Genomic DNA, 280,160 nt, shown 5'->3' with positions numbered 1-280,160 from the left:
AGCTATTTTTTTCTTTACTATTTTATTAAACTTTATTTATAAATCAATTATAATTATAAATCAATATATACATCCTATATAATAAAACCATAAATCAATTATAAATCAATATATACATCCTATATAATAAAATCATAATATGCTAAGTGTCTGGTCATCTATTCAACCAATCGAAGTGTAATATGCTAATGATATGCTAAGGCAGCTCAACCGCTCGCGATGATATGCACTGACCACCAGGGGGCAGACAGTCGACCAGTTGCTATGATGTGCACTGACCACCAGGGGACAGATGCTCTGACTGGTATGTTAGCTTGCTGCTGGGGTCTGGCCAATCTGGACTGAGCGAGACAGGCCGAACATTCCCTGGAGCCCCACCCCCCATGGTCCCTCCCCAGCTGGCCAACCTCCCACATCCCTCCCCGGCACCAATCGTACACTGGTGGGGTCCCTTGGCCTGGCCTGTGCCCTTTCGCAATCCAGGACCCCTCAGGGGGTGTCAGAGAGCCAGTTTCGGCACAATCCCGCAGGCCAGGCCTAGGGACCCCACTGGTGCATGAATTCGTGCACCGGGCCTCTAGTATATAATAAAAATTTTAAAATAAAAAGGCACCTTTATAAACCACCAGTTTAAGAAATAGTACCTTTGTGACTCTTCCATCCCATCCTATCCTCCTATTTGTTCATTAATTAAATTAATTTCACTCATTGCTTCAAATAGTTAGCAAGTGCCTAATATAAGCCTGGCACTGTTCTAGGTTATTAAGAAACATCAGTCAGTAAAATTGAAGCAATCCTTATTCTTGTGTTACATTCTTGTAGGAAGTTACAGATAATCAATGCTATAGCAAGCAAACTATATAGTTTATTAAAAGATGTTTGGTGATAAGTGTTATTTTTAAAAGAGCAGATGAGTGGATTAGAAAACTGGTACATTTACACAATGGAATACTATGCTGCTGTAAAAACGAAGGAATTCTTACCATTTGACAACAGCATGGATGGAACTGGAGAGCATTATGCTAAGCAAAATAAGCCAGTCAGAGAAAGATAAATATCATATGACCTCACTCATTTATGGAATATAATGAACAACATAAACTGATGAACAAAAACAGATCCAGAGACAGAGAAGCATCGATCAGATCGTCAAACTTCAGAGGGAAGGCAGGGGAGGGTGAAGGGGAGGGGGAGAGATCAACCAAAGGACTTGTATGTATGCATATAAGTGTAACCAATGGACACAGACACTAGGGGGGTGAGGGCATAAGTGGGGAGGTGGGGAGGCAATGGAGGGATAAGGACACATATGGAATACCTTAATCAATAAAGAAAAAATACATTTTAAAAAAAGGACAAAAAATTGTGCTATCCTAACTGTAATTGAAAAATAAATAAATAAAAGATTCTATCTTGTTCAAAGAGGAGTAGATGAGGTAAAAAGAATAATCTCTTTAGGAAGTAGCTCAGGTGTTTCACAATATTCAGATGCTATATCCAGCCATGCTTGTCTTGCCTGTGTGCTGGAAACCCGCCCTGCTTCGTGCCTGTTGTTGGAACTACATAATTTTTACTGAGATGGCTCTTTTCTGGCCTTGACACTAAACCTCTCTAACCTGCTCAGGAAGCACTGTCAGCGTTGGGCCACTGTCCAGAGCAAGCTGAGGCTCCCCGCTAAAATTTTCAGGTCCTTCTAATCATGTAACATTTCCTGACTACCCTCACAGTCCATCCTATTCAGAGCAGCAGCAGCAGACAGAATTTCAGGCAAAAATGTTTCTAAATAAAATACCAGACTTTAGGAAGCAGTCCTTGAAAATTCAATGTATTTCAATGACAGCAAATGCTACAACCTGTTTAGCTCGTGGTGAAAAAAAGCATGGTTTGGTAAACAGCAGGCACTTATATTTGTACCTCAATTGTACCCTTCCAAATAATACTGTACTGTTGATGCCTAGGATAGGACATTTAATTTAGCAGGTATTTATGATGTTTCCCTGAAAATCTTTCTTCCACCCTCCCCCACTGCCACGTTGTAGAAGGTACTAAAGTTGGATGAGGCTATATATAAAACTAACTTGTTCATTGATGGCCAATTGAAGGACATCCTGTGTACGTTAAACTAGGATTGAGCTATGGAACAATACTTATTTATTTGTTCACTAGAGGCCCGGTGCACGAAATTCGTGCACGGAGGGGGGTTGTCCCTCAGCCCAGCCTGTACCCTCTCCAATATGGGACATCCCTCTCACAATCCAGGACTGCTGGCTCCCAACTGCTTGCCTGCCTGCCTTCCTGATTGCCCCTAACCGCTTCTGCCTGCCAGCCTGATCACCCCCTAACCACTCTGCTGCCAGCCTGTTTGCCCCCAACTTCCCTCCTCTGCTGGCCTGGTCACCCCTAACTGCCCTCTCCTGCAGGGTTGATCACCTCCAACTGCCCTCCCTTGCAGACCTGGTCCTTCTCAACTGCCCTCCCTTGCAGGCCGGGTGCCTCCCAACTGCCCTCTCCTGCTGGCCATCTTATGGTGGCCATCTTGTGTCCACATGGGGGCAGGATCTTTGACCACATGGGGGCAGCTATATTGTGTATTGCAGTGATGATCAATCTGCATATTACTCTTTTTTTTAAAATATATTTTATTGATTTTTTACAGAGAGGAAGGGAGAGGGATAGAAAGCTAGAAACATCGATGAGAGAGAAACATCGACCAGCTGCCTCCTGCACACCCCCTACCGGGGATGTGCCCGCAACCAAGGTACATGCCCTTGACTGGAATCGAACCTGGGACCCTTCAGTCTGCAGGCTGATACTCTATCCACTGAGCCAAACCGGTTTTGGCTGCATATTACTCTTTTATTAGATAGGATAGAGGCCTGGTACAGGGGTGGGGGCCAGCTGGTTTGCCCTGAAGGGTGTCCCGGATCAGGTGGGGGTTCCCTTGGGGTGTGGGGCGGCCTGAGCGAGGGGCCTGTGGTGGTTTGCAGGCCAGCCACGCCCCCTGGCAACCCAAGTGGAGGCCCTGGTATCTGGAATTTATTTTCCTTCTACAATTGAAACTTTGTAGCCTGGAGTGGAGCCAAGCCTGGGGCTCCCTCCGAGGCCGGCAGCCATTTCTGTTGGGGTTATAATTGAAACTTTGTTGCTTTAAGCAGGTGGGCCCCGCCAGGGTGTGTGGAAAGCTTTGCTTCCCCTGTTGCTGGCGGCAACCCTGGCCTGCTCTCTCAAGCTCCATTCTGCCGCCATTTGTTTGAATTTGTTTACCTTCTATAATTGAAACTTTGTAGCTTGAGTGGAGGCTTAGGCCTGGCAAGGGCAGGCAGAAAGCTTGGCTTCCTCTGTTACCTAGGAAACCTTGCTCTCTGTGGCTGTAGCCATCTTGGTTTGGGTTAATTTGCATGCTCACTCTGATTGGATGGTGGGCGTGGCTTGTGGGTGTGTCGGAGGTATGGTCAATTTGCATAATTGTCTATTATTAGGTAGGATTCATTCATTGCTCATCTACATAATTAAAATTTACAAAATCCCTGTTAAAAGAAAAAAAAAAGGATCACTCTTGCTCTGGCTGGTGTGGCTCAGTTGGTTGAAGTGTCATCCCATACATGGGAAGGTCTCGGGTTCGATTCCTGGTCAGGGCACATACCCAGGTTGCAGGTTCCAATGGAGGCAACCGATGTTTCTCTCTCTTCCTCTCTCTCCCTTCCTTTCTCTCTAAGATCAATAAAAGTATGTCCTTGGGTAAATAAATAAATAATCACTCTTGTGGAAAATAGATTACAACAGAACAAGGTTGGAAGCAAGATCCTTAATGTCATAATAATTCTGGGAAGAACTTAAGGGTGCTTCAAACTCAGGTGGTAGCAATGGAAATAGTAAGAAGTAGTAGTTCAGATTCTGGGTATATTTTGAAGGTAGTCAACAGGAGTCCCTGATAGATTCTACATGGGGTGTGAAAGAAAAAGAGGAGTCGGGATAACTACAACATTTTTTACCTTATTGGTTTGGTTGGTGGCAAAGATCAGAAATTCAGTTTTGGACCTGCTACTTTTGAAATATCAGACATCCAAGTGGAGATGTCAAGTAGGCAGTTTGATATCCAAGTCTAGTCTGGGTTGGGTATATGAATCTGTGACTCATGGACATAGAGATGGTATTTACTAGTAGACCTTGAGACTGGATGGCCCAAGAAACTGAATGTATATAGAGGAGAAAAGGGAAGAGGACTGAAGATTGAGCCATGGCAAATTCCAGCATTAAAAGTTCAGGGAGGAGCAAAGATGACAAAAAAGGGACCGAGAGAGAGAGAGAGAGAGAGAGAGAGAGAGAGAGAGAGAGAGAGAATGTGGTGTCCCAGAAATCAAGTCAAGAGAGAATAGCAAGTGAGAAAATATATTAAATTAGATGAGGACTGAGAGTTAATGATTGGATCTAGGTTATTGTCAAGATCATTGATGACCCGTAGAGAAGTGTTAATGCAGTGGTGGGGGGCAAAGCCTAATTACAGTGGTTTTAAGAGAAAGTATCAATAGCAATTATAGAATAGTTTTAGGGTGCCGTTTGTTTATCCCTCCACCTATATCACTCTGTCTTAATTATTAAATCCCCCCAATTGTGTTCTTCTTCAGGAAGAGTTGTTTTTGGCACTTTGCTCTTGTATGTAAACTTTAACATCCATGAGTCAAGTTCCACAAAAGAAAATTCTTGAATTTTTCTTGGAATTGCATTAAAACTCCACAGCAGTTGGGTGGGGGTAGGGAGGCAGATATCTTTTTAAAAATTCATCTTTATTGTTAAAAGTATTACAGATGATGTCCCTTTTATCCCCAATTGACCCCCTCCTCCCCATTCCTGCCCCCTTCCCAGGTCTTCACCACCCTATTGTCTGTGTCTATGGGTTATGCATATATGCATATAAATTCTTTGGTTAATCTCTTCCTGCCCTCTCCTTCCTCCCCCCCGCCCCCCCCCCCCCCCCCCGCAAAGAATCCTCAGTTTGTTGGTTCTTCCTTATTTCTGGCTCTATTTTGTTTGTCAGGTTTATTTTTTGTTCATTACATTCCACATATAAGTGAGATCATGAGATATTTGTCTTTCTCTGATTGGCTTATTTCACTGAGCATAATCATCTCCAGGTCCCTTTATGCTGTCTCATTGTATCAATGAAAATTCTATGTTTTCTTCTAGGATGTTTATGGTTTCACAACTAAACACTTAATTCTTTTTCCATTTTGACTTTATTTTTGTGTATGATGTAAGTTGGCAGTCTCATTTAATTTAACTTTTTTTTTGCATGTTCCTGTCCAATTATCCTAATACCATTTATTGAAGAGACTGTCTTTACTCCATGGTATGCTCTTGCCTCCTTTGTCAAATATTAATTGAGCATAATGGCTTGGGTCGATTTCTGGGTTCTCTGTTCTGTTCCATTGATCACTATGCCTGTTCCTGTGCCAGTACAGAGCTGTTTTGATTACAGTGGCTTTGTAATATAGCTTGATATCCAGTATTGTGATCCCTTCCATTTTGCTCTTCTTTCTCAAGATTGCTGCAGTTATTTGGCTATTTGGGGTCTTTTTGGTTCTACATAAATTTTTGGAGTACTTGTTCTAGATCTGTGAAATATACAATTGGTATTTGAACCGGGATTGCACTGAATCTGTAGATTGCTTTGGATACATTTTAATGATGTTAACTCTACCAATCCATGAACATGATACATTCTTCCACTTTTTATATCTTCTTTTTTTTTTTTTTTCAACTTTCTGTAATTTTCTGAATACAGGTCTTTTATCTCCTTGGTTAAGTTTATTCTTAAGTATCTTAATTTTTTTGTTGTAATGGTAAATTAGATTGTTTTGTTAGTTTCTCTTTCTGAGAGTTCATTATTGGTGTATAAAAATGCCATAAATTTCTGGGTGTTAATGTTGTATTCTGCTACATTACCAAAATAATTTATTAAATCTAGAAGTTTTTTGGAAGACTCATTAGGGTTTTCTACATATAATATCATGTCATCTGTGTATAATGAGAGTTTTACATTCTCCTTTCCAATTTGGATGCCTTTTATTTTTTCTTCTTGTCTGATCACTGTGGCTAGGATTTCCAGCACTATGTTGAATAAAAGTGGTAAAAGTGGACAACCCTGTCTTGTTCCTGTTCTTAGAGGAATCGTTTGTTTTTGCCTATTGATGATGTTGACTGTAGGTTTGTCATATTTGGCCCTTATTATTTTGAGGTATGATCCCTTTATTCCCACTTTGCTGAGAGTTTTTACAAAAAACTAGTAGCCCTGTGCATGAATCCATGCACCAGTAGCTCACCAGTAGCTCACTGCCACCCTCTAGTAACTCTCCGCCCACTGCCCTGCCCTCCTGTAGCTTCCCCCTCCCCTCGTACACCCCTCACAGCTTGCTGCCCTGCCCCCTCCTATAGCTCTCCACCCCCTGCTTGTAGCCACCCTCCTGTAGCTCCCTCCTCGCCCCCGCCCCCCTTCATAGCTTGCTGCCCTGCCCCCTCCTATAGCTCTTCGATTCCCGCTGGTAGCTCACTGCCCCACCCTCCTGCTGATCCGTGATCCCGTCGTTATTTGGTTGGTCGTTACGCTTCGTGGCGTAACAACCATTTGCATATTCCATCTTTATTATATAGGATGGGTGTTGAATTTTGTTGAATGTTTTTTCTGAATCAATTGATATGATCATGTAATTTTTGTCTTTCAATTTGTTTATGTGATGTATCACATTTATTGATTTACAAATATTGTACCAGCCTTATATCCCTGGAATAAGTCCCACTTGGTCATGGTGTATGATATTTTCTTATTTATTGCTGGATCCTATTTGCTAATATTTTGTTGATTTTAGCATCTATATTCATCAGGGACACTGGCCTATAATTTCCTTTCTTTGTAGTGTCTTTATTTGGTTTTGGAATTAGGATAATGCTGGCCTCATGAAAAGAGCTTGGAAGTGTTCCTTCCTCTTGTATTTTTTGGAATAGTTTGAGGAGGATAGGTGTTAGTTCTTCTTTGAATATTTGGTAAAACTCCCCTGTGAATCCATCCAGGCCAGAGCTTTTATTTGCTGGGAGGTTTTTTTATTTTTTATTACTGCTTCAATTTAATCACTGTTATTGGCCTATTCAAATTTTCTGATTCTTCCTGACTCAGTTTTAGAAGGTTATATTTCTCTAGGAATTTGTCCATTTTGTCCTAATGGACAGCTTGTTTGCATACGGTTGTTCATAGTATTTTCTTACAATCCTTTATATTTCTGTGGTGTCAGTTGCTACTTCACCTCTTTCATCTCTTATTTTATTTATTTGAGTCCTCTCTATTTGTTTGTTGATGAGTCTGGCTAGAGGTTCATCAATCTCATTTATTTTTTTTAAAAGAACCAGCTCTTAATTTCATTGATCTTTTGTATTGTTTTTTGTTTTGTTTTGTTTTTGTTTTAGTCTCTGTGTCATTTATTTCCACTCTGATCTTTATTATTATTTCCTTTTACTTACTCTGGGCTTTTCTAATTCTTTAAGTTGTAGGGTCAGATAGTTTATTAGAAGTTTTTCTTGTTTCTTGAGGTACGCCTGTAGTGCTATGAATTCAGGACTGCTTTCATTGTGTCACATAGATTTTGGTTTGTTGTGTGTTGCCTTTTAATTTGTTTCCAGAAAGTTTTTTAATCACATTGGTAACCCATTCATTGTTTAATAACATGCTATTTAGCCTCCATGTTTTGTGTGTTTTTATTGTAGTTGATCTCTAGTTTCATAGCATTATGATCCAAGAAGATGCTGGCTATCATTTCAATATTCTTGAGCTTGTAGAGATTTAATTTTTGTTCTAATTTGTGGTCTATCTTTGAGAATGTCCCATGTGCACTTTAGAAGAATGTATATTCTGCAGCTTTGGGGTGAAATGTCCTATAAATGTCAATTAAATGCATTTGATCTAGTGTGTCATTTAGGGACACTATTTCCTTGTAGATTCTTTTGTCTAGAAGATCTATCCAGTGATGTCAGTGGGGTATTAAAGTCCCCTACTATGATTGTATTGCTGCTCATCTCTCCCTTTAAGTCCTTCAGAAGATTTAAAAAAATATATATTTGGGTGCTCCTGTATTGGTGCATATACGTTTACCAGGGATATACCTCTTGTTGTATCCATCCCTTTAGTATTATGAAGTGGCCTTTATTATCTCTTGTTATGGCCTTCATTTTGAAATGTATTTTGTCAGATATAAGTATTGCTACCCCAGCTTTTCTTTCAATTCCATTTGTATATAAAATTTTTTTCCATCCCTTCACTCTCATCCTGTGTGAGTCTTTTGTTCTGAGGTGGGTCTCTTGTAGACAGCATATATATGGGTTATGTTTTTTCTAATCCATTAAGCCACCCTATGTCTTTTGATTGGAGCATTTAAGCCATTTACATTTAAGGTTATTATTGATAGGTACTTATTTGTTGCCATTTTTATTCTTTATGCCTGTGTTTCCCCCCCCCCCCTCTCATTTCTTCTTACAATAGTCCCTTTAATATTTCTTGCAGTGCTGGTTTGAGAAATCATCTTCCCACTTCTGTATTCTGGAAAAAATTGTGTAGATTGGAGAAAACTACAAATGGGAGAAGGTCATACAGCAGCTAATGGCACTTGTGATTTTCCTCTTGTGGCCTCCCTCACTTCCAACCCCTGAGGTTAAAACCCAATTTCAAAGTACAAGGTAAACGTAACTACTTATCCCATCAATTCTCCATCTTGAAGCTAAAGTGCCCTACAATACAAATGGCATTGTGCACTCTTGGTTGGGTCCACAGATCAGTGGTACCCAGCTCTCTTATGATAAACCCAACTCTTTTTAGCATTAGAGTTGGCTCTAATGCTGATGAGGCCCTATGTAAAAGTTACCTATGAGATTTTCCCTGGAAGAACCTGTTAAGTGTTCTAAAATGTCAACAAATTGCCAGCTAGAAATATCAATGCCCCTCCCCACAAGCACAGAGCAGCAGGCATGGCACAGCAGAGCCCAGGTGGCCCCAGCACAAACACAGTCAAGGGGCTTTTGCAGTTTCACCCAGGTGTGGGCGCAGTGGCCGCCCTCCTCTTCTCTCCCTGGAGGCTCTAGCAGCCTTTTAAAGGTTAATCTGTGGTGATTTTGGAGGCGATGCTTTGAAGACAGGAGCAGTGCAGGCTTCCGCGTATATGGAACTCTGTTGAGAGATGGCTGTGACCTTTTGGACCCCTCCATCCTCCTGTCAGCGAGGCCAGGGTGCCCTATGTACATAGCAGCACAGGTTTTTTGCTCAGTTCATGATTTTCATACTCCAGGTCAAGTGTAATGAGTATAACTTGACATCCCCACATTTTTTATCATTGACTCAGCTCCCATTCAGTGAGGTTTGAGTGTCTCCCATCAGTCTCTACTTTCAGATTTCTTCTGGCAAACCTGAAACACAGATGTGTTCGTATAAACTTGAACCTGAACCTTCTGAAGAAGCTTCCAGTGCCCCCTGGCCAGCCCTGGCTGTTATCAGAGGGAGAGGCTGGGATGGCTCATCTGTCAGAGATTGCCCAGGTGGATGGAGTTTCCTCTGGATGAACCCCAGGGAAAGGGGGATTGGTTTCCTATATGGCTCTGCTACTGCTTCTGATGTGTGGGCTAAAGAAGAGACCAAAGGGACACAATTTGGAGGCTGCGCTGGGGGTGGGGAGTACCTCACAGGTCCCCTCTGTGGGGCACAGCCCTGAGGCCTGGTTGGATCCCTGGTGCAGGTGGGGCCTTGTGGGAAGACTGGGGGTGGGGTGTGGTGTGGAGGGGAGCAGAGGCTGTGCTATGGAGACCCCAGCTCTGGCATGATTAGGCTGTCTTTGTTCTTCTGTATGGAGGTCTGGCCAAGGCTGGGCCACTCCAAAAGGCAGGAATTCCTGCACTGATTTTTGCTGGTGGAGAGGTGGGTGTTCCTGGAGGGGAGGTGGGCTCTTCCTCTCTAGGGGGCTAAGGGATTGGCAGGCTCCGCTGCTGCCTTTCTACCCTGAGGCCTGGCCCTGCTCAGGTGACTTATGGTCTGCATTACTCCTTTGAATATTCTTAGAATATGGATGAGAGGTGAGAAGAGCCAGCTTGTGGAAACTCCAGTGCTGAAGGTTGGCAGGGACTCCATGTACCTTATGAGGTATGGAAAGTGTGCTGCTATTGATTAGAACCGCTGAAGCCTGGGTTTCAGGGCAATGATGTGGCCCACCAGCTCAGCTCTCTTGTAACTCAAGTGCAAACAGATGGCCATCACTTTGTGGTGCTTCTAGGCCATCAACACCTTTTGGATTTCTCCCTTGTGTGACATATGGACACCATCAGTGCAGTTAGTTGGCTCAGGTTCTTTGTAGTCAGGGAGTGGTTCCATATAAGGCTTTCGCTTATCTTCATGACCTATACTCATCCATGGATCTTTCTTAATGGGCCCTAAAGTGCCTCTCTTGCTGGGATTGAAAATGAGAAATTTATTGAGGAGTTTTTCGCATTTCCTGGACTTGTTGAACGTGGATTTCCTGAAGTGTGTTGGATTTACTGCTGACCTTAGAGTTAAGGTGTCCCAAGGTGAACTTAAAATTAGAAAAAGCTGGTGAGAAGCTTGGCCCAAATCATTTCAAAAGAAAGTCACTTCCTGAATTCACCTGATGAACTGATCTTTATAATGGAATCAAAACACAGTGCCAATCAAAGTCTATCTACAAAAAGAGTAATATGCAAATTAATCATCACTTCATGATAAAGATGGTGGTGCCCACAGCCAATAAGAAGGGAATATGCAAACTGATGTGACAAAGATGGACGCACTGGCCACAGCCATGGAGCTGGCCAGAGAGCGGGCGGGTCCGCTGGGGTGACCCAGGATGCCAAGCCTGGCCGGAGAGCAGAGTGGGAGAGTGGGCTGGAGTTCCCAGTCCTTTTGGTTTCTGCAGCCCCTGGACCAGAAGCGGAAACCAAGAGCGAGGGAAGCACCAGGAATTCTTGGAATCATAGTTGTGGTGGCAGCCCCTGGACCGGAAGCAGAAGCCCAGAGCGTGGGGAGCACCAGGAATGCTGGGAATCATAGCTCTGGTGGCAGACGCGTTGTGTGATCTCCTAGACCAGTGATGGGCAACCTTTTGAGCTTGGTGTGTCAAACTTCGCCAAAACACTGAGCATAACTCGGGTAGTGTGTCACTTTGAGGAAAAAACATTATTTCGCAAATGTTTCATCCTCAGGAGCAGCGAATGTTTCATCCTCAGCATGCGGCCGCCTCAGCGGCCATGTGTCATCAGAAATGGCTACGCGTGTCAGTGCTGACACACATGTCATAGGTTCGCCATCACTGTCCTAGACACTGAAGCAAAGTGAGCCTGGAGCAAGTTACTGTTGCAAGTGGGGGATGGAGGGAAAGCAAAGATGAGAGACATAAGTAAAGTCAGAGTGTCGAGGAAAAATTAAAAGGAAGATATCCTGCAACTTCTAGGAAATCTCCACCAATGGAGCAAAGAAAATAAAAAAAGACCTCTATTATTCTGTGAGCACCAAACCAGACTCATATGATTGCAAAGACAGACAGAAACTTCACTCTTTTATGTAGCCAGGCAGATACAATGCACAACATGCACGTTTTCGTGGAAGAGGACTTAACAGCACCGTTTGCTATACACCCTTTGGTAAGTCACCTTTTTAGTGGCCATCTGTGTTAGTTAATTGCCATAATCAAGAGTAAAAATTAAAACTTTTCTATCTCTATGACAAGCAGGTCCTTACAGCTTGGAGCAAGGCAACTATCTATAACTAGAGGCCCGGTGCACGATATTCGTGCACAGGGGTGTGTGTCCCTCAGCCCAGCCTGCATCCTCTCCAATCTGGGAACCCTCGAGGGATGTCCGGCTGCCTGTTTAGGCCCCATTCCAGTATGATCGGGCCTAAACGGGCAGTCAGACATCCCTCTCACAATCCAGGACTGCTGGCTCCCAACTGCTCGCCTGCCTGCCTGCCTGATTGCCCCTAACTGCTTCTGCCTGCCAGCCTGATCACCTCCCAACCACTCCCCTGCCAGCCTGATTGATGCCTAACTGCTCCCCTGCCAGCCTGATTGCTCCTAACTGCCCTCCCCTGCAGGCCTGGTCACCCCTAACTGCCCTCCCCTGCAGGCTTGATTGCCCCCAACTGCCCTCCCTTGCAGGCTTGGTCCCTCACAACTGCCCTCCCCTGCTGGCCTGATCACCCACAACTGCCCTCCCTTGTAGGCCTGGTCCCTTACAACTGCCCTCCCCTGCTGGCCATCTTGTGGCAGCCAGCATGTGTCCACATGGGGGCAGCCATCTTGTGTGTTAGAGTGATGGTCAATTTGCATATTGCTCTTTTATTTGATAGGATAATAAAAGTGTAATGTGCTAATTAGACCAGATAGCCGAACGATCTTCTGGACATCATTCCAGACGTCCTTCCGGACGAAGCTGTGGTGGTGGGGCCAAGGCAGAGGCAGTTAGGGGCAATCAGGCAGGTAGGCAAGCAGTTAGGGGTGATCAGGCAGACAGGCAGAGTGGTTAGGGGCAATCAGGAAGGCTGGCAGGCAAGCGTCCCAGGTTGTGAGAGGGTGCAAGCAGGGCTGAAGGACCGCCCCCCTGCCCCGTGCACAAATTTTGTGCACTGGGCCTCTAATATATAAATAACAAAAAATACTAACAAACCAAATAAAATAAAAATGATAAAAAGAAGTTTAAAAAAGAAAAAAATGAGAAAAAAGAAAAAGAGTAAAGGAAAATGGGGAAAACGAAAAATAAATAACAAAATAGACAAAAACCTCATCATGTCAAGGAAAAACTTGAGTCAGATTTCTTCCTGTCATTGAAAACCAGCTTCTTGAGATATAAAAACAAAATGATGTGGGCTCAGCCAGGGACTTAAAAAGAGGCTTGAAATTTCGTAACAATGGCTCTTTATGAGGCCAGTCCAAGAAATGGACCTTTCAAAGCTGGATTGTCTATTATAGTTTACTTTCTGGACTCTAGAATACTTTACTCTTTTAATCAAATTATTGAGGATCCCAAAGAGCTTTTTGGTTAGATGGGTTATGGCTATCAATATTTACCTTATTAGAAATGAAAATCCGATGTTATAGTTGCCTTTTCATTTCCAGTTTGAAAAGCTATAATAATTTTTGGTATTGAAGAGCTCATAATGTCTACACACACAAGAAGTTATATATGAAGTAAACTGCATTTTTCAAAGAATTTTTTAAAAAAGAGATTAAATTTTCCTGCCTGTTTGATATTCCTTCCTGCTTTGTGACATTTTCTGTGATGAGTTTAACATTACTTTGTCACTAATCAGAGATGTTAGCTTTTTTCCATAAATCTAAGTGGTTTAAATGCTAGATTAAATACTACAATATGGTTATCCATTTCTGATATATGGTTTCATGTGATTGGTTGAATTTGTTTATGGTCTGATTGGTCTAAACCAGGGGTCCTCAAACTTTTTAAACAGGGGGCCAGTTCACTGTCCCTCAGACCATTGGAGGGCCGGAATATAGTTTTAAAAAAAACATGAACAAATTCCTATGCACACTGCACATATCTTATTTTGAAGTAAAAAAACAAAACAGCAAAAACACCCGCATGTGGCCCACGGGCCGTAGTTTGATGATGCCTGGTCTAAACATCTGTCAATGATGAAGTTTCACAAAATGCAAGGATGGTAATCAGGGTCAGCAAAACACGCATATTTGTGTTGTTTATAAGAAACGAATCTATTAGTGCTATCAGATTCATTACAAACAGGTCGGTAGGCTGAAAATCAAAACAGGAGTCTTAATACTCTCTGACTAAACAATACTAGTAAAATGAAGCCATCTCTATAATAGTAAAGTTATAAAGTCAGTGATGTCAAAATATTGAATTGGTGATTACAATGCTTGTGATTATATTACAACTTTAGATAAGTAAATAATTTTCTACAACATTCTAATAGATGTCATTTTCTGAAACAAACAGCTAATATAATACCCCCAAAACAAACAAGTAAGTAAGCATAGCCTAGACATGAAAGGTCCCATTTCATATCATTTTAAAGTTAGAATATTCTAAGAGAACTCCTTGCAACAAAACTATCCAGGACCGCCCGGCCAGTGTGGCTCAGTGATTGAGCATCAACCTATGAACCAGGAGGTCACGTTTTGATTTCCAGTCAGGACGCATGCCTGGGTTGTGAGCTTGATCCCCAGTGTGGGGTGAGCAGGAGTCACCTGACCAATGAATCTCTCATCATCATCATCATCATCATCATCATCATCATCATATTCTCTCTCTCTCTCTCTCTCTCTCTCTCTCTCTCTCTCTCCCTCCCTCCTTCCCTCCCTCTTCCTGCCTCTCTGAAATCAATAAAAATACATATGTTTTAAAAACACTATCCAGGACCATTTTACTGTCAACAAGTTTCAGAAAAAGACTATACCTGACAGGAGGCACTTTTACCTTAATTTGGTTGAATATTTACACTTTTAGAATATTCAGAGTAAAGGTCCATAAATGTCTTGCAGCTTCACCCAAACTAACAAGATATAACGACTAGTTCAGGGCTTCGACTTCTCAAAGCACCACTGGCAACAATCTCTCATTTGCTTTAATATTCCTCAGTAAACTTGTGAAATTTTTAGCCTTTAGTTTCAATAATAATGTGTAACCAGGACTGAATTTAAGTATATAGGGCTTATAATTTTGTCTCCACTCTGCTCTTTTGGTTATAATATTGCATGTGTCTTACCTATTAATATCCAGTTAATGTATTCTGCAACTGAGCTCCAGAAAACAATTACGTCTTCCTCCTGGGGAAGCCGCTGCTCCCCACCTAGAATCCATCTCATCCTATTTTGTCAACAACCCTACTTTTTAGTTATGGAGCCAAAAGATGCTCTGGGAAGGTGGGTCCATCTTCAGGAGAAAAATCATCGTTGGCCTAAGCCGGTCTTGCCTGACTCCTTCACCTCTGCAGTGACTGGTTTAGGCATGGGCTGTCCAATAAGCCACTAAGGGAAGTATATTGGGGCTTCTTCGATTTTTCTTTCTGGTAAAAAGAAAGAAATTCATGAGGCAAAACTTACTGCCTTATACAAGGTGATTGTGTAGGATGTGATGATTGGAATTGTGACCTTGAGAGGACAAGCTTGAGGGCAAATGCCAACATTCTGAGGATGGCAAATGGAAATAGAGAAAGCCCTTGGGATTTTGATGAACTGCTGTGTAGCCAAATGAGCCAGCTCTGGAAAACCTCCAGACTTCTGTGACAGATAATAACCCCTATTGAATAACCACTTTCAGTAGGATGCTTTCCTTCAACTGGATGGAAATACATGCACCTCTAGACTATATTTAACACAGGTGGCACATGTGGGTATGAAGAAGCACAGTCTATGCAACAAAGTGTTCCCCACTTTCCTTTTTGGCAAGTAGGATCTTTACTGTGCTCCAGCCCAAGGCTTCGTGTCAAGTGAGGGACTGACCATGTCTGGGACCACAGACAAGTACTGTTAGTGTATATGGTAAAATATACATACCATAAAGTTTATTATTTTAACCATTATTAAATGTGCAATCCAGTGGACTTAAATACATTCACAATACTGTTTCACCACCACATCTATCTACTTCCAAAACGTTTTCATCTTCCCCCACAGAATCTCTATATCCATTAAATAATAGTTTCCCATCCCCTCTTCCTCTCAGTCCTGGTAACCTCTATTCTACTTTCTGTCAGTATGAATTTGCCTATTCTTGGTAGCTCATATAAGTTTAATCATACAATATTTGTCATTTTGTGACTTATTTCTCTTTGCGTAATGTTTTTCAAGATTCATCCATGTTATAGCATGTGTCAGTACTTCATTCTTTCTTTTATGGCTGAATAATGTTCCGCTGTGTGTATATATCACACTTTGTTCATCCATTCATCTGTTGATAGGTGCTTTGAATTGTTTCCACCTTTTAGCTATTGTGGATAATGTTACTATGAGCATTGGCCTATAAGTATCTGTCCAGTGCCAGCTTTCAATTCTTTCGGATATACAGGAGTGAGCGAAAGTAGGCATGTTTTTCCCCTCAAATCACCCTCATCTTACATTTATCTTTCTTTTTAAAAAAATATATATTTTATTGATTTTTTACAGAGAGGAAGGGAGAGGGATAGAGAGTTAGAAACATCGATGAGAGAGAATCATGGATCAGCTGCCTCTTGCACACCCCCCCGCTGAGGATGTGCCCGCAACCAAGGTACATGCCCTTGACCGGAATTGAACCTGGGACCCTTGAGTCCGCAGGCTGACGCTCCATCCACTGAGCGAAACCGGTTTCGGCCCATTTATCTTTCTTTGTGTGTGTGCCACTCCCTTCTGGATCCTCTATTTATCTTGATTTTTATGGAGCTGGGGATTCCCACAGGGATTCCGTGAAGATGAGGACACTGGGCCGGGGTTAGGTGTGGCGGCCCTTAGGCAAGCCAAATACAGAAAAGCGGGAAGAGAGCGAGGGCTGCAACTGCCAGGCGCTGAAAAGTAGAAATTGGGTCAGAGTGGAGAGGGTGGCAGGTGAGAGGACCAACCTTCAGGAGGCTATTGGCGCCGGACTGGCTCCCAGATCCGGGAGTGGAGCCAGGAGCAGCAGGTTACCGTGGCAACCGTGAGATCTCGCGAGACAGACATCGCGCCTGCGCAGTGCTGCTGCAGGGCCCTCTCCGGAGCAGCCCACCCCCACCAGACTCCCAAACTCCAGGTTTTTACAGCCGGGTCCTCCCTCTGTACCCCTTCGGCCGCGGGTGGCAGTGAGCCGACATTTCCTGTCGTAAGTGAGACAACGCAGGATGATGAAGTGTGGAGTTCAGTGAGCATTTGGAAGGCGGAACCGGGAGGGCGAGGGTCGTGCGCACGCGCACGGCGGCTCACGCGGAGCCGGCGCCGCCGCGATCGGGAGAGGGAGCTGGGACCGCGGAGGGGCGGGAGGGGGCTCACCCGGCTGGAGTCGTGGCTGGGACTCGCGGGGTGCGGGCTTGACGGCACGCAGGGTCTCCAGGGCTTGCCCTTGACCCCGCCTCCCCCGCCTGGCGGCCCTGCCCACTGTCCCGGCCTCGGGCCTTGGCTCACGCTCCGTGCTCGGCCTGGAGTTGAGCGTCTTGGGTACGAGAACTACTAAGATAAAGCCTCACTCTGGCCTTACTGTACTCCACAGCCTGGAAGTGGAGTCGGACAACAAAGTAACTACAATGGTGTATGCTAAATAGTAAAGTACTGAAGGCTCCAGGTATCAGGGGAGGGATTAACCCTGGGCCTGGCCTTCCCTCCTCCGCAGGATCCAGAAGCCGGGAGGCATCCCCGAGGCCATTCTCTGCTTCACTCCAGGTTGATCACTATGTTTGGTAGATTTCACCTCTTAGCTCTTTTAATTAGCATGTATTTCTGTTCATCCCCTCTGCAGCTACTCATCTGCAGGACACCATCATTTATTTTAAATATATTTTTATTGTTTTCAGAGAGGAAGAGAGAGAGAAACATCAATGATGAGAGAGAATCCCTGATCCACTGCCTCCTGCACACCCCTCACTGGGGAAGGAGCCCACATCCCGGGGAATGAGCCCTTCATTCCGCTGGCCCGCACTCTATCCACTGGGCCAGCCAGGTAGGGCCCACCATCATTTTTTACTTCTCCGGGAGCCTCTTTACTGCTTCCAGCCTTGGCAAATGACCCTTCTGCACCCCAGTCCACAAAGGTCTTTCTGCAGTGCTTGTCTAGTCCGCCACTCCTCTGCTTTAAGGTGATAGAGCGGCTTCCCACTGTAAGGCCTTCGAGGACCTTCACCATCTGGTCCTTACCCACCTTTCCTAGTATCTCACTACTCTCTCTAGCATCTGCCCCAGTGACATTGACTTATCTCCTTTAATGCTGTTCCTTGGGCATGCTACTTGGTACTCCCTTTGGTAGGCCTTCTTCAGGTATGTAGTCAAAGGGTCACTTCCTCCAGGAGGCCCTTCCTGACCCCCTCAACTAAGTCAGGCTTCTGCTATGTTTCCTTAGTATCCTGTTGTTCCCTGATCTGAATGTCTTACTGTAGTATCTGCTGATACGTCTTCCTCATAGATTCTAAGCTCAGTGAGGCCAGTGACTGTTTTTCTGTACTATTACTGTGGGTAATCCAGAATTATTGAAGAAAGGGGGCTGTCAGGCAGAGGGAATGATGTGCATAAAGACATCGAGAGGAGAAGCTGATGACCTCATTAAGTAGCATGTGGTCCAGTAGCGGGATATAATGTGTGATGGGGCACAAAGAGAAAGGTTGGTGGGGAGATGGGGCCAGTGTGTGGGGGGCCTTAAAGAGTTTGCACTTGATCCTATATTGGCAGTAGAAGCCTCCAGTCAGCTCCAAAGGCACCTCAGCAAGGGCTTCTTGTTTTTCTCCTCCAAAGCTGTTACTTCTCTTTACCAGTGAGTAGTTCTGCATTATAGGGCATTAAGATTCTGCTCATCTGAACTCGGTTCTCATCTCCCCCACCAGATTCTGAAGACAGAAGGAGTTAATGCAAATCTTGCTGTCTCTCCAGAGCACATAACTGTAAGTATTTATTCTGTGTTTGAATGTTGATACATTAACTGACTTGCAGTTTGGCAGGAGCTCTGTTAGATCATTTTTGTCTTGTCTTCCTGACCACCTTCAACCTGCTACCAGCATTGGATTTGAATGAGCTACTTCCCAGTTCCCTGAGCTTGAGTGGAGCATGTAGGGAATGGGGGTAGAGGCGGGCTGTGCAATGTGGTTGGTTTGAAGACTGCAGCTAAGTCTCTAGCAGTGGACATGATACTGATATGAATGAGATCTGACCACTCTCCCCATGGAACTGTGGAGACCAGGAAGAGGTCAGTAGACCATTTTTAGAGCTATCCAGTGTGGATAGGCCTCCTGTCCTACACCTGTGGTTCCTAATTCCAGTTCTGCATCACGTTCACCCAGCCAACTTTTTACAAGTCCAAATGCACCAGCCTTACTCTCAAACTCCAATTGAGTAGATCGATTGTAAGGACCAACTATCTCTGTTTTAAAGGCCACAGATTATTTTTGAAGTGCAGCCAGGATAGGGAGAGCATGAAATTTAGATTTGGAAACCAGCTGTGACTTCAAGCAAGGTGTTTGACCCGAGTCTGTTTCCTCATCCACATGCTGGGTAATTAATTATACAGGAAATTTGTGAGACTCAAGTTAACACATGGAGAAAGTATCTTATAAATTCTGACATTCCATAGAGACACTTGCTTGTCAACATCAGTAGACAGCCCAGTAAGTGGGAGTTCAATTGGAGAGGACTTAATTCCTAATCCTGCCTGGAGTGTTTCAGGGAGGGCAGGCCTCAGTGGTATAAATGAGGGAATATCTGGAATGAGAAAATCTGGTTACCTGAAAGTAGGGATAGTTCCAAACTCCAGCTGTCTCCACTTCCTTGAGTTTTGCCACGTGGGTCCCTATGGTTGTTACCTGAGCTCCAGAAAGAATGTGAGGAAGAAAACTGAGTGAAGAGAAAGGAATATGCAGTTGTCTCTGGGAAGGAGAAACATGATATACTCCCTAGTGGGTTTTTTTGTTTGTTTTGTTTATTGATTTCAGAGAGATAGAAACCTTGATGAGAGAGAAAAATTAATATTGACCGCTGCCTCTTACAGGACCCCTGCTGGGGATTGAACAGGAGACCTCTTGGTGTATGGGTCGATGCTCAACCACTGGGCCACACCGGCTGGGCTAGACTAGTGTTTTATAACATTTTCCCAATTAGGCTCCTGGTTATTTTCCCCTAATGGATTAGTATCTTTAAATTTCAGTACAAAATCTTGCTAGTTTTCATCAAATTGCCAGCTGGAGGAGCAGTTGGCTTGGAATAACTGTAGGAAGGGGGACTGTCCACCTGCATGTGTATCAAATGTTTTAGGGAGAATGTACAAGACGCTCAAGAGTCCAGGGAGGAAGACTTACAAGAGGCATAAAATGAAAGTATCATTTGAATTTTTAATCATGTGCACATGTTACTATTGCAGTTCTTTAAAAAAATCACATGTAAAAAACCTCACAGATTGTGAGCTCCATGCAAGTGAACCAGGGGACTTAAGTGGGTGGATGTGGGGACTTGTTCACGCTGAACCCCAGGGCCTAGAACACTGCCTGCACATTTGGAGGTGCTCAGTGAATATTTGTTGAATGGATGAATGGAAGCCTAACTAGAGAGGAATTTACAAAATGATAACAAATCTATGAGATTAATATCATACAGCCATTAAGAGGATAACCGCTAATTCTGAACAAGTAGATTTTTATTGATTTTTAAATAATACTTTTATTGATTTTTACTGAGAAGAAGGGAGAGAGAGAGAGAAAAACATCCATGTGAAAGCGAAACATTGATTGGCTGCCTCCTGCACACCCCCTACTGGGGATTGAGCCCGCAACCCTTGGTGCATGGCACAATACCCAAGCAATTGAGCCACTCGGGTCAGGGCAACATGAAACATTTTTAATAAACTAAATAAATAAATAGAATTTCACTGTGATTGCAATAATGCAAAACATTCATATATGGCCTACATATGAATAAAAACAAAGCCATGAAAAAAATGGGGAAAATAAATTACTGAATCTTAAAAGAGAGGTCAAGTGTATGGTCACATAATTGGTCCTCTATGATTAGTCCTGCTGTAGCCTGTAAAGAATCGGAACAAGTATAACCAGGATACTCTTAAGACCTGCACTGCTAGTTAACAATTTTCCTTTGTTGTTTTGCTTCTCAGTGAAAGATTTTTATAATGGCTGCAGCTCCTCAGGCACCAGGGAGGGGCTCGGTTCGGAAGACAAGACCTTTAACTGTAAAGACATCATTGAACAACCCGTATACTATCTGCTGGAGTGCTCTGGATAGAGAGGATTTGCACTTCATCTTACAGACACTTGAAGACAGATTTAAATCAATTGGACTTGAGAAAATTGAGAATAAGAAAAGAAGTAAAAAGCAGTTTTTTAAAAAACAAGGCAGAGACAAATGTAGCATAGATGTTCATATGAGTGAAGATCTGAAGGAGAAAAAAACAGAAGATAATGAACAAGTATCAGGGTGGACTTCTGTCCATGTGAGGAAGCAGCTTGCCATTGGCGTTAATGAAGTCACCAGGGCTCTGGAAAGAAACGAACTGCTTTTGGTTCTAGTGTGTAAGTCAGTCAAGCCTGCGATCATCACCTCACACCTGATTCAGTTAAGTTTAAGCAGAACGGTTCCTGCTTGTCAGGTTCCCCGTCTCAGTGAGAGAATTGCGCCTGTCATTGGCTTAAAATGTGTCCTGGCTTTGGGATTCAAAAAGAACACCACTGACTTTGTCAATGAAGTGGAAGCTATAATCCCCAGAGTACCCACTTTAAATGTACCATGGCTCCAGGACAGACTTGAAGACTCCCGGGAAAATTCAGAGTCCGAATCTTTGGAAAGCCAAGGCAAAGAGATCTGGGACACGTCCTTTGAAGACCTCTCTAAACATAAGAGAAAGTTCACTGAAGGTCAGCAGGCTGCAGTGCTACAACCCCTTAAAATAAAGAAACTGATTCCAAACCCTAATAAAAAAAGGAAACCACCCAAAAGTAAAAAAATTACTTCGAAGTAATCATGTATAAACTTGTCACTTCATGCAATTGGAAAATGACACCTTGTAAAAGAAACCTTGAAGCTAATAAACTGAATTACTTTTACATAGATTTGTGGGAGATTGTTTGGTAAATGTTCCTTTCAAATGCGTAAGACTTTTTAGACAGCACAGATATGCTGAAGCTTAAAAACACTAAATGCAGGAAATATTCAGAAGTATGCATATCAAAAGTTTATTGACACTAATGTCCATGCTTGTATAGATTCACTTTTTTAAAGGTTGGTACAATGCTTGTGAGCAAAAACATCTGTATTCTACAGCACTTAACATCTTTCTCTCAAACTTGGAAAATGTACCACAGTAAACATGGTTCAAATTAGTAGAGTAGATGAAAGTGGATTGCAGATACACCATCAGTTTTAAAGGAAAGATACTAAATGCTAAGCAATACATTGTCTTCAGAAACAATACATCAGATTTTTATTTCCTTCTATTTTACTTTCTTTGGGTAGGTCTAAGCATTGGCTTGGGAAAAAGGCTTGACACCTATAGGAAAAGCCAGATAAGGTCTTTTGACTAGTTAGAATTCACCCCTTTACATGGTTAACATTTCCTTGAAAATTTAACATGTATAAAAGTGTGATGGTAATTAGGTGAAATGAGGCAGGAATAAAATAAAAAAATGGAACTTGGATTCTCAGAGGCAGGTCTGTACTATGATGGGCATCCTTCATGTAGGAAATGGAGCATAATCAGTACTCTATGGTTATGACAGTGTCTGCTACCTACAGTGTGTGTTTGGAAAAGTAACTTTTTCTAATTTAAGGGGAAGAGTGGCCAGAGTTTATTTTCAGCTTTAAATCGGTTTGATGCATGAATTATGCCATTTCCACTCATTTAAGTTTTACTGAATACTATCGTGGCAAAAAAAAAAAAATCCCTTAAGAAATTGAGTATTTTTATTATTGACAAAGGGTGCAGGACAAATGTACGTTTCTTGAATATGTAAAACACTATACTACACTGAAATTTAGTTCTAATAGCTACTTAAACAGCAGTTTTACTGATTATTTTAAAATATTCATTGATAATCTGCTTAAATTATAGAGGCAAATGTGCTAGTTATTTTTAAATGAGAAAAAGATTTCTATAAAATTGGAATTGTAGCCCGTGACAAAATTTCTGACTGGCAATTCTGCAATTATTTGAAAACCTCCCTTTGTATGACTTTGCTATAAAAACGAATGGAACATAATTCCCAACTGTGCCTTGGCTTCAGATTAAGTTAAAATCTCATTTAATTCTGGTATCTCAAAAAAGTTTCAGTGAATTGGTTGTTTTGCTTCTTGAAGTTTTCATCTTCTGTTAAGGAAGAATAGTAATACCACTGGGTTGAATCATCCTAAGAATTCTTCCCTTCTGTCTTCAAGAAAGTACACAAGAGTTATCGAAGTACAATACTGTGGGGCCCATGCGCGCCCTCTACCGGTAGTCTCAAAGATACCACAAGCCCTGGGTTGGCCTGTTGGTTAATGGCAAACTGCAGAAAAGTAGCTTTCAGCTCCTTAATGTAAATCAGGATCAACAATTTTTCTTTAAGGGCCAGATAGCAAATATGTTAGGCTTTTTGGTTCATACAATCTCTATTGAAACAAATCAACTCTGTCTTTTCTAGCATGAAGCAGCCACAGGCAGTATATAAGTGAATGAGTGTGGCTGTGTTCCAATGTTATGGATGCTGAAATTTGAAATTCATACAATTTTCATGTGTCCCAAAAATGTTACTATTTTCCTCTAACCACTCAAAAATGTAAATACCATCCTTAGCTTAGGGTGTACAGAAACATGTGATGGGCTGGATTAGGGTGATGGGCCACAGTTGCTACCCCTGCCTGGTATAAGATAGGACTGGTTTCATTTGACTACTTATAACATGGAGAAAAAGCCATCATGTTGTTGAAAATAATTAAAATTTTCTGGACAGAACAGCCTAGGCACTGGAAGAGGGAAGGCAGAAAAAAGTAACTACTTCGTGGAATGAGTTAAGGCCAGTTTATACGGCCTCACTTAGCATCTTTTTTCTCCTTGGACTATTGGCAATATATATATATATATATATAATACACTGTGAAACTTGCTTTTTAAAATTCTAGATAAAAACACCATCAGTAACAAAAGTATGAATACTTATTTACAAATAAGACATTTTCTATTAGCATGACAGCTTTCATGATAAATTAAAGTCAGCATTAAGGAATATGTGCAATTTTGCATAAGTAATAAAAACATTCAAACTATCAATATCCTGATAGCACTAATAAATTCCACTGGGCAGTTCCTTTGACTTTACCACTTATATTTTCTTTTCCTCACATATCCTTGCTGTTCCTGAAAAGAAACGAGTTTGTGCAGCAGCAGCAAAGTCTAGTTAGTCATGGGTGCATATTTCAGAGAGCACATTTCATGTTTGCACAAAACTTTGCTTTTGAACCCATCCACCAACCTGTTGAACATTAAAGTACAAATTTGTGTTGTTTATTGATTTGGCAACTTTGCTTCTGGAGAAATAAATGTACTAGTCACCCGTACATTTTTATCTTGCTCTACACACAAACACCCACCACTCATCGAGTTGTGGAAGTGCTGATTCCAGAAATGTCTCCAATGATAGCATGGAAGGTGATAGGAGGAAAAATTTCCCAACTGGATCCTTTATTCTGTTACACGGACAAAAAGACCATCACTTGATAAACAGAAATGCAGCAGTTTATCTCCACACATTAGCAAAGATTTTCTTACCCACTCTGTGACTTCAGTTCCGTCCATAAAAAAAAGTCCCTTTCTAGAGAATGGAAAAATACCTTCAAGAGATGGTCAAAAGTTTGAAAATTAGAGGAATGTGCTCTTTGTACCCTTTCATCCCTCCTTCAAATGGGTAAACAGTGAAAAAAAGGAAGAATGTTAACATTCTAGCTAGACATATGTAGTATTGGTCACATATGGATGTTTTTCATCTTTTCCAATTATTACTGACTGCATCGATTTCACTTAGGTTGTGCTTTTATTCTTTGGAATGACAGTTCCAGGAATCATTAAATAGAATATTAACAAATGATGGATGATATCAGAGTTCTAGGAATGGAAACATCCATCTATTGTAATACAAGTCCAACCTAAAGGAAGGGAAGAAATGGAATAGTAAGAACAGGTAAGCAAAAGAGAAATCTATAATAATCTATAATAATAAAAGCATAATATGCTAATTAGACAGAACGTCCTTCCGGACAAACTTTCAGACGAAGCCGGGGCTGTGAGGGAAGCCCAGGTCTCAGGTGCCTGCCGGTGGCCAGAGGGAAGCCAGTCCCAGGTGCCAGAGGGAAGCCGGTGCTGGCAGCCAGGGAAAGGGAGGCCTACTCTTGCACGAATTTCGTGCATCGGGCCTCTAGTTAAGTTATACTGTAGTACAATAGAACTGTATTTTTTTAAAGCTACTAAAAAAATTAATAATCCTAAGGGAAGTATGGAATTTCCTAGATAAATATATTAAGTTTATAAAGCATATATCAACTTTTCTTACCTTTTCAGAATCTGTTCCTGGACACCTCCAATTGTACAAGTAATACTGTAAATTGCCATCTCCTATTCCAAACTTGAGTTTTTCCAAGAATGTCTTATTTTCCATCAAATCTAGTGCATTGAAAACATCAAATCCTTTCTGCCAATGTAAAAAGGATTGAAAATTTCAAAAGACTAGAGTGTTTTCTGTATTATTTCAGCATAACATTGAATTCCTATAATAACCTGAATATGCACTTATAATAAGATTCAATGTCTGTAATATATATAATATAGGTTAAGAATTCAGTTATATATAACTAGCAGTGAATCTGATGAAGTCAGCTATCCAGCAATGCTGAATTAAAAACAGTATACCGGCTAACAGTGACATAACAAAATCTATTAAAAGTTCAGAAAATATTTGTTCCTGTTTTAGAAGGAACAGTCACCTAGATGGCTCCATCTCCAGAACTGTTACTTACTGGTCTAAGTTCTGACTTAGCTCAAGTTACAGCCAAGAAACCAAAGTTGTAAAAACTTTAAATAGTATATCTTGGGCTGATAATGGAAAATAAATTCTGTAAAATTTAATAGTAAAGATCTAATGTCTTTAAAATGTTAGATAATACTATGCAAAATGTGATATAGATGAAGCACCTAAATTTCTATGACTTAGGGCTTTTACATTAAATAACTTATTACTGGCCTTTTGGGGGAAGTAGTTGAAAATAAGCAATAGGATGAAATAATCAGGATAATGTTGATTTGGGGATCCACTAGTAATGGTTGTTTTATGTGTTAAAAAATAATCAAATACTAGTAAATGCAAGGAAGACATTTTGAGGTGTTCCCAAATTCTCATGAATATTTTCTCATATTCAATAATTACTTTAAAATGTATCTGTCTACTGATTTTAATTTATTTTTAAAGGAAAATGTTTGCAGCAAGAATTTAAATTGTCCTAACTATGACACTGAAGAAATAAAAAATATGTATATATAATAAGGCATATTTTTAATTTAATTCCTTTCATTTTAAAGTCCTTTCATTTTGCCCTAACGGGTTTGGCTCAGTGGATAGAGCGTCAGCCTGCGGACTGAAGGGTTCCAGGTTCGATTCTGGTCAAGGGCATATACCCCGGTTGTGGGCACATCCCCAGTGGGGGTGTGTGCAGGAGGCAGTTGATCGATGTTTCTAACTCTCTATCCCTCTCCCTTCCTCTCTGTTAAAAAAAAAAAATCAATAAAATATATTAAAAAAATAATAAAGTCCTCTCATTTTAACAATAATCCCCTTTAAAAATAAAGTCCCTTTAACTTTAAAATTCAGAGACCATTTATTTAAATAAAAAAACTGATTGATGCTAATTATTCACTACAAAACAAACATGTATTTTCCTTATATCATGGGATCATGTATTAATTTTATATTTCTTATAGGTTTTATGTACTCTTATGTAAATGTTTAAAGTATCTACTTTATACAAAATGACTTTTTGGTTAGGTTGCAATAGAATTAATGATGAAAATAGCCACCGAAGTTTTACAAGAAACTTATCAAAATTCTTCCTTTGACCGATGGTCAAAAGTAATAAACAAACAAAGACTCAAATTAATTCCTCCTGTGTGAAAGAAAATACAATAAGATGCTTTATGTACTTTGACACACATATTTGGAAAAACACAGGATAAAAAGGAATGAATTGCTTACCAATTTAGCTATAATGAGCGCATCATTCATGAGGTCTAACAGGGGCGTCTCTGTGTGAATGTTGTAGAAGGAGTAGGCAGCCTTGAGGCTCTTATGAGCAGGGTGGTGCATGACTGTGGAGGGGAGTGTGTAGAAGCTCAGGAAGTCAGTAAGTTTACCACTGGAGTTCTAAAGAACAAAGGTAGCATCAAGTAAATACCTTCTATTATCCATGCATTTAAGCTAACTTTCTTATCTTTGACTTACTTTCTGTTAGAATAAAAGCAACAAGTCATACTTCTCCCTCAGCAGTCTGATATGGAGCCTTGTAAAATATGTTCTGTAGAGGTCGAGAAGAGTTTGGGGTTGTAACTTTAGGCTAAATGCTAATTAATGATTTGCATAAAGATCTTAATCAGTAGAAAGTTTTAAAAGGAAAGCTTTCCTTGGGATGATTAATGAGTCTCTCCAGACTTATGGAAAAGTAATCAAAATAAAATAATTGCTTTTACAGAAATAAGAGTGTTAAGGATTAGATGCTGCCTTTTCCAGCTAACAGACACTATATAATTTAACATCTTCTTGGCACAAGGGGAGAATTTTATTTTATTAGCTTAAAGCAAAGTTGAAAAAAACAAAAAACAAAAACAAAGTTGGATAGAGTTTGGAAGCTGTTTTTAGAAGCTTATGGAAGGTACTGGTATTACACCAAAATATACATATGTGAGTAACAGAAAATCTGAAGCTATCAAAAATTAAAAGGGATATAATAGTGATATTTATTTCATTATCATTGGTATACTCTTCAACACAAGAAATTAGCTGGTGTCATTTGGGTTGTTTTAAGAGCTGTGGTAACCTATGCAGTTTGCATATAATTCAAACGAAATGTTTTAATTACACAGCTGAGGAGGCTAGTCCACATGCATGCTATTGCTAGTATTTCTTTCAGCAGAAAAGACAATTCTATAGTGATGGATGATCTGGTCTTTGAGTTTTTCTGATTTATTAAACCATGTTTTAGAATTTAAGAAGTTAGAGACATTAAGCTATTCTCTATTGTGTTGTATTAGCAGCTCAGTATTAGAGATGAATTAGAGACCTAAACTATCAGCGTTAATAAATACAGGCAGTCCTCTGGTTACATCAGACTCGATGTACGTAGTTTCATGGTTACTTCACCATCTCCCATTTATTTATTTAAAAAAAAAAAAGTTCCGTCATTTCAACACATGTACATACGTATGTGCTTTATGTTTTTTATTATTTATTTACCACAAGTAAAGGTCAGGAATTGTTATCTTTCTTTTACATTTTTTTTACTGTTTCACTCCATTACTGCTGTGTATATGCTCCATGTGAGTGACGTAGGTGCTTATGTAGGTGGGTTCTGACTTACGGCGAAAATCGCCTTACGTCGCACCTAGGAATGGATCTCCAAAGTAACCCGAGGACCTACTGTATTTTCAACTTAAAAAGTAATATAACAGAAAAAAATTTAAAAACCTTAATAGATGGGCTTAATAGTAGAGTGGAGATGACAGAGGACAGAATCACTGAACTTGAAGAATTCAGTAGAATAAACCCAATCTGAACAAAAAAAGAGAAAACAGACTAAAAAAACACACCATGAATTAAGTCTCAGGGATCTGTGGGACAGTAACAAAAGATTCAACATTCATATCATTGAAGTCCCAGAAGGAAAGGAGAAAGAGTGGAGCTGAAAAAGTATTTGAAGAAATAATGGCTAAAAACTCCAAATTTGGTAAAATGCATACAACAGATTCAAGAAACTGAGTGAGCCTTAATAGGATAGACCAAAAAAAAAAAAAAAAAAAAAGAAAATCCACTCCAAGATGCACCATAGTTGAAGTTCCAAAAACTAAAGACAAAGGAAAATATTGAAAGTAGCCATAGAAACCAATGCATTACCTATATATAACCAATTAGACTGACAGAAGATTTTGCATCTGAAATCATATAGGCCAGAAGGAACAACTTTTTTTTTTAAGTGCTGAAAGAAAAGAACCATCAAGTATGAATTCTATATCTGGTGAAACTATCTTTCAGGAATGAAGGGGAAATGACATTCTCAGACAAATGAAAACTAGAAGAATTTGTTGCTAGTAGACATACCTTTAGGACTAGCCAAAAGAAATTCTTCAAGTAGAAAGGAAATAATAAGGAATCTTGGTGCACCAAGAAGGAAGAACAAACAACAGAAACAGCAGAAATTCTGGTATACAGTTAACCCTTGAACAAGATGGGAGTCCTTAACACTCTTATTTCTGTAAAAGCCAACCCCCTGGACAGTTGAAAACCTGCATATAACTTTTAACTCCCCCGAAACTTAACTAATAGCCTACTGGACATCTTACTAATAACATAAATAGTCAATTAACACATATTTTGTATGTTATATGTATTATATACTATATTCTTATGATAAAATCAGCTAGAAAAATGTTATTAAAATTAAAATCATAAGGAAGGGAAAGTGCATTTATATTACTGTACATATTTACTGAAAAAAGTCTGTATATAAGTGGATCTACACAGTTCACACTTGAGTTGTTCAAGGGTCAACTGTATACTATAAATTATGCTTCAACTCTTAAGTTTTATAAATTTACTTGGTGATTGAAACAAAAGTTAAAATGCCATCTGATACTCAAGACATTGATAATTAAAAGTCAAGAATGTAAAGGGACCTAAATGAAAGTGAAGTCACTTGAAGTGGTAAAATGTTGATACCAATAGACTATGATCAGTCACACATGTATATTGTAATAGCCAGTGCAACCATCATGAAAACCATATACAAATACACTCAAATGTACTGAAAATAAGTCAAGACAGAATCCTAAAAAATTCTTCAAGCAATGCACAGGAAAGCAAAGAAAAAGAAAGAGTAACAACACCAGAGGAAACAAACAGAAAACATAATAAAAATGGTATAGTTAAGCTCTAATCCTACCTAATAAAGTAGGAATATGCTAATTGACCCTCACGCCATCATAAAATGGCGGCAGCCGCAGCCAATAAGGAGGGAATATGCTAATTGACTGCCACATCCTCAAAGATGGCGGCACCCACAGTACAAGATGGCAGCGCCCAGTCCCCTCAGCCCTGCGGGGGTGGCAGGTGCAGCAAGGCCAGGCCCGCTCCCAGGTGGGCCCAGCCGCTCCGCACACCTGCCTCCAGAGACCCCCAGTCCCCTCAGTACCCTAGCCGCCCAGGGCCGGCCCGAGGCGCAGGCAAGCCTTGGATGGCGGCTGCCCAGCCTACGCCTGAGGCACAGGCAAGCCTTGGATGGTGGCTGCCCGGCCTACGCCTGAGGCACAGGCAAGCCTTGGATGGTGGCTGCCAGCTGATGCCCGAGGCGCAGGCAAGCCTTGGATGGCGGCTGCCCAGCCTACGCCTGAGGCACAAGCAAGCCTCGGATGGCAGCTGCCCAGCTGCCCAGGGCCGCCTGAGGCTTGTGCTGCCAGCAGTGGCAGCAGCAGAGGTGTGATGGGGCGTCGCCTTTCCCTGATCACCAGGTCACCTCCTGCCCCTGAGGGCTCCCAGACTGTGAGAGGGGGCAGGCCGGGCTGAGGGACACCCCCTCCAGTGCATGAATTTTCATGCACCGGGCCTCTAGTGTATCAATAATTGTCAAATGTAAATGGCCTAATATACCAATTCAAAAGAAAAGATTGGCAGTGTGGACAAACATGGCCCCAACTACATGCTGTTTACAAGAAATTCACTGCAAATTCAATGACATAGATAGACTGAAAGTAAAAGGACTATAAAAGATATACCATGCAAACATTAATTTTTAAAAAGTAAGAGTGGCGTCCAGCTGGTGTGGCTCAGTGGTTGAGTATTGGTCCATGAAACAGGAGGTCACAGTTCAATTCCCAGTAAGGTACATGCCCTGGTTGCAGGCTCAATCCCCAGTAGGGGGCATGCAGAAAGCAGCTGATTGATGTTTCTCTCTCATCAATGTTTCTCTCTCTCTACCTTCCTCTCTCTAAAATCAATAAAAATGTATTTTAAAAAAATTAAAAGTGACTATATTAATATCAAATAAAGTTACTTGAGAGCAAAGAAAATTACTAGAGACAAAGAGGGGTATTACATGATGATAGAAAGATTGATTCTCTAAACACAAAGGTCCTAAATGTATAGGTACCAACAAGACCTTCTAAAACATCAAGAAAAACTGATAGAGCTGCAAGGAGAAATAGACAAATAAACACAATTATAGTTGGGGACTTCACAGCCCCTCTCATCAACTAACAAAACTATTAGAAAGAAAATCAGCAAGAATACAAAAAATCTGAATACAATCAACAGGATTTAATCGGTATATATATAGTACATGCCACCTAAAAGCAAGAGAATATACATTTCATAAGCACATAGGACATTCACCAAGATAGATCACATGGGCCTAAAACAAACCTCAAGAACCCTACCAGAGTTGAAATAATAAAGCGTGTTCTCCAATCATAATAGAATGAAACTAGGAATCAATTGGACTTCTCAAACACATAAAAACTGAACAACAGAATTTAAGTATACGGGTCAAAGACAAAGTCTCAAAGGAAATTAAAAAAAAAACCCTGAATGAAAATGAAAATAGAATATACTAAAATATGTAGAATTAAGCTAAAGCAGTACAGAGAGGGACATTTATAGAAGTAAATATTTACATTGTAGCAGAGAAAGATCTCGATAATCTAAATCTGTCCCTTGAGGTATGAGAAAAAGAGCAAAATAAACTCAAAGCAAGCAAAAGGAAAGAAATAATCATAAAATCAGAAATCAATGACATTGAAAATAGGATAACAATAGAGAAAATCAATGAAACAAAAATCTGGTTCTCTGGAAAAAATAAAATTGATGCAATGCTAGCAGGACTGATAAAAATAAAGAGAAAGTATGAATCATGAATAAAAGGAATGAAATAAGGGTTATCATTATAAATCTGGCAGTCATTAAAAGAATAACAAGGGCCTGGCCAGTGTGGCTCAGGGTATGTGCCCTGACCAGGAATCGAACCAGAGGGTCACGGTTCGATTCCTGGTCAGGGCACATACCCAGTTTCAGGCTCTATCCTCAGTGAGGGGCATGGAGGAAGCAGCTGATCAATGCTTCTCTCTCATTCTTAATGTTTTTATTTCTCTCTCTTCCTTCTTCCCTCCGAAATCAATAAAATATATATATGTATATATATTTTAAAAATAATATATCCTTTTAAAAAAAAGAATAACAAGGAAGTGATTATGAACAACTTTACTCTTATAAATTTGACAATTTAGCCCTGACCAGTGTGCTCTATTGGTTGGGCATCATCCAACTGTACCAAAAGGTTGCAGTTGTTGGTTCGACTCCTGGTCAGGACACATGCCTGGTTTGTGGGCTTAATCCCAGGCAGGAGGTGTGCAGGAGGCAGCAAATCAATGTTCTGCTCTCATATCCATGTTTCTCTCTCTCTCCTCTCCTCCCTCTCTTAAAAAAATCAATAAAAAATATAACTACATTTGACAATTTAGAATGGACCAATGCTTCAAAAACCACAATCCACTAAAACTCAATCAAGATGAAATAGATTATCTGAATAGTCCATTATTTTAGCAAAAATAGTTCTCTAAGGTCAGATGGTTTTAACTGAAGAATTGTAGCAAACATTTAAAGAATTATCACCAATTCTATGCAATCTCTTCTAGAAAATAGAAGTAACACTTCTCAACTCATTTTATTAAGCCAGTATTATCCTGATGTCTAAACCAGACAGCATGGTACCAAGGAACAAAACAAACAAAAATCACAAAACATACCCCAAACCCTCCAGACCAAATATTTCTCATGAACTCAAAAAACTCAACAAAATATCAGTACTCCAAATTTTAAAATGTATAGAAAGAATGATATGCACCATAAACAATTAGGTATTTTTCTAGGAATGCAAGAGTGGTCAAACATTTAAAAATCAATCAATGTAATATATCAAAACAACAGACTAAAGGAGAAAACTCATATGATCACATCAATTGAAGCAGAAACACTGGACAAAATTCAACACCCACTCATGGTAACAACTTGCAGCAAGTTAGGAGTAGAGGGACTTATCTCAAATTGATAAGGTGCATCTACAGAGAAATTCTACAGCTAACACACCTCATGATGAAAAACTGAATGCTTTCCCCCTAATTTGAAGAATGAGACAAGGATGTCAACCTTCACCACTCTTATTCGAAAGAGTACTGGAAGATGTAGCTCCTGTAATAAGTCAAGAAAAATAAATAAAAGAGATACAGATAGGTCCTAGCCAGTTTAGCTCAGTGGATTGGGCATCAGCCTGCAGAGTGAAGGGTCATGGGTTCGATTCCGAGCAAGGGCATATACCTCGGTTGCAGGCTCGATCCCCAGCCCTGGTCAGGGTGCGTTCGGGAGGCAACCAACTGATGCGTCTCTTTCACATTTATGCACCTAAGCAAATCCTGATGGACATAAAGAGAGAGATTAACAGTAATAGAGTCATAGGGGATTTTTTTTTAACACCCCATTGACATTAATGGATAGATCTCGCAGACAGAAAATCAACAAGGAAATGGTGGCCTTAAATGACATACTAGATCAGGTGGATTTAATTAATATCTTCAGAGCATTTCACCCCAAAGCAGCAGAATACACATATTTCTCATGTGCATTTTCTAGGATAGACCACATGTTAGGACACAAAACAAATCTCAATAAATATAGGATTGAAATTATATCAAGCATCTTCTCTGACCATAATGGTATGAAACTAGAAATCAATCATAAGAAAAAAAATTAAGAACACACAAAAACATGAAGGCTAAACAATGAATGGGTTAACAAATAAGATCAAGGAAGAAATTAAAAGATACCTTGAAACAAATGAAAATGAGAACACAACAACCCCAAATCTATGGGACACAGTGAAAGCAGTCCTCAGAGGGAAATTAATAGCATTACAGGCCTACCTCAAGAAATAAGAAAATTCTCAAATAAACAACCTAACTTTACACTTAAAGAAATTTCAAAAGATCAATGAAACCACGAGTTGGTTCTTTGCAAAAATAAACAAGATTGACAAACCTTTCATCAGATTCATCAAGAAAAAAAGAGAGAACCCAAATAAATAAAATCAGAAATGAAAGAGAAGTAACAAGTGACTCTACAGAAATAAAAAGGATTGTAAGAAACATTATGAACACCTATATGCCAACAAATTGGACAATGTGGACAAAGTGGATAAATTCCTAGAAATATATAATCTTAAACTGAATAAGGAAGAATCAGAGAATCTGAATAGGCATATTACAACTCGTGAAATTGAAGCAATAATCAAAAAACTCCCAACAAACAAAAGTCCTGGACTGGATGGCCTCACAGGTAAGTTTTTCCAAACATTCAAAGAACTAAGTCCTATTCTTCTCAAACAATTCCAAAAAATTCAAGAGGAGGGAAGACTCCCAAGCTAACTTTATGAGGCCAGCATTAAACTAATTCCAAAACCAGATATACACTACAAAGAAAGAACATACATGAACATAGATGCGTAAATCCTCAACAAAATATTAGCAAACCATATCCAGCAGTACATTAAAAAGATCATACACCATGATCAAGTGGGATTTATTCCGGGGATGCAAAATTGGTACAATATCCACAAATCAATTAACCTGACACACACCACATAAACAAAATGAATGATTAAAATGACATGATCATATCAATAGATGTAGAAAAATCATTTGATAAAATCCAGCACCCATTTGTGATAAAAACTCAGCAAAGTGGGAACAGAGGCAACATACCTCAACATATTAAAGGCGATATATGACAAACCCACAGACAGTACCATGGTAAAAAATTAAAAGTGTTTTCCTTTCGATGAGGAACAAGACAGGGATGTCTGCTTTTACCACTCTATTCAACACTAGTGGCCCGGTGCATGAAATTCGTGCATGGGGGGGGGGGAGAACTTCCCTCAGCCCAGCCTGCACCCTCTCCAATCGGGGACCCCTTGGGGGATGTCCGACTGCCCTCTCCTGCTGGCCTGGTTGCCCCTAACTGCCTTTGCCTGCCTGATTGCCCTTAACTGCCTCTGCCTGCCTGATTGCCCCCAACTGCCCTCCTCTGCCAACCTGATCGCCCCTAACTCCCTCTGACTTGGCCCCCACCACCATGGCTTTGTCCAGAAGGAAGTCAGATGTCTGGAAGATGGCTAGTCGACCTGGTCTAACTAGCATATTACCCTTTTATTAGTATAGATAGATTATATAGGAGTGCTTAAATGGAGTGGGGAGAGAAAGCCTTTTTCAGCAGGAGGAGATGCTCTTGGCAGACAAAAACACATAATCCCTATATCAGGACTGATAGCCAGCCATATGCAGTAAGTATACTGCCAAACCGGACATTAAAAAATTGAGCCGCTTTCTTACACCATACACTAAACAGCTGTTGCCCTTAAAACCCCTCCTCAGCCCCTACCTTAGGTTCTGCCTTCACAGTTCACCCAGATTTGCTTCTGATTGGTCGGTTTCTATGCCAGTCAGTGTCAGAAGCTCCGCCTCCTAGGCAGCCATTGGCTCCTCACAGTTCACCCAGATTTGGTTCTGATTGGTCAGTTTCTATGCCAGCTAGTATCTCCAGGCCTGATCAGAGAGTCAGGGCTGATCAGCAGCCCCCGCAGAGGCCCGGAGAGAAAGAGAGGCATGCTGCTAGCCAGGCCCAGAGAGAAAGAGAGAGGCAAGGGCTGATCAACAGCTTCCATGGAGGCTACAGATCAGACCCTGCTTCTCTCTCCAGGCCTTTCTCTGGGCCTGATCCACAGCCCCCTCGGCAGTCAGTGCTGGGTCACCGTCGGCAGCGGCGGCAGTCAGTCCTGGGTCGCCACGGCAACCCAGCACTGACTGCAGGACTGACTTCCGGTTGGTCAAGCCTTCGGTCGTTTTGGACGTTACGGACCCTGAGTTTTTATATATTAGTATAGTACTGGAAGTCCTAGCCCCAACAATCAGACAGGAAGAAGAAATAAAAGGTATCCAAATAGAAAAGGAAGAAGTAAAACTGTCATTATCTGCACATGACATATACTGTATATAGAGAACCCTACAGATTCCACCAAAAAACTACTAGAACTGCCCTAACCATCATGGATCAGTGGTTAGAGCGCTGGCCCGTGCACTGAAGGGTTGAGGGTTCAATTCCAGTTCAAGGGCATGTACCTGGGTTGCAGATTAGATCTCCAGCGAGTGGGGGAACATGCAGGAGGCAACCAATTGATATATCTTTCTCATATCGATGTTTCTCTCTTTCTCGCTCTCTCTCTCTCTCTCTCTCTCTCCCTCCCTTCTACTCTAGCTAAAAAAAAAAAAAAAAAATTCAATAGAAAAATATCCTCAGGTGAAGATTAACAACAACAAAAAAAAACCAATGGATTTTAATCTAACAGTATCAAAAGTTCATTAATATGATTTGAGTTATATAATATCCACAATTACCTGAAAAGGCTATTAAAATACTCATTCTTTTTCATATCTACAATACTCTGTGTGAAGGATTTTTTTCATATACTTCAATCAAAATAATATATCACAATAGACTGAATGCAGAAGATGTGAGAACCCAGTTGTCTTCTATTAAGTCAGACATTTAAGAAGAGACTTGCAATAATATAATACATATCATTCTTTTCACTAATTTTGTTACTTCGGAAAAGTTATTTGTCATACAAAATATGTCATTTAGGTAAAATGTAATGGGTTTACTATTGTTATACGGTCATTAAATAATAGATTTTTTCCAATTATTTCTTGTTTTTCTTTTTTTACTGAGATATAATTGATGTATAACATTACATTAATTTCATATGAACAATATGATTTGATATATGTGTATATTATGCAATGATCACTACAATAAGTCTACTTAATATCCATCACCTCACATAGTTACAAGTTTTTTTTTCTTGTGATGAGAACTTTTAAGATCTATTCTCTTAGCAACTTTCAAATATACAATGCAGTATCATTAACTATAGTTACTATGCTGTACATTATATCCCCAGGACTCACTTATTTTATAACTGGAAGTTTATACCTTTAACCATTCCCCTCTCCCCACCTCTGACAACCAATAATCTGTTATCTGTGCCTATGAGATTGTTTTGTTTTTAAAGATTCTCTATATAAGTGACATTATATATGGTATTTGGCTTTGTCTGACTTACAAAATAATATTTAAAATTTGTTTTAATTTTGAATACAGTATATATTTGTAGAGATAATACACAAAAATAAAAAGCTCACTAATTCTTAAAAGAGTAAACGAGTCCTGGGATAAAAAAAAAAAAAAAAAAACTTTGAGAACTGCTGCTCTGGAGAAACTTATGCAAGTGCATAAAGATCTGTACACAAATATATCTACTCCAGCACTGTTTCAGAAATAAAAGTTTAAAAACAAAGACTGCTCAATTGTTTTTCAGAAATGTCCTCTAATTCACTGTCTACTCCTACCATTACTGCCCTAACTTGGCCGTAATTTTACATTCAGACAATGCCTGACAATGCTGAAAATACACTGCCAGCTCAATTCTCACAACGAATAGTGAATGGACTGCTACAGTACCTCTTCGCTCCTTTCTCTCCTCCAGGTACTTTCCAGTTTAAATCCCAACTTCTCAACTTCACCTTACTTCAACCAAAAGAGCTTCTAAGCGAAGTAGCATTTGCACAACAAATTCTAAGCTTCTGAAAACATGGTTTAAAAATCACTATGTTAAACTCATCTAACCAATAATCAGAAAATCTAAACTGTTACTTTTCCTTCATTCACTTGAACAAGGAGGGTTGAATTAAGTGACTTAATCTCAACCAAATGCAGTTCAGTTCCACTTTTGCAAAACCAAAGGAATATTAAACTTTGGAATGTATCTATCACAAAGGAGGTCATCCAAATTGGCTTTTTTGCAAAATGAGAAAAGCAATTAATAACATCGGTAGCAACAGAAAAGTATAGTGATTTCCCATTCATAAGTAGTAAAAGTGTGCTTTTATCTAGTAATGGAAACTAAGAAGAAAACCTGGTTCTAGCAGGGTGAGCAGAAATCTGGTAAAGAAGCGGCAAGTCATGGAGGAAGAGGAAAGATGGCACTGTGTGATCTTTCTGGAAAACGGACTCAGTGGCATAGAGTATCTTCATCTTTCTCTGAACCATCGTATCATCTTATCTTTACCTCCACTACAAACGTGTCAATAATATGCTCCTGGGGGAGAAACCAGTGGGCTACTTCCTCTTCATCCATCACCGGCGCAAGGTGAAACTGCTTCAGGTAACTGTTGGTTAATTCTCGAATTGCTTTGACATCTCTCGGTTCCATTGGTCTCAAGCCTGAAGTCTTTGTCACCTTGTTAGAGTGAAAACAAAACCAATTGAGAAGTTTAAATACAGAGAAGTAAAAAGCACTTTGTGCTAACCTGTGATCTGCAGACCAGCTGTATCAGCATCACAGAGAAGCCTGTTAGAACTGCAGACTCTTGGCCTTGCCCCAGACTTATCAGGTTAGAATCTGCACGTTAGCAAGATTCCCTGGTAATTTGTATACACATTAAAGTTTGAGAAGCACTAAGATAGAATATATGCTAGAACAGTGGTCGGCAAACTGCGGCTCGTGAGCCACATGCGGCTCTTTGGCCCCTTGAGTGTGGCTCTTCCACAAAATACCACGTGTGGGCGCGCACGTACAGTGCGATCGAAACTTCGTGGCCCATGCGCAGAAGTCGGTTTTCGGCTCTCAAAAGAAATTTCAATCGTTGTACTGTTGATATTTGGCTCTGTTGACTAATGAGTTTGCTGACCACTGTGCGAGACCATGTGTTGTACCTTATCTCTGTGTGCCAGGTCTTTAGTCAATATTGCCGAGGACACAAACAAAATCAAAGGAACACTCCAAGTTGATGTGTATACCAATGCCAAGAATTTTAGCAGCCTACACGGTAGGGCAGAGCAAGCTCAGCATGTGTTCTGGAGTATTGGGCTTTAACACTGCCTTGTCTGACAGCCTGAAAACACAGCTGAAAAGTGGTGAGAAACTTATTTTATTCAAAGGCCTGTGAAAAGGATGTAGCTATTTTATCCTCGTGAGCAACAAAAATGAAATAATATTGATCAGAATGGGAAGGAAAGTGTTTTAATAGCCAAGATTTTTCTGAAGGCAAATGGCTGGCTGCCAAGGACTGTTTGGTCCTCTCATGCAATCTTTTGATTAAGGGTGATCAGAATATGCATTTGAGTCCTTTCTTCCAAAGCGTCACAATTTTCCCATTAGGTCACAGGAATAAACCTAAAGGTCAGGACACTGGGATTTGTTCAACTTCCTATCCTGACAAGAGCTCCAGACATCACTTAGCTCTCTAGGAACTGTCTAGACACCAGGACACTTAACACTGGAGGTGGAAAACCCATTCCATTTGCTAGTTTGTACAAACAAAACACTGAAAACTTAGAAATGCAATTTCATTTTCCCAGTTCATTTGATTTTTTTTTCTTGAAGAAATAGTGGATACATTTAAGCGATAACTTGTATTGCTACTCTACCCTTTCCATCTTAATTATTTCTAAATATATGAAAATTAAAAGCTGCCTCTACTGGTAAAATTAGATCGGTAGTATGGCAGAAGCCCAAGGTGGAAAATAGGTTTTCATCTGCATGCGGCTCTGTTTGATGCTAGTTGTGCTGATGTTTCTAAGGCCCTGTGACAAAGAATGCTGATTGATTATTGATTGGGGGGGAGGAGATGACAGGTGCGTTCTTTGTAGTTACAGACCCGATAGTTCTTCGCTGAGTATTTACTATGTACAACTCAGTTGTGATTTATGCAATCCATAAAAACATAGTAATGCAGCTAAAACAGTTTAATAGTCAAAACTGAAAGAATTTAAGTCCTTAACATTTAATAGAGAACTTGTACTTCTAGCTTTTTGTGGATCTCAAAGCCAAAGGACAAGAAATCTCCAGGTCCCGGTTTCCATCCTAGGCCAGTGGTCGGCAAACTGCGGCTCTTTGGCCCCTTGAGTGTGGCTTTTCCACAAAATACCACGGCCTGGGCGAGTCAATTTAAAGAAGTGGCGTTAGAAGAAGTTTAAGTTTAAAAAATTTGGCTCTCAAAAGAAATTTCAATCGTTGTACTGTTGATATTTAGCTCTGTTGACTAATGAGTTTGCCGACCACTGTCCTAGGCTAATCCTTCAGGTAAGCAGGGCAATAACAGCTTGGATATGTGTTGAATGAATTCCTATGTTTTGTATCACAATCATTTACAAAGTGAGGTGAAGGCTACAAACATGAAAAAAAAGTCACCATTGGCTAAGTAAAGATGACACTTCTGTGGTGTGGCATTTATATGCAAACCAGGTGTGAAATTACATTTTTCTTTTGTTTCCCCCTAAGCCAATTTTAGTATTGGTAGCATTTTTAGACTGCACTTCATGGGAAGAGGGAACCTATGTGTTTCCAAATACTGTTAAATGTAATAAATATATATTTCTAAATGCTAGTCAGAAGAGCAAAACCTTATAGGATACATGCTGCAGTCATTAATAAAAAAGATGATTTTCTGCTATGAGGATGACTTTGGAAATTTTCAATAGCCTTTCTCAATATTAGACATTTTTCTTTTGTTATTGGTTCAGTAACAACAATACCAAGCACTTAGCTTTATCAATGAAAGCAACAGGACACATGATATGTTAATAGAGAACATTCAGAAATGAAGAAAAGGCTTGCCAGCTTCTCTCTAAAGCAAAACATTCTTCTGCAGCATAGTTGTCAAGCATTCAATATTCACACAGCGAAACCACCAAAGTCCACATCCTGAAAGCAACTGTTAGCCTCCCCTTCATACTATGAAAGGTTATTGCGTACTTCCATAGAGCTCTACTAATGTGGTTATATCCACACATATTTGTCATACTAGAAGTTAAATTAGAAATTTTAAAACAAAAGAATATATAAGGCTCTCATGTTGAGTGATGTGAGAGGAATGGCGGCATGAGAGCGCACCTTGTTCTTTCCCCCTGAAATTTCAACAAGTTAATCAACTATAATTCAACCAAGAAATCCCTACTTAACACAGACACACACCTGAGAGACCTGCACATTGAAACATCAAAAGATGGGCATCTGGGAGTAATGGGGGAGATGAGAAGGGAGGAAAGTGCACCCGGTACGCAGATGCAGCCCTGCAGCTGGGAACTCTCGGCTCAGCTGATAGATTCAAAGTAAAAGGGTGGAAAACGATTCTCCAAGCAAATAACATCCACAGAAAAGCACATGTAGCCATACTTATATCTGACAAAATAGATTTAAAGATAATAAGAGACAAAGATGGACACTTTATAATGATAAAGGGGACACTACATCAAGAAAACATAAGACTTCTTAATATATATGCATCCAACCAGGGAGCACTGAAATATATAAAACAACTACTCACAGAAGTAAAGGGAGAAACAGATCAAAGCACAATCATAGTTGGGGATCTTAATACTCCTTTACAGCTCTAGAAAGATCAAATAAAGAAATATTGGCCTTAAATAAAACACTAGACCAAATGGACATTAATTGACATTTACAGAACCTTTCATCCCAAGTGCATATAGAGCATTCTTAATAGACCATATATTAGGTCACAAAACTAGCATCAATAAATTCAAGAAGATTGAAATTATACCAAGCATATTCTCTGACAACAATGCCTTGAAATTAGAAATCAACTGCAAAATGGAAGTAAAGAAACCCACAAATACATGGAGCTTAAACAACATACTACTAAAAATGACTGGGTCAAATAAGAAATAAAAGATGAGATCAAAAGATACAGAGACAAATGAGAATGACAATACAACATGTCAAAAAATCTGGGATGCAGGGAAAGTAGTAATAAGAGGGAAGTGTATATCATTATAGGCCTATCTCAAGAAACAAGAGAAATCCTAAGTAAACAACCTAACATTACACCTTATAGAACTAGAAAAGGAAGAACAAAAGCAACCCAAAGTCAGCAGAAGAAAGGATATAATAAAAATTAGAGCAGAAATGAATGAAATAGACAACAAAAAGACTATATAAAAAAATAATACAACAAAGAGCTGGCTCTTTGAAAAGATTAATGAAATTGACAAACCCCTAACTAGACTCACTAAGGAAAAAAGAAAGAAGAACCATATAAACAAAATCAGAAATGAGAGAGGAGAAATTACCACAGACATCACAGATATACAAAGGATACTAGAATATTATGAAAGATTATATGCCACCAAATTCAATAACCTAGAAGAAATGTGTAAGTTTCTAGAAATATATAACTATCCTAGACTGAATTATGGAGAATTGGAAAAATTAAATAGAACAGTCAGCAGTGAGGAAATTAAAACAACCATAAAAAAAAAAAAAAGTCCAGGATCAGATGGTTTCACCAGTGAATTCTACCAAACGTTCAAAGAAGATTTAAAACCTATCCTTCTCAAACTCTTCCAAAAAATTGAAGACTCTACCAAAAAACTATTAGAAACAATAAACAAATACAGTCAAGTTGCAGGATACAAAATCAATGTGCAAAAATCCATTGTCTACCTGTATACTAACAACAAAACTTCAGAAAAAGAAATGGGAAAAAAAATTCCATTTGCAATTCCAACCAAAAGAATAAAATACCTAGGAATAAACTTAACAAAGACCGTGAAAGACTTACATACTGAAAACTATAAAGCATTATTAAAAGAGATTGAAAAAGACACAATAAAATGGAAAAAATATCCTGTGTTCATGGATTGGAAGAATTAACATAGTTAAAATGGCCATATTACCCAAAGCAATATACAGATTTAATGCAATCCCCATCAAAATTCCAATGTCATTTTTTAAAGAAATAGAATGAGAAACCACAAAAGACCCCAAATAGCCAAAGCAATCCTAAGAAAAAAGAACTGGAGGTAACATGCTACCGGACTTCAAATCATACTACAGAGCTACAATAATCAAAACGGCATGTTATTGGCAGAGAAACAGACACACATCTCAGTGGGACAGAAGAGAGAGCTCAGCTATAAAACCACATGTATATGGACAGATAATTTTTGACAAAGGAGCTAGAAATACACAATGGAGTAAAGACAGTCTCTTCAATAAATGGTGCTAGGAAAACTGGAAAGCCACATGCAAATGGATAAAACTGAATTACAGTTTGTCTTTATGTACAAAAATTAATTCAAAATGAATCAAAGACCTAAATATAAGACCCGAAACAATAAGTTACATAGAAAAAAATATAGGTACCAAACTTATGGAACTTGGTCATAGAGAACATTTTATGAACTTGACCCAAAGGCAAGGGAAGTAAACGTAAAAATAAATGAATGGGACTATATCAAACTAAAAAGCTTCTGCACAGCAAAAGAAACTGACAACAACACAAAGAGACAGCCAACCAGATGGGACATGACATTTACAAACAGTAGCTCTGACAAAGGTTTAATTTCCACAATATATAAAGAACTCATAAAACTCAACATCAAACAAATAAACAAACAACCCAATCAAAAAGTGGGCAGAGGACTTGAAAATACACCTCTCCCAAGAAGACATACAAAAAGCCAATAGATATATGAAAAGATGTTCAACCTCACTGGCAATTAGGAAAATATAAATTAAAACTACAATGAGATACCACCTCACACCTGTTAGAGTGGCCATTACCAATAAGACAAACAACAAGTGTTGGAGAGGTTGTGGAGAAAAGGGAGCCCTCATTCACTGCTGGTGGGAATGTAGACTGGTACAACCACTATGGGGAGATTCCTAAAAATATTAAGAATAGAGCTACCATACAAGCCAGCAATCCCTCTCCTGGGTTTATACCCGAAAAACTCTAAATCATGTATTTGCAAAGATACATGCACCCTGTGTTCATTGCAGCATTATTCACGGTGGCCAAGACATGAAGACAACCAAAGTGTCCTGCAATAGAGGACTGGATAAAGAAGATGTGGTACATACACACAATACTACTCAGCCATAAGGAAGGGTGAAACGCGCCACGTGTAACAACATGGATGGACCTTGAGAACATTATGCTGAGTGAGATAAGTTGGTCAGGAAAAGCTAAGAACCATATGATTTCACTCATATGTGGGATATAAGACTGAAACTCGTGAACACAAACAGCAGTGGGTGACCAGAGGGAAGGGGGTGGGGGAGATAAGGGGTCTTAATATATTGTGACAGGAGTAGATTTGACTTTGGGTGGTGGACACACGGTGCAATATACAGATCTTGTAACATAGAAGCCCACACCTGAAACCTATATATTCATATCAACCACTTTCAGAACTGCTACCTCAAGTCTCTGAAGGTTGGAAAATTGGGTAGTAGGATGTAGATGAGAAACACAGTGAAACAGTAAGCCTGGGCAAATAGTCAGGAGAAAGTATATAAACTTAGCAATTTATAAGCACTTCCAAGTTTTCACACAAGCAGTAAAGCAGAAGAGAATAGACTAGTCAGCTATAAAAGGTCCTAAGAAACAGGGGGAGAATATTTACTTTTGCTGACCAACAATGGCTTATGGATCGCAGGGCCTAAACTTGCTTCTTTCTGACATTGTGAAGTTACATACTCTTCAAAAAAAAAAAAAATCTAGAGAAGCATGAAATAAAATTTAAAATGTAAAGCAGAAACACTCAAATTATAGCTGTTGTCTTCAGGAAGAGATGAGGAGAACACAAAACTTAGATAAAAATGGTAACTTTGGCATAATCTGAAAGAGTGAAGTGGTAATGTTTTCTGAGTGTTCAATAAAACACAAAAACTATTTTCCAGTAACTGAGAAAATCTTAAATTTCATCAGCAAATTCTATATCTCAATCAGACTTACTTTTCCACAGTCCAACTAATATGCATTACTCATTGGACTCTGTATATGAAATGTGTGTAACATCTGCTTATATGGGCATAAGGAAATAAAGCTCAGAGTCTATCAAAAAACAGAAGCAGTGTTGTATGTCAAACTATGAGGCATGTCTGTTTTAGAGGCAAGATTCCAGAGTGGAGATGTAAGCAGTGATTATGGCTATTTATTTGATTAAAAAAAGGAGCAGTAGAACACTAAACACTAAAAAAAAAAAAATCGTCTACTGCTACTAAATCTAGAACATCTTGCGTGTCTTCACATGTCTTCACAAGCGTGTCCTTGCAACATAGCAGAAAGCTGGGAGATTAATCTGAATCCTATTCTTTATCTGTTTTTAAAAAATCTGACAAAAAGAATCCAACTTTGTTTGGAAATGCTCAACACCAAATTAAAAACAAACCAGCATTGAAAGGGTAGAGAAATGCATTACTCTTGGAAAAACCTTAGTATTTGAGTTAGCAGTAGTTAATGGCATGGGCTCCTGGATAGTTCTGTCCTAACTTTAAACTGGGCAAATGAGTCTAGTGTTTCCATGTCCTCTTTTACAAAACAGGGAAAGGGACCTGCCCGCCTATGATTGTTCTAAATAAATAAATGAGACTACAGATGCACAATGTCTAGCATGATGCTGGCCACAATGAATGTTAACTTGTATTCAGAAGTCTACGAAAAAGACATAAAGCAGAAACAGTAATAATGAATCAGAGAATAAGACATCCACAGAGCAAAAGTTGCATTCAACAAAGTTGTTCTCTTCAGGCTTAATAATACAAACCTATTCTTAAATGACGCGATTGCTAGCGGTGGCAGCATCCATCTGGGCCCGTGAGGGAGGAGGTCTGGTGTATGCTGCATTGTCCAGCTTCTAACTCAAGAGACTGCAGTTGGCACCTTCCAATTTTCCAAATTCTGTACTTTCATCTCTTCTACCCCCCTCTTTTTTTCTCATTTATTTACTCTTTATCTTTCTTCCCTTCCCTATGACTGGAACGTGCCAATGAGAGCTGTTTGGACCTGGACAATCGTCCTTTCCTGTCTTAACCTACACTCTAATGTCTATACGGAGCGACACTTGGTAGGACTGAGCAATGATGCCCCGCCAAGAGGTGTGTTAGAGTTGATGGCAGAAGCAAAGAGATCTAACAGGCAAAAAGTGGAAGTCTGGGGCCTGCATCCCAAGACCACCACTTATTAATGACACGCCCTAAGTGTCAAACTTCACAAGCCTCAGTCTTTTCATCTGTAAAATGGGGATAAGAAGTACCAACTTCAAAAGGTTATTGTAAGAATCCTATCCTATATAATAAAACCCTAATATGCAAATCGACCGAACAGTGGAACACTGTGACACGCACTGACCACTGGGGGCAGATGCTCAATGTAAAAGCTGCCCCCTGGTGGTCAGTGCACTCCCACAACGGGAGCACCGCTCAGCCAGAAGCCTGGCTCACAGCTGGCGAGAGCCTCTCCCGCCTCCACTGCAGGCGGGCGGTAAGGAGTGAGGGGTCCCGGACTGCGAGAGCCCTGGACTGCGAGAGGGATGTCTGACTGCAGGCCTAAGCTGGCAGGTGGACATCCCCCGAGGGGTCCTGGGCTGCCAGAGGGCGCAGGCAGGGCTGAGGGACCCCCCCCCTGCAGTGCACGAATTTCGTGCACAGGGCCTCTAGTATACTGAATAACATATGTGAGAACCCTTTATAAACTTTAGTTTATTGGGGAAATAAAAACCAATTCCTGACAGTGACTTTTACCAACTGTTATTTGTGTTGACTGATTCTTGTTCAAAAACATAAAGGCTAATGGACAAAGTCAAGTCAAAATACTGTTAGCAGCTCAAATTCTAATCATCCTGAATAATCCCATGATAGGTACTAAAACTCGTTATTCTTCATTCCATTTTGGGCAACCTACATGTATGTGGGCGCTTTCCTTAGATACAAACTAGAGTGCCTTAGTCAACAAGCTGAAATCTGGGGAGACCAAAGTAGAAGAGCATTAGCCTCTAGTGAAAAAAGCAGGCATGCTTCAAGTTTTAAATTCAACTCACAGGTAGCAAAGCAGTTAACAACTGGCAAGGGGGATGTTGAGAATGAACAGTGACTACAGAGGGCGTGTTTCATCTCAGCTGGGTGTGGTGCCCTTTTTTCTCACTGCCATCTGTGCCCCTGTGACTGTGCCTCTCAGTTGCTCTGGGTCTTGGCCATTTCCATAAACTGTTTCTAGTTTCAAAAGAATCAGTAAATATTGATTGTCATGACAACAGTGTGACCTCTCTGAACATCTTCCTATTTCTTCATTTCCTTTTTGCCCCATAGCTTAAGAGGCCTGCTCCTTCCTCCCCAGGTTGTGTGCACCCTCCTTCTTCATGTCACTGCGTTTTTTATTTCCATCTGCTCTGATCTACACTGCCCCTCCCTGCTAGGCCTCACAGAGAGGCAGTGAGCTCATTAGTTCAAGCCCCACTTGTAACAACAGCTAAGACAGAGAGAAGAACATGCTTCTGATCCTGCTGCCAGGTCATGAAACCCAAGAATGATGACCCTGACACTTCCAACACCTGCTTTCCTTCACCTCCACTTCTCTCCTTATTAAATTCTGCCCAAGATCAGACATTAGGTGATCCTAGTCTATTATCAGAAAAAAGACATCAATTCTGCAGCCACTGATGACCTGCATTTGGCACACACACAACTGGCCAAAAGGCAAAAAGAACTGGAGTGTGCTATACCCAGAATGGCCACAGTTCGAGAGGAACATGGCTATATTCTACATGACTCCCTCAACCAAGTTAAAATATCAACTAACCTGCTTTGTAAATACCCCCAAAATAGAATAGCTCTGAAGAAATCAAACTTCAAACAAAAGACCCCCTCTGTGGCAGAGAGATTCTAGATGGCCTCCTGGTACTCACACCCTTGGGATCCACTCCTCTCAAGTGTGGGTGGACCTGTGACTGGTGTCTAACCAATGGAATGTGGCGATGGTGACTGGATGTCACTTTTGTGAATTGGGAGTAAGGTTCTAACGTCCATCTGATAGGAGTCTCTATGGACGCTCTCCTCACTGGTTTTGATGAACAAGCTGCCACGTGGTAAGCCCCCGGGGGGAGAATCCCATGCGGCAAAGAGGAACGGATGGCGGCTAGGGTGGACAGTCAGCAAGGAACTGAGCCCTCGTCCAGCTGCCTGCAAGGAACTCAAGCCTGACAACAGCCATGTGAGTGTGCACGTGGATCCATCCCTGCAGGTTTCCAGGTGAGACCTGGCTGACACCTTGGTGGCAGCTTCATGAGAGACCCTGAAGCAGGGGCCTCAGCTAGCTGTGCCTTCATTCCTGACCCACAGAACTGGGAGACAGTAAGTGTATTGTTTTAAGCTGCTACATTTATAGTCATTTGTTACACAGCAATAGATAACTAATACACTATCCAAGCCAAGATGGCAAACATTTAAATTTTTACAATAGAATATTACTCAGCAATAAAAAAGAATGAAATGTTGCCATTTGCAACAACATGGATGGACCTAGAAAGTATTATGATAAGTGGAATAGTCAGAGAAAGACAAATACCGTATGATTTCACTTATATGTGGAATCTAAAAAGAAAGCCAATAACAAATGAATAAATTAAACAAAACAGCTTAGATATAGAAATAAGCTGATGTTTGCCAAAGGGGAGAGTGTTGAGGGGATGGATGAAATTAAAACAAAAAGTTTAAATAAGAACAAATACATTTTCCCCTATTAAAATACAGACAATTTTTCATTTTGGGAATTTGCTAGTTTAAAAAGATGATAATTTATTTATAAGACATTATTTCCTCTCCCAGATCTCTCCTTTTAACCTTATACCTTAGTTCTATTGCGTTAAGATTTCATCAGAAGCCTGAAACTTTTCTTCCCTTTTACTTAAAAAACCATAAATACTCAAAATTTCAAAACGTACGTCTTGAGTTTAATCCCATCCAACCAAAAACTGAAGAACTTAAGACTTAAAAAAACAAATTGGTATTTCCAAGTGAACTCCCTTATTTTTCCTCTCCCCTGAATTCTATGCAGACCTTTTAGCTACCTATTCATATCTTCAGATACATAAGTCAGTTTTTTAGACCCCTGCAAATAATTCTTTTCTACATTGAAAGTTTCAGTCGTTACAGTCTTGAAAAACTGCAAATTGTTTTTACTTACATCTGGAAGTCTGTACAGCTTCATTGTTCTCTGTAAAGTCATATTTCTACTCAAGTGAGAAAATTTCACTTCTACCAATTTTCTGGGGTTTAGTGATCGATGCCAGTATCTGGAATACAATAAAGTTTGAAAGTCGGACTGATTTCTGACTCTCCAAATTTTTACTCTTGTCTAGCTCAGCTGTGGTAGAACATTTAATGAATACTTATGTTATGCCTGGCACAATGCTGGATGCAGTCCCTCTTCCAATGCAATTATTTTATCAGTCTTTTTTTTACTTCTACAGTATGTCCTGCATCCCTAGTTATGTTCCTCTGTAGTTTGTGATCTTTCATCTCTTTCAGTATAGAGGTATCTTAAAATTATAAGTCTTATTAATAATGACCAGTTTGGCCCTGACCGGTTTGGCTCAGTGGATAGAGCATCAGCCTGCGGACTGAAGGGTCCCAGGTTCGATTCCGGTCAAGGGCATGTACCTTGGTTGCGGGCACATACCCAGTAGGGAGTGTGCAAGAGGCAGCTGATAGATGTTTCTCTCTCATCGATGTTTCTAACTCTCTATACCTCTCCCTTCCTCTCTGTAAAAAATCAATAAAATACATTTAAAAAAAATAATAATGACCAGTTTGCAAGTATTTCATAACCATCCCCGATTCTATAGAAAGCAACCCAAAGGTTTAAAAACTTGAAAATATTCCTCCTAAATTAGTAGAGCCTTCATATTTATCTAACAAACAACCAATAAAACAACTTTTTTTCCTCTCTCTCTCTCTTTTTTTTTTTAAGTTGGTTTCAGAGAGGGAAGAAGAGGGAAGGAGAGAGAGAGAGAGAAGCATTGATGTCTCCCAGACACACCCTGACGGGGGACCAAACCTGCAACCTGGGCATGTGCTCCAACTGGGAATCAAACTGGCGACCTTTGGTGCACAGGACAACACCCAACCAATTGAGCCACACCAACCAGGGCAAGAAAACAACTTTTCGAGAAACTAGCTTGAATTTCTTAAGTGATCCCAGTCTAGGTATTGGGCTAAATGATTTGTATTAACATGTACCTACAAGTACCAAGCGCTACCCGATTGCGCCACAAGAGCTCCAATATGCACCTGTGAAGTCTTATTTATCCTATTTATTTATGAATAATTTCATAGGACATAGTAATTTTATGGCTTAATTTTTTTGTACTATGTTTACCTGAAGTTTCATTTTATTTGAATAAATGAAAATAGTGGAGGGAGAGAAACTGATTCTTCAGAAACAGGTTAGTCAAGTGACAATCCGACACTCAATTTTCTCCCTGGATTAACCTCTGAAAGCTTGGTAAGAGCAGACTGAGTCATAGGCTTTTTTACCAGACATTTGGAAGAGCACTGCAGAGCATGGTATAAGACTGAGTGTTAGAGGAGAAAAGGAAGTGGTACCACCCTGGATATTTCCACATCATGATGCCCGGGGTTTCTCTACGTGTTTTTCCTGTAATGTATACAATTATGGCATAACTGGGTCACCCACACGCAGAATCTGATAAGATGTTGCTCTGTATATAATGCAATCCCCAGGACACCCGAGAGGTGCCTCAACCAGACCAGACCTTCCAGTCTTTCAAATGGAAGAGACACTGAAATACAGCTCCAGATCACTGGCATGCAAGTAGCTGTATGGTAACTGGAAAGAAGACTGGATTAAGTGGTTCTTGCTTCCAGTCTCCATCTCTGCTATCAACCAACTACATAATCACGGGTCAGCCAAAATCCCTCTGAGCTATATAACTCACAACAAGTGAGAATAACACTTCTAGCAACAGAGTGGGAAGGCTCAATGCTTAGGTACAGGTGAGATGCAAGGGAAGGGTGTTGCTATTACCTGCAAGTGGCCACTGGCTTCGGGAGAACCACACCAGCAGTATAAACGGCCTGGAAAATTCCTTCCAGATTCACCCTCCTAGTTATTTCTCGAATTAACACTGGGGCTACCCGTTTTGATCTCAATTTTTTATGAACACAAAGAAAGTTGATTTCGACCATCTTCTTCACACTAAGAAATAAAGAAAATCAGAGCAAACATAAGATGAACATGCTTTTTAAAATAAGACAACACCCATAAAATTTCAAAGAATAAAAACTGAAAGACCTCCTTATATATAATATTAAAGAAATATATTCTTTCCTCTAGACATTTCACAAATTCAGATCGATATACTATTTCCCTTATACCCCTACTTTATAACTCTAGACTACAGAGATGCAAACCTCTTATTCTAAATAAATTTTAGAACTTTAGTCTTTTATAAATTTTTGGTTTAGAAATTGGACCTGAGGTGCCTCAAAATTTCTCTATGTGTTTTTCCTGTAATGTATACAATTATGGCATCACTGGTCACCCACACGCAGAATCTGATAAGATGCTCTGGATATAATGCAATCCCCGGGACCCTGAAAGGTGCCTCGACCAGACCAGACCTGGGGCTATTCTGGGCTACACTAAACCTTCTAGAGCTTCAAAGCCCGTTCCCGGGTATGCAAGTATGCAGGCATTTCATTCAGCAAACAGTATTCCTTGGGAGCAAATGTTTTTTAGTAATAAACAACCCATTGTATTAAAAGGTAAAACGATCTATTATGCACTAGATCTTTGACTTTCAAGAGCTGGGTCTTTGACTTTCTACACTGAAGACCCAGAGAAAAAATGCAACACACACTTATCCTATGAAAGAGAATGACTTTTAAAAAAAACCTCTCCTAAAACTTTCTAAAGTAATTTCCCCAGAAATAAATCTAAAATACCTATTTATAGCTTTATTTATTCCGCTACGTAAATATACACATGGACATGTATGTTTATATATGTACACAAAACATTTCTGTGTGTGTGCATGTATGAGACTGAGAGGCAGAGGGAGAAAAAGAGAGTTGTCCATTTTGTTGTTCACAGACCAATGTTTAAAAAAATTAATAGACTTTATTTTTTAGAGCAGTTTTAAGTTCAAAACTGAGCAGAGTGTGTAAAGTTCCCACATACTCCTGCCTCCCCCCACCCCCACCCCCCACCAAACACACACACACACAACCTCCCCATCTATCAATAGCCTGGATTAAGTCACTTTTAAAAGTCTCTTATAATTTCAATCCTTGAAAAAGCAACACATCAAAACTGACATGGGCAAGCTTTCATATGTACCTGTCATAAATCCGAATGTTTGCTGGGATGGCACTTATGAACCCTACCAGCTTTTTGTTCGAAGACACTCTGACTCCACAGTGCCACTGAAGAAGCCAGCCAGGGGGACGCAGAGCCCTGAAGTCAACGTAGGCAAGGAAAACAGGCGCCAGTTAGTGTCCAAGAATACAGGGACAGACAAGAGACGCGCCAGCCCACCGCCCCACCACAGCCAGTGAGACCAGCAAGACTCACCACAGCAGGAACTCAGGCGAATAGTCAAACCGGAACATGTTGTCATCGTCCTCTACGTAATTCTCATTTAACAAGGTGTACAACTCCTTGAGCTGCAAGACCAAACAGGTGTGGGTTCATGGTGCTCAGAACCCACCCAGAAGCAATCTGCATGAAAGCAAGTGTTGAGTTTAAGAGTTTTACTCACCACTTCAGCATTACCCAAATCTAAAGTGTCCCACATAAAGCCCTGTGGCAAGGAGTACGGTTCTTGACGCACATTGTCTTTATCTGCTTCGATTGCACCATGAGATGTTATCACTTCATCTGAAGAGGAGAGAACAGAAGACAAAAAGAGAGAATATTCAGGTACAAAGCATTCTGATGATCCAAAATGGTCCGTTAGATAAAATAAAATCATATTTAGGGCCCTTGGGCTAATATAATCATTAATGTACTATTATTTCAGCTACTTCTAGAGTGAAAAAGGGTGGCTAGGTAGTGGGGGAGAATAACAGCTATTTCACCACTAAAAGGAAAAATCCTCTGTCATACAATGACAAAGTGTACAATGAAATGATGGCGATTTCTCAATCTTAACCCGAGATTACAGATTAATTGTACAGCACGATGGGAGGTAACAGAGGTTTGATGAAAGACTTTTATTCTGCACTTCAAGTAACTGGGGGAGGGGGGAGGGGGACGGAGTGAGGGGAGAAGGCTGCAGAGACTTCTGACCACTTCCAGCAAAATCTAAAATTAATTTAATGTCTCTCCACCTGGACTGCTGGCAGCGCAGGTCAAGTCATCAACGTCTTAGCCATTTCCAAAGCTGCCCTTTTCCAACTTCTTCCCTGCAGCTCCCAGTGTGGCTGGGATAAAACCCAGACTCCGACCATGTCGCTGCCTGCCTGGCCACCCTGGGACCCCCACCCGGCCCAGCTCCCAGGCTTGGCCACACTGCCTGCCCTCACGCTGGCCCCAGCTCAGAGCCCTCACAAGGCCCTCGCCGTGCTCTTCACTCGGCTGGCCACTTAAACTTTTTCAGATATAAGTTTACACATAGCTTTCTCACAGCATCCTTCCCTGACTAAAGCTTTTTCCTACCTGGAGCATATCCTCCCCCCAACCCCTACCTGGGCACCACTTACCCTACTCTCATGCCACTATGTACCCAGTGCCTGGCATTTAATAACAAACACACAACAAATATCTGCTAAATATAATTCAGCCATAAAAAAGAGAAGGAAATCATGCTATTTGGACAACATGGATGGACCTTGAAGGTGTTATGCTAAGTGAAAAAAGTCAGACAGAGAAAGACAAATTACCATATGATCTCTTATATGTGGAATCTAAAAAAATAGGAAAACCGAAGGACTTTTATGCATGCATATAAGCACAATCAATGGACACAAGACACTGTGGGTGGGGGTGGGATGACAGGGGATAGGGGAGGCTGGGGGAAGGTCAATGGGGGGGGGAAAGGAGATATATGTACTACTATATGTAATACTTTAAACAATAAAATAAAAATTTAAAAAATATAGGAAAACCAAAACGAACTCATGGATACAGAAAACAGATTGGTGGTTGTCAGAGGCAGGAGATGGAGGGTGGAGAAGTGGGTAAAGGGGGTCAAAAGGTACAAACTTTCAGTTATAAGATAAATAAGTCCTTTAATGTATAGCATGGTGACTATAATTCATAATATATTACATATTTGAAAGTTTGCTAAGAGAATAAATCTTAAAAGTTCTCATTACAAAAACAATTCTGTAACCGTGTGTGGTAATGGATATTAACTTTTAAGAAAAAAAGTATTACTTTTGTATAAATTTCTAACCTGTGGTATGAAACAAGTTATATAAGTGAAATAAAGCCTCTCTTGTGTTTTTTGATTGTTGTTAACCCAGCTTTGTTCTGGGGAGGGCGGAGGAGAAAGGCAGAAAGCTTACTTAGTTTGGGTACCGGCTGTGTGTCCCAAAACTGGTATCTGTGTTTGGCAGCCTCACCGATGTTCCTGGTGGGGCCCTGGCACGCCGACAACAGCTCCATTGCTCTCTGGATGTCCTGCAACTTCTGCATTGGGATGGCAGGATTCTGCAACAGCAAAGACACACAGACACAGACTGTGAGGAAGCTGCCACCGCTCCAATCCCTGGGGCAGAGACACGTGCATCTGCCTTGGAGACTACACCACCGAAAAATGAGTAGTCTTCCTCTAAACCTGGTCAGGGCCTTGGGCTCATGTATGCTAACACATTAAAATTTAAGCAATATTACGTTAAAGATAACCACTATAGTTTTACTGGGGCTCTGACAGTTTGGGAAATCTACAGTAAATAGAACTACCCTTCACTCTAGTTCCCCACCATCTGCAGATGGTCTGGACCATTACTCATCGGAGCGCAGCAGCAAAAAGGGGTGACATGCAACGCATGCATTACTGTCATTCGGCAGCCAGCCAGCCACTAGCCTTGCTTTCATTGTCAGGGTTAATGCGCTGCAATAGCAATGTGGGCACAAAGGAAGTAACTTCCAGGATGGAAACTAGGCAGACAAGTTCATTAAGAAGAAGAAAGAACAAAATCTGAACTTAGTACGAGCTGGGAAGAAAGTGAATCAGGAAAGGAAACCTCTAGGGATGCCTTCCTCCTGGACCACACCCCCCTCTCCTCACCGGGACACCCCTCCAGAAACAAACCTCCCAACAAGGACCAGCCGCGTCCTCTGGGAATTCAAATCAGGGGCCATCCTAGCCTGTTCGAAACTAAACTCCTTTTTATAAGGTAAAACGTATTTTCAGACTATAAAGTTGACAATACCTTCAAATTCTAAAGTTCCTTCCTCAAAGCCAATATTTCTGTCATCTGAAGATTCCCCAGCTCTTTTTTTTGGAAAATCCCTCAACTAATGTCATACTACCTGCAAAATGAAACTATTCTCGAAATTAGAGAATGAATAGTCTGTAGGACTGAATATGGATATCGGGTTTGCCATGTGCTTTTGAGGCCATCCACAGAATGTAGCTCTTCACTGCAGTTCAGAAGTGGCTATGAGTTTCAGAGCCCTGAGGCTGCCTGTATGTCAACACACCATGGACACCAAGGAAAGGGACCACTGACCCTCATGTGTGTGGTCTGAAGCAAATCTTCTAACCGGGACGCTTACTTGTTTGACCAGGTACAAAACGGGGTTTATTTAATACAGACTGTCCTGTGTTGCTTTACTCACTGGATTCCCTTAAGATTCTTGCCACTAAAATGATTCAAGGAAACAAAGTGCTGGAGTCTAACCAGAGGTAGGTTATAGTCTTAACATCTTCCCTTACAAGTCTAACAGCATCAGCCAGGACTGCCATGAGTTTTATAAGTTGTTTATCTTATATTTTGATTAAAGTCTAAATCATAAGGGACATATCTCAATTACACGTACTAATTTAACAAAATACTTTTGCTGTTGTAAAAAGGCAAGGGACATATCTCAATTATACATACTAATTTAACAAAATACTTTTGCTGTTGTAAAAAGGCTAGTGCATGTCTTAATTTCTCATTTGCATCTCTTTGGAACCTCCAACATAAAGTAACTGGTTTCTAGCAAAGTGAAATCTATAGTCAAGTGGACCCCCAGCAGCACGGCCCGTTAGGAGACCTATGCCTCAAACAGGAACTAAGAGCACAGCACGTGAGCTAATAGTGCTTGAACATGCACCCATTTATCTTTAAAAAGGCAGAGTAGAACCCACTCTTTCAGAATAGACCTCTAGTGTCTTCCCTGAACTTGTCATGGTAGTTCTTCCTCCCTGGTGCGAGTTAAATCCCCTAACACTAACATAGCAAACTGCAACTATTTTATAACAAACATGAGTCAGCATCTTTGTGCCAAAGGAGCCAATGATATCCCAACTCCATTAAGAGGCACTCCGAGTGCTTTCTACTCCACCTAATTAGCCTCAACGGGTTGACCGGTAGTGTTTACATGAAATCACCATTTATGAATTTACATCCCATTGGGATTAATTTATATCCCAATAGCATATGATTTATTTAAATGCTTTCTGAAAGTAGATTAAAGTAAGCACAATTTTCAAATCCATGGTGACAAAACAGTAAGGAAAACTCAGCTATGATAAATTCTTAAACCTATCCATCCACCTTCAGTAGTACCACCACCTGGGGAGGAATGAATTAGTGTTAGGAAACGTGAGAATGTGTACCAACCCGCATTAGCTTCCCACTAAATATTCCCAAGAAAGAGTCAGGCAGGCCTCTTTTCCTCCTTATCTGCTCCTGTGATATAAGCACATCAACTGTTCTCTTCATCTGTTATTTTCCAAATTTAATCCTTTGAAAATCTACAAGAACCCAGACAAATATTTCATTCTGGTTCTTGAGTGTACACCAGAATATTCTCTAAGCAGGGTCCACTGCAATTTACGGTGTTATCTAGAGCTGGCATCAGCTTAAAAGAAACGAGCCTAACTTCTAAAAAATGCTATGGAGAATAGCCCACTTTTAAACCATTTTAACTTATTCTTAATTTTAAAGAGAAAAGAATTTCTCTACCATATAATGCTAACAGTTCCTCCAGCCTTGGCTGGCTCTAGTTTCTTATAAGTGACCAGAAACAGGAGGAGGGCTCAAAATCACTAGGATTCAGAGATGAGAAGCTGATGGTGATGACAGAAGCAATAAGGAAATGGTCACAACTGCATATATGTGACACCATGTTTATCTGATGAAGCAACGTTTAGAAATGTGAAAAAAAATCTTGCAAGCTTATGGTGTACCTTACATGAGTTACCTTGGAAATTATGTCCGGTGGATAGAATATTTATTACCTGAGAACCAAGGTGAAAAGCTAGGGAGGAAGACTCCATTTTCTTCTCACCCCACAAAGGCAATCAGGGGAAAATTGGGGAAAGTAATTTTCCTTCTCAGTGATTCCTGGTCCTTAAGTGTAAAACAGGCAACAACAAAACTACCTGCAAGATTCACTTCACACGATACAATGCAAACAAACTTTGTACAAGAATAAAAATTTTAACCCCACAAAACTTGCATAGTGGTTTATAACTGCCAGGTAGACAGAGTGCTTTATAATATAAACACCATTTAATAAAAATGATCCTATCTAATAGTGATATGCAAATTGACCATCACTCCAACACAAAAGATGGCTGCCCCCATGTGGACACAAGATGGCCACCACAAGATGGCCAGCAGGGGAGGGCAGTTAGGGGTGATCAGGCCAGCAGGAGAGGGCAGATGGGGGCGACCAGGCTGGCAGAGGAGGGCAGCTGGAGGCGACCGGGCTGGCAGGGGAGGGCAATTAGGGGTGACCAGGCTGGCAAGGGAGGGCAGTTAGGGGTTACCGGGCCAGCAGGGGAGGGTAGTTAGGGGCGACCAGGTTGGCAAGGGAGGGCAGTTAGGGGTGACCAGGCTGGCAGGGGAGGGCAGTTAGGGGCGACCGGGCTGGCAGGGGAGGGCAGTTGGGGGCAACCAGGCCTGCAGGGGAGGGCAGCTGGGGGGAACCAGACTGGCAGGGGAGGGCAATTAGGGATGACCAGGCTGGCAAGGGAGGGCAGTTAGGGGTTACCGGGCCGGCAGGGGAGCAGTTAGGCGTCAATCAGGCTGGCAGGGGAGTGGTTAGGGGGTGATCAGGCTGGCAGGCAGAAGCAGTTAGGGGCAATCAGGCAGGCAGGCAGGGGAGCGGTTGGGAGCCAGCAGTCCTGGATTGTGAGAGGGATGTCTGACTCCCCGAGATCGGGCCTAAAGGGGAGTCGGATATACCTTGAGGGGTCCCAGATTGGAGAGGGTGCAGGCTGGGCTGAGGGCCACACACCCCCGTGCACGAATTTCGTGCACCGGTCCTCTAGTCTAATTAGAACTTCATAACAACCCTGTGAGTTGGGGAGAAGGCATCATTCCCATTTTGCAGATGAGGAAATGGGCTTAAGGAGGGGCAGAACCCTATGCAAAGGCCAACCTTGAGCGCCATGGGTCAGGGCAGAGCCCGGGTTCCCCATGGCACCTCCTGAGTCCCTCCGATGACACACACTACACGCATCAAAATAACTCTATTTCGCCGAAACCGGTTTGGCTCAGTGGATAGAGCGTCGGCCTGTGGACTCAAGGGTCCCAGGTTCGATTCCGGCCAAGGGCATGTACCTTGGTTGCGGGCACATCCTCAGTAGGGGGTGTGCAAGAGGCAGCTGATTGATGTTTCTAACTCTCTATCCCTCTCTCTTCCTCTCTGTAAAAAATCAATAAAAATATATTTTAAAAAAATAACTCTATTTCATTATACTTCTAATTCTACCCCTTTTTGCTGAGAATTTCTTGCATCAAGAAGGCTCTGTGCTTTGCTGGGCCCAGCACACAAGGCCTGTGTTCACAGCTAAGATGACTGGGGTTGGCCCTCCAGAAAGGGTGCCTGCCATCTGTACCACCAGATGTACCAATCTGCCGGCACAGTGCCCAGGCAGATAACTTCTGGTTTGGTTTAAATGGGTGCTTCTTCAGGGAAAACATTAGGCACTATTTCCCACCCGTGGCAATGAAATTAAGAATGGCCACTGAAGACTGTTCTGATTCAAAGTCAACATAAGACTTACCCGTGGCTGCTCCCGCTGAAATCTGCTGCCAGATGATGTTGTGCTATTCAGATAATTAGACAGACACCCAGAAAAATTAAAATGTGAATATCTTCTGAACTAATAGTTATCAAATATTAAGTGTAACTTTAAAAAAACACAGCCTAATAGCTCACACTGAGACTTTGTTCCATGATTATAATCTATATACTAATTTGCTGAGAAATATGCAGGCCGTATCCTAGTACACACAAAAGCACAAAATGTCCCTCTCTGTTACCGGGCTGCAGACATCAGATTTAAGAAGGCTATAAGTACCCTTTGGTTACTGTCACAGTACAGTCACAACAAAACCCTCACTACATCTCTGATCCAAAAGGGGGCTGAGCTGCACAGACCTGTTCTCAAATGCATGAGGAACCACACAGATTAAAATAAAACAGGGCTCTCACTTTTGAAGGCTGTTGAATCTTAATCTCCTGGGAATCAGATGCAGAGTCTGACTTGGTGCCTCCAGAATTTGGTTTCTCCTTTTTTCTCTTCTGTTTCTTCTTTTTCTTTTTGGCCCCCAAGTCCCCTCTGGAACTTCTGTTCGGAAATTCACAGAGGGTAAAACAATAGCAAATCATTATATAAAATCAATGATTTAGAACAATATATGTCATAATAGGGAAAAACTATGTTAGGATGTATGACATTGTGATTTATAATAAATAAATGTACACACATACACACTTTAACAGCAGATAACTCACTTAATTTTCACTCCTTTTCAGTTAATAAACACTAACTTTATAATCATTTGAAGTGCATATTCATTTTTTGAGACACCCTGTATATATATATTTGGTCATATATATTTGGTTTTCGTTGATGGTTCCTGGCCTACAGTCCTAAAACCCTTGGAATTTCCTAGGTGATGAGCGCTTAAAGATGCCTCTTATGTTAAAGAGGTGACTTTTGGAAAGCACCTAAGTAAGGGCTGGTTGCTAGTAGAGTCAATCATGTGATTGGAACTTTCAGCGCCAACCCCCAACCTCCAGGGATGAGAGAGGGGCAAGAGAATAGCCGATGATTTAATGGTCATGCCTATGTAATGAAACCTTCATAAAAACCCTTAGGAACGGGGTTTAGAGAGCTTCCAGGTTGGTGGAGGTGCTGGGAGAGTGGTGTGCCTGGAGAGAAAATGGAAGCTCTGTACCTTTCCCCAGGCCTTACTCTATGCATCTCTTCCATCTGGATGTTCCTGAGTTATATCTATAATAATAAAAGTATAATATGCTAATTAGACCGGATGTCCTTTCAGATGACTTTCCGGACGAAGCCGGGGCTGTGAGGGAAGCCCGGGTCCCGGGTGCCAGAGGGAAGCCGGTGCCAGCAGCCAGGGGAAGGAAGGCCTACTCTTAGACAAATTTCGTGCATCGGGCCTCTAGTTCTTTTATAAAACCAGTGATCTGGTAAGTAAAATATTTCAAAGTTGTGTGAGCCACTCTAGAAAATTTATCAAACTCAAGGACGGGGTCTTGGGAACCTCTGATTTATAGCTGGTCAAAAGTACATGTAAAAATCTGGACATGTTACTTGTGCCTGAAAGTGGGGACTTGTGGGGGGCAGTCTTGTAGGACTGAGCCCTTAACCTGTGGGATCTGAGGCTGCCTCTGAGTAGACAGCGTCAGAATTGAGCTGAATTCTTGGATACTCTGCTGGTGTCTGAGAATTGATTGTTGTATAAGAATCTCCCCAACTACACACATGTTGGGATTGGGTCCAGGAACCCAAAATAGGATGTAAGCCGGAAATGAAATTTAGTCAGACTAGGAAGTTAACAGGATAAGGAACTCAGAAGTCTACACTCATTCATCCTGCAGAACGCTCAGATGTCATTACAGCGGGAAAACTGTAGACATAAACCATCCTATCTAATAAAGGGGGAATATGCTGATTGACCGTCACGCCCTCACAAAAATGGCAGCACCCACAGCCAATAAGGAGGGAATATGCTAATTGACTGCCACGCCCTCAAAGATGGCGGTGCCCACAGCCACAAGATTGCAGCGCCCAGTCCCTCAGCCCCACCGGGGCTCCTGCCTCCCAAGTTCCCCAGTCCCCTCATCCCCCAGCTGCCCAGGGCTGGCCCGAGGCGCAGGCAAGCCTCGGATGGTGGCTGCCTAGCCACCCAGGGCTGGCCCAAGGCGCAGGCAAGCCTTGGATGGCGGCTGCCCAGCTGCCCAGGGCCACCCAAGGCTCAGGTAACCAGGGCCGGCCGAGGCTTGCACTGCCAGCAGTGGCAGCAGCAGAGGAGTGATGGGGGCATCGCCTTCCCCTGATCACTGGGTTGCCTCCCGCCCCTGAGGGCTCCCAGACTGTGAGAGGGGGCAGGCCAGGCTGAGGGACCCCCCTCCAGTGCATGAATTTTCATGCACCAGGCCTCTAGTACTTTATAACAGAAGTCAAACAGTTTTCACAATTATCACTGCTCCACTAATCTAATTCTTAGTCAGCTTTTTAAATTGATCTTTTAAAAATATTTTTGTATTGATTTTTAGAGAGAGCAAGGGAGAGGGAGAGAGAAAAACTTTGATGTGAGAGAGAAACATCAATCCCAGCTGCCTCCTGCACGTCCCCCACTGGAAGTTGAACATGTAACCCGGGCATGTGCCCCAACTGGGAATTGAACCAACAGCCCTTTGGTGCACAGGACAACACCCAACCAACTGAGCCACACTGGCCAGGACACTGCAGCTTTTTAAAGGGAGAGATACATGTTGTCAAAATTCCATTATAAACATCTCTTGGGTACAACAAACCACTAATCTTGACACACAGAACCAAAGAAACTGCTTCTCAGCAGAGGGGGAAATTTTTCTTGATAAAAATTTTTACTAAAAGGATTAACAATAAAAAACGACAACTCTACATGAAAACATTCACTGGTAAAACACGTCTGTTTGGAACCCTTGTCATCTATGGCTGCTTCTGAAGAACAAAAGAAACACAAGGAGATTTAAAATTTCTATTTATTTGGGCCTATCCTTACCTATTCTCAGAAGGTAAATTAAAATTTAGAGTCAGAGATTATTATTGCACTTTTGCCTTGATGTAGGAAAAAGTGATGGAAATAATTAGTTCTGTTCCATTGTTCTCAATTATCTCTATCGGTCCCCAACCATTTTCTTTCTTGAATTTTTACCTAATTTTAAAATACATATTCACCATGGAAAACACAAACGTCATTAATTTGTTAACATCCTTCTTATAACATTTGTTCCTAAAGACAACCAATAGTTTTTCTGATATGTATTCTTCCAAAATTTTCTTTTCTAAGCATGCCTTCATTTTTACTTTGACTAAGTTTTAAACAAAAATTGAATCTAAACATAACGTTATGAAACTTCCTTTTTTTTCTCCTTTCACTTCATAATATGTCTTGGACTTCTTTCCATGTCAGGATATACTGAGCTACATTATTTCTTTTTAGTTACTGGATAGCATTCTATTGTGTAAATACACTAGTATCATATTTCATTCCTATATCAAAAATACTGCTGCCAAAAAATATTCTGGTACTTACATTTTTGTTCCTCATACTAGTATGTCCGAAGGTGGAAATGCTAGGACAAGGGGCATGCACAGCTGCATTTTTAGTAGATAATTAAGACTGCTTTAATAAATACTATACCAATAAATACTCCACCAAATTTAATAAATACTCCACCAATAGCAAATCGGTCAGTTTCTGGTTCTGCATGTAAGGAGCTTAGAAGTCATTACTGCATTCTAACAAACTGAAAAATCAACAATTCTTCTTAAATCCACTGGGATTGACCAAGTGCTGGAGGCTACATGTGGACAAGCCTGAGAGTTAGAAACTCCAGGGGACCCAGTTGTAGGGGTCTCTCACATTTTTGTGTTTTACCTCCAGAAGCCCAAGCAGGTTCCCACAATAAATATCAGAGAGAAGTCCCCTTGTGCTTCCACCAGCGGGGAGAGAAAATCTTGAAAAACCCAGAGCCCTCTGCTCTTCCTAACAAGGTCTGCCCTGAGGAGAGGCTAGTCAGCCACAGCCTAACCTGCTGGGAGATGACCAGAGCCTAACTGACCTGGGGAAGGGAGATACCCAACTCTGACCCACACTAGCCATTCTGTGCCACCTACCGGGGATGGATAAAACCGAAATACTTGTGAGTTCACAGTCCAGAGGCACAGGCTCACTAAGACTGGGACCTGATTATAGGGCTATAGAGCACTTCCCCTCCCCCCACACCTCACCACCACTAAAAACCTCTTTATAGCAGTTCCTTTTATCCAGTGTATCATGTCCAGCTAACAAGAAAAAATTACAAGGCATACTAAAAGACCAAAAACACAATTGGAAAAGACAGAGCAAGCATAAGAACTTAGACGAAGCAAAGATGTTGCAATGATCAGGCTAGGAATTTAAAACATCTATGATTAATATGCTAACGGCTCACACGGACAAAGTAAAAAGCATAAAAGAAGAGGTGGGCAATATTAACACAGAGATGGAAATTCCAAAAAAGAACCAAAGAGAAATGCTAGAGATCAAACACACTGTAACCAAAATGAAGAATGCCTTTAATGAGCTTGTTAGCAGACTAGGCACAGCTGAGGAAAGAATTTCTGAGTTAAAGGATATAGCAATGGAGACCTTCATAGAAACCTCCCAAACTGAAAAAATCCTGAAATAAGCCGGAGGGATACCAGAGAAGGTTAAAAAAAACACCTTGTCTATAAAGGAACAAAGAACAGTAAATAAGAATGTCAAATTTTTCCCCTTAAAGGATGGCAATATTTCAGTGATGGCCAAGAAGTAGGGAAATTGACATTCTTATTTACTGTTCTTTGTTCCTTCCCCCACAAGTCTTGTAGGTAGAAAGAAAAACCATTGTAGATTTAATTTTCTTTGTTTAAACAGGAGTGAAGCTACATGTTTATTGACCATTTATATTTTTTCACAAATTGCTCATTCATATGCTTTTTTGTTAGTCATATTTTTAAAAATTGATTTGTAGGTGTTCTTTATCGAAAGTGTGGATAGAAACAATAATTAGGTATTTTTACTTTGGGCACTCTAAGCTCATCTAATCCTCTCAACAGCCCTATGAGATACTACTTTTTGCCTATATTACATGGCCTAGTTTGTTGTCTATTATGTACATTACAAATACTTTAACCAGTTTATTTTTTTGCTTTCAGTTTTAGTTATGGTATCTTTTCCTGTAGACATTCAAATTTTTATGGAGTCTAATCTTTAAATATTTTCCCTTGTGGGTTCTTGGCTTTTAAATCTTGCTGAGAAAGGTCTTCCCCATTACCGAAATTACATAGACATCCTTCTATACTTTCCTTTCTATATAACTTTCAGAAAAAAAAATTAGCTTCATAATTCATTTGGAATAAAGGCATATAATGTGAAGTATAGTGTTCTTATTTTTTAAAATATGTTTTTATTGATTTTAGAGAGAAAGAAAGAGAGAGGGAGAGGGAGAAACATTGATGAGAGACAGAAACATTGACTGGCTACCTCCTGCATGCCCCCCCTCCCCCCTTACTGGGGATTGAGCCTGCAACCCAGGCATGTGGCCTGACAAGGAATAGAACCAATGACCTCTTGGTGCATTGAACAACGCCTAACCAACGAAGCCACCCCGTCCAGGGCATTGTGTCCTTATTTTTAAAAAATACATTATAAATACAAGAAGCCCCATTATAACATAACTCGCTATTAATGGGGTAACATTGTATTGCCCAAAGACTAACAAGCATATATACTAAGAGGCAAACATGCCTACTTCTTGGATGCAATTTCATAGTGAGTTCTCTTTTTGCCAGACAGTGCTCCAGGTGCAAGCAGTTTCAAAACAAGCCCAAAAATTCTATGATACTTATCCCATTAAGAGGTGGGTTCTCTTCCCCTCCCGTAAATATAGACAGGCTTGTCACTTTGCTCTTAACACAGAAATGACATTATGTGATTCTAAGGCTAGGTCACAAAACACACAGTTTCTACCCGGCTCCTTTGGGATGAGGCAGCCAGGAGTGATATAAGAAGTCTGACTGCCCTAACCACCAGGCTGATGACAGTGCAGCTGAACTTCCAGGCAGCAGCTGGCACCAACTAGCAACCGTGGGAGGGAGCACTCTTGGACGATCAGCTTGGTCAGTCTGCGGAAGATTCCTTAAGGCAACATCTGACTGCACCTGTGCAAGATGCCCCAAGTGAGAAGTTGCCTTTTCCAACTTCCTTACCCATAGAACCTACAAGCATGATAAAATAATTGTTCTTTTAAGTGACTAGATTGGTAATAAAAACCAGAACAAAAATTTGAAACCTGAAAATGGAGGGCTGCTCCAACAAAAACCTAAAACACAAGGCGCACTGGCACCAAGACCAGGTGGAAAGACCCTGAGAAGACTGTTAGCAGAAGTCTATGGCTTCAAGGAGGCTGTTGGGGAGGGTTCCAAGAAAATATTTCATGTAATGATTATTTCAATAATTTCTTCATATTCAAATAGAAGACTGAGGAAAAGAGACCCTTGTTATGTAGTAGAGGAGCATTTATAAAACTGTTGCCAGCAATAATGTGGAAAGTAGAAAATGTTCCTCCTTATGAACTTGATTATCTAATTAAAAAGATTTCTGGGCAGAGGGCTGAAAGTGCTGGCTTCTCCCGGCTGTTTATAACAAAACGAGAGAGGAGAGATTAAAGGATGAGCTACTCGGTTTTTGACTGGAAGTTAGAGAATATATAAACCCAGTCATACTTTCTAGATTAAAAAATAAAACTGTTCTTCATCTCTAGCATCTCCTGAAGCGAAATAATTTGCATATTAAGAAATGGCCTTGGGGGAGAAACCAAGATGGCGGCATAGGTAAACACCTGAACTTGCTGCCTCGCACAACCACTTCAAAACTACAACTGAAAGACAAAACAGACATCATCCAGAACCACAGGAAGGCTGGCTGAGTGGAAATTCTACAACTAGAAGGAAAGAGAAAAGCACACTGAGACTCAGAGGAGCTGTGGAAGTAAAGTGCAGAGGTACGGAGGCGCACATGAGGAAAGGGCTGGCAACTGAGTACATGGCTGGCTTTTTCAATCCGCAGGGAGACACAAGCTCCCGACTGCTCTGAACTCCAGTTCCGGGCGAGACTCTGGGGACCCAGACTCATACGGGGAGAAACTGGACTGTCTGGCATCGGGCAGAACTTGAGGGCGGCTTTCTCTCAGAGGTGCTTGCAGTGATTACCGAGGGACACTAAGACCCGGGGGCCTCTTAGGCCAGGGCTGAGGATCAGCCATTGCTGTTTGCTCGACCCTGAGACCCTGCCCCACCCAAGCTGTGCACAGAGGCTTTTGCATATGAATGGCCTGGTCCTTTGAAATCTAAAATTACCTAACAAACTGCAGCTGAGTCAGAGAGATGCAGAACATCCAAAAGAAGGCCCAAGACTCTACAGCAGCTTGCATTGCTTCACAGCTGGGCCTCATCTGGGCACCTCCAAACCCCAAACAAAGAAGAGGAATCTGCAGATCTCTCCATAACTCCTGCTGGGTGGCCTCAGGCAGAGGCTAAATTAGCACCTCCTTGGAGATCCAAGAGCCAGTGTACCCAGGGATCAGAGTAGGACCAGCCAGATTACAACTCCTCAGATCCATAAGGGACACACTCAGGGGGCAGACTCAGTGAGCACCAAAGCCCCACTGAAGCAAGTCTTGCCTCATAAGGGTGTCTCTAGCACAGAAGTTTTCCCAGCGTAGACACAGCAGATCCTCACAGCCAACTGGCCTGGAGCTCAATTCCTCCCAGTGATACCAACAACAATCAAGGCTTAACTACAACAAGACTGTGCACACAGCCCACAAAGGGGTGCACCAAGAGTGTCCACCTCAGGTAACTGGGGAGGCTGAGCCACTAGGCCTTATAGGACACCTAGCATACAAAGCCACTCTATCAACACAGGGAAGCAGCCAAAATGCAGAGACAAAGAAACAGGTCACAAATGAAAGAAATGAAAGATATAGAGTTCAATACCACGGGTTATAAGGTTTTTTAAGAATTTTCTAGAAACCACTGATAAATTTAGTGAGACCCTCAAGGATATGAAAAAGGACCAACTAGAAATTAAGCATACACTGACTGAAATAAAGAATAATATACAGAGATCCAACAGCAGACTAGATGATCGCAAGAATCAAGTCAAAGAATTGAAATACAAAGAAGCAAAAAACACCCAACCAGAAAAAAAAAGGAATAAAGAATCCAAAACTATGAAGATAGTGTAAGGAGCCTCTGGGACAACTTCAAGAGTACCAACATCCGAATTATGAGGGTGCCAGAAGAAGAGAGAGAGCAAGATACTGGAAACCTATTTGAAGAAATGACAGAAAACTTCCCCCACCTGGTGAAAGAAATAGACTTACAAGTCCAGGAAGTGCAGAGAACCCCAAACAAAAGGAATCCAAAGAGGACCACACCAAGACACATCATAATTAAAATGCCAAGAGCAGAAGACAAAGAGAGAATATTAAAAGCAGCAAGAGAAAAACAGCTAGTTACCTACAAGGGAGCACCCATACGATGGTCAGCTGATTTCTCAACAGAAACTATGCAGGCCAGACAGGAGTGGCAAGAAATATTCAAAGTGATGAATAGCAAGAACCTACACCTAAGATTACTCTACACAGCAAAGCTATCATTCAGAATTGAAGGTCAGATAAAGAGCTTCACAGACAAGAAAAAGCTAAAGGAGTTCATCACCACCAAACCAGTATTATATGAAATGCTGAAAGGTATTCTTTAAGAAGAGGAAGAAGAAAAAGGTAAAGATAAAACTTATGAACAACAAATACGTATCTATCAACAAGTGAATCTAAAAATCAAGTGAATAAAAAAATCTGATGAACAGAATAAACTGGTGAATATAATAGAATCAGGGGCATAGAAAGGGAGTGGACTGACAATCCTTGGGGGGGAAGGGGGGTGGGGGGAACGAGAAGAGACTGGACAAAAAGCGTACACCTATGGATGAGGACGGGGGGTGGGGTGGGGTAAGGGCATGGGGTGGGGTGGGAACCGGGTAGAGGGGAGCTATGGGGGGACAAAAGAACAACTGTAATAATCTGAACAATAAAGATTTATTAAAAATAAAAATAAAGAAAAAAGAAAAAAGAAATGGCCTCAGGATAGACAAACAAATCCAGGGTGGCCCTTTTATACCCTTCCTTAGGACCTTGGAAAGGTATAAGGTGCTACCTTGTTGACCATTCCAGACAAAAGGCCTTGTATGTTTCTGAAGGATATGCCTTGTATATCCTCTCTAAACACTATGGTTTCTAAGAATCTTTGCCCCACAGTAGCCTCATCAGGAGTCCAAGGAAGAAAGAAGCTTATCTGGAAGAGATCTATGGCTAACTTTTGTCTAATGGAGTGGATTAAAAATTGAAAGGCAGGAATCCCATGATATTTTAATTTTTTTAAATATATTTTTATTGATTTCAAAGAGGAAGGGAGAGGGAAAGATAGAAACATCAACGATGAGAGAGAATCACTGATTCGATGCCTCCTGCACACCCCCACAGGCATGTGCCCTGACCAGGAATGGACCTCTGAGCTACACCAGCCGGGCATCCATGATATATATTTTTTTATTATATCAACTTGAAAGAGGCAGAGCAGAACAAAATGAAAAAAAGGCCTTTTAAAAGCAGGAAGCAGACAGAGAAGGTGATTCACTCAGATGCAAAGTCAGTGTTCTTTGGAAGAATGTCTTAAAGGGCACGACCAAGAGCCCAAAGGGCAGAGGCCAGAGTCAAGAACAGCTCTCAAAGAACAGGGCTGAACTCAAGTTAAGGAACTGGCAACACAATACTCAATAGATTTCAGAACTGTTATGAACAAGACTGGGGTATGCTCTCTATTTTCCCCTTTTTGAATGAAAACATCTACATTGGCTCTCCTACTTCTGCCCACCATTTCACGAGGGATATGTGGACAGCAGACAATGTATCTGCTCAGTTCATGGGTATTCAGATTGACGGGGGGGGGGGGGGGGGGGGGTCATCCACACCTGGACTTGGTTTAGATGATGAGATCCTGGACTTCAAGCCTGACCCTAATAGATAAGTTAAAACACAATAGGATTTTGGAGAGGAAATTAGGGAGGGTAAATATATTTACATATGGGAGAATGTAAATAATTTTGGCCAGAAGATAGACTGTGGTAGTTTTCAATATGTCCTCAAAATATTTTAAGACTCCTCCCAATGAAAGATGGAATCTAGTTCCCTTCCCCTTGAATGTGCACAGGCTTATGACTCACAGTCAGTCATTTACAACAAATGTGTCAACATATAATTTTCCTGTCTAGGTGAGAAAAGTCCATGCAGCTGCAACCCACTTCTCATAAAATGTCCTTTCCATCAGACAACCCTGAGATCCGCCATGCTGATGAGACCACAGGTAGCCACACTGGGGTGAGAAACAAGCTGATCTCTGGCCAACAGCCAACACTGACAGCAAGCCATGTGAGTGAGCCACCTGGGATGTCCAGTCCAGTGCAGCCTTCAGCTGACTGCAGCCCAGCCAAAATCTAACTGCCACCACATGAGAAACCCCTTCTAACTGTGCCCTTTCAAAATTCCTAACCCACAGGATCTGTAAGTGTGATAAACTAGTTGTTGGTTTGCTATACAGCAATAGTTACTGGAACATAAAGATACAACAATGAACAAAACAAAGTCCTATTCTATGAAACATATATTCTTAGGCAACAGACAATACACAAATGGGAGGCCTGGGGGAAATTAATGAGATAGGGCCTATAAGTGTATAGCCTAATGGCTGGCATGGAGTAAGTAATTCAATAAATAATAGGGACTGTTATTATTACACATTTAAACATGTTGCTGCCCCGGCTAGGACACCGTTCTCCCCCTCATTTCCTGGCAAATTGCTTGTCATTCAAGATGCAGGCCAAAAATCCCCTTTTCTGAGAAAGATCCCTCCTTCCCTAATCTGAATCAGGCACCCCTAACTCAATGACCCCCCTGCCATCTGAGCATCCTCTAGTCTAGCACTCTAAACCTGGTGTTCTTATCTGCTTTTCTCACTAGAATATAAGCTCCTTCAGAACACAATGTCTCTTATTTCTCTATAGAAAAAATGCATATTGGTCTTTCCCCCAGTTCTTGGCACAGACTCCTAAAACCCTTATAATTTTCTGGGTGAATGGTCTTTTGTTTTACTGAGGTGACCTGATAGCTTTCTGGACGGGAGCTGGTCACCAGAAAGACCAAGCACCACGGTTAGAAGCTTGTTATTTTCAGCCCTCCCCTCCCATTCTCCATAGAGGGGAGAGGGACTGGAAATGGAGTTAATGATGGATCATGCCTATTCATGAAGCCTCCATAAAAATCCCAAAAGTACAGGGTTCAGAGAACTTCCAGTTGATGAACATGTGGAGGTCTTGGGATGGTGGCATGGCTGCAGAGGGCACAGAAGCTCTGCACCTCTTCCCACATACCTTGCCCTATGCATCTCTTCCATCTAGGTGTCCATCTGTATCCTTTATCACAGCTTTTTATTTTATTTTTAAATATGTTTTTATTTACTTTAGAGAGGAAGGGAGAGGGAGAGAGAGAAAGGTTGACTGGCTGCCTCCTGCATTCGCCCTACTCTGGGGAACGAGACCACAACCCAGGTATGTGCCCTGAGAATCGAACCAGCGACCTTTGGGTGCATGGGATAATACTCAGCCAAGTGAGCCACACCAGCCAGGGCTATCATATACTTTTTTTTTTTAATTCTTGATTGTTGAAAGTATTACATATATTCCCTCCCCCCCCCCCCCCGCCCCCATTATCCTCTTCCAGCCTTCCCCACCCCCCAGCACTGGCCTTCACCACCACCCTCCATTTTCTGTGTCCATTGGTTATGCTTATATGCATACAAGTTCTTTGGTTGATCTCTTATCACCACCTCCCCACCCACTGACCCTCCCCTGCCTTTCCTCTGAGGTTTGATGGTCTGTTCAATGATTCTGTGTCTCTGGATGTATTTTTGTTCATTAGTTTATGTTGTTCATTATATTCCACAAATGAATGAGATATGTGATACTTATCTTTCTCTGACTGGCTTATTTTGCTTAGCATAATGCTCTCCAGGTCCATCCATGCTGTTTCAAATGGTAAAAGTTGTTTCTTTTTTACAGCAGTGTAGTATTCCATTGTGTAGATGTGCCACCGTTTTTTAATCCACTCATCTGCTGATGGGCATTTAGGCTGTTTCCAAATCTTGGCTATTGTAAATTGTGCTGCTATGAACACAGGGATGCATATGTTCTTTCTGATTGGTGTTTCTGATTTTTTGGGATGTATTCCTAAGAGTGGGATTACTAGTAGGGTCAAATGGGAGTTCCATTTTTAATTTTTTGAGGACACTCAATTCTGTTTTCCACAGTAGCTGCACCAGTCTGCATTTCCACCAGCAGTACACAAGGGTTCCTTTTCTCCACATCCTCGCCAGCACTTGTTGTTTGCTGATGATAGCCATTCTGACAGGTGTGAGATGGTACCTTATTTTTGTTTTGATTTGCATCTCTCAGATGATTAGTGACTTTGAGCACTTTTTCATATGTCTTTTGGCCTTCTGTATGTCCACTTTTGAAAAGTGTCTATTTAGGTCCTTTGCCCATTTTTTTGATTGGATTGTTTATCTTCCTTTTATTAAGCTGTATGAGTTCCCTGTAAATTTTGGAGATTAAACCCTTATCTGAAATAGCATTGGCAAATATGTTCTCCCATGCAGTGGGCTTTCTTGTTGTTTTGTTGATGGTTTCTTTTGCTGTGCAGAAGCTTTTCATTTTGATGTAGTCCCATTTGTTTATTTTCTCCTTCGTTTCCATTGTCCTAGAAAATGTCAGTAAACATATTGCTATGACCTATATCTGATATTTTGCTACCTATGGATTCTTCTAAGATTTTTATAATTTCCCATCTTATGTTTAAGTCTTTTATCCATTTTGAGTTTATTTTTGTGTGGGGGGTAAGTTGGTGGTCAAATTTCATTTTTTTGCAAAATGCCTGTCCAATTTTCCCAACACCATTTATTGAAGAGACTGTCTTGACTCCATTGTATGCTCTTGTCTTCTTTGTCAAATATTAATTGAGCATAATGATTTGGATCAATTTCCAGGTTCTCTGTTCTGTCCCATTGGTCTATGTGTCTGTTCTTGTGCCAGTACCATGCTGTTTTGAGAACAGGGGCTTTGTAATATAACTTCAATGTCTGGTATTGTGATCCCTCCAACTTTGTTCTTTTATATTAGGATTGCTACAGCTATTTGGGATCTTTTTTTATTCCATATAAATTTTTGGAGAGTTTGTTCCAGGTCTGTGAAATATGCCATTGGTATTTTAATGGGAATTGCATTGAATCTATAGATTGCTTTGGGTAGTATGGACATTTTAATGATGTTGATTCTACCAATCCATGAACATGGTATATTCTTCCACATGTTTTCTAGGTGTACCGGTTAATAATGAGGATTTTTTTCAATAGATGGAGTTACACATATGTTGATATATATGCGATTTGATATGTATGCTATTTTGTTGTATTGACAACAGCTTCAAAACTTCATATGTCAAATTTTGTTGAAGGTGTTAACATCATATTTTTACACTTAAAAATGTTGAATTTCGTGCCAAAAAAAGAGCATTGCAGGAAGTTATAATTCATTACTTTATTTTGAAGAAAAGTGCTGCTGAATATATCAGGAAGCTTATGTTGAATATGCTCCATCTCAAGATACTTGTGAACGCTGGTTTAAACACTTTAAAAGTGATGATTTCAATGTAAAAGCCAAAGAACGTCCAGGTCAACCGAAAAAGTTTGAAGACCAACAATGACAAACATTATTGAATGAAGATGAGTGTCAAACTCAAAAACAACTTGCAGAAAGATTAAATATTGCTCAGCAAACAATTTCCAATCATTTACAAGCAATGGGGAAGATTTTAAAGGAAGGAAAATACATGCCACATCAACTGAACAAAAGACAAATGGAAAACCGAAAAGTCATCAGTAAAATGTTGCTTCAACAGCATGAAAGAAAGTCTTTTTTTTTTTTTTTTTTTTTTTGCGTGGAATTGTGACTGGTGATGAAAAGTGGATTTATTTTGAGAATCCCAAATGCACAAAATCATGAGTTGATCCAGGTCAACCATCAACATCAACTGCAAGGCCAAATCACTTCGGAAAGAAGACAATGCTCTGCGTTTGGTGTGATCAGGAAGGTGTGGTGTATTATGAGCTTCTAAAACCAGGTGAAACCATTATTACTGATGCTACCAACAACAAATAATCAATTTGAACCACACTTTGATCGTGAAACTACCAGAATGTTCCAGAAGACACAGCAAAGTAATTTTGCTTCATGATGACGCACCATCACACACTTCAAAACCAGTTAAAGACACGTTAAAAGATATTGCCTGGGAAGCATTAACCCACCCGCTGTATTCACCAGACCTGCTCCTTCAGATTACCACTTGTTCCAATCAATGGCACACACACTTTCTGAGCAGCACTTCAAAACATACGAAGAAGTGGAAAATTTGGTCTCTGAATGGTTTGCCTCAAAACAAGACAAGTTCTATTGGGACAGTATCCACAAATTACCTGAAAGATGGGGAAATGTGTAGCTAGCGATGGACATTACTTTGAATAAAGCACTTTTGATGTTTCTCTTGAAATTATCATGTTTTCTTTGATTACAAAATCCGCAATATTAACAGGTACAGCTGGTATATCTTCCTCTATCTCTTTTTTTCAGCATACTGTAGTTTTCTGAGTACAGGTCTTTTATCTCCTTAGTTAAGTTTATTCCTAGGTATCTTAATTTTTTTGTTGTAATGGTAAATGGGATTTTTTTTTTTTAGTTTCTCTTTCTGTAAGTTCATTATCGGTGTATAAAAATGCCATAGATTTCTGGGTGTTAATTTTGTATCCTGCTACGTTGCCAAATTCATTTATTAAATCAAGTATTTTTTGATGGAGTCTTTAGGGTTTCCTATGTACAGTATCATGTCAGCTGTGAATAATGACAGTTTTACTTCTTTTCCAATTCGGATGCCTTTTATTTCTTCTTCTTGTCTGATCACTATGGCTAGCACTTCCAGTACTATGTTGAATAGGATTGGTAAAAGTTTTGGAAGATTGTATTTTTCTAGAATATGTCCATTTCATCTAGGTTGTCCAGTTTGTTGGAATAGAATTGTTCGTAATAATTTTTTACAATCCTTTGTATTTCTGTGTTGTCAGTTGTTACTTCACCTCTTTCATTTCTGATTTTGCTTATTTGGAGAGCCTGGCTAGAGGTTCATCAAACTTGTTTATCCTTTCAAAGAACTAGCTCTTGGTTCTATTGATATTTTGTATTGTGTTTTTTTCCCTCTATGTCATTTATTTCCGCTCTGATCTTTACTATTTCCTTCATTCTGCTTACACTGGGCTTTTCTTATTACACTCTTTCTAATTCTTTAAGTTGTAGGGTTAGATAATTTATTACCAATTTTTCTTGGTTTTTTTTGTTTGTTTGTTTGTTTTTTAGGTAGGCCTATTACTGCTATGAACTTCCCTCTCAGGACTGCTTTCATTGTGTCCCATAAACTTTGGATTGTTGTGTTTTCATTGTCATTTGTTTCCAGGATGTTTTTTATTTCTTCTTTGATCTCTTTGATAACCCAATCATTATTTAATAGTGTTCTATTTAGTCTCCAAGTATTTGACTTTTTAAATTGTTTTTATTTGTAGTTGATTTCTAATATTATGCCATTGTAATCTGAGAAGATGCCTGATATATTTCAATCTTCTTGAATCTGAAGAGACTTTGCCTGTGTCCTAATATGTGCTCTATCTTTGTAAATGTCCCAGGTGCACTTGAGAAGAATATATATTCCATAGCTTTGGAATGTAATGTTCTGAATATGTCAATTAGCTCCATCTGACCTAGTGAGTCATTTAGGATTGCTGTTTCTTTGTTGATTTTTTTTTGTCTAGAAGATTTATCCAGTGATGTCAATAGGGTATTAAAGTCCCCTACTATGATTGTATTGCTGTCTATCTTACCCTTGATATTTTCCAGAAGTTTTTTTATTTATTTGGATACTCCTGTATTGGGTGCATATATGTTTACCAGAGTTATATCCTCTTGTTGTATCAATCCCTTTAGTATTATGAAGTGGCCTTCCTTGTCTCTTGTTATGGCCTTCACTTTGAGATCTATTTTGTCAGCTATAAATATTGCTACCCCAGCTTTTTTAAAATTTCCGTTTGCCTAAAAAAAATTTTCCCATCTTTTCACTTTCAGTCTGTGTGAGTCTCTTGTTCTGAGGTGGGTCTCTTGTATGGGTCATGTTTTCTTATCCTGACAGCCACTTGATGTCTTTTGATTGAAGCATTTAATCCATTCATTTAAGGTTATTATTGATAGGTACTTATTTGTAGCCATTTTTATTCTTTATGCCTGTGTTCCTTGTTCCCTTTCTATTTCTTCTTTTTACAACAGTCTCTTTAGCATTTCTTGCATTGCTGGCTTGGTGGTAATAAACTCCCTTAGCCTTTTTCTGTCTGCGAAGCTCCTGATTTCTCCTTCAATTGTGAATGATAGCCTTGCTTGATAGAGTAGTCTTGGATTCAGTTCCTTGCTTTGTATATTTCATTCCATTCCCTTCTGGCCTGATATGTTTCTGTTGAGAAATCATTTGATAGTCTAATGGGAGATCCCTTGTAGGTAACTTTCTGTCTCTCTCTTGCAGCCCTTAAGATTCTCTCTTTACCATTAACGTTCACCACTGTAATTACGACGTGTCTTCGTGTGGGTCTTTTGGGTTCATCTTGTTTGGGATTCTCTGTGCTTGGGAGACTTTTTCTTTCCCAAGTCAGGGAAGCTGTCTGTCATTTTTTCTTCAAATAGGTTTTCTAATATTTGCTCCTCTTCTTGTCCTTCTGACACCGCATATCATATGGATGTTGCTTTGTTTCATGTTGTCCCAAAGCTCCCTTAAACTCTCCTCCTGCTTTCTAATTTTTTTTCTCCAATTGCTGTTGAAATTGGGTGTTTTTTCTACCCTGTCTTCTAACTTGCTGAATCAGTATCCTGCTTCTTCTAGTCTACTGCTGAAACCTTCAATTGTGTTCTTTATGGCAGCTATATTATTCTTCATTTCCTCTTGATTCTTACGTATGTTGGTGAGTTTCTCATCCAGATGGTTTAGCATCTTGATGACCAATACTCTGAATTCTGTCTCTGACATATTGTTTGCCTCCATTTTAGTTAGTCCCTTTTCTGGTGATTCCTCCTTTTCTTTCCTTTGGGAATTGTTTCTTTGACTCCCCATTTTTGCTGTCTCTTTCTGGCCCTGGGTACCCTGCTTGGGGTCCAAGAGGTTGAAGACCCTAGCGGTCCAATGGTCCGGGACTCACTAGCCAGGAGGCTGGGTCTGCCTTGAGTTTCACACCTTTACTGTCTCTGCTCTGAGTTGTACCCCCTTCTCCCATGGCTCTGGTCCCTCAGTTGTTCGCTTTAGATACTTGGGGTCGGGAGGGGCATGTGCACAGTTGCTCTGGTGTGCGACTCCCTGTGAGGGTCCAGAGCCCTCTGGCTTGCAATTCACTGTGCGGCTACAGCACCCAACGCAAGATGGTGCTCTAGGTCCCTCTGGCAGCACACTTGCAGCATAGTCCTGTAACCTGTGGCTGGGCACACCAGGTCACACCGGCAGCTCTGAACTGGGGCTAGGGATGAAGCACACACCTGGTGGCCACTCTGTCCTGTGCCAGGGGTGGAGCACATGCCTGCCAACAGTCTGTCCTGGGCCAGGGGTGGAACATGCACCTCATATCATTTTATAATGAACCTATAAACAATAAGTAAACCATTTTCCTAAATTCTGTGGATTTAAATTGATCAAACCTGAGGATCTGGTCAATTAGTCAGAAGCACAAGTGAAAACCTAGACTTGCAATTGTCATTTGAATTAGGAAGGAGGCAATCATGCAGGACTGAGCCATCAACCTCTGGGATTTAAAGCTGTCTCCAAGTAAGTAGTGTCAGAATTGAGTTGAACTGTGAGACACCGGCTGGTGTAGGAAAACCTGCCTCATATCTGTGTGTGTGATAGTAGAGAAACACAGGAGAACTGGGGTTTTCCTACTCACATGTGTGGTAAACATCATTATTGCTCACCACTATTTTTCCTGCAAGTAGTTGAAAGTATGTCACATATGCTTCCAGCCTCTTGAATTGAGGCACTGATGGGCAGTTTGTTTAGCCAATGGAAGAAGAGTAGAAGTGAAATTCCTTCCCCTGGGGGTGGTTACGATGTTGCTAAGGCTTCAGGAAAATACCTACTTGAGAAGATTCTTCTCAGAAATCCTGTAAAGAAAAACTGATTCAGAACTCCAGTACTTAAGGTTGATTACTGCATCACAGAAGTCTATCCATGGATATTATGCAGCCCTTTTATAGATTTCTCTCGGATCTTCAAACACAAAAGTTCCATTTCCTGCTTCCCCAAGAATTCATATGAATGATCCACAATGAAAGCCTCTCAATTTTGCTATCCTAGGAAAAACAACAGATACTTTGGTCTATGTCTAGAGAGAATCTTTGGCATATTCAAATTTCAAGTGTAAACCAATAAAATCCTTCTTACCCACGCAGATGTCAAATATTTAATAAGCACATCCAGCAAATCCCTTGAAAGTAGTCAAGGATTCTACAGAGATAGCTTAATGGAATGAGCAAAGGAACACATCTACACTAATAAAAGAGTAACATGCAAATTGACTGTACCTTTGTGACACCCACCAGCCGATCAGAAGTGAGTATGCAAATTAACCCAACAAAGATGGTGGGTCAATTTGCATACGCAGGCACCACACTAGCCGCTCCGGGCCTCTGGGCAGCGTGGGAAGGTGGAAAGGCAGCTCTGCTGGAGCAAAGGCAGTGCCAGCAGCCAGGGGAAGGAAAGCCCATTCTTGCACGAATCTTCGTGCATCAGGCCTCTAGTTTTATAGTAAAGTGTTAAACATGTTACAGTTGCTCCAGAAGAAATAAGAGAGACAGAGATTGCTAGCTGCCCCAAATAATCCATCTCACCCTCTCTCCCTGAGCTCATATCAAGACATTTCCCAGCTCCTTGCAGTGAGGTATGGCAATGCGAGTGAGTTCTGGGCAGTGGGAAAGGAGTGGAAGTAGTATCTGTCTCTTCTCTGGCCCAGAGACCCTCTTGGGAGTGCTCCTCCACACTCCTCCTTTCCTGTGCTGACTGGATGCAGGTGAAGGATGAGACACTAGAGGGTGGCACAGCCATCTGATGGAGGAAGGCTCGCCTCTGACTGACAGAACAAAGGGAAGTAAGTCCCTTGGCCATCCATCTGAACACCTTGACCTGTGAATGAGAAGAAAACCTCCACTGTATATAAACTTCCAAATACACGTTAGGGTCTACTTGTTATAGCCAATTAGTCTATCATAACTAATACATTAATTGTTTTTATTGTTTTTAATCCTTATCCAGGGATATTTTTGCCATTGATTTTTAGAGAGAGTGGAAGGGAAGAATGAGTGAGGAAAGAAAAAGAGAGAAACATCGGACTGGGGATCAAAACTGCAACCGAGGTACATGCCCTTGACCAGGAATCGAACCTGAGACCCTTCAGTCCTCGGGTCAATGCTCTAACCACTGAACAAAACAGGCCAGGGCCCTAATTCATCAATTTTAAGGATGACATCAAAGGAGCTCAATTTATGGCATGTGAATCTCAAAGATAAGAAACAATTTTGGATTTCATAGGATTCCAGCAGGGAAATCAATGAGCTTCCCCCACCCCCAAGAACCATTAATAGTTTGATATAACTATTTTACAATTTTCCCCCTTGGTTTCCAATTTCCTGCATCGAAAATGGTGGGATTTTGAAATCAACTTGTGTAAGATGGGTGCCTCATGCTGGGTCAGGGGCACCCATCTTACACAAGTTGATTTCAATCTTCATTGTATTTTAAAGCATGTTCTAAATTATCTATAATAATCACAACACCTCTAATCGCAACTAAAATATTATTAAAAATACAACAGAGCCCAAGAAGAGATAAATAGATCAGCAAAACAGAACAGATTTCCTATATGGAGAAAATTTTAATTATTTTGCCTCTTCCCACAAATGACAAAAACAAATTTCAAATGAGTTATAAACCCAAACTTGGAAAACAAAACCTTAAAACTTTAGTTGGCTCAGTTAATATTTATCCAGTGCCTACAACAATGTCTGGCCTATAGCAGATGCTGAAGTAAATATCTATTGAATGGGTAACTGAAAGAATAAGACAATAACTTCACAATGTCAGTGAAGGAAAGAATTCCTTAAACAAGGACCCAGAAGTACAAACCATAAGCTAAAAGAGAATAACCTGACTACATCAAAGTTAAACATTTTGTAGCAAACTGATTATAAACCAAATTTTAAAATGACAAAATGAGGCAAGATTTTTATTAAGCACATTAGAGGCCTGGTGCATGAAATTCGTGCATGAGAGGGGGGAGAATCCCTCAGCCCGGCCTGCACCCTCTCCAATCCGGGACCCCTCAGGAGATGTCTGACTGCCAATTTGGACTGCTGGCTCCTAAGCACTCACCTGCCTGCCTGCCCCCATCACCTCACTGCTGCTGCTGCCACTGCCGGACACCACGGCTGCCTTGCCCTCAGCCCTCGCAGCCGCTGCGGCTGCTTTGCCCTCGGCTCTCACGGCCACCGCGGCTTTGTCCGGAAGGACATCCAGAAGACATCTGGTCTATTTAGTATAATTAGCATATTACCCTTTTATTAGTATAGATGTTAAAGTTTTAATAGTCAGAATATATAACAAGCTCTTTGCCCTTCACATTTTACCTCCAGTACAGTAGAGAGAGGAACATGATATCCTGACCAAGACTGTAGGCATTAGCTAGAGTCTGACCACCTGGTTTTGAATCCTGGCTCCCCTACTTCCTAGCTGTGTGACTTACAGCATATTACTTAACCTCTCTGGGCCTCTGTTTCCATATCTGTAAAAAGATGAAGTTTTCAATAAATAGTGTTATAAACATTGTGAGGATAAAATGAATTAATATATTAGTATTAATAGCTGGCTCACAGAAATCACTGAGTTAGATATTATTATGAATAATCTACTTTACTTTTCTTCATGTTGTATAGTTTATTGCTAGCTAAAAATGTATTATTTATTCATTTGTCTTCTCTAACTAGAACAGCATTTTCCATTGTATTCTCAGCACCTAAAATAGGTTTCGACATATAAAAGGTCCTCACTAGATATTTGCTGGATGAATGAGAAATCAATGTAAAAATCAATAAGAAGACAAAAGACTGACAGAAGAATGTGCTGAGGATATGAATAAGCAACTCACAAAAGAGGAAACCCTAACAGCCAATAAACTTACAGATGCTCAATCTCACCAGCAGTAAGGAAAAGAAAACAATCTCAGATTCTACTTTTTATCCACTGATTTGCCAAACATTTTGAAGTCTCTAATACTATCAGGAAAATGTGAGGAAAGGGAACATTCATATACTGCTGGTGAAATGTAAATTGATGTAACCACTTTGGAGAACAATTTGGCATTGCCACAATCACCATCATCACTGTCATCATCACAGCAGCTAACATTAAACACACTTACTATTGTAAGGCACTGTTCTAAGCACCTTACAGACAACAATCTTGTAAACTGTCACAAGTTTGTGGGCTAAGTCCCTTATTATTATTTCCATTTTATAGAAGAGGAAACTGAAATATAGAGAGATGAAGTAACTTATAGAAGTCCCATGGCTAATAATGGCAGAGCCAGGACTTGAATCCAGCCAGCCTGGTTTCAGAATCCATGTAATTGCTACATTATACTCTTGTTTATGCATTTCTACTGGCTGAACATTGTTTTAGATATTTATTGGCAATTTTTAGGTCTTCTTTTGTAAACTGACTGTTTAGGATCTTTGAACACTTTTTATTAGCCTGTCTTTTATTAACTTGCGGCAGATCTTTAGCCTAGCCCTGGCCAGTGTGGTTCAGTTGGTTGGGTGTCATCCCGTGCACCAAAGGGTTGCCGATTTGATTCCCAGTCAGGGCACATGCCCAGATTGTGGGCTCGATCCCCGGTGGCGGGTGTGCAGGAGGCAGCCAATCAATATTGTGCTCTCACATTGATGCTTCTCTCCCTTCCCTCTCTCTCTAAAAATCAATAAACTATTGTTTAAAAATGATTTAAAACAGCAGAGGTAACTCAAAGGTGCACCACAGAAGAGAATTCACATACATACAGCTGTGGGGATCTGGCCAAGGCACAGTCAATTTCTCCCATGTACCGGCCACAAGCCTGCCCTCATGCTGGGTCAGGGGCACCCATCTTACACAAGTTGATCATGTAGTCACCCAATTCAATAATGGATTCTACCTGCAGTTCAGGTTCTTGAAGAAATTGTGAGTTTCTGTCACTGGCTCATCTTTGCAATTCCAGTAATGACTTCTTCAACCTTCTTCTCCCCAAATGTAATGCACAATCCAGAGTAAGGAGCAAAGCTGCCAGCTGCCAGCATCTGGCTTCAGTATGGCCTGACCTAAAGTAAGATTTCCACTGTTTCATAGGTTGGGTAGCTTCATCCCTTTCTCAGCATCTCCCTTCTCCTTCTGATGTTGATATAGAAAACATATGTCAGAGTCTCTTAGAAGCCACATCATCTCTGGTCAACACAGAAAGTCCTAGAAAAGCCCTTGGAAGGCTCAGAGCTCAAAGATGCCCTATAGTTTAAGGCCAGTGAGGGGTGGAACCTGATAATAACCTTTATCATTATAAAGATCAGCAAGGAGGCAGGTGCAGCTACTGAGGCTGAAGCATTGGGCAGAGGTCATGCCAACAACTTCAATATTTACATGGATGTCAGGAGCAGAGGGTGGATGCCTCAGGGCAGCGGCTGAACCAGAAGAAGCCCTGGATTCAATCCAGGCCTGGCTGGAGTGGAACCTGGATGACTCCATTGGCTGGCTTCTGATCTACACTTTGTTAACTAATCCCCCTCTGAGATACTGAGCTGTTTCCAAATTTTCAATTCTTTCCACTCTTATCATAATCTAAATATGGGAAATGTTCTATCTCATTAGACTGCTCCTTCCATGATTATTACATTACCAACAAACAAACTGATGCATCCTAAAAGCCCAATTCTAGTGAGTTAATGTTAAATCATAATAAAATTATATCAAGACTCGTTGGCCAGAAACTAATCTAGTGTGAAGTTTAGTTTGTGAAGACCTGTCTTTGCAGATTGTCCTCGATCAAAATAAAGGAGGACATATTTTAAATGCCAGAGATTTGTTATGAATCTTTAAAATCAGCATATATAATTGAAAGACTAAATACGAATTGTTCAGCTATTTAACAAACAAATTTCTTAAAGCCTTACTCATTTGCCTCTTCGGTAAAACTGCTTCCTAAAGATGAAATGATGAACAAAACAATTAGAAAAATCAATTAAAAAATAAAAGCTTGAGGGAATTGGCAGAGTACATCCTTCATGATAGTCCAAATTAGTAAAAAATTACCCTATTTCCTACAACCTTTAATCACTCATGCTCACAAATGTTTTTCTAAATTCCTTGTATATCTAATTTTCATTTCATCGATTGGGAGGCAACGAATCGATGTGTCTCTTCCCTCCCTTCCTCCTCCCTCTTTTGTATATCCCAATGCTGATCATGGACCTAGTCAATTCTTTCATTAAAGGAATGTTCCACATTTAAATAAAAATCCTTGTAGTTACAGAATGTAGTGTAGCAAAAACAAAAAATGCTTCCTCCCTCACCCCCGAAAAATCCTGTGAAGGAGTAAGGGGCAAGCTATGAATGGTATGGAAGGAAAAATGCCATCTCAGGCAGTTAATCTTTGAGGGGGAACAGTGAGGCTGCGATAGCAATAAGATAATGGTCAATTCCTAACTCCAAACAGATCCACAGCATATGCAGGCTAAGGGATTCCAGGGACAGATGGCTCAGAAGAAGTAGAGAATAACAAGAATAGAGAAAACAGGACAGTGCATGAGAGGGGCTGAGAGGTATGTCTATAACATGTGACCAAGAACAAAGGTCAGAAGAAAGATAGAAAACAGGCAAAGTAAAGGGTCACAGGCAAAGGTGAGGCTGTGCAGAGGGCACTTTTCAACGGCAATCTCAAAGGTGAACCTGGAGTTTTCCAAAATAAAAGGATATGACCCTGCAAATCCAGAAGGGAGTTAAAGGTCATTGTCTACTTTGGGATGGTAAAGAGACAATGACAGAAACATACCAGAACTCAGAGAAATGGGCTGATGGTGCCTACAAGGGATAGCTTAAACTTGGGACAAGCCGAGAGAAGGCAGGACTGGGATCTCTCTTGCCAACATTTATCTTTTCCCTCTTACCCCTGGGCTGTGACAGCAGAAAATTAGTCCAAGAAAAGCAATGGGGTATGATAGGCACCTGAGGCACAAGGTGTATGGCCCACCCATGGGCTTGTGTACTGACTGTTCAACCCAGTTTCTTCCCAGCCTCTGTTATCCCTGAGGATAGGGATCAGGCCCAGGACAAAGTATGTACTTATCTATATATGTAAAAAGCCAGCAACCGTAATGGCCATAACGACCATAAAACCAGTCGCTATGACGCCCACTGAACCGGCCGATCAGGGGGTGGGGCTGGCTGGCCAACCTCGCAGCCCCTCCCCACTGCCGGCCTGCCCCTGATCGGACTCTCCCACCCAGATCAAGAGCAGGGCAGCCAGCCAAACGCCCCCTTCCTTCCTCCCCCACCCCCGCCAGCCCCACCTCCATCAACCAGCACCACCTCCATCAGCCAGCCCCACCACGACAGGCCCACAGGCCCTCCCCCTGGCCGCCCGCCCCTAATCGCACCCCCCACCCCAATAGAGGGTGGGGGTGGCCAGCCAACCTCCTGCAGCCCCTTCCCCCACCCAGCCCCACCCCAGATCGGCCCCCCCACCCTGATCGGGGGCAGGGCCAGGTGGCCAACCACCCATAGCACCTCCCCCAGGCTGCTGGCCCCCGGTCGGCAACCCCCACCCCATTTGGGGGCGGGAGTGGCCGGCCCACCACCCACGGCCCCTCCCCATGGCCAGCCCCTCCCCCAATTGGCCCCCCAACCCTAATCAGGGGTGGGGCCCACCATCCAATCGCCCCTTCCCCAAGCCGGCCCCTTCCCCCAGCCAGCCTAGCTCTGATTGGGCTCCGATCGGGGTGGGCCAGCTGGCCAACCTCCTGCCATCTCCTCCTCCTGACAGGCCCAGCCCCGATCTGCCCTGATTGGTGCCGGGTCGGCCAGACCCCACCCATGCACAAATCCATGCACTGGGCCTCTAGTCTATAATAATAAAAGGGTAATATGCTAATTAGACCAGACGTCATTCCGGATGTCCTTCCTGATGAAGCCAGGGCCAGAGGGAAGCCATCCTGGGTCCTGGGTGCCTGCGGGCGGTCAGAGGAGGAAAGCAGCCTGGTTCCCGGGTGCCTGCGGCAGCCGGAGGAGAGAAGGAGCCCGGGTCCCAGGTGTCTGCGGGCAGCTGGAGGAGGGAAGCCCGGGTGCCAGAGGGAAGCTGGTGCCAGCAACCGGGGGAAGGAAGGCCTACTCTTGCATGAATTTTCGTGCATCGGGCCTCTAGTTAAATCGTAAGACTTTGAGAGACAAACTCTTCAATTCACTAATGAAGACATGTATAAAGAGAGGTTAAGTGACTATTCTAACATCAGACTGAAGGTTAGTGGCAGAGGTTCCTGCCTCCAGCCTTACTACTCATTTCAACATATCACACTGCCTCCCTAAAACTTGTGAGCTGGAAAATATTTTAAAATATTAAGAAATAGGCCTTGGCCAGTTGTGCTCAGTGGTTAGAGCGTACAACCTCGGATCAAAGGGTCTTGGGTTCAATTCCCAGTCAAGGACACATACTTTGGTTGCAGATTCGATCCCCAGCCACAATCAGGGTGCATGCGGGAGGCAATCAATGGATGTCTCTCTCTCCCTCCCTCTCTCCCTCTTTCCCTTCTCCCTCCACTCTCTAAAAATCAATGGAAAAAATCCTCGGTGAGGATTAAAAATAAATAAATAAATAAAATATTAATAAATATTCTGAAATTTAAAAAGAAATATTCTGGAGACGTGATATACACTCAAGGATATTAATTTCAGCACTGTTTTATTAGCACAAAGGATTGGAAGTAACCTCATGATGTATTAACAGGGGCAGATTAAAAATAATGGTACAACTATTCAACACTATAACATGCAGCTTTAAAAAATGAGGTCTGTCTATATGGTTCGATATATAGATAGTGACTTCTCATATACAAGTGTGCTTGCACACATGACCCTGGGTATGTAGAGAACACCACCAGAAGACAAGCCAAAAACTGGCAAGAGTAGCTGCTTATGGGAGGGAAACTCAGTGGTGAGAGAATGAGAGTTACTTTATACTGGACTAGTAGCCCGTTTGCACGAAGATTCGTGCAATAGACCTTCATTCACCTGGCTGCCTGCACCAGTTTTCTGCCGGCACCAGGGACCCAGGCCTTCGCTGTGGCCACCGCCTTCTGCCTTTTTCAGGGTCGGGGCTTGGCCCCGGGCGGTGGCCTTGGGCTCGGCGGCACCCAACATCCTTGCTAAGGATCGCAGGAGCCGACCCCCAGTGGTTTCCTGCGATCCCTGCAGGCTGCCCACTGGTGCCCAAGGCCGGGAAAGCCTCCGCCCCAGGCTTTCCTGGCCTTGGGCTCGCCGCACCCAGCGTCCCTGCTACCGATCACAGGAGCCGACCCCCAGTGGTTTCCTGCGATCGGTGCAGGCTCCCCGCTGGTGCCCAAGGCCCGGAAAGCCTCGGCCCCTGGGACCCCCGGGAGCGGCAGCATGGGCCCGGCCACGCCCCCAGGGGTGCCGATGGGCCCGGCCACGCCCCCCGGGGTGCCAATCGCCCCAGGCACCCCGGGGAGTGGCGGCATGGGCCCGGCCACGCCCCCCAGGGTGCCGATGGCCCCAGGCACCCCGGGAGCGGTGGCATGGGTCCGGCCACGCCCCCCGGGGTGCCGATCGCCCCAGGCACCCCCGGGAGCGGCGGCATGGGCCCGGCCACTGGGCACCGCCATCTTGATCTTCTCAACGGCGGATATGCCACCCGGAGTCCCGCCCCCAGCCTCCTGCCGGCCCAATCGTGGGCATAGCGGAGGTGCAGTCAATTTGCATGTTTCTCTATTATAAGGTAAGATACCCTTTTGTGCCTTTTGAATTTTGTACCATATGCTCATACTACCTATTCAAAAATAATTTAAAAATTAAGGTGTCGATAAAGCCAAAGCTAATATACAGATGTAATATTATTTAGCATACAGGATGGGCTGTGAGTAGTAGAGTCCCAAAATAACAGCAACATCTGACACAGGAGCTCAATTTTAATTGTTTCATGGAAAAGTTTCAGCTTCCCTCACGGGGGATTCTGCAAAAAGAAGATGAGCCAGGCTCTCTCTACCTTGCTCTTGGCCATCCCCAGGATGTGGCTGGGCTCACTGGGTCCACAGTGACTTCCCACTGCATGCACACTCTAGCCGGTGGGAAGGAGGAAAAGGCACTCCATGTTCCAGGGAAAAACGGGGTTGCTTTGGAGAAGGGGTCCAACAATAGCTACCTAAGCAAATGATGATACTCTCTGTAGAGCCACAGATGGACTGGCCAGCAATTTCACATGATCAGAAGAGGGCTTTGCAATGCCTTGGGAAATTGTTCAAGGTATACCAAATGACAAACAGGAACTTCCAAGACAATAGGAATGGTATATCTGCGATTCTGTAAATATGTGAAAAGGAAAATGTACATATGAATAGACCATGGCATTGCCTTTTTCCTTGAGGATACAGTCTAACACTCTATATTAAAAATGATGTGCTTTTGCAAAAAGATTTAAAAAAAACAACTTCATTTGGGAAAACAAATCTTTCTTCATTTTCCATAAAATGTTAATAAATTCCCAGAGGGTAGTGAAACACAAGTATTACTCCACCGCACCCCATCATAAAAAAAAAAAAAAAAGAGAGAGAGAGAGAGAGAGAGAAGAAACAATGGGAAATTATCATATTAAATAAATCACCACCTTTATATCAGAAAGTACTACATGAACTTGAACACTGAGTGAACACAGCTGTGGGAATAAAGGAGCCCATATTTCCCTGATGTGTGTATATGAAGCCAGTAACAGAGCCCAATGTGCTAACAAAACAGAAACTATAAAATTAAATCCCAAGTCAGTAAGGGACCCCCACTGAGTGCCCTGCATTTTCTTCTGCAGCTGGAAGAGCATGACAGGCCACTAACTTACAGGGACTCAAAAGCACTCAATAATACTGTAATAACTATGTATGGTACTAGCTGGGTACTTAAAATATTGGGGGGAATCACTTTGTAAATTATATAATTGTCTAACCACCATGGTGTACACCTGAAACTAATATAAAATAATACTGAATGTTAACTGTAATTGAAAAATAAAATTTTAAAAAGAAAAGCATTCCCCACCCATCTCGAGTGCTAAACAGGCTGGGCATGAGAGCTGGGTACCTGCTTGCTGCACAGGTTTCCTCTAGAAGCGCTGTCATCCAGAGATGCTCAATACCACATCCCCACGCCCATTTGCTTCTTACAGGAAACTGGCACTGTAGAGGCCTACATGACTGCAGTGCTGGGGGGAGGGGACACCAGGAAAACAATGCTGAGATGTATGAGGCTACACTTGGGCAGCTACTGAACCTGATCCAAAAAGGAGATGAGACACCCGAGAAAGAAAGGAGATCTCACTGCAAACTGTATTGACGCTATAATTAAAAGTAGTCCTTTAAGAGACCCGAAGAGACACTTAAAACGGTTCTCTAATCAAGCTGCAATATTTTTTAAAACAAGAAAATGTATTCATTTATTTTAAATTCATTGACATTAGTGTACCCATTACACTGATGAATTCTGCTCCAGAGGCACTCAAGTTGGCAATCTAGGACTTATGGGGAGATAACCTTGAAACATTATCAAACAAATTACTCTATTTTACTTATTTATGGTCTATGAGACCATGTAGTTTATTACAAAGGCAAGAATTTACGGTCAGTGAAAGGCCCAAGATCTAAGTTTGAATCTGAGATGTGGTCTGCATAAATTATTTAAACTTGAATAAGCCTCAGTCTCCCCATCTGTTGTAATCCTATATAATAAAAGGCTAATATGCAAACTGTCCCTTCGTCCGGGAGTTCGACCAGGAGGTTGACCAGGGGGCAGGGCTGGCCAGCCAACCACCTGTGGCCCCTCCCCCCGGCCGGGCCTGTGCACGAATTCATGCACTGGGCCTCTAGTGACTCAATAAGAAAAACTGCATACACAAAGTAGGAAGCACAAACCAGGAGTTCATAAATTAACTATTATTTTACCATGCTGAGTCCTATACACCATAGGATATATACAACCCAAAACTCTACAGTCCAAGTAATTTCAATTAGAAAAAGAAAATCCTTCATATATTCCTAATGCTCCCAGGGAGAAATTTTTTAAAATTAGAAATCAATTTGTCAACAAGGACAAAGAAACCCTGGAATACATTCAACAAATCTTTATTAAGCCACCAATGTGTGCAAAGTACAAGATGCTGCTAGGATGGGAGACTGCAATGTACCAGCTACTGCAAAGAGAGGAGTCTCCATGCCCACAGCCTACCTGTAAGTACACAGGTGGACAACACTCATGTTCTGAGATCCAGCCTTGTTCACTACCTCCTTCTGTGATAACTACTTTGACCACAGACCTCACTACAGGTGTGGCCTAAGTGGCCTTGTTGTACCACATGATAGTCCCCTCCCTCCACCTTCCCACCCTCTACCACAGCTGACTGGACCATGCCTTGCTGTCCAGAAACCAATGAGATCCTTTCTGCAGAATGTGAACCAAGGAACAGTCTTCAGGCAATCAGTAGTTAACTGAAGAAGGCTAGAGAGATAGGTAGACCCTGAATTTGTGAACTGCTGGTCCCCAATTCGAAGTCGAATACAGTTCTACCATACTTTATTTTGAGGTAAACGACTTATCCTATACTAAAGGCCCAGTGCACGAAAATCGTGCACTTGGAGGCGGGGGGCGGGGGGGGGATCCCTCAGCCCGGACTTCACCTTCTCGCAGTCCGGGAGCCCTCAGGGGATGTCAGTGGGCCTAAGCCATCAGTCGGACATCTTTAGCGCTGCCGCAGAGGTGGGAGAGGCTCCCACCACTGCTGCTGCGCTAGCCAGCCATGAGTCTGGCTTCTGGCTGAGCGGAGCTCCCCCGTGATCAGTTTCCTGCATTGTTTCCTCCTGCATTGAGCATCTGCCCCCTCGTGGTCAGTGCGTGTCATAGCGACTGGTCGTTCCGCTGTTCGGTTGATTTGCATATTAGCCTTTTATTATATAGGATAATGTGTTATTATGGGCAAGGCCTCTAATTCAATTTTTTTTAGGTAAAGGGAGGGGCAGAATTTTCACTTGAGCCTGAAGCTAAAATTGCCCTTAGCTCAAAAATCTGCATACCACTGAGACACATCTTGGTGAGCCTCATTCTGAACCCCCACACTGTTCTATTATGTGTATAAGTATTGGGACCCATCTTATCTCTTTAGTGAAAGGAACCTTTTGTTATATTATAATTACTAACTTTATCTCATGTGTTTTAGGTTCAAGCCTGTATCTAGTATTCATGCAGCAACTTCAGCTCTTCTGTTCAATATTTACCTGGTATATCTTTTATTTTATTTTCTCTAAATCTTTCTAGATTTTTATGTATTAGATAGGAATAGCCCATGGACACAGACAATAGTCTGGCAAAGGCCTGGAAGGGGCGGGTGCAGAGTGGAAGAGATCAATGGGAAGGAAAAAAAAACACAACTAAAACAAAGGGACATCTGTACTACTTTCAACAATAAAGGTACATTTTAAATAAAGAAAATTGTCTTAGTTGAAGAGTTTTATGTGAAATAATATAAGTAACTGCTCTACACTGTACTTTATATTCTCAATTCATCTCAAAGAGATATTAATTGACCTTATGTTCACTTAATATTAATTGACCCTATGTTCACTGACTGCAGGACTGACTTCTGCCACGCCGACCCAGCACTGACTGCCATGGGGGCTGCGATCAGACCCTGCTTTTCTCTCCCGGCCTGCTCCAGGCCGAGGGTTCGGTCTCCCTGAAACCCGGGTCAGTCTTTGCATCAGGCAAGTGGAATCGCTGAGGCCTATTTGAGAGTCACCAAGGCTGGGAGCGTGATCTCAGAACAGTTAAAAACACGTTCGTGGAGGGATGTTAAGGGTTCTCATAAAAAACTCCACACCAACAGGGCTGCTTTAACATGGAAGCCTCCATCCCCAGCCCACCCGCCTCCAGGAGCTGGGGGGAGGTTGAAAGTAGCCGTCGGTAGATAAGGCCGGTGCCAGGCGACCTGGCAGGTGTCAGCGGCTCCGCTGTCTGAGCCCCAAGCGTGGGGAGACAGGCTCTGACATCACCACCGCGGAGGATTTGACGGCAGCGGTGCGGCTTCAGAGCTTGTTGCTGTTTTGTTTTATTTTTGTCTCCTTTTCCCTTTAAACCTCTCCAGGTGGCGTGTGTTCGAGAGAGGAGCAGCCTCTGCAGCCTCCTGGGCGGAGAGCAGGCCTTCGATCTGGGTTCACACGCAGCCAGACAGAGTCCTGTTTAGAAACACATGTGGGTCTTGCACTATTTGCTCTATTACCGATAAAGAGGGTTTCAGATTCCGGCTCGTTAATATGTTTCCTGCTTATCCACCAGGGCAGGAGGCTGAGCGCAGACATAGTTCTTCACTCACTCACAGCCCTCCATCCAAGGGCAGCGATGCAGGCGCTTCGCACACGGAGGGGCCGGGAGCAGCGTGGGGCAGCCCCGCTCTTCCCAGACCTTCTGTCTCAGTCCCTCTTCCCGCTCCGGGTCTGTAGCGCCTCCTTTTGAGGCAGATTCAGGCCTCTGGGGGAACATGATGTTTGTCACACGCTGTTTTCTGTGTGGGTGGTCAGCATGGGGGTGTTCCTGAATCAGGCTTCCTTCAGCATTGTGGTGGGGGAAGGGGAGGACAGCATGACGGTGCAAACACAACCTGTGGGGACTCCTCGCTGAGCGCCTTCTGTATACTTGGTGGGCATCTCCCCTCAGAAGGGGTGCTCCCTGTGTCTGCAACCAGCAGGTTGGGGGAGGGGGGAGCAGATCAGGCTGGTTGGCTGCTGCAGAGCCCTCATAGCCGCAGTGTCAGCCGGTGGAGCAGAGTACCTGGGACCCTGGGTTCCCTCTGGGGTTTGCAGACCCGCCCCCTCCCTTTGGTCTCCCATTCTCCGAGGAGGCGGCTGTTGGCAGATGGCAGGACGGATGGATCCCCGATCAGACTACTGCCCGACCTCCAGGGAGGTTTCCTGACCCTCTGCATCCCCCACTCACCTGAAGCCCCTAAAATAGTCGGGGTGCCCAGTGCTCAGAGGCTCCCATGAGCTTGTGGAGTGGGCCCTTGGTCATCGGTTTTTAATTTTTTACTACATTTTTTTCTATGTGCACTTGGTCTGGAGCGGCGCAGGCTCAAGTGACCTTGTGGAGCATCTAGGGAGGGGAAGCGGCCACAGTGCCCAAGGCCAAGTTCCAGGAGCCGGCGGCGCTGTCGGGATCATGCTGGCAGCGCTGGTCCATTGGTGCCTGGCCTGTCCTCATGAGATTGAACCTGAAGGACTGCTAAGAAGGTCCCCAGTTCTGCCCCGCCTCCACCACCGATTGATTGGAGTCTGAGGGCCGGGAGGAGGGACCAAGAGGTCCGCCTTTCAGCCGCCTGCCAGTCACTGCTACCACTGATTGATCAGCTCACACTCCCTCGGCTCCCTAGCCTGGCATGGTCGAGCCTTCAGTCGTTGTGGATGTTACAACCCTGGCTCTTTATTTTATATAGATAATAAAAGCCTAATATGCTAAGCGTCCGATCATCTGGTTGGCCATTCAACCAATCAAAGCGTAATAAGCTAATGATATGCTAAGGCCACTCAACTGCTCTCTATGATGTTCACTGACCACCAGGGGGCAGATGCTCCGACTGGTAGCTTAGCTTGCTGCTGGGGTCCGGCCAATCAGGACTGAGCGAGATGAGCCGGACATGCCCTGGAGCCTTCCCGTGGTCCCTCCCCGGCCCCAATCGTGCACCAGTGGGGTACTTCGGCTTGGCCTGCACCCTCTTGCAATCCATGACCCCTTGGGAGATGTCGGAGAGCCGGTTTCAGCCTAATCCCGCAGGCCAGGCCGAGGGACCCTGCTGGTGCACGAATTCGTGCACCGGGCCTCTAGTATCTATATATATATAATCTATACACATAACAGAAATATGCTAATTAACCAGGACGCCATAACCAGTCCACCGGACAGGAGAAGGCTGCACACGCAGCGTCGGGGGCAGGATGGCAGGGGCCTCCTGTGCTGGGGGAGGGCCTGGTCAGCAGCCGCCGAGGCTGCTTCAAGGGCCGGAGAAGGAAGCAGGGCCATGCCCGCAGCGGCCGCAGCTGCTGCGGGGCCCAGGGAGCCAGGCAGGGCCGGGCAGGCGACTCCAGGGTGGGCCTGGGAGTGGGTCCAGAGGCACAGCTTGACAGCAGACAGCAGGGCCTGCTTGGCCGTAGCTGTGGCGACCCACAACAGGCAAGCGGGCCAGCAGGCAGCACCCAGCAGGGCCTCCTTGGCTGTTGCCGTGGCGACCTAGAAGCAGGCAGGCCCCGCAGAGAGCAGAGAACCACAGGGAGCAGGCCTAAGCCGTCAGCAGGACATCCCCTGAGGGCTCCTGGATTGGAGAGGGTACAGGTCGGGCTGAGGGACCCCCTGTGCATGAATTTCATGCACCGGACCTCTAGTTTAAAATAAAACTTCTTGCCCTGGTTGATGTGACTCAGTGGTTCAAGAGTCGGCCCAAGCACTAAAGGGTCTAGGGTTCAATTCTTGGGAGCATGTACCTGGGTTTCTCTCTTCCCCCCTTTCTTCCTCTATCTCTGAAAATCAATGGGGGAAAAATCCTCGAGTGAGGATTAACTCCCCCCCAAAATATAAAAAAATAAAATAAAACCTTCTTTAATTTGAGTCCATTTGCATATGATGTTACACACACGCATTAAATAACAGTCACAAAAAAACTCTGTTGCCCACTTACCAGCCATGTGACCCTGGACAAATCACTTATCTCTATGAGCCACAGATTTTTTTGCAGTAAGACAATGATCTGCCTTAGAAGATGACTGGGGAGATGGGGCAGGGGGACGTGACTGGTGGAAAGGTGCCACGTGAAGGATACATTCAGTAAAGGAGAGAGGACCTTGGGTTATAATCACCATGGAAGTTTTCATAAAAGAAAGGACAGTGGAGCTGGACCCTGAATTTGGAAAAGAGGTGGAGAAGAATTTCTCACAGTCAATCTCAACAATGCACAGAAGTAACAATGTACTGGCCAAAACCGGTTTGGCTCAGTGGACAGAGCGTCGGTCTGCGGACTGAAACGTCGGTCTGCGGACTGAAAGGTCCCACCAGGTTCGTTTCAGGTCAAGAGCATGTACATTAGCTGCGGGCACATCCCCCACCGGGGATGTGCAGGAGGCAGCTGGTCGATGTTCCTCTCTCATCGATGTTTCTAGCTCTCTATCCCTCTCCCTTCCTCTCTGTAAAAAATCAATAAAAATATATTTTTTAAAAAAAAGAAGTAACAATGTACTGTACAGGAAATCACTTCAAGTTTTGTTATTTGGTGTTTTTTTTTGAGAAAAGAGCAGTGGAGGTAGACAATTAATTTTGGACAATTAAGAGACTGCTCTCAGAGGGAGAGAGGACTTCCCAGAACACTGCAGGAAAAGATGGCCCACAGGGGGCAGTAATAAATTCCCTTTGGTGGACGATGATGTCTGACGTTGAATTTGAAGTTGTTTTCTGCCTATGCTATAATCAAACCTTCCCCCTCATTTACAAAACCATCAGTAAATGATGTGCAAAAGCAAGTGGCTTATATTAGTAATTCTTGGGGTGGGGTAGGAATGAAAGAGAGCTAACTGTATTTAGACAGGGTAATGTCTAAGGAGAAATACTAAAAGGGCCCAAAACATGGAGCTAGTGATGGGGGAGCTGGCAGTAGCAGGGATGTGCTAGAGGACCAAGAAAACCTCAGTCCCCAAGAAATCCCCACCAATATGTATGACCCCGAGCCATTTTGCTAACTTATTAAGGAAAAGAGCGATGCTAGAAGGTAAAAGGATGTGGAAACCCTTGGGTTATAGAAAGAGAGAAAATCCTAGAGGCTTCTAGACTTAAACACAAATCAAAACAAAGAAAAAAAAATAAGGTTTCCTATATAAGAAAGAGAAGCAGATTGGCAGAGAAACAACATCTGTGCCACTAAAGGCTAGAAAAATAACAGAACAATGTTTATGGAGATTGAAGGAAAATTATTATCACAGAATGACATACACACCATGTAATTCGTGAGAGCAAAAGAAAGGCATCTTCAAACATACAAGAATTCAGAAAATAAATCATCTGCACATTCTAATAAAAAAAAATGAGAAAAAGTCCTCAAAAAAGAGGGTGTGGTTTACAAGGAATAGAGGTAAGCAATAAAAACAGTAAAGCTGCCCTGGCCCATTTGGCTCAGTGGATAGAGTGTCCCTCAGCTTTCGGACCGAAGGGTCCCAGGTTTGATTCTGGTCAGGGCACGTACCTTGACCCTGAATTTGCTTTACTGTTTTTTGTTTTAATCCTCACTCGAGGATGTTTTTTCCATTGCTTTTTAGAGAGAATGGAAGAGAGAGGGAAAGACAGAAACACTGATGTGAGAGAAACACATCGATTGGTTGCCTCCTGCATCATGAATATTAAGGGAGAAGCTAAGCTCTGTGCTTGGAAAGAAGATGAAAAACATCAATGTGTCTGGAAATGTACATTCTGAAAGTCAGTGTTGGTAAAGCAAGGAGAGTTATGGTTTTGTTGCCAACTTAAATGCTAATTTTTATTTGGGGCCAACTGTGTGACCCTGTCCCAACACTGGGCAATAAGTATGTTTAATGTGGGATGGTAGGCTGAATAAGACCATGGCCCAATGTATTTGACAAATGGAGAAGATGCATATCAATGGTGCAAGGACAAGGAAGATAACTGAAGTTAATTTTTACCTATAGAAAGTCCTTGCTAAGGAAATAACAGTATTTTAAACAAGATTACCTTAGAACTTTTAATTTGCTTGAAAGTTTTCAAGTTCCCTCATGACCTTTACAAAGACCTATTTACTTCCCCTAGTTGTAAATTATTTGTTAAAGCAAGTTACTTAAAGAATCTTTCTAGGTACCCTTCTGTTAGTCTAGTTTTAATTGCTGCATATTATTTGAAAATAATAAAACTACATTTCTTCAGCTATAGATAGTCTATTTAAAATGAACAATCCCTTCCCTTCCCCATGATTTTTAGAATTTCATGGAATTTTTATAGTGATATGCCACTTTTGTACTTGGATGGGCCAAAAAACTAATCAAAGAACACATTTTTCATGAAAAGTAAGATATAAAGAGTGAGATGCAAGTATATAATAATACACAAGCCATTGCTTTTAATTGAACATAAATCATATTTCATTCCTGAACTTCCACCATTACCCACAAAATGAAATAATCTTTTTAATTCATAAAGAAAATCCTATGAAAATGAAAGGAAAAGCATATACAGTAATATGTATATTGGGAACAAAATAATCTAATGTGATAATTTCCTTTTTATCTGAGGCTCTAGTTTTAACTTTATATGTCTGAAACAACTAATAAATACATTATATTCAATTGTGGGGGTAAATTAATTGTTTCAGGCCGCAAGAGTACTAATTAGTAAATCACCGCTTTGTGTACTGACCTATACCTAGCGGTAAAACCTATTCATTTCTCCAAAGGCTCTTTATTTGTCACTTAATTTAAATTGGTGGAGAATAAAGAAACCAAAAATAGAAAAAGAGAGTCTCAAATTTTTATATTTATAAACGTGAGCTACTTTAAAAAAAAATCTAAGTTTCTATTGAGCCATATCATCAATGCACAAGCCAAAAAAACCATAATTACTCCCCCAAACTTGGCAGATATTATCTAAATTAAAAAAACAGCCCAACAAGCACAGCAACTTGGATTTTTATTAATCTCCTTATAATCTTAATAAACTATAAACCCATGATATCAATCTCTCCCGCTAGGAGTTATGTTATCTGCTCTGGGTTAAAACATTTCAGTCCACTGGGCGTTCCTAAATTCTGAGTCAGCATGCTAACATATATTTAATGAGCTAATGTACAAAACTAAAAACTGAAGAGGGCATGGAGATGATTTTGGGTGCTAACTTGGGAACTTCACAGAGCCTACAGCAAGGCTGTTAGGGACAGGCCCCAATCAACAGGCACAGAGATGAATAATTCTTTGTACTGTGGATATTTTTGTGTAATAAACAACGAAGTAGTAACCAAACTTTCAAAGAAAAAGAACAATAAGCATAAATTATAGGGGAGAAGGGAAAGTCCTAGGTTTACTCCAGAAAGATAATGGACAGGTGCTGAAGTTTGGGGGTAATCTACCATATTTGCATCTGGGCCCATTTCTGGCCATTGCTGTTGTTTCAAAAACATGTCTACACTTAGATAGCTATCATAGGCAAATTTCTATCACTGTGTAAACAAAACTCAGTCTCAGATGTCTGTAGAATTTCCTTTCCTCTCTTTTAAAAAAGCATTCTAGACTTGAATTATAGCATAGGGTACTTGCAGCTGCCACTGAAGTATTCACTGCAGATATAATAAGTAAAAAAAAAAAAAAAGCAACTTGCAAATGGGATATATAGCTAGTCAGCTTTTCTTTTTCTTGATCTCTTTTAATATTTTATAACACATTAAAGCTCAGTAAAAATTCCTGTCTCAAATAAATCTTCAAACAGACGTTAAATAGAATGCAAATGCTTTACACTTTAAATCACCAATCATTTAAAGCATCCTCTGCATGAACTGAATCAATAAGCCATCTGTGACGACGGGCTCCCACATCATGGTTTTAAGCTGACCCACTTCTTCATCCGTCACCAGTTTACAAAATCTTACAAGGGGGGGCGGCATGGAGTGTTGTGTGCCTGCGCACAGTTTGAATCCAACAGGCAAAGGGTAGTGCAAACACCACCTTTAAGGACGCCGGTCTTTCTTTAAAACGATCCCCCGCCGCTAAAAAGGGAACTTCAATACCACCCTTAACCGGAAGCAATCTTTTCTCCAACCGAGAGCAGATCGAGTCGGCGGGGGGAGAAAAGGGGCCCAGTGCAAAGGCAGGAGAAACCCGGCCAGGTGTGAAAACGCACCGTGCATTTGGCCTTGCAGATCCAGAGCTGTCCCTACAGGCTGGGTCTGACGAGGGCTGCGGGAACTGACCCCAAGGCCGGCAATCACTCAGGGGGCAGACCTGCCCTAGAGAGCTCAGCCGACAGGGTCTGCGGACGCGCTCGGCGAGGCCACCCTGCGGGTCGCCAGGGGCGGCCAGGCCGGGACCCCGCGGGTGTCCCCTGCCCGGCTGGGCGCGAGGCGGGAGCCTCGGGGGGAAACACAAGTTTCTGCAGCCCCGGCCAGGGCAGCAGGGGCTAATCCACACCACTCGCTGGCCAGCAGCTCCTCTTTCATTTCTGGCGGCGGCGGCGGCGGCTGGAGGAGGGGTGGGAGGGTCTGGGGGGACCTCGGGAGAGGATACGGAACGGAGAGAGGACGACGACGACTCCCAGCAACCGGACCACCAGAAAGGGAAGGGGGCCGCGCCTCCCTCGGTCCCATCGAGACACACACGGGTCGGGCCGGCGGCGGGGATGCGCGAGGGCCGGTGGGCCGCGTGGCAGGTGACAGCGGCGTCGCCGGCCCCCGCACCGGGCCCCGGCCTCCCCGCCCACCACGGGGCCTCGCTTCCCCCGCGCCACTGCGCCGCCAGCCGCGCGACCCGCCCTCACCCCGGTCTCGGCCCGGGCGCACCCACGCGGGGACCCCCGCCCCCTCGGAGCGGCGGCGGGCGTCGCCCGCCCGCGCCCCAAGACCCGCGTCCGAGCGGAGCCCGAGGCTCCCGCGCGCCTACCCTTTGGCGTGCTCGGTCTCCTCCTCATTGTCCCCGTCTATCCCGCAAGTGTCCTGGTCGTCCAGCTCCAGGCTCTGCTGGCTGGCTGCAGACTCGCTGTCCTCCGCCATCGCGGCGGCGCGGGCTGCGGAGGCGGCGCCAGGGGCCGCGAGCGTGGGGGCCAGCGCGGCGGCCGCGGCGGCGCGAGCAGCTCCCTCTAGTGCCGCCCGCCGTCCGCTCGGAGCCCGAGCCCGGGCGCGCGCCCGCCCCGCCCCGCCCCGCCCGGCCTGGGCCCGCCCACCGCGCCGGGGGCGGGACTGGGGTTCGCGCGCAGCTCCCGGCCCACACGGGGCGGGGGGCGGAGAGGGCGGGAGTCTGGGAGATCGGCGGGCTGTGGGATGCGAATCGGAGGCGGGGCGCCAGGGGCGAGCCCTGGAACCCACGCCAGTCCCGCACCTCAGCCCCGTGTGGGTCTTTGAAAGCCGCCACCTGCAGATGTCAAATCCTGCGAGTCTTCATTTTTTTTTGGATCACAGGCCACGCGATTTTACATGTTGGCGAGCGCTTTTAGCCACGGCAGAGATTTCTGACTCGGGAGCAGGCGCGCCAAGAGATTTGCAGAAGCATTCCCCGCACCACCCACCATGCACACTTTTTAAAAATTCCATATATCTATAGCTGAATTTCCAATACAGTAGCAAATCAAAGTCAAAGTCAAAACAGGGCTTCCAGCCTTTCCACTTGTTCCAATCAGGCTCGAAACCCTTAAACTCTTGACAGAAAAACTCTGGAGCGGCCCCTGTTTTCGCTGGACGCACACAGTTGGCTCAGACCACAACAACCCTGTTGGGGGGAAATGGGGATGTTGTCCAGACGCTTGGGGAGTTATGCTAAGGGATTGGGCAGTTTCAAGCAGACCACTGGGGCTTCCCCAAGTGAAGGTCATGACCTAGACCTCCAAGCAAAAGTCGGTGGCATTTTAGGTTAAAACGATCTCTTCCCGTAAATGGAGGAGGGGAAACAGGTGCTCCATGGATTGCCACATAAAAGGCAAGTGAAGTTCAGATTCCTATTTGTTGTTGCCATCTGTACACAGCAGCCCTTCCTTTGCTTTCCTGTACTGAGTGGTGGTCAAGGTCTCGCCAGGCCACAGAATGTTTTACAGAGGCAATGGAAAGATAATTATCAGAAACTACTCCAGGAGGGAAATAAGACTTTTAAAAACCACCTGACATTTTTTTGCAGAAGGTATTCGGAACATTTTGTGATGTTTTCCCCGACAAGGGAGGCTATGCCCTTAAAATGCAATGCAATAGAAGTAGCTAAAGACAAAAATTACAGAGCGATTTCAAAGTCTATCAGCCTTTATGACTGACCGATGTTAAGCCAGTTGAGGTTCTGAACATAAGAAGTGCAAAATGGGGCCAAAACCTGAAGGAATACAATACTGCTTTTCACAATTGCAACTATTTCTGGGGTAGAAAGTTGCATGTGGCCTCTGGCTTCAAACTTTAGGATAAAGGCAATTATAGATCACTGAATTTCCTGCAGCTTATTCCTGTAAACATGAAGACTTGGGTTAACAGTAACCTGGTTGCGTAGCCAGTAGGGTCCTGACTGAGTCTATTAGATCAGTCACTATAGCCTACCTGAAGGGGTCTCTGAAAGATATCTAAAATGCAACCCTGGCTGGTGTGGCTCAGTTGGTTGGGCATTGTCCTGTGCACCCAAACGTTGCCCATTCGATTTCTGGTCAGGGCACATGCCTGGGTTTTAGGCTCAATTCCCAGTAGGGGAGTGCAGGAGGTAGTAGATAGGTGTTTTGCTAACATCAATACTTTTCTTTCTCTCTTCCTCTTCCTCTCTCTTTAAATATAAGTAAAAATATTTTTTAAATAAAAGATTTCTAAAATACAAAGCAAAGGAAACATAGCAGACACATATTTATTTGAATTTTTAAGAAACATTGACTAAGGATATCTCAAAAACAATAAGAAAAATAATCTCAGAGAAATAAAATGAGAGCATCAAAAACCAATTAAACACTAGAAAACAACGAGAGAGGACATCTGTTCCCTGGAGTGGAAAAGAGTTGGTCCAGATGTCTGTTCAATACTGGATTGAGCTATTATCTATATCTACACTAATAAAAGAGAAACATGCAAATTAACCATCACTCTGCTACGTCCACCAGCCAATCAGGAGAGAATATGCAAATTAAAAGGAGAAAGGTGGCAGCTGCCCAGCTGCTCCAGGCTCGGAGTGGCTGGGCGGGATAGGACGCCTGCTATGAGAGGGAGGGCGGGGGTGAAGGGATCTACAGGAGCAGCACTCCGGCCACAGTGAAGACGAAGACTGCAGGAGTCTGCAGCGAAGACGAAGATGGCAGACTCCAGCTGGAGTCTGCAGCAAAGACAAAGGCAGCAGACTCTGGCCAGAGTCTTCAGCGAAGCAGTGAAGACAAAGATGGCAGACTCCAGCCGGAGTCTGCAGCGAAGACGAAGGTGGCAAACTCTGGCTGGAGTCTGCAGCAAAGGTGGCAGACTCTGGCCGGAGCAAAGGCCTGGGTCCCAGGTGCTGGAGGAAAACCGGTGCTGGAAGCCAAGGGAAGGAAGGCCTATTGCACGAATCTCTTCGTGCAACGGGTCTCTAGTATATATATATAAAAGCCTAAGAAACCAACTGACTAAATGACTGAACGACCAGTTGACCGGTCGCTATGATGAGCACTGACCACCAGGGGACAGGATCAGCTCCCTCCTGTCTGGATCAGGCCTGTGGGGATCAGGCCAAAACCGGCTATCTGACATCCCCCAAGGGGTCCCGGATTACGAGAAGGTGCAGGCCAGGCTGAGGGACCCCACTGGTGCACGAATCCATGCACCAGGCCTCTAGTCTATATATATGAAAGCCAAGCGACCAGAATGACCAATTGAGGTATTATCTATATCTACACTAATAAAAGAGAAATGACTAGAACAACCCATTGCTATGAGGTGCACTGTGGCTGGCCAACTAGCCCGATCAGGGGCAGGGCCGGCCAGCCAACCTCCCGCAGCCCCTTCCCCTGGCTGGCCAACCTCCCGCGTCCCATCCCCCCTGCCAGCTCCAATCAGCCCTGATCAGGGTGGGCTGGCTGGATCCCACCCATGCATGAATTTGTGCACCGGGCCTCTAGTATAATATACTAGTAAATGTTTGTCATTATTAATAGTTTGAAGGAGGACAAAGTTTGCAGGTGACCTGGAGATAACCCTAAATCCTATTGTCATGTAGAGAAACTCACTATGCTTCTAAAATATTTGCTTCTTTCCCTGGTTTACTTCCAAAGTTTGGGGATTGGAACCAAGTGGCATCTTCCAGACTCTTAGACCCAAGATTTATTTAGGGAAAGAGAGTACTGTAGAGTGGCTATCAGTGTGCTAAAAGAGCCCCTTGGGAATTTCTTATCTGCCTGACTCATCTGCTGTTACAGGTATAGTACCATAGTTGTATAATTGATCTTGTTTTATTTAGACTATTATAATTTTTGTTTTCTAAAATGTGATGGTAAAATACACATAAAATTTACCATCTTAACCATTTCTAAGTCTGTAATTCAGTAGTGTTAAGTATATTCACGTTGTCATGTAACCAATCTTTACAGTTTTTTCATCTTGAAAAACTGAAACTAGCCCGGCCAGCATGGCTCAGGGGATAGAGCTTCAGCCTGCAGACTGAAGGGTCCCAGGTTCAATTCCGTTCATGGGCACATGCCTGGGTTGCGGGCTCGATCCCCAATGTGGGGTGTGCAGGAGGTGGCCAATCAGTGATTCTCTCTCATCATTGATGTTTCTATCTCTCTCTCCCTTCCCCTTCCTCTCTGAAATAAGTAAAAATATATTTAAAAATAAAAAGATTTTTTAAAAAAGAAAAACTGAAACTATATGGATAAACAACTCCTATTTTTCCTTCCCCCCAGCCCCAGGAAACCACCATTCTACTTTCTGTCGCTATTAATTTTGACTACTCTAAGTACTTTAAATAAATTTAATCATATAATATTTGTCCTTCTGTGACTGACATATTTCACCTAGCAGAGTGCCCTCAAGGTTCATGTATTTTGTAGCATGTGTCAGAATTTTCTTCCTTTTTTAAGGCTGAATAATATGATTCTATTGTATGTAAATACTGCATTTTGTTTATCAATTCATCCATCAATGGACACTTGGGTTGCTTCTACCTCTTGGCAATTATGAATAACTAGTAGCCCTGGGCACAAATCTGTGCACCAGTAGCTCACCAGTAGCTCACTGCCACCCTCCAGTAGCTCTCAGCCCACTGCCCCGCCCTCCTGTAGCTCCCCCCTCCGCCCCCGTCCCCCTCCTCCCCACTCCCACCTCATAGCTTGCTGCCCTGCCCCCTCCTGTAGCTCTCTGCCGCCTGCTTGTAGCTCGCTGCCCCACCCTCCTACTGATCCGTGATCAGTCTTTACGTGGTCCGTCATTACACTTCATGGTGTAACGACCATTTGCATATTATGGTCGTTATATTCTTTATTATATAGGATATAGGATTTGCATATTATGCATTTGCATATTATGGTCGTTATATTCTTTATTATATAGGATTCTACCATGAACATAGTTGTATAAATACCTGTCCATAACCCTGCTTTCAGTTATTTTGGGTATATAGACAGAAGTGGCATTGCTGGTCATGTGGTAATTATATTTTTAATATTTTTAGGAACTGCCATAGTGTTTTCCATAGCAGCTGCACCATTTACATTCCCATCAACAGTGCTCAAGGCGGGGGTGAACCAAATTTTTAATAATGGGAAGTAAATGTGTCTGAAGAGGGACACCATCTCTCTCTTCCAAGGCTGTTCGCTATATGATTATCCTTGTAAAGATAACAAAGAACGGTCAGTGCCTTGCTTTCAAGACATGGAGAAATGTAAGTGACCCCCATAGAATTGTCTCTGAACAGTGTGCCTTATCTCCTCAACCCCATCACGATCTTCTTGAAGCCAGCAACCATGTCGTACCATTTCCATAATTCACATCTGAGGGGAGTTGACAGTGGTCTCCAAAAGATATGTCTATGTTCTATCTCCTTGTAAATGTGCCCTTATTTGGAAAAAAAATCTCTGCAGATGCAATTAACTTCAGGATCTCAAGATGAGATCATCCTGGATTACTCAGGTGAGCCGTAAATCCAATGACAGGTCCTTCTAAGCGTGAAGCAGAGGGAGATTAGAGAGACAGAAGAGGAGGACAGTAAGTATTTGGGAGTGCTACTCACGCCCAGTGGGAGGTCAAAGGCATTCAAGACTCAGCCCCTACTAGCTATGTGGCCTTTGCAAGTCTCTTAACCCTATGGAGTGTCAGTTATCTTAGCTATAAAATGGGACAATATTAGCTACCCTATCCATACCATGTGGTTGCTATAAGGCTGCCCAGCTCATACGGGAAGTGGTGCCAAAGAAGCACTTCAGAGATTGTCAAGCACAACACAGATGTATAGACAACACCGGCTAGGAATGATATCTAGCATGGCCGCGCTTATCTTCCAGTCAAAGACTGTCGCTTTGTCACAGTCCATTGGTTTTTTTTGTTTTGTTTTTAGCCCTGTTGAAGACTAAACGTTCAAGTGGTCTTGTTTAGTGGGACAGATATGATGTAACAGCATTGCTGGTATGAGTTTCCTGGAGGAGGTGGGCTTTGAGATGAATTTGGCATAAAAGAAAGACTTCTTGGATCCTGGGTGAGAGAGCAGGTGTCTCTGATGGCATGTCAGAGGAGAAAGAAGGAAACCTAATATTTCTTGCATAATTGGCAGGGAACAGATCCATGAGTGCAACCGGGAGGGGATGTAATGAGGATAATTTGATAAAGAGTCTCAAAATCAAATGTGACGAAATTGGATCCACTGAAGAAATACCCACCAATTATGCTGTCAAGAATGCAGGTGGGAGAAATGAATTTAACTACAGTGTTTGAACCTCTCATAAGAAACAGTCTGGATGCAAAACTGCCATTTAGTGTAATCTAGTTCATGTGAGAAATGGCTTCAGGCTGTCCCAGAGACTTAACAGTAGAGGAAAAAAACAACACACACACACACACATACACATACACACACACACACACACATACACACACAAATTTATAAACAACAAAAATCCCTTAACATTTAGCAATGAGCCAGTTTAGAGGAAGGAATGGGAGATATTCAGAGGTTCTGTGCCTGAGGGAGAGTGATAATTGTTAATCAGATGATCTGGGGACATGTGTTGGATGCGTAAATGTAGTTACTGAGCTTTCTTGTCAATACAATAAGGCTTGATTGCATTTTAAGCTAATTCCTAGCATGCCAGCCTTTCAGTTTTTAATGTTTACTTTTATGTTCCATGTCAAATGGATTTTTAAAAATACATATATAATAAAATTCAAGAGGATGTGTTCAAGGTAAGCACTATTTTATTAACAAGTATGTATTTTCTCTGTAGGTGATGGGGAAGATGAAACAAATGTGTATGGCAGGTATCAAAATAGAGACTTCTAAATATATTATTTCATATTAATCTCTACAACAGCTCTGTGATGTAGGTATTATTCTTATTTTCCATTTTGGAATCTGAGCCTCAAAGAGGTTATGTAATTTATCCAAAATAGTGTCTTAGGAAATTCTTGCAGCACCGCAGCACAATATGGCAGTTGCCTGCTTTCTTGTTAGAGCAGACACTTGTCTACGCAATGTGCCACCTGCATCAGAACCCACTGGCTCCTGTGGACATGGCAAATGCCAACTACTCACTCTTGTCACCTCTCTCCCACTCCCAGGTGGCACTTAGATTCAGTTTTTCTTTTTCTTTCTTTTCTTTTTTTTTTTTTTTTAGATCCTGTTTTGTTAGTGACACTAAAGGCGCCCCCTGGGGGCTGTCAGGGGAATTTTAAGATGTTCCTCATTGACCTGGGGCAATACAGTCCAGACACCTGACAGAGGGGACCTATGTGAACAGCCTGGTCCTCAGGGGTCACAGAGCCTCTGAGCTATAGAACTGCCACCTGTTGGCTTCTTTTGTGGGAGAAAGAGAATCTCCTAGTGTTTTGGTTCCTTGTGTTTGGATACTGTCTTACTTGCAGCTGAGAGCATTTCCCCCACAGAGGCAGGGAGGCTTGCCTGGGAGCCTGAATTCTCACCACCGGCTTGGAGGCAGGAGTCTCTGCCAGGGAGACCAAGGGCAGCCTGCCTACAGCTGCAGGGCCATCAAGCCACCCTGCATGAGAGCATCTCCCAAAAGAAGGTTTGAAGACCAAATTAGGTTCTCTTTTGGGGGAATTTGAATTGGAGTTATAAGGAGATGGTTGTTCACTCAGCGGAGGAGGGAGTAATAAAAACAAAAGAAAAATAAAAAACAGAGGCTAAGCGAAAAGCTGAATCATGTCAAGGCAGAGCAGTCCACTCCAGTGAATTCCAGTCATAAACCCCTGATGCTCAGGGGAGGACGGATAACCAGAGGGGAGGGATCACAGTGGGCCAGTTACCCCGGTTCACTCCATGTTCTGTGATGTTCAGGCCAGTACTCCCCCAGGTCAGGGACTCCTAGGTCTTCCTCTCCACCATCAGCACCTTGTTGTTTCCTTGCCAAATCTCTAAACAGACCAGCACATTCTTTTCTTTTCTTTTTTAATACAGTTTATTGATTTTATTTTATTTTTTTACAGAGAGGAAGGGAGAGGGATAGAGAGTTAGAAACATCGATAGAGAGAAACATCGATCAGCTGCCTCCTGCACACCTCCTACTGGGGATGTGCCCACAACCAAAGTACATGCCCTTGACTGGAATCGAACCTGGGACCCTTCAGTCCGCAGGCCGACGCTCTATCCACCGAGCCAAACCAATCAGGGCCAGACCAGCACATTCTTAATTAGCTTCACACTTCCATGTCATGCATCATCCCAATCAGCCCCTCAACCTGTACACAGATGCTACCAGGGTCCTGGACCCAGAACAGTGGCCCAGTTCCTCAGCTGTCTCTGTGAGGCCTGGAGGTAAGGCTTATTCTTTCTGGCTTCTTGCTTGCTTCTCTGTCACCAGGAGCTATAAGGGAAGCCCACCAACCTGATGTAGGCTGGGATGCGTCCTGCACACAAACAGCCTGCCTAACAACTCATCTTCCCTTTCTACTAAACCCCGATCTCCTTATATATTAGTCTGCCCGGGCTGCCATAACAGGAGAAGTGGCTCAAACAACTGAAATGTATTTTTCCATGGTTGTGGAGGCTGGAAATCCGAGATCAAAGTGCCATCAGGGTTAATTTCTGGTGAGAGCTCTTTTCCTGACTTGTAGGTGGTCCCCTTCTTGCTTTGACCTCACATGGCCTTGCTTCGGTGGGCAGGAGCGTGAGTGAGCTCCCGAATCTCTGCTGGATCAGGGTCCCACCTTTATGATCTCATTTAACCTTAATTTCTTTCTTAGAGCCACCATCTCCAAACAGTCATATTGGATGTTAGGGCTTCGATATATGAATTGATGGGGGACACGATTTAGTCTGTAGTGCCTTGAAAGTGGTAGCCATACCTGATTCATCTTTTAGCTTCCCATCAGAGCATAGTCCTGACATACATCGGTGCCCAATAAATGCTAGTTCAGGGAAGTCATGAATGAAATGACAGAGCTTGGATTTTAACTCAGGTCTTCCAACCAAGTCAAATGCTGGAGTTGCAGAAAGAATAAAACATGGTTTTCCCTCTGGGAGCTTCATCTTGTTATGGTGACAGGCCAAATAATTGAGATAAATTATATTACGAAGTATCATGCCATGGTGGGCAGGCCCATTGGGAAGCACAGAAGGAAGTTCTGGAAGGGGTAGGACAGGAGCTGGCCCTAAGAGACTGGTATGCTTTGGGACTTTGGGGAGGAGAAGGAAGGGCAATCGAGCCAGAAAACCTTGGGATTTGAGATCTGAGATGGAGGTCTGAGATTTAGCATGTGGTCCCAGATGCAGTGAGGAGACCAGGTGGGCTGGACAGCAGTGCAACATGGGGTGAGAGTTCAAGAATAAATGGGGCAGCCCTGGCTGGAGTATCCTCCCAATATGCCAAGGTTACCAGTTGGATCCCCAGTCAGGGCACATATAAGAATCAACCAATGAATGCATGAATAAGTGGAACAACATCTCTCATTCTCTCTCTCTCTCTCTCTCTCTCTCTCTCTCTCTCTCTCTCTCTTCTCTCACTAAGTAAATAAATAAAAAATTAAAAATAATAATAATAATGGAGGCAGGACCAGACAGCAGGTCAAAGATCTAGAGTGTTTGGGAAGATTCTGAACGTGAAGATGACATCTTAAAGTCTAAAGTAACCTTTTCAGTCAGACCAATTGTTCCGACATTTTAACCAACCATTTAAAAGTTGCTTGAAAGTGTAGTCCTTTTTTCAGTAAAAGGAATTATTTCATGGCTATAATAATCAACGGTGAATAGCTTAGGAAAGATTTTTTAATCATATGGATTATTGATGTGGTAGTGCAGAAGGTGCTATGTTTTTTTGTTATTGTTTTAATTTTAGAGAGGGAGGAAGGGTGAGAGAGAGAAACGTCAATGTGAGAGAGACACATCGATCGGTTGCCTTTATCTGTGCCCTGACCAGGGATCAAACCTGCAACTAGATATGTACCCTGATCAGGAATCGAACCCGGACCTTGCAGTGCATGGGATGGTGCTCCAACCAACCGATCCACTCCTGCTAGGGCATTAGTGCTATGATTTTAAAGTTGTAAGTGCATTCAATATTCATGATGAAATTTTAAGTAAATTCTTTATACAACTACGCGTAACTTTACACACATATTTTTCAACTGGTATAATGGATTGTATAATACCCATGCCATGCCTTATTGATTTTTTATTCTTTTTTTAAAGAATATTTTTATTGATTTCAGAGAAGGGAGAAAAGGTAGAGAGAGATATAAACATAAATGATAAGAGAGAATCATTGATCGGCTGCCTCCTGCACATCCCACACTGCAGATCGAGCCTGCAACCCAGGCATGTGCCCTGACCTGGAATCGAACCATGACTTCCTGGTTCATAGGTCGACGCTCAACCACTGAGCCATGCTGGCCAGGAGCTTTTTTGTTTGTGTAAAATTATTTATTATTTGTAAAAAGTGAACTCACAAAAGTATATTTCAGAAAGCAAGCCTGACTCCAGAATTTTCATATATATATATATTTCAGGAGAAAACTCTAAGAACATTATGTTTTCCAAAAGAGAATAACATGAAAGGCTGCGTGTTTAGCTACACACAATTCCTTAGGAAAACTATTGAAACCCACACCTACTCTTGGGGAAACATTCAGGTAGCGTGATCAAATAAACTGCTCGATCAATGTGAAGAAATCCAAAGGTTGAAGGGCACTCCACTCCACTCTCTGCTGACTACAGTGTGTCATCATATCGTCCCCGAACACCCACCAAGGATCTGTCCATAGAGCCAGTGATGTTTGAAAATTATTGTGAGGTATTTTGAGTTTTTAATACAAATTTAAGTAAGTTAGAGCTTTTAGGAAGTGTAGGTATTTAAGAGAGTTCCTTCCTGTGTAGGTATGTGTATGTCTGTGACTCTTAATGGCGTAGCATTAAAAGAAGTTAGCTTTTTAATTCTTACATTGCTTTAAGAGAGGATCTTTTTTGATGATGTCACACAACTTTCTATATTTAGTTGGTACATTGGTTCTATTTATTCTTTCAACATCTGAATGCATACCATTACCCTACCCTTGTGCATATTTGGGGCTTAGGAGAATAGCTAATTGGGGCTATAAGAATCAAGCTAAATGCCCCCTCAGTGTTAAGCTTAACAATCAATTTTGGATCGAATGGTCTACACCCCATTATTTCACATAAAGCCCTTTCTTACTTTCACTTTTTCCTCATTCAAATCAGCATGTAGTTGCCCTGCCAGTTTCTGCTCATAGCCTTCTCCCTTCTCTCCCTCCCTTTGAATAATGTAAAAAGAAAAGATGACAGGTGTCATTCTACTTTTTGGAATTCTTCAGGAACCAGACCTACCATACAGTATACTAGACAGTGAAGGTCAAGTTGACTATGTGAAGCTCGGGCTTTTGTCTGGCTATCCTATGGGTCCTTCTACTGTAGCCCAGAGCCTTGATTGCAGCAGCTTTAGCAGAGGAAGAACAGCCTGGTACTGACAAGTCCTTCTGGTGCTTTCAGCCCAGATCAGCCTGAAGGAAGGGACAAAGGGAGCGTGTGTGGGTTTCGGGGAAGCTGAATGTCCAGTTCTCTTTCAAACTTCTGGTGAGCCATCCTTCATTCTGGGATAAGTATAAGTAAGGACACTGAGCAGCTTGGGGTAGACAAAAATGCTGGTTCCTGCACTAGCTGGTTTGGCTCAATGGATAGAGCGTCGGCCAGTGGACTAAAGTGTCCTGGGTTCCATTCTGGTCAGGGGCACATGCCCAAGTTGCGGGCTTGTTCCACAGTGGGGGGCATGCAGTAGGAGATAGCCAATCGATGATTCTTATCATTGATGTTTCTATCTCTCTCCCTCTCCCTTCCTCTCGGAAATCAATAAAAATATATTTGTTTGAAATGCTGGTTCCCACTTACCACCTGTCTCCCGCCTGAGCATCCACAGTTCCTAACCAGGCCCTGGCTCTGACTTGACACCTTGAATTTGGATTGTTCAGTCAGGGTCATTTAATCCTGGCTCTGAACTGCCTGCTTCTTAGCTTACCCTTGTCTGGCATCTTAATGCTGGCTTTGATCCTGGATTTCAGAACCTGATACTGCTTCCTTCCTGCTGATCTTCTAGCCTAGATTTATTTCCCTGCTGTGCTGGATTCTCAACCTTGGTTTCTGACAGGACGGGACTGGGAATCACAACCAGGTCTTTGGTGAGCATGTGGGTCCTTGGCTCACTGTGCAATCGGCCATTGGACACAACCATGCAGATGCATTTTGGCTCTTCAGCTCCAGTCTCCTCAGATCCTTCAGTCCAGTCACCCCACATGTGGCTGCAGTTGGTCCCAGCAGTACAAGGTCTCAAATGAGGCCCTGGTGGGGATTTGAAGGGCCAACATTATTGGCAAAAGCCTGGTCAGACAGACAGTGTCATGGAGGCAGCAGAATGCCTGCCGCGAGCCTGTTGGCATCAGCTGTGAAGGCCACCTTTCTGCTTCCAGACTGTGGCTGGGAGCTGTAAACAATGGCGCCCCAAGTAGGGTCCCTGGCCTCAGGCCTGCGCAAACAAAGAAGGGAAGGCTTGAGCCTGCATTGGCCCCTTCCTACTCCTGGCATTTGAATTTTCATCTTTGAATTCGATCAAGACAGCATGCCATCCCACTCCCTTTGTTACTAGAGTCCCGTAAGACTTTTATTTCAACTCAGCTTTACAAAATAATGCCAGAGCCCCCGAGTGTCCCCATGCTCCGTGTCCACCCCACACGACATGATAAACAGGAAAAGGTCTAACCTGTCCCTCTCTCTAAGCCCTTCTGTTCCCCACTATGGCTAGGAATCTCGGGCCCCGGACTCGCCAGCCCCACCCCATCTTGCTGAAAGGGTGTTCAGACATGGAGCTGGAGAAGGTTTCAACAACACCTAGAACAGTGGTCGGCAAACTCATTAATCAACAGAGCCAAATATCAACAGTACAACGATTGAAATTTCTTTTGAAAGCCAAATTTTTAAAACTTAAACTTCTTCTAATGCCACTTCTTCAAAATAGACTCGCCCAGGCCGTGGTATTTTGTGGAAGAGCCACACTCAAGGGGCCAAAGAGCCGCATGTGGCTCGCGAGCCGCAGTTTGCCGACCATGGACCTAGAAGGTGGTTACTTCAGAACAGTCCTCTCTGCTCCCACAGGTGCATTGAGGGAATTCTGTTCTCCACCGCTGGTATTGACAGGAATGGTCTACATTTCAGGCTCTCCTGGACAACCCCATTCCCTGGGTTGTCAGCCTGCCCCTAGGAAAGGTTCTGCCACTTCATGGACAGAACCACTCCTGCCTTGATTTCCCCTTCTGACCCAGAGCAGTGGCCTACTCACTGGTCTCATTTCTTTCAATTCTCATGGTCATTTTATTCAGAGATCTTTCAGACCTTTATTGCTTTGTGGGATCTTTCCTCCCATAAACCCCAGGCCCCTCCACAGGTCTCCTGAACTTGAACTTCTGCAGAAAAGGAAAGTTATGAGTCAGCCAAATGTCGCTAAGCACCGTCAGTAGGTAGGGCCACTCCCCAGGAAGACCATTTTGCCAAGACAAAGACAAAAGGTCCTACTAGACCTTCCTCCCAGGCCAGTGGCTGCTACTTGCCTTATCTTTATACAACTTGAATGATTCTTCCAAGAATTAAAAAGGTCTAGCCAGGTCTCTACCTCTAGTCATTGTGAGGAAGTAGGAAATTTAAATAGCAGCTTCTGCCTGTATAAAAATGTGGGTATAATACCTTTCTTTCTTCTGAAAGGAAAGGATATCAGAGTCTTACCTCCAGCATCCATGAGCCATATATGCCTGTCTTATTTTTGATTCCTTTCTCTTTTACAAGGTAGAGAGTGTTCTCTATGTCTGCCTGTGAGTAGAGTAAATCCTTTGTGTGGTGGGTAATTAGAGATGAGGAAAGAAGGTTTACTTTCATCAAATATTCTAAATTACCTGTTGTACTGATAGCTCCAATCACACTTTGCTTTTTTTAAAATAACTGTGACAGCACGAGCTATCACATAGCACATTCTGCAATCTTCTATTGTGGCATTTCGCAGAGTTGTAATGCATTAGAGGTGACTTCTGGGAACTTGTGTGAATAATCCACAGACATTCCACTTCACTTCTCTCTTGTACACCAAGTGGCTGACTCAAATGCAGTATTCTTTAACACCAAGCTCTAGGAAAATAAAAAGCCTATTATGAGGATGTGAACAAAAGGAAAAGAAAAGTATTGCAAATGAAAAGCATTGGCCCAACTCTAATTTCATAACCCTGGCTCCACAGGTGAAGGTTCTCAGAGGCTAGACATTTCTCCTCGGGAAAGATTTGGTGGGAGAAGAAAGCAATAATGGCAATGACTTTCTTACGCCAGCGTTGGCTGCCCTTGGCTTCCACTCCCTGATACTTTTTCTGTTCTTATGGAAGGTTGAGAAGGGCCAAGTAGGCTCTCAAGATATCATCTGAATAAGCAAGATGTTGCTGCAACAACCCCTACATGGGCTCAGCCCTCTCATCGCTCTCTTCTCCCAGCCTGGGATCTTCAGAGCATCCTCCTGGCCCTTCCTCCCTAAGGCAATTACAGCGCATGGGAATAGCTTGTCCTTTGTCATCCCATTTATTTTTACATAGAGGTACAATATCTATTAATACCAGAGCTCAATACATCTCTGTACATCTTGTGCTAACCACTATGTTCCACGGAGTGTCTTGAAACCTTTCCAGATGAACCATGAACATCAGTGTGGCCATACCAGCTTACAACATGAACAGCCCACACACAGGAACACTGCTTTCCCTTTCATGGTTCTAACAGGGTGAGAGAATCACAAACAGAACTCGAGAAGCATCCCTTACACTTGATGCTATGACTGCTTGCATGTGTGAGCTTTGCAGACAGAAACCTGTCACATTTGTCTCTGATTCCCAGGACTTTGTTCAGTACTTATCACATAATTGGAACTTGAGAAATAACTTCCAAATATTGAATGACACTGCATGAACTAAAACAACATACACTGTTATTAAGAATTTATTCTCTAGTACTTCAGCCATTAAGGATGTAGATATGTGCAAGAGGAACCTTTAGAGAAACTGGAAAGAGCCCTGGCCAGTATTGCTCAGTTGGTTGGACCAAAAGGTTGCCAGTTTGATTCTCCAGTTGGGGCACATGCCTGGGTTTCAGGCTCAATCCCCAGTGGGAGGCATGCAAGAGGCAACCAATCCATGTTCTGCTCTTGCATTGATGTTTCTCTTTCTCTCCCCGACTCCCTTCCTCTCTCTCTCTCTCGAAAAATCAATAAAAAATATTTAAAAAACTGGAAAGATAAAGATGGATCAAATCTAACTCTTATCCAACAGAAAATTATTGCTTAGTAGAATTCATCCACCTTCTCCAATGAAGAAGAGAATAGGGACTAGTTAATGCAAATTCAGATTAAAAAATAGCAACATAGATATACGTATTTTTTCAGTGCTCACAGCTCCCCAAATACATTTGGTAGTGAATGCTTTAGATAGATTATGCCAAGGAATCCATATGTGGGGCAAATAGCATGGGAAAGATTTCACCAGCTATCTCAAGTTTCTGATGTATTGTTTTTGAAGGTCCTCAAATAATTCTATCTTTAGAGTAGAAAATCTGTTTTTAAAGGGCTCGAACTTGGGCTGGTTGCCCACTACTGTTGTTCGCAGCTGTATATATGGAAAGTAAAACCAGACTCTGTCTAACCTTTCATTAAATCTGCAACTGAGGAAGTTGGACCAGGTGATGTCATCGTTCCATGATGACAGGATACCATCAGACTAGATATGACAGCAGTGTGCATGTGCGTGTGCGTGTGTCTGTGCGTGCGTGCATGCGTGCGTGTGTTTGTGTGCTTGTGTGTGTCTTTCTTTGCATGTTTTTTCCCCCATTTCTCAGTCACAGCTTTGAGGACAGTTGCTGAGGTTAATTTTAAAATCCCTTAAGTGGCTCAATTTTAGTAACTCCTGCTCTCCCTAATCCTTACCTGGGAGCCAATGTGCAGATCTTGCTACTACCCCAGAAGACAGTGAGTGGATGCAGGCTCCCACATCTTTCCTCCTTCTGGATGTGAGCCCCATTCTACGTGCAGCAAAATACCCTCCTCTACGGTCACCCTCCACTTCCCCTCTCTACCCAGTTCTCTCCTTTTTTTTAAAAAAAAAAAAAAATTAATTGATTTTTAGAGATAGAGGAGGGGAGAGGGGGAGGGAGAGAGAGAGAGAGAGAGAGAGAGAGAGAGAGAGAGAGAGAGAGAGAGAGAGAAACATCAATGTGAGAGTGAAACATAGATCGCTGCCTCCTGCATGCCCCCTCACGGGGATCTAGCCCACAACCTTGGCATGTGCCCTGATGGGGAATCGAACAGGCAACCTCTCAGTGCATGGGATGACACCCAACCAACTGAGCCACACCAGCCAGGGCCCCAGTTCTCCCTTCTGATACTTTTTTTTAAAAGCATAACAGTACAATCGCTAGCTAAGAACAAATCCTATTGCTCCTGACTAGGACAATTGTCTTCAAACATTTTTTTTAAAATGGAAGTAATTTTAGAAAAAGCCATCCCACAAGGCCTCTATATAAGTCAGTAATGATTGTAAGATCCTGTCCTGGTTTCCTATCTCACAGAACCCCAGAATACTTCGGAATAATTTCAACACCAATTGCTTAGGATACTGAAGAAACAGAAATGATGGAAAAATTAAGCATCGGGGAAGAAACTCTTCTTGCTCCCTTAGCTCTTACAAATGTATGGTAAAGGAAATAAGACTAATTTAGGCCTACTTTTAAGAGAGTTTTCTTTGAGTTCTTTCATTTACCCATTTATATTTATGGAAGCATCATGACCTGGGTCAACCAAATAAAGAACAAAAAAGGAGTAGAAGCCAAAAACTGTGAGTCATATAGAACTAGATCCAATTTAAAAGAATGATGAACAGGAAATGTCCAACATCACAGCATGAGGTTGAAGTTAAAGAAACAAACTCTACTGGAGCGTAACAAGAATAGAGTCAATGTCATGGGCTTGTAACCCAAGCCAGAGAAAATGTCTAGCACAGTCTTTCAATCTGGAACTTTCTCTCAGCTAGCTTCCTTTATCCATTCCTAGATCTAAGTTAATGGTCATGCTTCCATCTCGGCTTCTGCCACAGGGGAATTCAAAATAATGACTTGGGATGGGAAGGCCAGGTGCTCTGTCCCTTCCTCCCACCATTCCTGCAACCAGACCCACTATCTCTGCGTTTAGCAGGTGAATCATGCCTCCCTCAAATCCTGCCTCTCTCTCCCGCAAGATTTCCTCTGCTGATCTGAAGTAAAAATTTGGCTTTTCCAACCATATCAGATCCCAGATTTTGATACTCTCAGATATATATTTTTTGATGTGCAATGACCTCTGACAATTTTATTGGCCTCCTGCCCCGCCGAGGGGTGCCCCACGTCTGCTGCCTTTAACGCCTCAGAACTTTGGTGTCATTGACCTCAGACACCATTTTGCTGTTCACCATCCTGCGGGTGGTGGTCTTTTGGATGGATTGTATGGAGTGGTTCTTGTCCAAGGAGGCACCAAGATAGAAGTCCTCCCCTTCTTCTAACAGGTGGAGGTAGGAGGCAATCAACCTTGATGTTCAGCAGGGCCTGGAGCTGCTCCTCTGCCCAGCTCTGACTCCAGCCGTAGCAGGCTCTCACTGAGCTGTTCAATCTGCATGGCAATCCATAGATTCCATGCACATCTCCACCTCCCTCAGGCTGTTCTACAAATTGGCCTTCAGATTTCTCATCGAGTCCAGGTCAATCTCCAAGGACTGGACCGTATGTCACAGCTCTGTATCATCTCAGCAGCTTCTATTTCAGCAGTCTGCGTGGTGACCCCTGTGGTGCTCTCCGTAAACTACTGGGACCAGTACTTGTCTAGATCTTCTCAGTTCTTCAGAGCCAGCTCCTTTTAGTGGGCCTGGATATCCACCAGGATCTTGCTGAGGTCCTGAGATTTGGGGGCATCCCACTCCATGGTCAAATGGTAAGAGTTCTTTCTTTTTATAGCTGTGTAGTATTCTGTTGTGTAAATGTACCACAGCTTTATTATCCACTCATCTGCTAATGGGCACGTAGGCTGTTTCCAGATCTTAGCTATTGTAAATTGTGCTGCTATTACATAGGGTGCATACATTCTTTCTGACTGGTGTTTCTGATTTCTTAGGATATATTCATAGAAATGGGATTACTGGTCAAATGGCAATTCCAGTTTAAATTTTTTAGGAAACTCCATACTGTTTTCCATAATGGCTGCATGAGTCTGCATTCCCATCAGTAGTGTACTAAGATTCCTTTTTCTTCACCTCCTTGCCACACCTGTCATTTGTTGATTTTCTGATGATGGCCATTCTGATAGGTGTGAGGTGATACTTCACTGTCGTTTGAATTTGCATGTCTCCATTTTTAGTGACTTTGAGCATTTTTTCATATGTCTTTTGGTCTTCTGTCCACTTTGGAGAAGTGTTTATTTAGGCTCTTTGTCCATTTTTTAAATAGGATTGTTTTTCTCCCTTTTGTTAAGTTGTATGAGTTCCTTAAATATTTTGGAAATTAACCCCCTATCAAATGTATCATTGGCAAAGATGTTCTCCCATGCAGTGGGCTCTCTTTTCATTTTGTTGATGGTTTCTTTTGCTAGACAGAGCTTTTTATTTTGATGTAGTCCCATTTGTTTATTTTCTCCTTAGTTTCCTTTGCCCTAGAAGATGTATCTGCAAATATATGGCTATAAGAGATATCTGAGATTTTGCTGCCTATGGTTTCTTCTAAGATTTTTATGGTTTTACAACTTACATTTGAGTCTTTTATCTATATCGAGTTTATTCTTGTGTGTGTTGTAAGTTAGTGGTCTAGTTTCTTTTTCTTTCTTACTTTTTTTTTTCATGTACCTGTAAAATGTTCCCAATACCATTTATTGAAGAGGCTGTCTTGACTCCATTATATGCTCTTGCCTCCTTTGTCAAATATTAATTAAACATAATGGCTTGCGTAGATTTCTGGGTTCTCTGTTCTGTTCCATTGATCTATATGCCTGCTCTTGTGCCAGTACCCTGCAGTTTTGAGTACAGTGGCTTTGTAGTATAACTTCATGTCTGGTATTGTGATTCCTTCAACTTTGTTCTTCTTTCTCAAGATTGCTACAGCAATTTGGGGTCTTTTTTGGTTCCATATAAATTTTTGGAGTGTTTGTTCTAGGTCTGTGAAATATGCCATTGGTATTTTATTTTTCTGATTTCCTTAGTTTTTTAAAAATAAATCTTTATTGTTCAGATTATTACAATTGTTCCTCTTTTTTCCCCCCATAACTCCCCTCCACCCAGTTACCACCCCACCCCATGCCCTTACCCCCCCCGCACTGTCCTCATCCATAGGTGTACGATTTTTGTCCGGTCTCTTCCCACATCCCCCACACCCCTTTCACCCTGAGAATTGTCAGTCCAGTCCCTTTCTATACCCTGATTCTATTATATTCACCAGTTTATTCTGTTCATCAGATTTTTTATTCACTTGATTTTTAGAATCACTTGTTGGTAGATATGTATTTGTTGTTCATAATTTTAATCTTTACCTTTTCCTTCTTCTTCCTCTTCTTAAAGAATACCTTTCAGCATTTCATATAATACTGGTTTGGTGGTGATGAACTCCTTTAGCTTTTTCTTATTTGTGAAGTCTTTATCTGACCTTCAATTCTGAATGATAGCTTTGCTGGGTAGAGTAATCTTGGTTGTAGGTTCTTGCTATTCATCACTTTGAATATTTCTTGCCACTCCTGTCTGGCCTGCATAGTTTCTGTTGAGAAATCCGCTGACAGTCGTATGGGTGCTCCCTTGTAGGTAACTAGCTGTTTTTCTCTTGCTGCTTTTAAGATTCTCTCTTTGTCTTTTGCCCTTGGCATTTTAATTATGATATGTCTTGGTGTGGTCCTCTTTGGATTCCTTTGTTTGGGGTTCTCTGTGCTTCCTGGACTTGTAAGTCTATTTCTTTCACCAGGTGGGGGAAGTTTTCTGTCATTATTTCATCAAATAAGTTTCCAGTATCTTGCTCTCTTCTTCTGGCAACCCCATAATTCGTATGTTGGTACACTTGAAGTTGTCCCAGAGGCTCCTTACACTATCTTCATATTTTTGGATTCTTTTTTCTTTTTGCTTCTTTGTACTTCAATTCTTTGACTTGATTCTTGCGATCCTCTAGTCTGCTGTTGGATCTCTGTATATTATTTTTTATTTCAGTAAGTGTATGCTTAATTTCTAGTTGGTCCTTTTTTTTATCCTTGAAGGTCTCGCTAAATTTATCAGCCTTTTCTAGAAAATTCTTGAAAAACCTTATAACCGTGGTTTTGAACTCTATATCCCGTAGTTTCCTTTCCTCCATTTCTTTCATTTGTGACCTGTTTCTTTGTCTCCACATTTTGGCTGCTTCCCTGAGTTGATAGAGTGGCTTTGTGTGCTAGGTGTCCTATAAGGCCCTGTGGCTCAGCCTCCCCAGTTACCTGAGGTGGACACTCTTGGTGTACCCATTTGTGGGCTGTGTGCACAGTCTTGTTGTAGTTAAGCCTTGATTGTTGTTGGTATCACTGGGAGGAACTGACCTCCAGGCCAATTGGCTGTGAGGATCAGCTGTGTCTACAATGGGAGAACTTCTGTGCTGGAGACACCATTATGAGGCAAGACTTGCTTCAGTTGGGCTTTGGTGCTCACTGAGTCTGCCCCCTGAGTGTGTCCCTTATGGATCTGAGGAGTTGTAATCTGGATGGTCCCACTCTGACCCCTGGGTACACTGGCTCTTGGATCTCCAAGGAGGTGCTAATTTAGCCTCTGCCTGAGGCCACCCAGCAGGAGCTACAGAGTGATCTGCAGATTCCTCTTCTTTGTTTGGAGTTTGGAGGTGCCCAGATGAGGCCCAGGTGTGAAGCAATGCAAGCTGCTGTGGGGCCTTGGGCATTCTTTTGGATGTTCTGGGTCTCTCTGACTCAGCTGCAGTTTGTTAGGTAAGTTTAGATTTCAAAGGACCAGGCCATTCATATGCAAAAGCCTCTGCGCACAGCTTGAATGGGCAGAGTCTCAGGGCGGAGGAAACAGCAATGGCTTCCCGTCAGCTCTGCCCTAAGAGGCCCCGGGTCTCAGTGTCCCTCAGTAATCGCTGCAAGCATCTCTGAGAGAAAGCCTTCCTCGAATTCCACCTGCTGCCAGACAGTCCAGTTTCTCCTTGTATGAGTCTGGGTCCCCAGCGTCTCACCCGGAACTGGAGTTAAGAGCAGTTGGGAGCTTGTGTCTCCCTTGGGATTGAAAAAAGCCAGCCGCGTACTTAGTTGCCAGCCCTCTCCCCACGCCAGTAGCTCTGCCTTTACTTCTGCAGCTCCTCTGAGTCTCAGTGTGCTTTTCTCTTCCCTTCTAGTTGTAGAATTTCCACTCAGCCAGCCTTCCTGTGGTTCTGGATGATGTCCATTGTGTCTTTTAGTTGTAGTTTTGAAGTTGTTGTGCAAGGCAGCAAGTTCAGGTGTTTACCTATACCGCCATCTTGGTTTCTCCTGCCATTGGTATTTTAATAGAGATTGCAATGAATCTATAGATTGCTTTGGGTATTATGGACATTTTAATGATGTTGATTCTACCAATCCATGAACATGGTATATTCTTCCACTTGTTTATATCTTCTTCTATCTCTTTTTTCAATGTCCTGTAGTTTTCTAAGTACAGGTCTTTTATCTCCTAGGTTAAGTTTATTCCTAAGTATCTGATTTTTTTGTTGTAATAGTAAATAGGATTGGTGTTTTGTTTTGTTTTCATTTCTCTTTCTGAGAGTTTATTAATGGTGGGTAAAAATGTCATAGGTTTCTGGGTGTTAATTTTGTAACCTGTTATGTTGCTGAATTCATTTATTAAATCTAGTGTTTGATGGGGTCTCTAGGGTTTCCTAGATACAATAGCATGTCATCTTAGAATAATGACAGTTTTTCTTCCTCCTTTCCAATTTGGATTCTTTATTTCTTCTTCTTGTCTGATCGCTATGGGTAGGACTTCCAGTACTATGTTGAACAAGAGTGGTGAAAGCAGACATCCCTGTCTTATTCCTGTTCTTAGGGGAAATGGTTTTTATTTTTGCCCATTGAGTATGATGTGGGCTATATTTTTGTGATATATGGCCTTTATTATATTAAGGTATGATCCCTCTATTCCCATTATCTTTTGTTATGGCCTTCACTTTGAAGTCTATTTTGTTAAATATGAGTATTGCTACTCCAGCTTTTTTTTTTTTTCCCATTTCCATTTGCCTTAAAATTTTTTTTCTATCCCTTCACTTTCATTCTGTGTGAGTCTTTTGTTCTGGGGTGGTTCTCTTGTAGACAGCATATATATGGGTCATGTTTTCTTACCCATTCAGCTACCCTTTTTTCTTTTGATTGGAGCATTTAAGCCATTTACATTTATGGTTATTATTGATAGGTACTTATTTATTGCCATTCTTATTCTTTATGACTATATTCTTCTCTTTCTCTCTATTTCTTCTTCTTACAACAGTCCCTTTATCTTTTCTTGCAGTGCTGGTTTGGTAGTGATAAACTCTTTTATCCTTTTTTTTATGTGTGTGTGTGTGTGAAGCTCTTTATTTCACCTTCAATTTTGAATGATAGCCTTGCTGGATGTAGTCTTGGGTTCAGTCCTTTGGTTTTCATTACTCTGTATACTATATGCCATTCCCTTCTGGCCTGAAGTGTTTTTATTGAGAAGTCAACTAACAGTCTAATGGGAGCTTCCTTGTAGGTAACTTTCTGTCTCTCTCTTGCAGCCTTTAAGATTCTTTCTTTGTCTTTAATGTTTGCCATTTTAATTATTATGTGCCTAGGTGTGGGTTTTTTGGAGTTCATCTTGATTAGGACTCTCTGTGTTTCCCTAACTTGAATTACTTTTGAACAAAAGAGTGTTTAATTTCATTCTGATTAGACCAACTTAGACCACATGTGCATTCCTCAACTAATCATTGGGCAAGGAAGGTGAACTAATGTTTATTTCTTTGGCCAAATCAGGGCCCACGTCTCCAGTCAACCCTACCCGAGCTTCACAGCTGCTATGTGATGGGGTTGGGAAGAATGGAAGCAAGAAATCCATCTATCATGTACACCTACCCACACACTAAAGAATCTGTGGACTAATCACCTGCAGGGGATAGTGCTGTGTTCTACATATGTGGCTGCCAGTAGCCCACTCCCTTGACCTTTCGATATGATGCTATGGGAGAGCAATTTCCAAGAGGGTGGCCAGGCAGGCAACCCCAGAGGTGTCCAGGACACCAAGAGAAATACACATTCCCCTGCTTCATCCACTAGTAAAGGACATCTTAAAATACCATGACTGTCAACACAATGTTCTGGGGAAAAAAATAATTTTTAAATAGTACAAAAAAATGAAATCTTGGTACTTAAAAATCATAATTTGGTGAATATCTCAGTCTGTTGCCTGTCTCTTGGTCATTTCCTTGATTGCCCATCAAGTCTTAAGATTTCCTAGATGGGTATGGATCTCAGCTTACAAAGTTATAGAAAGGACATCCACTTCTTTATTTTCAAAGGCACCTAGGTATGACTCTGCGACCCAGGCCCTTGGATTAATCTGTGCCTGACCTTCCCGACATCTCTGGGCTCTGCCCCATATGGCTGCAGAATTATTTAGCAAGAGGTGTCCCTCGTCTGTCCCTTCCACACACAAGCAGCTGGCGTTCCAGGGTAAGTAATCCCATGGCATCCTTTTCTCTGACAGTCAGAATTTGTCTTTCAAAGATGCTCATTCTGTAAGATGCACAGCTGCAAGCTCTTGGAAAACTCTAATAAAGAAGCACTCCCACAGTCTTCCAGGGGTCAGGGCTTCCGTCCTAAGTGAAACCTGCACTGCTCTTTCCCTTTAGTTTTTCCATGGGAATTAACCTAAATTCAGTCACCCTTCAGTATGGGACAGTTCCATAGGTAGACATCAAAGTCATACACCCTGTCTACTTGCACTGTTAATATCTCAAATATGTACATTTGTGTCCTCAGCGAACTTGTAAATTATTAGGAGAACGGAGGGTGAGAGCTCTGCCTTCTGGAGGCCACAGCAGTTTTATGGGTAAAGTGATGGGAGCACCTTCCCCAGAATCAAATGCTGTGGCTACAGGATTTGGGGGACCTTGGACTACTCAGCCTGAAGTAAGAATGTGAATTTCCTGTTCATAATCATTTAAGCAACTTAAACACTACCTCGGGGCTGATTATGCTTGGACCAGGGGAGCCAGATGGAGTCAGCACTCTGTCACCATCTCAGTCATCAGCGCAGGAGCATCTGAAGAGACAACAGAGGGCACTGGCAGGATTTTCATCTGCAGATCCACACACTGAAGCAATCAGGAGTGACTCCATCAAAGGAAACTGATAACGAATAATCATGCTCTGAGTAATCTCATTGAGAATGTGGTGACCTAATCCACCAAGGGTTTCTGGAATCCTGAATTCCTAGGGAAGGTCAATGTTACAGGCCTCAATGGACAGGGAGAAAAAATATTAAGTCATACTGAGGCATTTTTCTAATTATACCAGTTATTCTCAAATGAAAAAAATATATAGTTACTATGGTGTTCCTGAAAACCAAGAGGTCCCAACTCTTCACAGATGCATTGTCCAACAGTTAATGTCTCCAAGAACAAATTTAGAACTCTTTTTGGTGAAAGGATTCCTACCATTTACTTAATTAACACATCCATCACCTTGCCTTTCTTTTTTTTTTTTTTGGTGAGAACAGGTAAGTTCCACTCTCTTAGGAAATTTCAATTACATAATACAGTATTATCAACTATAGTCATCATGCTATACATTAGATCCTCAGACCTTATTCATCATATAGCTAAAAAGTTTATACTTTTTACTAACCTCTCCCTATTCCCCAGCCACTGGCAACTACTTTTATTTCTATGAGTTTGTGGTTTTGTTTTGTTTTTCTTATAGATTCCACATATAAGTGATACTATGAAGTATTTGTCTTTGTCTGGCTTACTTCACTTAGCGTAATACCCTCAAGGTCCATTTGTGTTATCATAAATATAAGGATTTATGTTTTTATTCATTTAAAATAAATAAGGTACAGTTGAAAAATTCTAAATGTTATGTGGTAGTCAGTTCTGCTCTACATCTTCCAAACTCTATCTAGAGTCTTAGGCATGAAGGAAAAATATCCAAAGTGTAATCGGACAATTAAGGGGTCGGGGCTGCCTGTCACTACTTGAGCCAATTAAGCAGAGACAGGGTTGAATCATATATGAGTGTTTATTCCAATTATGCTGGCAGTATGGGAGAGCAGCAGGCCATCCACAAAAATCTACTCTGCAACCCCCCATAAACCACCTGCTTATATTGGGTAGGACAAAGATTCCATGGGGAAGTAGGGATTACAGGCATGGGAAGTAGGCAATGCAGGCTGGGGTGGGACTCCATTGTTTGGCAACAAGGCTGTTAATCTTTCCATGATAATAGGCAGTTCTTAAATGAGAATGGACCCCATTCCAAGGTTGACTCCCAGGTGGGGGGTTGGGAGGCAAACAACTCCCAGCCAGGATAGAATGTCCTTTCTTTAACCAGAATGAGGCAATCACTGTTAACAGAGCATGATTAATACTTCCCATAACCATAACTAGTCCCCAATATTCTGTTTTTGCCCCTAACAAAAGAAATGCAATTTGGGAATTGAAGCTAAGACCTAGCAAATACATTGAAAGCCAACCTCATCCTAGCCTTGGTTCCTATCTTCCTTTCCTCTGTTCTCCTGGAATGTCCCCCAGGCTCTCCTTACCACCTTAGCCCTTATCTATTTTGCCTTTCTCTATTCTTAAAATGACAGCTGTGATTACATTGACATAGAAGTTTGGGTCAAGTATATTGGTCGTAGGTTTATTTTCTGTCCTTTGGGCTTATTATATGGTGCATGTTAAGGCAACATGCAATCATAAAACCAGTTACAAATGGATTTAGCCCTAGGCAAGGTGCATAGAAGGTTTTTAAAATATATATATTTTTATTGATTGTACCTGCCAAGGTGCATAGAAGGTTTTTAAAATATATATATTTTTATTGATTTCAGAGAGGAAGGGAGAAGGAGAGATAGAAACATCAATGATGAGAGAGAATCACTGATTGGCTGCCTCCTGCACTCCCCTTACTGGGGATCGAGCCCACAACCTAGGCATGTGCCCTTGACCGGAATCAAACCGGGACCCTTCAATCTACAGGCTGACACTCTATCCACTGAGCCAAACCAGCTAGGGCGCATAGAAGATTTAATGTAGGGCTTAAAAGAAACAAAGAAACTGAGTTTAAAAAAAAAAAAAAAGGCGGGGGAAGGGAAGAGAAAAAAATTGATACTAATAGACAATCCTATATAATAAAACCCTAATATGCAAATCGACTGAACTGCAAAACAACCAGTCGCTATGATGCGCACTGACCACCAGGGGGCAGACGCTCAATGCAGGGGGCAGCTCTTTTGTTGAGCATCTGCCCCCGGAGAGGGAGGCAACCAGCGGCGGCGATCGGGGGGTGGGGCCGGCAAGTGGGCAGCACCAGGCCACCAGCCAAGGAGGGTGCCAGCGGCCCCCCCTTACCCCCCCCCATCGGTCCACCTGCCAGTCACCCCACAGATTGGCCCTGATCACTGGCCAGGCCTAGAGACCCTACCCTATATATTGGGAACAGTCTCTTAGATTTAAAAATTAAAACCTGGCAAGGCTACTCTAACACTGAAAAGACAGGTGGATGCAGTGATGACATGCATGGACTCTGGCTTGCACATTTTGTGGTCAGCCCTGATTCTGACACTTATAACTGTGTGACAAAGCCAATTACTTAACTTCTCTCTGCTTCAGTTTTTCCACCTATAAGATGGGGAGAATGGTACTACTGCCTCAGAAGGATCATGTTATGTACTACTTTTTATAATTAGGGCAAAAAAATGTAGCTGCCCATACAACAGCAAGATGCCTTTCACCTGTATGAAAAGTATGGTCCCTGGTGCATGCAGCGTCCCAGATTGTGAGAGGGATGTCCGACTGCCAGTTTAAATTGGCAGTGGGACATCCCCCGAAGACGCAGGCTGGGCTGAGGGACACCCCCTCCCCCCCCCCCGCATGAATTTCGTGCACTGGGCCTCTAGTTACTAGTAAATCAATAAAAACATGAGATTTAAAAGACAAGAAAATTAATTTAAAAACTCACTTTCTGTTAATCAGATAATTTATGTGTCTTAGCTTTGATGGAAATCTTTGTTCTCTCTCCTTCCCTCCTTAATATCAAGAGCAGAGACTATGTTTTTGTGAAGCAAATAAGAGAATGATTTTGATTACCACTCACAAAATTCCTTTTCTGTATCCATCCTGGGAAAATACTATAATTCCATGGCAGAGGAAGTCAAGAATGCTCTTTAGTTCTCATTTATAGAATGGAGAGCATCTACAACCCAGTAAAATGAGAACTGTTGTTCTGTGGTGGAGACTGATTGCTATTATGGTGACTTATGAGTGTAATCATGGGGTAGCATGAGTGACTTAGAGTTTTATGATGGGAATTTCCATATACTTCCATAGAAGTCAAGTTAAAAACTTCTAGAAGTACATATTCCAGTGTATTTACCTTAAGCACAAAAATGCCTTAAAATGTCTACGATGTGATGCATTTGCATAATTTAATGCAAACAGACATCCCATTTTCACTGACTAGGAAGAGCTGAGCTGCCAGGTATGGAGGCACTCAATTAAGACCACAAGCCAAACTGAAAATAAGTCGTCTTTAATCACTTACTGCCATGGTATAAGCAAGAGGCTGGACAGGGAAAGTGCCAGCTCCCCGTGTTTTCCCCATGGAATGGCACGAGGGGAAAGTTGAGCTGTCAGCACTGACACGGGGATGATCTTACTATAGAGGGTCCTGCCATTTCATGGGCTCAGGGGCACAGGGCAGAGCAGGGCACCAAGCCTGGGGTGGGGAGAACAGCTGCCCCCATGAGGTGAGGCCTGTCGGGGAAAGCTTTGTAAATTGCCTATGGTTGGACCTGACGGATCACACAGTGGTTTTTAACTAGTGAAATGGGATTTTGGGACTGGAACACGTGGTATTCCCCTGGGCAGACTGGTTCCCAGGCTCTTTGTCCGTGGGAATCAAAGAATGAATCCACGGACGGAAGGTGGAATAGCAAAGGTGGAAATTTCATTGAAGAACAAGTACAGACTCCCACATGGGGAAAGGGAAAGATTCTCACAGCACAGACTCCCACGTGGGGAGAGGGAAAGAGTCCCACTGAGTTCCTTTTCCCTAAGGCTTATAAAGGCTGCAGATCTTGGTACCTTGATATCCCCTCTGATTGGTCACTATTTCCTAGGACTGGTTACTATAGTAACTCCTGGGCTCAAAGGTTGAACCTCACATGGGACATGTGAAGTTCTCCCCCACTCCTTCCTTATTGTTTTCCTATTCCCTTTGGGCTTTCTTCTTCTCCTTCTGGATGAAGGGCTTCCTTCTCTTTGTTTTGTAAATATAGACCTTTTGCTGTTCCCAGCTCCCTCATTCTATGGAAATGTACCTGTTGCAGCTTTTCAGCTTCCCTATTCTATGGAAATGTACCTTCTGCTGCTCTGCAGCCCTGTGCTTCCTCCATGGTCCCCTTAATTTCCAAAATTTCTCAAATTTCCTAAATCTGTCTTTTTCACCCTTAAAAATTCCTGTTTCACTAGGAGGAGGACTTCTCAGTTTGTTGGGCTACTTCTGGCCTGTAGGATGTTTTATTTCTAGGTTCTATTAAATACTAGTGACAGAGAAGGTTGAATTACCTGAAAACAAAGGGAAATATTTTAGAAGGGTTTTGGGACATTCTAAATAATGGAAGGAAGGGGCTGAATAATAAAATGATGGGAATGACCGTGATACAGTTGAGCTTTGGAATCAATCAGAACTTGAGTCTTGAACCTCTCCAGGACTCTCCTCTCAGCTCTTCTCTGTGTGTTAGTTTATTTTTTCTTATTGTGGCCTAATGGCCTTAGGCAAATGAAAACTTCAGTGAAAAGTTGCTGGGTTGGTTCAAATAATGAAAGGAATATGACTAATAATAACAACATTCGAGTTTCATATATTGTACATTTAGCCCTATCTTTCCCAGTTCTAGTTAAAGAATAAAAACAACAGCTCTGATTGGCCCCTATCTGGATCAATCACTGTGGATGTGGACCAATCACTCTGCTCCCAGAGCAGAGACCTGGCCAAAGGACCCTACCCTGACTACTGGGCATCAACCCTAGAGAAGAAGGGATTATTAGCCAGAAAGAGGTATGTGTCTTTAAACACATGAGAAGAAATGTCATTTTGGTACTGTATCTAAAATTGTAAAGGAAGAAGGATTATTGAGAACATTAGGCAAATAGTTTTTCATCTACCAAAATACTTATTTTATAAATAGAGGAAACACCAAAAATCACTACATGGTTCACTAACTTTTTAAAAAAATATATATATTTTATTGATTTTTTACAGAGAGGAAGGGAGAGAGATAGAGAGCTAGAAACATCGATGAGAGAGAAACATTGATGAGAGAGAAACATCGATCAGCTGCCTCCTGCACACCTCCCACTGGGGATGTGCCCGCAACCAAGGTACATGCCCTTGACCGGAATCGAACCTGGGACCTTTCAGTCCACAGGCTGACGCTCTATCCACTGAGCCAAACCGGTTTCGGCCTAACTTTGTTTTTATAATTCTTAGTAAATTCATTTACCAGCCAGTTTTTTTTTGTTTTTTTTTTAGCTCTTACAATATCTCTTTTCCCCTTCACACACACACACACACACACACACACACACACACACACACACACACACGTACCACTCTGCAAGTCTCAGGATACAAAATAAAAGGTGAGCCCTAGCCGGTTTGGTTCAGTGGATAAAGCGCCAGTCTGTGGATCAGGGGTCCTGGGTTCGATTCCAGTCAAGGGTATGTACTTCCTTGTAGGCTCCTCCCTGGCCTGGGTCCTGGTTGGGGCTCATGAAGGAGGCAATTAATTGATGTGTTTCTCTCACATTGATGTTTCTGTCTTTCCCTCTTTCTTCCACTCTCCCAAAAAATCAATGGAAAATATCCTCAGGTGAGGATTTAAAAAAAGGGTGAGGTTTCTGTTCTTAGAAGTATGGATAAAAGGGAGCCACATGTGAGAAGGCTAACCCCTATTTTGTAAAACTACTGTTTGGAATTCTCTGCTATTTTTTAGATGGCCTCTCATTCTAAAAAAAATAATAACTTTGCTTTCCAGCCTGCTTTAGCCTGCTTGAATAATGAGGAAGATAAACTTAGCTGTCTGCCCTTGTAGGCCAGAGACTAGATACGCCCATACTCTCAATGCCATGCCGGGTATATTTTTTAATTGGATAGAACTGTGTTGTTTTCAAGGCCAGCAGCGAGATAACCACTAAGCGCACACAGGGCTGGCTCTTTAATAAAAAGGGAAGTTCTGCTTGTAACTTTGCTTAGAATTTGAATTCATTTTCTCTGAGCCCACCGCGGTGAATAAAGTGTGACTCCAAACTCTCCGAGCATTGCTTGATTTATTCCGGTTTCCTGTAACACATGCAAACCTAACAAGCCTGTGTGGCAGCCTTGCAAACTCAGAGACCTAAAGCACAAAGGATAGTCGGAAATTAAAACTTTAACTAAAAGCAGTTTATCGTGTATAGTCATGTCTTAGGTGGGTATCTTCCCTGACAAAGATAAACTTTGAGCTTAACTGAGCCTATAGTCTTTTTGCATCTATGATAACATTCCTGTGGAGTGTCAGGGTAACTTGTAATTTCCATTTTTCTGGACCCCTCAGGGCACAACAAATGCACCAGGGAGGAGAGCACAAATTTCCTCATTGTTATTGTTAGCGTGTTAATTGTTGACTGTTAACTATCCTGTACCCACCTGTGTAAAAGAAGCATGTGTCAGAACTAAGATGGCCATGTAGGTAAACACCAGTACTCGCCACCTCCCATAACTACATCAAAATTACAACTAAAATACAGAACAACCATCATTCAGACCATCGGAAGTCTGGCTGAATGGAAGTCCTTCAACTAGAGAAGTACAGAAGAAAGTACATCGAGACTGGTAGGAGGGGCAGAGGCACAGAACAGGCTGGTCTGACACCCACGTGTGGGGTGTTTTTCAATCCGGAGGGATATCGTTATGGAATTGGCGCAGAAGAAGAGACAGTTGAACACTCGGAGGTTCAGGGAAGGAAGCCTTTATTCAAAGCAGCGCTGCTGTTTCAGGGGACTCGAAGATCCAGATCCTGAACAACTTAGACAATGAGATTTTTCTCCTTATATATTTCTGAGTTTCTTTGTTACCTAACTTCCAAGCTTCTGTGGTGGATTTTCACAGCCCCTCCTGAGTCAGTTAGAATGGGGAATTTAGATTGTATCTAATGTCTATCCTGGATGGCGCCAGTGACCTCCCTCCAGTTAAGCTGTTACATCCGTGATTTATGGTCCCTTGTAGATTTGGGAGTATTTAGGTAAATAGGTCTTGCGAGACCAGATAATTAAGGAAGGGGCAGTGACTTGATTATGGGCTAACAGGAATGTGCATTAGGGATACTGATTAACTAGGTACAGAGTCAGGCTGCTAGCCTCCTACAGTCTTTCACAAATGGAGTTAATTATTGGCTAGCAAGAGTGTGCGTTAGAAGGCAGGTTACTGGCACAGATTCAGATTGCTACCCCCCAAAAATATGTCTTATGTTCCCCATCAATATCTCCGCTGCTTCATGTGAGGAGCAAGGGGTCCCAGTCCCGTATCTTCGGGCTGTAAAAACCAGCAGGGACAGACAGTGGCTGAGTGACACGGAGGCTGCTGGAGTCCCAGGCAGTTCCTCTTTAAAAGGCCAGCACACAAACTTACACAGTCCTGCTCCCTCTGAGCTCTAGCAATGGGAGGCAGCTCTTGGGGAACCAGGGACATACAAGGAGGAACTGGATTGTCTAGCATCAGGGCAGGAACTCAGGTGTGGCTTTCTCCCAGACGAAGCTGCTCTCAGGGGTCATGGTTCCTATGCTAGGACCTCCCCCAGTTGCAGAGCTGACTGGCAGCTATATCTGAGTTTCCATCACATTATTCACTCAGTCCTGGTGATTCCCTGAGATCATGCCCCACCCAACTTGCAGCCCCACCCAAGCTGTTTGCAGCAGTTTTTCCATATAAATGGCCTGTCCTGGCTTGGTCCAGGGAGTCCCAAAGCTATCAATAAGAGGTCCAAAACCTGGCACTAGCACCAGCCTGCCTTGCTTCACAGCTTGACCTCACCTGGGCACCTCCAAGCCCAATTCTAAAAAGGAGCCGTCTGCAAATCTCTCTGTAGCTCCTGCCAGGGGGCCCCAGGCAGTGACTGACTTTGTACCTCCCAGGAGGTAGACAGCTTCAGACCATACCAGATTACAACTCTACACATCCACAAGTGACACCCCCAAGGGGCAGACTCAGTGAGTACCAAAGCCCCACAGAAGCAAGTCTTGCTCCATAGGGGTGTTTCCTGCACAGCAAGTCTTGCACTGTAGTCACAGATGGTCCTTACAGACAATTGGCGCCAACTTCTCTCAGTTACACCAATAGCAATCAAGGCTCAATTACAACAAGACTGGGCACACAGCCCACACAGGGATGCATTTAGAGTGCCCAACTCAGGTGACTAGGGAAGCTAAACTACTGGGTCCTACAGGACACCTACTACACAAGGCCATTCTACCAGTTCCAGGAGACATAGCAGCTCTACCTAGTGTGTAGAAACAAACACAGGGAAGCATCCAAAATGCAGAGACAAAGAAACATGTCAAATGAAAGAATGGAAGAAATCTCCAGAAAGAGAAATCAATGAAATGAAATAGAGCAAACTGCTGGATACAGAGTTCAAAACAATGGTTATAAGGTTGCTCAAAGATCTTAATGAAAGCTCCAAGGGACTCAAAGAGAGCTTAAAGGACTTAGTAAGACTTTCAAAGATCTTAGTGAGAATGTCAAAGACATGGAAAAAGACCAGTTAGAAATTAAGCATACATTAACTGAAATAAAGAATAACTTACAGGGATTTAACAGTAGAGTAGAGGATTCCAAGAATCAAATCAACAATTTGGAATATGAGAAAGCAACTCCCCCAACTCCCCCACCCCCCCCCCCAAAAAAAAACCCCCCCACAAAAACACAAAACACCCAATCAGAAGAGCAAAAAGAGCAAAAACATGAAGATAGTGTAAAGACCCTCTGGGACAACTTCAAGCGTACCAACATTTGCATTATGGAGGTGCCAGAAGGAGAGAGAGAGAGCAAGATATTAAAAACCTATTTGAAGAAATAGTGACAGAAAACTTCTACCTGGAGAAAGAAATAGATTTACAAGTCCAGGAAGCCCAGAGAGTCCTAAAGAAGAGGAACCCAAAGAGGCCCACACCAAGACACATAATAATTAAAATGCCAAGGGTTAGACAAAGAGAGAATCTTAAAAGCACCACGAGAAAAGCAGTTAGTACTACAAAGGAGCACCCATATGACTGTCAGCTGATTTCTCAACAGAAACTATGCAGGCCAGAAAGGAGTGGCAAGAAATATTCAAAGTGATGAATAGTAAGGACCTACAACCAAGATTACTTTATCCAGCAAAGCTGTCATTTAGTTGTTATTTGCCCAATGACAACGTTAAGTTTACTAGTAAAGAAGAAATGATTGTAGTTCTGGTTCATATTAAAGGACAGCTGATGCTCACATTACTTAAAACTTGGTTGCAGTTTACAATGCCATTCTTGACTATTGATATTCTGTCTCATTCCAGTAATGACTTGAGAGGGGCAAGCTTTGGTTTTATAGAATAACTAGAGGCCCGGTGCACGAATTCATGCACCAGTGGGGTCCCTCAGCCTGGTCTGCGGGATCAGGCCGAAACCAGCTCTCCGACATCCCCTGAGGAGTCCCGGATTGTGAGAAGGCACAGGCCAGGCCGAGGGACCCCACTGGTGCACGATTGGGGCCAGGGAGAGATGCGGGAGGTTGGCCAGCTGGGGAGGGACCATGGGAGTGCTCCAGGGAATGTCCAGCCCATCTAGCTCAGTCCCAATCTGCTGGACCCCAGCAGCAAGCTAACCTACAAGTTGGAGCATCTGCCCCCTGGTGATCAGTACACGTCATAGTGAGCGGTTGAGCGGCCTTAGCATATCATTAGCATATTATGCTTTGATTGGTTGAATGGCCAACTAGACGACTGTACATGTAGCATATTAGGCTTTTATTATATAGGATAATTTTTTTAAAAACAACAATCTTTCATATGAGCCTGTCTAAGTGTTACGTGGCCATGAATCATTTCTGCTGTGTTGTCCCCTTTCTGAAGATACTGCTCTCCAGCTTTCTTTTACTCTCCAATCCAGAAAAAGGCAAACCTCCTCCCTGAGAAATACTCTTCCTCTTCTCTCACACAAGGAAATGAAAACCTGTCTTTCTGGCCTTTTTCAATGTAAAATGTAGTTGATCTCCAATGCAATTTGAGCTATTCTCTGTTTCCAAGTAGTTCTTTTATATTCGTCATCATTTATTCCCCTTTTGTGTGTCTCCTGATATCAAATGTGAAAATTTCCACTACTGGACATTTGAGCTCACATTAACCTACTTTCCTGCCTTCTCTGGCCCTTAAAGTCTGACTAACATCATAGGACTTGAAAATATCCCACCTTGGGGAGTAGGTATCGAGTTATCTTTCTAAGGCTCACAGGATCACTTAGGACCTCAGTTACTACCTCCAGTTTTCTTGAAGGAATTTCTAATTTTGTTATACTATTTATCAAATTGTTAGCATTCTGGGAAATACAGTTTTAGCTGTCCATATGAAAATACCACTATTTCATATGGATTTCAGAGTGGTAGAGAGCATAGGAAAGTTATACTGCCTCTAGTTTCCTTGTCTGTGAAATGACAGAAGGACTGATCTCGCAGGTTATGGTGAGGATTAAATGAGTTGATCCATGGGAAATGCTTAGAAACCGGCTAGAAATCCATCGGAAGTGCTCACTGCTAGCTGTTGTTATCCTGACTGGAAATAATCTCTGTGAGGCAGGGTGCAGTGGGGACAATACCAAACTTCTGGGCAAAGCATCTGGGTTTTTGTTTAAATCCGGGTCTTTAGCACTGTTTGGGCAAATACACTCAATTTTAGTGTCTTTGGATGCAAAAGTAGAATAACAGCACCTGCTTTAGTATATGATAGAGAAGTTGTGAGACTCAAAATAACATAACACATATGAAAAGTCTGTAAACAAAACCCTTCGTGGGGTTATTATTACACTCTGCCTTTTGCAGTTCTGTTCTCTTACCCAATTCTTACCCAACACACGAGCTGTGGGTTTTCCAATATCACCAAGCAATTCTCCAACACCAGCTGGGCCCTATGGTTTAACTCAATTCCAACACTATCTACCTGGAAATAGTATCAGATCTCACAGGTTAAGGGCTGGGTTCCATAAGACTGCCCCCACTACAGATGCCAATCGCAAGTCCAGGTTGTTACCTGTGCTTCTGAGCAACTGGCTATAAATCTGAGGCTTTATACCACCTCCTTGGGTTCCGTTAATTTGCTAAATGACTCACTGAGCTCAGAGGAACATTTTACTTACTAGATCATTGGTTTATTATAAAAGGATATAACTCAAAAACTGCCAGATGGAAGAGCGGGGTAAGGCATGGCATAGGAAAAAGGGTGAGGGCCCTCCGTGCTTGCCCCAGAACACAACTCTCCCCAAATCTCCACGTGTTCATCAACCCAGAAGTTCTCCGAACCCCATCCTTTTGGGTTTCTATGGAGCCTTCATTCATAGATATGATTAAATCATTGGCCAATGGCCACCGATTCAACCCCCATTACCTCTGCTGTCTCCTGAGGTCAGAGGAGTGGAATTGAAAGTTCCAATCTCCAATCTCATGGTTGGCTCCCCTGGCAACCAGCCCCACCCACCCTCAGTTGCTTTCCAAAAGTCACCTCATTAACATAAACTCTGGTGTGGCTTAAAGGGGTTTGTTGTGAATACCAAGAGACCTTAATCACAATCCCTCATTGATGACGAAAATAAGACCTTTGGGGGTGGGGGGCGTGGGGGTGGGGTGGGGCAGAGACCAGCAGCCTGACTCTGTACCTAGTTAATCAATATTAACATTCCTGTTAGCCTATAGTCTAGTCACTGCCCCTTCCTTAATTATCTGGTCTTGCAAGACCTGTTTACCTAAATACTCACATTTTACAGAGGCCATAAACCATGAACCATACACAACCCCCGGAGGGGGTTATCAGTGCTGGTGCCAGGACAGACCTTTAGGTGTGGTCTCACAGCCCTCATCCCAACACACGGGGCTTTCTGCTAAGCCAGAGAAAGGTCCAGAAGTCTGAGCCTTATTTGGGGACAAAGAAACCAAAGGGTATAAAGAGAAAGCTTCCTCCATATTGGTTTGCTCAGGATTTGGAAACAGGCTCCCGAGTCACGGTACTAGTACATCTGGAAATAAATGGGTTTTTCCTGTATCTCCGGGTACTCCTGTGTATTTTTCGGTCACCTGGTAAATTCTGTAACATCATCACTTAGGAAATTCCAAGGGCTTAGGAGCTCTGTACCAGGAACAGGGATGAAGACCAAATATATTTCTTATTATAAATCACAATATCACATCTTGTTTCACCTGCCTCCCAAATCTCCCTTAGTGATTAAGTCCCTCTTTTAATTCATGCTAGTTCGAGTTTGGTTTCTGTCATTTGCAACCACAAGAACATTGTCAAATGCAAATAGTGATATGATTGGTTGGAACATCATACTTGTGCGTGGGTTTGGATGATGAGACTGAGGTGGGAGACAGTGAGGGGCTATTACAGCAGTGCCTCTTAGAAATGGGGTAGGGACAGGAGGAACAGATCCAGGAGGTAGTTAGCATTTGGTAAGTCTTTATGTGAGTATTTATTTAATATATTTTTATTTATTTCCGAGAGGAAAGGAGAGGGATAGAGAGATAGAAACATCAAACGATGAGAGAGCATCATTGATCGGCTGCCTCCTGAGCACCCCACACTGGGAACCGAGACCACAATCCAGGCATGTGCCCTGACCAGGAATCGAACCGTGAGTTCCTGGTTCATAAACCGACACTCAACCACTGAGCCACGCCCACCGGGCTTGTCAGTACTTATTTTACCCTACAGCAACCATAAGTTTCTAGATCCGAAGCAGACTGATATTTACTTACAAACTGTCTTTACGCTATTATCCCAACCCCACTTCGCCCCTTGCAAATGCAAGGTCATGTAATGAAGGTAGCTGTTATTTCGCACATATAACGGCCATACTCGCTACAGGACAGGAACCCCCACTTTATGAAACTTGGAGCCAGCATAGGAGCTACTGCACAGCTGTCCTTCCCAAGCTGAGGGAGAGAAACTAACTTTCTAAAGGAAACAAACGCTCTAGGGCCGTGGTCGGCAAACTCATTAGTCAACAGAGCCAAATATCAACAGTACAACGATTGACATTTCTTGGGATAGCCAAACTTTTTAAACTTAAACTTCTTCTAACGCCACTTCTTCAAAATAGACTCGCCCAGGCCGTGGTATTTTGTGGAAGAGCCACACTCAAGGGGCCAAAGAGCCGCATGTGGCTCTTGAGCCGCAGTTTGCCGAGCACGGCCCTAGGGGATGGTGGTTCCTGTTCATTACAATGACTGTAAACAAGGATAAAGGAATGGCAAGTGAGTGGCTCCAGGGCAGGTAAACCTGCGAATCTCCCTGGAGTAGTCACTGTCTGTCTTTCAAGAAATGGTTCCCCTGAACTCTTAAACCTAGGCTGCCAGTAAACTTTGCTCAGACAGCCCTGGCCAGCCAGACACAGGAAACATTCACCATGTTTCCTGACAGCAGGTGGGACTGGTAGGACTTGGTGGTGAGGTTGACATTGGTTTGTAGGGTGACCTGAGGCTCCTGGCCAGGGAAAATGTGCCGAGGGAACTTGTGTATGGTGAGGCTGTTTACTGGGGTAGCAGATGTGGGAGAAAACTAGGAGAACTGGGCTCGGAGGGGCAGGGAGGCCCACAGGATGATGTGCGTCGACTCCATCGTGGGACAAACTGAGTCAGAGGTACTGGGTGGTTATGTGGGTGGAGATGCAGTCAGCAGCTGGAAACACGAGTCTGAATTTCAACAGCAGATCTGGGCTGCAGACACGGCCCCGGGAGTCCTTCACAGGCTATGGGTGTGATACGAGGGGAATGCGTGGCACGTTCAGAACACAGGACAGCATGCCTAACAGGTGGTGTGAACAGAGCAGAGAGCGCTGGCCACATCTGTCAGGCATATGCCGCCCGGCTTGGGGGGGGGGGGTGTGTGTGTGCTACTGAACACTCGTGCTCTCCCCAACTGCAAATCTAGGGCAGTGCAACCCACCCTGGAAACAAAGGGGAAATCCACCGTCAGTTGGGGAGTGTTTCCTAAAACATTCCCAGTGACAGGTTCCACTTGCAAAAATTTGGATTCTGATGGGTCTGTGGGGGTGCCCAATGAGTTGGGTATTTTTGGAGTTCTAATGTGCATCTGGGGCTGAGCACCGAGGTTCTAAAGGTACAAGCCTGTCATGGTGATCTTCCTCCAAGAGCAACCCAATAAGCAATGAAGAGGCCACTGATGTGTTTTACAAACATATGTATCTTGGTGGTTAGTAGCAAGTAGATTATGATTACTGGGCTCCTGCCCTAACGTTACAGCTTTTGTAAGCAGTGTCCTTATACAGGTTTCTAGACCAGTATATAAGGCTGCACCTTCCCCGAGCCTCCTGCTTAATGCTTTACTCTTGGCAAACATCCTGCCTGCACAAAGGAAGAGAAACTGTTAGAAGGAAATAAGCATGGGAAATAGAGATCCTGGTGTTTTGTCTACCATTTTCCAGAGAAGCTGCCGAGAAGCAGCTGGTATAACGAAAGATGATCATTGTTACACTGTGGCAACAGGATTAGGGAACAACAAGACACAAGAATGATTAAGAGGCCCTAGCCAGTTTGGCTCAGTGGATAGAGCGTCGGCGTGCAGACTGAAGGGTTCTGGGTTCGATTCCAGTCAAGGGCACATGCCCGGGTTGCGGGGAGGTCATCTCAACACCTTGGACTTCAGGACCCTCCTGTGTGAGATCAAGGCTCTTTCATGGTCCAGGTTCTCAGGCTCTCGGATTAATGGTTGTGCTGGATGATGAGCCACTTCACAGGCACCAGAACACCAGCATGGCATGGGCCACAATCACTGTGAAGAATAACACAAAGCTTACCAGGGACTTTGGTGTGTATTTATATCCACAGCTTTGAAAATGCAGTGTGTGTGTGTGTGTGTGTGTGTGTGTGTGTTTGGTGGGGGAAAGGCTTGCAATTTCTACTTCCCCTAACAAGCCTATTGGAGCTCTCCCACACCTGTCATGTCCTTCTCCATCGCCTGCCTTCTCTTACTCCATGAGCATGACCACATCGTGCCCACTTCAACAGGCTCCATGATGCTGAAGGCTGTCACAAAGGTCCCAAAACATTACTGCAACTTGCTTTAATTATGGTGTCAAAATAGCAAACAAGAAGTCATGGAATACAAGATAGCTGAAAAGTTCCCACGCATTTCTGTCACTGCACTCATTTTTATCTTCCCGTCCTCCAATTACAGAGGTCTGCAAAAAGTAAAATCTAAAAAGGATGAACACAGAAAGCACATGGAATTTATCATACTTGTGGCCTGATTATTTTTAGCTTTCATGGTCTATTTCCTTTTTGGTTTTGGTCTCATTTTCTTGAGTGCTTTGCTTCACTGTTTTAGCATTGACTTTGTTACTTTATAGTAAGTAAAATCCCCAAAACACAAGGTCTTTATCATCTAAATGATGTTGCTTACCTCCTATCGTGGTTTATGGCACACTCTCCCATAAGTTCTTCCCAATCCTGCAGCCAGACCAGAACCACAAGAAGGTAGGTGGTTCTTTTCCCCATGAATGGTGCCACCTTGCACCCTGAACTACACTAATGCCTGGTGAGCAATTTCTCCTAGACTTTTCTGTTTTAATTAGGTGTCTCCATGCGTAGCTTCAGAAAACAAGAGACCAGGCTTTGGAGTCAGGCAGACCTTTGCTCACATGCTGCTACCTTGTTGCTAGTGGTGTGCCGGAGCAGACTTAGGAAAGATGGCTGGAATGTCAGGAATTGTGCAAGTCAGTTGTTAAAAAAATAGGTTATTAAAAATTAAATTTTACAAGCCTATGACCAAATAACTATATTAAAAACAAAGGCAATTATTGCTTAAAACTCATCAGTTCCTAATTAGTTACTATATCTGATTCTTCTTATTTATGTTGGATATATATATATATATATATATATATATATATATATATATATATATGAGGTAATATGCAAATTAGGCTGGGAGGCCATAACGGGTCACGACCGGACAGGAGGTGGTTGTGCGCACAGGTGAGGCCCTGAGCGGACATGGACAGGGACAGGGGGGCTGGCCCACAGCCTCCTGGGCCGATCGCGGGCACAGAGTAAAACCCTGACAGCAAGTCCTTTCGGTATAATTGGGGCATTAGAGGCCACAGAACGATCATTTCCTTTTCTATGAAACACATAACTCTGACACACTATTTACAATTAAATAAGTTCCATATAGTTTGACATTTTACAGCCCTGGAAGGTTACATTTAATGATCAGCAAAGTGAGACGATGAAAAGAATTTTTAGGCTTTTAAAGATGTAACTAATTTCTGTCTAGAAGACACACCAATTCAAAAAGTGATGGTTTTATTGTCCCTTAGGACATTAGCCAGATTGTATCTAATTTAGCAGTTTTACTTCAGGCTTTCATCTTTGGCAATCTCCTTTGAACAGCATTATCATCCTGCCAGTCCCTTCACTGAGTTAAACAGAACTTTTGCATCTGCTATTATGTATTTGAATAAGAATTATGTATTTAACACAGGCAAAATTTTGTTTTGACACAATAAAACAAAAGATCATTTGATTCTTCCCTGGAACACAGAAAAGCAAACTTGAATAATTGGTGTGGCTTAGGCTAATTTTCCAAATATTGTTAATAAAATTCATGTAGGGATCTTCACAGCGCCAAGAATTCTCTCTTTCAGGCCTACATATTCAGAATCTCCGAGGAGGAGGCCTGTTATTCTGTGTTTTGTTTTGTTTTGTTTTGTTTAATACTCACCAGAGGATATTTTTTCACTGCTTTTTAGAGAGAGCGGACCGGGGGGGAGAGGGAGAGGGAGAAGGAGAGGGAGAGGGCCTGCTCGCGGCTGAGGGTAGGCACTTGCCAGCAGTCCCGCCTCTGTGCGTGAGCTGCAGAGGAAACACCTTTTCTGACTGCTCATTGGCTAAGCTCCCTGTATGCCACTCGCAGTGTTGTTGGTAACTTGCCTAATAAGCATCCAAGAAGGTGATCTAGAGTTTTTCCACCTCACTCCAGGAGTAAAAAGTGAAGGTCCGCTGCTGGAGGGCTAAGAAATGTCATATCCTGCCCTAGTTGGTTTTGCTCAGTGGATAGAGCCTCGGCCTGCTGACCGCAGGGTCTGGGTTCGATTCTGGTCAAGGGCATGTACCTAGGTTGCAGGCTCCTCCCTGACCAGGGCCCGGGTCAGGGCTCATGCAGGAGGCAACCAATTGCAGTGTCCCTCTCACATTGATGTTTCTCTCTGTCTTTCCCTCTCTCTAAAAATCAATGGAAAAATATCCTCAGGTGAGGAAAAAAAAAAAAAAAAGAAAGAAATGTCTTATCCTATGAAAGAGACATCCTGAAAATGCCTAAAGAAAGTTGTCATTTTTTCATGGTGAAGGGACTGGAGTCCGTGTTGATGAAAACACCTTGGCGGCTGCGGCGGCCAGCAGTGGCAGCCACAGCAGGGTGATGGGGGTGGCACCTTCCCCTGATCAGTCAGATTGCCTCTTGCAGAGGGAGGCCTACTGATGGCTTAGACCCCCAGGGAGTGGGCCTAAGCCATCAGTAGGACATCCCCTGAGGGCTCCAGGACTGTGAGAGGGGGCAGGGTGGGCTGAGCCCCCCCCAGTGCACAAATTTTGTGCACCAGGCCTCTAGTGTTCTATAAATTGCTATGAATACTGAATTAGGTAATACAATGCTAAAATCACTGTTCCTGGGGGAAATATAGGGTTAGGAGTTGGCAAGCCTCTGTTCATATTTTAATCAACTGATCAATATATAATCTTATTTCGTGTGTTGATGCAGTAACGCTGAACTCATGGCCAATGGCACTATAACTCATGCCTGAATGAAGCTTATCTAACACATGTATTTTCTCCACCAGGTGCATCACAAGCCCTCTTGACCTTAGGAGTACTTTAAGCAGTGAAATCACCAACAAAAGCATAAAAATGCAGAAAGTGCAGCAATAAACAGACTTCGAAAAAGGGACATTTGTTCACAGTGAGAGCTATAACAAGAAGGCAGAGCATTGCTGGTTAACCTTAGCTGGGAAAATGGGCATGGGGCAGCTCACATTTTTCATTGCTCCACACACATCCATGAATGACTAAAAAAATGGCAATGATTGATCTTGCAGTTACAAATAAATTTTAGCAAGTAGACAGATTCATAAACAATGGAATCTGCAAACAATGAGGATCAACTATATATCTGACTATGCTCTTGGGGTTATTTACCTCTATTGTATCTGGTGGAAATATAACTGTGTGCTACAGGACATGTCTTCCCAACTTTTGAGTGTAGTGCTCTCACTCTAGTTGCTTGAATCTGGCCACATGGGAGTATTGACACCATGGAAATGGGCAATGCCACAAATCAATGCTTGATTTGTTGACTGTCTAGATTTAAGAAAGCGATGAAGAAAATGTTAATAACGCAGATTAAACTTAAAACTGTATTATATCTAGCCCAGCCAACATGGCTCAGTGATTAAGCATCGATCTATGAACCAGGAGGTCATGGTTTGATTCCTGGTCAGGGCATATGCCCAGGTTGCAGGCTTGATCCCCAGTATGGGACATGCAGGAGGCAGCCGATCAATGATTCTCTCTCATCATTGATGTTTCTCTCTCTCTCCCCCTTCCCTTTCCTCTCTGAAATCAATAAAAATATACTTAAAAAACAAAAACAAAAACGGTATCATGTCTAGACCCATTACATTGCGACTAGCACAGGAAGTTGAGGAAATAGTCTTCCAGTATTAAAAAACCAAATATTCTCCCAGGATTCAGCAACCATGACCTGACTCAGCTAAGAAGACATGCTATGCTGGATAAACGAGTGACGTTCTGACATGTGTCTTTGTTGTTTGTTTCATCTTAATCATTCATGTAAAAAAAAAAAATCTGTTAATGTTCATGTCAGAGCTATATCCTTTTGTCAACTGCCACAACAGATGTGACAAAAATTGATGAAAGTATTCTGTGAGAGTACCTGTCAAATGGAATTTACAATTATGTATTTTGCTAGGATTTGTCCTACACATCCTTTAATCAGCAACATGTATAACCTAAATGCATTTGTTTCCAGAGAGCTGGTTGTTTACACAGCTTCTAGACAAGTGGCCTCAATTACTTCACCCCCAAGCCTCAATTTAGTTAGGTGCAAAACGGATAAATAAAAATATCTTCCTAATATAGTTTTGAGAATGGAATGCATTGTTAGAATAGAATGCATTATTGTTCTCAGCATATCGTTTCCAAGTCAGAAACTCAACAGATGTCAGTCCCAACTCATTACCTGGAGCACAGAAGAAGGTCCAAGTCACCCCTGGGCACTCCCACCCTTGTCTTCCCAGAGCGGGCCCTGGACCCATTTATTCAGATTGAAGTCTCCTTAATAGGCCGGTGAACACTCACCACTAGGTGGCATAAGCATGATGCCTTTGATGGGTTTGGTCCTTCAGGCAATATAATTGACTGGGAACACTGACATTTTACCCTAACAGGCTAGAGAGAAGATAAATGTTTACAGTTCCCAGTCACAGTGCTCGGTGCAGACAATGAGTCTTCTGACCAGTGTTGACACCCTGAGCAAAAATGTTAACTTGTAAGTGAAGATGAGTTAAGCTCCATCTTTGGCAAACAGTGTCTTCTCACCACTGCTGGCTGCTCCACACTTTCTATACTCACGGCAGACCCAGGTTATGTCTAGCCTAAAGCGAAGTCAGAAACCCGTGCCCCACCCCCTCCGTGCCCCCAGTCTTCCTGCCAGATCTCCCATAATTCTTCTGAAATGCTTTAAGGTGACTGCGCTGGCAGCAACCTTAGGAAGAGCTACAAAGGGCTGGGATCTCCCAGCATTCCCCAGTCACCTAGGTCTGACCCTGGGTATTTTTGTTTTAATGTGTTTTTTAAACTGATTTAAAAAATATATTTTATTGATTTTTTACAGAGAGGAAGAGAGTGGGACAGAGAGTTAGAAACATCGATCAGCTACCTCCTGCACACCTCCCACTGGGGATGTGCCTGCAACCAAGGTACATGCCCTTGGCAGGAATCGAACCGGGGACCCTTCAGTCCGCAGGCCAATGCTCTATCCACTGAGCCAAACCGGCTAGGGCTTAATTGATTTTTTAGTGTGTGTGTTTGGTTCATCCTCACCCAAGGGTATTTTTCCATTGATTTTAAGGAGAGTGGAAGGGAAGGGGGAGAGACAGAGAGAGAAGCATCGATGTGAGAGACACACATCGAGCCCTCAACAGAGGTACGTGCCCCTGACCGGAATCGAAACCTGGATTCTTTGGTCCACGAGCTGATGCTCTATCCACTGAGCCAAATCAGCCAGGGCAACAGTGGTATTTTTATTTTTAAAGAGAGAGAGAGGGAGAGGGAGAGAGAAACATGGATATGAGAGAGACATCAACCAGTTGCCTCCAGCAAGCACCGCCAACCAACCAGGGATCGAACCCGAAACCTGGGTAATACCCTGACTGGGAATCAAACTAGCGACCTTTTGGTGTACAAGACATGGGACAACGCTCAACCAACCGAACCACACTGGCCAGGGCACCCTAGGAATTCTTGCGAGAGGCCACTTACCTTGTCTCTGGAGGGTAGTTGACAAAGGGCTTCTCCCTGGAGTGTCAGTGGAGTCTGCAAGGACTCACCTGCCACCTATCGGTGAGCATGTTCACTCCCAAAGGTCTGCTCACTTGTGACACCATAGACTCCCACTTAGATGGCCTTCACTGTGGGGGATCTCTCAACAGGTTTCCCTCTTAAAAGCAAAATACTAAACATTTACTCTTTAGAATTAAAATAATAAAAATCAGCCTGATTAGTTTTCTGCCTGCCTGGAATTCACCAATAAAGATTTTGTAAGGAAGCTGTTCCTATAAACACAGTTGGCTTAATTTACTTCCGCCAATCTCTTCTATGTTCCAATGTTTCCATTAATGATTCCGAGGAACAGTCTTACACATCTGGGATGGTTCTGGTCATTTTAATAAGGTCTTTTGGAAGTGAAGTGAATCAATACTGAACATAAAACCTCAGGTTCTTGGAAAGTGCAGATCTCTCTCCCCATATGAAACACCACACAATGTTACTTTGTATTCTTGGATGAAACCAAATTCAAAGGTGGATTTTAAGGACTTTAACTATAATCTAAATTCATGGTGGTCTTTGAATATAAGTCCAACAAACTGGCATTTAGACTGCCAAGAAATGAACCGCAATTTCTTCATAACGACTTTGAAGCAAATAATGGCTCAGAATGAATGAAAATGACTATAAGATAGTTTTTTATTTTTTCCTTCAGAGTTTATTTTGAATTTTCATTTTTGGATAACCAAGCAGCTCTTTAAGGAGAATGCACAGAAGAGTCATTCTGGCACTTTTGGATAGCACATAAGATTTTTTTTTTTTTTTAATAGTCACATTCAGTTCACTTGCTCAGTCCATACTGATGTTGGGAGAGCAAGATCAGCCCATAGAATTCCAGCGCTAATATGTAACCATATATACAAACAGCCAATAAAACCATAATGGTGGCTAGTGGCCAAAGGGATGGAGTGGTGGGTGGGGGTGGGGGGAGTCTTTAGGGTGTCCTCTAGTTTATCTTAGCTAAACAGAATCCACATCACACAGGAGAACTGGAGAGTACACTGCGCGGAAATCGGAATTCTGTGCACAAACGGGCACTTGGCAGCATGCAGTCCAAAGGAAAGGGGTATCGTTTAATAACTTTATAAAATCCAGGCAGTTCCATTACAGGAGTTAAGAAAAACAAAGAGGATAAGTGAGGGACTGTCTGTTGTCACTGTAAAAAAGGCACTTGGAGTTAATGGGACCAGGATTGAAGGATTCTCAGCCGATAAAAAATTTCAGCACGATTTCATTAAAAGGCTTGGATGTTAAGAGACGACAGGAGTTCCTGAATGGAGACGTGGAAATAAACCAGCAAGAACCAGAACAGACCAAAACGAAGGAATAAAATCTTGACAACCAAACTGGGCTTATAAAAAAAAAGCAAACCCGAAACAAAACCCACGCAAAGCAAAAACCGAGGCAGAGTAAGAGCACGAAGCAGCAATGCATAGCTTTCCTCTGAGGTAATGAATACCTCGAGGCACTAAGTGCCAAGCTAATTTCTCAGTCATAACGTCACAGGAGCATTGTCGTGATAAAACTGACTCAGGCGATGCAACAAAGAGCTTCATCTGTTCCCGGAATCTGAGGGAGAACTGAGGTTATCATCAGAACCAGCAACATCACTGTGGTTTCTCAGTGTCCTCGGGGGACACGGCAAGCACGTGGAAGGACACTCAGACGCGGCGTTCGGCCACCTCCCTGGCGGCGAGGCATCCCTCACCGCCCTCCTTCCTTCCGAGTCATCACTGTAATGCCTTCCGAACATTTACACAACCGGAAATGGAAATGTCCCCGGGCCACGGTTGCCGTGGTTCAACTTCCTCCACAAGCGTGTGAGCACTTCCGTAAGTAAGGATTTTTTGGCAATTCTGTTAGATTGGGTGACTCTGCAGTCGCTCATTTAATGTTAAACGCCATCAGGGGTCTCTCTTCCCGCTTCTGCCACGGGCTCTTCTTGTCCTCTCCTTGGTCATCCTCGTCGTCGTCTTCATCGTCCTCGTGAGCAGACCCTCTCTGATCGGGGCTGGCCAGGGGCTCGGGGGGGACGTCCGCAGTCCGTTTGGTCGTCTCCTCCTGCAGGCTGGGCAGCTGGCTGCCGCTTCTCCGGCTGGAGCCGTCCAGCAAGCACCGCAGGGCACTGTCCTCGGGGGTGCAGACGGTGGTGCCGCACTCGCTGCCGCTTTGGTCCATGTCATCCAGGTACACGAGCTGCGTGTAGGCAGTGCTGTCCGCCACCCTCGGCTCCTTCTGAGGGTGCTCCTGGACAGGCGGGTGGTTCTGTGGGAGAGACAAAGGGTCTCCTCTTCCCTTCCGGGCAGATTTGGGTTCATTCATATCCACGCCGGAGTCCAGGCTGGCATCATTACTTCCGTTCCTCCCAGCTCTTTGGAGATCGATGTAAGAATGTCTAACGTGTGCGTTGGACCTGCCATCCAGGGAGACGAACCAGGCCCGGGGGTGCGGGAGTGGCTTCCCGCCGCCAAGTTCCATCAGAGCCTTTTCGGTCAGGAGCTGGACCTCGCTGTTCATCTGGGCCAAGGCCGCGTCGTTCAGGGATGCTGGGATGGACAGAGACTCCGACATGGACGCGTTCTGCGGGCTCCACTCCCGGCCGCCTGCATCCTGCAAGTGCTGCTGGGAGATGGCCTGGCACGACAAGGGCTGGGCCTGGATCTGCGAGGAGGGGTGTGGGAAGATCCCCGCGTGGGGGCTGGAGAGCTCGGCCTGCAGTCTTTCGATCTCCAGCTGCTGGTCCGCTGGAACGACCAGCGGCTGGCCCACGTAGGAGTGGTCGCCAGGCAGTTTCATATAGTGAGCGGGGATGACCAAGGCAGGCAGCACTTTCCTGTAAATGCTGTCATTGACCTGGTCCACGGAGCTGCAGCAGATCAACTGGCCGGGCCGCGAGAAAGACGTGGGTCTTTCCAGGTGGTCTACGGATCGTGACATCATACATTCAGTAGGTCTGCGGTCCAGCAGCTGCTCTTTTTCGGGAGAGGAAGGCGCGGGGTACATGTGTTCCTGAATGGTGAGCTTACTTCCTGTGGAAATATGGTTGATGGAGGCCTGACTGTCTCGGTCTTGCTTCTCAAATAAAGGCTGTGACAGCATGGCATTGTAGCTCCTCCTGTAATCACTGCGGCCAGGGGACTCGTAGCCTTCTCTCTCCATAGACTTCCTGGACTTTAAGGGGAAAATCTCCACGGATTTATGGTAGTCCTTTCCCAATGTCCCACTTGGTGTTAGGTTATCAAAGGAGATTTGGCTTTTTTCCTCTTCCTTATGAGACAGGAGTTCCTCCCGAGAGCTGAACTCTTGGGAGGTGCTGTAGGACAGCTTCAGCATGGGGGTGTGCAGGTCCACTTCTCCGCTGGAAGACATCATTTCTAAACGCACCCCACTCATCAGCTCCTTGGTGCCCGGGGCGTCCGGGCGGGTGTGGCTGGTGACAGAGAGTGGGCCTGGGAATTCCGACTCCCGATGGGCAAACAGCAGGTTGATGTGAGACATGGAGGTGGACTGGTCTCTTTTGGAACTCTCCAGGGCGGCAGGGAGCTGCAGTTTCCTATGGTGCTGACGAGGTTTCAAGCACTTCCGCCTACGATCAAGAGACAACAATCCAAACCCAAAGATTAAAGATTCTCGTCATGGTTGCGTTTCAAGTAAAATCCTAACTCGCAATTTCCACAGAAAGAAACAAGCCAGAAGCCTGCTCACCACACACACACCCTCAGCCTTATTTTGATTCAGAGCAGCACAGGCCACACATTTCACCCGCAGGCTCTTATAAGTGCATCGGAGTCATTCATTCAAAAGCGGTTACCCCAAGAATCGACAATCAGCATTTTCGCAAACAGAACAGACGAGGCATTGCAATAAAAATAGTTCTGCTTTGTCCTTGAGAATATCACACCTTAATCAGCGTTTAGGGATATTCTAAACCAATCACAGGACAACGGTAAATGGGTTCTATAACTGCCCTTCTAAGTAATGTTATATATTATACACAGTGTGCCTCTTATGTTCTTCATTCGTTTGCAAGTCAGATGACAAATATTCAGTGTGTAGGCATTTTTTCTACCTATAAAAAAAGAGACCTCGATTCAGAAGAAAAAAAAAAAAAAAGACCTCCATATCATGCTTGCACAAGCCATTCCAAATGAAAAAAAGATATTGCCAAAATGGTAAAACATTACCTGCAATAATATAAAAGGAGACACAGCAAAACCAAAAGTATGAAAGCCATTCCTCCTAAAATGGCCAAAAGAAACACCGTGTGATACGTGGTAATGTCCTGTGTGACAACGGGACCTAGAAGGTCAGAAAAGGACACTTTAGATTTGTGGAAACCTTTAAATACACAGAGGAATAAAGAACACAAATGTCATGTGTTTTCTGATTTTGTTAATCCTCATCCAAGGATATTTTTCCAATGATTTTTAGAGAGAGTGGAAGGAAGGGGGAGAAACAGGAAGAGAGAAACGTCGATGTGAGAGAGACACATCGATTGGTTGCCTTCTGCACACACCCCAATGGGGGTGGGGGATCGAGTCTACAACCCAGGTACATGCCCTTGACCAGAATCGAACCTGGGACCCTTCAATCTGAGGGCTGATGCTCTATCCACTGAGCCAAACCGGCTAGAGCAAATGTCATGTTTTTATTACTCTTACTGGCTGGGGCCCGGAGCAGGGCAGATGCAAACACCCTTCAGCTGATACCAGGATGTCATCAATGAGGAGGGATGACCAGCCCCATTACTGAAGCAGCTGTGGCCAGCAGCTCTGAATATGCACCTACTACATGCAGTGCGTCAGGGTCCCTCCTTAGCTGAGAGCCACATGCGTTCAGCATTCTAAACACATGATTTTTAATAAAAGCAAATGGATGCATAATAATACAATGAGTGGGACTCTTACGCTCAGAGAGATGGCCTGAATAACAGGAGATTTTATACTGCAGGAGAAAAAAAATCACAAGATTTTATTCTCACTTCCACTTGGCAGTCATTGTGACTGTGAAGAGCCCTTTGCCTAAATCAATTAGTTGAGATGTATGAAGGAAATGTACTATGACTTAAAAAACATCCATATAAGGGGTTTGGGGGGGCAATGGGGGGATAAGGACACATCTGTAACACCTTAATCAATAAATAAAGAAAAAAACCCATCCATATAGGGTGTCAAGTGTTTCTAAAATGCCTTCCATTCTTTAAAATTAAATGTTCCTCTACAATAACTTTTCCAAATGATTAACCTGATGTGGCCACAGTCCTCTCCAGAACTCATAGACCAGGTCATCAGAGGTAAACAGACTCTCGTTTACATTGTAAAGAATCTCAAGAAGTACTTAACTTAGACTCTTCATGCTCAGCATCTATAAGATTGTATCTTAATGTCACTGACAACAGGTGGTCGGCAACAACAAAAACCTCCCCAAATTGCGATCTTTGTCCAGGTATCCTGGCAGTGCAGCAAAGGTGGGAAGGAAGAAATGTGGTTTTATATTGTTTCACCCATTTACCTACTGATTTTTTATATTCTAAGGGATAGATTTATTAAAAAACCTTCTGAAGGAGACAAATCTCTTCAGAGCTTGATAAGCCCAAGGAGTTTTAATAGCTCTTGAGAAAATAGTGACATTACTTATGTTCAAAAGACAACATTATTCACTTCAATGGGGTGGAGTTAATATTTACAAAAGTTGGAAAAGTACCTGACAACCATATCCTGCCTTAATCATTGAGAGAAACAATTTTTTTTACACAAAGACAGCCTCCCCGGGCACCGCGGCACAGCAGTGCCTTGGCAGGCGTCACCAACATATTGGGTGTACGTAGAAGTCATTTCCAAGCAACCGAAGTTCAATTCCTTTAAGTACTTAAAATGTTATTACTTTAACTTCTGCCAATGTAAACCTTTATAAAACTCACAGGCACACTTCATTTCCTTCTTAACCAGTGAATTAAAGAGGAAAACCCTAATTATTTTCTTGTTGGTTTTGGGCTCAGGAAGACACAGCATCGCGGTAATTTGTTTTCATAACAGTGATGGCTGTGAGGTTACCAACACATGTTTCTACATTAAATGCCACCAGGGACTGTGCTATGTATGCTTTTTGTGGCTGTTTTTCCTCTTCCTTTACTACTAGGAAGCTTCAGAGGACCTACATCCAGGAGTTCTTTCTCCCCTCTGTACGGAAGTATCTATTCATCTGTTCATGATGGGAAAACTGATTGCCAAGGTTGTTTGAAACAGGTCTACAATGAAAGTCAACTTCAACGCCTGGGATTTGTGGCCTCTGCTTTGGTACCTAAGGAATTTCTTTCCTTACTCTTCATCATCTCCTAGATATTTCAGACTTGGAGACTGGTTCATGCCTATATTGCTACAGGAGCAATATCATAAAGGGAAACACGTACTCTGCAAACACAGATGCGAAGTGTGCACATTTTCTGAGGATGGAAATATAAAGTAAACGGTGACAGACTATACCCACCTAGGAATGGCCCCTATAAATTAGTTACTTTGGGAGTCTCAGTGTTCCTTCCAGTGATAATTACACTGCCGAAACACGGTGGACTCCCATTTTGGAACTGCCTTCATGGCTAATTTACAAGAGACACTCTTCAATCACAGCGCCTTCTGACCTCGGCTCAGTCACCTACTGTACTCACCAGACTGGGACACGCACGGCTTTCAGCTGTACCTCTGAGCATCAAGATTTGCCGCCAGGCAGCGTCTCACTAATGGAGGCAGTCCACGCGACACATTCAAAAGGTGCTTTGTGCATCATTGGAAATAATTCTCCTAACGTGACTATTTTGAAAAAACAAGTCTGGAATACTCACTGGGATAAATTGGGGCACATAGGTTTAAAAAAATAAATAAACTTTTAGTCACACTTGAAAAAAATACAAGTTCATTCACATTTCCTAAATGGAAATGACTATTCTTCTGGGTACAAAGCCACTGGTTGGCTTTGAGAACCTTTTGGAAATGCCGCATAGAGCTTTCTGCCCCAAGAAGTCACCCGTGATGACTTTCTGTGAGTCCCTCCGTGGAATGCCTTTCCCTACATCTCTCACACCGGCCACAGCTGTTTCAGGAATTAGGGAGGAGGTCTGAGCTGCCTCTGCGGGCTTTAGATTAAGAATTTCCTATGGCAGCTGTCTACGAGAAACAGAGACACGAGACAAGATGATTTCCCATGCATTATTCTTATCCTAGATGGGAGAGTTCCAACTAGAACTCCCCATCCCATGAAGTACCTTCGTTTCATCATTTGATTTTTCAGACTCTCAACCATTTTTAAGATGGGATGTCCCTGTTGAAGTTATTTTCAAAAGTGTACTCAACCTGACCCCTCAGGACATCATTCCCCATGCCTGCGGGCGCTGCCTCCGTGTTACCTGGGTTGGGGGGAGACATGGCTGCCACCCAGTACCCCAGCTGAGGGGCAATGTACGTCCACGTCAGCTGGCTGCCCTCCTGGTGCACGAGGCCGAGGCCGCTCTTCAGCCACGTTCCTGTGGGTGCAGAAAACAACTTCAGCTCTAGGCATGCTACACTCCTATTCAAGGCTCCGGCACCTGGTACAAGTCACCTTAAATGTCACGTTTATAACCATTCGGGAGCCAAAATGGGTAGCTAGGGGCTGCACACAGCTTTCCTGGAGATGCTTTTCAACTCGCTTCACTTTAGTTTTTCTTTGCCTTCCTTATTAAATTCCCTCCAGCCACTTCACCAAACATCCCTGCTTCCAAACACAGGTGACTTTAGCAGAAACCGCTGGAGTTGAGAAGGAAAATAAAAGCAGCATGACAGGGTCGGCAGGAGTGGGACGTCGGAGAAATCCAGCGGTGCTACACTCTACCCTCAAACAAGTGAGTGAATTTCCTACCTGGAGTCACAGGCTGGCTCCATCGAAATGACCCTGGGAAGGTTTTTGTTTTGTTTTTTAATATATAGATTCCTTGGTCCCACCTTTGCAAATACTGACCCAGAAAGCCTGAGGTAGGTATTTCTAAAAATTTCCAGTTGGCCCTGATGCCGGGAAACATGGAATAAGTCCAGGTCTGTGTTCTGTCTTTCAGTTGCTACTCTGACCAGTATTTAACATTAACGAGCTCCTACTATGGACTGGCTAGTCACAGCAGATGTGCTTTCTATACAGTCATCCCTCAGTATACGCAGGGGACTGGTTCTAGGACCCCCACAGATACCAAAATCCGAGGATGCACAAGTCTCTTATATAAAATGTCACAGAACAATGCATATGGTTGGCCCTCGGCATCTGCAGACTCCCAACCGTGAAATAAAAATACGTATACTGTTTTCGATCGGTGGTTGGTTGAACCCGCAGACACAAAACCCATGGAGACGAAGGGCTGACAGTACATTATCTATAATTCTCACTACAACCCTACAAAGTTGGACTTATTCTCCTTTTTTGAATGAGGACACTGAAGACGGGTGAGCTACGTAAGGCTTCGAGGACTCCCAGGGTCGGGAGCAGAGCAGGGGCACCTAGGTCGGTCTGTCCATCCAAGGCCAGTGCTCTTTCTCCCGCTCTCCCGTGCTGCCATCTCCCATAAACCTTCCCCGAATTTGATGACTTTTTCACTTTGTAGGGTTTCTAGCAGCAGACTCATTGCCCAAGGTCATTTAGCTGTCACCTGTCTCACCTGCAGAGAGCCTTAACTTTGAGGACCTTGATGGAAGCTGGCAGCAAGGGCAAGGGAGTGTGCTGGCCAGGCCCCCAAGGGCATGCAAACACTCACCCCACCCATCAGCAAAGACGAGGTCACTTATCACTGACGCAGGGCTCCTGCTTTGCTTCAGTGCCCAGTGCTCCTGCCCAGCTCAGCTCACTCCTGCAATCAGCCACCACCTCAAATGGCCACACGCATAGCCCTGTCCACTCTAGAACTACACGCACCAACTGTGCACCAAATATTCTACCCTCTGGGCTCCAAATCCTTGCCTTGTCTGGGTACACATATCACTGAGGTGGCAATCGGGGATGTTTTCTTCCCCTTGAAGAAAGAAACAATAGTTGGGGCTGCTTCTAGGGCTTATCAGTTGCCATAGCAACATTCAAATGCAGCAGGCGGAAAGGTGCCTTGGTAATGCCTCCCAGCTAACACACCTCCTCTGCTGACTGCAGCTGAACAAAGAAGGCTGGAGAGGCCAGGCATCAAGCATCAGCAAGCGCCTCCAGCCTGCACCGTCTGACCCGCCCATGCAACAGGCTGAATCATGGCTCCAGAGAAAATACAAGCTGGAAGGTTCCTAAAATGATTATGAGAACAAGGATGCCTAATTCCAATACGTTCGCTAAACATCAACCGAGAGATGATTACGCCACACACAGCATCACGTACTTCTTTTTTTTTTCCTTTTAAATATATTATTATTGATTTCAGGGAGGAAGGGAGAGGAAGAGAGAGATGGAAACATCAATGATGAGAGAGAATCATTGACTGGCTGCCTCCTGCACACTCCCCACTGGGGATTGAGCCCACAACCCAGGCATGTGCCCTTGACTGGAATCGAACCCGGGACCTTTCAGTCCACAGGCCGACGCTCTAGCCACTGAGCCAAACCAGCCAGGGCAGCATCACTTACTTCTCCAGGGCTACTAAGGAAACAGAGAGAACATTTGACACAGGGAGCAAAAGGGTTTCTATGTTTGGTACAAACGTTTCCCTGAAGGTAGGTAAGCGATTGCTTGCCAGTGTTCGCCCTGCCCTCCAGGACCCTGTACTGTTAAGCTCATGACACATACCTCACCCCTCTCTCCCCCACACTCTCCCACAATAGCAAGCCTGCCAGGATCTCTGTATCAGCAGGAAGTGGCTGCACATTCTTTGGTTTACAGTTTTCCTCAGATTAGAGTCTTGAGTCACTGCTTTTCGAATGGAGCGGATGCTGGAATAGGCTCAAGGACCCAGAGGGAAAGAGCTGGAAGATCAGAGTCATAACTCCTGTTCGCTCAAGGGCAAACCACCTAACTGGATCGCTAAATTGCCTCTGCCTTCTACTAGTAAACACAATGCAGAAACTGGAAACACCTAAAAATACCTCCCAGTTACACTGGGGGCAAGCCAAGCAGGTGGACGCCCACACTCTACCCAGCTCAAAGGTCCCCACAGGCAGCCTGGAGGGCCTCTGTCCAGTGGTGGTGGTGGTGATGCTGGTGGGAGCCAGAAAGGCCAGTGACTGAGGACACGCAGCTGCTTTGGGAGCACAAGGAGGAAAGAATGCCACCTGGTGTGGGCAGAGAGAAAGAGGAGGGGGTTGCATGCAATAGGGCTTGCATGATGCAGGGGGTGGGATGGAGGTGCAGGGTGGGTGGGAGGGAGGGGGCTGTCGGACGGCGGCTGGAAAGGAGGTTAGTGCCTGTCTGCCAATGGCTGGGCAGGGCTTCCAATGCCATCAGCAACAGGAGGTCACTGGGACCTGTAAGTGGAGGCCCAGCTGGTCACAGCTTTTCTTACCCCCCCCCCCCCCCTCCTAAATCCCCTCAGTTCTTCCAGGTCCCTCCTCATCATGCCAAGTCTGCGACTTGGCAAACAACTGTTGCTTCAACCTCAGAGTCTCTCTCCCAAAAATTTACCTATCTTTCAAGACTCAAGTCATGCCATGCGTTTTCCCGAGTTCCTCCAGCACCCAGGAACTCCCACATGTGGGCACTCCTAGGGCATGTGTCCCAGCACCACTGATTTTCCAGAAACATGTCACCCGTTGTCCACTCTGCCAGAGTGGGCGGGTCTTCTCCTCAGCACACAGACATGCCCTTGGTGTAGGAGCTCAGCAGTACTTAACAGTGAGCGGAAGCCAGCCTTGCAACCTCAAAGTAACACCAGGCGACCTTCCGAGAAAAGCTGGGGGTGGCCAGCAGGAAAGATCTCCTGACGAAATTGGGGTTCAGGTCGAGACGCTGCCCTTTCCAACAAAAGGGAGCAGAGTCAGCTGAGAAAAAGGCATTGCTCCGGGCCCACGTTTTCTGGAAAATGTACCCATCCCCAGGAAATAGAGGGTAACACTGTTTCGGGATTCAACGATCATGCTTTATTGGCAAAAGCCATTCCCAAGCGTTCTGTTTGTAGGAAGAGATAAGCTACAGGGAAATGAGCGAATGAACTGCCAACTAGAAACACGCTTTTCCTGACGCTGCAGGAAGCGGGCGCTTTCCCCGCACCAGAGGAGCTCCCTGTACTCAGGCTGGGGACTCCTGCTGGAGCCTTCCCTGCTGCTACGGACAGCAGGGCACAGGCCTCTGCACAGCCTCTTTGGTTCGATGACGTTATGTGACTGCTGGACCTTTGGCCAGGGTGCTAAGTGGGGACCCTCTCATCCCCGGGGGGTGGGGTGGGGGGGGCCCAGGCACAGCTCAGAGCAGGAGAGGGACCAAGGAAAGCTCCAGCTGCGAGGCCTCCGCTGTTCTTGTCTGCCCGCCCCGTCGGCTGGAGGGGGCGGCCACGGGATGCTCCTTGGTCTGAACAACTGCCCAAGGGCTGTCCTGAGCGAGTGTCTCCTCGGTGGGCCAGACACAACAGCCCAGCAGCGGCTTCCTCCGTTCACTTCGCTCCTGTGCTTCTCCTTCTCCCTGCTCCGAGCGAGTCCCTCCCAGCCTCTTCCCACCGCTCCCTTCTGAGGGCTCGCTACCGACTCACCCAGGGTCCTCTTCCTGGGCACAAGCTGAGTGTCCAGGCGGGTCACCTGGTGAAGATGTGCAGGCAGGACCCTGTGCCTCCTCGTGCTCTGTCCCACAGGCCCGGCTGCCACCTTCTTCATGCACAGCTGCTCCTGCAGAGCGGGGCTGGCCAACTGTTAAGGGGGTCAGTTGGGAGCAGGCTGGTGGCCACAACAAGCGCCTCTCTGCTCTGTGCAAAGCTGGTGGCATGTCTATTACTGGGACTGCATGTGTGAAGGTTATATAGCAATCTCTCGGCATCATCAAGGAATGAAACTCTGCATTACAGAAATTTCTAGAATGGTGGCTTTCAAACAGTTTAAAAAGCATCTGATCTTTCTAATGCTACTGCTTTTAAGTGTGTCCCTAAGCAGAAATTTCCCCCCCCAAAATATATTTTTATTGATTTCAGAGAGGAAAGGAGAGGGAGAGAGAGATGGAAACATCAATGATGAGAGAGAATCATTGATTGGCTGTCTCCTTCATGTCCCCTACTGGGGATTGAGCCTGCAACCCAGGCATGTGCCCTTGACCGGAATTGAATCGGGGACCCTGCAGTCTGCAGGCCGACGCTCTATCCACTGAGCCAAGCTGGCTAGGGCTGGCAGAGATTTATATAAAACAAACCAAAGATAAGCTTCTCTGCATGAAGGCAGAGACATCTCCCGAGCGTGATTGGAGAGTTACTCTTCTGTACAACTTGGGTCTTATTGGCCAAAATTTGAAAAAGCAGTTTTACATAATTCTAGAACGTATCATTCACTCCTGCTTTATAGGATAGAATATAATTTTGATTTTTCATGATAACTCAGGGTCATGATTATGATGAACTACAATGCTAGGCTCTAAAATACTGCTCTCCTCAGGTCCCTGCTGAGGAACATAGACTTGTTTGCTTCTACACCTAATACCCCCACCCACTCCCACGTTTGTTTTCCCTCCCTCCCTCCCTCCCTCCCTCCCTCTCTCCTTTTTCCCTTTCTTCTTCCCTCCCCTCTCTGTGCTGTCATCAGTGTGTCTATTATCAGCTCTGCTCCCTCATCACCGACAACCCGGAGTCCCACCCAGCACGGTCTGCTACTGAGAACTAGCAGTAAACCACCTCACTGAACCACCTCTAGAAGAATGTCTGCAGGCAGTGTGTGTGTGTGTGGGACTGGGGGACAAAACCAGATATGGAAAAGTGGTATTCTGAATCCAAGTTTGGTGTTTTCCCTCAACACCACACCCACAGATCAGTTTTGTACAAATTATCATTCTCTAGAGTGAAACCTTACACAACGGAAAGATTTAGAGATATTTTCGAGAATAAATACTTGGTTGAAAAATTGTCCGCATCTTTTGAAATTGAGTTAGGTATGTACGTATTTGGCAAAGATCATTGTGTGTAAAACACCATGAGTTCTTCACTTGGAAGCTACACTGAACTACAATGATTACTGCACATCATAACTGGCAGGCAGAAAAAATACAGCATATGCTGGTCTGTAAGACCTGAGGAGCCATCTCCAGGGGTGCTGCTGTCTTGCTTGGTTCCCAAGCAATAATGAAATCAGTTTTTATTTGCAAAATATAAAGATGAATTAAAAATGGCCATCAAAAGGGAAAAAACTCTAAAATATGAAAAAGGGCCCCAAATGTGATGTCTAATGTGAATACCACCGATAGGGCTGATTCCCTGGCTTCCCCTGCCTGGAAGCCCTGCTAGCATACAGCCAGGCTACCTCCTCTCCGCGCTTGGTAACAAGCAGAGACACCTGATATCAGGAGCACGACTGACTCTGAGAAGGAAACTGCAAGTGCAAATCCACACTCTGCCAGGTCACAATGGAAGCTGGCACCTTGCACAATAGCCAATGCACAGGGACCAAGTTACTGCTTACATTGAGACTTGTGACCATGTCGGACCTCAGAACAGTTGGAAGGTTAAAAAAAAAAAATAGTCCAGCATAAAACTGGCCACATGGCTGACGTCCCCAACATAAGATAATCCTGCATGTGAATTCCAGCTTTGCCATTTTCTGGCTGTGTGACCTGAGGAGCTGCCCAGGATGGCACAGCAGAGGAACTGAAGGTCCTTGGTGATGGAAGGGAGCAGTCCGGGCGCCTTTGGCTTCACATCCCTTTTGCCAGGCAGAAAATGAACATGCTCATGGTCTAAGCGCTGCAGCTGGTGTTCTGCTTCCTGCAGCCAACAATCTCCAACTGATATGCTTTTCCTGAAAGAGGCTGCAGTGAGTTCTACTAGATCTGTAAGCTGGGACCCATGAAAAAATTCCACACCCACTCAGAAAACCCACCTCAAAGAAGTTACATGGATCAAAAGGTGAGTATTCACACTGAAATATAGCCATTTTTACTCCTTCATGTAAATATCACTGCGAACTATTTGGCAACATTTATGGAGAGAGGTGAGACATACATGCGTGACACAGGCATGAACTCGGACAGTAGAACCTATGGTTGCCTTGCCTCTCAGCTGCTGATGATGGCCAGTAACCCTTGGGCTGTGGAGATTACTGCTGAGTAATCAGCATGACGTGGGCATTAGCTGGTTTGAGGAATACTCTTAAGAGGTATGCACCTCTCAGATCCATATTATTATTGTTACTAGAGGTCCAGTGCACAAATTCGTGCATGGGTAGGGGCTGATCCGGCCAGGCCAGCTGGGGGAAGGGGCCACGGGCAGTTGGCTGGCTGGCCCACCCCGACTGGGGTGGGAGAGAGATCAAGGGTGGGGCCAGCCAGGGCGAGGGGCTGTGGGCAGTTGGCCGGCTGGCCCTGCCTCCTGGTCGAACTCCCAGTTGAACTCCTGGTCGAGGGGACAATTTGCATATTAGCCTTTTATTATATAGGACTAGAGGCTGGTGCAGGAAATTCATGCATGGGGGGGGGGGTGTCCCTCAACCTGCCTGCACCATCTCCAATCTGGGATCCCTCTTGTAATCTGGGGACACTAGCTCCTAACTGCTCATTTGCCTGCCTGCCTGATCGCCCCTAACTGCTCTCCTCTGCTGGCCTGATTGCCCCTAACCACCTCTGCCTCAGCACCTGCCACCGTGACTTTGTCCGGAAGGACATCTGATCTAATTAGCATATTACCCTTTTATTAGTATTATTATTATCATTATTGCTAATTTTAGTCATAGGGCCGCTCCAGATCCCCAAATATGCAGAATTCCTCTAGAAACCAGATGCCTTACTTTTCTGGCTTTCATCTGTATTATCTTAAGCTATAACCTCTATCATACTTTTCTACCAGATGTACATATAGACTATCAAGGTCTAAGTCTATTTTATGTTGCCTTAACAAAACTGGGACAAGATCACTCACTAAAATCAGAATATAAGAATCCATCCCCTTCATCAGCGTAGCAGAAATGGTGTCACTTTCTACATTTATGATATTGTGGAGTAGCCTTCTTTTTTTCCAAATTAAAGTCTATGTTTTTGAGTGGCTATATTTCCTTCTTTAGAATTATTTTCCCATGAAATCTGTGAGGAAGAAACATTCCTTGTTAATTACATAGCAAAGCATTTACCTGGTGGTCCATTATCTAATCTTTCTTGTTGAAAGCAATCAAACTGAAGAGTAAAAGTTATATACAGATAGCTGGATTCTTATAGCTTCGGGCAGGTACATTTTGGGACTGGTTTAAACAAGAATAACATTAAGGGCAACTTGCTATATAACCAACATCCTTCTGTTCAAAGCATAAAAATCACAGATATGTTGAATTCTTAGACATTAAAACAAGAAAGGAATCTGTATTCAGCTACAACATGTCCCCTGGTATTTTTAGGATAATTTTTTAAAACAGATTCTTACAAAATAAATGTAATCTAAGCAACTGATTCTTCCCTTTGCCCCCCCCCACCCCCCTTTAAGCTTTAGCTGAGTTATCAGAAGACTTACTGAAACAAGTTTTAGAAGAGAGCAGTAATGAGAAACCATAAAGATTCTGGCAGAGTTATAGAAAGCTTGTGCCTTAAATAGGTAGCCAGAAGTAGTAGAATACATAATAGCATTAATAAAATTTAATGAGAGAATTTTGAATTTACAGTAGGTATATATAAATTTTCAGGCTAATAGACCCATATGGAGAGAAATTTTGTTCATTACCCAGTAAATCCAATATTCATCTTGTAATTCAACCTCAGGAAGTATCAGATGGGTTAACAGAACAGGATTCCAGGAGGCACAGCCACTGATCCCCAGCATTTAAAAACGTGCTCAAAATGAGGGAGAGTGTGCCCTAGCCAGTTGCTCCATAGTTAGAGCATTGGCCCTCGGACCAAAGGTTGCAGGTTCGATTCCATGTCAAGGGCAGGTATCTCAGTTGCAGGCTTGATCCCCACCCCCATTAGGCGTGTGCAGGAGGCAACCAATTCATGTGTCTTTCTCACATCAATGATTCTTTCTCTCTCTCTTTCTATCCCCCCCTTCCACTCTCTCTAAAAAAATCAATTGAAAATATATCTCCAGGTGAGGATTGAAAAAGGCAACAGGGCTAGTGCAAAAGAGAAATTTACAGACATCTGAACAAATGTGATAAGATGCTCTAAACCAGTGCTTTGGTTACAACGGCAATCTGGTTAAAATGCAGATTGTCACTCTGGCCAGTGTGGCTCAGTTGGTTGGAGTGTCGTCCAGTACACCAAAAGGTTTGGGGTTTGATTGCGGGTTCAGGGCACATACCTAGGTTGCCATTCGATCCCTGGTCAGGGTGCATATGGGAGGCAACTAATCGATGTTTCTCTCTCCCTCCCTCCGTCCTTCCCCCTCTCTCTGTCCCACTTTCTCTCTCTAAAAAACCCCCAAAAAACCCAAAAAACCAAAAACAAAAAAAACCCCCAAACCAACAACAATTTTAAAAAACACCAAAAAAAGAAAAAGAAAGCATTCATGGGGTCTGGAGTAGAGCAGGAGATTCTGCAGTTCTAAGAGACTCCCCATCGGCAGACCACACTTTGAGCAGCAAAGCTTTCATTTATTTGCACTTTTGTGGGTGTGGTGATTCTTCCAGAAAACCCTAAGGCCATTTCTCACCATGTTGCCCTGGTGTATCAACTGGGCAACCAGTGCTTGAAGCAACTTCAGAAATATTTCTAATATATTTAGGAAACAATCCAGTCACTTGTCAGACAACAGGCCAGGAGTTGGCAGACCAGATATATCAGGTCCTCAAATAATGTCATTTTGCTATAACGTTGATGATGAGATAGATGTGTTGGGAACTTAACTCTTGTTCATGTCAACAGGCCGATGGTACAACTGGTTGTTATCCGTCCATTCGCTTCAAGTTGCAGTTTCCAAGAACCTACTGAGGACGATGTTAAGTGAGGACTTCCTGCACCTCCAGATGCTGTTGTGCCCTAAGGGGCAGGCTGCTTAGTGAACTGGCTGTGTGGTGTGTGGCCAGACTGGTTCTAACCTTAACACCTTTGTGTTGACAGGTGTCCCCCCCCGCCCCCCCCCGAACATTCTGCTCCCAAGACATTTCTGTGTTAGGCTCCTACTTTAGGATCTCAGCTCCAACGTCACCTCTCCCAAGGGTCTGCCCACCCAGGTGTTCCCTCTGACATCACTCTGCTTCATTGCCTCACAGCACTCATGCATCTAAAGTAAACTGTTCCCCTGTCTCCATTGAGAACAAAAGCTTCATAATTTACAGGGACCTTCCCTGACTCAAAGCTTCATAATTTACAGGGACCTTCCCTGACTCAAAGCTTCATAATTTACAGGGACCTTCCCTGACTCAATGACTTTTGTCATTGCTTGATCCCAAGAGCCTAGAACAGAGACATGTCGGACACAGAGAGGATATTCAGTAAATATTTGCTGAATTGCTCGATTTTATTAAAAAAGAGAAGCCAAGAAGCCCATGGCAAATCTTTCAACTTTTAAATGTTGGCAGGAAATTAAAATACAACAAACAAAAATGCGCCCAAATCAACCACGTGGGCCAAATGGAACACATCTGGGAATGGGTTGTTGTTTAGTGCTCCCAGATTTAGTCCATTATTCTAGTAAGTCACCTTAACTCTTGGCACAGAGGCAGGAATGCACAAACACCTGACCTACTAGAGAAGGAAGGGGAGTTGAATTCTGAAGGAAAAAACCCTTCTCCACTCCCCACATTCCGATCCGTGTGTGCAAACCAGCCCCTCACTGGGCTGAGCTTCAGCTGCTTTCTCATTCACAAAGACTGTGTCCCCTACTTCCCGGGCTGTGTTGCAAACAGTGATGAAAACTGTTGTTTGATAGTAACACCTGTTTTGCTAATGGATAAGCTCAGCTGCGAATGAGTCGACAAAAGAAAAGAAAAAAGGTCCCCCCCGCCCCGCAAATGATCCCATCCATATTTCCTTCAATTCAGACACACCTACTACATATCCATGTGATGTATTACAGAGCAAGCAAGGATGCTTGTGCGGGGACCTAGCATGAAGCTCTCTGTGCAGGCTGGGTGTTTAATGTGTGTGCTCTGTGCATACATGTGCCTGTGTGTGATCCATGGGAAGGGGTGATTCAAGGGAGGAGGCAAAAAGAAGCAAGATATTAAGAACTTAAACATGCCTGGCAATGTGCTGAGTGCAGTCTTACACATCCTTGAAAGGTAAGTATTCTATGTCTTGTTTCTGAGGCTAGAAACATGAGGGGCAGAGAAGTCACTGATTTGCCCAAGGATAGACCCTCCCCTAATATTGGCAGAACTCAAGGCAAGAGTACACACGAAGGGCCACATACAATATATAAATATTTAAGTTATAAACCAAGGGATCACATTGCTAAGAAAATGTGTCGCCTCCTCCCACCATAAACTTATAGTAACCTAAAGGCCAGGGCCCAGTGTAGAATTCTTAGATTCCTTGAGTGCATGCGAAAGGGGAGTTAGCTTGTGACCTACCCCCTTCTCACGCGTCCAAGCTAACTTCCCAGCCAGTAGCCACCCCTTCCCAATGTCTCTGGCCTGGGGTGTGCACACGGCATGTGTATATGAGCAGACAAGCCCGCCCTTGGGAGACGGACCTGGGAGAGAGCCTGTAAGCCAGGGAATTCTGGTGTCCTGGGTGCCAGGAGGGTGCTCTGGAAAGGGAAGCTCAGCTTCCAGGCGGCCACATCCCTTCGGCTCAGTGGACATTGTATCCCACGGGGAAAGGGTGCAGCTAGGTGAGGACCAGCACGAGGCCCTCTAAAGTGGGGGGCTTAGATGGGCGTCTCCTTGTTCTGTTCAGAAAGCAGAGCTACTAAGAGGTAAAATTTTATTCCAAAATACTTCCGTAAAAGGTTTTCCAGGTGATGTATATTTTTGCAAGATTAAATCTTAAGTGTTGATGAAACTTGACCTAAAGGAGGTATCAGGCCAGGACTACCTTTCATACCAATGATTTCTAGACCTGATTAACATACAAGACTGGTTTTAAAAGAAAAAAAATATTGCCATACAATGTGTTGACCTTATTTAAAAAACCATAATGTGCCAGGGCTGGCGTGGCTCAGTGGTTGAGCGCTGGCCTATGAACCAGGAGGTCACAGTTCAATCTCCAGTCAGGTGCATGAAAGAGAGCTTCTATCACTCTCTCCCTCTCAGAAATCAATAAAAAAAATATTTAAAAAATCATAATGTGTTAAATATGTCCTAATATAAAAGAGCTTATAGCTCATACAAAAGTATAAAACCAAAACATATTTGTAAAAAAACAGAAACAGCCTGTAAAGTTGCAAAATAAAATTCAAATTAGAAACATCCATATTCTGTAGTACCTGATGACATGTTACTGAAGGGAACTTGTCGTCAGTAACATAAACATGGACATGGATGGCCAGGTGAGGTTTCTTTTGAGCCTGGTGTACCCATGATTCCATTTTCTTACCACTTTTCTATAGGTGAACTTACCATGACATTTTCCTTTTAACGTGCTTTGATTTTGTTTTTTGTTAATATGGTGGGGCTCTGTCTGTCCTTCATGTATGACCTATCTCTGTTCAGTTCTCATTAGTCTTATTCCATCAAATAGTCTATTCGTAAGTGCAAATAAGGCAATACAAGTATCTGATGGTTTTAAATTCTGTATTGAGAGGGTGGGGAGAACGGGAATGGAGCAAAGTGGTCAAAAGAAACAAACTTCCAGTTATAAGGTAAGTAAGTACTAGGATGTAATGTACAGCATGATGACTCTAGTTAACACTGCTGCACGGTATATGAACGTTGTTAAGTCCTTAGCCAAAGAACACATACGCATAGCCCATAGACACAGACAACAGTGTGGTTTATGTCCAGAGGGAAGCGGGGGACTGGGGGGAGGTGGGCAAAAGGGGTGTGGGGGGGAAATGGGGTATCTGTAGTAGTGTCAACAATAAAAATAAAGAAGAAAAAAAAGAGAAGGTCCTAAGTATTTTTATCATAAGAAAAATTTTTTTCTTCCCTTTTTTGTATCTATATGAGAAGATGGATGTTAAGTAAAGCCACTGTGTTAATCATTTCACCATACATGTAAGTCCAATCATTATGCTGTACACCTTGAACTTACACAGTGCTATCTGTCAAATAGGGTTTCAAAACAACTATAATATAGCAAATGTGATGGTTTATTCTCTAAAAATTCTCATGTGGTGGTGGTGGTGGGGTGCAGCTACAAACACAAAAGGCTTGACAATTCTTAGGAATGGACTGACATTACAAGATTATTTTTTGAGTTGCTAAGCAACATCGAAAAACAAATGTCCATGTTCTGAGATCACTCTGCATTCATCCTCCCCACGGGCAGCTCAGCTCGTGTGTTCCCCGCCTCCCTCCACTCTCCTTGGACAACAGGGGCGAACGCCGCAACTGTGATGCTAATGGTCCATTGTTGTGGCAAAAAGATACAATCTGTGTCTCAAAAATAAATCACAATCTGTGGCCACCTGACAGCCAAGATCTCAGGCAAGCTGATGTTTTCCCTGGATTGTCATCATTTACACCCAAATTAAGTCCTATGCCTTCTGTGTTCTTTTCTGTTCTATCACTTCAATCAGTTTTCTCTGAATGTCAATTACCTTTCCCCTCCTACATATCTATTAGGAGCCTGAACCGCTTTTATGGGCAATTTTCACATCTGGGAAAAAGTAGAGACTTTTCATGCGAGTGATTTCTTTGTTTCTAAGACATAGCCTTCACGGCAAGAAGACCTACTTCAGACCACCCTCCTTAAGGCTGCACTGACATTACACTTAGGCAAGTCTGCTTCCTTCTTTGTTAATACCCTTACCTGTCAAGTCTCTTCTTTTTGAAAAAATTAAAGATGATGCATCTGGTTCTAAAATTAATATCACACATGTAAACACATACTTAATATTACAGAAATGAACTCCCTTCTTTTGTTCTAACTTTTGCCCACCCAATATAACATAGTTCATCCTTGTAACTCAATCACTGCACCTCAGTATTGCAGTATGTCTGTCCCCTTCCACCTGGACACATGGCCCATGATATACAGAGAAAAAGATAAGCCAGCAATAATTTTCTTAAAGTTAAAAACATAATTTAGTGCTTTAAGAACTTCCACCCCTTTCTCTCCCCAAAACACAACAAAGTGGAACAAAATCTTAGATCTATAGTTTAACTCAAGCTCCACCTCCAAGGGCAGGCTGGCCAATACTTACCTAAAAGGACTAGTTCAATGAGCCCAGCATCAACAGTAATATCCACCATCTGAAGCAGAGACAAATCCACGACAGGCCAATTATGAGTGGGTATCCCTAGTGCCCGATACATATGCGCCATATGTGATAAGACGCTGGTTCAGTAACCACCATTTCTATAGCAACCCACACACACTCTGCAGGCTGTGTTTCAGGAAGGCAGTTAAAACTGGATTCTACAGTGCAACTTCACCTAGAACACGCTTTGATTTCTGTCATCTCATTAGAATTATAGTATTCAAATACGTTAGCGTTAAATGGCAGAAACTTGTCACATACATAATTGTAATTCTTGATATCTCTGCCACTCAATGTCTGCTGGTCACTTTAAATTCGAACCACTGACCTGATTTGCTTGTACATAAGGGACCATTCCCCAGGGCAACAAGTCAGATCACAGTCTGACAACTCAGACAGCCATCTGCTGTCCCAGTTGCAGGCGAGAGAGTAAATGCTTAGGAAAGCAAGCTGAAACATCACCTCTTACTGCCCAGAACGCCTCAGCTAAGATGCGTTCCCCATGACCAACAGAACTTCATTTGGGCCAATCTGGTCCTCTGCACAGTAGTGGTTAGAAGGTGTGTATGTCCCAGCCCCTCAGACACATCTGGACACCATGGACACAGGCACTGGCCTTGTACCACTTTCCAAAGGAGAGAGTACCGGTAGAAGATGATGAATTAAACACATCGGCTAATGCCTCAAAGGAAAAGACTTAGACCCTTGCACTATAAATCAAGTGGCATTTTAACACGATTGTTTCAGTACTGCATGTAAATGCAGCAAAAGTTTCCATTCTAGTGTAAGCAAGTTGCGCTTAAAAAAAAATCGTTTTTCCTAGCGGTACACATAACAATTAGCTAATTCATATTGTTGTACTATACTAGACAGAACCCAGCTTTATGTTCTAAGATAGTGTTAATCTAATAGGTAACCCTCCTATAAACATGGGGGTTGAAATATGGAGATGCTAAATTTTATAATGGGAAATTCTCTGCTTTTTGCAATAGAAAAAATTAAAAGACAATTGTAGTCATTAAAAAAAAAAAAAAGACAACCACATCAACGGTAATGTCAAATATTGACTCTATGCTAAAGGGTGCCTGGAATGGAGCACCCCTCAGCTTCTCTCCTAAGAGTAAGTGTTCAGCCCTGGCTGGTGTTTCTCAGTGGTTACAGCGTTGCCCCAAGCACCAAACAAAACTAAGGGTCTCAGGTTTGATTCCAGTCAAGGGCATGTGCCTGGGTTTCAGGTTTGATCCCTGGCCCTGGTCGAGGCAGCCAATCAACGTGCGTTTTTCACATTGATGGTTTCCCTCTCCCTCTCCCTCTCTCTCTCTCTCTCTCTCTCTCTCTCTCTCTCTCTCTCTCTCTCACTCTCTCTTCCCCTCCCTTCCACTCTTTCTAAAAATCAATGGAAAAAATATCCTCAAGTGAGGATTAAAAAAAAAAAAAAGGAGTAAATGTTCATTTATCTAGCAATCATGAATTGAAGTATTTGAGTTAGTGTTTAAATATGAATTTATTTTTCAAACAGAAGTCTCAGGGAACTAAAAACGAATTTCATCTTTCTTTATAGAGTTTGAAATCTTGCCCTATAAAGAAGGTGTTACCACTCTAAGCATCATTAATCACTCCCAGCAAAATGCTGGAGGGTTACCTGGATAATAAAGTAGGAACTATGACTGAATCAAGGACCCAGTTTAACCCTACAGAGTGGAGTATATTTGCATTTGTATACTAGAATGGTAAGAGTTTCCCTGTTGAATGTATTTTAGATCAGGGATCACAAAATTTTCTGTAATAGGCCAGATAGTAAATATTTTCAATTTGTGGGGACATACAGTCTGTCACAACCACTCAACTCCATGGATGTAGTGAGAAAGCACGCATATAGCCCATACACAAACAAATGGGCATGGTTGTGTTCCAATGTCTTAGTCTGCTCAGGCTGCTATAAAAAAGTACCATCGACTGGCTTATAAACAACAGAAATTCATTTCTCACAGTTCTGGAGGCTATCAGATTTCTTGTCTGGAGAGGACCTACTCCTTGGTTCATGGATGACAGACAGAAACCTTCTCCCTGAGTCCTCATGGCGAAAGGGGCCAGGAATCTCTCTGGGGACCCTTTCATGAGGGCACTAATCCCATTCATGGGAGCAGTAACCTCACGACTTAATCAACCCCAAAGGTCCCACATTGGGAGTTAGGCTTCAACATATGAATTTGGGGAGGGGGGATACAAAATTCAGTCCATAGCACCCAATAAAACTTTATTTAGGTAAGCTTACATTGGAATTTTATATAATTTTCATGTGTCATGAGATACTATTTTTCTTTGGATTCTTTCTTTCACCATTTAAAAATGTAAAAACCACTCTTAGCTCTTGGGCCACAGTTTGCTGATACTTATTTTTTTAAAATATATTTTTATTGATTTCAGAGAGGAAGGGAGAGGGGAGAGAGAGATAGAAACATCAATGATGAAAGAGAATCATTGATTGGCTTCCTTCTGCACACCCCCTACTGGGGATCGAGCTGGCAACCCTGGGCATGTGCCCTTGGCCAGAATCGAACCTGGGACCCTTTAGTCTATAGGCTGATGCTCTATCCACTGAGCCAAACCAGCTAGGGAGCTGATATTTATTTAGGTGAAAAAATTTTAATGGATTCACAAATTGCTATATCTGGCTGTTAAGCACTTTGGAATTGTAATGACTTACACTTACCTCAAAAGTAGATAATTTAAAGTGTTAAATTGGTTTGAAGTGATTAGCATACTTGAATGAATCATAAGTAGCAGTTAATCATTAAATAGTGTTATATGCAGAAGATGTATTCCTATTTTTTTTCTAATCTGATAATATCACCTTGGAACTTTTTATTTAACTGAAATAATTTAATTATTATACTTAAAAGATATTATTGATTAAATGTAATAATAGTAAAAAAAAAAGCCTTATGAAATATGTAGGCTTCTACTGAATTTAGTAAGTTAATGAACATATGGTTTCTTTGAAATGTCCATCCAATCTTAAAGTTTTCAGAAAACACATTTAAATGCATTTGATTATTTTTGAATGACTATCCAAACGTTGGCTTTTTCTTTCCATACAATCTGTTATAGCCAGAAATTTGGCAGTTATAATTTTTGAAGTAGATGCTAAGTCAAAAAGACCATTTAAATGGAAACAGATAAACTACACAATGAAGATTCCCAATGAAAAAAGGCTCAATGCCATGGGGATTCCTTCCAGAGAGGAAATGCTAAATCAGGTCACTTCAGAGGCTTCGCTGATTTTTACTTTGTGTTAGTTTCCTGTTGTTGCTGTACTAAATTACCACCAATTAATTCTCTTATAGGGCCGGAGGTCGGAAGGCCAGCGCCTTCCAGAGGCTGTGAGGGAGTCCCTGCTTCCTTGCCTTTTTCAGCGTCTCGTGGCTGCCTATTCCCTGAAATTGTGGCCACTTTCTCCGTTTTCAAAGTGCACCACTCCCGTTTCTGCGTCACTGCCATGTCATCGTCACATCACAATGCCATCTCCCGATTCTGACCCCCCCAGCCCCGCGTCCATCCGAAGGACCGCTGTGATCACACTGGGCCCACCTGCATAATCCAGGAGAATGTCCTCACCCCAAGCCTGCTCACTTAACCACACCGCACAGTCCCTTTTCCGTGTAAAGTAATGTTCACAGGGTCCCAAGGACGATGGTGCAGAGATACCGGAGAGGCCATTATTCAGCCTGACACACATATAACATTTTTTTAAAATAAACTTCCGTTGTGAGCTGTATACAAAACTAATGTGAGCAAGGATGGTGCTTCTATTGACCTGGGCCATATTGTTATTTATACATGTATGTGTATAAATCCCTAGAGAAAACTTCATTGTATAGTTGACCCTGGAACAATGCAGGGGTAAGGGACCCTGATCCCTTGTGCAGTAAAAAATGCTTGTATAACCTTTAAAAATATGCTTTATTGATTTTTTTAAAGAGAGAGGAAGGGGTGGGAGAAAGAGATAGAGATAAACATCGATGTGAGAGAGACATCCATAGGCTGCCTCCCGTATGCATCCCGACTAGGAACTGAACCCGCAACCTGGTCATGTGCTCCGACCGGGAATCAAACCAGCACCCCGTCGGTGCACGGGACGATGCTCAACCAACCGAGCCACACCAACCAGGGCACTTGTATAGCTTTGGTCTCTCCTGCAACTTAGTTGTCCTTTGGATCTGCAGGGGGATTGGTTCCACGATGCCCCCATGGTTACAAAAGTCCTCAGACACTCACGTCCCTTATATAAAATGGTGCAGAACAATGCCTACAGGAGCCCTCTGCATTCGTAGATTCCCAGCCATAGACTGAAAATACTGTTTTCGACCTGTGGTTGGTTGAGTCTGTGGTGGGCCAATGGTATATTTACGGGGGGGAAATCAGGGTATAAGGGGACCCATGCAGTTCAAACCCATGTTGTTGAAAGGCCAACTGTATTAGGCACATAACCTTTTATACTCCCAGTCCTACTCATCCATATTCAAACATAGTCTTTCAAAAAAGGACTATGGTGGTAGGAAGAAACAGAATAACAGCTCTCTAAATAAGAGCTCAAAGCATCATCCTTTGGTTAAACATATACGCACATAAACAAGGTAAATTTTATCAATATAGTTATTTAAGTACACACACACACACACACACACACACACACACACACACACGTTACATAAATGTTAGTGTCATATCTTAAACTATCCTGACTTTAAAAACATCTAAATGATCCTCATCTGATTCAATCATTCAGCATTTTAGTTGGGTACCTAGAATGTGCCAGGAATAGTTTTTGATTATAAGGGTTCAAAGATAAGACTCAGTGAGGACCCAGACATTACCTAAGAAACTGCAAGGCTTATATGCTCCCAGTATCACCACAATATGTACAATGCGCCTACATTACTATTTAAGGGATGGAGAACGGGATTTGAGAGGAGAGATCCTGCTCACACAGAGTGACAAGCTATGAGGGAGACCTTAGCATCCCCGGGAAGGGTTAGCGTCTGGCGAGGCAGCAACAGGGCGTGTGCAGAAGACAGTGGCTGGAAATGAGGTGGAGACACAGGCAGGGCCGGCTCCGAAGAGCGAGGTGCCGGGCGAGGGGGTGCGGACTGCCTCACAAAGAGTTGCTCTAAGACATTCTCACGCGGGAGGTGGTCTGTGGTTTTGAATGACAGCTCAAGCTGCAACGCAGAAGACCTACAGAGTTAAGGAGAAGCAGAAGGCAGTCCGAGAGCTGCCGGAATTGGCCAGAAAAGAGGGGAGCATCTGAACTGGGGCAGAGGCACCACAGAGGAGAGGAGAGGAGAGGAGAGGGTACCTGGGAGAAACACTGATCCGACCTCAACGTGACTCTGTGGGGAAGTGAAGCAAAAGAACACTCGGGGGATGGCCCGAGGTTTCTGTTACGCTTAACCAAGAGAGGAAGCACAGAGACGAACAGAATGAGAGGCTGGAGTGCGGGGAGTTGACAAGTCTCGGTTTTAGACGTGTAGAATTTGCGTTTCCTCTAGGACAGTGTTCGGCAAACTCATTAGTCAACAGAGCCAAATATCAACAGTACAACGATTGAAATTTCTTTTGAGAGCCAAATTTTTTAAACTTAAAACTTCTTCTAATGCCACTTCTTCAAAATAGACTCGCCCCGGCCGTGGTATTTTGTGGAAGAGCCACACTCAAGGGGCCCAAGAGCCGCATGTGGCTCGCGAGCCGCGGTTTGCCGACCATGGCCCTAGGACATCCAGAAAGAGATGTCTAATAGTCAGTAAGACACCCAGAGCAGAGAATCAAACGTGGGTGCACGGGTAGCTGTGGGAGTGTGAGAAGCGGTCCGATGCCCCAGCAACTGCAGAGAAAGTAGGTAGGAGCTGGGTGCAGGGCAGAGCCCAGGGCCTGGCAGGTGAGGAGGATCCAGGGGGATGTGAGACCGAGAGCCAAGGGAGGAGGGCCCTCTGCGGGGACGGAAAACCATCCAATGCCGCGGAGACAACCGCGAGGAGGAGGAGGTCACCGGATTTCCCAATCACGCAGCTGCTGTGAACGCAGTGACATTGTTTCAGGAGAGCGGGACGGTGGAAGCAGGCCTGAAGTGTGTAGAGAAATGGAGGCAGCACATGGGAGCAATCCTCGAGACACCTGGGCCCAGGGTAAGCCGGGAAGGCGGTGTGGATGGCACGGTACAGGACACGCTCTACAGCACGGGGAGACCTTCGTTTACTTAATAAACTCTCACGGCATACGTGTTATGTACACCAGGCGCTATCCTAAGCTTCTTACAAATATTAACTTGTTTACTCCTTGGCGTGGTTGGTTTTATGTGTCCACTGGGCTAGGCCAGTTCCCAGATAGCTGTTCAAATATGTCTGCATGTTGCTGTGAAGGTATTTAAAATGAGAATAACTTTTAAATCAGTAGACTCGGGGCCCAGCCAGAGTGGCTCAGTTGGTTGAGCATCGTCCATGCACCAAAGGGTTGCCGGTTCAATTCCCAGTCAGGGTACATACCTGGGTTGCAGGTTTGATCCTAGTGGGGGAGCAAATGAAAGGCAGCTGATTGGTGTCTTCTCGCCCCCTCTCCCTCCCTCCCTCGCTCTAAGCATGTCCTTGGGTGAAGATTGGGGAAAAAAAAAAAAAGACTGAAAACATTTGGATTATTTTCTAATGAACTTAAAAAAACACACCACACCTTAAAACATAATAAATAAATCAGTGCACTGGGTAAAGCATGTAACTCTTCATAATGTAGGTGGGCCTCATCTAATCAGTTGAAGGCCTTAAAAAAAAAGACTTGACTTTCCACAGGGAGGAGGAAATTTTGCCAGCAGACTACCTTTGGGCTCAAACTGCAACACCAGCTGTTCTCTGAATCCCCAGCCTGCTGGCTCACCCTGCAGATTTTGGACTTGGCAGCTTCTACAACTGCATTAGCCAATTCCTTAAAATTCCTCTCTCTACACACACACACACACACACACACACACACACACACACACACTCACTACTGTTTCTGTGGGGAATTCTGACTAATGCATTCTTTGTAACAGCATTAGGTACTATCATGATCCCCATTTTACCGCTGAGGAAACTATGGCAGAGACAGGTTAAATAACTTGGCCAGGGCAACACAGCAAGCAGGTAGCAGAGCTGGATTCCAATACAGTGTGCCCCCAGGGACCCTGCTCTTAACCACATGCTGTGCTGCTGTCCAGAGCACTGACCCAGCGGTGTTGGGAAGGCCAGTGGGGAGAGACAGATCATACAAGGAATGAGAATCTACAAATGCAGTCTTGTACAAATGAGAAAACAGGCACAAGGGATCTGCCCAAAGTGGGACCCAGTGGTTCAAGTAGTAGAACCCAGGTTTTCAGGTTACAACACGCAGCTTTCCCCTTTCTCCTTCCTACTTGCACTCCATTCTTCTATCCACATCCTTTCCTCCGGCCAGGATTGCCCTGCTCTTCAGAGACTCTCTCAGTCACATTCCCCTCACGCTGCTTTCTCCTGGGGGCCCAGGAATCTTTATGTTCTGACCGTGACCACATGCCTCAAATAACCACTAAGCTGTAGACAACACGCCAGCCAGTGACAAAGTGCCCTTCTTACTGAGTGCAGCCCAAAAACCCAATGTCAAGTTCAGTATACCTAGTAAAACAGTGCATCTCACACGAATTATTATGGAGTCCGTTAGCAATTATTTGGAAAGTAAAACAAAACAAAACCCCTCCCCCGCAAAACCCAGGAAGCCCAATGGGCATTTGGTTCCAAATATACATTTCTATGAATTAACTACTCAAGGAATTAGGTGTCTTTGAAAATACATTCGATATAAAAAAATCTCCCAATTATCTGAATTGGGTTATTTGAAAACTAGTCTTTTCAAGCGTGACTTTTTGGGACTGGGAACCACAGGGGTATAGGAACCAACGTGCCATCAGAACCTCAAGCACAAGCACCTACTCCCACCTCATTATTATGAGTGTCAGTTATTAAACTTCCTGAAGAAAAGTTTGAAAATACGTATTAAAGCTTTAGAATTTGTACATTTTAACCTAGCAGTTCCGCTTCTTCTAAAACTTTATCCTAAGGAAATAATCATGACTGTGCATAAAGATTTCCAATGATATACTATAAAGATACATATATCACAGCATTGGTGAGAATAGTAATGTATTTCCGGGTTGCATGGGATTGAGCAACCAAATCATGACATTTCCATGTGATGAAAAACTATGCATTCATTAATATTAACCCTGCAGCGTAATAGCTAATGCTATGGAAAGATGTTTCTGACATAAAAATGATTTTTAAAAGCACATTATAGAACAGCACATGACACAAAACCTCATTTCTGTTAAATATGTATTGTGTGGAAGGCAGCCTCTTAAGAGGGCCCCAATAATGCCTACCAGTCAGTATTCACCCGCCTGTGCTGTCCACCCCACACTGCACCAGTGTCGGGCTCTGTGACCAAACGCATAGAGAAAGAAGTGATGGCATGCCACTTTGACATGAGGTTGTAAAAGACTGTGACTTCCATTTTGCCCACGTGTGCTTTGTTTATCTTTGTTTATTATTTTTTTCTCTTGGATCACTTGGTCTGGCAGAAGCAAGCTGCTGTGCTGTGAAAAGCCCTATGCAGTCGCCCCTGAGAAAGAATTGAAGCTCCTGCCCAACAGCCTGTGAGTGAGATTGGAAGGTGCTGGCTGGCTGGCCCAACTGAGCCTTGTGATGAGCAGAGCCTGGCTGACAGCCTGCTTGCAACCTTGCCGGACCCTGAGCTAGAACCACACTCCAAAACTGTGAGGTGACAGGTGTTTACTGTAGTCTACAGCTGCTGGTTTGGGGCCAATTTGTTACGTGGCAATAGTTAACTAATACCTATGTGCATAGTGAAATGACTGAAAGAATAGAATCCAAAATACTAGTAGTGGTTCTCTCTAGGTGGTGGAATAATAGTTTTTATTTTCTCTTTTTGTACAATGTTGGCAATGTTTTCCCTTTTTCAGAAAACAGGAAAAGAAAACCACATATGACCAAGAAAGATCATATGACCTTCTAAAGAATCCAAGCATAAAGATTAAGAGAGACAAGTTTAGCTCTAATAACTTTTAAAGATTCTTAAAGATTCTTTTCATGTAAATTAGCTTAAATGTGCAAAAAAGGAAAGAAAAAGAAAAAAAATACTCCAAAGAACACGCCTGAACATCACGGTGGAGTAGGTGCTACCCACCAGAAACCACACAACACACTGTGAGCAGCAGCATGCAACACGTGCACGGAAAAGAGACTCGCACAAGCCTCCTAAAGGGAACACCAAACAGTAATGATGAAGTCATCTGTTAGCAGATCATCAGCACAGGTGTCTTGCTTACCCAGCTTCTGGTCAAACCGCCATGCCGCGACATAGGCATTGTGCCTCAGACTGCTCTGTGTGGCCAGGGGCACGGTGACATAGATGGGGCCATCCACCAGCACCGGCGTTCCATCACTGCTGAGCAAGTGCACGCTGACAGCTGTGACTGGGCTCAGGTCGTACCTGGTGCCGTTTCCTGGAAGCAAGAGGCATTCTCCATCACATGCACACAGAGACCTTCGTGGGGCTGTGGAAACCGTTTCCAAAAAGATAGTAATCGCTACCAATTGCCAAGTACCATGCCTCCTATCTGCCAGGGACTGCGCTAAGCACTTTGCACACATAATCCTCACCTCGACTTTCTAAGGTAGGAAAAATCCCCATTTTACACATAGAGAAACTGAGACTCAGAGAGGGTCCTACTGGGAGCTGGCCTAAGGGCATTGAACAGTGGGTGGTAAGGCTGGGATCTAAACTCGGGTTGCCTAATCTAATTACTGCGCTTTACTTTTAAAAATCGACCTCCAAAGGGAAAGGACTTTTTGTCTGTAACATGACAGGGAGGTGTGTGTGGAAATTGCCGAAACCGACTCAGTCACAGAGGGAGCCCTGTGCACACGTTAATTACTTGGCAGATCACCAAAAGGAAATCAGTATTTTCAATTAGAGACTACTTAAAAAAAAAAAAAAGGTAAATTTCTTCAAGGAGTTCTTCAAAATATTAATTTACTTCCACTAAAAGTACACTATTGAAAACTTGGGCTTGAAATATTTATGAGTTATTTTAGTTGCCACTGCTATTTTGATCTGTTTAAAAGGAATTTAAAATACCAGTTATTCTGTATTAGAGGCCTTTTATCCAAGCCAATGCTTTAATGACTATCTACTTTACAGATAAATTAGGCAATGCTTGTAGAGTGGCATTATATTTATACACGTAAGCAATCCATTTTAGAAAACCTTTTCTCAAGTGAAATATGATATCACACAAAATGTATTCTGTCATAACTTTAAATCTTTCATTAAACACAGTGACAAAAACACAATGGTAAAACAATTTTAAGCTACATCAGAACACAATCAATAGGATTTCTTTTTAAGCTATTTATATATTTACATACCCATCAATTATCTGAGCGAATTCAAACTTCCAATTAGGACTAAATTTAAATATTTAAAGCTTACTAAACTTGACAAGGGAGGCCTGCAAGGCAGGCTTTACAAACTCAGAGACCCAAAGGAACCACACAGAGTGGTCTGAAAGTAAAACTACTTAACTCAAGCATGTCAAACTCGCGGCCACAGGCCGAATGCAGCCCACAACGAATATTTTTGCAGCCCAGCCAATATAACGGTATGTAAGAAACATTTTAATAAAAACTTCGTAACTTAATTTTTATAATATCCTGTTATACATAATTATTAATAACAACTACAACATTTGCTAATGACTGATTACTATAATTGTGTTGCATTCATTTCCCTTACACGCCTTTACGTGCAGGCGCACCATTTCTCTCCACTAATACTAGCAGTGAATATGTTAGCAGCCGATTGCCACATCATTAGTCTTGGACTGACTTGTTTGGTGTGCGCAACAGGAAATATTTTGCTTTTGGAGAACAAGAAAAATAGGTTTATTTCCGTTACGCCTATGCAGTTATTATTCAGTGTCTGATAAGTTAATGTTCAAGAAAAAATATTAATTTTTATTAAAATGGTCTATTATTTTATGTTAACGATTACTCATTTATTTTAGCCCTTTGTATTCAGCATGTCTCTATTGAAATAAACCTGTTTCTATGAAAATTGAAGCTTTTGTTTTTTTGTGGCCCACATAAACTGAAACCTTGTTTATTTGGCCCCTGTTAGCCTTTGAGTTTGAAATGCTTGACTTAACTAAAAGTGAGTCATGGTAGGTAGTCATTCCTAGACAAAAGTCCATCTTTACCGTAACTGAGCCTGTCCATTGTCCTTTGCATTTAAAATAGCACACCTTTGGAATGTCTGAGTAATCTTCCTTTTTCCAGACCCCTCAGGGCAAAATCTCCCACCAGAGGGCAATGAAACTCCTCATTGTTTTCTTGTTCCCCTGCACACCTTCTCTATGTACTATTAATGTAAACTGTTAACTATTCTACATGCACCAATATAAAAGGAGTATTTGTCTCTTCATTTTACTCTTTATCCTACCTCAGAGACTTCCCCGTTTTGCTTTCTCCCACCTCCCTAGTCTGCCACCAATGAATTTCATGTAACCTCCCCTATGCCTCCTCCTTTGATTGTAATGTATAAAATGAACCACAATGCTGCCCTTCTCTGGAGCATTTTCTGTTGAGATTTTGTTTCCTGGCAAATGTCATCTGTTTGGCTCAAGTAAACTCATAAAAATTTGGATGTTTCTTAGTGAATTTTAGAGTTTCAACAAACCACAGCTAAACCCTTTATGGAGCAATTTCTATACAGCTACTGACAGCAGTATCCTTTATAATATATACCTGTATCTGTTTTCCAATGTAGGGAAAGCATGGAAATGGGGACTTGATCGAAGGTCCATGTTGGAGTCATATATTCAGGTTCTGAAATCTTTTAGTCTGGCCATTTCATTTTAGGATAAGAAAACCAAAACCCAGAATTTGCCAGATTTATGGTCAAAATAGCTTGTGGACAGAGGCTAAATGTGGGCATTGCCCAAAGGTAACACAGAAGCAAAGCCAGGTCTACAATGTGCACCTCTCCATTAGGTTCTGCTAGATTCTCTGATGAGATAAAACTGAAAGAGAAATTCAGTAACTTACTATCCGCTGTATTAAACAACTCAGAGATAATGTTTTCAGTTAGGTAGTGCTGCCTCCTTCATCAAACCTGGGGCAGGAAGTCTGAAGAGGGAAGCGGTAGGTAGAGTCAGACAGCACTCCAGACAGCATCATCCTTCCTTTCCTCCCGCTCCACTCAGCCTCGGTTCCCAGATGTGGCAACCGTGCCCTTTGGATTTTCCCTTCCCGGTATCTTGCACCTCTCAGGCACAGGAAGCAGGGTTCCGGTAGCAACTGCTTATGTGGCCTCAGGCAAGTGACTTCACTCCTCGGGTTTGTTTTACTTATCTGCAAAACTAAGGAGGTTGGGCCCAGCTGGTGTGGCTCACTGAGCATCGACCCAGGAACCAAGAGGTCACCGGTTCGATTCTGGTCAGGGCACATCCCTGGGTTGCAGGCTAAGAGGTACCTGGTTCAATTCCAGGTCCGGGCACATGCCCGGGTTGTGGGTTTGATCTCCCGTGGGGGTGTGCAGGAGGCAGCTGATCGATGATGTTCCTCTCTCACTGATGTTTCTATCTCTCTCCTTTCCCCTCCCTCTAAAAAAAAAATCAATAAAAACATATCTGAAAAAGAAAAAACAACTAGGAGGTCAGGCTAGATGATTTCCTGTGAGTCTATGGAAAGAAACGGATTCAGCTATAACCATTCAGAAGTAAGTACAGCACTACAGAAAAGGGCACATTAATTTAATGCAATACACATAAAGTTCATGTGATTCGATGTTCTTTTAAAAGTCCTGCTTGCCCTAGCAGTGTTGCTCAATGGTTAGAGTGTCCAATTCCTAGACAAGGGTACATACCGGGGTTGCTGGTTCAATCCCCAGCACCTGGTTGGGGTGTGTTGGGAAGCAACCAATTGGTGTCTCTCTCTCTCTGTTTCTCTCTCTCTCACATCAATATTTCTCTCTCTCTCTCTCTCTTCGCCTTCCTCCATCCCTCCCTTTCATTCTCTCTAAAAACAAAACAAAACAAAACAAAAAACCCAAAAAAACAAAATACAATCAATGGGAAAAATATCCTCAGGTGAGGATTAACAACAAAAAGTCCTCTGTTTGAAGACACTGCAGGAATTCCATCTGCTTGCCGAGGCCTCCTTTCTCAGGGCCTCACTAAATGCCTTTCACAGGGTCCTCCTTCGGTCCTCCCTCTGCCCTCCCACTTGCTTTATTCTGGAAAGATTCATACTTTGAAAGGCTAAATTGTTCCTCCTCCAGTCCTTGTTATGAGACTGTAACACTATATGGTCTGTGGTTCTATGTGATGTCAGGACACTAAGGGAGCAGATGGGAGGGGATGAGCAATCGAGGACATGGCCGAAGTCTCCACGTGGCTGCGTTTCTCTATTTACAATTCCAGAAGCTTCTTCTAAACTGGACACAACTCCCCTTAGGATGCTCCAAGGAAACCAGCCTTCAGAGCACTTTCTCCACATCCGTGGCGTCCGTTCACCTTCACTGAACTCTAGTTAGGACCTGTCACCTCACACAGGTACACGTGGTCCGGGCTCTCACGCTAAGCTGAATCTCTTAGACGTGGTTTATAAAACAGGAGGCAAACAACTCTGGGGCCGAGGAGCCGCTATGCGCACCCCCTGGGGATGGTGCCCAGCTGATGAGCTGTTGGGGCGCCTCACGGAGTCCATGCTCCCACACCCTCACAGGTGCCAGTGAACACACTCAAAGAATTTTCCCTGAGTCACCTTAGTTATTTCAGTGGAAAAGAAGCTGAATGTAACCTTTCACAGACCTCTCTTTCCTCTAAAACAACTGTGATTTTTAAATAAAACGAACTACTGAAGTAGTCTATGTCTCTGCGTTCTTCCCCCTTCATCTCGGATTTCATAATTTATTCAAGAGAGGTCATTTCTCCAACTTGGGGTTTATGACTGCGCACCATTTTGTCAGGGAGACTGGGTGGAGATTTCATGATGGTCTCAGATTGCACTTTATCACGTTCTCCACGAAACATGAATTTTCTCCTAGGGCTGTACATTTAAAGTGAAAGTTAACGCTTACCCCAATAATGTTTACGTAAGATGGCTACCAGGCATCTTTCCGGTTACTGACTATTAATTGCATTATCATCACATAAAAATTAAAGGGAAAAGAAAGATTTCTGAAAACAAGTGCTGCAGAGGGAAGGAAAGCAAATGACCAATCACTAGGTCACCTTGATCTGTAACCAGTAATTTATTAATATTCTACAAAATGGATTAGATGTTGCAGGTTTAGAAGCTTTTTCAGAACAATCAGTTATGTAATCATTCTGAGGTGATACTCAGTGAAAGTGTCCCTGGGAAATGCAGTAACTTACTAACCAAGCAGGATTTATTTAACCCAGAACAGCCCCTTATTTTTCTGAGTTTATGTTGTGACTAAAGTGTCCAGGAAAAGAAGAGGGGAGACAAGAAAACTATTCAGGAGTTCAGAATCCCCACCCCCACCCCAGTCACCAGAAGGACGAGGGCCCACGACGGCAGCACCAAGCACCTGACGAATTATGCTGCTGGCCGTGAGCAGGGGTGGAAGGCACCAGTCTTTACTGATGAGGATTTATTACAAATGTTTGGGCTAGTGGCTTTTACTTTCTCTGATCTATTGGGGGTGGAGGGCACTGGTTTGCTCATCTCGGAGCAGCCCCGGAACCACCTCCCCCCCGAGCTGTGACACGGGGTTTGGCGGATGGGGCTGTGCATCTCTGCAAGGCCAGCGAGCCCCACCAAACACACGGTCTGAGGGCAAGTGGGACAAGGCCGAGGACAGAGGGCCAGAAAACCTCTAGCCTGATTTTATACTTAAAAAACATTTTCAATTTAAAAAACTTCTCTGAATTAAATATATTCATTCCACCAAAGGAGAGCTCAGAGAAGGTGCTGAAGGCTCAAGGAGAAAGGCTCAAGGAGACAGTCGCTGAAACTGCGGTGGTGCAGACGAAATTCCTTAGGGAACAGCTTTGAACACACTTGGACTTGGAGAAGGCGCCCTCCCCTCTGCAACTTCAGTTCTCCCACTCAGTACCAACCCTTCAAGCCACACGCCAAGACTCAAACACGGAAGCCAGGATGCACGAAGAAGAGACTCAAATTACCTGTTCTGTTCCCATCTAATCCTCGCAGGTATGGGAAACTGTCGGCCTCGGCGGGGGAGCCGGCGGCCGTCAGGAAAGCGGTCAGGTCACTGTAGCTGGTGTTCTCCGGCAGCCGCAGCGCTCTCCTCTGGAAATGAACGCGAGGCTGCGGCCGGGCACCTGCGGGAATTCACCTCTGAGTTACAATCCCGAGGGAGCAATTTCTGCGTTTAGACCATGCAAAACGAGGAGTGCTTCGGTAAGGTTCCAGCAGGCTTCCCCTGCCCTCAGCTCTCCCCACATCTCCTCCACCCCATTCCCTTCACGCAGGACACTGAGACGTGACAACGTGCTATTATGGGCAGAGAAATAATAGCCCATTGTCGCATTTGTTTTGACACAGGATGTTTTTTAGGTTTTTCAACAAAAAGCTTTCCAAGTGCTATCTGTGAGCAGTCTTTGCACCGCACAGCATTTGCCTATGGATGGGGTAACATCTTGGGAAACAAAGTCCGTGTGAGTGAAACAAGTAGATGACAATCTCTTTACACAAACAAGGCAAGCGATACCCTTTGATTTGGCTGCAAACACATCCTTCTGTCTGGTAAAATCTGGTTGAACGCCACAAACCCCATTAAAGCAGAGGCAGGAATTGAATGTGCAGCGCCTGCCTGGACAAGAACTGCAAACAAGAGCCCAAGAGTAAGGAGCCGGTTTCCTTCTGGGGAGCTGCCACCTGGCACCCAGCCTGGCTGGTGGGGTGCATCCTATTGGTGACTGATTATGTTGCAGGTTTTATGACGAGGCTCTTGGAGAAATGTGATGCTCCCCTTACCAACGCCAACTCTTCTGTGCAGAAGGACGGTTGAGGTGACAGGCCCTTCAGACAGTTGCCGTGTGACATCATCCGCTGATTGACTTTGCTCTAGATGTGCTGACTGTAAACCTGAACCTGTTTTTACCTAATGCTGAGGCGGCAGTCACAAGACGTAAAGGTGTGAAGCCGTTTTGCACAAACCCAGCAAAAACTTCAAGACAAAAGTGAAAGAAATGGGAGTTGTAGCATTTACCAACATCTCTCCTCATTAAATAAAGTGGTTCCTTAAAGACAATATTCTGTCCTGACACTCTGGTCATCATCTATCCTACCCCAGCTTGAGGTGGACCATGTGGTTGGCTGGGGGCGCCCTCTCCCCACCATGGTGGTCTGGCCCAATAGCCCTGCCCAGAGTTGATGGTCTAATGCTGACTCCAGGGTTCCTTTTGCCTCCAGATCACACACTTTTAAGGGGATACACCTATCTAGAAGTGCTCTAGAATAAGGGAGTTTTAGAGCTCGAAGGATCAACTAGCCTACGTCTCTCTTCCTACAGGCGAGGCCATGGAAGCCAATGGATTGACTGCCCACATAGACGTGTGGGGTAGGCGAAGGTGGTCACAATGCTCCCCAAACTCCTAAAAATCATTGATTAGATTTCTCAAATGGCTGGTTCTCCGCTCCGTAAAACAGACCAGCCTCGGGGCCCAAGAGGGCCAGGTGCCCAAAGTCATGAGAGCCCCATAAGTCCGGTCACACTGAAACTGAGCGGCACAAGCACCAGTCCTGCTGCAGACCCTCGGTGCCCTTTCTCGTCCCGAAAACAAGCCTTCGGTCACGTAGGAGCATCCACGTGCCTTGGGTTGTTTATTTGTGTATCTTTCCACTTCAATTTCTTCTTAGTCTGGTCTTCTTTCCCTCTGATTTCACAGAATAGTGCTGTCTTCCTGCTGTCATCGCCTCGGTCTGCATAGTTCCAATGCCACATGGACCTGCTGCCCAGGCTGGGAGCTGCTAGCTTCTCCTGCTCCCCTCCCTCCACTCCCCACATGTGCTGCTTGCCTCCTCGGACCTCTCCCTGCTGCCCTCAGAGATGAAAAGTCAAAGTCAGCCCTTTCTTTTTCACCTCCTCACCCCCAACCATACAACAGTCATTGCTTCCAATATTGTTTTCAATGATAGTGAACTTTTTGAGACTTAATTTCCCTTTCTCTATTGTTCTTCAGTCTAAAAATGGTGCTAAAGCCTGGGTTTCACGCAGTAGGGAGACAAAGGACTCACTAAGATAAACAGTGACGTGTCTAACGTGTGACAGGCTGGTCACCCCGGAGCAGGGCAGGATATGTGCGCCCTTCCAGGCCTAGGACTAGCCCCTGTGAGATGGGTGGGATGAGATCTTCATGAGGCCCCCTGGCTGTAAGGAACAGAAACCTACTTACACTAGACCAGGGACAAGGGAATCACACTGAACCCACGGGTAACCCCCCAGCCAGGCCTGACAGGGATGGTCTAGGACCTGGAACCACAACCAAGGCTGCTCCCAGCTCTCAGGGGCCCCTGGGATCTCATTCCAATTCTGTGCCTGCCTGCCTGCCTGTCTCCCTCGTACCTCCTCTTATTCTCTAACATGTTATGTATTTTAGTGGGAGATGTGTTTCTCCCCTCCCCATCCCTGTTCCCTCTCTCCCTCTGCTGCCTCCCTTCCCATTCTGTTCAGGAGAAGTTGGTCCTTGGCCCAACATTTGGGTCTATCTGCTGTGGCTGGGGTGGGGGCCACAGAGGGGCCACGCTGGGGCTGGTGTACTACAAGGGGATGTGGCCCGGCTGATTTGACACACGCTGTGACCAGCAAGACCTGGATACCTGTCTGCTGAGGGACCAAACATGCACCCCACGGAGCACAGGCAAGACCTGTGCCTGGTGAGTGACCCAGGAAACATCTGAGGAGTGTAAGGCTCCAGGCTATCCTAAGCCCGGGTGTAAGTAAACTTTACAGCGGGTATGGGTGGGGCTGAGGGAGCGTTATGTCCTTAAGCCTATCTTCACGTATTAGGGCTGCTAAGTTCCCCACCGTTCGGGAAGGGAGGTAATTGGGTGGGGATGGGAGATGGAGAGTGGACAGTCTGTCTGTCTCCCACCTTCCCCACAGCAACTGTTTCAAACTTCGGGCTCCAACCACCATTCCCCAAATGCTCAGACTCTCCTCTAGGGAAAATACTGGGGCCATCGCATCCTCTCTCTGCACTTTAAAATCTTTCTTCCGTCTTCTCTCTCTCCCAGCTCTCTTCCAAGGTCAACCCAAGTATCCTGACTTTTGCTTGTTTTATTGAGCACGACGTGGCTCAACCAACTCTTTTTTGCCTTCGTCAATAATCTGCTCTACAGGCTTTTCCTCCCCAACCAACATATATACCCATTTCTTCCTATTGTTAGAAAAATAACAATAAAACATGACTTCAACTGTTATTCCCATAAGCCAATGGCTTCTCTCCTTCCACCCAACCCCCAGTGATGTGGCTTCTGCCCCCAGCACTCGCTGCCCTTGGTAATGTTAACTGATGACTACATAATGTGCAAACCCTGGGACCGCTTCTCAGCCTTCACCCCCCCTGACCTCTTCACAATGGTCGACACTGTTCACCGCCCCCGCCTTCTTGGCGTTCATGGTCCTGAACTCTGGCCTCTCCAGAGTCAGCCCGCTTTTCCTTCTGCAAATACTTTCTTCCTCCTCCTACCTCCGATGAAACAGTTCCTGCCACAGTCACCTCTGCTGTTTCTGGGCTCTTGGTGCCGACTCCGCTCCGCTGCCACAACCTCAGCTATGACCCTCCTCTCCAGCCCGGGCCTCTCGGCCAGCCTCCATGTCTGCATTTCCTCTGCCTTCTAGATTCTAGACACTGCAACCTGGAAGCCCATTGAGCACTCGAAAATCACCCTCAACCTCTCTCCCATGTAACAACACCCATTTTTCCCAACCTCAGGTTTGATTCCAGGTTGTCACCATCATTTTCCCTTTCTGTTATTCTGCACATTTGCTCAAGTGCCAGGCTTGGCCAATCTCCCCATAGCAACATTATTAGCATCATCTTTTCTTCCCTTTCTGCCTCCACCCTACAAAACCCTATGTTACTCCTTGCCTTAACTACTGCATAAGTCTCTTCACTGGCCCCTTGCTTCAGACTTATTCCTTTTCATCTACTCACACACTGACTTTTCTAAAATGGCACTCTGATTAAATCCATTCCCTTCCCAGAAACCTTCAATGGATCTACACCATTTACCAAATTCACAATGGCAGCGACAATTTAGAGACCAACTGGACCCAAACTACTACTCCACCTGTCCCGTGAGAGCTATAGTTCAGTGCTTTAAGAATTTAAAAAGTTATTGCATGCATATTATTTTATTTAATATTTACAACAATCCTGGGAAGAAGGAACTCTCCTCTCTTTATGGGTGAGAAAACTGAGGCTCAAAGAAGTTAAGTGACTTGTTCAAAGTCATTCTGTTTATAGGAGGCAGAAATGAATTCTTTTCATTCTCACCTCCTTATCCCTCCCTAGTACACCAAGCCTACATCAGAAGAGATGCTCTGGCCAAGTGGGACCGCACAGCTCTCTGCTTCTACACGCGTGCCCATGCTCTTCTCCATGTCTGCAGCTTCTCCCATCCTCCATCTGCGGTCCTTTACCTCACCCAAGACACATCTCAAATGCCGCCTCTTCGGTGTAGCCTTCCTTGATCCCACCCCATGCTCTAAACTCTACTTGTATCTCTGTACAGCACTGATCTTTCTGTGCTCTGTGTTATGTTTATTTGTATATGTGCAAATCTCCCTGAACAGACTGGTGGCTGCCAGAAGCAGGGGGTGATGTGTGGGTGAAATGGGTGATTGGGGTCAAAAGGTACAAACTTCCAGTTATAAAATAAGTCCTGGGGATATAACACACAGCATGGTGACTATAGTTAATAAAACTGTGTTGTACATATGAAAGTTGCTAATGAGACTTACTGTAGTGATCATTCCACAGCATAGACTTGTATCAAGTCATTGTACTGTACACCTAAAACTAATACAAGGTTGTAGGTCAATTACATCGCAATGAAACTGGGGGAAAAGGAAAACCGTTAGTTTTTTAGCTGTGAAATAATAGTAGCAAAGCTCATCAAAGGAAAATTGGAGGTCCCAAGGCCAGTGGGCTGAGGCCACGGTGTGGTTCTAAAGTGCTGGAAGCTGAGGACGAAGGCCTCCGTCTGCTCACTGAGGGGGAGAAAAAGATGATCACTCATGGCTTTCACTGTTTTCTCTCCCAAACTCGAGTTACATGTGCTGCTGGACATACGTATCTTCTCTTCAAACCCATCTTCTAAGAGCAGAGGCTACACATTCACCTCCGTGTGTTCTCATAGCGACTCCATGATAAAGAATGAATGAGTTCAGCTCATTTGCAGGTGGCACATGAATGTGGTTAGATGAAGAATTATTAGTATAAAATGGTATTAAAATATAGACATAAATAAAAAACTAATTTGGTAAAGCACTGAAATCCAGGAAATAGCATTCTCAAGGCCCATAGGTTAGGTGGAACCTCATCACAGAAATACGTTTGACCCAAGTGTTATGCCCAACGCCAACTCCAACCCAAGGGGAAGTACAAGTCTTTGAAAGAGAAGTTCCAGGGGTGAGGTCATGCTTGCACACATCGCTGCCCGTGGCATGGACTAAACTAGAGAGGGAAGAGCCACACTCCAGTGTTCATGAACTGTTTTCCTTTTTTGTTGCGGGGAGAGGGGTTGTCTTTATTGTGGTAAAAATCTAGAACACTGAATTTACCATCCTAACCATTTTTAAGTGTACAGTTCAGGAGCGTTAAGCATCTTTATATTTTTCTGCAACAGAGCTCTGCAACCTTTTCATCTTGCAAAACTGAAACTCTGTACGTCTGAATGCTTACGATCCTTTTAAGAGTGACCCTGCCTACTGGCCGGGGAGGCCCAGGCAGGGTCCTGGCTCTGACCTCACGAGGTGAATACTGTGTCCTGTGGGGATGAGAGAGGTGTGGTCTCCACATCTAGCAGCTGAGCCTACTAGAAACAAGATCACAGCCAATGGACAGTTTAACCAAAATTCAAATGTGTTGTGCACTGACAGAGACAATGGCTGGTGTGTCTCGGCTTTGGATAATTTCACTGCTATCACCACCTGATAAGCTGTCCCTCATAAGATTTGAGTAGTCAGCCCAAAAGCTACTGTCAGTTCTCTTTTTAAATATTCAACATACCTTGGAATCCTGAGACTATCTGGACAACATCTTCATAAACCATTAGAGTAGCGGATCGTTCTGGAAGCAGGCCGAGGCTCAGTGAAGAAAACACTGCAGAAACAAAAATGGATGTAAGGGAATTCATTTACATCAAAATGCCGACTCTAACTTTTGTATTCTCTGACTTCAGATCAATCAACAATATTGACTTTTCGCACGGTGACATACATATTGAGTCTCTGCCCCGGTTCCTAACAGAGAGCTCCTACATCCCTTGTCATTTCCTGAATGCTGGGGGCGGTGGGAGCACCTTCGTTCTAATGAGGTGACTTGGGGTGGGCTCCTGGATTGGTTGCCAGAAAGATCAAGCCATGGTTAGAAACTTGGGATTTTCAGCCCCTTTCTTTACAATGTCCTTTATAATAAACTGGCAAAGGTAAATTAAACGTTTCCCTGAGTTCTGTGAGCCATTATAGCAGATTATTGGACCTGAGGGGGTGGTAACTGAAACCCCTGGTTTTAGCTGGTCAGTCAGAAGTGCAGGAGACAACCTGGGACTTCTGTCTCAAGTGGGGGTGGTCTCATGGGACTGAGCCCTTAACCTGTGCGGTGTGTGCTAACTCCGGGCAGTTAATGTCAGACTGAATGGAATTGCAGGACATCCCATCAGTGTCCAGAGAGTTGAAGAATTGATTGGTTTGAGAAAAAACACCATTCATTTGGTGTCAGAAGTGTGAGAGAAAGGAAGCAGTTTTTCCTTTAAGTATGATTGGCAAGACTTCCGCCATGTCACAGGAGTGCTCCCATCACTTGTACAACAACAGTTTACCCTACAATAGTCAACTATTTCTTGTTCATTAAAATGTTTTAGTAAAATTTGCCGAAACCGGTTTGGCTCAGTGGATAGAGCGTCGGCCTGTGGACTGAAAGGTCCCAGGTTCGATTCTGGTCAAGGGCATGTACCTTGGTTTCAGGCACATCCCCAGTGGGGGGTGTGCAGGAGGCAGCTGATCAATGTTTCTCTCTCATTGATGTTTCTAGCTCTCTATCCCTCTCCCTAAAAAATCAATAAAATATATATTAAAAGAAATGTTTTAGTAAAACACCTGGTTATAATGTATGCACTATACAAATATAAAATATATAACATCAGATATTAACATTAGGAAAGCCTTCAAAAATATATGCTTAGGTTAATGTGTGCCTGATGGTAAAAGGGTATCTCGCCCTATTCTGGGAACTAATAAGATGATAGAACTTACGCTAGTTTAAAATTAAGTACCTACTGGTACTTCCAATAAAAGATTCACAAAGCCTACAAGTTTTTGAGTAAAACATGAATTTACGAGAATACAAATAAATATATCTATATATATAAAAGCCTAAGCGACTGTTATGACCGAACGACCAGAACGACTGGAACGATCGGTTGACCAGTCACTATGACATGCACTGACCACCAGGGGGCAGACACTCAACGCAGGAGCTACCCCCTGGTGGTGCGCTCTCACAGCCAACCTCCCGTGGCCAACCAACCACCCACGGTCCCTCCCCCCGGCCAGCTGGCCCCCATCGGCTACTGGTGCTAAACCATTCATAGACGACCTGCTTCTGGGTCAGGGTTTCGTACGTAGCAGTGAAGCTTCCTCACTGCAATCTAGTGAAAGTCAGCCCTTGACACAGCGTTTGTCTCACTCCCATCCTCTCCCTTCCCTGGGGGACCCCCGCCCATTGCGATGGCAGTACAGTGAGGGAAGGAGGAGGGTGGGAGGCGGGGAACCGCATGGTGGCAGGGCAGCATCAGCGCCTGTTCTTTCTGTGCCCAGCTTGGCGACCATCGCCTTCTTTTCCAACCCCGCCGGGGCCTTCGGGCATTGGGCTGGGCTGGTGAACCAGGGGTGTGTGGCGGCAGACTCGGACCCTTTTCCAGGGGGCCGAGGGCCAGCTCCCTCCTTGGAGCCGGCAGCCAACCTCTTGCAGTCCCTCCCCTCTCTGGCTGGCCAACCTCCCGCGGTCCCTTCCCACCCCCGCCCCCATGCACGAATTCGTGCACCAGGCCTCTAGTTATACAATAATCATCATCACTAACATTACTGAACCCTTTCTAACACATCAGACGTTAGGAACCAGAAACATTATGTGCTAAGAATATTGACTACTTAGCATAACTGGCTCTTAGTAGTGCCAGAGGGAACCAGTCAGCTGGCTTGTATGTGACCCCCTACAGAGTCCATTTATTTAGCTGCCACTGTGTACCAGGCCTAATGCTATCCGTGTGGAGCAGGTCAACGCTGGAGGCAGTGTGTGCCTTCAAGGGCTCCACATGAGAAGGGGGCCAGGACACATCAAATAGCTGCATGATATGTAGAATGTGGCCAGTGCCGTGATGAAGCTAAGACACCAAGGTGCGATGAAGAACCGCCTAGCTGTTCCTCAAAATATTAAACACAGAGTTACCAGCAATTCCATTTCTAGGTATATACCTTATCTATATATATAAAAGGCTAATATGCAAAGTGTCCCCTTGAGAGTTTGACCGGGAGACCGGGAGTTCCATCGCTCGCTATGACGTGTGCTGACTACCAGGGGGTGGCATGGAATGAAGGAAGGCGTTGGCTGGCAGCGGGGGAAGGGAAGACACAGCCAACAGCCAGAAGGAAGGCCCCGGCTGGCAGCCAGAAGGCCCCAATTGGCCCTGATTGCCGGCCAGGCCTAGGAACCCTACCTGTGCACGGCCAGGCCTAGGAACCCTACCGGGCACACACACACACACACACACACACACTCAAGAGAACAGAGAATATATGTTCCCACAAAAACCTGTATGTAAATGCCCACAGCAGCATTAGTCATAATAGCCAGAAAAGTGGAAACAACCCAATATCCATCAACCAATGAAAAGAAAAACAAAATGTGGTCTATATACACAATGGAATATTATTCACCCATAAAAAGAAATAAAGTAAGTACTGATTCAGGCTATAACATGAACGGACCTTGAAAACATTATGCTAAGTGAATGAAGCCAGACACAAAAGGCCACGTATTATAGGATTCCAGTTATCTGCAATGTCCATAGTGACAGAGAGATTAGTGGTTGCCAGGGGCTGGAGGGAGTAAGAAGTAGCAAGCCAATGCTAATGGGTATGGGTATTTTTGAGGGTGAAAAAAATATTCTGGGATTAGATAGGGGTGATGGTTATATCATCTTGTGAACTGCACACTTCAAAATGGTGAGTTTTATGTTATATGAATGATATTCCAAATACAAAATAAAGAAAGAATTACAAATAAAAGAATCCTGGATAAAAAAAGGCGAAGAAAGGAGGAGAAACCAAGATGGCGGCATAGGTAATCACCTATACTTGCTGCCTCTCACAACCACATCAAAACCACAACTAAACGGCAGAACAAATACTACCCAGAACCATGGGAAAGCTGGCTGAGTGGAAGTTCCACAACTAGAGAGGTGAAGAAAGCTCATTGAGACCGGTAAGAGGTGTGGAGGCATGGAAAGTGCTGGCACCTGGATGTGCTGCTCTTTTAACTGGGAGGGAGATACAAGCTCCTGCTTGCTCTGAACTCTAGTTCCAGGCGAGACTCTGGGGGACCCAGACACATACGGGGAGAAACTGGACTGTCTGGCATCGGGACAGGAACGCAAGGGCGGCTTACTCTTAAGATGCTCGCAGCGATCATTGTTCCTGCACAGGGGTGCGGGATGCGGAGAACCAGGGACTTCTCTGGTTCAGGGCAGCCATTGCTGTTTGCTACACCCTAGTGATTCCCAGAGACCCCGCCTCACCCAATTTACAACCCCACCCAAGCTGTGCGCATCGGCTTTTGCATATGAATGGCCTGTCCTTTTGCCTAAAACAAACTGCAGCTGGGTCAGAGCGCCCCAGAGATTCCAAAAGAAGGCCCACTACCTGGCAGCAGCAGCAGCAGCAGCCTTGCTTCACATCTGGGCCTCGTCTGGGCACTTCCAAACCCCATACAAAGAAGAGGAATCTGCAGATCTCTCTGTAGCTCCTGCTGGGCGGCACCAGACAGTGGCTGACTTTGCACCTCCTTGGAGATCCAAGAGCCACTGTACTCAGTGGTCAGAGTGAGACCATACCAGATTACAACTCTTCACATCCATAAGAGACACACTCAAGGGGCAGACTCAGTGAGCACCAAAGCCCCACTGAAGCAAGTTCTGACCCATAAGGGTGTCTCCTGCGCAACAGATCTTCTTACAGTGTAGACACAGCTGGTCATCACAGCCAATTGGCCTGGAGATCAATTCCTCCCAATGATACCAACAGCAATCAAGGGTTAACAACAACAAGACTGTGCACACAGACCACAAAGGGGTGCACCAAGAGTGTCCACCTCAGGTGACTAGGGAGGCTAAGACACTGGGCCCTATAGGACACCAACCACACAAGGCCACTCTATCAACTCAAGGAGACTTAGCAGCTATCCAATACATAGAAACAAACTCAGGGAAGCAGTCAAAATGCGGAGACAAAGAAACAAGTCACAAATGAAAGAAATGGATGAAAGCAAACTACTGGATATAGAGTTCAAAATCACGGTTATAAGATTACTCAAGAGTCTTCTAGAAACCTCTGAGAAATTTAGTGAGACCCTTAAGGATATGAAAAAGGACCAATCAGAAATTAAGCATACACTGACTGAAATAGAGAATAATATACAGAGATCCAACAGCAGACTAGAGGATCCCAAAAATCAAGTCAAAGATTTGAAATATGAAGAAGCAAAAAACACCCAACCGGAAAAGCAAAAAGAATCCAAAAATGTGAAGATAGTGTAAGGAGCCTCTGGGACAACTTCAAGATTACCAACATCTGAATTATGGGGGTGCCAGTAGAAGAGAGAGAGCAAGATATTGAAAACCTATTTGAAGAAATAATGACAGAAAACTTCCCTACCTGGTGAAAGAAATAGACTTACAAGTCCAGGAAGCGCAGATAACCCCAAACAAGAGGAATCTAAAGAGGACCACACCAAGACACATCATAATTAAAATGCCAAGGGCAAAAGACAAAGAGAGAATCTTAAAAGCAGCAAGAGAAAAACCATTAGCTACCTACAAGGGAGTACCCATACGATTGTCAGCTGATTTCTCAACAGAAACTCTGAGGACAGAAGGGAGTGGCAAAAGATATACAAAGTGATGAATAGCAAGAAACTACAATCAAGATTACTCTACCCAGAAAAACTATCATTTAGAATTGAAGGTCAGATAAAGAGCTTCACAGATAAGAAAAAACTAAAGGAGTTCATCACTGCCAAACCAGTATTATATGAAATGCTGAAGAGTGTTCTCTAAGAAGAGGAAAAAAAGGTAAAGATAAAAATTATGAACAACAAAGTGACAACAAATACATATCTATCAACAAGTGAATCTGAAAATCAAGTGAATAAAAAATCTGAAGAACAGAATAAACTGGTGAATATAATAGGATAAGGGGCATAGAAAGGGAGTGGACTGACAATTCTCAGGGGAAGGGTGTGTAAGGGGTTCAGGAAGAAATTGGATAAAAATCTTACACCTATGGATGAGGACAATTGGGCGGGGAGGTAAGGGCATGGGTGGGGTGGGAACCGAGCGGAGGGGAGCTATCGGGGGGGAAAAAGAGGAACAACTGTAATAATCTGAATGATGAACATTTATTAAAAAAAAAGTGAAGAGATTAGCCAAAGAACATATATGCATAGCTCACAGTCACAGACAACAGTGTGGTGGAGGCAGGGGGGTGGAGGCCAGGTGGAGGTGGGCAAAGAAGGAAATGGGTATATCTGTAATAGTGTCAACAATAAAGAGGAAATAAAGAAAAAAAAGAGAAACCATCTCTGGGGTTCAAAATTGGGAGAAAACTCCACACCAGGTTGGGAGAGGGTGGATCAGGTGATGCCTGTGAGCCAGGGCTAATGGGAGGAACCCTAACTGGGATCAATCTCACAACATCACTTCAAAGGTAAACTTCACCTTCTTTAACAATGACCCTTCGCCTGGTGGGACAGGGTACCTAATGGCCAGAGAGAAAGGGCCAGACTGTTCTGTCTGTAGGACACCACTCAGCTCACAGCTGGGGCAGGGGTTGCCCCTCTGGCCCTCTAAGCGCAGCCGTCTGGACACTGTCTGCTCCATCAGAGAGCCTGAGAGCTCTTTGCCGACCAGTGGGGGAAGCTGAGCTCTGAAACCACCTGTAATCAGTCTCCCCGATGTTTGTGACCAGCACAGCATGCTTTAAAAATGCCTCTAACCTAAACATTTGATATTTCCTACAAGAGGCATCTGCTCTTGCAAACTGTTTCTCAAACCTTATTGCACGTAGGAGAGAAAAATGAGTTCGTGTCCCAAGTGTGCTGTGTGGCGGCAGAGGCACCAGCAGGGGCTTCCTGAAGCAGGAGGGAAGGGGCGAGGCCCCTGGAAGGACGGAGTGCCCCAGCGGGAGGGAGGTGGCAGGGAGGCACTCAGGTCTGCTGGTAGACAGCATTTTCCCCACCACAGAGGAGATGCTGACTGATGTCTGGAGGCTCTTGTCACACTAAGAAGATGTGTGTTTTCTGATAAGCAGAGAGAAAGGAACATCTACCTGTACCTGGGAAAGGCAGAAGGACTTCATGCAGCAGCAAATAGCCACACTGGGCATTCAAGGACAGAGACAAGCTTGCCAAGAGAACAATGTAGACAAACACAGAGAGGGTAAAAATGTCAGATTCCTGCAGAGAATAACAAATTACTCAGGATGACCAGACCATGACATATGCATGGGAAAAAGTGGCTATGGCAGGAGGGTCTCTGTGTTGTGTTTAGTTCGAACTGTATCTGGAGGACACCAAAGGACTTTAGGCAGATGTATAACACCACACACACACACACACACACACACACACACACACTCACACGCTAATGCTCAGTAAAATAGAGGGTGGTGTGAAGAGGCAGACTGAATTAGCCAGAGGCCGCGGCAATAATCCTGGACCACTGCAAAAGGTCCACTGGGCAATCACTATGGAGATGAAAACAATTAAGATGTGGAATTATATTCCTTAGTTGGTGGGTTACATTTTATAGGGCTAAATTTGTTTTACTGTTTGCCAAGCTGGATTCCCCCTCCCGAGTCTATTCCTACTTCCTTGAAAGAGAAGACAGAAAAACATCTCCCAGGTACTAGTCAAGGATGAAGAAAGAAATCCATTCCAAACTCTCGTAAGTATGTGTATTCAAACTAAACCACGTGTGCACGAGTAGTAAAGAAAGAATTTTTTTGTTTCAAATTTTCAACATATGAGAGGGCACAAGTAGATTTACAGTTGTGAGTATACAAAATAGCATTTATTCTTGTATTATTATTTATTCATTAATTCTTGCATTATTTATTTGTATTTTTTTCTTATTGTTATTGTTAGTACTTGGTATCCTTATGATTTATCTTTTAAATGATGGCTGGTAATTTAACCTATTTTTTCCCACCCCTGTATTTTAGAAGCTCCCAACTAAGGATGTGAGCTGGTTGCCAGGGGAACCAAACACATAGGAGAAGGTTGGAACTTTCATCCCCACCCCCTGACCTCCAGGGAAGGGAGGGGGCTGGAGGTTGAATCAATCACCCATAGCCAAAGATTTAATCCATCATGTCTACGTACTGAAGCCTCCAACAAAACCCAGAAGGAGAGGTTTGCAGAGCCTCTGGAGTTGGTGGACACGTGGAGGTGTTGGGAGGGTTGCACCGGGAGAGCGTGAAAGTTCTGTGCTCCTTCCACACACCTTGCCCTATGCATCTCTTCCAGCTCACAGTGTCTTTGATAGCCTGTATAATAAACCTGTAATCGAGTAAGTAGACTGTGTCTCTGAGTTCTGTGAGCTACTCTAGTAAACCAGAGGTTAAGGGAACCTCTGACCTACAGCCAGTCAGTCAGAAGCACAGGCGACGACCTGGACTTTCAATTGGCATCTGAACTGGCGGAGGCAGTCTCATGGGGCGAAGCACTTAACCTGTGGGTAGGCAGTGTCAGAATTGAGTTCAATTGTAGGACATCCAGCTGGTATCTGAGAATCTGAGAATTGCTCGATGTGTGGAAAGAAAGCCACATGATTGGGGATCAGAAGTGCCCGAGGTGAAGTGGAGTACTGAGGAGAGGAAACACACAGAAGTGTTTTCCCTTAGCAGGTAGGAAGGGGAAGAGACAGACCGTCTCGCCAGGACTCCCTTCATCTTTGGCCAGCTTTGCTCTGAGGCCCAGGAAGCAGAGCAAGGACGCTCCATTAAAGCACTGCCCCATGCATCTGGCTGGTGGAGCTGCAGAAGTGAGCAGATACTCTAAGGCTCTGACTCCATGGTGAGTATAAACAGATGGGGCCTCAACCACCTTTATACCAGATCCCCGCTTTCTTCACATAAGGGGGCCACAAGGTAAAGCAGAGACAAAGCCAATATTTTCCCTTTTGTCTGACCTCCACTTTCAAAATCGTTTCTGTGTGTGACTCTATCACTGGCCTGACTACAAACTCTGTTTCAGAGAAAAGATAAGAGCACCTTACCGGGTAATCGGATTGGCTTCCATGGGGCAGAGTTCGGCACATAGGCATGCTTCGTGGCGGTGACGATCAACTGACTGCCCAGCTTATACTGGAACTTGATGAAGGCCACGCCATCTGCCCCCGAGGTGCCAGAGGCGATGGAGACCTGGTTGGTGAAAATCTCGATGAGCGCCTCCGGGACAGGCTGGTGGGTGCTGGCGTCACTGATGTGGACCTTCAGTGTAACCTCTGGAAGAGAAAAAGCAACACAGAACAAGAGCTGTTTATTAGGACACTTCCACAGCGATTCTGCTGTCAGTGTGACAGGAGGTGGAAAGTGCTATATAATAAAAAAATCAACATCTTCCTCCAAAATACAAATAATTTTAACTATGGAAAATTTCCTTCTTAGAGATCCCTTTTTATTTTATACTAGAGGCCCAGTGCACGAGTTCGTGCACAGGAGGGGTCTGGCCGGCCTGGCCCCGATAGGCAGATTGAGGCCGGGCCTGTCGGGAGGAGGACCCACCCCCTAGTATTTTATACTAGGCCTCTAGTATAAAATAAAAAGGGAGCCAGCCATGGGGACCGGCTGTAGGAGATTGGCTGGCTGGGCCTGCCCCCTATTGGGGTTGGGGAGGCGATCAGGGGCTGGGCTGGCCAGGGGGAGGGGCTGCAGGCTGATTGGGGTGGAGGAGAGATTAGGGGTGGGGCTGGCCAGGGGGAGGGGCTGCGGGAGGTTGGCCGGCTGGCCCCACCCCCTGATCGGGCTGGTTCGCTGGCCGCAGTGAGCCTCATAGCGACCAGTCGTTCTGGTCATTACAGCATTCCGGTCAATGGCTTTTTATATATATAGAAAGAGAATCTATATTATAGATGATTTCCTATTTTGTTCAAAACCAATGACCCTCACCAACTGCTTTCTCTTCCCTCCTCCCTACTCATGCCAACAAATAATTGAGATAAGAATTCGATCCCTTTAAGACATTGTGCAGCAAACACAGTACTCTTTTATCCTCCCCAGCACTGCCTGCAAACACAGCCTGAACAGGCTCAAGCTGCTACTGAAGGATATAAGCAAAGCAGGATAACTGCGCTGGTAATCATAAAGACTAGACCCAAACATAGTCTAAAATATCATTAAAAGGGAGAATCCAAGAGTGGGAGGAAGATGGTTAGAAGAAAAAAAAAAGAGGTACATGTTTGAAAAGATAAATGAAGTTGAATCAGTAATTCGGGCAAGAAAAAAATAATAAATGTGGGAAATGGACAGATCCAAATTAATGTTAACATATTAAAACAGAATGAGTATTTTCATGCAAGAGATGTTTACTGAGCTGCTACTCTATGCCTAGAATTGTGAGTAATTGTGCAAACTACAGTGGTGAAGAAAAGTGAGTACACAGGCCAGTGCTATGCTTGGGGATATTTGGTGCAGGAATGAAGAGGCCACTGAAGGAACAGCATATGCAAAGGCTCAGAGGCAAGAAAAAGCATTGCTTCCTGAGAAACAGAAAGAGGGTCTGAAAGCTGGATGAAGAGTTTGAGGGGTCTATGATTCAATGGGAGACAATATTAGAAAGTCAAGTAGGGGCCAGATCACTCAAGACTTTAGAAGTGATTTAAAAAGATCATTCTCTCTTTTCTTTAAATTTTGGTCTCTCACTAGTTTCCCCCCCCCCCCTCCCTCCCTCCCTCCCTCCCTCCCTCCCTCCCTCCCTCTCTTTCTTTTTCTTTCTTTCTTTCTTTCTTTCTTTCTTTCTTTCTTTCTTTCTTTCTTTCTTTCTTTCTTTCTTTCTTTCGTGTCCTTATCCCCCCTTTAACCCCCCCCCCCCTCATGCCCTCACCCCCCTGGTGTCTGTGTCCATTGGTTAGGCTTATACGCATGCATACAAGTCCTTTGGTTGATCTCTCCCCCTTCCCCCACCCTCCCCTACCTTCCCTCTGAGGTTTGACGGTCTGATTGATGCTTCTCTGTCTCTGGATCTGTTTTTGTTCATCAGTTTATGTTGTTCATTATATTCCATAAATGAGTGAGATCATGTGATAAAAAAAAAAAAAAAAGATCATTCTTTATCCCAAGGGCCTTGGGAAGTCAGAAAGGTTTTAGACACGGAAGTGGAAATCAAACTTACATTACAGAAACACCTGGCTCTGGGTGAACGACAGACTAGGGAAGAGACAAGACTGAGGACTGAGCTTCCAGTTAAGAAGCCTCTGTAATAACCCAGGAAGAGATGACAGTGGACCAGACCCCAGCCTCACAATGTTCTTCAGTTAAATGGCTACATTCCGGAACAACGAGAAGTGCGTCCTGCTCCAGTAAATTTCTCCCTTAGGTGCTTGTATCCAGAGCTCTTCCACAACCGGGGCAACCACATCGAGGAGAATTTATTTTGCTCTGAGGACCTCTACCTTGGTAACTTGCCAACTATCTAATGATACTAAAGCAACCTTTCCAATACTGCAAGTTTTGTCAATACTGCAAAGTTAGTCAATCATTTTTCACATACTGACTTAATACATTTCTGGACTAGATGACCATAAAATCAGTCCAAGAACTCTAGACCTAGGGACTATAGATCTGTACCAAATCAATGTCTCAAAGCCTTTGTATAGAAAAATACATAAGTGCTACAGAAACTGAACTGGGCTACTTCATACTATAGAAGGAAAAAACTAATGGCCAAGAGAGTGATAAAACCAACATCATGAAAATCAAGGATTATGAAACCCGTTTAGTTAATTACCTCCAATCTTATCACCATCGCTTTAATGCAGACTTTCAAGATGTGTCCTACACATGATTTCTTCTGTAACTCAGTCTTCCTCGTCCCCAGGTGGCATGTCAAGTTATAACACATATTAACTCAGCTTTCATTAATATTCACACAGCCAAAGTCCTCTACAACAGGGCGAGTGGGAGGGTGGCTTATTGTGGGGCTGCACTGATGATTTATGTATTTTATGGTAATGCAACATTTGCTAACAATTGGGGTTACAAGATTTTTGCCCTCTCTTCACTGTTTGCTGGGATGGCAAAAGCAGCTGAGCTTTGGGAAAAGCTAAAGGACTCTGAATAAACACAGAAAGAAAAAGTTCTACTGAAATAAATGTCCTCTAGTCTACCACTTGGATTTTTTTCTAATATAGGAAGCATAGTTTATGTTCTGCAGCTGTGTACTTTGAAATGTGGTAGGCAGACAAACATGAGCAAAGCCAGGACGCTAGGCCAGGTACAGAAGGCCACCAGGGCGGAAAGCCCCAGGGGCCTAAAACAGACAAAACTGGGAGAACAAGGACCTCGCCCCCAGGGTAACCTTTCCGTCCCTAGAATATCGCTGGGCATGCGGTTAAGACACCCTGACCTTTCATATTGGTAGTCATGTGGTTCGGACCCTCCCCGGACCTTTCCTTCCCTGGCATGTCGCTAGTCATGTGGCAGACCCCCCTAGAGGAGGAACAAGGGGTTGAAGAGTGGCCTGATGTGACGCCTATGCACAACTACTCTCTTACGCATTAACCCTTAGGGATAACATTTGGCCTCAGTTGTGTTTCAGCTCCAAGCCCAGAAAAAACAGCAAAACCAGACAAGTGACACCATGGCTGACAGCAGGACCAGCTGCAGTGATTAATGACCCCCTGCCCTGGCATCGGCCAATCAGTGGAGACCATGACCATGAAAGGACACACCTGGAAAGCTCATGAATATTCTATTGAGAGCCTCCCCTAGGACCTCCCCTAAAATCTCTACCCTTAATAAACCCTTAGGATCGCCCTTTCCCGTGGTCGGCAAACTGCGGCTCGCGAGCCACATGCGGCTCTTTGGCCCCCCTTGAGTGTGGCTCTTCCACAAAATACCATGGCCTGGGCGAGTCTATTTTGAAGAAGTGGCGTTAGAAGAAGTTTAAGTTTAAAAAATTGGCTCTCAAAAGAAATTTCAATCGTTGTACTGTTGATATTTGGCTCTGTTGACTAATGAGTTTGCCGACCACTGCCCTAACCGGTTTGGCTCAGTGGATAGAGCATCAGCCTGCGGACTCAAGGGTCCCAGGTTCGATTCAGGTCAAGGGCATGTACCTTGGTTGTGGGCACATCCCCAGTAGGGGGTGTTCAGGAGGCAACTGATTGATGTTTCTCTCTCTCCCTCTCCCTTCTTCTCTGTAAAAAATCAACAAAATATATTTTTAAAAAACCCACACACAAAAAAACCCCCTTAGACTGGAAGAACCATCATGCTCTCTCCCTCCCAGCACACGCCTGCCTTTTCCCTCTTTCTCTGGTCTCCCCCTCCCCAGGGCGTTACCTTTACCTTCCTCTCTTTCTCCTAAGCTCCAAGAGCCCTTCTTTTGCCTCTGTAAGTTGTTTCCTGAACCATTTCTTCTACAGCTCACTTCTTCCACCTCTGTGACTTTTTAAATACACTTTTGCTTATAGTTTGGGCCTTGGCTCTGCATTCTTTCTTAGTCAGAACTCAAGAACTGAAGTTGCTGAACCAAGATCTAGACTGATCCCATTGGTCCAAAACCTGGGTTGTTTTCACTGCCACCAACAGAAAGAGATTATTTAGCTACTTCTTTTGTTGTGACATAACGTGAAAAAAAATGTCAATTTAACTAGGAATTATTACAGACACTGAGGTATCCTTTTGTTGTTGTTTTGCCATTTGCTTTATTCATATGATAGCATACCATGAACAGTCCTCCAGATCAACCGTACTAGATCTAGTTCACTTTTCAAAAATATTTTATTTTTTAGAGTTTTAGGTTCACAGCAATAGTGAGCAGAAGTTTTAGAAATTTCCCATTGGGGTATCATTTTTCTAGAGAAGCACTTAGAATTAGATTATCCATTCAATAACAAATAAAATTATTCATACCACAGGAGTAACCTTTTGACTACGTGGGTGAGTCACTATTTATTAACACTACTCTCATTTTGCAAATAAAAGGGAAATCCTATAAAAGGCCCCTGGCCTAAATATGCATTAAAATGTCCTATGTTCTTCTGCTGGCCAGTGAGCTGGGGCACCTGATTACTAAATTGAAGCTGGAACATCATTCTTTTACTTCTTGTACTGCACATCCATCACCAAGTTCCGCTAGTTTAATTCCAAAATATATGTCTCAGAGCAGGCCTCTCTTTCCCGTTGTGTTAACAATGCCTTATTTCAGGCCCTTGCCATCAGTCATCCAGACTGCCACTCAGCCTCTTCACAAAAACTGCCACTGTCCTAAGACCTGACACTTGAAATCCCACTGAAGCCAGAGGGAGCTATAGGAAAAACCGATCTGACCATTTCCTGCCCCACTTCAAACCCTTTAGTGCCCAACAAGATGTGGCCAAGGGCCAGATGTGGCTAGCTGCCTATTTTTGTAAGGTCCGTGAGGTAAAAATGGTTTTTATATTTAAACTAGAGGCCTGGTGAACAAAATTCGTACACGGGTAGGGTCTCTAGGCCTGGCTGGCAATCAGAGCTAATCAGGTTCCCTTCCTCCCGGCCTCCCTGCCTCCTCCTTCCCTCGCTCCCTCGGTGCCCTGCCACTCGCTGCTGGTCGCCCGCCATGTTCTGCACCGCCCCCTGGTGGTCAGCACACATCATAGCGAGCGATCGAACTCCCGGTCTCCCAGTTGAACTCCCGAGGGAACAATTTGCATAGTAGCCTTTTATATATATACTAGTAGCCCGTTTGCACGAAGATTCGTGCAATAGACCTTCATTCACCTGGCTGCCTGCACCAGTTTTCTGCCGGCACCAGGGACCCAGGCCTTGGCTGTGGCCACCGCCTTCTGCCTTTTTCAGGGTCGGGGCTTGGCCCCGGGCGGTGGCCTTGGGCTCGGCGGCACCCAACATCGTTGCTAAGGATCGCAGGAGCCGACCCCCAGTGGTTTCCTGCGATCCATGCAGGCTGCCCACTGGTGCCCAAGGCCGGGAAAGCCTCCGCCCCAGGCTTTCCTGGCCTTGGGCTCGCCGCACCCAGCGTCCCTGCTACCGATCACAGGAGCCGACCCCCAGTGGTTTCCTGCGATTGGTGCAGGCTCCCCACTGGTGCCCAAGGCCCGGAAAGCCTCGGCCCCTGGGACCCCCGGGAGCGGCGGGAGGGGCGGGATGGGCACGGTCAAGCCCCCCCAGGTGGCCGATGGACCCCTGGGACCCCCGGGAGCGGCGGGAGTGGCGGCATGGGCCCGGCCACGCCCCCCAGGGTGCCGATGGCCCCAGGCACCCCCGGGAGCAGCGGCATGGGTCCGGCCACGCCCCCCCCCCCGGGGTGCCGATCGCCCCAGGCACCCCCGGGAGCGGCAGCATGGGCCCGGCCACTGGGCACCGCCATCTTGATCTTCTCAACGGCGGATATGCCACCCGGAGTCCCGCCCCCAGCCTCCTTCCAGCCCAATCGTGGGCATAGCGGAGGTGCGGTCAATTTGCATGTTTCTCTATTATAAGGTAAGATAGAAGATGACTTTTTAAAAAATCAAAAGAAAAAATAGTTCATGAGAATTATCTGGAAGTCAAATTTTAGTGTCTATAAATAAAGTTTTATTGAAACACACTCACACCTAGTTTTTTACACACTGCCTAAGCCTGTTTTTGCATTGCAATGGTGGTATTCAGAAGTTTTGACAGGGACCACATGGCCTGCAAAGCCTGACCTATTTATTTGTGGCCCTTAAAAAAGAATCTGCCACCCCCTGAACTATGGGATACTATTTTTTTGGGGGGAATCCCCCATACTGCCCACAGGCCCCCAGACACAGTCCCACACTTTCCCCTTCCCTCCCTTCCATGTCTCATCTCTGTAGGAAATGCCTTTCTACAACTTTACCTTCATGTTGCTGATTCCTATTCATCCTTTAAAAGTCCTAGTTAAGTTTTATTTGAGAAACTGCTCCGGACTCCCCAAACCCTCCCCAAACTGGGTGAGAGGCCCCTCCTCTCCATCCCCACGCAGGCTACGCTGACTCTGTCCCTCCCTTATTTGCATTTCTGTCAGCATTCCTTGTAGGCTGACTATGTGGGCCGACAGTGTGATCAGACCCCGACCCTGAGGAGCTTTCAGCTTCAGATATTCAAGGAATACCAAGTGTAATTTAAAAATGGGAGAAGGGCCTCACAGGAACACTGGGCACCACAGGAGAGCATGACGGAGGGTGGTCAGGGAAGGCCTTGTGAGGAGGTGTCACTGAAGCTCAGGCCTGAAGGATACCAAGGACCCAGCCCGACAAAGAGGCACAGGCAGGGCTGCAAATGCTGAGGTAGCAATGGCCTGGCGGCGCTCCTGCCTGAAGATGGGTGGTCCACACCATACACTGGCCACTGCTGCATAGTATCTGGTGTGCTCTGTGGGTCCCCCAGGAATAGAGGTTCTCATTTTCTAAAATTAACTTTTATGACCTTAAGGCCTAGCCTGGTACCTAGAGCCCGCAGGTATCAATAAAAGTGTGTGAAATTAACGAATGCCGGAGTGAAAATGACCGTCTCCTAACACTGCACTGTCCACCATGGAAAACACCGGCCACATACATTTAAGTTTACCTTAACTGAAATAAATGCCACCAGAAGTGGAGCGCCTCGGCCACAGGAGCACACTTCCAGTGCTCAGCAGCCGCATGTGGCGGTGGCTCCCCATTGGACAGCACAGACAGATTCCCCGCACCGCAGGAAGTCCTACTGGACACTCAGATCATGGATTACAAAGTCTCAGCTCAGAGCCTGAGAAAGGAAAACCAGAGGATCAGAACAGTTCAAAGAGCTCGCAAGGATCTGAGCATGACGCTGAGTGAGCACTCAAGGGTTTGACCTTCACTCGAAGTCCCTGCAGTGACTTAACAGGCTCTATGCGATCTCTACCCGCAACCAAATAGCTCTCGGTCCTCATTTCTCATTCCTCCCCCTTCCAGGAAATCCAAATGACCATTTCCTTGTTTGGCACAGGACATCTATCCATGCAGCTCACTCCCTCACTTATTTCAGATGCTGCTAAATGTCACCTCCTGAATGAGGCCTATGCTGACCACTAACTAATTTTACTATGGAAATTTTAGAACTCAGCTAAAAGTAGAGTGAACAGTATAAGGAAACCCTCTGGACTGATAAACAAATTTCACATACCAACTTTCTACCCTTTTCGCTTAATCGATTCTCCCTGCTTGATTTTCCTCACTCCAACCCTCCTACTTCCTCCTCTCCCCCTTTTCTTTTTTTTTTTTTTTCTGGAACATTTTGAAGCAAATCCTAGATATTATATTCAGCCACATTATTTCCCCACAGATATTTCAGTTTATAACAGATACTTTATACCCAAAATGACATTTCATACCCAATACATATAACAACCTCTTTATATCATCTCCTACCCAGCAAGCATTCGATTTTCTCTGATTATCTAAAAACACATTTTTACAATTCTGACCATCCCATCTAGAATGTCGAACCAACCCCACCCTGCTGATATTATCCTGCTCTACTTTTTCTTTTCTGCATGACACATCAATTCTGGCATGTTTGTAATGTATGTCTTTATTAACTGTCTGACTACCAGAATGTAAGCTTTGAAAAAGCTCTTTTGTCTCTTTCTTTATCTATGAATCCCAAGCACACAGAATAGTGTCTGGCATACAGGAGGGCACTCAATGTATGTGTTGAATAATTCACTAAAACTAGCAGGCATTTCTGCATATCACCTGGTACATGACCTAAATATCCCTGGGGGTTTTGTTGTTGTTCCACTTCTTATTCATTGCTGTCTTAAATTGATACTATCAAAATTTATTTGAAAAGCAATAATCAATTCAGATAACTAATTAATTAGAATTAATTAAAAAAATCTTTACTGATCCGCTACTGTATGTTAGTAGGACAGGAGGTACTGTGGGAGATTAAAAAAAGAAAATTAAGAAGTTTAAAGTTGTTTTTTGGGGGGAGGAGGGGGGGAGTAGGGGTAGTTAGGCTCAACTCATGTGCCGGAGAACAAAAAGGATGAAACCGGGTAAGACAGAGCTTAAAAACATAGCTAAGAAGAGACTAACGAGGCCTGGAGTTTATTAACAAAAACAAATACAAAGAAAGTAAAAATATCTGAAAGTATCCTGGAGGTAGAGGTTAGGGGTGACAGTAAAAGATTTAAACAGGGGTACCCATGAGCCATTCTGCCGAAGTGGAATGGCCACTGGCTGTACAGGTCCATACTGTGTGGATATGGGCCCGAGTTATGGCTTCCTGAGTTCACTGGGGGAAGCTGCGACTGGAAGGATGGGCAGCATGGGAAGACGAGTCTTGGTGGACAATCAGCATCTTCTGATTTGAGTATGTTCCCACATCACACATTTGGCCTGAGGCAGAAGCTACACACTTATCTTCCCAGCCTCTCTGGTAACTAGGAAGCAGGAATGGACTTTGGTTCCGCTAATCGGATGTCTTCATGCTGGATTCTGGTTTGAAAGACAGCAACATAAAGAAGCAGTTGCTTTTTCTGACCAAAGGGGCCACGGGGGAGGCATCTGGTTGGGGACAGCAGTGCAAGAGGGTGGTAGCGTATCCCTGGCTCAGTCTCGCCATATGGCCTAGGCAGCATTCTGTCTGTGAGCCTCATCCTCCCAGAGTTCTCTGAGCTACCTACAAGCTTTCCTAAACATAGGAGGGGTAGTCGTGTTGCGCTCCTCAGGTTCTGTGCGGTCCTGGCAAGGCACTCTATGGCTAAGGACCATTTCCTTGAACCATTTCCGCCTGGTTCTCCTCCCACCCCCTGGCTTTCCTTCTCAGTATCTGTGATGGTTCACTTCATGTGTCAGCATCACTGGGCCATGAGGTGTCCAGATATTTGTCCAAACATTACTCTGGGCTTTTCTGGGCGGGTGTTTTTGGATGAGATTAACATTTAAAAAGGAAGACTGAGTAAAAGAGATTGGCCCTAATGGGGGTGGGTCTCATCCAATCAGTTGAAGGCCTGAGAAGAATAAAAAGGCGGACCTTCCTCTAAGAGAATTGCTCCTGCATGGCAGCCTTTGAACTGGGATATTGGCTGCTTCTTGCTTTCAGAATCGAACTGAAGTTTCAGCTCTTCCTGGGTCTCAAGCCTGCTAGCGTCTGTACTGGAACTACACCACCAGATCTCCCGAGACCCAGACTGTGGGCTCACCCTGCAGATCTTGGGACTTGTCAGCTTCTATAATCACACGAGTCAATTCCCTATAATAAATTTTTTTCTCTATATACATATATGCATCCTATTGGTTCTGTTTTTCTGGAGAACAATCAATAACAGTATCCATCACGGGTTCCAATTCTGCCTTCTCATAGTGGATGGACCCACGAGTGTGTGCTCAGGTCTCTTCTCGCTACACACTCTTACTCAGCACATTATTTCATGATGAGGAATTCAGTCACTGCCAGTGGGAGAATCAAGAAGGAAGAAACAAGCGCTCAGGAATTCTTTCCCAACCATGATTCAGAGGGCTTTTGCACTTGGCCAACACAAAGCATTTAGTTCTGTGGGCACAAACTAGTCCATTCTAAGTAAGTACAAAGAACATCTGCTTTGTGGGTAGAGAACTACACATTATCTTTTAGCCCAGCATTATCTTTTAGTCATTTCCTTTCTATCTGCCACAGATTTAGAACTAAAAGCAACAAGGCCATTTCTAATTGTTGGCTTGACAGAAGGTACCTCTAAGTAGCAAGTTGAGAGCAAACATAATGACAGAGCCGGGAAGAACCCCATCGGTACCGAACAAAACTGCCTGCAAACGCGGACAGGCCGTGTGGAAGGCAGGCCTTGTCTTTCTTCTTCCCCTTCCTCTTCAAATAACTTGTACCTTCAGGTATTTTTCTACAACTGGCAGCATTCACTTATTTTATAACTTCTTATCCAGGCTCCAAAACCAACCTTCTCCATCTCTCTGTTGTAACCATGGGCTAACGGTACTGCTGCAGCTCAGAGTCCCTGGTGCTCTTCACTGGGCACAGGGTTTCTCCTGATGCTTCTCCGTTTTCTACAAACTCTGGCTTCATCTGGGAAGGCCTCATGAAGTTGGTGGACTCCCGTGTGTGTGTGTGTGTGTATGAAAGAGAGAGAGAGAGAGAGAGAGAGAGAGAGAGAGAGAGAGAGAGAGAGAGAGAGAGAGAGAGAGTTTTGGGCTCTCTCTGACCGTTTTTCATCCCCTTTATATCCCCTCAAGTTGGCCTGTGTTCTGGGATTTCAGTTTTTCTTTCCTCTTGGTTTTTAGAGTGGTTGGTTTCCACAGCAACCCACCTAGCTTGGAACCCAGTGTTGCTGGGTGGCCACAGGGGCCCTGCAGACAGAAAGGCCCTTTCTACCCACTGGAAACCCCATGGCTGCCTGTGATTAGCTATATTTAACCCAAATACAGAGGAGTCACATGGCTTTCTGTCTCTTAAGTAAAACAATAAAAAATTACTTGTTCATTTAAAACGTTCTCCAAATGGGAGGTTATTTTTGAAATGTTACCAGACCTTTGTGGTAAGAGATTTTGCCCCTTTACTTGGGGCTTATATTTTACAATATCAGTATATTCACTGAATTTCCATGACTTAATAGAGCAATTACAGGCATGTCCTAGGATGTCCAACGTGTTTAGTGGCAGCTTTCTGTCTATTTGTTTTATAAATACGAAAGGTTTGCTTTATTTTGTATTCCGATGAGGTTAGAATGCACTTTGTTACACCAGAGTAGTCTTGTCCTTTATTTTCTCCAGGATTACATAGTGCATATGTACCTTACATTGTTCAATTTTATTCTCTTACAAAATTTGTAATTCATGTCTTTAAAGCAAATTACATATTTTCTTAAAAAGACCTATATATATGTTACAAGGTGGGGCAGAAGTAGGTTTACAGTTGTTCACATGGAAAATAACACAATAGAATAAATTGTTTTGTGTACTCACAACTGTAAACCTACTTTTGCTCCACCCTGTATATATGATATATATATATAGCATAGGGAACATAGTCAATAATACCGTAACTATTATGTATGGTGCCAAGTAGGTACTGGAAATACCAGGGGGATCACTTTGTAAAGTATGATCGTCTAACCACTCTGCTGTGTACCAGAAACTAATATAAAATAATACTGGCTATTAAAAACCTGCTACAACGTGTACCTTCCAGGACTTCCTTGCATCCAGGTTTTAGCTGCACTAAAGCATTTGGCAATCTTGCGTGAGTTTAATTCTAAATGTAATACTCAGTTTGGTCTTCTGCAAAGACCGAGACTTCAGTTCTGTCACCAAGAAGAGCAGGGACCATGTAGACATACTCCTGAGGGACAAATGTGCTGGCACTAGTCCTTCCTGGTTTCACCGATGGTCCCCTCAGCTGCCATTCGCTGCTTAGACACCTATGCTCTTGATTGTAATGATCTGCCCTAGAGTCTCTCCATTAATCTGAGGTCACAAGAGCTGACAAAGAATTCCCACCATGTGAGGTGTTCCTTGTCACTGTGACCTTAATTTTCAGCGGAGGATTAGGATCTCAGTACTCCCATTTGAAGTCCTCCACACTTGAAAGCATGTAGGAGAGGAGTTTGCTGCTACAGCCCCTGGGAAGTTAGAATCCCATTTTGTGTCTTTTGTGTTTTTACAGTCTCTGGCACCTGGCTCATCCTCTGAATCTCCTGAAAGATGAAAAGACGGCTGCGTGGTCCACTTGAGAGTTACAACTGCAGTTTGGAACAAGGAGGAGCGGTCTGTGCGGGCACCCAGTGCTGTCCACATGGGCGCTCCTGCTGGCTGGCCCACCCTCTGCAGCTCTGTGCTTATCCCCAGCGCTGTCTCCCCGAGCTCTGCACATGACACATTCTCTCAACCCCGCCACCCCCCAAACATCTGTCTTGGCAGTGGTGCCAGGACATCTCCGGGCCATCAATCGGTGGATTCCTACCCTCTCCCATAAGAAATTTGTGTGAGGAGTAAACTGTTAGTCATCCCTATAACAATTCTTTCTAACCAACATCACCAAGTTGCCAAGAATACTGCAATACACAGTAAACATCCACAGAAGTACAGCAATTACAGAAGCTATGACATATACAGATAGACTACACGCTGCATACATGTATAGCATGTATGACACTGACGTTCCATTTTTTAAATGACAGGATGCCTTCTTCCCCTCACTTTAAACACTCTACCATGAAAACAGAAAATGTCATTCTTGAATAACAACCTGCTTTGACTTTCTGGCTAAGGATCTTGTTAAGTCTATCCATTTACTAATTAATTAAATGGCAGAAGTTGTTCTCTGCCCAGCCAGTGCGGCTCGGTGGTTGACTGTCGACCTATGAACCAGGTGGTCATGGTTTGACTCCTGGTCAGGACACATGCCCTGGGTGGGGAGGAGGGGGTTGTGCAGGAGGCAGCCGATCAGTGATTCTCTCTCATCATTGATGGTTCTATCTCTTTCTCCCTCTCCCTTCTTTTCTGAAATAATTTTTTTTTTTTTAAAAAAAAAGAAGTTCTCTGTTATTGAACTCAGTATAAGAAGAAGCTTTCAGGAGCTGGTTCCATAGGCAGGTTATGCTATTAAAGCAACTATAAAGTGGCTACATTCTTGCAACTAACCAAGGAATATTTAGGTAAGCGTCCCAGGATAATCTGAAAACTACTGCTGGATTTACTTGATTCAACTATACAATTTACATATACTAGTATAACCAAGTGTCATCAAGCAAAATTAATGACAGAATGTTCTTATGATCTCACCTAAAATAGCTATCTCATAGCAAGCTAAATGGACCCTACTCCAATCCTCTTAATGTGGCGGTAGCAGGAATCATCCATGTGTAGCTTTAAAGTGCAAGTGAGACACTATCTTGGGGGAAGTGTCTCTTAAAAATTCAAACCAGCCCTGGCTGGTGTTGCTCAGTGGTTGGAGTGTCGGCCCTGGCACTGAAGGGTCACAGGTTTGATTCCTGGTCAAAGACACGTACCTGGGTTGCAGTTCCATCCCCAACCAGTCGGGGCATGTGCAGGAGACAACCAATCGATGTGTCTGTCTGTCTGTCTGTCTCTCCCTCTGTCTTCCTCTCCCTTTCTCCCTCCCTTCCATATCTCTAAAAATCAATGGAAAAAAGTATCCTCAGATGGATTAACAACAACAAAAAAAGGCAAACCAATCTATATATATATAAAAAGCCTAAGTGACTGTAGGACCATTCAACAGGTAGCTATGACGCGCACTCATGGCCAGGGGGCAGATGCTCCGACCAGTAGGTTAGCTTGCTGCTGGGGCCCAGTCAATTGGGACTGGGTGACATGGGCCGGACATGCCCTGGAGCCATCCCGTGGTCTGTCCCCAGCCCTGATCGTGCACTGGTGGGGTCCCTCGGCCTGGCCTGCAACCTCTCGCAATCTGGGACCCCTCGGGGGATGTACACAGGCCAGGCCCAGGGACCCTACCGGTGCACGAATCCGTGCACTGGGCCTCTAGTTTAACATAAAAGATTGCTGTAACTGTTCAAAAAAAGTAAAATTTGAAGCGGGTATTGGATACCAAAATGATGCCAAATATAGCTAAAAAAAAAAAAAAAAAGCTGTGATTACAACTTTCAAGAACTTCCCTAAAAACCAATTCATATGTATAAACCTAATAATATCCTCATTTGAGTCAGGTAAGTATAAAATAACTATAATATTAAAATGCAAATATGGTAAATGCGTTTATAAGCTTCATATAACATTCTTCACAACAGAATTATGATGATGCAACACTGTGGTGACAAGAGGGAGGACATAAATATTATACGGAGATCGCTGTAAGAAAACATTGGAAAAGGCTTCTGTTCTGTTGCTGGTGTAAAATTTTCACAAAGGCACAAAGACCACTTAGGAGAATTTGGAAGAATCTTGGAACTGTGAAGTTAATGAGTAATATTAAGTACATCTATATTTAACACACACACCTCACCAAGCTTTAAAGATCTATTGGAAGATGCTAGTTAAATGGTTGCCAAGGGAACCTGATGGAGGAAAAAATCCTAGTGTGTGTTTCCAGATCTCCTTACTAGTATATCTATAAATATGCATTTTTAATAGTGTTTTGTCGAGGACTAGGTAAAGAGCAAAATTACATGGCATTTATTTTGAATAAAGAAACCTTCAGCCCTGGCGAGGTGGCTCAGTTGGTGTGTCATTCCATACACCAAAAGGTTGTATTTCTATTCCTGGTTAGGGTACATAACCAGGTTCGATCCCCATTCAAGGTGTGTAAGGCAGGTAGCCAATTAATGTTTCTCTCACATCAGAGTTTCTGTTTCTCGCCCTCCCCTCTCCTCTCTCTAAAAAATATATCCTTGGATGAGGATTAAAATAAAGAAAAGAAACCTTCAGATCAAGTGCGATTATGAAAGCCTGATTCAACATTTAAAAATCAATTAATGTAATCCATCACATCAAAAGACTAAAAAAAAAAAATCACAAGATAGTATCAATAGATGCAAAAAAAAGGAAAGCATTTGACAAAACCCAGCACCTATTTAGGATAAAAGCTCTCATTAATTAGGAATAGAGGGGAACCTCAACTTGATAAAGACTATCTAAAAAAAAACCCTACAGCAAACATCATACAAAGCTTTGCCACTAAGCTCAGAAAAAAGAAACTAATCAGATATTTTTGTTTTGATTTTTAGCAAGTCATTTCTCTCTCTAGGAAGAAACCAGATAAAAAGTGCTGAGGGGGAGCTGGTGGTGAGAAAGCTGCTCACTAAGTACTTTTAGAATTAAAGAAAGGGGCAAAGCAGGCCAGCTGCAGTGGCTTGTAGGAAGCTGTGAATGGCTCAAGTGTGTGAGGCTCTTGGCAACTGAAGTTTTATGAAAGAAGATAAAGGTCCTTGAAGCAGCTGAAGTTTAGTCAGTGTGATTAAATTATACATATGTACTTAACTTTATAAAGAGAGATATTTAACAAGCTACAGTGAACCTATTATTAACATCTTATTTTTTGTTTCAGAAGAAGCTTAAGTATCTGAGAGCACTTTAGGGTCTTTGATATGATACCCATGATGACGGGGGGGAGTGTGTAAAGCAAGCATGTCAAACTCAAAGGCTAATAACATGGGCCAAATAAACAAGATTTAAGTTTATGTGGGCCTCAAAAAACAAAAGCTTCAATTTTCAGAGAAACGTAGGTTGATTTCAATAGAGACATGATGAATACAAAGGGCTGAAATAAATGAGGGCTGGAATAAATCATTAACATAAAATAATAGAACATTTTAATAAAAATTAATATTTTTTCTTGAACCTTAACTTACCAGACACTGAATAACTGCACAAATTAATAAGCATAATGCAAATAAACCTATTCTCCTTGTTCTCCGAAGGCGAAATATTTCCTGTTGCGCACACCAAACAAGTCAGTCCAAGACTAATGACATGGCAATCGGCTGCTAACATATTCGCTGCTAGTATTAGTGGAGAGAAATGGTGCGTAAGGCGGGTAAGGGAAATGAATGCAACACGGTTATAGTAATAAGTCGTTAGCGAACGTTGTAGTTCGTTACTAATAATAATGTATAACAGGATACTGTAAAAATTAAGTTACAAAATTTTTATTAAAACGTTTCTTACATACCGTTATATTGGCTAGGCTGCAAAAATATTTGTTGTGGGCCGCGGACCGTGAGTTTGACATGCTTGGTGTGTACACCAAGCATTCTGTAGAATGTTTCATAGACAAATAGTCTGGAGTTGGCTCCCAGGCTCCTCATGTTTTGTTGTGTTGTTTCAGTCAAGTCCATCACTCTCCTTAAGCCTCCATTTTCTTGTCCATAAAATAGGGATTTCAACTGCTTTGAAAACTCTGTAGCATTTGTTGCTAGTGGCAATGATGTTTGTAAGGGATCTGCTAGCCAAAGGTCCTTCCTGGTCTTGCCTCCTGTCTCTCAAGCCTCTAAATTTCCCCATGAAACAAAATCTCAAGACCACCAGCACCTCTCAATGGAAAAGTTTTCCAATGAAAGGGAAATAAAAAAGGAAAGATAGTATGTTCGGAGCATAGGACTCTGACAACCTGTATTTGAATCTCATCTCTCCACTTGCTGCTTAAATCTCTTAACTAGAGTTTCTCATCCATAAAAATGGGGGTGATGCCCCCCAAACATCTCAGAGAGCTATAATGGGATAATAAGTGTAAGGTGCCCAGCATATAGCACAGCACAGTGAGGGCTTAATAACTGTTAGCCATTTTATAATTAGCTTATTGTTTCCTAACATTTGACTCAAATGAGGATCACCCAGGGTCTTTGAAAGTTTACGAAAAGTCTCCTGAAAAGGCTCCTGGGAAGAGCGGACCACACCTGGCTACAGTTCAGGGAAGATTATCCTTTCACTCACATCCACCACTGACAATTCTCGAGAGCACAGGGAGCTGGAGGAACAGCAGAAGCCATTGTTGGGAGAGGTTTCTCCACAGGTCTCTGGTATTTCTGCACTGACTACTTTGGTGTGGACTCTCTTCAAGGATGTTTGTTTAGTGAACATCCATGTTTGACAGATAGTGTCTCCCTCTGAAGCAAAAGAAAGCCTGATCACAATTCCCGTGTGTGTGTGTGTGTGTGTGTGTGTGTGTGTGTGTGTGTAGGGGGGAGTCTCACACCATCAAAAAACTGTTGGACACTAGCTGGGTGTCCTAAAATTCAACTCAATTCTGACACTGCTGACCTGGAGAGAGTGCCAGATCCCAAAGTGTAAGGACTCAGTCCTACAAGACTGCCCTCCACTTCAAATGCCAATCTCAAATCCAGGTTGTCAGCTGTGCTTCCACCAAGCGGCTATAGATCAGAGGTTCCCATAATCCCCTCCTGGGGTTTGATTATGTTGCTAAAGCAGCCTGCAGAACTCAGGAAACATTTTACCTAGCTTATTATAAAAGGCTATAACTCAGAACATCCAAATGGAAGAGATGGGTAAGGCCAGGCATGGGGAAGGGGCATGGAGCTTCCACACTTTCTCCAGGCATGCCATTCTCCCCAAATCTTCATGTGTTTAACCAACCTGGAAGCTCCCCAAACCCCCTTCTTTTGGGGTTTTATGGAGGCTTCATCACAGAGACAAAATTGATAAATCATTCAATCTCCAGCCTCTCTTCCTTGCTGGAAAATTCCAACCCTCTGATTAAGTGGTGGTTTCATTTGCTGACCAGCCCCATCCTGAGGTTATTTCATTAATATAAAGAAGTCCACTTTGTCACTCTGAAATTCCAAGGGTTTTAGAAGACGAAGACCAAATACATATTTCTTCTTATAAATCACAATATCATAGGAAGGCATGTTTACTGCCTATTATAAAAGACTTGGGTTCCCAAAGCTCAGGGTTTCTCTTCTGTTACATAACCTATTGCAAGTGCAAGTTTCATCGGGTCCTCTTTTTTTAAATATATTTTTATTGATTTCAGAGAGGAAGGGAGAGGGAGAGAGAGATAGAAACATCAACGATGAGAGAGAATCACTGATCGGCTGCCTCCTGCATGGCCCCCACTGGGGATGGAGCCCACAACCCGGGCATATGCCCCTGACTGAAATCGAACCCGGAACTCTTCAGTCCACAGGCTGACGCTCTATCCACTGAGCCAAACCGGCTAGGGCCATCTGGTCCTCTTTGAGTTGCCCTATGGGAAATGGGGCTCAGGGAAGAAGATAAGAATGATGATACTCTGGCTATAGCTACTGCAGCAACAAGCAGACCTTAATCTTTGACCTGCAAGTATTGTGTCTTCTACCAGGATCTATACAACTGTGGCAGGCTGACTTAACTTACAAGTAGGGCAGAATTTCAAGCCCTTCACTGTGCCTGACGAAGTCCCAAGGAAATGAAGGCACCGAGGTAGGAAAAAAGTGGGCTAGGATCCTTGGAGAAGGGCCAGGAGAGTCAGAGAATTAAAAAATAAGGATAAAACAGTCCCAAGTTTTGGGTAATGTCTTTCGGCTTATTCAGATTTTGGATTTTCAAATTCTTAAATAACCCTCTATTGGGATGACCAAGGTTTTCGTTGTTGTTTTAATAAGAGAAGGCTTATTTAGGAAGCTACAAAGGTAGTACAAGTGAGCCAGCTGGGCTGCGTAGGCTCAGAAAACAAGTTACAGAAGCAAAAGAAGGGCCCTTAAAGCTTAGGAGAGGGAAAGGCAAAGGTAATGAGCCTGAGGGAAGAAGAGGGGGCGAGAAAGGCACTGGCATGCTCCTGATAGGGAGAGCTTATCCTGGCAAATTCTAACCACTCCTACCCTTTCCATCACACCTACTCCCACCTATGAGCCACTCTGCTCCATCAGTTTAACACAGTCATTCTGGTAGGTTCCACATGTCCAGCCTTCCCCACAGGACAACAGGGGCAAAAAGCAGAACTGAGGGCTTCCCACTCCAAGCATTAGTGGGCATTTTGCTTGTTTTTAAGCACGGATCATTTTAGTTCCCTTTTAAATCTTAAGAGTGGAAAAACCAGTTGGGTCATCACACGCAATACCTGATGAGTAGAATTAAAAGTATATGCTAATTGGGTTATTAGTGCTATTCATTTAACTGTTGAAAACATACATTAGTTTAGTGAAATGCCATTTCTTCTTTTTAAATCTGTTTGAATAAATTCTGTATTAATTAGACTGTAAACTATGCTCACTCCATGTTACAAAACCTTACAATGTTCTGATTAACACCAATATTTATGAATCCAATTTATAGGGGTTTTCTAAGAAAACTAAAACTTTTCACAACGCAATTTCAGCTTCCTGCTTCATCTAAATCTCACTACTCTTAACAACAAAGTAGTGTTCCTTGAGATTTTTTTCTCCATAGTGAACACCAACATACAATATTTTCCGCAGTTTCAATTTATTGAATAATTCTTAATTTGTGCCAAATGGATTCACATTTTGCCTTCCAATCTGTATAGAGCATGTACTTGCATCAATGTCAATTCAGAGATTTTATTTTCTGCTTTTGCTTTGAGAAGTGAGTTCCACGTTCCTCTTTACTGCCAACTCAACAAATAATTCTACAACATAAAATAGATATATATTTTTTCTAACTTGCAGTATAGAAGGTCTGCCATGTTTTATCTTATACTTGAAAGTCAATGCTACTTTTAGCTCTCATTCACAAGGGCCTTATTACATGTCACCTGTTATTGGGTCACAGACATGTATTCAGCACTGAAAAACCACTTATTTGGCTTAGACCAAGAACTCAAAAGCTATCAGAGTGGCAGGGCCAATGATTACATTCCAAAGAGAGCCCACTGGCTGAAGGAGTTAGGAATACAAGTGTAGGCAGAAAGTCCACAGATGGAGGAGATTCAAGTTCCAGGGTGGCCCGCTGCTGACTGGCCTCCCCTGCTCATTAGCCAGGGAGAGAGCACTGGTCTACTCACATGCACTCGCGGGTACTCCTGGGGCTGAAAGGGCACCCTCGCATTGGGAACATGAACCTAAAGATCCTGGGAATGGGGAGAAAGTAGTAAGAAGGGAAGTATCAGAGGCTTCCTATCCACAAAGAAGTAACTGTGGGTTCTTGGCTGTGCTATAATCTTTAATCCCTCACTTTACAGACTGAGGAACTCCAGGTTCTCATTCAAGCTTCCTTAGCTAATCTCTAATGAAGATGGCGCTGTAAGGGCCAGTAGGTGTATTAATCACGTCTTTTAATTTATGTTCCAATTCTTGGGGCTTTGCCGACTCTGTAGGAACTGCCCTTCCTAGGATCAGCTAATTCCTCGAGATAGCAAACTAGGGTCTTGGAAGGCTCACCTGTGAGCATGCCTTTATATGCAAAGTAACCCATCCAGAGCCACACCCCAACCACCTGCTCTATGAAGCGCTGACACTCAGGGACACTATCCCCCTGCCCCAATCACCTCAGGGCCAGATATCAGACAATTAGAGATTGCCTCTATGCCCCAGAGTCCACTGAAATTATTCAAAATCACCAATCCTAACTCTACCTAGTCTGCTTGCCCATTCCTTTCCAAGAAAACCACAATGAAGGCTCTTGCCCCCATTTCCCTCACTCCCTCTGCCTCCTGACTGACCTGGTACTTCCCAGGTGGTCCCCATGGCATGCCTTGCCTGTCCTCTTGGAAACTGTGACTGTAACAAACTGTCTTTTCAATGACATTTGTCTACTGATCTGTGGGCCTCGCCAAACCTGAACAATAATAAAATCTATGTTTTAAAACAGACGACTCAAGACTTTCCTGGCTGAAGAATAAGCCATGAACAGAGTATTGGTACAGAACTAGAGCTACACTTGCTCTGAGGAAGAACTTTATACAAATCTGTGCTGCACGAATAAACAGTACGTTCCACATCACAGAAAATACTTCGGCAGTGGGAGTAGAAAATGACTTGTCAGAGAAGAACAATAGGAACTCAGATCAGACTTGATGAACCTATGCAGAGCAGTGAGACCTAATGCATCAGAGCGGTGAATGAGAAATTGCAGACTTTCAACACAGAGGATCACCGAAGATTTTTGAGCAGGGGAGGGGAGTGATGCATCTTATAACAATATGCAGAATGGACTGCAACAGAGGGAGACTGTGGGCGGAAGGAATAATGAGGAGGTTCCTGTTGAAGTTCAGTCCCAAGATTGCAGCGAGGGGCTTGCTGGTGCATACGTACATGCGTATGATGGTGGGGACAGAAATAGGAAGAAGGGTAAACTTGAACTTGAACCGACCGCCTCTCAACACAGGTGAGGAGAGAGGCCCAAGCAGAGGCTCTTTGTGGAACACATTTCATAGTCTCATGGGGGAAGGGTCTGAGGCATGGACATAACACTGCGGGGACCCACCCAAGCAGTGCACAGCCCATGCATAGACATGATAATGCAACATGGGAGTCACTTTAGTATGCAATGTGACTGGCCATTTCTTACTGGGGCCAACCTCTAACTTCACATTCAGAAGTACATTGATCCAAATTATTTGATTCAAAAAAGATTTTAAGTTATAGATTTACGCTTAAGTGTTTCACTAAGGCTATGACAGATAGAGTATTTTTGGTTCTCCTTTGAAAAAGTCATATTAAAATATTATTATCGTGCAAAGGAAAAATGTTTAAATTATCCTTTCATCAATAACAGTAAATTTAGAGAGTGATCCTTTTTTAGGATGAGATATTCTTTTAAAGGTGACTGTCAAGACCATCTGATTTGGGGTGAAGACTCTCAAGGATGACCCCAAAATAGAAATGAGGACCGTGGAAGAAAACTGCATCCTAAACACAGCAATCCACCCTCCGAGAACCAGCAATTACTTCCAGATTCCCATTCTCCCACTCAATTAGGTCACATCTAACTTCTCATTGGAACTAAATTCAGCAAAACATCCATCATGGCTACATTCCTGCCAAGTCAAGCCTTTCCATCAGGCCAATGGAATTCTGAAGTGAACCTGGAGATCCCTTCCAGGGCTTTGAGTTGTGACATTTGGTGGGTGCAGACACACACTGAAGTCCGGGGTAGTGTTGGGATGGTCTCTGGGGTAACCTTACTTCCATGTGCTGTCCCTGCACCACCCACACTCCCCCAACAGGGCAAATACTTTGACTTGTTTTTCAGGAACTTGTGCATCAGCATAAATTCTACAACTTCCCACTCGCTTGCCTGGAGTTGTTGGATGCCATATACATAGGCCATATGGGGGATGAACCCATGACCTCGGTGGAACACAAATGGGGTTCTAAAACGCATGAGTTAATGGGACACACACAGAATTATAGTTGTGATTTCATCCTAAAACAGGAAAGGACTTAAAATCCCCAAACAGTAACATCCACATCACAAAAATGTGAATACATTCTTCCAATACTGTAATGTTTCCTTTCCAATCAACCAACCAGTGAACATTTAGTGCTTATTTAGGAGCATGGAGGCAATTGGGGAGGGAGGGGGAGATAAAACTTTTCCTTTTAATGATTAGAAAGGAGTAAACATTTTTGTCATTTTCATGCTGACCATATTCAAGCATTAATCTTTCAAAATCATTGGCTATTATGCACACAATCCAAATGCAATACATATGCCCCATGCCCAAGTATACAATCAGAGTATGTCGGATTTGCTTAGGAAGGGGTGTACTGTATTTAGTCAGAAAGCAAAGCTGTTACCTCATTGTGAAATTAGTAGATGCTAGGGGAATAAAAAGAAAGTCTTGTAAATAGACAAACATCTGTTAACATTTAATTTTTAAAACTAGTTTTTAAAGATATGGAAAAGCTCAGATGTGTTTTCTCAACTAAGTCTATTTTGATCAATATTTCCATAAGTAATTGCTCTAGTTTTTCAACTTTAAAAAAGCAAATATACTAGTAATCTTAACATGAACAGCTATTCCTTATTGCAAACTTGGCTATGCTTTAAGCTTAGAACATTCTGTTTTCTTGCTAATTTGTTATTATTATGTAATTAATAAATTAATGGCTAGGGATAACTAAAACATAAATATAATACAAATTAGAGGCAAGCAGAAACCAAGTTTATCTCATTTTCTGATGCACATACTAGTATTTGCTGAAATAACCAATATTCAAGTAAGCTGAACATGTGGTCACAACTCACAATTTAAAAGCAAACCAGTGTGGCTCAGTGGTTGAGCATCAACCTGTACACCAAGAGGTCACTGGTTCGATTCCCAGTCAGGGCATATGCCTGGATTGTGGGCTGGATCCCTCGTTAAGGGTGTGCAGGAGGCAGCTGATCGATGTTTCTCTCTCCCTCCCTCTCTCAAATAAAAAAAACATATTTAAAAGAAAAGCAAACAAAAAAGCAAACCACAGTACTCATAGTCTTGGCTGATAATAACTGCCTAAGTTTTAAATGAGATACTCAAGAGCAGGTGAATTTAAATCTGCAAAGAAAACAAAATATTTGGAGGTGAAGAACCTAATTTCTACATGCTTGTTTTAGGACTTAAGAAGTCAGCATTTTCTATGACTTCTTTTCTGCAATGTGAAAAACAGTTTATCAATTGAAAACACAGAAAATGCTGCGAATATTTTAATGTAGAAAATTTTCAGTGATCATTAAATTATTTTTGCTTAATGAGTCAGTCTTCAATTAGGATGAAAAAAGAACATAGAAGATAATGTTGAACTCCCAAACTCTTATTTCTAATTTTGGTAGGTCTCTGGAGTCAGTTCTTAAGCAACAGATATAATTTGTCTTATGGGTCTGAGACCCACTAGCCTGACAGTAAAAGAGACCTGAGCTTAACGGGCCAATTGCATCTGATAGTCAAAGTTTCCTTCTGGCCTTGAATGATCCAACGTGAAAAAGAATGACTAGTTTCCAATTTCTGTTGCAATGCTTGCAATGGGGGTGGGGGTAGATTGACTGAAAGAATTTGGTGAGAGAAAACTGGTGGGAAAGAGTAACAAAATTAATAACAAAAAAAACAAAACACGTCTTATAAATATACTGGGTAATAGCTTCCAAATAACTATTCCATAGGTTCTATTATTTGATCTCAGTAGAATCCAATGACATAGAGCAGATAATATCCTGGGTTTTTAAGTAAAGGGGAGTGTGACCCAAAAAGCTTAAAGAGACCTGAAAAATGGCAGAGTTGAGATGCAAATTGGCCTGGTCCTGTGGCCCAACAGTGTAGAGCCCTGGGACCCGCCTGGGCTAGCTCTGAGGAGAAGCAGCAGCCACCCCTCTCAGCTACAATCCTGCCCTGAAAGCTCTCCCCAATGGGCCTGTCTTTACAACAAAACGTTCTTCCTGTGTAAAGGTCTGTTGGATCTAAGCATCAGTCCTCAGAGGTCTTCTCTCTCCCTCTCCATCTCCGTGTGGCAGGATGGACCTTAGCCCAGCGTGAGATAAAGGAGGGCAGAGCCAGGCAGCACTGCCCACTGGGAGCCTGAGGGATGAGGAAGGCTGCCCGGGCACACTTCCCTTCTGAGCCGCACCTCTGTTTGCACGGAGTGACAGCCCTCAAGGCTCTTCCCACGTCCCCAAATAACACACGTTTACAATTACTGCCTTCTTTTCCAAGCAGGGCCATTTCTTTTACACTCGGAGTGTAAGCATTTCTGTTAGAAAAGACTGAACAGGCTTTTGCATTTTTATAAGCACAACGGGGGACTTGAACATGCGTTTTTGCCAACACAGGTATTATCTCAATGTGTCATTTCAAATTTTTTCATTTGCGTTTAACATTTCAATGAATTGGAAGTTGGGGGTGGGACAGAAAAAAATTGTTAACCCATATTCCCTTTTAATTATTTTTGACCCACTTGCTGCAAAAGTAGGTAATGATGTTGAATCCAGTCCCCATGAAGTAACCTTGGCCTTCTCCGGGCATGTGATTTTGTTTCCTCCTTTAAACAGATCTGGTCTCCCTCCTGCCATTAGAAATGAGTAGTAAATACGGCTTCATCTCCATTCATCCTGGGACTCTCCTTCAATGAGCTCTAACACACTGCTCTGGGGGCTTAGGCTGGGTTCTAGGCTTTGATTTCTTCCTCCTCCAGGTGGACGGGGAGGCGGTCACTCTCCTGACCCCAGGAAGGAGGTGCCGTGTCTCCTCCTGGAGGAACGGAAGCCCAGGGCGGAGAGGAGTCGGTTTGTAAGGAAGACTTGGCTCTCCTCTGTCCTAGTCTTTCCAGTGCATGGGACAGAGGAGTCGCCTCCAACTGCCTCTCACTTGTGGTAAATATGGTTTGATAACAGCTCAATCTAAGAAAACCGGTGCCTAGACAGTGCTGGGTACAGATGCCCCTGGGACACAGCTCACACAGCATGCTCACACCTATCACTTACTTTTACTGTGAGGTACATGATACGCACCCCACTGGGACAGACAAGGACACGCACTGGGAAAGGTTAGGTGGCCTGCCCAAGGGGCACAGCCAGTGCAGGCAGCGCTGGGATTTGAGCTGCATCTGCAAAGTCGGGGGCACTTCGTCCCACTACGGCCCCTGCCATTCAAGTCCAGGCTCTGCCTTTCAAATCTGACCAGATGCGAAGGTCTCCACCAGAGGAGATGGAAAGCCCCTGCGTAGAGGTCCGCCTGAAGAATGGCAGAGAGGCTGTGCTCCGAACTGCAAACAGAGCGGCAGGGTTGGCAACGGCGGCGATGCTCTTGCTGACATGCCCCCCTCAGCCCAAGGCCCTCATGGCCACCCTGCTGCTGCAGGAAACGCGGAGCCTCTGGTTGGGGCCAGTGGGGCGAGGGTCGGGGAGCAAGCAAGTGTCCCGGGCCTCCCCCTTTCCTGAGACCCTCACCACACCTGGAGAGCTGTACCAGTCAGGCCGAGGGTCACAGAATGCCCTCTGCAAACTAAACTGTGACTTAAAAAAAAAAAAAAATTGGCAGGAGAATGTAAATCAACTACCAGTCTGAGTTCAGCCCGGATTTCATTCTGCCTGCCAGGAACCCAGCTCCGAGGGCCGAGTCAAACAGCACATGATAAGAGCTCTTCCTCTGTGGAAACACTTGGAATTCCTACTCTGAACAGCAGTGGAACCTCCTCTGCGTTGCAGGACACAACAGCTGGGGGTCGGCAATCCCGGCGGCCTCAGGAGGGAGAGTCCCCGTACCCAAGCTGAAATGCCTCTAATGTCCGCCGCTAGCTTCCCTGCCCCCGGCAGCAGCCCAGCCCAGGACTAGACAGTGCTGGGTATCAGAAAACCCCTCCTTTTCCCTTCTGTAATCTCTCCCCACTGTCCTACATGGGGCCTCCAGAGTCAAAGATGAACACTTAGCCTCCCTCCTAAAGACCCCGCCTCGCAAAAACATAGAGATGCCAGTATCTTGCCGAAACCGGTTTGGCTCAGTGGATAGAGCGTCGGCCTGTGGACTGAAGGGTCCCAGGTTTGATTCCGGTCAAGGGCAGGTACCTTGGTTGCGGGCACATCCTCAGTAGGGGGTGTGCAAGAGGCAGCTGATCGATGTTTCTAACTCTATCCTTCTCTCTTCCTCTCTGTAAAAAATCAATAAAATATATTTTAAAAAACACACACAGAGATGCCAATATCTAAACTACAGACTGCCAACTTCATTAACCATAACGGAACTGACCATTTTGAAAATGCAGGAGACCTGGGCACCTGTAAATTTTAACTTCTGTGTTTGTGCATATTTCCAGGTCTTTTATAATAAAGGATATCCAAACTAAAAGGAAAATTAAGAGGCATCAATAAACATCCCAAGAGTAAGGGAAAATATAGCTTTCCCGGGTAAATAACTCCATTCACAATTCACATGGCATCCTTAATTTGGAGAGAATAAAGCACACTGGGTTTATGGAGGCCACTTCAGGATTTGCAGGGTGTGTGATTCCTTTCCTGCTGGAACAGAGCAGAACTTTGCTGAGTCCACACTCTGAGCAAGTAGGAACTGCTCCTCTCCTATTTCCTCGGGGCCCAGAGCCCAACATGAGGTCGCATGGGGATCTGGTCTCTCCTCCCATTATCTTTCCTGAAGTCTTCTCTGTCTCATGCAGATATTTCCTGTTGACAATGTGCTTCCCTGATCAGACAGAGAAGCCCATGTTCACTGCCAAAACCTGATGATGGAAGGGTGGCATGCCAAGTGTAATCATACAGTACATACAGACAAACGGCTACCCTATGATTGGAAAATATTTCAAAATAGAAGGCCACATACAATGCTAAACAACATAGGCCTGAATGCACACAGCAGACGTGGGAACGTGCAGATTTTAACTTTTGTAGTTTTGCCTATCTGCAAGACTTTCTGAGGCTGGCACTGTGGAGAAGACCGTAATTTGTCTGGAATGTGAGTCATGTTCGTGTATAAGGAAGATGGTTACTGAGCCCATCTGGCTGACAACGTAACACCACAGCCCAAACGTGGCAGGGAGTTCTGTGTGAGGATCAAGTGATTTCTGGCAACAGAACTCAAGGGACCCCAGCAGCCCTCTTCATTCCCGGGGCCGATCAAGGAACTTCATCCCAACGCCACAGAGCAGAGCATGGCCCCCAGTGGCCCACCTTCCTAGCGTGTCTGGGGAAAAAATCAGGAGCACCTGGTGCAATGCTCCTCTCTCCTCTCCAATGAGCGCAGGTAGGACAGGCCAGAGTGACCCTGAGAGCCAGTCCCCCCCACCGCCCATGCCAGCAGCAGCAGCAGGGAGTAGGCACACCTGCTCCCTCAGGCCCATCGCTCTCTCTTCCTTCAGAGTCAGTGTGTGCTGTGGATTGAACTTGCCTTTCCTCGTATCACAATGGAAAATTCTAGGACTCGATTGGGATTAGGAAATTGTCACCTTCAGGTCTTTTGTTTTAAATGAACTTTATTAATATATAATTCAGATGCAAAAAAGAAAAAAGTCCTTTACTTCAGAGGGGCCTGTGACAGGGCCCTGGAGAGATCTCCTTTTAATACCACATTATCCCATTATTCTAATAGGCTTAGTACATATGCAAATATGGATTTACTCACAAAGGCCCGAGGAAACACTCCTCTCAAGTGAGAATTTATTCTAACTAATCAAGATCGCTGAGGCCTTGATCACACGGGCAACCATCTCTGGTTCCCCGGAGGCTACCCTGGTGCCCCCCACCTCAGGCATAAGCACAGGCCTTTAGAACCACTGATGTTCTTTTTATTGGGGACAAGGAGGAAGTAATATTTACTAATTTAACGTTTTGGTGTATTTCCTTTCAGGTGTTTTTTTTTTTTTAAGCCATTTTTCTCAACATAGCAGGAAGCTTGCAGGACATGTACATTTTTGCATTTTAAATGTACATCAGCGTATAAATATTTCCCTTGTCACTAAAACTTGTGCTAAAGATTGAATAACATTCTGCCTTATGCCTGTCATAGAATGAGTCCCTGTTGTGGACTTGTTTGCGGTTTCCATGACTATAAATAATGCCGGTGCCCTGTGCATAATTTACCTGTTCTGATTGACAGGCATTTCTGGGTTTAAGAGCAGCTGTATGTTCTGTTTAGACTTGCGGGGTTGCCCCTGGAAAGCACAGGCGTGCACCCCAGAGGGTGGCCTCTTCCTCACCAGGCCACGAGCTCTCCGTGTGTTGGGAGGATGAGCTTTGGTGCCCGTCCACACTGCCAAGCTGGTATTGGTTCGGGGAGGGGCTTCTTATGGCCCTGCTCTGAGGGACCCAGGCACCTGGCCCTTTAACTCTAAGAAGACACTGCAGCCTTTGCCACTGGCTGTCTCGATGCTGACTTAGTTACTGGGGAGCACACAACACTTGGCTGGGAAGTTTGTAAGGGGGACATTCCGAGAAAAGGAAAGTGTGTGGAAGGCCGCCCGCCCTGTTTATCGGAATTCCGACTTAGGGGAGTGTCCAAGGCGGCGCCCCTACTTATTCCTTGACCTTTCCAAACAAGCCTGTGCATGTGCAAACTCTCGGGTGTTTACTGGAATTCTTATGCTTAATCCCTGGATGCCCTTGCCTAGAGGACAATGTAAACACATGTGTCCTCCCAAGATTACTCACCCTACTGATTGTACCTAAAGATAAAAACTGCAATAAAAGGCTAACGAGGCAGGCAATCGAGGCTGCTCTTGGCCACTAGAGCCAGGAGCCCCTTAGCCCTCTCGTTCACAGCAAACAATGTGTGTCAGGGTAATCCATTCATTGTCGTTCAGGGGCTGCTGGTCAGCCCCCGCAAGGTGGTGCCCCGTGTGAGGAGTCCCGGAACTTAGTGACTGAGGCAGGATGGATGGACACTCCATCCAAAAGGATCCCTTTTACTTCCCAAGACCCAATAACCTTCTTTCCAACCCTCAGTAAGAGGGAGGTTCTGAGTAGAATCACCGAAAAAGCTCCATCTGTGAGGTACTATTTTTCACTTGAAATTTTCATTTTGGGGTGGGGGGGCAAAAGTCAGTAAGTTTGATGATATATTATGCTGGCCTAATTCTGGCAAAGTGGGTACTCAATGTCACAAATATATATACGCTTTGACCAGATCGGACTTTTAGGGAATTTATCCCACAGACAGACTCACGCATTCTCAGACACCACGTAAGAGAAAGAGTGCTCTGCCCATCAGGGGTCCTGAAGCTCACCCGGTGCCGGAGGAGGAAACAGTCCACGGACACTCGAGATACTCAGGGTCTAGTAAGAGAGGTGTCTAAACAGATGTCTTCTGGGGGAAGCTGAAGAAAACTTACAAGGTCTCGACAGTTGTGCAGGGAAGAAATCCAGGCCTCCAAGGAAGCAGGAGAGAGGAAAGTTATGCAGACAAAATTAGGAGTGTGTAGAAAGAAAGACACGTGAATCAAGGAGGCTTGAGGACAGGCAGGGCTGGGAAGGCCAGAACAGAAGCTGCATGGATTGCCTGGTGATGGAGAACAAAGCAAAACAGTCTGTCTAGAGAGGTGGGGCTGTGGTCAGCTGCAGGGGAGCTTAAGGCCATAGGTCAGGTCTGGATTTATCCTGTGGGTCACGAAAGTGAAGTGTAAAATCCGCTTACATACATTTCTATGTAAAAAAGAAGTCCGGCTGTACTAATATTTTATAGTTACACATGACAAAATTTATAAATAAATATACACACGTTAAGGGCACATACTCCATTTTATTGCAAGAAGCATGCGGTCAAACAAGTGCAGAGACAAATGATCTTGGTGATGGGGAGACTGGAACTTTCTTCACAGGAAAGTGACATGATTAGATTTGCTGTTAGCAAGGCCACCAGGGGTTCGAGACTCCTCCTTCTTGATTCCCAGAGCAATGAGTCTGGAAAAAGAAAAATCAGGGGCTGCTCCTGCCGGGTGGCCCTTCTGGGATGGGAACAACTACCCAGATCACTGGCCAAATCCCACTCGCAAGCAGAGAAGGGTCAGGAAGCTGGTTGCATATCTGTGGGTAGCAGGTCTAAACAGAAAAAGCAGTGAACTCCAGCATTTCTCAGAGAAATCCATCCACCTGTCTATTACCAAAGACACTCCCCCTTTGGAAGAAGGTGAAGGGATTTCTCTGCAAGAGGCAGGAGTTAACTCCCTTATCAAGTGCTAAAACTGCTTCCTATCAGGGGTTTCAGAATATCAAATTGATCAGTTATTTTTAGACTAGAGGCCCATTGCATGAAGATTCGTGCAATAGGCCTTCCTTCCCCTGGCTGCTGGCACTGGTTTTCCTCTGGCAGCCAGGACCCAGGCCTTTACTCTGGCCGCTGCCTTCCGTCTTCACTCCAGCTGGAGCCTTCAGTGTTCGCTCTGGCCGGAGCCTTCAGTCTTCTCTGCTCCGGCCAGAGCGCCCTCCGCCCCCCGCCCTCCCCCTCATAGCAGGCATCCCGCCCTGCCTGGCCACTCCACGCCTGCATATGCAAATTAACATAACATCTTTGTTGGGTTAATTTGCATACTCACTCCTGATTGGCTGGTGGGTGTCGCGGAGGTAAGGTCAATTTGCATATTTCTCTTTTATTAGTGTAGACGTTTTGTGGTGTATGCAGTCTTATATTTTCTCTGTTAGTGTGCTTACTTTTATTTCTCTCACATGCTTCCTAAGCGTGCATAATATTTTAATTCCCTTCTCATCCCTTTGAGACTCTCTAAGGGTCTAAGGGCGTCTACTGTGGGGACACAGCACCCCAACTCACTCACTGGGGTTGTAGAAACCCCTACTATTTGGGGATCACACTTATACTCTCTCTTGCAAAAAGCAAAAGATAAGGCAGTCCCCCAAACTATCCCTGAGAAAGAAGTGACATCCTGATTTTGACTGTCATAGGGGAAAATTCAGAAGCCTCTCGGTAGTCCCAAGAAAGATAAAAGACTGCAGAGGGGACAAAAGGGGGAGAAGAATAAGAAGAACCATGAAGTTACCCATGGACGTCCACTCCCACCCCTACTTCTGTATAAAGGAACAACCAGGAGGGCTGGGAGGACAGCTTCAAGCCTGGCAGGATGGCAAAGACACTCCTGGGAACCTAGCACTCACATTCACTGCTAGATCCAAGCCTGACAATGGGACATGCATTGAGCTGAGTGATCGGATCTCTGCCTCTCTTTCCTATCACTTGTTCATTCTAGCAGACAGCCCAAATTCACCAGAAATGAAAGAGGATACACCTGCCCCCAGTGAAAACATAAAGACACACCTGGGGATTTGAACACATATGAGGAGGACTTTCTCAAAAGTGGGAATGAGGAAACCAACAAAAGCAAAAACAATCCCTTAATCCAAGAACTAAAGGAAGGCACAGAATATACACAACCTTTTTAAACTACATTCTTTAGCATCTGTAGTACTTCTGATTATAGAACTAAGAACAGCAGGTAAGATTCTTTAACTTTTTCTATTATATAGACCATTTTAGACCATGCAGCAGTAATGCCCATAAAAGACCATCTCCTAGATCTACCTAAATAGTTACAGTAATATTATGCCGTGGACATACTGAAAATTTATCGATGACAGATAATTCAGCCAACTTTTAATTTGTCTAGAACAAATGGCTTCTAGATAACATATTTGAAAAGGGGGTCTAATGGTGAAGTGATGTGGGCAGATTTTGTGTAGATCTTGGCATTCAAAGCTGGCATCCATGCCACTCACATTGGTTTATTTACCTTTGATCATGTTGTAGCTGCTGACTCAAGAAGGTCACCATATAAAAGAATGTCCTGGTATGTTCAAGTTTGCTACTTGGGAAGAGTAGTCCAGAAAATGGATACTCTCTCAAATATCCAACATACAATGCTAAGTGCTTTAAATAAGAGATAAAGTGGCTTCTATGATTTCCCTGTGGCGCACTTTCTGCTCAGGAAGATGGGGGTGACCTGAAACTCCAGCAGAACCTACAGGCCATCATTTAGCGACAACTCACACAGGTCTGTGTCCAGGGGTCTTAAGAAACAAGCTCTTCTTCTCAGGTGGTTGCCTGTCCTCTCACTCACATTCCTAAAAGGACACTTCTCAGTATTAATTCTTACAAACACTTATTAATGAGAAAGCCACAGTTTCAGCTTCGAGGCTCAGAAGCCACAAATAGGGTGGTTTTAACTTTCTTTTTTTTTTTTCTCACTAAAACTATGACTTTGTTTCACAAATAGTGTATTTTGTATGACTTTCACTAACATAAAAACTTTTTTTGAAAACATTGAACCACAAAAAAAGCCAAATATAATATTTTGAATTTCTCTGAGTCTAAAATGTTGGTATATTCAAATACTAGCATTCCCCATCAGAAACCTAAACCCGTTAATGAAAACAGAGATAAAAAAATTGAGGCTTACTAGTAAAAATCAAGATGGTTTGTGCCTCAAGTCAAAAAGAAAGACCAGGTTGACTATCTCAGTCAGGAGCTCATAAAACCACCGTGCACAGAGCCAGCCCTCCAGAAGACGAATGTTTAGACTGGAACCGACCTGACAGTTCCAGCTCTGTAGCTACACAAGGAACACAGATAGCTCTGACTTTTACCATGTGTTATTTATTGTGTCATTGAGAAACACAGAGTAGGTACTGTTGCTGACTATCAGCCACGACAACTATATATGTGCCAAGGTGCAAATTTTTGCAGGAAACACAACTCTAATGATTATAATTCCTTTCAATGAACACAAACTCTGTCTCTTTCTGCTCCAGTGGCAACCCCAGGCCTGATACAAGCATGGGTTATTAGATCTTTTAAAACCCTTGCAGAGGTTAGAAGGCTGCAGAAAAATACCACTGGGAGTTAAAAACAGCTTTCTGAAATTGTTCTAAATGGACAAATAATGCTTTGCTTTCTTTGACAGCTGCTCAATAACTGAATACAGCTGAAGAGAGACTCAGCTGCCAAGAGATTTCCATTTGGTTCGCTACCAGAGTTTTCTTTTCCAGATTGCTTTCCAACACTCAAACTAGTCTTATGGATCTTACGTGCATTAAAAAAGACAATTCTTATTTTAACTCTTTTCCATCATGCTTCACCCATGTTAGATAACGTAAACTGTGTGTTTAAAGGCAATAGCCTTCAGGTGAAGGCTATCCCACTTAAACTTTAGCTGGATACAGGGGGAGGTATGGCTGATTACCTCCCAGTGAGCTCTATTAGGATACTATACTCATTCAAATGCACTGGTCCCTACTTGACACACTTAGTCGCTATTACCAACTGTGCTCAACAGTCACTGTTAATGTTTCAAATGAAAAGCTCCAGGATGGGACAGCTCTTCCAGAATTAGCAAGTAAGCGGCCCACCAAGTGGTCTCCCAGAGTGGGGCCAATTCTGGTCAATTCATATCAGTGTCTGGGGCTGGTCTTCAGCCCTGATGGAAATCTTGTCCCCAGAGAGGCTGCCTTTAACATGCTGATAGAGACTGACTCATAAAAACAAAACACCAAAGTCTTAGTTTGCAATGAAAAATATAATACCTCTCCTTAAGATGGCAATCTTCTCATCAGATAATCAGTATGTTTTCTCTCTGGAAAGTATAGCAACCCAAGAAGCCAACTTATATAAGCAGAAATTTACTTGGTGGGACATACAGAATTAAATAAAGGAGAGATAACTATAGGATTCAAATGCACAGTGGCATTAGGCTAACTTAACCCAATGCATACACCTCCACAATCAGAACAGTCTGGTGAAAGAGACCAGGATATGGTCTACCCTCTGTTGTGATTTTACTCAAAGTAAGTGGGAAGTAATACAGTTGGGAGCAAAGAACATGGAGGGAGGATTCCAGGGTGATACAGAACCTAGTCTAGTTTCAACAATTTAAAAAATCCTTAAACTTAGTGCAAAGAGTTTAAAATAATCATGCACATGTCAGAAAAAGCTTCTACTTCCAGTACTACTGAAAATATAACGGTGAAAAAGTCCACAGAGAGCATAAACCATTTAAAACACACACAGGGTGGTGGTTAACCAATTTTGCAAGAGTGCCATCAAGCTAGAATTCTTAAAATTCTTAAATAAATGGCAAAGTGAATGACAGCAAGATAAATCTGACTGTTAATCTTCACCCCAAAATGTGTCAGATTAGAGACTGACAGACATAATGTCTGCTTCAGATTAACAGGGAATTTAACACCTAGGCATCTATTGTCACATGCCTGAGACCCAACTTCCTTTGCTCCTTCCATGCAAAGTTATTTTAGCAGAGCAAGCAGGGCATGAATGGTAGACCCCCAGGACATGTAAATCCTTCTCCAGCCCTCAAATGGCACATTTTTTAAGAGGTCCATCCTCTTTCTTCTTTGGGGGAAGCATTCTCTACATATTGTAATCAAATATATTTTACTAGAGGCCTGGTGCACGAAATTTGTGCACTGGAGGTTGCAGGGGAGAGGGGCCCCTCAGCTTGGCCTGTGCCCTCTCACAGTCCGGAACCCCTTGGGGGATGTCCGTCTGCTGGCTTAGGCCCGATCCCCTTGGGCCTAAGCCGGCAGTCAAACATCCCTCTTGCAGTCTGGACCTCTCGCAATAGGGGACCCCTTGCTCCTTACCGCCCGCCTGCAGTGGGGGCAGGAGAGGTTTCCGCCACCACTACTGTGCTCACCAGCCATGAGCCCGGCTTCTGGCTGAGCAGCGCTCCCCCTGTGGGAGCGCACTGACCACCAGGGGGCAGCTCCTGCATTGAGCGTCTACCCGTGGTGGTCAGTGCACATCATAGCGACTGGTCATTCTGATTGTTCCACCATTTGGTTGATTTGCATATTAGGGTTTTATTATATAGGATTCCTGCAGCACAATATACTGTATTGTCACTATTACAGATTTGAACCATATTCTCCTGGCAACAAGCAATTTCTGCACTGCACTAAAGCATTTCTGTGGCATTAACCCAGCCAACCTCTGGCTCATGCACGACCCGCTACCATGCACACCCAGATGAGAGTTACTGTTTGTTTTCAGTGGTGGTTTTACTCACATTACACACATCTACCCAAGGAATGGTTAAGAGGTTTCTTATCGACCATCTTAAAATCTATTTAACCACCGGAGTCTATTAAAGACTTAGAGGCAAGGGTGAGGAAAGAAAGAGTCCACACACACACACAGAACAGAAAGAACCCAAACCAGCCCATTAATATCCTTGTTGTCATGATAGGAACCACAATTTAGTCATGGATGTAATACTAAATTGCAGGCAGGCCAACCCGAACCAAGTGAAGACCTTTACATTTCTCATTACTTCTGAGTAAAAACATCTGTACTGATGCCTCCATCCAGCACTTGCCCTGCATCCAAGGACGGGGACCAAAATGGAAAAGCCATGGAAGTGACAAGACTCGAGAAAAGTTAGAGGCACATCACATAACACATCTGTCGAATGATCAATGACTACTAGTAATAAACTGGTTAAAACCAAATAGTAAGATGCTCTCTCCACTCCTTTCCTCCTCTCCTGATGGCTGGCAGAGTCCCACATCACCTTTCTTGCAAAATTTACGTACCCAGAGAGCATTGTTTCTCTATAAGCCGAGAGAAAACTTTTAAAGACACTTGGAAAGCAATCGGGTGCAGAATCCGTCTAGCTTTTAGTGACTGCCCCCTTCCAATCCTGTTCACAGGTGGTACACCCAAACCTTTGTTCAGCGGCAAGCCTTCACTGAATCTTTCCAAAACTTCAACTCAGCCTCACAAAAAAGATAACTTTCTTTTCACACGTATGTGGTTTATGAAATATTTAACTAAAAACAACCAATTACAAACAAGTTCAACTGGCGAAAACAGTTTGAGAACAGAATTCTCTAAACTAGCCCCGAGCTCCCAGGCCAGCGCTGCACAATGGGCTGGGAGCTGGGGGCTGCAGGCTGTGACCAGCCAGCCACGGGCACCCACCCCAGGTCCCATGTGGGGACACACTGGATCTGGCGAGGGTGGAGTGCTTATAACATCCAAATCTACCACTGGGGAAACGAAGGGCTACTGTCCACTTTATAAGATAAAAAAAATGCCAATTTTTTAAAGAGATCTCACCAGCTCATCGTTCTGCTCAGGACCCCGCAGCAGCTAACTGGCCTTCTGCACGGAGTCTAAACTGCTTCCTTGGGCTGGCAGACCCCGAAGTCTCCGACCCAGCCAGCTCACTCCCACTCCTCTCAGGGAGCTCCCCTCCCTCCTCCTCCATTTCAGGTTTCCCCCTTTTCTCTCTGTCCCCTTCCCAGGCCCTTCTGCCCCAACACTGTACCCCAAACACTTAGAGCCTATGGCACCGTTTTTTACGTTGTGCTGGAACTCAGGTTTCCAAAAGCTTACTGTGTTTGGTGGGAGCCATCGAGTAGAACTAGCCCATAAGACTGGCTCCGTCCCGCAATGTGTGTCCATTTCTTTTCTTTGTCTCCAAATGACATGCTCACTTTCGCCCGTAGCAGGGCTTGGCTTCTGCGCCAATTGGCCGGGCCGGGCAGTGACTGAGGGGGCGGATGCTGTGTGCGCACGCTGAGGTGAAAGTGCTTCACTCTGACCCAGGGAGGATGAGTCCCAGAAAGCAAAGAGGAATTGCTCTGACAGTCCATTGCTCTATCTTCTCAGACTCACTTTTTCCCAATTTCACTTCAGACTCCTACTTGTAACTACACCACAGATGGAACATATCTAGGCCAAATCCCATCACAGATACTCTAAGGATGCCCAGGATTAGGAAATCTATGATGAACTGTTCAGTTAAAAAAATCATTTTCCACGGCAGCCAATTACCATCTAATTTATCTGTTGGGCAAGTTTAGATTCCTCTATTTTATGTTCTACTTAGTAAGTGGAACAAATCAACTGGACTGACCTATCTTCTCCCTGCCTCCATCACCCACCATTTCATTCACATTTGGTGTGTTAAAGAAGGCTCAATACATAATTAAAAATAAGTCTCAAATGACTGCCTCTGGTGGGAGTGAGCGCTTCCTACTATTCTTGGTTTTTTTGGTCAGGAGGACACAACCACATGTGGTGGTTTTTCACCATTAAAAAGCAGCAACAAATATGTATGAAATGATTAACCATCTCTCCCCCGCCCCCCCTTCTCTCTCTCTCTCCCTCCTGAAGTACCGACCAAAAGTCAATGTAAGCTCTAAGTTTCAGAAGAAGCAGTCAGTCCCTTAAAAACAAAACATTAACTGAGATAAAATCACTAGGAAGTAGCATAGCATAAAGCTCCGGAACCAGATAACCAGGGCTCTGCCCTTGCCAGCCGAACAACCGGGGCAAGCTACCTGTCCTTCCCAGGCCACCGACCGCACAGGTGTTAGGGGAGCAACAAGTCAATGCACACACAGTGCTCAGACAGTGCCTGGCATGTGCTACGTGCCCACAGGGACCTAGCCACTACTTTCATGTCTATGAGGAGAGCAACCATGACCTGAGTGGCCTTCCCTCTCTCTCGGTAAGGAAACTTGACTCAGAACAGCCTAGATAGGGATAACTATGTGTACACTGCTTAAAACTACCAGTACTTTTGCACTCTTTAAGAAAAATATTTAAAAAAATAAATATTAGCCCAGCCTGTGCAGCTCACTGATTAAGTATCGACCATGCACCAAGAGGTTACTGGTTCGATTCCCAGTCAGGGCACATACCTAGGTCTCAGGCTTGATCCCTGGTGAGGAGCTTGCAGGAAGCTGCCAATCGATGTTCTCTCTCATTGATGTTTCTATCTTTCTCTCCCTCTCCTTAAAAAGAAAATCAATAAAAACGTATTTAAAAATAAAAACTAAATATTAAATTATTGGTTTTCATCAGGAACTGAGCTATTCTGAACAAAAGTAGGCAGGTAACTTGGAGTTTAGTCCTGCGAGGGTAGAAACACTGATGGACCTCAAACTGTTGAAGCTGCTGCGCATGGGACTGTACCTTCTCATGGAGAGGAGTGGCGGGAGCCTGGCTTTCTTATGCTGCCTACCGCCCAGAGGAGTCTGGCTGCTTCACCTGGTTTAGGTCATTACTCTCCTTTCATCAGCTTCCTTAATTTCCTCACCAACTTTTGTCTGTAATCCCTATCTAGCCTCCGGATTTGGCAACCTGGTTTTCAAAGAGCTCAGGCCCTGGCAAGCACCTCCTCCCCAAGTTCTGATATCCAGCAACTGCAGGTATCCCCAGGGCACCATCAGACCCGGCCTCGGGCCTCGAGGCCTCGCTGTCAGGGTAGAGGTGAGAAACCACAGGTCCATCACTGAGCTGCTCCTTTCGACAGATAACAGCATCTCAGTTAACAGTCGACACAACCTTTAAAGAAGGCCAATTACACAAAGAGCCCGTGGCTCGGAGGTGGAGTAATCCGTCCCTGGTCTCGCCACCAACAAGGAGCCTTGGCAAAACCAAGTGAGTCCCTGGGACCCAAAGATTCCATTCTGGTTCCAGGTGGAAGGAAGCCTCAAGTGCAGTGACGGGGAAGAAGGCTGAGAATCTCAATCCAAGGGAGCAGGGCAATGTGAAATCAGAGCACAGGGTGTGTGTGTGTGTGTGTGTGTGTGTGTTAAAGTATTCATTTATGAGTTTAAAATACTATGTATACTTACTCAAGTTACTAAGACTTCAATAACAGGAGTCCTCACCAACCAGCCAGAATGAGCGGATGGGGACTGCAGTGACTGAGAGTCCCCGATCTCCAGTGGGGGCTCTACCTGGCCCTAGGAGTGGCATCCATGACACAGGTTACATCAATTAGCACAGCCTATTCCCCTGGGCCCCTGTGACTTCTTTCCCGGGAACATGACCTGAGCAGATCCAGGAGGAACAAATGGCAGAGCTTTTTCTGGGGATGCTGGGAACAGGGGTGCATGTGGCCCTATGACCTACTGGGAGCTATTTTAGGACCACAGGGGGGATCCTTAGAATCAAGTTGACACCATGGAAAGCAAAGCAGACAGAGGAAAGAAACCAAGACCCCTAGTGGCATTGCTAAGCCATACCGAGAGTGTGCCTTTTGGTTTTTTAGTTTCATAAACCAATGCTCCCTTTATTGGTTAAACTAGCCTTGGGTCGTGCTGCTTTTTACTTGCAATCTAGAGTTCTGTTGCAGGATGCATTTAAGACAAACGATTTCTCTATTGCATAGGATGGCATTGCAACTTGCTGAACATGGTCTATAATTCACTTGGTACACATTTTTCACCTGAAATGGTTGGTATAAACAATAAGCTTCATTCTATTCCAGACTGAGTTATATTACTATATTATAAAAATCACAATTCCCCAATATTTCTAAAGGTATACAAAGCCATTTCTTTGGAAGCCACGGAATGGGCAAATGGAAGTGAAAGAGAAAAAGCAAAAAGCTTCTATGGGAAGGGAGTGGACAGATATTCAGATTCCACAGATTAGCACAGAAACTTCTTTCAGTCATTATTAATAAGATCACCCTAATTATAAAACAAGAGCAGTGCACCAGCCAAAAGCCTTTCAGTTCATTCCCCTGGCACACAGGTAAATGCCAGCCGCAGGCATTTCACGGGCCTTCTCCCCTGAGCCCGCGGCGCTGTGGAAAGCCCTGCGCCTGTCTCATTCACAGGGCCTCCCTGGGACATAAAGAGGACACTCCGCCTGGGAGGCGCTGTGGAGCCCGTCAAAGATGAAGACGCTGAGCCTCCAAAAGCTGACTACTGTCCTGGAGATCCAGGTCTTCTAACTCAACAGCTTGGAAGTATCTCGTGCCTATGACAGCGAGTAGACAGACACCAAAAAATCTTGTGTTAAAAATTAGCCCTAGAATCACATTCCTTCGTCCTATTCCCAGTTCCAGGGCACAAGGCTTGTTGGTGCCTGGAATACCACACACTCAAAAGTAAAATAAATGCTGACTACAGCACTGATTTTTATATTTTTAAAAATACAGTTAAAATTCAAGAGCTCAAGTATGATCAGCATACCTAAAAACTAGCACTAGCATTTTGAGGCATTTGTATTTTTCAGCTCAACTTCTTAGAGATGGTATGCCCAAACACTGATTGGTGTTTTCCTTTCTAGGACATGAGAGAAAATACGTGGTTTTCTTGGAATTTCCTCAGTTTCGGTGATGCCAAACGGTGCCCTCTCATTCTTTTGAAGCGGAGAGCTTTATGCTCTCGGCGCTGGCTGGGCTCCAGTAGGGACAGGGCTGTGTCCCTCCACAACGAGCAGGTTCCGGTGTGAGGCTGCTCGCACAAAGCTCTCTTTTGTACGACATCTAAGTGGTTTTCCAATCTTATCGCACGAAGTGATGACACAAATATAAAGTCTTCATGTGCTAGACAGAACTTTCCAGCCTGAAGGAACTAAGGTCACTAAGTAACTCACACACGTAGCCTTTCTAGTACAAACCCGGGCCCAGGGACTCGCTGCTCTGCGCGCAGCGGCCGGAGCTCGCCCACTGCTGTTCAGTTATCCCTGTGACCTGACTGTCCTCCCCTCGGTCCCCTTCACGAAGGTTTCTTCCAAGCTCATCTCAGGAAGGGTAGTCTGGGGCCATGAATTTCGGCTAATCTGTCTGGGTCTGGGTAGGAAAGAACAGTTTGGAACCACTTCACAATCTTATGGCATTTATGGTTGAAAAAACAAATGGACAGAACCTATTAAGGGATGTTCCAAGCAAACTGACATCACCTTCCCTGACACCCTCAGCACAGAACCGACCGCAGGGCTCGCACACTATACATTTTCCATTTTACCATCACAACCACCCCGTCAGACAAGCTGGACAAGTAGCATTTAAACCTCTCCGACAGTCCCCAGCACACTCTTTACAGCCCCTGAACCCCATATCGGCTCCGGGAGAACGCTGTCTACTCTAGGCAGCATCTCCCTTCCAGGGCTCCCACCCCTGGGGTCCGGGATCTGCGGGCTGCTCATGCTTTTAAAACCCTCTCCCCTGCTCTTCATACAGCTTCTCAGCCTAACATGTCACTGTTCCCCACTCTCTGGGAAACCCTATATCAACCCTCCAGGTTTCATCACTAGCTTCTTACCAGAACCGCTAAGCCCAGGTTGTCAAAGCTGCCTCCTAGATTCCGGAGCCCCTCATCTAAGGGAGGCCCCTCCTCCTGGACCTGCAGCTCCTGATTTCCCAGGGTTCCCAACCCTGAGAACGGGCACACGGAAGAACTCACCCAAATGTCGCAGCTGCATCATTCTGGCCTCAGCGAGACTAAGGTTTCAGTTTAACTGCACTAAGGCTTTTCCATAGTCCCTCCCCCTTTTTAATGAGAAACACAGCTCTACGACAATGGAAAATATCCTCTAACTTGGATTTTAGAACCTGGTTCTGTGATCAAAAAGGAGACACGATCATCTCCTCGCATGATGTTGCCTGCCTGGCCAACGCCCCCTCAGCACTGCTTTGGGTAGGAAGCAGGCGGTCTGGAGCTAGCATTTGGTAAACCTTAAGTAAGTGATTCTTAAAAATTCCAACGAATGCACATTTGGTGGTTAACTACTAAAGTTATTATTAACCTTACTTTTGTTTATCATCTACTGGAAGAGTTAACACATTAACCAAGTGCGACAGTGCATTAAAGGAACACTCAAGGTATATGTAAAGAGGCCAAACAAAAGTAAAAGCTCAAGTCCTCAAAATGGTGTTTCCCAAACTGTGTTCATAGGACACGGACAGCGATTGGGGCTGAAGGAAAGGGGTGCACCAATACATCTGGGGGACCTGGGCAAACGAAGGTGATTTTCTGGAAGGTGGCACCTACCTTGAGCCGGGAAACACAGGTCTTAGCACAGGTCCAAAGCTGTTTCTACCATATCACCTGTGATTCCGAAACACTGTTGGGTGAGCTGCCTGCCTTCCGAAAATGCCTGAATACACTTTCTGCCACAGCACTGTTCCTAGAAGGCTGCAGGACCCAGAACCACTGCCCAGCAAACAGCTTCCCAGAGTGCCTTGCAAGGTGCACTGGGATTCTGTGAACTCTGATTCAGGACATGCAAAAACATAAGTGTCACCTCTTACACTGTGATAAGAAATCAACAAACATGTTACCTCGTTAATAGTGCTCTCATTTATATTGTAAGGAGAAAATGATATAAATTGGAATTAACAATAAACCTAATTGGTAGTCTCTGGGGGAGAAGGTGAGAGGGACTGAAATGGGTGAAGGTGGTGAGAAGGTACAAACTCCCAGCTACAAAATAAATAAGTCGTGGGGATGTGATACACAGGGTGGTAACTATAGCTTATAATACTATATTGTATACAGGGTGGACAAAAGTAGGCCTACAGTTATTTGTATAAGAAATAATACAATAATAAATAATAATACAAGAAAAAACTCTGTTTCCTATAACCACAACTATGAACCTACTTTTGATCCACACTGTATTTGAAAGTTGCCAAGAGAGTTGATCTTAAAAGTTCTCATGCCCTGACCAGTGTGACTGTTGGTTGGGCATCATCCCATTCCACTAAAGGTTGCTAGTTCGATTCCTGGTCCGGGCACATGCCCAGGTTTCAGGTTTGATCCCCAGTAGGGGGCGTGCCAATCGGTGTTTCCTCTCTCTCTCTCTCTCTCTCTCTCTCTCTCTCTCTCTCCCTCTCTCTCTCTCTCTTTCCCTCCCTCCCTCCCTCCCTCCCTCTCTTCCTCTCTCTAAAAAAACAAAAAAACTAATATAATGTTATATGTCAACTATAGCTCAACTTGAAAAAGACATTAAAAATAAACTTACACTGCCTGGCCAGCAAGGCTCAGTGGTTTAGCGTCAACCTATGAACCAGGAGGTCTTGGTTCGCTTCCTGTAAGGGCACATGCCCAGGCTGGGGGCTCAATCCACAGTATGCGGTGTGTAGGAGGCAGCCAATCAGTGATTCTCTCATCATTAATATTTCTATGTCTGTCTCCCTCTCCCTTCCTCTCTTAAGTCAATAAAAATATATTTTAAAAAATAAACTTATACTGAAAATGTTTCTTTAAAAATCTATTCACTTAATGGAAAGGTTTTGTTGCTAAAACATAAATAGATTTTTTTTAAATCATGATCCTAAAGTACCTCATCAGGATTTTCATACCGAAGGAAAACAAACCATGGGACAAAAGAGATTATTAAATTTTAAACGGCAATTAAATATTTACAAGATGTGTGCTTCTATTTAGCAACAATATTGAGATTGGAAAGATTAAAACGCTACTCTTCTTCGATTCATAGCCTGAAAGTGACAAGGGATTTTCAGTCTTTTTTCATTTGTGCTGGAGACTCAGAACATGTGTGTGAACTTCTCAACAAAAGCAAATAACTTTTGTTTCCACCAAAATGGGGTCAGTGTGTATATATGCATGGATATCATACTGCTTTTAAACTAAGATAGTTTAAAAAGTATAGGAGGAAGTAGGAATAAATTCCTAAGACTGATAATAAGAGTTGGGTTCATTTTTAGCTTCCACCGAGACTCAAGTTTCTGATGTGTGTAAGCTTTCATTCTTTACCTGGGCTGGTGAGGGAGAGAAATTGTTTTAATCTTCGCCGTTGCCCTCAGATCTACACTCAGCAATCGGGAACTTCATACAGAGTCTGGTGTCAGAGGTCCTTAAGGGTGACCCCGGTGAAGTCTTTGGTTTATACACAAGTCAACAGCACAGCACTGTGAGGGAGGAGGGGATGGTAACGAAGATGTTCTTCAGAGCACGGGACTCTCAAAGACACAGCGGAGAGAGGGAAACCTACAGGGATAAGCCAGAATGTGAGGTGACCACCTGAAGGCCCTCTGCCACCCCCGGGTGACCGGTGTCATTGGTGCTTTGTGTATGTCCCCGCTGAGGCCAGTCTGGGCTGTACAAGATCCACCCCACACCCCCAAAAGAGAAAGAGGAGGAGGACCACACAGGGCAGCTTTAGCAGTACAACAGGTCTGTCCTCCACACCGAAGAGGGAGAAAAATCCGACCCGATACTCAAATGTCAGTGGCTGCCAGCACAGGGGGCTGCGGAGTCCGCAAGCGTGCCAAGCCACATGGAGAGACACTCTCTGTGCACTGCAAAACCCTGTGCCGCATGCAGCATTTTGATTTTAGGATGTGCTTTTTCTACTCCATTTTAATTAATATTTCTGAAACGGGGATATGTTTTAGCATCATCAGTGTGGGCAGGGTCTGACCGGAATCAAGGAAATACTGTCCCTCAGAGTTAAAGAACTCCTTCCCATGCCCTCCCATTATTTTCAGCTCTAGAGAAATATGGTTTAGTCAACAAATGTGAATTAAATGTAAGGTGTTAGAACCTTCACAGGACCAGCATATCTTCCCTACTCAATGATGCTATGTATGCAAGGGGTGGAGGGGTAGCTACAAAGTGCTGGGCTTGTTTTATACTTTGGAAGTACTGTTTTTTTATAAGAAATAGGTTCTCAAATTCAAGGATTTGGGGTCACTGTCTAAGGCTGAATTTTCTAAACATGGTGGAAACGGACAGAATTCCATCTACTTGTTCAGTCCTATAACGCATTTGATAGTTGTGGTTGGGACCCTGGCACAGACCACACTGTGTCCTCCAGGGTCCTGCTCAGTCTGACTGCTCTAAAGGTCCATGCCCAGTACGTACCCACAGGCAAGGTGGGCAATTAATGCTGGAAATAAAACCTCCCTCCAATTTTTCTTTAAGATAAAGACTGCCATGAGAGCTGCAATCTTGGGGTTCCCAAGTCAGTACTGAGCAATCCGAGGTGCCCCAGAGGGGTGTCCAGGCTGCTCTGTGTAGGTCTGAGTCTGAGTGCCAGGAACACAGCTGGATTTCAAAGTGTTAAACTTGGAGACAACCTGCCAGCACTGGGCTTGGCTGGAATTCTTGCAGCTTTTGTTTCTCCTGGGTGTGGGATGGACTGATTTGCCTCCCCCCAATTTATACGTTGAAGCCCTAAACCCAATGTAACTGTATTTGGAGGTAGGGCTTTGAAGAGGTGCTTAAGATTAAATGGGGTCTTAAGGATGAGGACCTTATCCAATAGGACTGGTGGCTTTATAAGAAAATGAAGAGAGACACAGATCTCTCTCTGTGTCTCCACCATGTGAGGACACAGAGAGAAGACTGTTTATAAGCAGCCTCAGTCAGGCCCTTGATCTTGGACTTTCAGCCTCCAGAGCTGTGGGAGGTAATTTTCTGTTTTCTGAGCCACTCAGTTTACAGGATTTTAGCCAGAGCAAACTAGTTCAGTGTGCTGGCAGAATATTATTAGGATAGTTGAAGCCACAGCCCAGGACAGGAGAGAGTGCAGTTTCCAGAATACATTTCCTGGAATCTACCACAGCTAGACTAATGCTCAGGTTTGCTCCAAGTACACCTATCTCTGAAGAGGTTCGAAGGCCTCTCTCGGAGGAACGGCACTCGTTAGTGGTTAAGTACAAGGGGCTTGGGGGCTGGAGCGACATGAGTCCCAGATCTGCCAGTTAGTCAGGCAGCCCTGGAAAGTTGCTTGCCAACTGTAAGTCTTCCTTTTCTCCCAGGTAAAACTGCGATAACACAGCAGCATCAGTCTGGGCCGCAAGTACAGAAAACTTGGCTAGCAATAGTTTAAACGGAGAGGGGTTCATATTTCTCAAAGAACAAGAAGTCGGGAGGCAGCCGTTGCTGGCCAGGCTCAGGTGCAAGGTGGTGTTGTCAAAAGATGGGGTTCTTTCCAGGGGCTCATCGAACCACCCTCAGCATGTTGGTTTTGTCATTCCTAGTCAAGTCGCCTGGCTGGAGCACGCGTCATCACAGCGGTGTCCAAGCAGAGAGGACGGAGAAGGCAGTCCAGCTCCTCCTGCCTCTTGTCAGGGAGGGAAAGCTCCCCGGAGCTCCTGGCAGCGGGATGTGCTCTCACACTCCCAAACTGAGCCCTGTGCCCAGGCGGCTCGAGCCCTGAGGCTCAGCCCGCCGACCCTGACCCACAAACAAAACCAGGGCTCCACGAGCAAACAGAGGGACAGTATAGACTTTTATTAGTGTTTAAAGTGAAAAGTTACATGTAATATGCTTAACACAGTAAATGTTGACTAGTAATGAACTTAACTTTCATCTCTTACCAAGGCCACAAAGTTATCTGATAAAGCTACACTTCCTTTGGTGAGATAACTTGATGCCGTCTCTATACAAAAAAAATTCAGGTCTATGTTTCAAGGAGTCAAGAGTAGAAATAATTGGATAAACTCCTTAGGAAGAAATGTGAGCAAATGAGGCCCTGGCCAGGTAGCTCAGCAGGTTAGAGTGTCGTCCTGATACACCAAGGTTGCAGGTTCAATCTTCGGCAGGGCACACATAAGGAACAACCAATGTATGCATAAAATAAGTGGAACAACTAATAAACATTTCTCTCTCTCTCCCTTTCAATAAAGAAATAAATAATGTGAGCAAATGACATTTATCTCTAGCTTCACACTAGAACCATACACTTTTCTGTATTCCTAAACCACAGAGAGTTAACATCACTGGATCGCGTTTTGGTGGCTTCAAATGAACAGGGTATGGAGAGTGTATCTTTCCTATAAATATATCCTTTCCTATAAATATATCAAAGGCTCTAGAAAATGGGAGGGGGGAAGCACTTTCATTAGCAGTAGGGGGAAAAACACCCTCTTTCAATGTTTTTATGGTTTACTTATCATGGTTTTAAATAAACTTCTTCTTAAAAAACAAAATATTCTTCTCAGCAGGCATTCCACATAAACAGTTCAATTAGACATCCTCGTTGAAATATTTTGGAGTTAACCCTGAGGTCTGTTCAGAGGAGTCTGATCTACTCGTGAACATTTCAGAGCTATAGAAACCATGTGCTCACCTGGATCTCACATATTCAAACACTAAACTTAGTACAGGAGAAATGTTAATAGTTCTGTATTCTTAAAACTGGTATCTCCCCACACACTAGAGAATTTCATCTTGTTTTAATTCAGACCTAGGACAGTTGAGGAGAAAAGACACTATTTTGTATGTTCCTTCACAATAGGTATAAAAATAAACAATACTTGCGATGTGTATGTCAGACTAAAAAAAAAAAAATGAGTGCCAATTAATAGAGTAAACAGTAATTAGCAAAGTCATTAATTGTGATACTGCTTTTCTTCTGTTGTCATGACTAAATAATGTTTTGATATCTTTTGCCTTTAGTATACTTGTTAATGCCTATAAGTAAATTCACAACACAGACCCAATACTTCATATACATTTTATCTGAAATCAAAATAAAGGAGACCAATGACATTTGTGAGGAATATATTCTGACAGTATTAAGAGCACCAGATTCAAATATGGCATATATTTTCTTCTATAAAACTTGTATTTTTAGTTAATATGTATCACCTCCTAAAATACTTCCATTCCCAGCAGCAACAGTTACCTTCTTTCTTGAGATTATTTTATTTTTTAATAAACATTTAATTTCAGAAGAGTTTTAGATTTACAGAAAAACTGAAGATAGTATTGAGAGTTCCCCCATACCTCTCACCCAGTTTCCCCTATTATTAGTATCTTATGGTAGAATGATACATTTGTTTCAATTAATGAACCAATATTAATACATTACTATTAACTAAAGCCCATACTTTATTCAGATTTCCTTAGTTGTTCCCCAATGTCCGTTTCCTGTCCCAGGATCCCCTTCCGGGCATCACATCACATTTCATTGTCATGTCTCTGTGGTCTCCTCCTGGCTGTCACAGTTTCTCAGACTTCCCTTCTTCTTGGTAACCTTGACATTCCTGAGGAGTACCGGTCAGGTATTTTGTAGAATGCCCCACGATTTGGCTACTTTCTGGTATTTTTATCATGGTTAGACTAGGTCATGAGTTTGGGCAGGAAGGCCAGAGGTAAAGTGCCATTCTCATCACATCATAACAAAGGCACATACTTTCGACATGGCCTATTACTATTGATGTTGACTTTGGGCACCTGCCTGTTTGTCTGGTTTCTTTCCCTATAAAGTTACTTTCCCCCTTCACACTGTGCACTTCGAAAGGAAGTTCTCTGTGCATGGCACACACGTAAGGGGCTGGGGATTCCCTCCCCGCTCCTGGAGGGCAGAGTATCGACATCAGTTATTTGGAATTCTTCTGCGTGGATTTGTTTCTTTCTCTCCAATCATTCGATCACTCACTCATTCACATCAGTATGGGCCCCTGGATACTTAGCGTGACCCTGTAGGAAGAGGCAGGAAGGGTTTTTGTTGTTGCCTGTGCGTGTGCAAAGGCGACGGAGGACAGAGGCATTGATGTGGACACAGGCCTCGCTGATAACTCTGAAGGTTTCCCTCACACACCAGGCTCATGCTTACAACACTGAACTTCCTGCTGCAATAACCATGCAAAGTCCTACGTGTTACAGAACGTTGGGCTCAGTCTGAGCAACTGAACGGCAAACACTGAGCCCACCAGGCCAAAGGCCCACTGCCCATGTGAGTGCCCATCCTTGCCTTAGTCCTCAACCCCCATCTGAGCAACCAGCAAACCACACGTGACGCATGTAAGCACCCTGGGCTGGTATCCTGTCAGGAGAATGGCTAGGACTGGCAGCCCACTCTACAGCCTCTCACACAGACTGAGGGCATGGTGGTGTATGCAATAAGTGGGCTTTCAGTCTGGGCAGTGACTTTAGGAGAAACGTTTCCACAAGTCTTGATAGTGAATATATCTGAGTAGTGAGAACTGAGCAGCAAGGGGCACCCACCTATTAAACGTGGAGGTGACATAATGGAGGTTTGTACCAAGTGCTAAGTGAGCCCACAGAGGCTGCCATTCAGAGGTGGTGGCAGCTGAGACGGGGCTAGAATAACAAGGAAAGACGGTGAGATGGAGAAGAGGGGCGGAGTCTAACTCATAGCCATCCCAGTATTTTCAGTGTAAATAAAGTCTCTCAAAAATAAAGTCCAATACTCTTAAATCTGCAGTTCTGCTTATGCCAGTAGGTTGCAAACTTTTCAGGTAGCAGACCACCTAGAAGTAATAGGGAAATTGCACTGATGTCTAGGTGTCAAGCTTAAAATAAGTTTACAACCTGGGGTAAGACAGAATTCATCTTATAAAAATTTCTACTAGAGAACAGCAGCATGGGTGGACTAGAAAATATATTGAAGGGAAAAAATTAAATTCTATTTTCTAGTACAAATTGAGGAAAATCCCCAATATTCCATGTTTTATATCAAAACACTTCTGCTTAGCTCATAAAAAGTCCTATTTGAGAACGGCCAGCTTACAGTACTAATCTGTAACAAGTCCTGTGTTCGGGTGACAGAAGGATATACTTTAGAGGCCATTCTCTAAATCACCATAAAATCCAAATTAGCAAAAAGTCAAGAGGCTTCACAAGATACATTTGAAAAACTTTATTCAAGAGTTTCCTTACTTTTTTTCAATTACTGGCAATAACCACTGTTCTGTGTCTAGCTCGACTATGCATTAATGAAGATTTATGATAAGATGCAGGAATTACTTACAAGTTAAATGTGGAAAACTCTGCTCATAGTTTAAAAAAAAACAACACCCAGCCCTGGCTGGGTAGTTCAATTGGTTAGAGTATTGTCCCAATATGCCAAGGTAAAAAAAAATAATAATAAATAAATAAATAAATCTGCCTTCAAAGCAATAGGGAGAAAGTATCAAAGAGGGGAAGGTTATTCCATTTCATCCGAGCAAAAAGACAAACTGTGCCCAAGTCATCAGCCACTATGCAGAGCTGGAGATAACCCAAGAGGGACTAGGTATTTCACAGGGTTAAAAGGTGCCTTCTGCAAAGGCGAAGAGGTCAGACACCACTGCCCCAAACAGGGGGTCCGTAAAAATAAAATAATAGTATTCAAGAAGGTTGGCCTCTACCCCAGTCCAGACTTAGGAGTATGCCACTGTTAAAGCGCTGCTCAGACTAACCCTGGACCCCAGTATCCAGTCCCAGGGGTTAGTTCCTGGATTCACAGGCCCACGCCCAGAGAAGCATTTCCCTAGCTCCAGGCACCACCCAGGGGTCTGCATGTGTAGGCAGCATTCCAGAGCAAGAGGAAGGAGATTCTGATGCCATCTGAGACACCCTGACTTGGGGCTACACGCCTTAGGAGAGATCTACATGCCAAAAAAGCCCACTCCACTCTGGGGGTCACCCCTCAAGACTTCTAGCAGCAGGACAAATTAGCTAACCTGATGAGATGGCACTGATTGGAAGAGGTCTAATCACAGCCTGATGCTACCATTTGCTGTACAACTATTAGCAAGTGGCAGCGTGACTGGCTTCTATCAATCAGTTCTTGCATTTAATTATGCTCCATTTCATACATCATTTTAACTCTCCCAGGTTAACACCACTAAAGTCACACCAACAAACGCACAGCGTGACAAATTAATGACAAATGGAGAGTAAGTATGAATACCACTCCCATAAAATTTCACCCCTAATTTGAGGCATTCCAGTATACCAAGCCTGACCCTCACCAGTCCCACTCATCAATGATTTTGAAAATGCAGTCGGCACACACATGGGTTTCTGATCCCGTGGGCCACTCCTGGAAGGGCTTGGAAGCCCCTCCTGTGAGTCATGGCCCAGAATTAAACCTGCATGTGATTACTCCATAAGCAAAGACTCTGTCACTCACCATTCCCCCTCTGCACTGGCACTCAGAATACTTCAAGACAACACCTGATGCTGACACTCAACCGGGCTCAACTCCAGCTGCATACCAGAACCAGAGGGAGAGCTCTGGAAAAGGTAGGCGTGTCCAGGCCCCACCAGACCCCTGAATCGGAATCTCTGGGGTATGTCCTAAGCATCAGCAGGGCTTTAAAGTGCTCCCAACTGGTTATAATGTCCACCCAGGGTTGAGCCCCACCGGGAATGCTTTTGTTTCTCCCAAGACTGGGAGGCGGGCAGTTTCCCACAATCTACATTACAAATGGAATCCTTAAAAAATTATTGCTGAACTAAACGGAATGTATTTCCAAATCAGACAACTTCCACTTCCATCACAGGCGAAGAACCTCAGGGACGGAAGATGGGCTGAGAAAACATCTGTGATCTCGTTTCCCCAACCACGCAACACTGTAGCACCAGGAGTCACACCCCCGGGTTGAAGGAGGTGCAGTGAAGGAGTGCGTGCGGCCTTCTCCTCACTGCTCCTCCAGTTTAGGTTGAGGAACCTTCTAAAAGTGGGGTTGATGTTAAAGTTGGCAAAGGCAGCAGCTTCCACCAACTATGGGGGTGTTCATCTGACACATTGCCATGAGCAAAAAATGAGAGCTAAAAAGGGTTCCTCCCCACAACTGCCTTCTGCTGAAATAAGGGTTGCCAGACTTAGCAAATAAAAATGCAGGACGCCAGTGACGCCTGAATTTCAGAGGGACAATAAACAATGTTTAGGTGTAAATATGTCCTGTGCAATACTGGGCATACTTACACTGGAAGCGTATTCATGGATTATCTGAGGTGTCACTACACTGAGTGTCCTGTATTTCATCTACCCCCCAGATAAATGGTCTAGCTTTGTTGCTTTGTGTTTGTTTTGTTTCTGGAGAAAGGGATGGTGGCATTCCGAGATAAGAACATTTGAAAACCTTGTGTTTGTCCCCAACAACATGCTTTGGCATTCCTAGACACAGGCACCACCTAGAATAAGATTAAAGCAGAATGTCCCTTTCTTCCAGTGACTTTTCAAAGAACCAAGTTCTTCAGCTCTGAACAAAGGACACAGCAGAGGGGAACTTCCTGGTTAGCCACAGCTGAGCAAATTCATCAAACAAAGGAAGCATTCAACGCACACTTTACATCACAACCCCCAAAATTTCAAGAAACTCTTATGTAGAAACCAAAAACAGGGATGAAATTGTATCCAGCTCATCTAGTAATTATGAAGTTCTATTTCCTGTTTTTGCTCCTGGGAGAGAGGGAGGAAAGACACAGAGTAGAAAAGGGGGAAAGAGAGGAGGAAGAGGCATAACTGGATGTGCTCTCAGCAAACACTGGCTGAAGACCAGCAGAGTGAGAAGCAGCTCTGGTCTCAAGGAGAGACAGCTGGATTATGGGTGGGTACACACAACCTCTCAACACAGGGAGGAAGTATTTGGACGTTTTCTGCTGTACCCCAGCAGCTAGAGCAGTGCCTAGAACACGGAAGCACTCTATCAGTATTTGCTGAATAAACAGCGAAGGTACGCACTCAGACCTGGGGAGGAACTGGGGGACCAGAGATGGCTCCTCAAAGGCGCTGGTGCCTGATGCTTTAGATCAGGGGCGGGGAACGTCCAGCCCGCGGGCTGTATAAGGCCCGAGAAATCATTTGGTCTGGCCCTGCCACGGCATTAGGGGTGAGTTCATTAAATGTTTGACCAAATATAACAGGCTAATTTTTAAGCTGATAATTGTGTATAGCCCGTGAATGATGTTCTAGATATCAAGGGGAAGAGAAAGCAGAGCATTAAGGGGTGAACTGGGGGGTGAATGAGTGGAGAGATGAGTGTCGACAGCTGCTTTTCTGGTAAAGAATGGAAGAAATGAATAGTTTGAGGGGGCTATGGGGCCAAGGGGGTGCCATTGCACAGGTATGTCCTTATGGTGGGAGAGGCCTTAAGACCCGTAAGACGGAGAGATGGAGCCACAGCAGGGAGACAATGACTGCACATCTCAGACTAGAAGTTGCCCCAGGAGCAGGGGACGTCTTTTCTCAACTTCCTCTCCCTCGTATTCCCTCCACGAGCCCCATATTCCCTACAGGACGAACAAGCCACAGCCCAGCTGGGTCTCAGGACCACTCCTGAGAGCCCTGGCTGTTACCTGGGTGAGTGGTGCTGCTTCCGAATTCAAGGAGATGAACATTTCAAGAGGTAAGGGACTGGGGGACTCAATGCCACTTCATTCATTTAAAACACAAAACAAAAACAGAAACTGCCGTGAACTAGAAAGACACGCGCTCACACAGATCACTATTCTGCTGGTTCCTCGAAGGTCTTGTGGACTCGGCAGGCAGCCAGGAATCTCCAGGGAGATAAATTACGAGCCACTCAGGAATTCTGCTGCCTTGGTGGTGCCTGGCCCACCTTCCCAGGGACACGGGAGAAAAGGCAGCTCGGGGCAGAGCCGCTGCTATCTGGGCGTGGTGCAAAGCTATGGTTTGGTGTGTGTTTTTAATGTCTTAAGGATTGTGTTATCTTCACTTTAAACATATTTTTCTATTTGTTAATATTTATTCCTTTAAAAATTTTTAAATTAAATTTATTGGGGCAACACTGCTTAATAACAGCGTATACGTTTCAGGCATTCAATTCTATCACACATCACCTGTATGTTGCATTATGTGCTCACCACCCAAAGCCTAGTCTCCTTCCATCACCATATATTCCCCTTTGCCCCGTTCTTGCTCCTCCCACTCCCTCCCACTATTCTGTTGTCTGTGTCTATGAGTTTGAAAAACCATGTCTTTTGAATAAAGCAACTCAGTCCTCCTTAAAAAAATATGGGACTCTACATCTCTGAGTAACAATAGTCAATTATTATCTCTTTAAACCAGGGGTGGGGAGCCTTTTTACTGCCAAGGGCCATTTGGATATTTAGAACACCATTCAAGGGCCATACAAAATTATCAATTTAAAAATTGGCTTGCTATATTTGCTCAAACATTTAATTAACACCCTTAAGGCATTAGCACCCTTAATGCCTTGGTGGGGCCAGACCAAATGATTTCTCAGGCCTTATACGGCTTTTGGGCCAGACATTCCCCACCCCTGGTTTAAACAATCCCCATAAAGCAAGTGATAAATGACTTATTCAAGATACCATTTGCACAATACTAAAAACCACACTAACACAAAACTGAAAAAAACATGCACGCTTTAACGTTTATAATAGTCATACTCCATCTAAAAAGAAACAGTATAAGAAAGCAGTTCAATATCAAGTGCAAAGTGGAGCCAGGACAGTATTGTTATTCCTGTTGCTCCCTGAAATAGTTTTTTGGGTCAGAAATACACAGTGTGGCCCTAACCGGTTTGGCTCAGTGGATAGAGCGTCGGCCTGCGGACTCAAGGGTCCCGGGTTCGATTCTGGTCAAGTGTATGTACCTTGGTTGCGGGCACATCCCCAGTAGGGGGCGTGCAGGAGGCAGCTGATCAATGTTTCTCTCTCACTGATGTTTCTAACTCTCTATCCCTCTCCCTTCCTCTCTGTAAAAAATCAATAAAATATATTTTTAAAAAAAATACACAATGTGATTGGAGATGGCCTACGGGCAGATTAAAGAAAATGGAACCAAAAGTCCACAATGAGGATCACTGAGGGCTATGAACAGTTTTATATACACAATAAATATTCTCATTATATAAATGTGCAACCAAGTGAACACTTACCTAGAAAAAGACAAGCAACATCCCTCACACACAACACGTAAATGTACTAATCCAGCACCGCTCTTGAAGCTAGGCTTTGACTATGTTAAGAATAAATTCTTGAGGTAGCTTTCCTAAGCTAAGTTAAAAATATAAGGAGAAAGTAGCAGCTCTTTACCTGTTGGCAGGAGTGGTGGCAGCATAGCATAAGGTATGCAAGTAGCTCGATCTGATGGACAGCTCCCTGGGGCAATCTCCCCTGTCTCTGATGTGTGTGGAGGTAGAAAGACTTGAAACAGTATGGCCCACGGACCAATGACCACTAGCATGGTAAGAGCTGCAGCATCTTAGAGGCCACGCCAGACTCACTGAACCAGAATCTGAAAGTCACCCTCCCATGTTGAAGTTTGGGAAGCAGTGGTTAGGAGAGCAAGATCAGCTGGCCTTCTGTAGGGTTGCCCCACACCCAGAGGTAATAGGAAGGCCAGGCAAGTTATCAAGTACTGCTTTCATTATATTTTTAACATTTACATTTTTTAGTTTTACTTACCTTTTCTCTAGAGTAACAGAGCTGTTTTCCTTTTCTTTATCTGTAAGTCTTAATTTTATTATTATTTTTTTGTGTGTGTGTGACCACTGTGAATTGACTAGGTAGCAAACCAGTGTTTCACAGTGAGCTAGGAAGTCACTGAAAGCATTACCTAGAAAAATGACATGTAGTCAGAACCACACAGAAGGGGCCACGGCTGGTGCCACAGAGTGCACAGAACAAGGCTGTATGCATAGCCGCGCTATGGACAGGTGTTCCACCACAGGCTTACGTCCACATGTTACACGAGTTTCCAGCTGGAACAGCAGTCCCGCTAACTGAGTAGATAACTGCATCCACTACACTGTAAACTTCTGAAGAGTGGGGATCATGGATCTATTTTATATTGTCTGACAAACAGTAGGAAGGGGTCAAAAAACATAGATGAATAGGTGAATCAGTAGCATGTAAACCCAGGTTCATGCTACAACACTCTGCCCCTTCCCTTCCAATTCCTGCAAAGGCAGGAACCTCCAACCCATTCCTATTGCCAAGAAGTTACTCCCCACCCGAGAGGTCTCGGCCATGGCTCCCATGAAGGGGAGGGGCCTCTTCCCCATCACCGCACGAATTAGCATCCGCTTCCTCATCCTGAAGACACTTAGAGGACTTGGACAGATAAACACTGCATTCAACAGCCATATATATATATACCCCAAGATTGGGTGTAAGTGGTTTTTTTTTCAACGTCTCTTTCTTCTGCTGCTGAATGGACTTTACAGAGGTTGAACTTTCTGTACCCTTTCGATAGCTGTGATGTGGACACCCCCATTAGCCCAACTGAAAAAGCAGGAACAAGAATGAGGAAAGACAGTAAAGATCAGTCACAAAGACGACTAATTGTGTTCTCAATAAATGACATGAAATTAGCAGAGGAGGCTGGGGTGGAGGAAGGTTATGCTGGAAAGGCCCGACCCTTTGATGTTGGAACAGTTGGTTGAAGATTAACCAACCAAGCAGAATAAATGGGAAAAGAGGATTTACAGTAATTTGGGAGAGGAAGATAGGTCAGATATGGCAATTGGTTCACAGACTTAGAATAACACCACTACTCATGTCCCTGGTCTGAGACATGAGTTTATTAGCAAGCTCAGCAACTCCACTGATCATTTTGCTCCCCCCGTCCCCGCCGCCCCCACAAAGAGCTCTTGTTCCTCCCAACAGCTATAATTCCTAAGGATGGTGGTGTAGCTCAGAGAGCACCATTCTTCCCATTTCCACACGATTCTCAGCCTGCAGACCCGAGCTTGAAAGCCACCCCCTGTGAAACCTCCCTCACTGCCAAGTTAGTCATTCCCTCCTCTGCACCCCGACACGTTATGTTTGATAGCGATTTTTGTCTATCTGTGCTTCCTCCATAGGAGCTTGGGTTCCTGAAAAGCAGGGGCTTATCTTTGGATCCCCATAACCTGGAACCAGAAGAAGTGACTGATAAACATGTGAGCCATGCCTGGTGGGCAGTGTGACTGCTGTGCAGGAACTGGGTGGCTCCAACAGGAGTCCCTGTGCAGAAATCACGACTGAGACGGTGAGTCTGACTGCCTAGAGCCACCGAGAGAGACACGCTAAAAGGAGAGAAGGATGTGTGTGGGGTTACCACCTCCACGGTATACCAGCACATGACTTCAAGCCACTTTTTTTTTTTTTTCATGTATAAAGAGGAATTTCTTCTGAATACCTCTCAAGATTATGAGGAGCAAAACAAACAGTGGATCTGAAAGCACTAGACAACTTATAATGGATCATACAAATTTAAGATAATAATATAAATATTTCAGGGGTGAAAGGTAAGGAAAGCAGACTCTCTGTTGGATGGATGAGTAGATAGATAGGTGGGTGGGTGGGTGGGTGGATGGATGGATGGATGGATGGATGGATGGAGCAGCCATGAAGCAGCTAACAGGAGGATAAGGTTAGGAAGCGTCTAACTTCACATCTTGCCAGTCCACGCTCTCCTGTACACATCTGCGGAAGGATTATACCTTTAGAAATGGGAAGATATGAGATATATAATCTAACAAGTGCACATAAACTACACCCCTGGTCCAAAAGGTAGTAACTCCTTTCTCAATTTTACTTAGCTTTTTGTAGTACTTTAACATGTATTTATTTTAGAGGCGTAAGTTCAATATTTAATTGACATTGCATAGATTTCCATCAAGACACTGAAAGAAACATCATTACAGGCAATGACTTTATTTTTAAGTTTGAAGAGGAAAATGAATTTCAAATAGAAAAAACACACACAAACTGTTTCAAACAGAACCGGGGAAAATACACTATTAGGAGCCTTTTATCAATGTGAACTCCAACCAAAAAACTAAGTTACAAGAATCCATTCTAAAGAAAATACAAAGTATGTATTAAAAGCCAGTTTAACAGTTTGCTCTGCCAAGAGGTGAGTGAGCTAAAGGATCACTTTCTGAGTTTAATTTCATTAGGCAGTCTTTAAGTTTACAGTAAAGGAAAAAGTGGATCCATACAGCTGTGCACGGAGCATGTGCCCTGTGTGCCCGGTGAAGGGGTGTAGGAAGGAGAAACTTAATTTCGCTGCAGCCATAGTGGTAACATTTGGACGATCCGTGGAGTGAGGGAGTCTGCATGCAGAGCCTAGAGAGCGAAGCCCCCTTCCAAAAGGCTCCCTGTGTTCCAGCAAATGGCTGTAAACTTGACCAGACTGCAGACCCGTGTCCTCCACCCTCACCGGTTGAGTGCATTAACTTTTCTATCCCTCTCCCATATGCTTTTTCACACGTCTATACATGTGCAGCAGATGGTAGGTAACAAAGAGAGAGCCATCAGCCGAGCAAAAAGCGGAACCCCATGTTCCAGAGGAGGCATCTGAAAACCAGTCACCTCCAACCTCTGCTTAGATGGAAATATTTTAAATAATGAAATGACATTAAACACAAGTAATATCTTTTATGTCATCCTTTAGAAGCAGAATCTATCTGTATTACAATACTTGGAATAATAGACTTGCATTTATCTAATGCTATTCTGTTTTCCTAGCTTAAAATTAACAATAGGTTTTCTTTTTTTAAAAAAAATATTTTTTTTATTGATTTCAGAGAGGAAGGGAGAGGGAGAGAGAGATTGAAACATCAATGATGAGAGAGAATCATTGATCGGCTGCCTCCTGCACAACCCACACTGGGGATCGAGCACACAACCTGGGCATGTGCCCCAACCGAGAATCGAACTGTGACCTCCTGGTTCATAGGTCGACGCTCAACCACTGAGCCGTGCGCTTGGGTGAGGATGACTTTCTATCACATTAAACACCAAATAAATGTAGGGCTCTGAGAATCCGCCTTCAGGAATCAGGCTGAATAAATGTTTCTCATGAGCATCGAACAATAAAATATTCTAAGTTTGAAAAAAATCCTCTCCTTTTATAAAATCTGTTTTAATATAAATAATAGAAGGGCTATATATGCCACTAATTCTGTCTGTAAATTCTGTCTGTATAAAAGTCCAAGGAAGGCCGGTAAAGGGCTTGGGAAGAGCACCTCCACAAAAGCCCTGGACAGTGTGACTCAGTTGGTTGGACGTCATCCCATCCACGGAGAGGTCACTGGTTCAATTCCCAGTTAGAGCACACGGGGGGGGGGGGGGGGGGGGCGGGGGGAGGGTTTGCGGGCTTGATCTCTGGTAGGGGGTGTGCAGGAGGCAGCCCATGGATGTTTCTCTCTCACTTTTTCTCTCACTAAAAGCAATAAGTGTGTGTGTGTGTGTGTGTGTGTATTTTAGAGGCCCGGTGCACGAAATTCATGCATTGGGGGGGTGGGGGGGGAGGTGTCCCTCAACCCAGCCGGGACCTTCTCCAATCTGGGATCCCTCAGGGGATGTCCAACTGCCTGTGAGATCGGACCTAAACCGGCAGTCGGACATCCCTCTCACAATCTGGGACTGCTGGCTCTCAACTGCTCACCTGCCTGCCAGCCTGATCACCCCCTTACTACTCCCCTGCCAGCCTGGTCACCCCCAACTGCCCTACTCTGCTAGCCTGGTCACCCCTAACTGCCCTCCCCTGCTGGCCTGGTCACCCCTAACTGCCCTCCTCTGCTGGCCTGGTCACCCCTAACTGCCCTCCCCTGCTGGCCTGGTCACCCCTAACTGCCCTCCTCTGCTGGCCTGATCGCCCACAACTGCCCTCCCCTGCCGGCCATCTTGTGGTGGCCATCTTGTGATGACATGGGGGTGGCCATCTTGTGCGAGGATGTGATGGTCAATTTGCATATTACCTCTTTATTATATAGGATATGTATGTATGTATGTATATATATGTATTTTTTAAGAAGTACCTCAACTAAAAGGGCAAGGACACTAAAAGGGCAACGGTATATACCAAAGGGAAACTGAAAAGGCCACAGGAGAGAAGAAACAGAACTGAAAAGGGAGGACCTGACTGGAACACCCACTTGTTCCCCATCCCAGATGTGGTTCAGTTCCATGGAATGCACACAGGGACAGGCACATTTATTTGAAATACCAAATGTTTATTTTTACATAGTCACATGGCAACTCAGAAGGAATGAGTTAGCAACACCCAGCCTTGTCCTCCTAAAGCCACTTCTGGGGCAGCACAGGCGTGTGCCTTCTGAGCAGGACAGTAGAGGGGAATTGAGGCGGACAGAGCCACCCTGACGGCAGGGACATACCTTGCCCACCAGGCTCCTGTGATCAGGACACAGCACCCCTGCCACGGTGCTCGCCGTCCCTCCCCACACTCCAAAACGGTGCTGGGGGCTCAGCATGTGAAGTGGAGGGCAGTGACCTTCAGAGACAATGGGCCTGACAACCGTCTCCCTACAAGAAAGAGGCCTGGAAGCGCTGCTAACAGACTAGTTCTTTCTCCACCTGCACCTCAGATAGAGAAATGGAGCGGCAGTTTCTTATAAAACTAAACATTCACTTATTCTATAACCCCAAAATTCCTCTCCTTCTGATTTGTCAGTGGTGCTGCGCAGGCTCCAGCTGCAGCAGCACCACTGACAAATCAGAAATGCTCTGGTGTCATCAGCTTTGGTTCTACACCAGGTACTGCTTGCTGCTCTAATAACACACCTATGGATACACTTGCCAACAGCCGGTAGGTCAACGGCATAGGCAGAGGAATTTAGGAAACAATCATATATATCTTGTCCAAATTTCTAAATGGTATACCCAGTCATTAGGGGAGTTTGTACATCTCAAAGAACTCAATGCAGATTTGAATTTTCTAACTTCTGTAATTGATATCTTTAGAACTTTATCTTAACTTTTTAAAAAAGGCTATAAGAATACTTTGAGGAATTAACTCAATACTGAATGACTCAAAAGGGTTAATGAAGTATCCCAAGTAACTTGAAGAAGCTGCTTAGTCATTAACCAGTTAACTGCCACGATATTTTGAATTTAATTTAAAAAGGTCTGTCACTTGCGTCTATAGACGCTTATGGCGTACAAATTGTTAAGAGATTCTGGCACTTGTTTGAATGCATGACTCTTGCACCTTCCAATTGGCATATACATTTTGGTTTCTTTCAGGAGGAGAACAGGCGTGGAAATAGTCCTACTATAACCTCTAATGGTGCATCAACAATATGCAAATATTAATTCTAGAAGGGTTAGTTTATTTTCTCTTTCCCATTCCTTCTCCACCTAGACACATACACATGGCATGCACACGGACAAACCCGCCATGGCTTATCTGGTAGGTATGTGATAAAGTGGTTCTATCTGATCAGTTTGGATATTCACTAAGAAAATTTGGCTGTGACTGATTTTTTAAATATATTTTTATTTACTTCAGAGAGGAAGGGAGAGGGAGAGATATAGAGAGACATCAATGATGAGAAACATTGATTGGCTGCCTCCTGCACACCCCCTACTGGGGATCGAGCCCCCCAACCAGGGCATTGAACTGTGACCTCCTTGTTCATACGTCCATGCTCAACCACTGAGCATCACTGGTTGGGCTATGTGATTGATTTTAATAAGACATCAAAAAATTTAAAAATTGTACATTAAAACAGTTTAAAAAATAAACATAATGTTAAAATCTTAATTTTAATTTCTAAAAGTATTCCAACACTCTTCAAACACTAGAGCCATTTATAGCTGGAAAATAAATGTATGTGCTATACTATCTGTCTGTCTACCTATCTATCTATCTGCCCACCAAAATGGCTGAAGTTAAAAAAATTAACACTACCAAATGTTGGTGAGAATGTGGAGTAATAGAAATTCTCACACATTTCGTGTGTGTCTGTGTGTGTGTGCACGCGCGCGTGTGTGAAAAATACAACAAATTTAGAAAAAGGGCTAGCAGTTTCTTATAAAACTAAACATTCACTTATTCTATAACCCCAAAATTCCTCTCCTTCTCATTTTCCCAAGAGCAATGACAACATACGTCCACAGAACTGCATAAAAATGTTCATAGCAGCTACATTTAGTCAGAGAAACTTGTGTCTATCAATAGGAAAATGGATAAACAAACTGTAGAACAGTCATACAGAGAATCCTATTCATCAATAAGAAGAAACAATCTCCTGATAAAAGCAACAAACGGATGGATCTCAAAAGACATAGTGACTAAGAGAAGCCAGAGTACATACTGTATTTATATGAAGTTTTAGAATAGGCATAAAGGTAATCTATGGTGGAAAAAATCAGAACAGAGTTTCCCCTAAGGGATAAGGCAGAGATTTACTGAGAAGGGACATAAGGAACTTTCTAAAAGGATGGTAATATTCTGTTTCATGATGGCATTTGGGGTTGCACAGATGTATGCATTTGTCAACACAAGATGTGTATGTTTCCTTGTATGTAAATTTCCCTATGAGAAAAAAATCATAAATAAATACCTTGAACACTAATGAACAACATGCATGCTGCAGTATTTCGAGGAAAGACCACTGACAGCTGAGATGTACTTTAAAATGCATCAACAAATAAGATGGATTAATGACTAGACAAAAGAATGAACAAATTATAGGTAAGAAATGAAGCAAGTAAAATGTTAGTTGTATAATGTAAGTGGTGAGTATGGGTACTCACTGTAAAATTCTTCCCCCCCCCTTTTTTTAATATGGCCAATCATTTTCACAAAATAAGTTAAAAGTAATCTGTTATAGTCCTATAACAGCATCATTTAACATTTATTTTCGAGATCACTGCATAAGCAAAGAGAAACTAAGCAGCTTTTCTTCTTTTTGAGTGAAAAAGATGAAAGTTTTGCAAGTAAGTTCAAATACCAAATCAATACACGTGCACTTACTTCACAGTCAATAAAGCCCTCACTTGATGCCAAAGGAGAACAAGGGCATCTCATCAGGCGTTACAAATCCAAACACACCTGAAGGACTGTTTTACAAATAACCACATCTTTCCCTAGCCCACCCCTCCACGTGATGGGTTCTAACAAGTTTCTCTTGTTATATAAGCAAATGCTAACAGACTTGAAACACAACCCAGAAGATTCCCCCACTCCCAGCTGGGTGTAACCCTAAATTCCACCCTGCTCCACCGGACCTCCCTCAAGAGCTCATCAGAGTTATTTGTGTGAATTTCTTATCGCTTCTCCGCATCTGAATCCCACACGGCAAGCAGCACAGAAGTGGGCTCTCTGGAGCTGCGCAGTAAATAAATGTTCAGGTTGTTTTCCATGGTTCATGGTAAAGGCAAAAGGGACCGCACACGGGGTACTTTTGTCTATCTGCATTAAAAAAAAAAAAAGTGATGTAACTTCTCTGGGCCTCAAATTCCTCTTCTATAATGTGAGACTGATATTTACACCCACAGGATTGATGTGAAGATTAAATAAGGGAACCCACTCAGGTCCTTTGCATTGTGCCTCGCATGCAGTAAGACCCTATACGTGTTTGCTAATCATTATTATTTCTTCGTATCTAGGTGAACGAAGCTGAGAGTGCCTGTTACTATTGATTACACTGATTTAACATTAAGGATAGCATAGATACCTAAATATTTACCATTCAAAGAATTTAGTATATTAGTTACCAAAATAAACCTTACTTCCAGGTTTTCAGGGTCAAAATACAAAAACTCAGGACCACTGTAAATACAGCATTTGGTATCAAATAAGCTGCTTCAGGTTTTCCTTGCACATGGGTCCCCTGAATTTAGAACTCAGTCCATGGAGTTGACCATCTAAAGTCTCAGGGCAGGAAGGGACACCGAAGTCACCCGTCCAAACCCTTCTCCAGACTCACTGAAAGGACCCTCCGCGGTCCTCGTCCCTATTCCCCTCAACCTCCCCTATGGCGGGAGATCCGCTTTGCCCACCTCTCAACCCACTGGAGCTTGACTGACCCACCCTCCACATTATGGCAGAACGAGTCCCCTAAAGACACCCACACCCTCCCTTCTGGAACCTGCCAATGTGTTACATTAAATGGCAAAAGGGACTGCAGAGGTTAACTAAGGTCATAGAGTGTAAGAGGGAGATTTTCCTGGATTGTCCAGAAGGCTCAAACCAATCACCGGCACCCTTAAATGCAAAGAACTTTCTCTGGTTGTGGTCAGAGAGACGAGCCGAGAGATGTGCTATGTGAGGGCTGGACCTGATGCTGCTGTCTTGGCAAAGTGACGAAGTACACAGGTGGCTCCCACAGCCAGCAACGAAACAGGGACCTCGGCCTCTATCCACAAGGAAATGAATTCTGACAATTTGAATGAGTTTGGAAGTAAATTCTTCCCAGAGCCTTCAAAAAGGAGCTTGGCCCTACTGATGCTTTGATTTTGGCCTTGTGAGACAGACCCTAAGCAGAGACTGGCCTGAGCCGTGCTGTGCTCAAACTTCCCACCCATGGAAACTGGGGGGTAGTAATGAGTGGTTTCCAGCTGTTATATTTCGGAAAATCTGTGACGACAGCAATAGAGGACTGATGCAATAATCCTTAAAATATTTGAGGATCCCTAAATGGTCTCCCTGCATCTTTTTTGTTCTAAATCACACATTCTCTAGGATGGCCCATCTTTCCTAAATAAGACTTTGAGGCCACCTTTTGGATCTGCCTTGCTTTTAACAACATGCCTGAAGCTCCTCCAACCAATCAATTTAGTTCAGCTCTTCTGGGGCTGAGCCTGCGATGGCTAACGAGGAGCAGCTTCTGTCCGAGGGCTGTGTGACCACAGGGGCCTGCGGGTCCAGCCCAGTGCTCAGTAATGTCATGGATGGACAATCATATGACATGCATAATGACAAAGCCAAGCGACCTGATTTCAAGCTCTCCTTTGAATGTGCTGTGGAGGTTCAATCAATCTTAAATCTGGCATCTAGGACCAAATACAATCCTTCAGGTATGGTCCCACCAGCACATGACACAACAGAATTATGTCCTAATCTGGTTTCTGGAAACTAGGCATTTACCAGGGCATCCCAAGATCACTTTGGCAGCGTTGGTAACCAAGTCATACTTTCTACTCACTTTTTACTTAGTTAATCTTGTGGTCACCTACAAGATCCAAGTCTTTTTTTTAAATTAGATTTCTTCCTTTCTATGTTTCATTTTATTTTATTTCATTGCTTAAAGTATTACAAAGAGTAGTACATATGTCTCCTTTTTTCCCCCCATTGACCTTCCCCCGGCCTCCCCTACCCCCCAGTATCTTGCGTCCATTGGTTATGCTTATATGCATGCATACAAGTGCTTCGGTTGATCTCTTACGCCCCCTCCCCCTCCTTTCTATCTTGAAATTTTGTTAACTTTAACGAATTCTTGGAGTTTACCATCTAAACTGCCCACGGAGGTTTTTATTTAACCCAAATTTTGCAACAGATTGAGTGCTTATGTTCCCCAAAATTTGTCTGTTGAAACCTAATCCTTAATGTTATTATATTTGAAAGTGGTGCCTTGAGAGCTGATTATGTGAGGGTGGAGACCATACAAATGGAATTAGTGACCCCATATGAAGACACAAAGCTCCCTTGCTCCTTCTGCTATGTGAGAACATATAAAAAAGATGGCTATCTATTAACCACCCTGATCAGACACCAAATCTGCCAGTGCCTTGATCTTGGACTTCCCAGCTTTCAAAACTGTGAGAAATAAATTTTTGTTGATTATAAGCCACCCAGTCTATGGTATTCTGTTACAGCAGCCTTTTCACCTTTGTTTCATTAGAAAGTATAATCAATTTCCCAGAAATGTACTCATCCAAATCATTAATACTATTAGTAAACGATAAATTATTAGCCTGATAATAATCACACAATGAAATTAAGAAGAAATGAAATGTTAACAAACTATTAAGATCCAAGTTACATGTGCTTTAATTATTTCTGCTAAAATAAATTTCCATTAGAAAGTGCTTTTATTGTGCCAATCTTCTCTCCAAGAGGAGAGATATAAGCTGTAACTGGTACAAAGGAAACAAACCACAACCACATCCTAATCTCAATAGCATGGAGAGGAAGAGAGAGAACTTCATCCATTGAGACTCTGCTACCAATTATGTTTTGAAATCAGAAATCTTACTAATCTGACTCACCTTACTGATTGAGAATAGTTTTAATGTCTTTAGTTCAGCCTGTCAAAACTGCATTAAAAATCACATTAAAAATATCCCCCTCTATGTGAATTCAATACTTTTTCTACTCAAATTCTGAGTTCAACAAAGTAAATTCAAGCAAATAAAATGTTCATCTGACTTGGAAATAGTTGTCTTTCCTCATAAACTTCTCTATCCCTGTGGGGTACAGGGTAAAACAAAACCAACCAATCTTTTATAAACTCAATACTAACTTCCAAGCTTTCTTTTCCTAAGCCAGCTTTTCCTGTGCCACTTGCCAGGAAAATATTTGAATATGTGTTTATATGTTTTACGTAAAATTAAGAATGTGAAATATTTTAGGAACATATTAAATCTATATTTAGTCATCTTTTTTTTCTTTAATCCTTACCTGAAGATATGTTTAGAGAGAGAGTTTGAGAAATCGATGTGAGAGAGAGAAACATCGATCGGTTGCCTCCCATACATGCCCAGACCCAGGATGGAACCTGCAACCTAGTTATGTGCCCTGACTGGGAATTGAACCTGCAACCTTTTTGGTGTATGGGATGATGCACTAACCAACTGAGCCACCTGGCCAGGGCCATATTTGATCATCTTATCTTCCGATGCAATTTAAGTAATATGAGCTTTATACAATTGTTTCTGTAATTGTTTTATTTAGAGCATCATATGACATTGGAAACCATTATAGAACCAATATTTTCCAGTCTATGCAGTCACTGCTTAAATATCTGATCATTAAAAGGAGTTTTCTTACAATCTTTAGGAGCACTCTCGGAAATAAAACTTGTGTCTGACTATGGATAAATTCTTGGAATATGCAAAAATAAACATGACAGACAACTAGTAGCTGTATTTTTAGTCATTATTTAGTGTTAGTTGGTTTTATCTTACTCAGGAAACTCTTACCTAATTACATTAAAAGTATCTTCATGCCCTTACTTTATGAATTTATTTTTCCATTTCTTTTCCAATTGGATTGCAAAATATCACAGGGAAAAAACCTCTAAATAATCAAGCTTTCACAAAAATATACTGCCCCCCTCCACACAACCCTTCTTTGTCTAATAAGTAGCATACTTTATTCATACAGCAGATACTCAATACTGTACTTAGGATTTCAAGAGCAGAAAAGAGAATATAGCTGTAGGTGAAGGGAAGTGAGGATGTACACCAGCCATCCAGGGGGCAAGGAGTGGTACATTCCTGCTGGAGAAGACCATTCAAACTGGTGAAGAATAGATCAAGTTGGAAAAGGCAGGAAGACTGTAAAGGCCAGACTTAGTAATTAGACATACTTTGGGCAACATGAAAATACTAGTGTTTCTGCAGGAAAGAAACATGACTAAAATGGTGTTTGAAGAGGGACATCACGGAAGAGATGTTGGACTGAAAGGAGAGACTAAAACAGGGACCCTCTAGGATGAAGGTATGCAAAGTAGTGAAAATGAAGAGAAATGAATGAATGAATGTTTATGAGATATGTTGGGAGGATAAGTATGATACATTAACAAGTAGTAAGGTCTTCAGCCTTAAAATAACTGAGTGGTTCCTTCCCTTCCTCCATTATTTACTTACCTCTTGGCCAAAGCCCTAAAATCAAGAAGATTCAAACTTCTCTACATTCTTGAGTTCATTTCCTTGGGAAGAGACTCGAGCCAGGACACTTCATTATCCTTATCCCACACTCAGTTGCCAGTGACCCCTTCAGCTGCTACGGGACCTGCCCAAATGTCCTATGTCTTCCTTCTCAGGACGACACTGAACTTAATCCCTTTGCTCCCAGTTGAGATGGAAAATTCACAAGAGAGGTACAGTAGTTTCACACTTCCTGTATTCCCTCTCAGGTGTAGTGTCAAGGATAATCCAGGTGTTTACGCTGCCTCTGCCCTCTGCCTGCACCAGGGTGTCCTCAATTGTTCGTGTGGTCCAGGCCTAGAGTTGGCTGGACTCATCTGCCTAAGAGAGGCAGAGAAGTATCAGAAGGGCTGTGCTGAGACTCTGGAACAACATGGGGGAGGCCATTCCAAGTTCGAGGGGGGACCCTACTGTTTCATTGTATGAAGGCATTGGGGGCCTATGGTGACATTAAATCACAACTTTCTTTTACCTCATTTATTACCAATAGGTATCTTTCAATAATAATTAGAGCCAAGCTTAAAAGCAAGCAAGATTCCTACTAGAGTGGCTTGTGGCTACACGTTCTTTCTTCAGCTGTGAACAATCCCAACGCTGGGAGGAACACAGAGGACTCGTGCACCTTGCTTACAAATAAAAGTCACATCTCACTGATCTCATCAGGGGAAAATTTAGTTATTTTGGTGGCTGTAGTAAGGGTCCTGGAGGCAATCCTCAAGGATCCCCAACATGGCTCCAATTTGGCGGAATTTTGTTAAGCAGATGCAAAAACTTCATGCATTTCTCCGTTACATTTAGTGGCTTGGACCCAAGAAGTAGTCTACACTCCACCGTTACCCTGACTGTACAGGTACAGCTCTTTCATAATCCTTGAGGATTAGGGTTTGTATTAGTTTCCTATAACAAGTTACCACAAGTCAGTGTCTTAAAACTACACGGATTTACTATTTTACAGTTCTAGAGGTCAGAAGCCCAGAATCAGTGTAATTGGGTAAAGGGAAGATGTCGGCAAGGCAGCATTCCCTCTGGAGGCGCCAGGGGAGAATCCGTTCCCTTGCCTTTTCTGGGTTTTAGAGGCCGCCTGCATTCCTTGGCTCACGACCCCTCCCTCCACCTTCACAGCCATCAATGTAGTACCCTCCGTCTCTCTCAGACTCCGCCTCTCTCTTGTGAGGATCCTTGTGATTATATTGGGTCCAATTGATAACCCAGACTATCCAAGATCCTTAAGTTAATCAATTCGGTGAAGTTCCTTTGCCATGTCAAGTAATATATTCATAGATTCCTCCTGATACCTTATGTCGCTTCCTGGTCTTTCAACTGATCACCATGCTCCAATAACTCAAATTTGAGTTTAGCAAAGAACAGACCTCAAAGAACAGAGAGAGAAGAGAGACAGCCAACCATTCTCTTCAAATGCTATGACAGATTGTAGCTTCTCTGAGATGAACAAAAAGTTAGCATATCATTGCAAAATTAGATAATGAGCAGTAACGTCAAGATCATACAGAAGGCTGAGCCTGAACTCCTTAACCCCGCTCTGACCTCTTTTATGCATAAACGTGCTGACCTTCAAACATACATCCCTAAAGAGCCCATCTGCACAGTTCACTGCTCTTCAAGGACAGCCCCCTCTATCAAGCCAGCCGCAAGGCAGTTTCTAAGAGACGGAGAAAGGCAAAATTAGCCAATACTTCAGATAACAGCTTCTGTAACATTAAAAAAAAAGATACTATAAACACTCAAGAGCAAATGAGATGAAACAATAAAAATATGCAATCATATTCTAGAACTAGTTCAAGTTTGTGATTAGCAAAGCCCCACTGTGACAACTAACTGTTGCTTTTGAAATCCCTTTGCGGATTCGAGGCAGCTACAGTAAGAAGACAGAATCTGAAGCCAAACCTTAAATCTTATCTTGAATACATAAACAGCAAAATTGTGCCAAGAAGTTTTGCAAGATGTTAATTTCCTCAAAACATAGCCAAGATTCACTTAATAAAGGTGTCATGTAGTCCCAAGAATCTAATTAGGATACTGTAGTATATGATCTGTGTGTTCCAGGTCTCTAAGATTTTCCCAAGTAATTTCTAAGTCCTGTTGGTATACAATATCTGTGTGTATACAACTCATATTAAAGTTTCAACAATGATTCAGGTTAAGTTTCAACAATAAAAGTAAGTAAAACTCCTACAAATTAGATTTCAGAGAAGCTAAACATTGAAGTTTTCTTCTAAAAATGCGTGTTAACAATGATGACTGCATGTTGCACTACAACAGCGATTTGCACTACAATAGCGATTCCGTGCCACAGAATTTTGTAATTAGCTTATGTGTGCCTTGAGATGATAAAGGTTGAAAATTGGTTTATGGACTAGCTGTCTTCAAACCTTCATCAATGCAGCACTGACCATGTGCAAAACAATCTACAAACCGGTGTGGGAAATGCAAAGTGAAATCAGATGCGGCAATTGTCTTCATTGTGTACCAGTATGTGATCCAGAAGAGTAGAGAAAACATGAATTTAAAAACTATGTTAAAAGGTAAGGGTCAAGATGGCTTAAAGAACTCCGTGGGGTGAAAGAGACCTTAGAATGTCCAAGGAGATTCTGTCCATTCCCATAAAAATGATACTAGCTCAAAATCCAGAAGCCAGGTAGTAAGACCCGACTTCGGTTACGGCTCCTGGGCTCAACTCTTTTAAAAAGACACCCTTATCCAATCAAGGAAGTAATCTAGGTGGGAAAATATTCAACTCAACCACCCCATAGACTAAGATTCTCTTAGCCATGGCATAAATATCCTCATGGGTTGAAAATTTCTCTTCCACTTCACAGAACATTCCATTTCTGAGAGTTGAGTTACCTGATCTGATTTTTAGCAATAAGATCTCTGTTAAATGTGGTCTCCAACCTACACCTAGTAGGTTTTATCATGACTCTTTTTTTTCCCCCCAGTTGAGGCCAACCAAGCCTTCCCCTATTTTACAAGTGCATGAACTTAATGTTTCCATATATTACATTTCAAGTGCAAAACAAAAAATGCAACGTCTTCTTTGGAATGAATGGCCTCCTTGAAATGCAAGTATCATTCATTAAAATAGCTGATTCAAAGAGAGGTAAGGGTATTCAGAGGCTACAACTGAACACCAATGATCTAATGCCCTAAACATGCATTTCCTACATGAAGAGGCATGAATCTTTTTGTACTGTATCAATGTTCCCCTTCCATAATATACACTACAATTTTATACACAATTCGTAATTGTCATATTATCCCGTAGCTATAGCAAAAGCAATGCATGAAAGAGATACTGGCAAATGGTACCGCAAGGGATGGACATGAAAACCTTGAATTCAACATGTAGGTAACAAACGAAACCCAGCAGAGCGTGGTAGAACCTTCCTCTCTGTCACAACCTCAGGCGTGAATGGCCATCCAGGTTCTTTGCTCCGATATGTGTTACATGGGGAGAGAGTTAGCATGAGGGTGGGGGTAAGGCAGGGTCTGAGCAAGAGGACACTGGATGGAGCGATCTTGGTTCATCCTGTCGGGAGGACTGACTTCACAGTTCACACACCTTTCGGCAAGGAAAGGACATGGCAAGGAGCTGGGGGGCAGGGGTGGGGGGTACGGGCTGCATGGGGGCCCTTGCGGGAGATCTGAGAGGCCCGGGGGAGGCCGGCAGCGGCGTCCTGCAGATGCTCCTCTGCGGCGGCCTCCCTCACCCTTTTGAGAAGGCCGGCAACAGAGAAGCACAAATGCGTGCAAAGGAGGCTTCGGGGCTCCCCCCCCCCCGCCCCCTCCAAAAAAAAGTCGTGTTTTAAAGACAAAAGACAGGCTCGTGGCCTTTCTCAGAGGCGACCGCATGACTTCCAGGGCTGGAGAGCAAATCTGCAGAGGCCAAAGATTAGACAAAAGGCAGGAGCTGGCGACTGCAGACCTGGAAATGACTGTTGTTGTTTTAGAGGGCTCAGGGTCTCCCCGTCCCAACTCTTCCTCCTCTTCCGGGCGCGATTCCGGGGCCGATGAGGAAGTCCCTCGGGGCCCGGAGGAGACGTCGGACAGGGAGGAGGAGGAGACCCCCCAAACTTTCCCGAACTGCGGCAGGCCGGTGGCTGGCAGCAGCCGCGGACTTGGAGTCCCAGATCGCAGGGGGCATCCCCGGGGCAGCGGCCGCCACAACAAAAGGGTCGAGCGCAGCTGCCTTCGCGTCCGGGTTTCTAGCACCCGAGCCCGGAGCGGCGAGTGGGTGGCGCGACCCGGAGGCTGCCCCTGTGGCCAGGGCGAAGGAGGAGATGGAGCCGCGTGTCCGTGTCGAGGCAGAAAGAAAAGGACCTTCGGAGGCACCCGAACGCGCCACCCGAAGCGGCAACGCTGGTGCCACCCACACCCCCACCTGTCCCCGGCCTCCCGGGAGCGCGGGCTCCGGGCCCCAGGCGTCCCCGGGCGGCGCCGCCCCCTCCGGAGCGCAGCGCGGGGGCTGCAGGCCCGGCTCCCCGGCCCGCGACACAATGCGGCGCGGCGCCTGCAGCCGCCGCCTCTGCGGCAGGCCGGGGCCCACACAAAGCCCGTCGCCGGCCGCCGCGCACCCACCTTGGGCTCCGGCGCCCGGGTCCCGCAGCGTCTTGGTCACCGCCTTCCAGACGTGGCAGCCCAGCAGGCAGAGCAGGAGCGCCGCCGACCTGCCCATCCCCGCGCCAGCGGCCCCGGCCGGCTCGGCCTCGCCGACCACCGGGACGGAGCGGCGCGTCAGGGGCGGCGGGCGGCCGCGCCTGCCTCCATGTCGCCTGCCTGCGCGCGCCGGGCCCGCCGTCCCATTGGCCGCGCCCCCGCTCGGCGCGGCGCCCGGCTCCGCAGCCCCCGGCCGCTCCCTCCTCCGCGCGCCCCGGTGGGTTCCCCGCAGCGCCGGCGCCGCGGCCCCGCCCCCCGTTAACCCCTCCGCGCCCCGCCCCGCCCCGCCCGCGGGCGGCGGCCAGCTCCCGGGCCCTGGTGCCACCTGGTGGCTGCCGCGCCGCGGGCGAGATCGTGCGCCCAGAGCCGGGGTCCCCGTGCACCTCCGTGCTCCCGCGGTCCGAGCTGTTGCTGGTGCCCACGCAGCCCGCATCCCCCCATTCTCCGCCGCTTTGGGAAAACACGCACCTGCCTCTCAAGTCTGAGGCCTTCACACCTCGTTACCTGAGGGCCTCAGGGTGTGACCTGCCTCGGTTTCCTCAGTGTAATGCCATCCTGCAGCCATTCTTGTCCCAATCCACCTGTGCTCCCAGGCTAGGTTTGACACCCAACCTGAAGGTCAAGGGGAAGGGAATCCTAAACCTGTGTCAACTGTCCTTAGGCCCTCAGTGCCTGAGTTGACAGATGAACATCTCTAGGCTGAATTGTGCTTAGATGTTTCTGGAAGGTTAGAGTGGGCAGGAAATGTGCCTTGATTAAGACCCTAGATACTTTATCTTCACTATAATATGATCTAAGAGGTAGGTATTGTTATCCCCATTTATAGAGGAGAAGATAGAGTCTAAGGAGGGTTAAGGAATTTGTCATTAGCACACAGCTGGTCAGTGGCAGAGCTAAGGTGCAAATAAAACAGGCTGGTCCCAAGGATGAAGCTCTTCACAAACACCTCAGGCTTCCCTTCAGCAGAGGCACACTCACCCCCTCCCCCAACATCCCATGCTCTCAACTTGCTCTTGTCTGTGCATTCCTTCACACAACCCTCATGACGCCCTTGACTCTCCCTACCCCATCTCCAACCAGCACTGCATCAACCCCAGGACCTCTGCCAGGGACCAAGGCCCTAAGGAAATCCGCACCAGATCCACCCTCTGCCCAGTGCTGCCGGGCAGAGGAGGGTTATTACGGTAATTTTATTAATCAGGCATTAAGACATGGCAGGCACTGTACCAAAAAGAGAATGAAGGGTGGAACTTGCCCAGTTGGCTTATAATAGACAAATTTGTGAGACACAATAAAAAACAGGAGGTGGAGAAGGCCATGTGGGTTTTATTGTCAACACAGCCAATGCCACAATCACTGCAAATTGGACACCTCTTATGGTAGCAAGTAGCGAGGAGGGCGGAAAGAAAACCCACAATTAGGAAGTACCTGATTCCTCCTCCTTCTGACTTCCAGTGTCAGAGCCAGGGGAGGGAAGTGAACGGGAGGATAGTCCAGCTCAGCCCTCAATTGCAGCTCGGGTGCCAGCGGCATAAAGAGTCCTGGCGAGCTTCATGGCTGGGTGGAGGATGGCTTCATGGAGAAGGGCGGTCCCAAAGTTTTCAAGTCACTTTCTTGGCCTAGGGAGCTGCTTCTAAGAGAGGAGGCATTAAGTGCGCACGGGAGTTGAAACTTCATGCTTCAAATATTTTGAGGATGTACTTTTGTGAAGAGACAGGAGCAGCCTGAGGAGGCCTGGGTGTGGGTGTGTGTGTCAAGAACCAGGTTGATTTTGAGATCACCTGGGGACTCCTACAAAATCCTGAGAACAGAAGCATAAGATCTCATGAGGGAACAAAGGACACTATTATAGTTGGGGATCCTGGAATATGCCACTCTCACTGGACTGGAAATGTGTCCAACTTACTTGGGTTGTATTATTATTTCTATCCTACAGATAACACACTAAGGCTTAGTGAAAAAATAATTTGTCCAAATATCTAGGTCTGATGCAGTCACCTCAATTTTCTATACCATGTTACCCCAAGGATAAATTCATGCAAATGATTCAAGTTACCTCCAGCTGTGTTCAAATGGGTTTAAACCTGTTCTAATCCCTGTAAGTTCTGGTCTAGTTAATAGTATCTAGTGAATGGGATTGTGCCTATGTCAGTTCCTTGGCTTTGATAATATATAAGATGTTATCATTGGGGGGAGTTGGGTGCAGGGTATAAAGGACCTCTCCTACTATATTTAGTAACTTCTGGTGAGTTCAAAATTATTTCAAAATTTAACCTTTTGCACTCGGATGTCGAGTGTGACTAGACAAGGTTAGCATTAGAATAAAGGAATTGAGAAAAAAGCAAGTGAGTGCAAAGGGTTAAAAACACACACATAAAACCTGCTCTGTACTACTTTTTATAAGCTTTACTGTTTACTTAAAACACTGGTGTTTGTGACCCTAGTCTGAAGTTCTAGAACTTATATGAGTGGGAGTAGCCTTAGTTAACATTAAATGATTAGCCTGATCAAGTTTGGATCACAATCATTGACTATAGATACTCTGGTATAATGCTTGCTATTATTGTGTGTCCCAAAATTTTTGTGGATGACATAGCAGTTTAGGGGAAGTTTAGGTACCTTTATAGCAACATCCAGGCTTGTATAAATAGTTTCAAAACCCCCTCCTCATTTTGCAGACGCCTATTTAGACACAGAAACAAATTGAATACTTTGCACAGTGCGTCCTCAACCTGCAAGCCTGTCTCAATGCCCAGAGGCGAGCTGGGACCCCCATGTGCATTTGTTTCCCAGTTATTTGGATGGGAGGCTAAGCAAGCACAACTTCTGCTAAATCACACAAACAGGTGTACTTTCCTATCATCTGTCCAGAGTTACATAATAATTAATAATCACACTTCTCCTTTACAGGGATAAAAGAACATGGCTTACCTTTCCTCCAGTTCCGTAAACAGACTCCCACTTAGTAACTGTGGGGGGAAATCGCTGCCTGATGGGAGTGTCTGCAGAACAATGGAAGTTAGAAGTGCTCTTTCCCTCAAGAACTTTTCCTGTTGCTTTTATGAAAATCTCACCATTTGACTAGAGATGAATTATGACTGTATTTGAAATTGCTTAGAAGTTGCCTGTCTGTGCAGCATTTGATTTTAATTTGCAAGTTCCCTGCCAAAAGCAGTGGTGCCATATATAGAACTTTTCCTGTCTGAATTTTCCAGACCTTGATTTCACAGGCTCTGCGTCAAGGTTTCTGAGCTCAAGATTATTTATTCTATTGAAATCTTTCCTGAGGTTGGTGCTCATGTGGTGGAATTTTAATTGTCTGAATTTATTTCAAGAGGCATTTTCCTTCCTGTGCCCCTCTCTCCTCCTGTCTCCCTCCTCCCCCCCCCCCCCCCCCGGGGGTAAAAAGCTGCCTGTGAACAACAAACTTTTTATGAGGTTTGTGCAGATCAGGAAGTGCCACTGACATTCCCACTCTGTTAGCTGCTGCTTTTACTAAAGTTAGATAAAATGTAGCCATAGATAGAAATTATAAGGGCTCAGCGTTTTTTCAGAACCCATTTGCCATCCATTTGAAAAAGAAAGAGGTAAATAAATTATTAAAAAGGAATTGCTGTGTTTCTTTTAACTCTGATACTCCAGCACTTTCTCCTCTATTTGTGACTCAGCAACCATAGGTCAATCTCTATGACTTTCCTACAGGATCCTTCTTCCAAAGACATCCTTCTTTTTCTTCTTCTTCTTTCTCCCCTTCAGCCTCCTTTCCCTCATTCAGGTTCTCAGCCCCAAGCAGTATCTTATTAAGAAAATAGTTGAGTGAATGAATGTCTGATGTCAGCTTCATGTGAGACATTGCAAGTGTACATTAACCACAAGAGTGACTCTCCGGTAGTGTAATTTCAGATCCCCTGTGTGGCTATGCTCCTTTGCATGCCCCACGGTGACTATAGGCGTCCAGGACACATCTCAAATCCGGCTGTTGGAAAGAATACTCAGTAGCTAGTGGCTCACCACGAATCCAGTTGCTCAGAGATGTATTTTAGGCCTGTTCCAATAGAGCAAGGGGAAGTTTCTAGCACAACTCTTTGCTGGCCATTGAATTATTGTCATGGACAAGGAACGCTCAAGGAGAATGGGAAAGCGACCTCCACATTCTAACAGGAAGAAATGTTTATTTGTGATTGCTGAATCTGCCTTCAGAGAGTTCAAAGGGAACATCAATCCAGTTAGGCAGAAAACAGAAAGTTTGGTTTGCTTGCTGTTGTGTGTGTGTGTTTTTTTTTTTTTCTTCTTCAGAGAAAACTTAAAGAGTTGGGGGGGGGGGAGATAGGAAAAAAAGAAAGTGAGATCATGTGATATTTATCTTTCTCCAACTGACTTATTTCGCTTAGCATAATGCTCTCCAGCTCCATCCATGCTGTTGCAAATGGTAAAAATTCCTTCCTTTTCACACACAGAGAAAGTGGAGCATTAATTGAACTCTTGTTTTGTGGCTGTTCTGCACCTGAAAAGGTAGAACAGCTTCCTGGTGCTGGAGGGCCTAACTCTTTGAATGGCACTTTCTTATTCTTTTCTTTTCCTTCCCATTCATTTCCTCTTTGTTTACTTCTGAGGCACTTGATCCAAAGCCATCGGCTGCCAGGACATTTCTGTTAATCCTGCTTAATTATTAAACAAGGGTCTCTCCCAATAGTCCCCCTCATTACAAGCTCCATAAACTTGGAAATGGGGGTGAGGAGGTGATTTGTCTGGGCAAATAGTACAATGGGCTTAGATGCATCCACTTGGAATGCACACGGCCTTAGAGACCACTTTCTGTATAAAATGAAAGGGTTGGATGGACTGTGTTGCCCTACAGGTGTCTGAAATTCTTCTCTGAAGAGTCTTTACCTAGACTGCATTGGCGGTTGGGGTTCTCTTCTCACTGTGTTGTGGACAAAAGGAAATCTACTGGTGTCTAAAGTTTCATGAACATTTTAGCAAATATTTTATAGTTGTATTCTTCTGAAATCTTCAAAAAATAAATTAAAAAAACGACAGCCCCCTCCCCCTCCAAAAACAACAACAAACAAATAAAAAACAGCTCAAACTCCTAACTTTCCTGGTGGGGAAGCCCTGGGTCAAAACCAATGGTTTTCTTCAAAAAGTGAAGAGGCCAGGAAAATCATTCCTTTGTAATCCTTGAAAGATCTGGTTTTATGTCTAAAATAGAGGCCCCGTGCATGAAAAATCGTGCACTGCGGGGGGGGGGGGGTGTCCCTCATCCCAGCCTGCCCCCTCTCACAGTCCGGGAGTTCTCAGGGGATGTCTTACTGATGGCTTAGGCCTGCCCCCCACAGTCTGGCCTCCCTCTACAGGAGGCGACTGGGCCAAAAAGGGGAAGGCGCCGCCCCCATCGCCCCACTGCTGCTGCCACTGCCAGCCGCTGTGGCTGCTGGCCCTCCTCAGCCCTTGCAGCCATTGTGGCTAAAAACATGATTCAATTCCAGAACTTTTTAAAAATTTGAAACTCTTGAGAGAGAGGTGGCTTTTCCAACTGGAACTAATGAGAGGAGAGGATAAAGGCCACCAACTTCTGGCAGCCTTCTTGCCCCCATGAGGCAAGAAGCTAAGAATGGAGTCAAAACAGAGCAAAGTGGAACTAAGAGATAGAGAGAGTGAGACGAGCCCTTGAATCTAGTCAGTAACTGAAGCCAGCTCTCCCTAGAACTTTCACCTGTTAAGCTAATAAACTCTTCTTTCCCTTTAGCAATCTTGAATTGGGCTTTCTGAATTTACAACCAAAAGAATCTGCCTCAACCAGCTGAACTGAGACAGTAGATGGCTCTGATTTGCTGGTTCTGGATGCTGCCTGCAGTATGAGGTGGCATCTGCCTAACTTCCAGATGCCTGCGACTGTGGCTGTTTTCACAGTGAAGGAAAACCTTCTGGAAGAAAGGCACTTTCAGGATATTTCCCACGTGGCTGAGCATCTGAGAGACACACAGGAGCAAACCAGAAACTCTGGACGTGCTGGTCGGTCAATCATTTCTTTAAATCTTCATACTTGGTGAAGAAAGTCCCGAACCCAGTGATCCCACTTCTAGGAATATATTCCAAGAAACTAGAAGCAACGATCAGAAAGGATATATGCACCCCTATATTCATAGCAGCACAATTTACCATAGCTAAGATTTGGAAACAGCCTAAGTGCCCATCAGCAGATCAGTGGATTAGAAAACTGTGGTACATCTACACAATGGAATACTACGCTGTGATAAAAAAGAAGGAATTTTTACCATTTGCAACAGCATGGATGGAGCTGGAGAGCATTATGCTAAGCGAAATAAGTCAGTTAAAGAAAGATAAATATCACATGATCTCACTCATTTGTGGAATATAATGAACAACAAACAGATGAACAAAAACAGATCCAGAGACAGAGAAGCATCAATCAGACCATGAAACCTCAGAGGGAAGGTAGGGAAGGGTGTAGGTAAGGGCTAGAGATCAACCAAAAGATTTATATGCATGCATATAAGCATAACCAATGGACACAGACACCAGGGGGGGTGGGCATGAGCAGGGGTGGGGGTGGAGGGCAATGGGGGAATAAGGACACATATGTAATACCTTAATCAATAAAGAAAAAAAGAAAGTCCCTAAAATCCTATTAATTCTTTGTGCATTGGACCCTAAATTTTTATTATGTTTTGAAACTTACTTTGCCTACCCCATCGTTTTCTCTTTTTGTTAGTCACAGACACTGATGGAGACAGATCTGCCTTTTCACTTCCATCATGGAAACTTAAATGTCTTTGGTGAGCAAGTATTCACAATCCCACCACCCTTGGGGGTAACTAAAAGGCTGTGGCAGTCGTTTTCTGGGGTGAATCACAAAGGCCAGACCTAATTTGGTGAGTAGTTTAAAATTTAACCACTGCTGAAGACTAAATTTTTGCATATGAATTTTATCTTGGCCAACAAAAATAGAAATCACCATAGAGGAGTTAATTAAACATAATAAACAGTCCAGGCGGAACAGGAAACTGCTATTTTTCCCGTCTCCAAAGCTTCTATTACAGGGGAAGGAAGAGCTAATCAGCAAAGAGTCAGGAACATGAGAAGAATGGAGACTCATACAAGGACTCAGTGTTTGGCACTGAAGAAAAGCCAAGTCACAAACTTAATCCCTGGTGGTTCTCATCTCATGCTTGCCGGGAGGGGCAGGGGCCACGACCTGCATTGAGAGTTCAGGATGACTTGCAGGAGGGCCGAGACACACAGTGAATACACTATACAAGAAATATGAATTTTGAAGGCCTGGGGGGGGCCAGGTGAAAACCTCTTTCATGAAGCAGCACCACGAGTCTGGGTCCGCCTGCTTTTTATTCACTGTGAAGACACACTTGCCTTTAGCAATGCAGACAGGCAGATCAAAGGTAAAGTTTGGTATACAATGCAAAGATGATCAGGTCAGGAAATTGCCTCGAGCCATCGCAATCACAGGAGGAGCAAACTTGTGCTGATTGCAGCCCTGCTGAATATCCAGGTCCATTGGCCTTCCAATGACTTTCATGCTAATACTGTTATGCTTTGGCCTCTGGCAGGCAGGGGATGAAAAACCGTTGGGATCAGTTACCTACAGAATTCATCACATAACATGACATTATGGTTACAGGTGGGATTTGCAGGTAGGTGTACCAAAATACTTTTGGTGACAAGATAATACATGTCAGAGAACTTTGAAGACTGAAAAAAAAAATGCAGAGAAAGATATTGTGTGGAGAAAGTAGGGGATGAGGTGAGGGAGAAAAGAAGAAGGTGGAGGGACATTAAAAAGAGAAGGCTTCCTCCCCTGAGCCACAGAGGTGAAGACAACTCCTTTAAGAAACCAAGAAACAAAATGCACTGCTCTCCACAGAGGTAAACAGCACCGAGACTTGTACTAACTTAAAAAAAGACACAGTGTGAAAGTGGACGGAAGATTTCCACAGGGCTTCCCAGAGAGCCAAGGCCCTTCTCCCCACCACCGAATCGCCCAACCGTAATGATGGGTGAGCCGAGCGTACAGCAAGGAGAGGCCACCTCTTTTCACCACTCTCTAGAATCCCACACGTCACATGCCATTTGCAGCGCGGCTGTTGGTTGTCAGAACAAGATTGCCCTTTGCTAGATGTGAGGAGGCTGGGATTAGGAAGCGGGTCCTTTTCTGCTTTCCCGGAGCCCAGGCCCTGTGCCTCTCCCACACAACTTGAAGATTGCTGCTCGCATCTGCTTGGTGCCTCCCCCACTGAGTGCGCCATCTGCGCTGTGAAACACACGGGAGGCCTCGTGGCTGAGGAGCTGCTGCAGCCAGAGCCCCGCAAAGGACTCTGGGGTCCAGTGATGAGGAGTAAACCCCAGAAAAAATACCTTCATGTTGAGCTGGGTCATGTTAAAAGACAGATTAAGTGAAGAGGCACAAAAACAAATTATTTCCTGTAAATTTAACTTGGCCCTAAAATATCCATGTGTGCCGAGGTCCTGAGAGCTGCAAGGGGGGTGGTTATAAAGAGAATGGGGCTGGAGGAAAAGTGGAAGAAGAACAAGGACAAGCTGTGATGTTCCCACTTTACTAGTGTATTGCTGTGCCAGTAACGCAGAAAGATGCAGGTACACTGGAGAGGGCCTGGTGGCACTGGGACCACTTGGGAGGAAGAAGAGCATTAGTTTTCTGTAGCTGACCTAAAAGCAGTTGCATTTATGCATAGGAATGAAGATGAGAATGCATACTGAGTTATGAAAAGAGAATGAAAACAATAAAAAGAAACAAAAATATTTAAGCAACTTTTTGAGATTGCAGTAATTCAAATTACCAAATAAATAGACTTGAGACAAGACATTTAGGTTTAGACCAACCAAACTGAATAGAAGCCAAAGCTTCACTGGTTAGTACATTGGGAATTATTTTTCAAGGAAGTCATTACAACACTCAGGATTTTGTACAGCTTCAAGAACTTCGCCCTGAGAAAAAGGAACCCTCGTGCACTGCTGGTGGGAATGCAGACTGGTGCAGCCACTGTGGAGAACAGTATGGAGTTTCCTCAAAAAACTAAAAATGGAACTGCCATTTGACCCAGTGATCCCACTTCTAGGAATATGTCTCAAGAAACCAGAAACACCAATCAGAAAGAATATATGCACCCCTATGTTCATGGCAGCACAATTTACAATAGCCAAGATTTGGAAACAGCCTAAGTGCCCATCAGCAGATGAGTGGATTAGAAAACTGTGGTATATCTACACAGTGGAATACTACACTGCTATAAAAAGGAAGGAACTCCTACAATTTGCAACAGCATGGATGGAGTTGGAGAGCATTCTGCTAAGTAAAATAAGTCAGTTGGAGAAAGATAAATATCACATGATCTCACTCATTTGTGGAATAATAATAAACAACATAAACTGATGAACAAAAACAGATCCAGAGATGGAGAAGCATCAATCAGATGCTCAAACCTCAGAGGGAAGGTATGGGAGGGTGGGGGTAAGGGGGAGAGATCAACCAAAGGACTTGGATGCATGCATATAAGCATAACCAATGTACACAGACACCAGGGTGGTAATGGCATGAGTGTGTGTGTGTGTGGGGGGAGTGTCAAAGTGGGGATAAAGACACATATGTAATAACTTAATCAATAAAGAAAAGAAAAAAAGAACTTTGCCCTATTTGCATAACTTTTGCCAAGTTACTTTCTCTTTAAGACTCACTTTCCTCAGTTCTGTAAAACCAGATGAAAATCACAAGTACCTTACAGGGTTGTGGAGGTGATGAATGTGACTACATATGAAAACAAAGCACTTTACAACCTGAAAGCTCTAAACAAATGATGATAATGACAGTCAACTCCTTAATATTTTGAATTTGACCTTGTCCTCATGGAGTCACATCCATGGGGTTATGATTTTTAGAGTAAAGTTAAGGAGTAGGTGCTCAACTTAGAGTAGATGACCCTAAACATTGGTTACTAATAGAATTAAAAACACCAGCACCCTGGAGTTGGCATCAGGAAAATTCTAAAACTAAAAATCACCATGGGCCGTCTTTAGGTGGCTGTCACACACCACCAGGTGCCAACCTACACTATTTGTAGTATAAGGTGAAAATAAGCATTGAAAGAGAGTGTGGTCAAGCAAAGAGGATGTCATCAAATGCTGAGTGGCTGTGATAAGTGTAGGAGAAGGGCACCATCCCTCCAGTTGCTCAGGTCAAAACTCATGAGTTACAGGGAGGGGAAATGGGAGTTATTGATCAATAGGTACAGATTATCAGTCTTTTAAGATGAATCAAGTTCTGTGGATGGATGGTGGTGATGGTAGCACAAGAAGGTGAATGTGCTTAATGCCAATGATCTGTACACTTAAAAATGGCTAAGATGGTAAATTTTATGTAATTTGTATTTTGACACCATTTTTAAAAATTATGAAAAAAACAACAACCCATGAGTCACCTTTGATTCTTATATTCATTCATTAATAAAATGAGATAACCTGGGGTGATATTTTGAGAGGATGGGAGAAGAGATTCTGAAGTCAATGAATGCTGATATAACTATTTTGACTCCTTGTCTGGTGGCTGGAAGCAGAGGTGTTTCTGAATTTAATGTTTTTCTTGCCCAGATGATGCCTCCATCACAGCTTCTGCCACCAGCTTCTCTATATCACCCTCAGGCATTCAAACCCTCTGGCCCAGGGCGAATAGCCTCACTTCTCATTCCTCAGGTTGGCTCTGGGTGAGAGGAGTAGGAAATAGAGGGGGGAAGACATGTAGAAATCTATATATATAAAACCTTAATATGCAAATAGGCCAAACGGCAGAACAACCAAACAACCGAACAAACAGTCGCTATCATGTGCACTGACCACCAGGGGGCGCACGTGGAACATGGCAGGTGTCAGCAGCAGGTGGGAGAGCGCAGAACATGGCGGGTGTCGGCCACAGGGGGATGGTGGAACAGGTGAGTGGGGGCACCAGACCAAGGCGGGGCGCTGGTCGCTGTCATTGGGGCGAGCCTCTGGTGGTTACTGAAAGTTCTTTGTTCCTGTGTACCATGGTCCCGCCCAGCGCTCACACCCACTGCCAGCGCTGGCCCTGCTTGCATCTGCTGCAGGCACTAGAGCACTGCTCGCACCCGCTGCTGGCGCCTGGCGCCAGTCCTCATCACTCGGCGCTGTCAGCAGGTGCGAGCAGCAGCTGCAGCCCCAATCTCCCAGAGGGCTTCTCCACCTCCCCCTGCTCCTGAGGGGCAATCAGGGCAGCAGCCACTGCTCATACCCACTGCTGGTGCCTGCCCTAATCACTCCACACCATCAGTGGGTGCAAGCAGGGCCGGTGCCAGCTGCGCGTGGGAGCTACTGGCAGAGAGGGGACTGGGAGCTGCGGCAGGAGGGGCCAGGCGGGGACGCAGAGGATGGGCTGAGACCCGCCCCTGTGCCCACCCCAGCCTGGCGGCCCGCAGTTCCTTTCAAGGTGCATGAATTCATGCACTGGACCCCTAATTTAAAATAAAAACCAAACAATCCAGCATTCGTTTCCATAACAGAATGATGTGACTTGCAGTGATTTTCCCTGCATTTTGGACAATAGGAAGACTTACCAGGCTTTTACAGACTCTGGAGGCTCATATTTTGGATGCCCTTCCCCTAATGGTTTCACTGTTGAACGAAAGCAAAAGCAAACAAGTGAATGCTCTGGGAGCAGGATTAAACACTTTGGCCAGAGATAATGTCCCAAATCCTGTCAATAGGTGATGTATAACACAGGATTCACATCCTGGCAGGTCCAAAGCTAAAAATTAAAACAAATAAACCAAAGTAATAGCAGACCAGGAAGCCAGTTTGGAAACTGCCCATACTTTATTTTCTGACACGTCTTTATGGAAGTAGCTACAGGCTTCCACAGGCTTCCCCCTTGACACCTGTTGCTAACACTGGAAACGGCAGAAGCCTCAGGCATCGGCCGTGGAAGAAACCTTTGCCTTCCCGAATGATCCACGAGGCAGCAGAACACGAAGCAGGTGGTCTTCAGGGGGATCTGAAGGCCGATCCTGTCAGAGACATAACGAGTGAGGAGGCCAGAAATGCTGTGACTTGTGAATGGTTCATTACCTTCAGAGGGAGGGTAAACTGGAACAGCATTTCAAGGATGTTAAAACGTTGTGCATTTCTGTTTCTTAATTTACTCTTGATCCACTAAATCCTCTCAGGAATTTTTCTTGTGAAAATAATCAAGTCCAGGATGGTATTTTACAGAATTGCTTATAATAGCAAAGAAGAAAAATTGACAATAACTTAAATATTATGTTGGTTAAATAAATGATGTTATTTAATACCATGGAATATTATGAAGACACTAGAGGCCCGGTGCATGAAATTCGTGCACGGAGGGGGGTTGTCCCTCAGCCCAGCCTGTACCCTCTCCAATCTGTGACCCCTCAAGTGATGTCCGACTGCCCGTTTAGGCCCGATCCACTGGGATCGGGCCTAAACGGGCAGTTGGACATCCCTCTCACAATCCAGGACTGCTGGCTCCCAACTGCTTGCCTGCCTGCCTTCCTGATTGCCCCTAACTGCTTCTGCCTGCCAGCCTGATCACCCCCTAACCACTCCGCTGCCAGCCTGTTTGCCCCCAACTTCCCTCCTCTGCCGGCCTGGTCACTCCTAACTGCCCTCTCCTGCAGGGTTGATCACCTCCAACTGCCCTCCCTTGCAGGCCTGGTCCCTCTCAACTGCCCTACCTTGCAGGCCTGGTCCTTCTCAACTGCCCTCCCTTGCAGGCTGGGTGCCTCCCAACTGCCCTCTCCTGCTGGCCATCTTGTGGTGGCCATCTTGTGTCCACATGGGGGCAGGATCTTTGACCACATGGGGGCAGCTATATTGTGTGTTGCAGTGATGATCAATCTGCATATTACTCTTTTATTAGATAGGATAGAGGCCTGTTACAGGGGTGGGGGCCA

The 280,160-nt window shown here is 43.9% G+C and overlaps 3 protein-coding genes across 14 annotated transcripts; 1 reads left to right on the top strand and 2 right to left on the bottom strand.

The window, feature by feature from the left end:
• The first annotated feature begins 16,478 nt into the window (after window positions 1-16,478).
• Window positions 16,479-21,763, top strand: RPP38 (ribonuclease P/MRP subunit p38). 9 transcript variants are annotated; one of them, XM_079780099.1, is made up of 4 exons: window positions 16,766-16,845; window positions 17,350-17,416; window positions 17,531-18,607; window positions 20,824-21,763. In XM_079780099.1, the coding sequence occupies exon 4, from the start codon at window positions 20,839-20,841 to the stop codon at window positions 21,682-21,684; it is 846 nt and encodes a 281-aa protein (XP_079636225.1). In that variant the 5' UTR covers window positions 16,766-16,845; window positions 17,350-17,416; window positions 17,531-18,607; window positions 20,824-20,838; the 3' UTR covers window positions 21,685-21,763. The 9 variants fall into 9 exon arrangements, with proteins under 9 accessions (XP_079636224.1, XP_079636228.1, XP_079636225.1 ...); XM_079780098.1 differs by lacking the exon at window positions 17,350-17,416 and having other exon boundaries at window positions 16,479-16,845; window positions 18,551-18,607; XM_079780102.1 differs by lacking the exon at window positions 17,350-17,416 and having other exon boundaries at window positions 16,736-16,842; window positions 18,551-18,607.
• Window positions 21,764-21,886: 123 nt separating this feature from the next.
• Window positions 21,887-98,610, bottom strand: NMT2 (N-myristoyltransferase 2). Its single transcript, XM_079779969.1, has 12 exons — window positions 98,403-98,610; window positions 59,539-59,674; window positions 54,444-54,588; window positions 52,694-52,812; window positions 52,507-52,598; window positions 52,273-52,389; window positions 50,959-51,129; window positions 49,096-49,204; window positions 38,175-38,345; window positions 26,936-27,103; window positions 25,244-25,381; window positions 21,887-24,839 (listed from the first exon to the last, which is right to left on the bottom strand). The coding sequence occupies exons 1-12, from the start codon at window positions 98,510-98,512 to the stop codon at window positions 24,819-24,821; spliced, it is 1,497 nt and encodes a 498-aa protein (XP_079636095.1). The 5' UTR covers window positions 98,513-98,610; the 3' UTR covers window positions 21,887-24,818.
• Window positions 98,611-143,839: 45,229 nt separating this feature from the next.
• FAM171A1 (family with sequence similarity 171 member A1) lies at window positions 143,840-267,406 on the bottom strand. 4 transcript variants are annotated; one of them, XM_079793996.1, is made up of 8 exons: window positions 236,605-238,008; window positions 194,656-194,883; window positions 186,114-186,206; window positions 180,036-180,194; window positions 174,150-174,326; window positions 150,746-150,862; window positions 147,531-147,645; window positions 143,846-146,932 (listed from the first exon to the last, which is right to left on the bottom strand). In XM_079793996.1, exons 1-8 carry the CDS (start codon window positions 236,624-236,626, stop codon window positions 145,231-145,233), a joined length of 2,613 nt encoding a protein of 870 aa, XP_079650122.1. In that variant the 5' UTR covers window positions 236,627-238,008; the 3' UTR covers window positions 143,846-145,230. The 4 variants fall into 4 exon arrangements, with proteins under 4 accessions (XP_079650123.1, XP_079650122.1, XP_079650121.1 ...); XM_079793995.1 differs by lacking the exon at window positions 236,605-238,008 and adding an exon at window positions 267,106-267,403 and having other exon boundaries at window positions 143,850-146,932; XM_079793997.1 differs by lacking the exons at window positions 174,150-174,326; window positions 236,605-238,008 and adding an exon at window positions 267,106-267,406 and having other exon boundaries at window positions 143,840-146,932.
• Between the last annotated feature and the right edge of the window lie 12,754 nt (window positions 267,407-280,160).

This window comes from Cnephaeus nilssonii (genome assembly GCF_951640355.1).
Source record: "Cnephaeus nilssonii genome assembly, chromosome: 1".
In the NCBI taxonomy this organism is placed as follows: Eukaryota; Metazoa; Chordata; class Mammalia; order Chiroptera; family Vespertilionidae; genus Cnephaeus; species Cnephaeus nilssonii.
The sequence above is the reverse complement of the archived record's forward strand: the minus strand, read 5'-3'. Positions and strand labels throughout refer to the sequence as shown.

What these genes read in the sequence shown, in the direction of transcription:
- NMT2 (XM_079779969.1), bottom strand. Translation starts at nt 98,512, where the DNA reads ATGGCGGAGGACAGCGAGTCTGCAGCCAGCCAGCAGAGCCTGGAGCTG. An exon ending in AAGCCAGTGGCCACTTGCAG is followed by an intron (nt 49,205 to 50,958) that starts GTAATAGCAACA and finishes ATTGTATTCCAG; the next exon opens with ATACTGGCATCGATCACTAA. An exon ending in AGCTGTACAGACTTCCAGAT is followed by an intron (nt 38,346 to 49,095) that starts GTAAGTAAAAAC and finishes CACTCTAACAAG; the next exon opens with GTGACAAAGACTTCAGGCTT.
- RPP38 (XM_079780098.1), top strand. Translation starts at nt 20,839, where the DNA reads ATGGCTGCAGCTCCTCAGGCACCAGGGAGGGGCTCGGTTCGGAAGACA.
- FAM171A1 (XM_079793995.1), bottom strand. Translation starts at nt 267,202, where the DNA reads ATGGGCAGGTCGGCGGCGCTCCTGCTCTGCCTGCTGGGCTGCCACGTC. An exon ending in GAAGCCAATCCGATTACCCG is followed by an intron (nt 186,207 to 194,655) that starts GTAAGGTGCTCT and finishes TTGTTTCTGCAG; the next exon opens with TGTTTTCTTCACTGAGCCTC. An exon ending in GCGGTTTGACCAGAAGCTGG is followed by an intron (nt 150,863 to 174,149) that starts GTAAGCAAGACA and finishes CTGCACCCACAG; the next exon opens with GAACGTGGCTGAAGAGCGGC.